The sequence below is a fragment of the Ursus americanus genome, chromosome 25, assembly GCF_024610735.1.
Source record: "Ursus americanus isolate L20-20 chromosome 25, mUrsAme1.1.p, whole genome shotgun sequence".
NCBI lineage: Eukaryota > Metazoa > Chordata > Mammalia > Carnivora > Ursidae > Ursus > Ursus americanus.
In genome coordinates, this window is record NC_142151.1 from 37,368,664 (window position 1) to 37,657,021 (window position 288,358).

Sequence of the window (288,358 nt, forward strand, 5' to 3'; positions counted from 1 at the left end):
TTATGTCAGCAATAGCAAAGTGTTTAGAGGCACAGACCCTGGAGTCAGACTGCCCAGGTTTGAACCCTGACCTAATGGAAAGATCTGGTGTGTGCCACATAGCTTAGGGGTCAAATTTAACACCAATAATGGGAGGACAGACTGTCAGTGGATACCTCTTACTATAATGCCACATGAAGAACACAGTATCTTCTGTGACAGATTCTTGGCCAAAAATGTTTAACTCGAATCTAATTAAACCTCTGACTTATAACCAGTTAACAGGAATACTAGACATTGATAAAATAGTATCAGAGAGAAAAAATCATCCACAGCTCTTCTGTTTTCTTGAAAAAGTCAAAGTCAGGGATGCCTGGGTGGCTCAGTCGGTTAAGTGTCTACCTTTGGCTCAGGTCATGATCTCAGGGTCCTGGGATCGAGCCCTACGTTAGGCTCCTTGCTCAGTGTGGAGTCTGCTTCTCTCTCTCCCTCTGCCCTGCCCCACTGCTTGTGTTCTATCTCTCTGTCTCAAATAAATAAATAAAATCTTAAAAAAAACAAAAAGAAAAGAAAAAGTCAGTTGAAGTCATAGGGGAAAAAATCAGGGAATAGAACCAATCATAGTGTGTGAAATGTGATTGGGTGCTTGCATGAAAAACCCAACCATTAAAGACTCTGAGGCTTGAATATGGAATGGGTTGATATGAGGGAAGTATTGTTAAATCTCTTCTATGTGAATATGTTATTTATGTAGGGATGACATGTCATGAGGTTTGCAACATTAACATGGTTCAATGAAATATATACAGAGAGACAAACAGATAAATCAAACATAGCAACATGTTCACAGTTGTTGAAGCTTGGATGGATGTATAGGTGTCTGTTACATTATTCTTTCAACTTTTCTATATGTTTAAAAGCATTCAAAATAAACATTTTGAGGGGAAAAAAAGACAACTTCCATAGCTCCTACCAATACATTTACCTATATACCTGCATCTGTATCCAACCAAATACTATATTTTCACTATGGTTTGCATGATAGGTTTTTATCCTGCTTTTTATAGCCATTATCTCCAGTTTATAGAAGCTCATCACTTTCACCTACCCAAGGGTGTCTCAACAGCAATTTTCCCTTCTCTCTCCCACATACTCTCTGTTGGCCTCACAGACCCTTCTATCTACTAGTGCATTTATCCACTACCTGTTACACTATCCTCAATTCAATTGAATAAGTATTGAATACCTATTATATGCTGGGGGTATGGTAATGAACAAAAAACAAAAGCATTGCTTTTGTGGTGCTTATCCTTTGGTTGATGAAGACGGATAATACAGAGAGTAGGTAAACAAATGATGCAGTATGTAAGAGGGAGTTAGGTAATAAGGGGAAAATAAAGGAAATTAAGAAGGAAGCAGAGTATATGTGTAAGGGTGTCCAGGGTTCCTGACAACCATATATGGAAGCTTGTATAGACAGAACACCTTGCACCAAACAGTGGGGCTTGGCAGGCAGGGCCTGATTTAGCTATCAGGCCTCATTTTACTTCTCCTGCCCAGGCACCTGTAAACATCTTGCACAATCATATGGGGTACCTCTGGAGATTTTGCAATTTAAATAGGGTGGCTCTCAAATTACCTTAGATTTTCCTACAGTTTGAATAGGGAGCTATTGGTAGTTTGAGCAGAGAATAATATGAGCTGGCTTATGGTTTAAAAGCATCACTTTGGCTATTATGTTGAGAATGGACTATAGGGGGACAAAGGTGGGAAGTAAGGAAATTAGAAGACTAATCCAAGTAAGAGAGGAGGATGTCACAGATGGGATATTAGTGGGGAAGGTGGGGTGGAGTGGTCCTAATTCTAAATATATATATTTTAATAGACATAAAAGGATCTATTGATGGAGTAAATGTAGAGTGTACAAGAAAGTGAGGAGTCAAAGATGATTCCAGGCTTTGGGGACTGAGCAATCAGAAGGATGGCGTTTTGCTTTATCTGAGATGGAAAAGATTATTGGTAGGCCAGGGTTTAGGAGGAAGATCAGGAGATTGATTTTGGAAGTTAAATTTTAGCTGCCTATTAGAATCCAAATAGAAATGAGTATAGAATTCTAGAGTTCATGGGTTTCAAAGAATTTCAAGGCTCCTCAAAAGAGTTGTTGATAATCATTTTTATCATTTCTTCTTCCTTCATTCTTCTGTGAACCTGTGGTGTAACAAGAAATATATTTGTTTTTTGTCCTTAGTTCCTGATACAAACCTCCTTAAACCCTTGGAATTTTCTGAGTGATAGGAGCCCCTTTTGGGCTTGTGCTAATGAAATGACAGTGTGGTGCCCATAGATAACCTCAGGATGGAGCTGGTCATCAGAAAGACCAAGTGATTAGAGGGTTGAAACTTTCAGCCCCACCTGCTGGTCCCTGAGAAGGGGGTAGGACGGTGCTGAAGATTAAGCTCTATAAATACTCTTAAACAAGACTCGATGAACTTACAGGTGAACACATGCACATTCTGGGAGGGTGGTACACGCCAGTTCCTTGGGGACAGAAGCTCCTGCGCTTGGAAACTCTCTGGATCTTGCTCTCTTCATTTGGCTGTTCATCCGTACCCTTTATAAACTCCTTAATAATAAACTAGTAAATATAAATAAATGTATCTCTGAGATCTGTGAGCTGCTCTAGCAAATTAATCAAGCCTGAGCTGGGGATTGTGGGAACCTCCAATCTATAGCCAGTTGGTCAGAAACACAGGTGACAACCAGAACTTGTGATTGGGGTCTGAAGTGGGGGGATGGGGTGACACTTTCGTGGGACTGAGCTCTTAACCTGTGGGATCTGATGCTATCTCCAGATAGATAGTGTCAGAATTAATTGTAGAACACCCAGTCACTGTCCACTGAGAATTAGAGAATTGTTTTGTGATGTTGGAAAAAAATATACTAGGCAACCCATTCCAGACTTTCATCCCCTGTCACTCCTCTGACACTGCTGATGTCTCCAGTGACCTCCCACTGAAAATCCAATGGCAGATTTTCTTCATACTCAAAGAAAGCTATTTTAGCTACTGGAAAATCTGAAATCTTTACCAAGGCACATTATCAGATTCATTTGACAAAGAATATCATTTCATCCTTTTTTGAAAAAATTTTAACTTAATTTCACGCTTTCCTGTTTTTCATTTCTCACAGGACATTCCTTCCTTCTCAGTCTGCTTTACTGGTTTTTCCACATTTTCCCAACGAAAATGTTGGGGGGCAGAGTCCTAGAGCTCAGTCTTCAGACCCTATCTTTTTTGGGGGGAATGGGGGAAGGGAGAGAGAGAATCTTAAACAGGCTTCACACCCAGCACGGAGCCTGATGTGGGGCTGGATCTTACCACCCTGAGATCATGACCTGAACCAAAATCAAGAGTCCAACATTTAACTGACTGAGCCACCCAGGCGTCCTTTGGACCCTATCTCTTCACATAGATTAACCTCCTAAGCAATCCTAACCAGTCCGAAGTTTATCTCCAGTGCAGATCTCTTCTCCAAGCTCTAGGCGCATGACTGCTGGATGTCTCCATGTGGATGTCTAATCTCAAATTCGAACTTATGGGTCCAAAACCAAACTCCCCCACCCCCCTCCTCTTCTGTCATCTTACACATCTCAAAAATAGCAACTCCATTTTCCCAGTTTCTTAGGTCAAAATATTGGAATTCTCCTTGACTCCCTTTTTTCCCTCAGACTCATATCCAGTACCTCAGACACTCTTCAGATCTGTTTCAAAACATACCATAATCCACATCTACTAGTACCATTCTGGTTCAAGACCATTATCCACTGGCTGAATTAAAGAACTTGTCTCTTAGCTGGCCTCCCTGATTTTACATTGGCTCTTCTACAGTCCAGTCTACTTTTCATAAAGCAGTCAGAAAGATCCTTCTAAAATATAAGGATGCCGCCTGCTTAGACAAAACTTTCCAAAGGTTTTCCACATTATTCAGAGTCGAAACCCAAGTGCCTCTGATGGTTAAAAGTGATGTGCAGCACTCCCCCTCCTCCACCATTCCTGACCTCCTACCACTCGCCCCCCCCCCATGCTACAGTCACCAAGGCCTCTGCTTTTCTTGAAGACATTAAGCATGCTTGTCCTCAAGGCTTTTGCACTTGGATTTCCTTCTTAAAACTGTTTCCTCGGGGACTTAGATACTCTGTTCCCTCACTTCCTTCAGACCTCTGCTAAAATGTCACCTTATCAGAGAGTCTTCCCCTCACCATTCATTACAAAGTCCACCTCCCAACCATCATTCTCTCTGACACTTGCTTTGCTGCATTTTTCTCACTAATACCCATTATTTCCTGACAGGTACTTACTTATTTGTCTCCATCCACTACAATGGAAAGTCCTGATGGCAGAGATGTTGTCTGTCTTCGTTTTTTGTTTTTACTATTGAATCCCCAACACCCAGGGAAGTGGCCAGCATATAGTTAGTTCTCAGTAACTAAGACTGAAGAATGACAGTGGTAAGTATGACAAGAGTGATAGCAAAGATATGTGGCGGCCAGCCTCCAAGATGGCTCCCAGTGATCCCTGCCTCTGCTGTTCGTGCTCTTGGAGAAGCCCCTCCCCTAAGGAGTAGAGCTGACTGACCTGTGTATCCAGTGGCAGAAATGACAATGTGTGACTTCCAAGGTTAGGTCATAAAAGATGTTGAGGCTTCCACCTCACCCAGCCTCTTGGATTAGTTATCGTCAGGGAAAAACAGCATTGTGTCATGAGGATGTTCAAGGGTCTACAGACAGGCTTGTGGAGGAAGCAACTGATGCCTGCTGACAAGCAGCACCACCTGAGGCAGAACTATCTTAGGAGCAGATTTCGAACCCTAGTCAAGCTTTTAGGTGACTGCAGCTTTGATCAACATGGTGACTACGAATTAGAACCTAGGCCAGAACCTCTTTACTAGCCTGCTCTCAAATTCCTGATCACAGAACCTGTATGAAAGGATGCCTGTTTATGGTCTCCGTGAGCTGCTGAATTCAGGCAATGTATTATGCCACAGCCACCAGGATTTCTTTGCTGGTTTTCCTTCGGAATTTTGCATTTGCTTTCCCTTTTGCCTAAAACTCCATTCCCTCAGAGAGTTTCATGTCTTAATCTCTGACATCAGGCTTCTGCTAAAATGTTATGCTCTGCAATTATGCACCAAGGCAGCAATGGGTACAGGATGTGTTTGAGATATCCCAGAGGTAGATACAGCAAGATTTAGCAACGGATTGGACATGGGGAGAGCAGAGAAAGGAAGGATTCAAAATGATTCTCAAATTATTGGCTTGTGTAACTACACATTCCTGAATTTAGAGAAACAGGTTTGGGGCAGAGATTATAAATTCAGTGTTGGATGTGCTAAATTTGAAATGTCTAAGAAATAGCCAGGGGGAGATGTTCAGCATACAAACATATATACCATTTGCAACACAGAAGAGAGATCTGGAAATAAAGACCTTGGAATCATGACCAGGTATATAATTTGCAGTGCCCCGTGCAAATGAAAATTTGCAGGGTTCCTTGTTTGAAGAGCACATGAGGTCCACCAGCTTCCAGACCCCACTCCCACCAATTTGTAGGACTGACAGACCATGCCAACCATGCCCTGGCTGATGGTGGAGAAGTGGAGCCAGGTATCTCCCCTTCCCCATGGACTCTAGGCTCCAAACCACATTAACGGGACGGCCTCCAAGATATTGCAACTTCCATGCCGGGATGCCCTTACATAGGGGATAGGCAAGAGGCTCATTCCCACTGAGTCACCCCCTGGGTGGCAGCACTGTGGCACTGCCAGTCTAGGGCAGGGACAGCTGCCTTCAGGCCCTACCCTACAACATCAAGGGTGCCTGCACATGACCCTGACCTTCTCTGTGCCTATGCCTAGGTCTTCTTGGTCCGAGTGGTCCTGGTTTTGGGTAGGGCAAAAAGGAGGGTGGGCAAGTCTGAGAAACTGTCCCAGGGAGGCAGAGAAGCAGTGGGAGGCAAGACTATATGAGAACCAAGCACACTTCCTTATCTCATTGAACTCCACATATAAAACAAAAATTCAAAGATAATGTTATTAAGAATTTCAAACCTGCAACCACTGAGCATTAAGACCCCAAGCAGTAAGTCCTTCTGAGTGCAGGGCCCTCTGTAAATCAAGTGTTCATGTGCTCATGAAACTGGCTCTGTTTGGAATAGACAGTAAAGTTATAAGACTGAATGAGCTCAATAGGGAAAGATGAGAGGAAAAGGACAGGATCAAAGTCAGAGATGCCCCAATATTTAAGGGACGGGCAGAGAAAGAGTATCCTGTGGCCAGGTGAGGGTTGTAATTAATCAGAAGACCAACAAAAGAGAAAATACTTGGTCTACCACCCCGACTTGGAAAAGCTTTGCAAATCCAGTAACTTGGCCACATATTAGGCACATTTTATTTCACTAACTATTCATGATATAAATGATCACTTTCAGGATCAAGGATGTGGTTCTTACATAGGCCTATTACCTTGATTATGTTTGAAGCATTTATGACTCAGCTGGAAAAAAATACTGCATGAGAGGAGCTACAGAAAATAAAATAGATAGGATGAAAGAATGGAATTTACTGATGATAGACTCACAGATAACAAGTAAATAATTCATTTCCCTTCCAGCAACAGTTACCTTTACATATAAGGCCAGCAATGTCTCTCTGCAACATTTATCAAGCAACGCAAATGTAAACTCTAAAATCTACAAAGAATTTCAAATGACTCATGGAACCCTGTTACAAAATCAACCACAAGAGTTTTCTAACTGCTAATAAATTTTGAGCAAAGTCTTAGGCCATAAAAACCAGCCCATTTGGTGAGAGAACTGGGGCAGAAAGTTGATGAGACTTTGAGAGCTTAGAGCTGGTGGGGGGAAAAAGTGATTTTTTTTTTTTTTAACAGATTCAGAAATGTCTCTAGAGGTAGTTTATCAAATGGCCAACAGCCCAGATTCTAGATGCTTGGGTTTGAACCTCAGCTCTGCTACTTACTTCCTATGTGTGATTTTGGATTAGTTATTTAATCATCCTGTGTCTGAGTAAAAGAGTGGTAAAAGTTGGTAGGGTTGTTATGAGCATTACGTGACTGAATATAAAACATTTAGAATTGAGTTTAGCACATAAGCAGCACAGTGTACACATTTGTTAAATGAAAATTGTGATAACTGATCATGTCACTAAAATGCCCCTGCAGCTCCTAATTTACTAGGTCCCATAAGCATTGGGGAGAGAGTTTACTAGGAGAAAACAATCTTTTTTTCCTCCTTTTTTTTTTCCTTCTTTATTCTCCTACCCCCCCCCCCCAACACCTGCCCAGACCAATGTATTGTTTTCTCTTTATATTAACAATAATTCTCTCTGGGCACCTGGGTGGCTCAGTCTCTTAAGCATCTGACTCTTGATCTCAGGGTCAAGAGTTCAAGCCCTGTGTTGGGTTCCATGCTAGGTATGGAGCCTACTTTTTAAAAATAAAGAACATTTTTATCTTTAAGATATTGGATATTTTCTTAAAAGTAATTTCCACATGCCTTTTGACGGATATTTGTGGCTGTTTTCCCACTTAGGACTGGTCTCAGTGTTTTCTTTCTTTAATATGGAAACTCAAAAAATAAGTATATGGGAGAATAAAACGCACAGGAGATTTAGCGTCACCGTAATTACCATGATAATTCTGGTACATCAGTGGAAAAAATATAAAAGTTTTGATGGGAAGTGTAGGACAAAGAATATAACAAGGATTTCAAATATACCTTCTAAGCCATTTTGAGGAATCAAAATGAACCCAACACCAGCTTCTCTGAAAACAGTTCTGCAGACACACAATCCTAGAAACCTGAAGTTCAAACTACCCCAAGCGTCTTAAAAGTAGAAATCCCTTTGTATTTGTCCTATTGCTCCCTTTGGTCCCCAGGAATGCATTCTTTTAGTCTCTGCCTCAATTTTATTTTAGTGCTTTCAGTGTTTCCTCTGGGTATTATAGTCATTCACACTGCATTATAGTAGCGTTTATCTCTAACCATAGTGAAATTCTTGGGCTTTTGCATTTTTGATACGGAGGACTAAGCTTTCAGGGTCCAAAAGGACTCGTGATCATCTTGCAACCACTCCCTGCGTGTGCTCAGGCGGGCGGGGGTAGGGGGCGCTTCTCTGGCCTTATAACCTCTCCTTTTGCGGAAATCCTCCGGCCTTTTGTGAACATGTTTTTTTTTAGATCGCTCTCTTCTTTGTCTTTTTTCTTCTATTGCTTATTATCTACGAGTTCTGCCTTTTTCCCCTGTAATCTCCCTGTTCCTTTCCCCTCCAATACATGTTCCCTCACTTAGGAGTCAGAGTAATTGATGCTTGAAGATCTCCTTTGGCTCCACGTAGCCTTAAATACCTTTCAAACGTGCTCGCTTTCTGGGTTCTTCACCTGAGCCGGAGTGCCGGTTTTTCCCCTCTGCAGTAACACATGTCAAAGAAAGCCAGCCCCAGTATGTGTCCATATATGACCTTAGAACAGAGACCTTAGAGAGCTGCCTCGTTTGGAGGCAACGTTTGGGGAACCCTGCCCACTCCCACCCCCGCGTGTTCTCGCCTCCCCCTTCCTCGAGGTCACTCGCGTACAGAACGCGAACGCCGACTCCTCGTGCTCGCGTCCCGACTTCCTTCTGGGAGCCCAATAAACCTGGGGGAAGTTTAATCATTCCGCAGCGAGCCTGGCTCTCTCACTGGGCATGCTCAGTGGCCGGGCCCGGCTCGGGTGGCGAGTGCTTGTCTTGGGCGCAGGGCTCGGGTCGGCGGCCGCTTGGGCTCGGCTTCCAGGCGTGCGGGCCGGCCACTGCAGCCCCTGAGCCGGCAGCCAGACGCGCCCCGCCGTCCGCGCCCGGACGCAGGGCCCCGCCAGAGCCGCGTCGTTCCGGAACCCGGGAGCCCCCAACTTCGCGCCAAGTTCGGGACCGCCTTCTGGGGGAGCCATGCAAATGATGACCAGGGACATTCTGCTAGAAATGGACCAGGAGGAGGAGGACGACGACGACGGGGATATCGGTGAGCGAGGGGTTCCCCGGCGTGGGCCGGCGCCGGAAGAAGTTGGGGACTGCGCGTGGGCGCCGCGCCCTCCGCGGGGGCGGTTGGCGGGGACTCTTGGCCGCTCGGAGGGGCGCGGGCGCCGGCGGAGGGGGAGGAGGGAGCCCACGCCGCGGTCCCCGGGCCGCAATGCGGCCGCCTCGCGGCTCCGCTGCCGGCGGGCCGGCGCCCCCGTGCAGGCCGGGGAGGCGCAGGGCGCGCACGGGCTCCCGAGAACAGCGTCCGGGCGGGCCGCGGCCGCAGCCTCCGAGCAGTCATGCTAGATTCAGGGAGGTCTCCGCGCGCCGAAGTCTTGACTCAGAAGCAGCAACTTTTGGGTCATTTCCTCCCCTTCGAACCGCACTGGGGATTCCGGAGAGCGGCGCAGGCGGGGAGCCGGCCCCAGTTCGGAGAGCAGGGGTGTGACCCACCTGCATCCGCTGTAAAGTGAAAGAAAGAAAGGATCGGCTCTGGGAGGGAGGGTGGGGGCTGGGTGGGGCGCCCCGGGAACGGATTTGTGGCCGCGGGTGGCGGCCTGGGATCCTTTCCTCAGCCGCAGAGCCCGCGGGGGCAGTGATTGTAGGCGTAAGCCCTGCTCCCCGCGGACCTCAGGACATTTCTGCCAGTCCGGAGGGCCCCTGGAGCTCGGCGGGACGTGGGGGTGGGGGTGGGGGTGGAAGCCAAGCCTGGGTGTTATCATTTCTAGTTAGAGATTAAAATGTTTAGAAGTTGTAGACGGAAAGGAGGCAGAACTGTTGAAGAGTAAAACAACCACAACAACAAACAAAAGGGAGGGGAGGAAGTGGGGAAGGGGAAAACAATTGGAGGAGAAGGGAGAAAATCCTTGTCAGGGAATGATGACATATTGGGTCCCTCCAGAGGACTGGCAATTAAATTACCGTGCTGGTCTGTTCAGAGACTCTGAGTCTGTTTCCTGCACGCCAAATCAGTTTAAAACGCAACAGTTCCTGCTTATGTCCTGAAGTCCTGTTTTTCTCTAATAACTTTAGAAGTAAGTTAATTTTAGGAGCTAGGTGTGGTTTTTTTCTTTATCATTTTTCCCCCAGCTGTATTGAGATACAGTTTACATATAACATTGTGTAAGTGTAAGGTGTACAACGTGCTGAGCTGATACACTTATATGTTGCAAAATGATTACCACCATAGCTTTAACCAACATCTCCATCATCTCAGATAATTACCACTTCCTTTTTGTGGTGAGAACATTTAAAGTACACTCTCTTGGCATCTTTCAAGTACAGGATACAGTATAAATTATCATCACTATGCTGTACCTTAGATCTCCAGAACTTGTCTTACAACTGGAAGCTTGTGCCTTTTCACCAACATCCCCTCCGCCCCATTCTACTGTTTCACTGAGTTCAGCTTTAGTAGATTTCACCTGTAAGTGATACACAGTAATTGTCTTTGTCAGACTTCACTTAGCATAATGCCCCTGAAGTTCCATCCATGTTGTCCCAAATGGCAGGATTTCCTTCTTTCTCATGGTTGAATAATATTCCATTGCCCACATGCAAGAGCGAGAAGGCGGTGAGGGGGGTGGGTGATGGTGGTTGGTGATGCTGGTGGTGATGGTTATATATATATATGTGCGCACACACACCACATACCACATCTTCATTCATCTGTACTTGGACAATTAAGTTGTTTTCATATATTGGCTATTATAGGTACTGCTCACTTAAATCCAAAGAACTTGATAACTTCCTTGTTGACCAGGAACAAATTGAATAGAGGGACTTACACTTCATGGTTCATGGTTACATCTTTCATTCATTTGAGAACAATTTATTAGATGGAGGGAGCCAGTAGTATTCTTTTTTTTATTAGAAAAACTGAAGCTCACAGGTTGATCTGCATAGCTTTTTGTGTAGCTTGTTAGGGTTCAAACACAGACTTTCTGAGTTGCAAAACCTGTGTCCATTTAGTCCACTTTCCACCTGGTCACTCAGCTGTCAGATAATGTATAATGCTACTATTTAGCAGGCTTTCCTGATAAATCATGATTACATAAAAACATAAACCATAGGAGCAAACTTTTAAAAAGTTATAATAAAGTAGCGCAGTCTGTTTCGTAGGAATATACTTAAAAAAAAAGATTTTATTTATTTGAGAGAGAGAGAGAGAGAGTGAGGGAGAGAGAGAAGGAGCAGGGGGAGGGGCAGAAGGAGAAGCAGACTCCCCGCTGAGCAGGGAGCCTGACATGTGTCTCGATCCCAGGACCTTGGGATCACAACCTGAGCCTGTCTCGATCCCAGGACCTTGGGATCACAACCTGAGCCTGTCTCGATCCCAGGACCTTGGGATCACAACCTGAGCCGAAGGCAGACACTTAACCGACTGAGCCACCCAGGTGCCCCTCAGAAAAATATACTCTTGTCTGTTATGGTGAGGTGTCACTGTTTATAATGAGTATTGTAAATAAAGATAAAAACCCAAATGGAAATAGAAGTAAGCTAGAGAGTCTGAGCTTTGTTTGTTCCACTGTGCCGTCAATAGATCTCAGTTTAGAAAGAAAACTAATTTGGTCTAGTCTGTGTTTACCAGATGAGACATCATAAAATTTATCTTCAGTGTGTGGCAATAGTTTTTTCTTATTTTTAAATACAGATGTAATTTATGCTGGTTCTATCGAGTCAAACTGTAACTATATTTAATAAAAAGTTAAATATCTCTACTCCTCTTCACCCCTCCCTCCATAGGCTACACTGATACTTTACTGTGTATAGGCGTGTATGTGTTGATTATGTTTTATGTGTAAGTGTAGGCAACTAATATCTCAGCAGTTTTTGATGGTTATACAAATTCAGTATGGGTTGCACTGATGTTATAACAAGAGCAAATGTTTACCATGCCAATAGAAAGTTTATGTCATTGTAAAATAGTAAGTCTTTTTAAAGGTTAGCAGAAGTAGGCTGATGGTATATGGCCTTTAACAAAATAATTATAATTTCCAACTATAGGAGAGGAGGTTCTGGTGAAATAAAGCTGATAATTTTAACGTGTGCCTCTGGTTTTATAATGCAGGGCTATGTTAAAGCTGTTGACTAACATATTTCTCCTAGTACCAGATTGTCATTACTAATAGTTGTATAATTTAAAATCCACTCAGGTACTGAAGATTTCTATGTAATCCCTCTATAAATATTAACTCTGTAAATCAGAACAGTAGAGTCATTTTTGACATAGTTCCTGGGTAAAACTTTATCATCACCTAATTTGCAAAAGACAAAAAGAAAAACTTTTAAAACTGGATGCGGCCCCCGGTTATATCATGTAAATGTTTTATGTACATATGTGGAAGTGGGCCCTGTAGTAAACTGGCATTTAGGGCCCTTCATTTTTTTCCTACCGGTGGGTTTCTACTTACTTTTGAAGCACTGTTCAGTGCTTTACGTGTAAGGATTGCCTGCTTGTTTGACGTGAACCTGCCTGGACAAAGATGGTGAATCTTACTATGAGCGTCTTTTCCATATTTGCTTTTCTCAGGGCCTCTAGAAATTGTGCCCAAAGGTTTGTGAATGAGGTAGCCTGTTGGCACGAGACCATTTTTGCAAAAGACCCCTTATTTTCAGCTCCAGCAACCAAACGCAGATGTGACACATAGGCAGTAGTGGCAGGAAGTAGATGGCTTTTAGCCCTTATGCACTGCTGCTGGTGGAGATCACACATCCAGGCAGGTTTCGTGGGCCTGGTGTGCAAAAAAGAGCTCTTGGCTGCCCTACCTCCAGCACCCCCCCCCCCAGTTGATCAGTGAATAAAATCCACCATTTCTTCCTGTTCATGTAGAAAAGGATGAAACCTCTTTTACAGCCAAAATGTAGGTAGTATATTTAGTGTGCTGATTCTATTTATTCATTTATTTTGCATTTCTGTGATTCAAACTTTGCGGAGAGAGGAAAAGTATTCTCAAAAAAGAAGGGGATTATCAGGAACAAGTCAGATGGTTCAGGCAAAAAGGTTTTGTTTAGATGCTTGGTTGGTTGCTTTGGGTTCCCAGTCTGTTTATGGTAGAATTTACTCTCTGATCCCCACATCTGATGGTCATGTCATTGGTTTTGGGTGGGGGGTGCTGTGGGCAGAGGCCCATTACCTCTGAGCTGTGATGGTCCAGCTGTATCTTTCAAGTGTCTTTATTGGCTCCTTTTTTGATGTCACATTTTTACGCAGAGTTCCTGCACAATTTCTATCCCTACAAACTTTGTTTAATCACCCGCGGATCTGATCCTGGCCTCGTTTTGCCTTTTCAATATTAATTGAGCAAACCTGTGCTAGGTGCATGATTAGGTGCGGGGCTGGGTGGTGGAGCCTAAAAATGAGTACAGTGCACCCCTTGGCCGTGGGGAAGTGGGTTCCGTGGAACCAGCCATTATCGAGCTATGTGCACAGCCATGGGAGGAGGTATGGGAGGCAGGGTCCCAGCGGAGCTTGCGGGGCTGGGCGCTGGAGGACCAGGCAGACGGCATGGCAGGGAGGGCAGAGGGAAGTGGGAGTTGCCTGTGAGGGAAGGGAGCAGCCACAAGGCTAGGGAGGCAGGCAGGAGCCACACCATGAAGAATACTCTGCATGTTTTAAGGATTTGGGATTTGGAGTGCCTGAAAGATTTTAAGGAAATGAGTGATAGGATCAAATTTGCGTAGAATAGATTTCCCCAGCAGCACGTGGGAAAATGGGGTGGAGAGGGGAGGTGGTAGAGGTAAGCCTTCCTAGTAGTCAGGTTTGGAAATGCCTGCAGTGGCCATGGGAATAAAGAGGAGTGGTCTGAAAGTTTAGGAAAGAGGTGACATCTCTGAGGCCTCAAAGACCCATCGCTTCCAGCAAACAGTGGGACTCTGGGACTTGAGCTGAGTGATTAGGTGGAAAGTGGTGGCAGGTGTGCAGGAGGGGAGACGTTTCTATTGTTCCAAGTCTTATGCTTTTCTCCTCTGCTTTGGCTCAGACCATTTCCCTTCCTTAGTGATACTAGACTTAGCGCCTGTTTTTCAGTGGCTCACTGTCCTTCCAAGCCTCTCACAAACCTAGAAAGCTGTTACTGATTCTCATTGCCCAAAGTGCCCACCAATAAATTGTCACACCCCTTATTTTTCTGTTCTACACAATTAGCATTCACTTTGTATTTTGTTTTTGTTGTTGATTATCTTTATCCCCACCACTAGAGTGTAAATTTCTTGGGCACTGGGACTAGGTCATTTGGGTCTTCTAGAAATCATGCAAAATATCCCAAACATTGTAGACATTCACTGCCATAATTTAAAAAAATGTTCTCTTCCTCACCCTCCTCTAACATATAAGTTCCCTGAAGGGAGGTGTCTTGCGTGCTTTGTGTTCAAAGTTGTGCCCCTCGTGCCTAGAACGGTGCTTGCTCTTCAGTAGAAGCCAAACAAATCATTGTTGAAAGACTCAGTAAGTGAATTGCTCTTTTTAAATAGTTTGAGTAACATTATGCTTGTTGGTTTTATGGCCCTAGTAAAATTCCCTTCTATGGCACTTTGAGATTCCCTGTTATCTGTTCATTGTACATAGTTTATCAGGCACTCTGCTAGGTTCCAGGGTCCTTGATCTCCAGTACCTCACTATCTAGGAGGGATGCAGATACATGAATAGATAATTACAGTAGTCTATGATTAATGCTGTAATCAACATGTGTACCAGGGCCCGTGATGGTACCAAGCACGGAATCTTGCTGAGGGGACTCTTCAGATGCCGTGCCCGAACAGCCCTGGAAGGGATCAGAAATAGATACGTGGGTGGGGCTAGGACACAATGTGTCTTGAGTATTCCTAAATGTGATTCCTCAAGAAATAAACTTTGATGCTGTCTTTATATGCTGTGCTAAGGGGGAGATAGTCTCTACCAGGAGAATGACAGTTAAAAAACAAAACAAAGCGAACTATCCTTAAAGCCTTTCTCTTTGAGTATAGTTTTGCCGACATATATACATATACATGTATATATACACCTGTTATTTTCAGTTTCAGATCCTTAGTCACAATTTATCTTGTGTTTTAACATTCAAGTCAAAGAATTGCTTTCTAAAATGTTTCCCATCTCCTCTTGTAATTCCCACTGTTCTTTAAATCTGACATAGACACAGCTCTTGAAGAGTTCCACACACACCGCTTTCTTTTTTCTCAAGTGGTTGCAGTAGTCATATATGTTGATTGCTGTACATTTTTTTTTCTTTTGGAAACCAGTACATTTAGACCAAAAGCTCCTGTGAAGGTTTCTGTCAAAGATACTATTTAAATTCTGACATTCTTGAAGGGAGATTATAATACGTTATTAAGAATCCCACAATCTAGCTTTTTGAAAGATGGTCTTAAACTTTTGAAGTGGTATTTGTAGCAGGTTCGATTAAAATGATTACATTTTAATAAAAGTTTCCACGCTAATACTTTTGGTTTTTGTCTGTTATCATACTTATCAGTTTGTGTTTTGTATTCTAGCTGATACATTTTAAGGCAAAGCTTATATAGTCTTAGGGGGAGAAGTGCTATCGGGCTCACCTTTGTACGCCACAGCCTGCACATCGTAATGCTTTTCACATCGTAGACACTCAACAAACATTTGCTAAGGGACTGTTGTTTTTAGGTTGTAATGGAAGCTCTGTATGCCGTAAGATTAAAGCTTGATCTGCTTTTCATACAATGTAGTCAGGTCTGGGTCTGTGCGAAAGTCACCAGTTTTACACCAGAAATACATCATTTCCAATTACCTTTAACCAAGGAAACGTACTTCTTGACTGATCGGTAGCTCATATGTAAAGATAGAGATTATGAGAATATGACACAATCGACTCATTGTCTTAAGTCATTATCATCATTGTTATTATTGCCTTTCCTTTAGTTTTGCCTTGCTCTATCACACTGCAACTAAAATTAATTAGATCCATCCCGAGAAGCAGCCGGTTTAAAGAATACTAGATGAAGATATCAACAATGGAATAGTGTGGATATGTCCCGAAGAGCAATTCAAATACTCCTCAGCCAAAACATCAGATGGAACGTTTGCATGGAAGACGGGTTGAAGGGTTAATAGGCAACTTTCTCTGCTGTGGTATTTATCACTGCCCTGGCTACATGTCTGAATACTCACTGAAAGAACTTGCTGCAGGAAGTTATTCAGCGGCTCAAAATACGAATGAAAGAAAATATACTCTTTTGTGAAGTCCAGATGTTGCTTTTCTATTTAATGCTTTTAATCTAGGACATTGAAACTCTACTATCTCCCACATTATTTAAAAATACAAATACTGGAAATTAAAGGAAAAAGGATATTGATCTCTAAAATTATCTTTTTTATAATTTTAATTTTAACTTTGGCAGAACTTTAGTCATAGGTCAGTCATGTAAATAGATGTTCTTTCACAAAGTACAATTATGCAAATTATAGGCTTGTTTATAAAGCTTGTTTTATATAAACTAGGATTGTCTTGACATAATTGAATTTTTTATGATTTCTCCAGACATTCTATCTAGATATTTGAAAGATAATCTTTGGCTTGGCACAGACAAAATGATAGCTACATCTTTCTTGTGGCGTCCCACAGATACAGCCTTAAGCATTTTTTTTTCTGATTTATGCTTAGTTTTTAAGAAAAATGATTCGGCACTAAATGGTAAGCAAACATTATACATCCTTCTCACATATAAAACTCAGACCTTTGACATTAGTTTAAAATTTTGTTTATATAATGATTTGAAACCACTGCATTAATTTTTCTATCATTTCTTTCTGGTATTACTTACTAAATAAACAAACCCTGAATGCTTAGTTTGTGTAAAAGATAAGATCCCCTTTCTTAAAAAAAAAAAAAAAAAAAGAAGAATGAACAAGCAAAACCCACCATTGTTTCTAAGTGATACAAGTAATAAGGGAACGGTATAAATTCATTGACCATAGATGCTACCTAGAGAAAGTGGGAGATTTAGAGAGGGTGGAAGGTGAATCCCTGACGAGCGGGATGGGGAGGAAGGACTACGGGAAGTCAGTGTGGATGCAGACCAGGGCCCAGGGAGGGGAACGGCTGGCAGTCAGAAGACCTGCGTTTGCGGTTGGCTTTGACCTTCAGAACCTATTACCTGAGGCAAGTTGCTTGGCTGCTCTGCGCCTGTTTCTTCAGCCGGGTGGGGTTGCTAGGAGGATGTGAGGTGTCTCTATAGTGCCCGGTGTGGGCCTTTCACTCCCGCTCCGCAAGTGGCAGTTACAATGTCACCATCCTGATGAATTCATGTATTTAAATGCTACTTTTTTCATTTTTTTTAAAGATCTCACCTCATTTCATTTTATTTTCATTCCAGTGTAAGAAGTGGCTACTCTTCACCTCCGCGATCTGAGTCCTGTCCCCAAACACTGCTGTGTGTTTTGTGTGGCTCGTGCCACACCGTGTGTGCAGTAGCTGCCCACTAAATGTCAGGTTAAGGATGACCGTGACGGCGGCTGTGCTGCAGACACGTGTCTAAAGATAAAGGAGTTGAAGAATAGCATGTGGTTTCTGCAAAGAGATAATTACTGTGTGTGCTTCCCACCCCCCCCATCTTCAGACAGACTGATAATGTTTTCCAAATTCCAGGAAACCTATTTCAGGAGGAAACTCTTTCAGGGAATCTTAGCAAAAGATCCTAAGGGCTGACACTTAGTGGGCTCGCAATCAATGGCTCATAAATGTAGGGACGGCTTTTCCATCAGTACTGCCTGTAGCTTATCCCATTCTCTCAGTCACTGTCAGGCAGCTCTTTCCAAAGTATGTGTGCTCCCACGTGTCATCAGATAATTGTATGTACAAGACATGAGGAGGGAGACATGTAAGTAAGAAATAAATAGCTTTTATTACCAATTGAATATCATAGGAGAACAGAGGAGAGAGGAAGATCAGTGATGAGATTCTCAGTAGTCAGGGTTCTCCATGATTCCACTGTTCCTACTGAAATTGGAAACGTGGAGGATCGGTCAGAGATGTTGCCATTCAGTGGAGGGAGGGCAGTCAGGTGGTACGTGGTGGGCGTGGTCGATGACCTGACGTTAAAAACCTATTTGACTTACCATCTTCCCATCGCCCCCATTCCAGTTCTTGACCATTGTTGTGTGCAGGCAGTCAGTTTTGGTTCCTCATTCTCTACATGTCTTCAGAATTGGAAATGACCTTGTGTCTCTGAGAGAGGACCTCCTCGGCCACCTTGTTATTTGAGTACACCTGAACCCCGTTCTTAGAGGGCACTGGGATGCCTTGGGAGTCTACATCCATATGGGTCTGAAGGGGAGGAGGAGACATGGGCCTTACCTCCCCTGTCTGAGGGATCCACTCTCTCCCCTCCAAGCCCTGGATGAGTGTAGGTATTAGGGGTCAGGTGAAAGTGCTCTGTTCTTGAGGTTTGGGTCTGCAGGTGAAAACCTGAATTTGATGAGAGATACTTACACAGGAGATTAAAAGAAAAGGATGACTTTTCCCTTGTTGAAAGATTATTTTCACCATCTGTTATAGATAGCCTCATCTTACCCTGGCCAAGGATGTGGACGGGCATCCTGTACTGTGTCAGGAAGAATTGGGCCTCTCTGTTGGCCTGTGGTCCTTTTAATTTATCCCCCTTGGCTCCTCAGTTGCCCATCATTCTCCTCAGAGTTCTTTAGCTCACCTCTGTCCCAGTGTTCTCCTCAGACAAATTGCCTGAGGTAGAGACTACCACTGTTTACACTTCAGTTTTAGACAGATGTGATTGAAATTCTGTCCCACACATTCACTAGCTGTGTGACCTTGAGTGATTAACAGGACTTTCCCCTCCTCTCTAAAATGGAGCTGATGTTAGAACCTACTTCAAGGATGACTGTATCAAAGTGATATAATTAAAAAAAAAAATCTTACTTTGCAGGGTTGTGGTACCTGATACACTGAAAGCCTTCCATAATTAGAAGCTAATGTTGTTAATATTATGGGTAGCAATTTTTACGTATCTCAGCCCAGATTTACCTCTTCCGTGTTTCACTGAGGTTTTACCTTTCTCCCAAGGCTGTACCTTCCATTTATATAGCTCATTGTTAGTCTTTGTCTTTTTCATTCGACTGTGAGTATCTTGAGGAGAACGGTCACCTCATCGAGCAGGATAGTGCTTGGCACATGGAAGAAGATCAGTACATTCTTACTAAATGAGTAAATGGATGAAAGATTTTGATTATTGAAGGACTGTGGTAGATTGCAAAGATAGACCTTTGTGTATAGACCAACCCTTGGGTAGGTTTTTATAACTTTGGAGCCTTAGTTTCCACATCAGAAAAATGTTGTAGAGGAAATATAGAAAGGATAGTAATACTTTATAGAATTGTTATAAGGTTTAGTAATATTAATATATAAAAGGACATGGGACATTTTCTGGCACATAATAGGCCAACAAATATTGGAGTCATTTATAAAACAACCAAAAATGGAGAAATACAGTATAAATGACTGGTGTAACTTGTTAGATATTCCAGTAGCTCTGTTTCACAACAGTATCATCCCTTTGAATATATATAATTTTAGTAAAAAAGGTAAGAGAATATACTATAAAGACTCATAATGAAATTTAAATGGTACTTTGATAGACTTTACACTAAAGAAAATGCAAAAGAAATAAGAGCATTTCTTCATCTAGCAAATTTAAGATTTTAAAAGTATCTCCTATTAAAGGCTAAAGAGTAGCTGTCTTCATATTGATCCTGGGAAATTTTAATAAAGTAAACCCTTAATATAATACACATTTTTAAAAAAGATTTATTTTAGAGAGGGTGCGTATGAACGAGGAGGAGGAGGGGCAGAGAGAGAGAAGCAGACTGGGGTCTCAGTCCTCTAACCCTGAGATCATGATCTGAGCTGAAATCAAGAGTCGAATGCTTAACGGACTGAGCCACCCAGGTGCCCCTAAAATACTCAGTTTTAAAATAAACATGTAATATTTACTTATCGTTTGAATGGCCAGTTATTTTAAGTGGAAAAATTCAAAAATGTTTCATTTGCTCACAGAGCTATAATTTCTCCTCATTAAGTATTATTGAAAGGTTTGAAGTCAAATAAAACCTGTTAAAAGACATGAATATGATACAGAGCAAGACGATAAAACTGAAGACAAGAGCACCCAAAGAAATCGTTACCTTGATAGTTTGAATTGTTGTGAATTTAATGAATAAAATCATCACTACCTCATTTGCAGAATAGGTATTTGCAATGACATTTTTCATTTTGTGTGTTTGAGGTTTGGGAATGATTCGCCTATATCCAGTTGTTAGAACTTAAACACCACCGGGCCCCTTCCAGCAGCATCAGCCCTAAGAAAAGGGAGATGTCCCTTTCCATTTGGGTAGATCAAAGCAAAATGAAAGGAGGAAGGCTGTTTTTATCCCCAACTAGAGTTAAAATTATTTGCTTTATAGTTAAGTGTTCATAGAGGTGAGTGTGCAATGAAAGTGGAAGTTTCATCTTTTGGTTACTGCACTTAGAATTGCAGTTCTTGTTGTCCGTGGGTTTCAACCTATACTCCAGATTGCCAGACTGTCTCCTATTTCCTTCCTCCGTTTAAACAGCATTTGGTACCTATGGGGTGCATGCCTCTATAACAAGCACAGTATAGCTTACAAATCACAGAGGAGATGTGCACACTTCTAACAGGCCTTGTCATCTACTCTAAGGGTGAGCAACACAGTAAATGGCTTTTGAGCAATGGGGTAATCATGGTTTTCCTGAGAATTACAGCTGCCTAAACTGTGGCTAGTGGCTTGTTTCCTACTCCAAGATACTTATTTTGAAGAGTTCAGTCAGTCTTGACTAAGTTATTTGGCACACACACAAAAATCCCTTTGAAAGCTGATCGTGGAATTTGCTACTAGTGGCCTTCATAAATCAGAACTAGTGCTCTTTTAAAAAGACATGTGCATAGGGACACCCAGGTGGCTCAGTTGGTTAAGCGTCTGACTCTCGATTTCAGCTCCGGTAACAATCTCAGTATGGTGAGATGGAGCCCTGCCTTGGGCTCGGCCTGAGTGTCCTGAGGGTGGAGGCTGCTTGGGATTCTCTCTCTGCCTCTCCCTCTGCCCCCCGCCCCCCCCCCCCAGCCTGTTCCCACGCTTGCTCAAGCTCTCTCTCGAAAAAAAAAAAGAAAAAAGAAAAAGAAAGACACGCGTAGAGATTTCAGTGAGCTCAGAGCACTGGATTAATGTCTTTTCACAGTCTTTACTGAAGACCTCTTTTGGGTCATGTATTTAAGTCTGAGGATATAGAACCAGAGAGAGAGAACTCCGACTTTGGTGAAGCTTGTTTTCTAATAAGTGATAAAATAAAAACCAAACAACGCATGCAGAAACCCATTCATTTACCTCATGTCTGTTCTGCACCCTCTCTGTGCCAGGCATTGTGCGTGCTCTGTGCCAGGCATTGTGCGTGCTCTGTGCTAGGGATTCAGCCACACACAGGAGAGACCCGGCCTCTGCCCTCAACGAGGGGGCTGACCGGCAGGGAAGACAAACAGGCCCACAGATCACCAGCAAATTATATTTAAAGATGGTGGAAAAAAGAGACTGAAGCAGGAGAGTACAGCTGAGACCAGAACCTGGGTATTTCCCTAGCCAGTCCAAGGGGGTGGGCCCTCACTGGAGGATGGCTGACAAGTGCAGCTGGTATTTTCATAATTCTAAAAATAACCCGGCCTTAGAGTGTCATCTTTAAAAAGTAGGTCTTTGAGAAGGCTCAAGATGTACGTTAGATGCGTGTGTAAATTGCCACAAATGTTTCCCGGCTCGCGAGTCCAGGTGTGCGGTGCTGGGCCAGCCCTGCACGAGGAAGCTTTGTTCATTTGGGTTTCTGCAGCTGTTAGTGCGCTTGCGGAAGTGAGCCAGCAGCTCGGTCCCTACGGTGTTGTGCCCCTTTACTCCTTGGTGGGTCGGCCAGACTGTTGGCACTGAGCTGGAAAACCACACGACCTGGTGGGTCGCCCCCTGCTCCCTTAACTCTTCCTTTGTAGCTCAGTGTGGCATAATACTCTCCCTTCCTTCAGTTAAAGATGGGGCTGAGAGGTGGGGCCACAGTGATTCTGTGCACTTTCCCCCTGTTGACAGAGGAGGAGGAGAGAGAGAAGGAGCAGGTCCACCTTGTCCCCGTGGTCCGCCTTCTCCTCTCCTGACTTGAATGGGGCAGGAAGCTAGCAAAGGGCGCCTTGGATTTTCAGCCAGGAACGGGTTCTCCACTCTTCCTGCCCTGCTGTGTTAGGGGACGTGACTCTTTGGGAGTGACGGACACCACAGGACCCCTGGTGTGCTCCCTCAAGGCCTCTCCTCTTGAGAAATCCCAATACTAGGGCATCACACTCTAGAAGCCCTTAATAGCCAGAGTACCCTGGTGGTAGAGTCCTAGTGAAGATGCAAACTCAAACTTGTTTTGTTTTCAGTTGCTAGGGCAGAAAGAAATGGATGCAAATTCTGTTTTCATTTACTATTAAAAAAAATCCTGTTTCCTTTCTATGTTGGGATCTTTCATACATGACTGAAATCCAGCAAGCAAGGCGATTGTATTACTAAACTTATTGTTTTAGCCATTGCATCTCATTCCTTCCAAACTGGGGATGTTTTCTTTATAAATGCCTTTGAGATCAAGTGTAAGAGATACTACTGTTAACCCTTTGTCATGCTTTTACTTGAATCCTCAATTCTTAGTAATGTTTGTTTAGTCCTGTGGTATTTTTTTTTTTAACATTTAAAAGGCATGTTTTACATATAGTAAAATTCAAAGCTAGCTGTTCGGTTTGTTAACTTTTTTTTTTTTTTAAAGATTTTATTTATTTATTCGACAGAGAGAGAGACAGCCAGAGAGAGAGGGAACACAAGCAGGGGAAGTGGGAGAGGAAGAAGCAGGCTCATAGCGGAGGAGCCTGATGTGGGGCTTGATCCCAGAACGCCGGGAACACGCCCTGAGCCGAAGGCAGATGCTTAACCGCTGTGCCACCCAGGCGCCCCATCAGTTTGTTAACTTTTGACAGATGTGATAATCCTCACCCAAAACAAGGTAGAGGACACTCCCACTGCTCTTTCAAGTCCTGCCTTCCCCCCCTAGCCCAGATGAACACGGAATGACCTCCGCGATCAATTAGTTTGCCTGTTCTAGAGCTGCCTATAAATGGAATCCTGTAGAATGTAGTCTTTGGTGGGCCTGGCTTCTTAGCATCATATTTTTGGAGATTCATCCATGTTGTTTTGGGTATCAGTCGTCGTCCAGTATATTTTATATATAAGAATATCTGGAAAAATATTTTGAATTAAATCGTGAAGTAGTCCATCTCTCATAGGTAGCAGCCTAATAATGCTTAACCTTTTAATTTTATTTTTACTTTAATGTCAAGTATTTTTTTGGTCTCAGTTATTTTTATAACTCCTTTAGCAGCTCATGCAATGCCTTGCCTGTAATAGGAAATCAGCAAAGGTTTTCTTAAGCTGGAAGGGAATGTGAGGAAAAGTAACTCCTATCTCATCTTATAGAAATTCAGACTTTAATCGCCATGCTGTGATTGTGCAACATGCCTGCCCGTTCCTTCTGAGCGTTAGCCCACGAGATTTTACTGAGGAGCATGATACCTGCCCGAAGGGGACTGTTAGTGGATGCTTTCTTTCCGTGCAAGCAGTTCAAGCATAATCATTTATTTTTCCAAAAGGTCAGCTCTTATTGACATTTTTTTACTGGTAAAAATATTCTAAACAGATATTATTACCCTCATTTGGTAACTGAAGAGCTCTGGGAACAGAAAAGTAAGGGGGACCTATCCAAAAGGAAGGAGGGATTCAGCGTCGGTGCAAGATATTAGAGTCCAAAATATTTGTTCAAGCGCGTGTGTTCCAAGTTCCCAGAGAAGTTACTGACGCTGACGTTATTTCCCTTAAGGATGACTCAGAGTTCTTGAGTCTGGTTTCCACTGTTAGTCATCTTCAGGGCTTGGGTGAAAGCAGGCTTTTACTCTGCCTGGATTCCAGGCTTCACAGACCGTGCCCCCCGCCCCACCCCCTCGCCTTGATTCCTATCTCCCGGCTCAGCCACACAGCAGTCTGCAACCAATTCTGGCTCCAGGCAAGAAGGATTTTAACTTCAGCATTTAGTAGCAGTCCAGCATTAACCTTGTGTTTGTGTTTCAGTTTTGATCATTTGGCCCGTCCTTTTCTTTTTCTCCCCTAGTTGCCCAAACTCCTTCTCAGAAACATGCTTAGGACCCTAGTCTCTTTATTCTTCAGGTCCCATCTTACTCAGCAATGTCTTCTAATTGTCCTCCTGCCCTGGATGTGAAGTCCTCCACCCCCCCACCACCCCAGTTAGTGCTCCCTGCCCCTGCTTGTGGCAGACCCTGATAATGGCCTCCCTGTGTCCCCAGATTTAGTAACACGTGTTCTACTTCTGGTTTCTTCTTGAGCTGTTATACCCGTGGCACCTTCAATCTTGGACCCTGAATTGTGATCAAAGTGCCGTCTTTATTTTCAGGCCACTAACTTAGTCATGGTGCGCTGGCTGCTGTAAGCGGGGCTGTGAGTTAAGAGTGGGATCCAGTTTCCTGCAGGAAGAGATAGACTTCACTTCAACCTGACACCTAAGGAAGATAAAGTGTTTACTGGAATGTGGGGAAACCACCTCCTGAGCAGTAGAAATCAGTGCCTCACATGAGACAGTTCTCTTCAAAAGCAGTTCCCCCATGTTGGGGAGTGACGAGTTGAGCGTTAGGGTAGGTGAGCAAAGCTAGCACTCAGCACAGAGTGCTCATGGCTGGAGCTGTAAGCCAGCCCCCCCCCCCCCAGTCTTCAGTGTGAAAAATGGATATTTTCTTCATCTTGTGCATATACTTAAAAAAGTCCTCTAGTCAAAATTTCCAGTATTTGAAAATGTGCTGGGAGTCTCACAAGTTGAGAACCACCCCTCTTGCCTTTGTCCTTCTCTCGCTGCCGCTGATGGTGTTCCTGAACTAGCCTGCCTGTGTCTCTCCACCTTTCTTGGTTACCACATCCTGTCTCAGGTGGCCCTCCTCCTGGCGCCTGCCCTGGGTTTATTCCCTGACACCTGGTCTGCCCTTGAGGCCGGCTGCATTCCTCCCAGGCAGGCAGGCTGGCTCCACACTGAAGGTTTTGACTGAAGGTCCCATTCTGGCCCTTACCAGGTCAGCTTCTTTGGAAATGAAAGGCTGTGTATGAAGGGGAGGGGGATCTCCTCTGCCTTCAGAGAGGGAAATTAGTTCTAGGAGAATGCACAGCCCAAACAGGCCTAACCTTGTTGTGACGGAACCTAGACATCGATTTAAATTAAAAAAAAAAAACAAAGTGACAAATGCTGTGAACAGGTAAACCGTAGGGCTTCTTGTCCAACTAGAGCTGGTGTGTGCCGCTGCCATTTGCTTTATGAAGCGTTATGAGCTCTTCAAAATGGATTGAGAAAGGTTCCCTTCTGAATTTTTTACTTGGTAAAATAAGCAAGGTTACAGTGTTGCACGTACCTTTCAAAAAACTCGATTGTGACTTCTGACTTAATCTGCAGCTCGTGTAGAAAAGTATCTATGAATCAATATTGTACAAATATATGTAGAAAATCCATCAACTATGACCTCTGTATACCATGTTAATTGTCCACTAGGAGTGAGAAATAATTTAAATAGTAAAATAATTGTGATAAATTGCTTTGTAACTTTTTAATGCCTAAGTACATTTGTACATAGGCTTTAAACATAGCCTGCGTAGGAATACATAAACATAGTGTACACAGGAGTCACCTTGACCATGCATTCTGAACTTTTAAAATCACCACTTTCTTAGTATCGTCCAGCATGTCTACCTAGAATAAAGCATTTAATTTTTTTAAAAAGACTTTATTTATTTATTTGTGTGAGAGAGAGCACGTGCAAGCAGGGGGAGCAGCAGGCAGAGGGAGAAGCAGGCTCCCTGCTGAGCAAAGAGCCTGATGCAGGACTCAATCCCAGGACCCCTGGATCATGACCTGAGCCGAAGGCAGATACTTAACCGACTGAGCCACCCAGGCGTCCCAGCATTTAATTTTTTTATAGCTCTCTCTCCTGATATATAAAGCAGTGATTGAATTCACCTGCTTTTGGTCTTATTAGAGATGTTTATAGATAAGTTTTTAGTTTGATTAATTACTGCCGGTTAAATGGGAGAGATTCAGACAGTACAATTGCCTTCTCATTTGTAGCAAGTTACCTCCTGTAAATGTACAGTGCAGAGAAAATAACTTAAATCAAAGCTCATTTTCTCATAGGAATTATGTGTGAAGGGAGATTATACTAAGGGCCCTTTGTCTTTTGTTTTATAGAAATAATGACAAATACTTTATATAGTTTAATGTAAATGCTATACGAAGCTTTCCTGGGAACTTAAAAATTGATGGGACAGGGAAATATGGTAGTCATATAAAATCCTATTTGATTTTTGATGACAGAATAGTAAAGGTTTCTATTCATATTCTTCATGATTCCTGCCTTATTTTTATTATAACCATTAGAAGGTGACTAGATGAAAGGCTTTTTAAAGGCAAAGATCTGTGAGGCATCATTGAGGAGACTTGTGGGAGCCTTGGGCACAGAGGATGATCTTTTTGAGAAACTGACCAGAAATACGCTGGTCTTCCCATAGCTGTTTTCCGTAGTGCCCAAGAACTGGTACTACATGGTTCCCAACTTGGGGTCTGTCGGGCTTCAGGCGTGACCTTGGGGGCAGGAGAGTTTTTGAATCCCCAGACTGTATGGGAAATGTGTTTAGTTGCATGGTGAAGGGAGTCCATAACATTTATCACATTCTTAGGGGGCTCCTTGATCCCAAAGGACTGCATTGCCAGCTCCATAAAAACTGAAGCAGTTACAATACAGATCTCATGAGTTAAGGCTTGTCAGCTGCACAGTGGTGTAAAATTGTTAGCCAACACTGCTGCCTTTGAAGTTAAAAACCTCTCTTTTCCGGTGCTGTCCTCATCAGCAACCACACTGATAATTCCTAAGGTCCACCTGCTTTACACTGTGTCCACTACAATGGATTTCCTTCGGTAGTGGTGTTGGGGGGAGGACCAGAAAAAGAATAGAGAATTTTTTTTTATTTTTTATTTTTTTTTTATTTCTCAACGTGTGACTCCCTGTTTTAATTGGGAATCTTTGGTCATAGGAGGCAGAAACCCAAATCGAATGGCCTTAGTAATAAAGGGAGTTTCTAAGTGTAATAACTGAAAAGTGCAGAGGTCGTTTGAGCTTCGGGAGCCAGCCTTGCCCTCAGGTTTCATGGGAGGGACTCCCACTAGCTCTGTCGCTCTCCTTGTTGCTAAGTGGCAGTGGTGGTTTCACACCTGTTAATCCCTTTCCGCCATGTTATCCACAGGAAGAAAGAGCTCTGGTAATTTCTCCTCCCTACAAATCTCAGCAAATATCTCTCACGGGATTATAAACCGATCCCTAAAATTGCCATTGTGGACATATATTGCAGGGATTGTGGAAGTTACTTTAGCTGCATAAATGACAACGGGGAGTATGCACACTTCTGTTGAACTTTTATATTATTACCTTCTAAAGCCAAAGTGGCAGTGAAATTTATCTGTCAGTTCAGTGTACTGAAATGTATGCTTAATATTCATAATAATCTAATAGTTTTATGTTTGCTTTTCTTAATATAAAAATTGGAGACATCAGATATGTCCTATTGCTCTGTCTTAACAAAAAAACTGATTTTGGGGGGGCCCTCATTAGGTTGGTTGTGTTAGTGGTTCTTTCTAGAAAAGTTATGGCTGCATCTGCTCTTTCACTCTGGTTTTGTGTGGTCTGTGTGTGTGTGTGAGAGAGAGTAAACATGTTTTTCAATTATTTCTGTGGTATAAAGCAATAGAAAAGGCTCGTTGGGAAGGGTTTCTGATGTTAGCGTGACTAAATTAAAATTCTTTACCCTGCTACTTACTGGTTGTGCAACCTTCAGTAAGTTGTTGAATCTCTCAATTTTTTCTTATTATAAAGATAAAATGAGATAATGTACTTAAAGGACTTAGTATAGTGACTGGGACTAGTAGCTGTTTATATTAGCCAAATTATGCAGATCTCATGACTTCAAATAAAATTATTATGTGTACAAGAACTTAATTACAGGCATTCACGAATGGGCCCATGGCTAATGACTATACCTATAGAATGAATCCGTTCATTCTATTTTGCATAGATTCTCTTGGGTAGGATTCTAGAAGTTAGATTAACATTTTAGTCAAGAAAACCAAGAATATTATTAAGTTGACAGAGATAGCATATGGTACATTAATATTACTAATAAGCATTACTTGTGTTACTGAATTAGGTCTGAAAATATCAAGAGGGAAATTAGCTTAAAGCTCTGAATTTCCGAGTCTGTCTGAGGGTAAGTACACAGTACGTCTTTAATTGATTTTATTCCTCAGGTGACTTTATTCAGTTTATACTGGGGCTCAATTTTCATAATTTTATAATATGAATGAATAAAAATGAATATAGTCATCTACGTTTTATAATAAATAGTTCCGATCAAAATTGCTGAACCAGTGACATTCTTTATAGCCAAGACTGAAACCTATTGAAAGTTTACTTTGTGGTTTTTGGTTTTCTTGCACTTTCCAGTGTAATCCTTTCTGAGTTCTTCAGGATTTTTTTAACCTGGGTCAATACAGTGCCTGAAATATTTCTACACTTGGGAATTCAAGTCTAAATAAACATTGCTGTGAGGAAAAAGTAATGGGACCCAGGTTGCTGGGCTTTGAAAAAGAAAGCTGACTAGTAGACTCTAATCATGCAAAGAGCCCAGCTGTGGAAATGGGTAAAGAGAGAATCTTAGTGGATTTAGGGAATTCGTTCTTATAATTAATCTAATGGTATAGATTGTTGAATACTTAATGAGGCCAAATACAGACTTTTTCCTAAGAATGTTTAAAAATAGACAAGACAATGATTGGTCTGACTTTGATACAGTGCTGCTTCAAACAGGGGTAGACCAGACAACTTCACGTGGGTCAGTTCTTTTTTTTTTTTTTTAACGTTTTTTTATTATATCATGTTAGTCACCATACAGTACATCCCTGGTTTCTGATGTAAAGTTCGATGATTCATTAGTTGCATATAACACCCAGTGCACCATGCAATACGTGCCCTCCTTACTACCCATCACCAGCCTATCCCATTCCCCCACCTCCCTCCCCTCTGAAGCCCTCAGTTTGTTTCTCAGAGTCCACAGTCTCTCCTGCTTCATTCCCCCTTCTGATTACCCCCCTTTCTTTATCCCTTTCTTCCCCTACCGATCTTCCTAGTTCCTATGTTCCATAGATGAGAGAAATCATATGATCATTGTCTTTCTCTGCTTGACTTATTTCACTTAGCATTATCTCCTCCAGTGCTGTCCATGTTGCAGCAAATGTTGAGAACTCGTTCTTTCTGATAGCTGAGTAATATTCCATTGTATATATGGACCACAACTTCTTAATCCAGTCATCTGTTGAAGGGCATCTCGGTTCCTTCCACGATTTAGCTATTGTGGACAATGCTGCTATGAACATTGGGGTGCATATGGCCCTTCTCTTCACTATGTCTGTATCTTTGGGGTAAATACCCAGTAGTGCAATGGCTGGGTCATAGGGTAGCTCAATTTTTAACTTTTTAAGGCACCTCCACACTGTTTTCCAGAGTAGCTGTACCAACTTGCATTCCCACCAACAATGTAGGAGGGATCCCCTTTCTCCACATCCTCTCCAGCAATTGTTGTTTCTTGCCTTGTCAATTTTTGCCATTCTAACTGGCGTAAGGTGGTATCTCAGTGTGGTTTTGATTTGAATTTCCCTGATGGCTAATGATTTTGAACATTTTTTCATGTGTCTGTTAGCCATTTGTATGTCATCATTGGAAAAGTGTCTGTTCATATCTTCTGCCCATTTTATGATTTGTTTATTTGTTTCTTGCATATTGAGTTTGAGAAGTTCTTTGTAGATCTTGGATACCAGTCTTTTATCTGTAGCATCATTTGCAAATATATTCTCCCATTCTGTGGGCTGCCTCTTAGTTTTTTTGACTGTTTCCTTGGCTGTGCAGAAGCTTTTTATCTTGATGAAGTCCCACCAGTTCATTTTATCTTTTGTTTCTCTTGCCTTTGGAGATGTGTCATGAAAAAGGTTGCTTTGGCCGATGTCGTAGAGAGTGCTGCCTATGTTCTTCTCTAGGATTTTGATGGATTCCTGTCTCACATCGAGGTCTTTCGTCCATTTGGAGTTTATCTTTGTGTATGGTGTGAGAGAGTGGTCAAGTTTCATTCTTTTGCATGTAGCTGTCCAATTTTCCCAGTCTATCCTACTTTCTAATGAAATCCATTAACCCAGGATTTAAATGTCTGCTCTATGCCTGTCAGTGTTAAAAACTAAGAAGGTGCCTAAAAAAGAGTAACCTATATTAAGTAGCAGGTATCATTATAAATATTTCATATGTATTAACACATTTAATAGTTATAACAATGCAATTAAGTAGGTACTATTATTATAATAACCACTTTATGGATGATAAAATCGAGGGTCAGGAAAGTTAAGTAATTCGCCATAGCCCCACAGCAAATGAACTGTGATACAGGATTGAAACTTTGGCTCAAACATTAAGCTGATTCTTAGACAGTCTAGTTATAGATACAAACATGAAAAATAAGGACAGTGTAAATATTTGATTAATGTACTGGGGGATTATGAATCTTATTTCATCATCTGTAGAATCTCATTGCCATTAATTTTGTTCCGTCCACTTGAAAGTCCTCCCTAGGTGGAAAGCTGATCTGGATATGACAGTAGTCCTTAGAGTTAATGGAAGGAAAATGTTTGATAGATACTGCAATCGATCAGGCTCCGTGCTCAGCAGGGAGTCTGCTTGAAGATTCTCTCCCTCTGCCCCTTCACCCCCTTTCTCTCTCTCTCTCAAATAAATACATCTTTGGAAAAAAAAAAAAAAAAAAACAAAACCTTCCACCAAGTAGTAAGGCTGAATTTTCTTTTGTGTCTTCAGGAGATATACATGAAGTAGTAAAGAAAATGTATCTCATGATTATGAAACTTTTTAGAATAAACAAAACCAGGAATTTGAGAGTGAGTTGACCTGAAGTAATACGGAGCAAGATCCCGGCAAAAGTCATTTAAACAAAGGGTTGTGCCACTAACTAGTACACGTGGGGCCCCCTGAGTCTTAGATACCATTCCAATTCAAGGCTATCTGGTCTGGGCCCATTTAGCCAGCCTTAGCCAAAAATAAGACTTGCCATTTATAATACCTCCTTTTTATTTTGTGGATCTTTTTGTGAGAATGAAATGATAGAGTAGATGTTAAGCTGTTTTCAAAGATTTTGAATTGCAGGCTGATAGAGAGCATCGTCCCAGCTGCTGTGATGTCCTGGTCCTGCAATGCCTTGTAAATACAACAACTTCTTCGCTTTTGAAGCCGCAATTCCATATCAGAGAAGCAGGAACACAGAAATGCATGATTAAAAAGCTATTATCTGGTAATAGGAAAGAGTACATTATACAGGAAATTTGCCTAATTTGTGTCCTGTTCATGTGATGTTCACAAATACTATTTTTTAAGTCGTGATCCGCATTTCATCTCGAGTAATTCTTCTGAGCTTTTTATTCCTTTGGATTACAGTCTGCTATTTTGAATTTGGTTTATTAAATATTCTGCAAGTGTATAAAGGTTTACAAATTCAGAAAATTCTTTTTAACGTACTAGAGCTCTTCTCATTCTCAGGGTGCATTCATGCTTTTGAAAAAAAATATTTTTTTCCCTGAGGGCAAATTCATTGGCAGGGCAAGGCATTCCAATTGTATGGCATTTCAGGGATCTCCTTTTTGTGTGGAGGATAGGATAGGGAGGATATAGGTTTGTCGAGGGAAGAAAGGATATCCATCAGGTGATAAACTTGGTTTACAAAAATCTGATAATATTTCATGTAAATGTGGAGTGAAGTGGCTTCTGGAGGACGTTAGACACTGATGATTCTCCAAATCATTCAGCCATTTGTGGTCATCTGACCTTTAGATACTTCCAATGTGCCAAGTGCCTGAATGCCCGTATCTTAGCCACTTTTCTTTTTAAATGGCTGCTAGAACTTGTTTCTTGATCTTTGGAATAATTTTCTTTTCTTTATTAATAGTTTAATGAACAAGGTATCCTAAAGACTAAGGTACCTACCTAGAGAACTTCTTACTGAGCAGATCATTAATCTGCAATTTCAGGTTCATATGGAGCCTAACGAACACCTGAAACGTTTCCTGGAAACAGTTCACACGAAAGGATAATCTTGGGAAGCTCAGTGTTGCCTCTTAGTATGTATTTCAGCCAACTAAGGAAATGAAACTCAAGAACTGTGTAACTAAACCTAATAAAAGGTCATAGGTTGTCTTAACAAGTTGGAATAAAACATTGATTGTGTAAGTAATGGAGAAGGTAACACCAAGGTTTACCTGAAGATGCTTCATGTGAAAAGGGAGTAAAGACGTGGAATCTTCTGCGTCCTGTTTGAACTTAGCACTGTTGTCCACATCCCTGCAGCAGGTGTTGGTCAGACCTTTTATTGCATCCTCTCCAAACAGTACTTCTTCCCCAGTTTCACCCAAGAAAAGTGTTTAAGATAAAGGCATAAGAAAGAAAATATGTCAGAATTTTTCTGAACATTTAAAAATAGGTGGAAGAAACAACTTCTAAGAACATGTCCCGGTACTTTTGAGTTCACACGTAACAGAATGAAAGGGTGGAGGTGGTTTGTGATGAAATCGAGATGGGCTCTTTGAAGGAACAGAGCTGGGAGCCTGGAGACCTGGTTTCTAGTTTGATCGTGGTTGCTAACCAGTGACTCTGGATGTTAAACCAGCTTGGATCTCCTTTTCCTCAAAGCAAGCAGAGTTTCACCAGCACATTGTTAAAGTCCCTTTCAAATTCTGTGATTCTCTGTGCTGCACGGCACACTGTCTGAAAGCGAAGTGACTTAGAGCACCCACCGTGTTGTTATACTCAGGACTCCGCACAGAGATTCGGCCAGGGCTCGGCTGAGTGGCGTTCAGCCGGCAGATGGTCTGGTCCAGGAAAGCTTCAGTCCTGTTTCTGTGATCTTGGCGGGGGTGTGTGGACGGCTGAGCTTGGCTGGGACTGCTCATCGGAGTACCTACACGCAGGCTCTTCAGCATGGCGGCCTTGGGGTAGTGGGAGCTGTTTCGTGGCAACTCAGGGTTCGGAGAGTAGCGATCCAGCAGACAGGGGAGAAGCTGCGTGGCCTCTTCGTGGCTTTGCCTTTGGTGTCACAAGCACCATTTCCCTCCTGTTCTATTGAAGGAAGCAGTCATGGGCCTGCCCAGACTCAAGGGGAGGGGATATGAGCCCCCACCACCTATGAGAGGCATTGCCAAGAATTAATGGCCACAGTTGAAAGTTGTTGTCGTCCCATTAACCATGTATGGTAAAGTTTGTTCAACTGTGGTAAAGCTTGCTGTTTTAAATTTAGCCCTCTCAAACTCTTAACAAGAAGGAAAAGTCATGCCCTAGGAGAGAATGCTGATGACCAAAATTAATACACTCCCTTCCATTCCTCCTTTCTTGCCCATTCTCCTGTAGTTTTTATTATTTAATATTTTAAACATATTTTATTTGTTTAGCCTACCTCTCAGGGTCTCCCAACCACCACTTAAGCCTTTTTTAAAAATTGTTATTAAGTGTAGTACTGACATCTTGAAAGGTAGAGTTTGAAGGCATTTTCTTTTTTTTATTTAATTTTAATTCAAGTATAGTCAACATACAATGTTATATTAGTTTCAGGTGTACAATGTAGTGATTCAACAATTCTATATATTACTCAGTGCTCCTCAAGATAAGTGTACTCTTAATTTCTATCCCCTGTCCCCCCTCCCCCCCCCCGCCCACTTCCCCTCTAGTAACCATCTGTTCCCTGTAGTTAAGAGTCTGTTTTTTGGTTTGTCTCCCCCCCCCTTGTTTGTTTTGTTTCTTGAATTCTATGTTCCACGTATAAGTGAAATCATACGGTATTTGTCTTTCTTTGACTGACTTATTTCACTTAGCACAATACCCTCTAGCTCCATCCATGTTGTTGAAAATGGCAAGATTTCATTCGTTTTTATGGTTGAATAATATTCCATTGTGTATATATACACCACCTCTTTATTCGTCTATCAATGGACGCTTGGGCTGCTTCCATAGTTTGGCTATTGTAAATAATGCTGCAGTACACATAGCGATGCATCTGTCCTTTCGAATTATTGTTTTTGTATTCTTTGGGTAAACACTCAGTAGTGCAGTTACTGAATCACATGATAATTATATTTTTAATTTTTTGCAGACCCTCCCTACTGTCTTCCACAGTAGGGTAGGAAGTACTGGCTGCCCCAGTTTGTCGAGAGCATTTTCCATGGGCCTGACATGGGGTGAACTGCACCGGACATTTCCCAACCTTTTCGTTTCCAATGAGTGGTTTCTTGAAATAAGGAAGCTGGTAATAATGCTGGCTTCACCCAGCAGAGCACACAGACAATCACAAAAAAAAAAAATTTTTGTAGTTGGAAAACAGTAATTTATGATTAAACAATCACACTGCCTGATGCGATGTATCCTCTTAACATAATTTTGGAGTTAAGTGAATTACTTTGAGCTAATCTCTCCTGGAGACCTGTGTTTATCTTGAACATAACATGTGGTGTTGTAAAGGATTTAAAGAAATTATTAAGCAAATATTACAGGAAAGTGGCCAGAAAGTTCTACACATAAACATATCTATATCTCCAAAGATGCTTAATCATTTTTTTAGAAGTCTAGGGGATTTTATAAACTACTGTTTTTAATAGCTGCCGTTTATAAGAAATGACATCTCTCCATTGTTTCTTAGGGGCACATGCTGAAATTTGGCTGACAATCGGTGTTCTCATTAAATGCTCATTCCACTGCTGTGAAGGAGTTTTGTTACTCAGGCCCAGCAAGCTTCGAGTTGCTGGAACGTAATTACCTGAAAGCAGTGTACTTGGACACAGATTGGAACAGCCTTCACAGTAGCCAATTTACCCTTCTATCAAGTCCAAACAATTCTCACGTTTATCTACGGCTCAAAGTTCACTTATAAGGAGGTGGTGGAGGAAAGCAGCATTTATTTTATTTAATTTTTTTCTAAATGTTGTATTCTTTCATTTCATTATGTTTTTTAAATATCATAGTTTGGTCATTGACACACTTCAATGGAAATATGCATTTCAGCTCTGAGGGGTAAGTTACAGTAGTAAGGATATGATCTTTATAATCTTTTTCTCTAAATTAACTTTGGAGTCTTGTGAAAACCTTCACACAACAGGGAACTATGATTTTTGACCCTTTTAAGTATTGATGCCTTTCTTTTGAGGTTTCCTCTGGGGAAAAAAATTATCACTATATTGTTCTTGCAGACTCTCTGCAGGTGCTGACATAATTAATACTGTATTATTAAAGGCTTATTGTGTCTACTTTTTAAAATGGTAGCTTTCCCTTGTTCTGTAAAAAAAAAAAAAATTCTTTATTGATAGCGAGGTATCCCGTAGAGCAACATAACCTAAGTCAAGATCCTTACAGGGAGTAGTGAACAGTCTATAATTTGGCCTGTTTAATATCACATTTATTTAATTGTATAAGTATTACATTGTCACTGGAAGAAAATGAGAATACACATTGGAAAAAATAAAATGATAGCACCTAATAATGTCTGTTAACATTTTGGTTTATATCAAGAGTAAAATAAAAAATATTTAACAGCCAATAAACAGGCACCAACTAATCAGGATGAACTCTGGCCTTCCATAACACATACTGTCTGGTTAAAATTGGTCTTGGGTTGTTGTATACCTCTGGGTGTTTTCCCATTTATAGACATGCTATATGTATTTTAAACAATCAGCGTTATTACCATGACCCCCTACCCCCGTAAAGTGTTTGTAGGCTTCACAGGCTGATTCCACAACTAAATCTCTATATGAGAAATAGAAGTTGAGTCCACAGAATTGAAAAATAAGATTATTTACTTATTTGTGAATTTCCTTTTTACTTATCTTGTTAAACATGTAATAATGGAAGATTTCCATTTAGTAAAAGGACATGTACATCCTTTTAAAAACAGAGCACATTTTAGGAAAAGAAGTTTAGTCTTGCAGATTATCATCTTCCTGCTCGTTCCTACTGGGCTTTCCCATTTGAAGTCCGTAGGCGTCCAGAGCTTGCTTCTCATCTGCCTCCAAGCCCCCTGCCACTGATCTAGTTGTGGAGGAGAAAAAAATAGGGTTCAGAAATCTCTAAATATATGAAATTATTCATTGTTTGAGCTAATTTATGAAAGGCATGTTGATGCCATTAATAACGATGCAATGTGCAATCGAGGTCCATGGAAGAAGCACATGATTTAAAAAGCCTGAATATTATCCCTAAATCTGCCCATGATTATAAGTTAGAAGATATAGAATATCATTAACAACCTTGATGGTTAACCTTTTGCTCTATTAGAACATGAGAATGTATAATTAAGTTCTTCTCTTCAAGCCATATGAATGCACTGGATTACTTCGAGTCAGTTATTTGAGTTCTAGGTGATCATCAGTATCATAGTTCTCTTACCTAGAGAATGAAAGGTTTGGACTAGATTATACCCAAGAGTCCTCCCAGCGTGCTCCTTCCATAATTGTATGTTAATAACCCTTACAGTGAAGTTAGTAATGTTTGGTTTACACTTTAAATCTGCAGAAAGTCTTCAGAACTCTCCATGTAATAATTCCAGAAATTTCATCAATCTTAGGAATGAGGAGGTTGATGGATCCTGGATGGTACAGAAGGGAGAAGGCAGTAGGGAAAGACTTGTGAGTTATAGCTTGGAGAGCCAGGGATACGTTACTCCAGGATTCTGGAAACCCAGATTGGTAACACAGCTGTCCGTACCTCCTGCAGGTGGATCAGTAAGGGGGAGAGGGGAATGGGGATGTTGCTGGTGATTATTGCCTGGGGAGGCAGAATCTGCTAGATTATGGTTTTGGTCTGGCGAGGATTATTTTTCCTTCCATGTTTTCACACCGCTGTCATGTGTGGCCAAAGAATCTAGGCCACAGCACTGCATAATTGCATGTTTTGAATGTATCTTGTTTTGACTGTGATCTATTGGGAAATATTTACCTTGGTGGGTTATTTGTTTATTCGCTTGTTTTTGTACGTGTTGCTATAGTTTACTAAAAGCCTTAGTTCAGGGGCCACCATGAGAAGGGGCATCAACATGAGTCAGAAGGCTCCTGTGTGAGCATTTCCTGGTCCAGTCCTATGTCTACCCCTCACTAGTCTTGGGCTGGTAATTGTCTTCTATAGTCCACCAAAAGTATGCACAGATCTTAAATTTTAATTATGGTATGCTGAAATAAGGTATTATATGAGTAACTGATTATTAGACCTGAGCACTCAGACCTGAATTGCTTTTTGTTTAATGGAAAGCCCACAAAACAGATAAAAGCTAAAATGATGATGATGATAATTATAATAAGCAGATAATAAGGCAATCCTTATTGAACATATAGCATGTGCCGAGGGCTCTCCTAAGTGCTTCACGTGAATTCCTATGCCCCTCACAACAGTCTGGATTGGTAGGTACTATTATGGTCCCATTTTTACAGGTGAAGAAACTGAGGCACAGAAAGACTAAGTAACTTGCCAAGGTCAGCTGGGAATTGAACCGAGGCCATCTGTCTCGAGAATCCGTGTCTTTGACCCCTAGAAGATAGGGCTACATAGAACTGGGCACGTTTGTTGAAAGCCTCATAGATACTAACAACTGCTTTTAATTATAGAAATTTATCATCACATTTCAAGTTTTTTTTTGGAAAATAATATTTGTACAGTTTAGTCTGGATAATTTGTTGTTTTGTTTTTAATTTGGCCAGTTAAGTGTTTATCACACTTCGGAGTGATCATAAAATGGTGATATTTAACTTTTTTCACCAGATATACTTAGGATTAAATGAATTGTGGAAATTGTCCAAAATCATAAAAACATAAGATTGGCACTAGTCATCAGTTGAAAGTGAAGTAGAAATATACATTATGGCCAAGTTTTTCTATAAACAAATAAACTCAAAATATTCAAATGCACAAAACAAAGTTTCCTGATTCTGTTATTTAATTATGCATTTTTATCTGAATGGCATGCCATAAAATAATCACATTTTAAAGTGACCCTGATTAAGATTTAAGACATCAAATTTTTAGCTCCCTTGCGTATTTTATAATTGAGAATGAGTTAATTTTTACTTAAACATGGCATACATAATATCTCTTTCATTGTAAACACTAAAAATTTAAGTTACCATAGTTTTTGCATGTCTAGATTACCAAACTTAATAAAACTTTATTCTTGTTTACTACAGTGTTCTTAATTTTATAGAATCTATTTTCTATCATTTATTCACTTATCCCTTTCCTCTCTCCTTCCTTTCCTGATTTCATTATTCTGGGCTTTGAGTGTTTGAAGTATTGGAAGCCCTTCATCTTGGCCATCTTTGAACACGTAGAGATTAGCCGTCATTATCATGTTCTCTGTCTTACTTGGAGTTTTCTCCTCCAATAAAAGCAGGAATGTTGCTGGAGAGGGTGGTAATGGCCATTACTTGTTGGACATTATTCCCAAAGAAACCATCATGAAACCATAGGATTCTCCTCAATTTAGAAAGAATCACCCCCCAGTCATTTCCATAGTATTGTAGTGTCTATGAGTGGTGACTCCCAGTTCGGGGTGGTTGTTAAGAAGTGAAATTAAGAGTCCATTTCTTCCTCCTAGACGGACAGGTCTTCCAGCTCCTTCAGGCCCCAAGTGTCCTCGCTGTAATCTTGAAGTCACTGCATCTCATCTTTTTTTTTTTTTTTAAGATTTTTTATTTATTTATGTGACAGACAGCCAGCCAGCAAGAGAGGGAACACAGCAGGGGGAGTGGGAGAGGAAGAAGCAGGCTCCCAGCGGAGGAGCCCGATGTGGGACTCGATCCCGGAACTCCGGGATCACGCCCTGAGCCGAAGGCAGACGCTTTAACGACTGTGCTACCCAGGCGCCCCTGCATCTCATCTTCTGATTAGGATGCCATCAATTTGAGTGTGTGTGTGTGTCCACGTACACACGCATACAGAGCGTTGACAAAGATGACAGAAAAGGAGGAACTCACAGTATTTTGCCTTTTCTGGCTTCATCAGACTCTGCCACAGTAATCATTTCAGATTCTGGTGCTTTCCTGGCTTTCCAAACCACATTTACCTAAGGCAGTGGCGGTAATTTATTTTCATATCTGTTTGTCGTTGCATGGTGCTTCGGAAGGGCTAGTGTTTTCCAGTTATTTGTTACTACTGTTAATCATTACAAAATCTTGTTATTACTGCTCATATATAAATCAGGAAAAACAAATTTGATTTCTAGCATTTCAATGTGGTTAAAAAAATTCATGAATAGAGGAAACTTCTTATGCAAATATAAGCAACTGACAGAGAATAAATATGGGCACAAACTGTTGCTATTATAATCATCTTTTGACCTCAGCCACCCTTTGTATAGCCCAAGTAATGACTCTTTGATATTTATTATAAAGCATATTAAATGTCTTGATTAACTGAACCTTTCATTCCTCTTTTTTGTTTCATGTAGCAGTGAAAATAGATTGTTCTATTATCATTCTTGCCAGGAAATTTATAAAATGTATAAAATTATTCATAAATGTATTTTAAACTGGAGATATATTAATTTATTATTGGGTGTACGGAGCAGAAAACATTTCTTTTCACATTTGAATGGCAGGCACATGATTATAAATTCACTTCCTACTGAATATTAATCATCAACTCCATATGGCTGGTGGATAAAACTCTGAGAGGCACAGCCAGGAGATGTAAATTCTTACCCTCATCATGGACTTTTTATGTGATTTTGTTTAATGTTTAAAATCGACTGAGTGACCTTTGAATTAAAAAAAAAAAAAGTCATTCCTCCTGAGAAGTCCAAGGGCAATATGGCCTCAAGATGGGTAATTATTCCTTCCACTCGCCTCTTGGCTTCTGTGGTTTTGGACTCTCCTGGCCCTCCTTCTACATTTGACTATTCCTTCTTGGTCTCCTGCTTCCTCTGCTCTGCTTAAAACACTGGTGTTACTTAGAGTACCAACCTCAGTCCACTTCCGTTCTTGCCCGTGTTTTCTCAAGGCTTGCTCATTCACACTTGGCATTTACAGGTGCCGGCCTGTTCTTGGACTCTAGACACCCCCCCCCCACCAGGACATTCCCACCAGGTGCTCCCCGCTCTGTGCTTCCTTCCTTCTCCACCCTGTTACCCCCACCCCACCTGTCCTGGGATCTGCTCAGCGGCTTGACTGCTGAGTCCCCAGCACTCAGCCAGGCACTGGCATACAGTAGGCACTCAGAATGTGCTCAGTGATTTCATGTTCACGGTTGAACTCCTGATCCTCCTGTGGCCAACACCCACACAGAGGAAAACACATCTCTTCCTGTGTTCTCTTTCTCAGTGAATGGCATCCACCATCCAATTTCCCCTCCCTCCTCTCTCTCCTCACACCGCCCTGTTGCTGCCTTTTCTGCATCCAGTCCGGTACACTGTGTCTTGTTTCTGAGTCCACTCCCTCCCTTCAGTCACAAATACCACTACCCTGGTCCTTGGCGTTCCTGTCTCTCACCTGGACTGTGGCTGTATCTCTGTGTTTGTATTCCAGCCTTCCAGTCTTGTCCTCTCAAACCCATCCTTCTTCACACTGTTGCCAGATGAATCTGAAGAAAACTGCAAACTTTACCAAGACTTCAGAAAGACTGAAATAAAGGCCAGGGGTTTTCTGTGCTCCCTGTATGAGGCGACAGTAGGAAAGTGTTGACGCTTCGTAGGTTTGTTCAGTTTACCACAGTGGGAATCAAGAACCCAAAGGGAGGTTTTCTGAGACAACTGGATAAAGTGAGTCACTTGTCTTATAGAATAAATGCGTGAGAATACATGGGAAAAACTGTAGTGTGAGGTTATCACGTTTGCGGGAAGAAAGCTTGGCGTCGAATCGCAGCTCTGGTACGTATTAGCTGTGTGGCCTTGTGCCGTTGCCCCGACCTTCGCTATGTCTTCCTCTTTAAAATGGCATTACAATAGGAACTAGCTTTAAGAATTTTTGTGAGTTTTAAATGGCGTAGTGACAGCATATGGTGCATTTAGTACAATGTCTGGTGCCTAGTTAATGCTTATTAAATATTAGCGGAATCAAAACATGAAAACCACAGCCACATACACATATATACATGTTTACATACTATATGAAGATGAAAGAATAGTATAGTGGTTGTCTCAATATGGTGGGGTTACAGATTTTTCTTGTTTGTGCCTTTTCTCCATTTTCTGTAACTATCATTTGTTACTTTTTAAGTAGAAACCTTCAGTGACTACCCCCACTTTCCGCAATAAATCCAAGCTCCCTTACACTTCATTCAGTGTCCTCCGTAAGCTCATTTCGCTTTACTTCTCTCTCCTCATCGATTACGACTTCTACCTACCTTTGTAGTCACCATGAATCCTGAATTACCTTATTCCCTTACACACGGTTTCCTGCCTGCCTTGCTCTCACCCCTGTCTATAACGTCCAGTCCTCACTTTGTCTTATTCACTGTGGCTTCCCCTTTAGGATTTAGCTTAAACTCACACATCAGATTGAGCATTGGGAACACTGTGTTTTAAGTATTTGCTCTTGTGTCTGTTTTCCTCAGTGGAATGTTTTTCTCCTGAATGAGGACTTTACTAGAAGCTGGAAATAAAAGATGACTAAGTTATAGTCCATGCCCTCAGGTTGCTTATAATTAGCAGGAGGGGAAAGGCATGAAAACACATGAAGGTGGTAACTATTGTAGGATCTCTGATACAAGTACCTGCAGAATTCAGTAGGGCAGAGGGAAGGGTGCAGTTAGTCCCTCTTGGAGGGGGCGGTGAATTAAGGCAAAGGGTTCAGGAATGTTTTCATTCATGGGGTGATGCTTAAGCAGCTGAGTAGGTGTTTCCCGGGCAGATAACATGGGGGCAAGTGTTCTAGGCGGGGTGTGTGGGAGAATGATGACGAGGTGAGTTGGAGGTGGGTCTTCATGGTGCTTGGCAAAGGGTAGAAGCTCAAAAATACTCAAACTGAACAGTGTGCCCCCTCCTAGTATCCCTGAGATTCAGGAGTTTGTGAATCCCTGGAAGTTGTATACACTATTTTATGTTTATGTGCTTCTGAGAATTTTTCTGGGGAGAGGATCCTTGAATGTCACCAGATTTTCCCAGAGAGCTGCATGGCCTCTGACAGGTTTAAAAACACTCTTGACAAATATCATACCACTAGAAATAGGTGAGGTGAGGGGCAGAGGATGGAAGATGACTTGCAGATAAGCTGTCCCCGCGGGCAGCTGACGGCCATTCCCCTGGCGTCTCCAGGGCGCTTACCCGCGGGGGCCACGGAGGGCCTGGTCGCAGCGGTGCTTCTGGTAATGGTTCCACGCACTCTTTTCTAGCTCCTTTCACCGAGCAGGCTCCTTCCTGTCTCTTTGTTTGCTCCCACTAAGCCATTACAGCGTTCTTTCCCTGAGAGTCAAAGCAACTCTCCAGGGCAGGAAGCATTATGGGGTTGAAAGACTGGGAGAGAATGGAAGCACCATATGTTTTAGTCTGAGAATAAAGTAAGGAGGTGAATATGTGAGGAGAACAAGAAAGCAAATACAGTAACCAAAGCAATTTGGTGGCAATGGTATTAAATAGACCGCATTAAAAGACTGCAGTGGCGTTAACCCCCCAGAGACGCTGTAGGTCAGCTCATTCATTCCTCAGCGCCGGCCGGTAAAGAGATGTGTGAATTATCCAACTCTTAGAATCCCGCCTAGGCAGAGCCCGCCCTCTGTGCAGCTCTAATAATACCCTCTCTATACCTTTGTTCTAGAACATATTGCACTGTGGTGTAATTGTTGATATTCTTTTCTTTCATGAGGCATGACTAGCTTATTTTTGAATGGGCTAAATGCTGGGCTCAGTACGTGTTTATTGGAAGAATGACTTCTAGCCTGAAGGTAGTGGAGTTCACGGTTCGCCCTGCACACACACGAAAACCCCAACCAGCTGAAGATTTCCATTATCCTTTGCCTAAGGAGGCACTCAAGTAAAAGAGCTAATCAAGGAAGAGAGCAGATCTTTTGCAAAGACAGGGGCTGCTCTTTTGAAGGGAGGGATTGGGTGCAGTGCGGAATCTGAGGCAGTACCAGATGCTGTCAGCTTGCTGAACGGTTTTGGCAACCACAGGCAAAGCAGCGGACAGAGGTCACTGGAGCAGACGTAGAGGGCACTGTTGGCCACGCTTGGATCTGTCTCAGGGGTACCCACCCACCTTCGTCTGTTGCCCAAAGTCAGGTAACCTTCATGATGGTCGTGCCGTTGTATTTTTCAAAGCCGGCGCTGGGATTCGCGAAGCGGGCTCCTCCTGCCTTGCGCAATGCTCAGCCCTGTTCAGAGGGATTCAGAGGCTCCCCAGAGAACAGAATGTGGGGCGAGCTTGCAGAGCGCTCAGGGGAGTCACAGATGCATTTAAAGGAATGGAAGATTGAAAAATTAGAGTGTTAAGGAAGAAACTGAAAGGTGGCTTCACGGTCTCAGGTGTATGAAGTACACAGAGAATAGTGATTCATATTTATAACTACTGAGGAGCAAAGAGCAGGAAAATTGTGTTGAACTGTATCATGAGGGCTTCTGAGTTGGTGGAGGGAATTAGAAGATTATTGAAAATATCTTCTTTATCCCTACCACGTTAACCTTATTAGTTATGGAGAGGTGGTCATTTTACACATTAAGTCATTTACACTGTTGCTTTCCTGGATTAACGCTCACGCTAAAGAAGGAAAGGAAGGGAAACGAGGGGTACCGACTGAGCATCTCCTGACAGCAGGCCCTGGCTTTTCCTGCATCGCTGATTTACAAACGTCGTTCTGTTGAATGCCTGAGAGGTAGCTATTATCATCTCCATTTATTTGTGGGGAAACTGAGACCAGGAGCACTGAAGATGACAGTCATAGATGGCAATCCGAGGGCTATGTTATATGTTCCTTCAGTCCCGAGTCCGTGTGACTGCAAAGGCCTTGCTTCTAACTCATCTGTGAGATGCAACGAACCTCGTGTTTACTGAGGCTGCCTGCCTGCTGCATTCTCTGTGAGGCGTTCCAGACTGGCCCGTGCCAGGTCCTGAGAACCTTCATGGCAGAACAACTGCACATGCATTCCGGATTGACATTTACATGTCCACAACACCGTCTGTGGCTGCTTCTCAGCCTGGGCACAGTGTGCTTACAGAGCAGCCAGTCTGTAACACATGCTTTCTGACATAGCAATAAGAAAAAGTAGAAAAATACATTTCAGTATAATAAATATAAAAGTTGAACTCCAGTGGCATGCCTTCGGATTGTCTGCACAGCGAAGGCACGCACAGGTCAGATGCTGTGTGTTATGTAAGTACGTCAAGGAGTGTAGCCAGGTGAACGATCCCCATCTAAATGAAATCTGGTCACCAGACCTTCCTTTCCCTGACGCTTCCTGGGCCGCATCTTTTTCTCATGCTGTGCATTATACATGGGCAATTGTGGATATTTTGGACAAATACAGAATATGGTAAGTAAAACAAAAATCACCCCTAGCATGACCACCCTAAGATAAACTGAACATGAATGCCTTAGCGTGCTGCGTTCTAGCCTTTCGGAGATGCAGATGTAATTTCATAGAGTTTCGACATGCGGTACCCTGCCTTTTCACTTCTCTTGCCTCATAAGTATTCCCTACTATTGATTTTATTTCTTCATTGCGGTAAAATATACATAACATAAAATTGGCCATTTTATCCATTTTTAAATGTACAGTTCAGGGGCGTTATGTGTGGTCACACTGTTATATAACCATCGCTGCTGTGCATTTCCAGAACTTTTCTCATCCTTGGCATTCTCTTCTGTACTTAAACGTGCTTCACGAACCATACTTAATAGCTGCATGATATTCCACCATATAGAATTTACTTGAGAGCATTTTCTAGCAAACATCTGACAAATACTTATTTTATGCTCACTAGAGGTAGACTTTATGGCTAAGGTAGTGAACGAGATGTGGTTTTTGCCTCTCGGACCCCTAGTCCAGTGACGGAGGTGGCCATAAATGGGCCGTTGGGGTACCGCAGAGGGTAAGCACGGGGGCTCGGGGCACATGTAGGAAGAGAGCCTAACTTGATGTATAATTTACATAATCTTCCCTTGATTATTGTAGATCAAGCGTGTAGCAGATTTTTTTTTTTTTTTGGCTATTAGAAATAGTATTGTGAGATAGTCGTGGGTATAAATATTTGTTCGCATTCAGATTATTTTATGAAGATTCTGAAAAGTGGAATTAGTGAAGTACTCATTGCAATAGGGCAGTGAGAGGTGTTACTTTAGAGCTCTGGTTATTGTTTAGCCACTGTGTCTTTCTCCAGGTTAGAAGCTGCCACCAAACATTTCCAGTGCCTGTTACGACTTGTGAGCTCTACTAAGCTTTTTAAATAAGTGTCTATGTAACTTGTAGGATTGTGTGAAGAGTTGTAGTTGAGAAATGAGTGTACGTGACTGGGCAGGGGCAAAGGGACCATGGCTGAGGTTGACCTGATGTTACAGGTAACATCTGAATTGGCCAGCTGGTTGTATTCCTGTCAGAGGCCTTGGTTTGACTCCTGCTTTAGAGCTGTGCTCCGTGTGCATGCTGACAGAGTCTGGCTCCCTTCTGTGAAATTCCAGGCTTGCAAACTTGAAGCTCATTATGAAGTAAGAGAAGCCTATGAAAGAAACAGTATCTGTGTATCAGCTAAACTGAAACTTCTGTTCTATTATCAGAGCTGGAAGAGACTTTGGGATATCACATCGTCTTCCCTGTTCAGATTACAGATGAAGACGCTGAGGTTTAGAAAGTTAAGAAACACTCTGAAGGAAACCAGTTGGGGAGATAAAGAAGAGGGATTAAAACCCATTTCTCTCAATTTATCTTGTGGTTACTCCGTAACCTGCCCCATGTTGTCTTAGCCTTTGTTCTCATCCTAGTGGGAATTCTTTTCTTCTTTCTTGTAAATTCCTGATTTTGTTTTCTGGCATGTCCTTCTAAGATATGCTGTTGATTTTCAGTGTTGAATACATGTCCGTGCTGGCTAATGTCTCTCCACCATCGTCGTGTTATGATGGTGTGTTTGCCTTCCCTATTCTGTGTCGTTCTTAGCCTACTAATTTGTTTGACTGCTGTCTTCATCTTGGCCCTGTTGTTTATTGGAAAGTCTCTGTTGACTCTGGCAGCAGTAACCAGTTATGTTTTATTTCGCTCCCTTTTTGTTAGTCCTTTTGGGTAATTTTGTTGGGTTTGGGTTTTTTATTAATGTTAAGAAGTCATACACCCTCCAGTGATGTAGGAAATGTGGAAACCTGATCTGGGGCCAAAGAGTAAACAGTTTTTAAATACATCATTAATGCTGAGAATAGGAATATTAGCACAGATCTCTGTTGTATTTATTTTATGATGACTGATAGCTAATGATTAGTTGGTAAAGCTTTACCACGAACACACATCTCTATATTTACATAAATGTGCGTATACTTTTTTTTATATAGAGCAAATCTTCTATGGTCAAATTTTCAAAAAAGATAGCAGTGCTTTGTGTTAGACAAAGTGCCATTATTTTCAGTATACTTCAGATCTACATAATGACTCTACATATAGGGCCATCGGCCCCCTGATAATAATTAGGAAAAGGAACTTCAAAAGTCAGGGCGTCAAATTAGGTCTGAGGCTATCAGCCCCAGTATGAAGTGATTATTATGCAGTTGCAAAATCCTGTAGCTTAGATTCTAAACAATTTCTGGTAATCAGTATCTCAGAATAATTCAGAGTTATCAGGTTCTTTCATTTATGAGAGAAAGGGACGATTCCTCGTTTATCTTAAGTCTTTTATGTTGGCAATGCCATCCTTAATTAAAAAGGCATTGGCATTTTCATTATGAAAATGGTTTTCCTGGATTTATAGCTGAGTCCATTAATTTAGTGTTTTAAAGCTGATTGGCATTAGCCTGTTAGTTACTTTTATACAAAAACAACTTAAAAATTGATTTTGGAGTGTCTTGATTTTAAAGACTGTTTCAGACATCTGTTCCTCTTAGGTCTACTGGATCGATGTATTAAATTCTGGAGAACTAGGGAATAAATATAGCATATTCCACTTCCAAAAAAAAGATGGCCAAAACTCTCTGTTTAAGGCACTTGAGGAGAGCCTAAGGTGACATACCCTGGCTCTACACCCCGTCCTTGTTCTCTCATTTTCTTCTGTATCTTTCAGGGTGGAAAAATAATTATGATAATGGCAATTTTGTTTTCTTAAGTGCTCACTGTTAATGTGTTACGTCCCATTTAGCATTCATAACAGTCCTATGACGATAGGCAGTATGATGCCCATTTTACACATTGGAAAGCTGAAACTCCCCAACAGATCACCTGATTAACCCCTGACACCGCTTGATTGATTCTTGTCATTTCCCTACCACCTCTTTCCATTCTGTGCGTCACTGGTGGTCCCGTCTGTGTTCTTTATACCATTCTCCTTCAGAAACTCCTTCTAAGAGTCCATTACTGCATAGGGCGAAAGCCCAAACTTCACATCTGTGGGTCGATCCTGACTTCTTTAACCTTCTACCCCACGCCTCCTTACAAGCACCTGCACTATAAGCCTACCTGAGGGTGAACATCTGTGTACTTTCCCACCTCTTTCTCCTGCCTCAGCCCTGGCAAATGCCTGTTATCTGCCTGGCACTCTGTTAGGATCTTAGCTACAGCTCTTGCCTTTAAAACTTCAGTAGCAAGATAGATGTGGACATAAATCACTCCTCCTTAACTTTCACGTGTCTAATTTCGGATTGGTTTAGAGCTTTTGCCCTTGGTGAAAGTTTTCCTAACCATTCAGGGTTGATTCCACCTTCCTCTGAATGCAGCCTTAATGACTCCACCAAATATTTATCTTCAAGTTTTAATTGTATTTTCATGTTCTTGGGTCTTGACCCACTTCTAGGTTATAGACTCTAAAGTCTGTGACTTTAATGTATCTTTGATTTCTAAACTCTAAAGGAAGGATTAATTAATTTGTAAAAGTATATAAAATGCCATAAAGAGATTTTAGCATTGGCTGGGGCACCTGGGTGGCTCAGTTGGTTGTGCATCTGACTCTTGGTTTTGGTTCAGGTCATGATCTCAGGGTCATGAGATCAAGGCGTCGTGCTCAGTGGGGATTCTGCTAGAGATTCTCCCTCTCCCTCTGCCCCTCCCCCCCAAATAAATAAATCTTTAAAAAAATTTAGTGTTGGACAACCATATTTTTAATATATTGCAATATGGTCTGAGACCACATGTTTTAAAATATAAAAAATTAGGTTGGCCCACAAATATGGCATGGCGTTTTTTTGGATTGTTTTTCTGGATTTCTTTAAAACTCTGGCACCAAGTTTTTTTTTTTTTTAATTAATAATTTTACTGTGACACCTTCCTCTTCATTAGTTATCAGCACAGGAAGAAAGCCTTTTGAACATCAGCCAGGCCTTTTAAAAGACACTAATAAAATATCTTGGTCACTAGTCCTTCAAGTTATGGGACTTGTTAAAAATACCACAAAAGGTAAGTGGCATGAGCAGACTGAGTCTTGACTAAGGAGGTCGGAAGCCCATTCTACTCCTGGCCCACGTCACTGAAGGGGGTGACTCTGATGTAGTCAGAAGCCCAGTGAGCCCCAGTTCCTTTGCCCACCAAATGATGCATCATAGGAGACGTGGTGGGTTTTTTAACCCAGCAAATACTTTTACAGGTGCCTCCCCCGCCTTGTGTTAGTAGAACTGCATCCATCTGTTTATTTATAGATAAATAGGTTGGGTGGCTAAACAACAGAAATGTATGTTCTCACGGTTCTGGAGGCTGAAGTCCAAGGTCGAGATGTTCGTACATTTGATTTCTTCGGAGGTTTCTCTCCTGGGCTTGCCCCTGCCACTTTCTTATTGTGTCCTCACGTGGTTCTTCATGTGTGTGCACCCCTCTGCGCGCGCACCCCTCTGCGCGCGCACCCCTCTGCGCGCGCACCCCTCTGCGCGCGCACCCCTCTGCGCGCGCACCCCTCTGCGCGCGCACCCCTCTGCGCGCGCACCCCTCTGCGCGCGCACCCCTCTGCGCGCGCACCCCTCTGCGCGCGCACCCCTCTGCGCGCGCACCCCTCTGCGCGCGCGGGACCGGGGCGGGGGGGGGGGGTGGTGTCTCTGCCCATTTTTCCTCTCAGAAGGACGCCAGTCAGATTGGATTTGGGCCCAGTCTAACTGCTGCATTTTAACCTCATCACTCATTCAGGTTCATAGGGTCACATTCTGTATACTGGGAGTTACGGCTTCAACATGTGAATTTTGAGGAGACACAATTGAGCACATAGCATCTATTTAAAATAACCTTCATTTGTTTTATATAGAGAGACTAGTATAAAGAAGAAACCAAAAATAGCCTTCCACCTAGTTAATGCCTATTGTTAAAGAGGGAGAGTAAGTACATGAAAAGATAATTCAAACTGTATTCAAGGCTGTAAAAGAAAAATTAACACTCTCCTAGCCCCTTCCTTCCACACTCAGGCAACGTCTGTAAATACATTGACACAAATGTTTGCTATGCAGAGTCCAGGTACATTATTTTCCGGTCTTGATGTATCATACAAAATACAGATCTCCGTATCTGCACACCGTCTGTATTGGCCTTTTAAATGACTACATCGTATCCTGTTGTATATGTTCTAGATGTAACTGGTGACCTATTCATGGGCCTTTAGGTTGTTTCCAGGTACCCCCTCCACCTCCCTTACAGTGGAGTGGGATTCCTTTTAAACATGCATTACGGAAGGAACAGTAACGAGCCACCTAATAAAAACAACTGGCCTTCGATTTTGGTGAAGACAGCCTTTGTTTTTCACCTTCCCGTTGACTGGTCCTCGCTAGTTGCTGTGAAAGGTGTTTCCGTCTTCCTTACCCTCCAGCCCCTGACCATATGCCAGTACCTCCTTCCCGCGTACTGTGGAGGGAGGGCCTCCTCATGGCAACGTTAGGTCACATCGCGCAGCTGTCCTTTCTCCTCAGGAAGAAAGGTCTATCTGAATCATTAACAGGCAGAGACTATTTTTAGTTAAGTAAAACAGTTTTTCTTGTAAGAATTGCTGTTTCTGTAGCCACGAGGGCACATGAATCCTCTCTGGCTGCTTCCACCCTTTGGAGAGGGGCCAGTTTCCTAATGGAATGTAAGCAGTCTTACTGCTAATCAAGATTTACAGCAGAGACCAGGGGACTCGGCGCGCCTTGGATTTGCAGACCCTCTGAGCTGGCAGCAGCAGCAGCTCTGAGATGAAGTGCGGTGCCGAGGCCCCAGTCCTGTTCTCCAGGCCCTCCCTCCTTCCTCAGGCCCGGCCTCCAAGCCACAGGTATCATCTGGCTTTATTTTATAAGCTGTGCCGCGGTGCAGATGTTCTTTGCTGAAGAATTACTTTCATTTCTGACTCATTTCAGGAAATGAGGCAGTCTATCAGAGGTGTTCTTCATTTTCAGACCCACGGAGAATTCATTTTCTCCTGGGATTTCTAACCACATGTGGGCAGTGCTTTATTTACCCAGATGTGAGAAAGAACAGTAATGAACGGCCCTTTTCCAAAGCAGGCCTTACTTCCCTGCAGAACCCAACGTGAAGACCCAGAGGAACTGATGCTCTTATTAATGTCAATATTTCTGAGGTTTTGGTTTTGTGATGCTTGTGGACATTCTGTGTGTATGGGCTTTGGTGCAGGAAAAATATAATTTAGCAACAGATTTAAAAGGTAGTCTGGAGTGTTTCTAATTACTGTTTGTTTAGCTCACCATTGCCTTAATAAGTGGATTTAAGTAACCTTGGGGGTAGGGAATGTAATGTTCATATTATAGGCAGCCATGCAAATCAAATCCTAACTAAGTATTGCAGAGAACACACCATGGAGTCATTTTATATGTATTCTATTGAATTTTAAATTTGGAACAGAGAGCATTTTGGAATAGGCGTCTTCCTACCTGTCATGCATCGGCATGAATTATGCACGTGTCCAAAATCACCCCTACTGTGTGCTACAACCCCATTTAAAATCCATCCCTGGCTTGACATGCAGTTCTTCTTTTAATTGGACACAAAAGAGAGGGAGAAACTTAAAAGCTTCTCGGCCCTCCTCCTTGCCACCCTTCAGTGGTTGTAATCGGAAATGGAAGTATTAAGAGAGCCTAGAACAGTGGTTCTCAACCTTGGCCGCACCTTGGAATCAGCCTGGGAACTTTGAAAGATGGGGACACCGGGTTCCATCCTCAGAGATTCTGGTTTAATTGTTGTGAATGCAGCCTGCCTTGGGATTTTTAAAAGCTCCCCAGGGGGTGTTGCTGAGCACTAGGGGTTGAGAACCACAGACCTGAGAGACTTCTCATCCAGCGGTTCCTGCCCTGGCTGCAGACTAGCATCATCTGGAGAGCTGTTGAAAGAAGCACAGGTGTCCCACCACCTGAAACCACATTTCTGGAGGAGGGAGCTAGTATTTTTAGAAGGCTCCTAGGAATCCTGAGCACAGGAACGGTTTAGGGCAAATGACATAATCTAACCATCCCATACCACAGATGAGAAAAAAATGAAAACTAAAAATTTCAGGGCAAATGGCTTGCTCAAGGTCGGATCCCAGTTGTTGCAGGAGCAGGTCTGGGGCTCAGGGCTGACCCTCCTGCCTGACGCCACCCCTTACATTTGTCTGTTGTATTTATTGATGCTTCCTCATCCTTCAGGTGATGTTGCTGCCTCCAAGAGGCCTTTTCTGACTCCTCACCCATCCAGGCTGGGTAAGATGACCTTCCTCTCTGTTTGAACAGCACTCCTAGCTCTCCCCTCGCACTGTCAGCTCCAGGAGCCCAGGACCCTTACCCTCCTTGTCCTTTCTGTAACTTGCTGGCATGTTGTAGGGTTCCGGATCGTTTGTTGAGCTGAAGTTCCTGATTTTTTATTCTTCCATTAGTCCACATGGATTGCTAAAAATAATCCATTTGTTTCTGTATATTGGCTTCCAAAAATAGCTTCTGAAAGCAAAAGTTATTTATCTTTCTAGGGCCCCACTGTATTGTGGGTCAAGATCTCATGCACTGGGACTTTCCAGCCCTATCTTCCAGAACAGAGGTTTTTTTTTGTTTTTTTGTTTTGTTTTGTTTTGTTAAAGATTTTATTTATTTATTCGACAGAGATAGAGACAGCCAGCGAGAGAGGGAACACAAGCAGGGGGAGTGGGAGAGGAAGAAGCAGGCTCCCAGCAGAGGAGCCTGATGTGGGGCTCGATCCCATAACGCCGGGATCACGCCCTGAGCCGAAGGCAGACGCTTAACTGCTGTGCCACCCAGGCACCCCAGAACAGAGGTTTTGAGGGGGAAAATTTCAGAGGGCTTTTGATGTAAATGAAAACAAAATTTCAGTGACCTCCCAGGTTGCTCAAGGTACTTACAACATCCAGTGCCTTTGAATCACATCCTTACAAGTGTGTATGGTGGAAGTGGAGGGGAGCATGTGGGTTTACCTAAAGACAAAAAGTTGTATCAAGAAAATAATGCTATTTCATGGCAGTATGTTTTAAGGACTTGATTATCTTCTTTATCCTACTGCATAGGTAACTCTGAGAAGCCACATTATGTTAGCAGAGCTGAGTTAAATCCTTTGGCTTCTCTGGATTCATATGCTAAATTCTTTTCAATTCATATTGATTGAGTTAATTCAATTCAATTAAAAAGAAAAAACAACTATCAGTCTTCTGTCATCCAGGTTGACCTAATGTTCATTCTTGGTCAGTACCTTATTTTTATTTGAGAAATATTTCCAGGTTTGCAGTATTTGTGTTGACTTTTATATGGCTGTACCAGAAATTTGTCTCAGAAGGCAGGTTGCAGCTGGAATCTCTTGAGCTGCATGGCCAGGAGGCTGCACAGAGGGGTCACAGAAAGCAGCTGTTACCTGGTGTGGAGAATTTGAAGCTTTTGGAGCCAAGACTGTGAACTGGGCTGAGAGCCGTAGGGCAGATGTGAAGATGACGTCAAGGTGTTGCAGGCAGGAGAGAAGAATGACCGGAGTGTGTGGACTCACTCCGAAGTCTTAGACTTAGTTTCCTGCTTTATGATCAGGAGAAGGGCAGCGTGGTGGTGTGTAAGTGAGGCCCCCATATACTTGGGGGAATCTTCCTTAAATAGTCTTGGAAATTTCAGGAGAAAGTGAAGTCATTTAGCTGGAGGTAAAAGTAAAACATTTTAATATTAAAATAATTTTGATTATACTGTGGAATATAAGGCAGAGTTTGCCTGACTCCATTTTTAAGATGAAATATGAAATTTTAAAGCAGCACCTGTGTCCAGTCTCTCCTTTGCTGCTATTTGGGTGAAAAATGAACAGACTGATAAAACTTTTTACTGAGTAACCAGCCTCTCTCATACCAATTTCAGAGGCTCAGCAGTACATTGTGGGAGAGGAGGGCTTATTAAATATGTAAGACACAGTGGTCGGTGTTTCAACCACGTTGTGCCATCAAATCGTCATGACCACCCTGCATATTAGGACTTACACCAGTGTGAGTACGTGTGAGGACGTGTGTATATGCACCAATCCAGCAGGGAGCAGAGCCAAAATTTAAATCTGGGTCTGTCTGATTCCAGAGGCCTTATAATTTTCGAACCAACATGGCCTCTTACGTCATGAGAGTGGCGAAGTCTCCAGAAGAGAGTTTCACAATCCTGGTAGAAGCGGGCTGACTTTAGCTTTCCTTATGGTTGCTACCTAACGTTCATAAGTTAACATTTATAAGTTCTGTGACACAGTTAAAAGCATGTCTTCATAATGTCCTATAAGGTTCTGACTTTAAAATGGCATGTTGTCATTGCAGTGACACCAGAGACTTCCAGCATCTTCATTGTCACAATTGAAAGAGGGGAAAGGAATAGTCAGTGATGGCCATTTTTGGTCCAAACACTCACAGCATCAGGTAGAATTTGGTAATGCATCTCTCAGCCATCACGCATTTGACTTGAGGGAGGCAGCAAAGCAAAATGGTGGATGATTTGCACTTTGCGATGTGATTCCTGGGTTTGAGAATCCTGGCCCTCTTGTCTGCTCGCTGTGTGATCTTGGGCACATCACCTAACCCCTTTGTGCCTTAGTTTCCTCATCAGTAAGGCAGGGTCATTCATAACTTGATTGAACTTGCTGTTTTAAAAATGAAATAGCATGAGCCATATAAAGAGCTTAGAATACCGTAGTATTCCAAGTAAGTGCTTGGTAGATGTTTAGCTGTTCTTAGCCGACGAAAACTAGATGCTATGTGACCCAGCAATTTCATTCCTAGGTGTTGCCTTGAGAAATGAAAACCTGTGTCCACAAAAGACCATCTAGCAAAAGTTTATAGAAGTTTTATTCATAATAACTAAACCCTAGAAACAACCCAAATGTCCATCAACGGGCAAATGGGTAAACTATAGTATATCCACACAGTGGAATAGTGTTGAGTAGCAAAAAGGAACAGATTACTGATACAGGCAACAACATGGATAAATCTCAGAAGCATTATGCTGAGTGAAAGAAGCCAGATATAAAAAGGCTGCATATGATTTGATTCCACGTATTTGACATTCTGGAAAGGCAGAACTGTAGACAGAAATCGGCTCATTGCTTGCCAAGGACCAGAAGTGAGAGAAGGAAATTGACTATGGAGGGGCGAGAGGAAGCTACATGACTGTATACATTAGTCAAAATGCACCAGACTTGGGGTAAACTTTTACTGTATATAAGTTAAACCTCAGTAAACCTGATTTAAAAAAAGAAAAGAAGTCTGGTGCCACAACATAGCAAATAGGGAGAGAAAAGGGGGTTAGAAACAGTAATCAGAAGGAATCAGATATTCTGTACTCTCAGTGGCTGGAATGATTTCATTAATTTTCCTCGCCCAGGCTGTGAGTTAGAAAAGTGTAGAAACCTGTGGAACAGTGCTGTCCTGCCCAAGCGTATCTGATTCTCTGCTGTGAGCACTGGTCTGCTCTCCCATTTCTTTTAAGCCTACCCATGAGAGCTGCCTTTATCTCCTGGGTCACTTCCTGGGAGAATCCTGAAGGAGGGAGGGCTGGCCATGTGATGAGGCATTCATGGAAACAGAGCGTTGGTGTTCTAGACGAACTGAGGCTTGCAATTCCAGAGAGTTACTAAGTCGTCTGAGTGCATTTATGGGTAGGGAATGTTATCTCAGAGCATTGTTCATTCATCATGAGTCATGGAGGCCCTGGCCCTTTATCATGGAGCTCTTGCTTATCTTAGCAGCACTGGGCACAGCTGACCACTCCCTCCTTCCTGAAATTCTTTCTTTACTTGGTTTCTATGATCCTGCCCGGTTTTGATTCTGCTTGCAAACTCACTTGTGTTTCCTGTCTCCCCTGCTGCATCCTTCTCTTCTGAGTCCTGGCCTCTAACTTTGGAGTGCCCGTGGCTTTGTTCTCTGCTTCCCATCTCGGCTCACGACTTAGGTGACACTCATTTCCAGAGCCTTAAATACTATCTGTTTGGTGATGACTTCCACATACATATCCCCAGTCCCTATCACTCCCTGGCTTTTCAGCTGCCTGCTTTCCCGCCTCACTTGGTTGTCTGCTAGACATCGCAAACATGGCATGTGCAAAGCCAACTTCTCATTTGTTTTCTAAACCTACGTTTCTTCCATTGTTCCTCATCTCGGCGGCGACTCCACCCAGTTGCTCAGGCCCCCAGACCCGAAGCCTTCCTGGATGCCTGCCTTTCTTTCACACCTTATGTTGGACCCATTAGCATCTATCCCCAATCCAAGCACTCCTCATCTCCTGCCCCACACCCAAGTCCGAGCCCAGGCCGCCACCGCTGCCGCCGCCGGCCACCACCACCACCACCACCACCACCACCACCACGGCCGCTGCCACCACCACCACCACCACATCTTGCTGGGACTTTGGAATCACTTCCTCAGCCCTCTTCCTGCCTCTGCTCCTTACGTTGTGGTCTGAGTTCACACAACAGCCATGGGAATTCTTCTGCTTTATACTTTTATACCACCTGCAGTGGCTTTTCTTCAAACAATATAAAGTCCCGACTCTTAGCCATCATGTACCGTAAGGCCCCTGCCACCTCCCTGTGCCTGTCTCTTGCTCTGCCCGTCTCTGCTGCAGCCACACCGGCCCCTCACTGTCCCTTGACGTGTCACCCTCCTGCCTGGAACGCTGCTCTCCTCCCCCTCTCCAGCTGCCCTCACCTCCCAGCCCCTTTCCGTCTAGGATTTGTGCTCTTGCACTTCCTTCAGGTCGCCCGCAGACGCCACCCCGCGGAGCTGGCTGGCCTCCCTGACTCACCTACCCCACAGATCACTGGTACTCTTGGCTCCCTTCAGGTGCTTTATTTGACTCCAAAGCATTTATCTCCACCTGCAGTTAAGTCTGTATTTGTTTATTGCCTCTGTCCCCCAGTAGGTCATAAGCTGCATCAGAACACCGTCCTGGCGCTCAATAAGGGTTTTTTGAACGACCGAAGGGATAAGTGAATTAATGCTCAGGTACCCCTATATTAAAAATTAAAGAACCAAACACCTTCCTAAACCTTAGTACCCCTCTCCATCTCTCACCCCGTCTCTGGGTCCCTTGTTAAGGTCGAATTTCTAAAATGTTGTCTAATGTACTACAGTTCTTCACTACCCATTTCCTCTTTACTCTGCTACAACCTGCTGTCCTTTCCCATCCCTCTTGTGAAATTTCTCAGGGTCGTTCAAGCTCTACATAGTGCTGCTTCTAATAGAGACATTCTTTTCCTGTCTTATTAGATCTTGCGTTTAGTTTTGAACATAAGTTCCCTGAAAAGGAACTTTTTCTGTGGTGTTATCTGTTGTATCTTCCACATCGAGCATGGTGCCTGGCGCAGCATAGTTTCCAGAATAGGGGTTCTTAATGTTTATATGTGTCATGTCCTGAGAGGTTTGACGAGTCCTCACTTCCATTTTTTTTTAAAGGGGAAAAATAATTTTTTTTGTTTTTGTCAGAGGGTTGTATAATTATTTTATAATGTTTACATAAATAGAAAATGAAGTTAACACAAGATTTGTTATGAAGAGCAGCACCCCCCCTTCCATTTTATGTTCCCCAGAGGCAAGCATTTTCAACTTCAGCTGATTATTTTAGTAATTACTTCTGTATCTTTCATTAAATGTAATCATTGTTACTCATCTGTATTTTAGTGTTAGGGATTATCTCTTGATAAAAAAGTGAGTATTTAGCTCGGGTTCATCCACCCCTGCTCCTCTCCCCTCTCACACAAATTTCCCGACCCCCATCCTCCCAGTTGTAACTGTGTTGTAATTTTGGTAAAATCAATATGCAGTGTTTACTTTATTATAACTAATACTTTCCACAGAAGAGCCCTGTAATATAGTTTGATGACTTTTCCTCTCAAGACTACAAAGCACATACTTTTTAAGATCTCTTCATTTTTGATGTACTTATGATTTTGATGTACTTATTCAACCTCAGGTTCTACCCCACTTGTAAATCTCCTCTCAGTCAACCACATCAACAATGTACCAAATTCATCTTTTTGGGGAAATTCCTCTCAGACCCTTCTGATCTTGTGTCTGCCTAGGTTGCTTTCTTGGCCCCCAAAGAGCTAAGGCTTCCCCTTCGCCACCCTCCTGAGAACTCCTTTTGCCGCTCTTCTGTTGGAGCCCCTGGTCTTTGAACTGAATGACTTCTTCTTTCGTGGTTTACTACTTCATTCTGGTGGCACACAGTGTCCAGTTCCTTATGGAGAAAGGGTGTAAGAGGAGAGGAGTTTTTGAGACTTGCAGGTCTGACAATGCCTTTTGTCTCCCTGGCTTTTAACTGATGGCTTGACTAACTATAATTCTTGAGTAGAAATCATCTCTTCTCAGAATTTTGAAGCCTCTGCCTTCCAGTGTTGCTTTTCAGAAGTTCCTGCCATTTGGATTTAAAACCCTTTGTATGAGGGGCGCCTGGGTGGCGCAGTCGTTAAGCATCTGCCTTCGACTCAGGGCGTGATCCTGGCGTGATGGGATCGAGCCCCACATCAGGCTCCTCTGCTATGAGCCTGCTTCTTCCTCTCCCACTCCCCCTGCTTGTGTTCCCTCTCTCGCTGGCTGTCTCTATCTCTGTCGAATAAATAAATAAAATCTTTAAAACAAAAACAAAAACAAACCCCTTTGTATGAAAACTCTTTCTGGAAATTCCATGATGATGTACCTTGGTGTAGGTCTGTTTGCATTTAATATGCTGGAAACTCAACTTCTTCACTATGGAAACCCCATCCTCCTCCCTCTCCCCACTTTTCTTTAAAGGGAAAATAGTATCCTTAGTTTGGGGGAAAGATATCCCTCGATTCTGGAAAAAAAAAATGCCTTTCAATTATGGGAAATTTCTTCTCTTTATAATCATTTCCCCTCCATTTCTCTGATGATGAACACTCTATTATCTGGATATTGGCTATCCTGAATTGGCCCCCAAATTTTCCATCTTTCTTGTTTTCCATCTCTGTCTTTTTGTACAACTTTCTTGGACATTTCCTGAATTGTATCTTTCAGGCCTTCTATTCAATCTGCCATCATTTTAATTTCTAAGAGTTAATATTTTTTATTTCTCTCTCTCTCTCTGATAGTATCTTGTCCTTATTTCATGAATGTACTTTTCTCAGATAACTGAAGATGCTAGAGTTTTGATTTTTTTTTAAATTTCTTCTTCCTGTGATTTTTCTCTCTCCTCTAAGTTGCTTTGCTGTTTCTCTGTTAGATGCTTTCCCTAATATCCAAAAGTCTTGTTATCCCCTTCTGTTTTAGATTAGCTATCTAAAAAGATGACTTGAAGTTCTTTGATAACAGATTGGGCTTAGCTTCATTCTAGGCTGGGCTGTTTGTTTTTGTTCTGTTTAGGAAATCCTGATGTATTTTTAGGTTTTTTGTTTGTTTTTTGAGCTGACCAGGTTCTCCAGAGAAAAGACCAGTGAGAAAGCCAAGGACAAGGTTGGGGTGTCTCAACGTTCAGCAGTAATTTGTGTAATCTCTTTTCAGTGTGAAATCCCACTCCTCAACTGTGCCTAGAATCCTCTAGTCCAAAGATCCCTTATTGAATCTTTTAAGAAATACATTCTCAGTCTTCTCCTCGGTGGGACCTGGGGGGTTGGAGGCAGTTCCTTTCTTCAAGGAGTGAGGGAGGGAATCTGTGGGTCTCTCTACTTAGACTTTCAGCGAGTTCTCTGCCCCACCTTCACCCCCACTTCCAGAGGAACCTGGCACTGCCAGTCCCTCAGCTTCTTGAGGGTTTATCATTTAAATGACATTGCTTCTAGGTAGTCCTGGTTTTGGACTGAGCTTTCTCCAGTCTGCTCAGCCGGTCACCACTTGTCTGTTTGCCCTCCGTCTTCCAAACTTGTGTTACTATCTCTTCTCCTACACGCTTTATATTAGTTTATGTCCCAGTGGTGTTTGAGGAGGGAGCAGGACTCAGTGCAGGTGGTCAGTACTCCATCTTTATTTATTTATTTTTTAAAGATTTTATTTATTTATTTGAGGGGGACAGCAAGGGGGGAGGAGAGAGAGGGAGAGAGAGCGCATGAGCGCATGAGCAGGGGGAGGGGACAGCGGGAGAGGGAGAAGCAGACTCCCCGCTGAGTGGGAAGCCCATGAAGGGCTGGATCCCAGGACCCTGGGATCCTGACCTGAGCCGAAGGCAGACACTTAACCGACTGCGCCCCCCAGGCGCCCCCTAGTACTTCACCTGTAAATGAAAGCCTCACTTGACATGTGTTTCTTTGTTGTTTATGAGGCATTTGATCACACTTGTGAAACGGGACTTCTTTGTAAATCATGAATCTCCATTTTCATTGGCTTTAGTTCTTCTCTTAGGAATAGTTGGGGTCCAGTACGGTGGAAAGTTTCCTGGACCAGGAGTTAGGAAGCTCGGGTCCTCTTCCCAGATTTAATACTTAATCCTGGGCATTCTCTCTTGCCATTATTTTCTCACCTGTAAGTCCACGGTATTGAAGTAGGTGATCTTAAGATCTCTTTGTACCCGAAGATTGATTTTCTTTCCAAGCAGTTGAGATAATCACATGTAACTGAACACCAGATTAGAAAACAGAGCTGCAGCGGCCAACTGAAGGAACTGCAGAAGTGAAGCTTTTGCTCGGGTTTGTCAGTCAGTCTCTGGTATCTTTAAAGTCTCAAGTAAAATTGCAACCCACGTTTCATGAACAAGAAACCGTTAAATGGTTAAAAATTCTGAATTTTTTCCCTTGGGCTATTTTCAGCTGATAGTAGTTCAGCTGCAGAGCATACTTGGATTCACGTTCTCGACAGGGAGATAAAGTGTTAGTGTTGAGCCAGAGAAACGGGGAAGATAATAGAGAAAGAGGTCTGGTTTGTTTCCTTTTTACCCTCTGGCAGGGATGGCCATCCTCGGTAGCACCCTGCCGGGAAGTGTGTCCTTCCCGTCGGGGCTGCGTGTGAGTAGATAAAAGCCGCATCTGTGTTTTCTCTGTCCTCCACGTTGCGGTTTCTTGTTCAATGGAAAGACCGAGTGGACATAGCATGTCACTGTGGTTTTGACTGGCTGGTTTGATCACCACCCCAGCGTGCTCAGCAGCGGTCAGTAGAGTGACTAAGGAGAAAATGTCATCTGTGAGGCCGGCGACCCGGTGGGCCCGAGACCAAGGTGAGGTTCTTTAGGGCAGGGCTTCCCAGACTGGGTTGTACCCCCAGAGCCGCCCTCGCCCCCAGTTACTAATGCAGAACCCCCATGGGGCGGGGCATGGGAATCCTTTTGTCAGAGTTCCCCAGGGTATTAGGATACACTTGATCCTTACACTGACTCTGAGGACCTGTTGCCTCAGGGACAAGGGGCCAGAAAGAAACTCAAACTCTTGAGCGTTTACAGAGCTGGGGAGAAAAACCACAGAACAGAAGCTGAGCCCTGAACAGCGAGCCAGCGGACACTCGTATCCGTCCCGGAAAGGATTTCAAACTCTCCCTGCTTTCCTCATGTCCCTGTTTCACACCCTTTCCCCTCATTCTTAGTAGGTCATCTCGCTTCTTAAATCACAGAGGGAGTAGAGACCTTCCGGGCACAGTACCTCAACAACTTCTCTCAAAAAAATTGTGTGTATGTGTAATACACATATATACTTACGTTAACACTTCACTCTGCTTCCCTGATGAAGGTTAACCCCTCTGCCTATGCCTCTCTCCATCAGTGACCCCTCCTGTGTATTTTTCTTTCACTCTTTTCCATCAGCATTTGTATGTGTACGAATATGTAATATATGTGATATGAGTACGTATTGCATCTTACAAAACAAGGCACAGCAAACAGAACCATGCCTTCCTCGACTCTGTGGCCAGCCTAGGTTCTCCTGCGTCTCTTTCATTCAGTCGTTCAGCCAGCCAGTCTGTATTTACTAGAGTCAGCTGTGCACAGAGCCCTGGCTGGGCCCTGAGCTTCAGCATCAGACCACACAGACCTAACCCCTGCTCTCATGACGCTTAACGTCTCTTTGTAACCAGACTCCTTTAAGAATTATTCTTCTTACTTTCCCCCATTACAGAAGTAACACACGCTTGTGGTCATAAATTTGGAAGTAGCTTCCTAATGGGAAGTCTCCAAAAGGTTTAATGCAGAAGAGTACTGGGTCAAATTTCATTTTCAGAGGTCACTTAGGCTGCTGAAGGGAGAAAGGATTGGAAGGGAGTGGAAGTTGCTGGTGAGTGATTGGTCAGGAAATTTCTGCTCTAGCCCAGATCAGGGCTGCTTGGCATTGTAAGATGGAAAGAGGAAGACAGTCTCAAGATACATTCAGCACCAAAGGATGGTGAGTGTTTGGCTGTGAGGATGAAGAAGAGAGGGGGAGTCCAGGATGACACCCAGGTTTCTGGCTTGACCAGCTGCATTGAAAGAAGTCGTGGAGAAAGAAGTGTGTGTGTGTGTGTGTGTGTGTGTGTGTGTGTGTGTGTGTGTAAACATAGATCCTTTGTGAACATTCTGTGAATCTGAGATGCCTGGGAGGTTTCCAAGTGGAGGTGTCTCATAAGTGTTGGGATGTATGAATCTGGAATTCAGAAGAGACCACCTGAAACAGAACGATGCATTTGGAGCCTTTCATCGAAAGCTGTTAACAGGTGCCATGGATAAATTACAGAGGGGCAGGCCATAGGTGGGGGCCTGAATATTTTCAGAAGTTAAGCTCCAGTCTGGGAAGGGAGACCCCACCGCGGGGCGGAAGAACTTCTAAGAGAAGGGAGTCTTCAGAAGAAGTCATGGTCAGCTGTGTCAAAGATTGTTGAGATGTCAAATAAGGCAAAAATGTAAAACTGATGTTATGTTTAGCAGCGTGCGAGTCATGGATGACCTTAGCCAGTTGAGTGGCAGGAAGCTAGAGGCTGGGTACACGCCCTAGAGCCGTGGCAGGAGTATTAAGGATTTTGGACTGTGTTGTAACGTAGTTGATGCCGTGGAGAAGGCTGATAAAGTTGTTGTGTTCCCTTCTTATGATCGCCTCTTATCTTCATTGTTTTATTTTGGTTATCAGAGCAGTATGTACTCATTGTAAAAGTTTTAAACATTAAAGTATATGACTGAGAATAACTTCTGTAATTGCATTGCCTTGTAGATGACCACCATTAATAGTTTGAGGTATATCCTTTCAGATTCCTCTGCGTGTTTGAGACCACATATACAAACTGATACGTATTTACTTTACAAAAATTGGTTTATTGCCATAGAGTCTGCTAGAGCTTGTGTTTTTACCTGTGTAGTTCAGAGACCTCATCCATGGAGCAGATGATGCATAGTCTTCTGTTGTGTCGTGGTAGATTCTCTGGATATGTGGGTTTTATTTAGACATCTTCGCTTTCTCACAGAGTGCTACACCGAACATACCTGGACATACTTACTTGTGCGTTCCTGACATATAGTTGTGTCCAGGAATTTCGATGGAACGAGTTCCTAGAATGGAGTTGTGGAGTCAGAGGCATGTGCGTTTGACATTTTGATAGTGCGACAGTGCTCAAGGGGAGGGGCTTTTTCTTTCTTTTTCTTTTTTTTAAGATGGAAGAAATTTGAGCATAAAAAATGTCAACGAGGGGCAAAGAAAGAGTAGGTTGAAGTCACAGGAAAAAGTGCTCAATGTCCTGTTGTAAGAAACCAGTGAGAATGGGAACCAAGGCAGGGAAGGAGGCTTTAGGCTGAGGAGCATGAGGGGGTGGGGAGCAGGGTCCTCGGTCTGTGCCGCAGCCCCAGAGCCTTGACCCGTGCCGGCACGCGGCGGGCCCCAGCAAATACTCGCTGTTCGAATGAATGAACAAGTGTAGTTCGGTTGATTCGGCAATGGAACTTCATAATGTTTCTCTCTCCAAGATCTAGTTTTTCCACTTCCTCTACAAACTGGAAGGTTAAGATTTCTTAAACTGGCCAAGGAGAAGTTAGAGATTCAAAGGCCCTTCTTGCTTCGTGAACGCAGTTGCCCAGGGCAGGCGGGACTCCAAGACAGGGTGTCTCCAACTTTCACTCCGGTCACCCACAGAGCCTGTTGATTCGAAGGCCCTAATACCCTGGACTCCATCTAATTCTGTTCATCCCCACAACCGCCATCATTCTGTTAGTTCCAGCCTGGATTTTCTTACAGAGCAGCCTCTTAGATGGTCTCTTATCTCCTTTTGTACGTTGCTCAGAACTTGGTTTAGGGACCACTGCCTCTAACCCCCCAGCCGCGTTGGCTCTGGAGTGCTTTCAGCTCCCAGTCCTGTGTAGCATCTGTCCTCCCTGGAAGGTCACTTGTATGTTTTGTTTTTTTTTTCTTATGTAAAACCTTCATATATAAATATCTTAATAGACATTTTTACATCTCTAAGACCTGTCGTGCTTAGCTCATGTTGCATGCTACATAAATGATTGATATTATTTTGTGTGAAAGCCTGATTCTTATATAAATTTGGTACCCAGAAAGGGAGGACAAGGACAAATGCAGGCATGAGATGAACTCACAAAGGACCAGTAATATAAGACATTTGATCCTGGAACAAGCCTCAGGATTATTGCTCCCTAGGGAAAGGCAATCTGCTTTAAGTGTCATTTGTATTAGTATTTCCATAATTAGCATGTTAAATGCGTTTTTTGAGAAAATTTAAATACCTTGCATCTCTAGGGTGACTTAGCTATATTCAGATGATCTGTTTATTTTTAAAATCTTAAATAACTGCTTTCTGGAGTAGAAATACTTGAACTTCTTTAGCTGCATCTGGCCAGCTGGAGGATAATCGCGTGACTGAAGTCCTTGATGGGATTCTAAAAGAAATGGCCTTCCAGGGCATTGCATAAAGAGCTCCCAAATTAGGATTGGAATGTTCCTGTGTGGGTCCGCCTGCCTCCCCACCCCATCACCATGCCCCGCCTCATCTAGTGGGGAGGTGGGGGGGGGAGCGTAGTGGGAGGTCCTTACCAGCTGGCAACCGAGCTAGGAATTCAAGTTACAGAATCAAAGTGTAAGGAAAGAGGGAGACACCAGACTTGGTTACTTTTTCCACAGAGCAGAGGGCCTGGGTTCAATCCCTGGGACCGCCTGGAGAGGCTCTTGTTTGTCCTGAGGGATGCTTCTTGCCTCGACTCCTGTCTCCCCACCCAGGGTCTGAGCTTCCCCCAAACAGCCTCCCATTCATAGCACACTCCCTGCGTCCTCAGCAGTTAGGATGGCCATGGCTCCGGCTATCCCTTCAGAAGCGAATGACTGGGGCGGGGTCTGGGCGCCCCACTTCCCCCAAGTCCGCTGGGCTGCTGTAAAGGGTGAACAGGAAGAGGATGGGAAGAGGATGAGGTTTTTGCTGCTAGGGTTACACTTGACTCTCGTGTTTTGGCTGAGCACGAGGGGCAGTGGCCACATATGAATTTAAACCCCTTGACCGTATAGGCATTCAGTTCTGTTTCACCTAACATAATATCCTAACTATTAAAACTAATTCACGTGGAAGGAATTTTTGTCCTCTTGGTCTTTTATTTAACTGGTAGCTTAAAAAATATACGCATACATTCAAAATTTAATGAGCATGATTTAGAAATACTTACATAATACAGTAGAGAATGCATAAAAATGAAAAAAACTTCATGAAGGTTCAAATATATCATTTTCTCCCTCTCCTTATATAATACTTGTAGTTAATATTCGTCTGGTGTTTACTGTGTGCAGGTACCATGCTAAACATTTCACATGCCACAACTCATTTCATCTTTAGAACAACCCCATGAGGAAGTACTCTCATTCCCATTTTTCAGGTGTAGAGTTTGAGGTATAGAAAGGTTGAATAAACTGCTCAAAGTCACATAGTGAGGAAGTGGTAGGTCTGGGATTTCAATTCAGTCTGTTTGGCTCTAGCAGCCAGCCTTATAGAAGTTGGGCACCCATTTGGTAAGTCATTGAGATAATTATGGAGTTCCTAACATGTCCCAGGTACTGTTCTAGGTGCTTGGGATTCAGCTACAAACAAGCTCCATCATGGAACTCACTTAATGTATAATAATGAAGTTATGAAATACTAAAGGAAAGTACAGCAGGGCAAGGTGGCAGAGAACGGTGGCTCTACTCTCGGGCTGTTGAAGTTAGGATTTCAGGGACGGCTTCTCCGAGGCAGGCATATTGAACAGAGGCTTCAGTCGTGGGAGAGAGCAAGCTAGCTAAGGCCAAGGGGCAGTGTAATATCATGGCTACAAGCCTAGCACATGGGCTCCTGGGTTCAGATTCTGATTCTCCTGCTCCTTAGCTACGTGGTCTTGGACCAAGTGCTTGACTTCTCTGTGCCTCTTCATCAGCGATGTAAAGGTAACTATAATACTTATTTTTTCCCTATAAAGCTGCTGTGAGGATGAAATGGGCTCATATATAAAAAGAACTTGGCTATACAGCAGGCATTGGAATGTAAGGACTCTGAGTGTTAGCTGGTATTCTCTAGGCACTATGGAAATGGTGAGAAGTAGTTACTTTCTGGGTCCGTTATTTAACTGGTAGCTTAAATCAAAATCTGGGTAGACTTTGAAAATTCAGCTGATAGGATTTATTGAGGAGTTAAATGCAGGGGTATGAGGGAAAGGAGCCAGGGATGACTCCGGTAATTTGGTATGATTAATTTGGTGGATTTGGGAGCCATTTACTTAGATGGGGAAGACTTGGGGGGGTGGGAGGCACAGTGGAGGGTGGAAATCAAGAACTTGGCTTGTAGTTAAAATTGAGACCCTTCTTAACATGTCCATGTTTTGTACATGTTCACTGTCGAAAATTGGAAAATGTAGACATAACTAAGAAGAAAATAAAAACACCTGACATTCCATCACCCATTATCTTTGGGTTGAATTTATCTTTACCCCATACAAATTTAGATCGTATAGTATATATAGGTGGTTTTTTTTTTGTTTCTTTGCTAGTTTTATATACTGTTCAGTTTATTTGGAAAATGGCTCATGACAAAGGGGAGAGTTAAAATCTAGGCAGGGTGATAAGAGCCCTAGCACCGTGAAAGGCCTCTACACCTGCCAGCACAGAGAGCGGTTATGGACTCAAGCTTTTAGAGGGGTCTCCGGCTAAGGAGGGTAATGTGTATCATCTCTCTAAGGACCCCCAGGGCCTGCACCTGGTGCAGCCTCATGCACAATCGTTAGCAGAACGACACTTCGTTTCCACTGTGGTAGAAGGCACATCAGCTGAAACTCACTGTTGTAACCCTTTTTAAATGTACGGTTCAGTGGCATTAACTACATTTACATTGTGGTGCAATGTCCTCACCATTCGCCTCCAGAAGTTCTTCATCTTACAAAACTGAAACTCCACACCCATTAAACAGTAATTCCCTATTTTTCCCTCCTCCCAGCCTCTGACAACCACTGTTGGACTTTCTGTCTCTGAATTTGACTACTCTAGGGACTCAGATAAGTGGAATCATATAGTAGTTATCCTTTTGTGACTAGCTTTATTTCACTTAGCATACTGTCCTTAGGATTCATCCATGTTGGAGCATGTGTCAGAATTTGCTTTTTAAGGCTAAAGTAATATTGCATTGTATATTTTGTGTGTCCATTCATCTGCAGTTGGGTACTTGGTTTGCTCCCACCTGTTGGCTGTTGTGAATAATGCTGCTATGAACAGGGGAATACAAATATTTGAGTTTCTGCTCTCAGTTCTTTTGGGCATATACTATATGCAGTTCTTTTTTTTTTTTTTTTAAAGATTTTTTATTTATTCGACAGAGACAGCCAGCGAGAGAGGGAACACAAGCAGGGGGAGTGGGAGAGGAAGAAGCAGGCTCACAGCGGAGGAGCCCGATGTGGGGCTTGATCCCACAACGCCGGGATCACGCCCTGAGCCGAAGGCAGACGCTTAACCGCTGTGCCACCCAGGCGCCCCCTGTGCCACCCAGGTGCCCCGACTATATGCAGTTCTATAATCTACTTTTTCACACTGAAGTACATTATTAAAATTTTGTGTGATGAATATTCTTATACAAAATTATTTTAAATAATTGCATTATGAATTATCAATAGCTGTGTCCTCAGTGACTTAAGCAAGGATTGTTTCCTAGAACTAGAATTACAGGATTGAAGAATATGACTTATTTAAAGTTTTTGCTACATTTGCCAAATTGCCGACCAGAAGCTTATGCAACCCGACACCAGCAAAATCTGTATGTGTTCTCTGCTCCTTTGTTAATATTAGGTATTAGTAATTATTTTCTGTCAATTTGATAATTAAGTGGTTTTCCTTTTATGCAAATTTAGGGTTCACTTTCCGGGTTTATTTGTAGCTGATTACTGGGGAAACTATTGACTTGATAAACACTCAACATGTGAGATGATGAGCGATGGTGACGATCTGTGGGGTCCTTCCTAGTCTTCAATTCGAAGGCATTTGTGAGCCTTTTGCTCTGTGTGTATATGACAGGCTGTGTAATTGGGTTTTGAGATCTTCTGTTGTGTGTGCTAAATACATTCTTAGTAGTTAAACTTTCACACTTCCTTACTTAGAATTCAAAAATCTTAAAAGTGCTAAAAAGAATTTTTTTGGTAATTCATTTGGTTGTAAAACCTGACAGATCATAACACTGTGTGTCAACTATACTCAAAGACAAAAACAAACCAAAAAATACCTGAACTCATTTGGTGGAGAAACCTGACCTCAGCCAGCATGAGGCTATTTATATATCTTAATTGTCCCACTTAGAGCGACGGTTCTTATTTTTGGCTGTAAAACATGACTTCGTTTGATTAAGGGGTGCTGTCCCAGGCCCCACTGAGGTGCATAGTAATATATACTATATCCATACAAGTTATTTTCTTTTTAAATTCCAAAACCCAAGGGTTTTGGCATCAGAGATTTCGGATAAGGGACTATGGATCTATAATTTTTTTTTTCTTGCATTTCAATGTTCTCAACCCTCATAGGCTTCAAAAACTCATTTTGAAATCAGGCCTACTCTGGTAGGGTGAGCATGGAGTTACAACTCAATGTGCTTTGAGTTTAAAGACAATAGAAATTTAAGTGTGGTGTCTTCTTCCAACCCCAGGACACTGTATAATCACTATAATCTGGGGACTGACAGGTCAGTGACTAGAGCCAGGTTTCAGCTGAGCTGTAGCCAACTGCAAACTCAGGACCTTGAGGGTCCTGGGAGGCCTGGACCAGTTGAACTGTAAAGTGATAGTAATAGCTTTCCAAGATATTGTTGCAACATATTTCTATAATTAATACCACTTGTCCTTTATGGAGCATAAACTGTCTTAGCCAGGCTTTTAAAAACAACACCAAATTGGTAAAATCAAAAAAAAGTCAGTCTTCAGTTATATGATTGATTATTATTAATGCTATTAAATCTAAACTTTTAGGAACATATTTATTAAAATGGTAAAGTTTGCAGAAATGGAAAAGCTGACTCAAATGCATGTGGAATTGTAAGGAGCCCTAAATAGCCAGAACAACTTTGAAAAAGAAGAACAAAGTCAGAGGACTCACATTTCCTGATTTCAAAACTTACTACAAAGCTGCTGTAGTAATCAAAACAATATGGTACTAACATATGGATAAACATGGACCAATAGGATGGATCTAGAGTCCAGAAATAAATTTCTACATTGATGGCCAATGGATTTTTGAGAAGGGTGCCAAGTACACTCAGTGAAGAAAGAAGAATCTTTTTAACAAATGATGTTGTGACTACTGGATTTCCACATGCAAAAAGAATGAAGTTGGACTGTGAACCTTGCATCACATACAAAAAATTAACTCAAAATGGATCAACAATTTAAATATAAGAGTTAAAGCCATAAAACTCTTAGAAGAACACAGGCGTAAATCTTTGACTTTGGATTTGGCGATGGATGCTTAGATATGACAAGAAAAGCATGCACAGCAACCACAATAGAGTAGATGCTTTGCTGGTGGGAATGTGAAATGGTGCAGCCACTGTGGAAAGCAATTTGATGGTTCCTCAAAAAGCTAAACATAAAATCACTAAATGACTCAGCAATTCCACTACCAGGTATATACACAGGAATTGAGAACAGAGACTCAAACAGATACTTGTATGCCGTTGTTCATTGCATATTATTCACAACAGCCAAAAAGTGGACACAACCCAAGTGTCCATCAAGGATGAATGAATGATAAATGTGGTTTATTACACACACGCACGCGCACACAGTAGAATATTCAGTCGTAGAAAGGGATAAAGTTCTGACACATGCTGCAACAGGGATGAACTTCGACATCATCATGCTGAGAGAAATAAGCCAGAAACAAAAGGGCAGATATTGTATGATTCCACCCACATGAAATATCTCTAGAATAGGCAAATTCATAGGGACAGAAGGTAGATTAGACGTTATTATGGCCTGTGGGGAGGGGGAGATGGGAAGTGACTGCCTAGCGGCTGCAGAGTCTCTGATGTGATTAACAAAAAGTTTAGGAAGTAGTGGTGATGATTGCACAACATTGTGAACAGAATTAATGCCACCAAACTGTACACTTAAAAATCGTTAAAATGGTAATTTTTATGTTTTACGTATGTTAGTACAATAAAAAATGTTTAAGATGGCAAAAGGAACTAATGAATTCAGTTGGAATCTGAGAAGTTTGTGATATACATTGGGCTTTTCTGTAAAAGCATTAGCTAACCTAGTTGGGATGTGAGAATGAATAACTTGATGCTTGTTCCCAGCTCTTCAAAAGGAGATGTGTTTAACTTCCAGGTATATTTTTGGAGCTGAATTATTGGGGGAGGGTTGTGGGAAGAGGGAGAGGCACTGTGTAAGAGGAACTAAAACAACTCTAAACATCACAGAAATATAACGAGATGAAGAAAATTGTGTTTATCGGAGCTCTTCTCAGGAATAATATTGTCATTTGGGGATGGAAGAAGTCCTTAGAGTTGCCACTAGGGTAGAGCTGGAAGGGTGAGATGCCCAAGCCAATCGCTGAACTGTCCCTCTTTTGTTCCCCGGTGGAGTCCTTTGTGCTGTGGGAAGGAGCGTGTTCCTGTTTGATGCATTGCTGGAGCAGTGGGCAGTGCGGAGGAAAGGCAGAGATCTTCCTTTTTATAAATATTGTCAAAATATTTGAAGAACATTATCTTGGAGGAATACTGTATTGTTAGCCTGCCTTGAGTGTGAACATACCCCCCTGTAGCCCAGTGCAATATGTTTCTGGAAATATAAAAGCTCTGTTATTGTGTAAGTAATCAGACTACATTCTGAGGAATTAAAGAGCACTAATAACTTTTCTAGAATGACAGAGAGTTTATAATTCGTCCCATCTTTGGTTCACTCATGGAGACTCTAATATATTAGGTATTGTTTCAAATTCTGAGGAAACAAAGGAATAAGATAATGGCTTTTCCTCCAAGAGCTCATGGACCAGTGGAGAAGAAGAATGAATCAGGACCATACAGTGTGATAAGGGGGACAGAAACCTATGTTTTCCCCAGATTTTATCTTCTGTGGTGCTGGCCAGTTGTGAGAGAGCAACTACCGTGGGATTATTTGGGTCTCTGTTTAGTGTAAAGCCGCAAATTTTTGTGTAATAATCACTCATCTTTCTCTTCCACATTCTAGAAGACCAACTGAAAAATACTGTATTTTAATAACTAATAATGCAGGTTGAGTTTTTGGGCACCTATAATGACTTGACAGGTTTTACTAGACAATGCAAAGTGCTATGGGAGCATGAAGTTGAGGCAAGTAACTTAACTTGGTACATAAATGGTGACATTGGAATACAAATTTAAAGAAAGAGTAAAATGTGTGTGGGGGGGCAGTGAAGGGATGTGCATTCCAGATAAAATGTACTTAGGAGGAGTTTAAAAATAAAAAGGATGGGGCTCCTGGGTGGCTCAGTTGATTAAGTGTCTGACTTCGGGTCAGGTCATGATCCTGGGGTCCTGGGGTTAAGTCCCGCATTGGGGTCCCCGCTGAGCAGGGAGTCTGCTTCTCCCTCTCTGCACCCCACCACGCACGTGCACGCTTTCCTCTCTCTCAAATAAATAAATACAATCTTAAAAAAAATAAATAAAAAGGATAAAACTTGGTGACTGACCAAACGTCAAGTAAGGAAAGGGAAAAGTGAAGAATGACCCCAGCTTTGGCTTAGGTAGTTGAATCAATGTGATTATAGTATATTAATCAAAAATAGCAAGCACAACAGGGGAAACTTTGAAACAAGGCAGTTTTTACTATAATGTAGGGAGAATATTAATTTTTCAAATTGCCTAATTTTTTAAATTGCCTGATGGATAGTACTGAGTTTCAGACATGAGTCAATAATTTCCATACCCTACCAAACTTGACATCGTCACGAACGATGTTTTTCCCTTCATTCCTTTTTTCTTTCGCCTTCAGCTATTTCTTCCACTTCCAGAATTATCCGAGAGAGAGAACGAGCAGATACAAGAGAGTGAGAGAGCACACTTTTGCCTTAAGATGGGAAAAACAGAATTCTAATAGAAACCATCAACTCGAATTTGAAATTGCATTCCAGAAATGACTAGAGGATAACATCACATTTTTTTTTTCATTTAAATATTACCGTCATTGAGTTGAAGTGCCAGTAACAAGCTGGTGTAAAAAAATCATCCATCTAGATTCAGAAAAATGAGGGGCACCTGGGTGGCACAGCGGTTAAGCGTCTGCCTTCGGCTCAGGGCGTGATCCCGGAGTTACGGGATCGAGCCCCACATCAGGCTCCTCCGCTATGAGCCTGCTTCTTCCTCTCCCACTCCCCCTGCTTGTGTTCCCTCTCTTACTGGCTGTCTCTATCTCTGTCGAATAAATAAATAAAATCTTTAAAAAAAAAAAAAAAAAAAAGAAAGAAAAATGAAGAAACATTTCCTGAATCACATCTCTTTTCATTGCGAGTAGCAGCCAATGGTGCATAGGACATTGAGGTCATTCAAAAATATTTGCTGAGTTAATGTTATGTTTTTTTAATGCTTGAATTTATTTTATGAAAAAGAATAGTCAAGGTGAAAAGTCAGGAGGAAAACTTGGTGCCTAACAAGGTTAAGAATGCCAGAATTTGTTAAAGATTGAAGTAAAAAAAAAAAAGCCAATATTTATATAGTACTTAACACTTCTCAAGTCCCTTTTGTCTATGTGTCAGTTAATTTGTTCTCTGCAATGACCTTCTGATGTAGGTATTATAATCTGCACTTTATTGATGAGGAAGCAGATTTGGGGTTAAATGGTGTGCTTGAAGCCACAGAGTTATGCTGTGTAGAGGTCCCAGAATTCAAGTCCATGGCCCTGGGTGATAAAACACAGCCATCTCAGCCTTGAAATAAACTCTCCTGTCTTTGTGTTTTATATTTCATTATTAACTTTCTTTTCATTTATGGTGACTCTTTGCCCTCATTTTAGAATCTCATTTAATATGACAGGGTCTGTAATCTTCAGGCTTACAACCTATGGATAATATGGGAAATAGATTTTTCCCTACTTGTCACCAAAATACAATAGATTCTGTTAGACTGAGGCCAGAGAAAGGGATACTGGCACCTGACGACCAAACATGCCTATCACAGGATAATACGGGACCTGTCGGGGAAGCTCAGTTGTAAGTGATGTGGGTAGTAAGACTAAGTGGACCCATGTAATATCTGGAAAGTATGTGGTGTTAGGAAATGGTAGCCCAAGGGTGTAGTTACTTTAAGAATTGTGATGGCTGGGTGCTAGCATTCGGGTCAAATATCAGATGCATGCTGAGACCAGTTTTCAGAGACTTCTAGTCAAGTGGGAGAAGAGTTTCAGGTGCAGGACTGCCTGGCAAATCATTAGACATCCTGCCTGATCTGGTTATGTGAATACATCCTCATTTCAAGGTGAATGGGCCATTCCTCTGGTATTTCTTTACTTGTACACTCACTAGGTCATGACATTCCTGAAGACAGTTTCTGTACTTTTTCCATCCTGATGTTTGTACTCCTGTCACCTAGCTTCATCCTTGGCACGTGTGTGTCCGTAGCTGTTGGCCCGAATATTGTATCTGTTTACTTATTTTGTGGAGGTTTTCCATTAGTTCTTCTAATTGCACTAGCTAAATTGATAAATTTCACTGTACCATTCTATCATTTGTTTTTCAAGATAGGTTGTTGGTTAATATTTATTTGACTCATACATACAATGCCATCTTGATTCGTTATCAGCTTGTATATAGCAATGGGGGCCCCTTGGAAGTATTCACAGCAGCTGAGGAGACAAATCAGTAGATTCAAAAATATGTCCAATTCTGGAATTGGACAGATCCAGATTTCTCATCGTGTCACTTCTGGTGGTTGACTTCAGGCAACTAATAACCTCGGATTTTCATCATCTGGGAAAACAAAGCTAAAAATAGGAGTAAATAAGACTAGAAATTTCGAAGTGCCAAGCATAAAATAACACACTCAGGAAATTTCTGTTTACATTTTTTCATATCTCAGAGTCTGTGTACGTGAACTTAATTTATAGAGTGCTGTATTTTTTTATAACATGCTTTTGAATTGTCATTTGTATCCTTTGCACAGCCCTATGAGATGACAAGGGAAAGTAATTTTATTAACAGCTTCAGACAAATAAACTAAGTTATTGCCTAGGATCATACAGCTAAAGTTGCCGAATCAGGACTTGAACTCAGTCAATCCCTTTAATCCGTACCCAGTGCCCTTTGCCCAGGGTTCATCTATTTTTACCTGCTGTCTCTCATGTATTCACCACGAGTCTGATCATTTCAGTGGCAACTAATCACCATAATAAATACGTCAGGTGGACCCACCCACTTCCGTGCTGGTGCTGATAAAGTGTGATTGCCTAATTCTGATTACTTTTATTGCTGGGCTCTACTTATCAGGCACATTGGAGGTTTTTTTTTTTTGTTTTTTTTTTACTCATGAATTTCCTGAAAGGTCTTTTTGTGCTTTCTGATGGATAATAGATTGTCTAAGTTATAAAATTATAGATAATGGCTCCTTTTATCACCCACTTTTAATAAGTCTCAAATTAGCTTTGCTCTAGAAATTATCTCTTTTGCAAATGGATAATAAGTGTTAGTTACTCCATTTGTCCTAATAGATAGATGAATAATCATATGAATTGCAACTCTCTGGTGAGGTTTCCACTGCGTTGTTATGAACCCGTTAAAGTGACGAGACCTGTAGATATTGGGCCTTCATTTTGTTCTGCCAAATAAGTCAGAACTAGTACCACCAATGACTGGATTGCTTTAATCTACTATGCTTACCTACATTGATAGTTTTTTAAAATATGCTATTTTTTCACTTTTAACTAATCGTTACGTGATTAATTATGAAATTTTGGAAAAGTAGAATTTTAGTGGATTTCTTTTGACCCAAGCCCTCAATTATTTGAATCAATTGGTTTCTGTAGGTAAAATTCAAATAATTGAGGGCTTGGGTCAAAAGAAATCCACTAAAATTCTACTTTTCCAAAATTTCATAATTAATACAGAAACCAATTGATAGATGTGTGTACAGTGCTTTCCAGAGTATTCCTTCAGTATTTCCTAAGTCTGTGTAGCCTGGCGCTCACTAATGAGCTTAAAATTAATATTCATCATGTCTCAATTTCTTTTTCTCAAGGAGAGGGAGACTTGCTTGCCTGGTTCTTCTCGGTAGCCCCAGGGCCTAACAACACAATGACTGTGTAAGATATAAACTAGGCAATGAATGTTCCTGGAACTTGACTTGGAATTGTGCTTTCATAGGACATCCGTACAAAATTCCACTGATAGGTCAAGGCCAAAGTTTTTTCATCATATTAGAATAACTAGTTTTCAGGTCTCTAGTCAGCCTTTTGATGAACAGATAACACAGAGGTCACAAAAATACACTTTTCTATTGGAAATACTGAAATTAAATGAACTAATCATGAAGCCATTCCAGGTGGTGCTTCTTTTTTTTTTTTTTTTTAATTTTTTTTTAAAGATTTTATTTATTTATTCGACAGAGATAGAGACAGCCAGCGAGAGAGGGAACACGAGCAGGGGGAGTGGGAGAGGAAGAAGCAGGCTCATAGCGGAGGAGCCTGATGTGGGGCTCGATCCCAGAATGCCGGGATCACACCCTGAGCCGAAGGCAGACGCTTAACCGCTGTGCCACCCAGGCGCCCCCCAGGTGGTGCTTCTGTTGTGTAATGCGAAGCATGCTGACAGTACTAAAAATACATTTCAAAATGGTACATGAAAAATGATTTATATAAGGGAAAAAAATTAACATTTTTGCCTTATTAGAATGTTTTTTTCCCTGATTGTGCCCTGTTTTTTATAAAAAGCCCTCAAAGTGTCACCTTGATTTTGACTATTTTTGCTGAGAAATGAACTTTTCAGCTGTGTTAGATTACCAGAAATGAGAATATCAGACAGTAACGGGAGCCCTTCAGTAGTAGAAGTATAATTATCATATTAGCATCATAAATCATTTGCTTCTCAGAACTACATTAGGTCATGAGAGCAACAGCTGCAGCTTTGTTCTACCTGGATGATGTTTCAGTAAGGCCATTTCTGTTTTTATTCACTCAAATTTACAGTTTCTCCTTTGTGTTGACATTAAGCAGTGAATCTATTAGTTTCCATTACCAGCAGAATGACTAAAACTATAAATAGTTCTATATTTTCTCTCACAGATCCTCTCAGGCTGTGTAGATGCCTTTAATTTGGTAAAACATCTGGGTAATACATCTTGTTTCTTCTCTGGCTTTCTGCAAACGCATACTTCCTTAAGCCTTTCCTTAAAAACAAAAAACAAAAACAAAACAAAACAAAACAAAAACACCTCGATAGCAGCTCTATCCTGTTTTTTGACCTCAGATGCCTAATAGTTAAATTGGGCATCTAATTCTAAAAGTAATCCAGAAAGATGCAGAGTCAGATCGCTCCATCAGATTTACAGTAACTCATTTTTAAAAATATCTGCAGTATTACCTTTCAGTGACTTGCTGGTTCTGCCAAAAAAAAAACCAAAAAACCCAAAAAACAAAAAAACCAAAAAACCAATGTATCATAAATACCACATACATAATATTTAATATCTAAATATTATAAAAAGTTTAGGTCTTGTCTTCCTAATGTAACCCAAGCAGCAAAACCCCAATTTAAAGCACAATGTCATAGCCACCAGTCTAAACACATTTTAGCAAGTCCTAGAAGCAGCCTTCAGGAATGTAATTTATCTTGGACAACCGTTGTTCTGATGTTGGAATAAACCAGTTTATTATGTTGCAATTCGCTAAGTGTAACAGGCTGAGCAGTAACTGCCACAGTCCTCTGGGGTTCTCAGAGGCACGCCCCATAATTTTGGCTTTGGTTGCGGCTCTGTAGGCTTTGGCCCACCCCATCTGTTTCTTGTTTCTGTTTTGGTTCGCATTTCGGGGTCTTCTGTGATGAACTCAGTTTTTCGAGAGTGAGAATCACGTGTTTGTGTTGTCATGGCTCCTGGCATTTCCTTTCTGTTCATAGGTGTACAGTGATCTGAATTTAGCGGACAGGATTCTGAGTAAATCTAAAATCTGAGCTAGATATTGGGATGTTCCTTAGTGATGTGCCAAACCTAAGTATTTGGTAGCGGAATTGTTGGCTGACGTTTGGGTTTTGTTGAACAGCCAGTTAGAGATCTTTTAATCTCCCCACTAAGCTTTCTTTTGGGCCACCGAAGGGAATGTTTTCTGGATTGATGGGGACTCAGCCTTTTCCTTCACAAAAGCCTCTAATGGATTTTTTAAAATTAGCGTGTGTTTTAAAAAGGCACAACAAAGCCAAGATAACATCACACTTCATAACATTAGAAGTAATTTCTTAACACAATTTAATGCTTATTCCATGCACAATCTTCCTATTTTCGATAAATGTGTCCTTTATAGCTGGTTGGTCGAAGTTAGGATTTAGATGAGTCCCATATACTGCTAATGGTTGTTGTGATAGTGTGATTCATAATAGGAAATACAAGTTTGGTCTTCCTTACTTCCCAGCAGGAGCTCCTCCCACTGTGGTAACTTCCTAAGTGAGGAGATAGAGAAAGGTGCCTTTTGTTATGTTGATGAAGCGACTTTTGGAAAGCCCCTAGGTAACCACTGGGGGGGGGGCTGGTTGCAAGCGGACCCATCAGGAGATTAGAGGTTTGAACATTTCATTCCTACCCTCTGACTTCGAAGGAGGTGGGAAAAGGAAGATTGAATCAATTGCCAACAGCCAGTGATCTATCAATCATGTCTAAGTAATGAAGCCTAAGAGGGCAGGGTTGGGCTTCAGGCTGATAAATGTGTGCAAGTGTGGGGAGAGTGGTGCTTTCATAGAGAGAGGGCATCAAAGCCCTGGGCCTCTTCTCATGGACCTTGCCCTTGTCCCTCTCTTCTGGCTCTTCATCTGTATCCTTTATAATACCCTTTATAATAAACTGGTAAATGTACGTAAATGTGTCTCTGAGTTCTGTGAGCCACGCTAGCAAATTAATGGAACCCAAGGAGAGGGTGGTTGGAACCTCTGATTTCTAGCCAGTCAATCAGGAGCACGGGTGACAACCCGGGCTTGCTGGGGGCTGTCTTGTGGGACGAGCCCTTAACCTGTGGCCTGAATCTTCAGGTAGATAGTGTCAGAATTCAATTAATTGTTTGGTGGTGTGGGGGAAAAAACACACATTGGAGATACGTTCTTTAGGCTCTTTAAATCTCTAGCTGCCTTTTTCATGTCATGGATTTATGGAAGGGGCTAGACCTGTTGATGAATTATAATATTTGCTTAAATTTATTTAAATATTTATTTAAACATATTTAAATATTTAAGCATATTTAAGTTCATTCAATTCAGAACATTTTCCCACACAGTCTAAATTACATTGTTACCCTTATCAATATTAATAACTCCTTAACATAATCCCACACTTAATATTCACCATTTCCCCAATTTGTTTTTAAGTCTTCTACATCTGGTTTAAGCCAGGATCCAGTCTAGAAGCACACACTGCCGATGGTTGTTTCATTTTCTCTGTATCTTTTGATCTGGAGCAATTCCTTTTATTCATATCAGGAACTTGTGAACATGGTAAGACTGTTGTCTTGCAGAACAACCCAGCTTCTCGGTTTGGTTCCTTTTTCCCTCCCACACTGTGCTGTCTAGCACTGTGACCACTAGTCACATGTGGCTATTAAGCTGTTGAAATGTGGCTATTCCAAATTGAGATGTGTTGTGAGTATAACAAACGCATTGGCTTTCTAAGACTTAGTATTAAAAAAATGTAAACTATTTCACTAATAATTTTTTATATTGAATACATGTTCAAATGATAATCTGGGTATATCAAGTTAAATAAATGATACTACTAAAATTAATTTTACCTGTTTCTTTTTCATTTTCAAAATGTACCTACTAGAAAATTTTATTTGGCTCCCAGTATATTGCTGTCAGATAGTGTAATTCAACAGATTTTAAAACAGAAAATTGCTACCTCAAAATGACTCCACATCAGTTCTCTGAGATGTAGTTGCAAAGAGAACAATAATAGGCTAAAATGTTCCTTAGCTAGAGTTTTATAACATGTAGTTGCTGTGTCCTTCCAAGTAGAAGCCGAATGATTTTCCATAGTTGATCTAGCCTCCAGCATTTTAAGACCAGATATCCTACAAGCATGGCATTGTCCAGTAGACGGAACAGCTACCAAAGATTTTGAGCGTCCCCGACAGCAAGGAGTGTTAAGTAACACAAACCTGGGGCTGTGCCACAGATGCTAAATGCAGTTGTTATACCAGTGCTGGTGATTTCAAAGCAAAAAAGTATATGAGCTGGGGCGCCTGGGTGGCGCAGTCGTTAAGCGTCTGCCTTCAGCTCAGGGCGTGATCCCAGCGTTCTGGGATCGAGCCCCACATCGGGCTTCTCCACTGGGAGCCTGCTTCTTCCTCTCCCACTCCCCCTGCTTGTGTTCCCTCTCTCACTGGATGTCTCTGTCTGTCAAATAAATAAATAAAATCTTTAAAAAAAAAAAAAAAGTATATGAGCCAATGAAAGTCATGCTTTGTTTATTTGTTTATTTTTAGTGTTGGACAACCTCGAACAGACAACTGTCTGCAGTTTTGGATCGCTGGAAAGTCAGCCTGATTTCCGAACCCCAGAGTTTGTAAGTACTACTACTCCATCTTCAATTTGTTTTGGTTAGCTAGAGAGTTCTCACAAAATGGAGAAGAAGGGTTTTTTTTAACGAAATCTTGCCCTCAGTGCCTCTAGATGTGGCACAGGTCTCAGGGGCGGGGCTGTGTATTTACAGCTCTGGTTCTCTGGGGAACAGGTTACTGAACTACAGTGTCTCGGTTTCATGCTCTGTAGGCTTATTCTTCGTACTGCTTTGTACCAGCAAATGGGAACCCTTTCTGCAGTATATCGTTACTTCCAGAACTCCTCCTTCATTCATGGGTAGCCTTGCTATCAGCGTCTGCTGTTAGTGACTCTGGAAACCAGTTTTTACTGAGCACTATACAGGTACATTGACCAGTCTGATTCCCATTTCATCCTGGAGCCTTCAGTCATACGACCTATACAGATGTATCTTGTAGGGTTAGGACTGTTTTGTTGGTTGTTCCTACCAAGAGGGGAACTAAATGCTCTCGCTAAATTAGACTCATTAAAGATTAGCCATGGTTCTCACCCTCGAGGAATTAAAAATCTTATTAGATGCTACTGTGATTTTATTAATGCCTAGTTTAAAGAAAATTAAGCACATAGGATGCCATGTGCAGAATGTCCTTACTAAATAGATTTTATATGAGTCTCATTTGAAGAGGGGGATGGGAAGAAGCGTTTCTCTGACTCATGTACCATATTACTGCACCAGATGTGAAGGAAAAGCATGCCAGGATCCACCTAGATTTACTTATTTTTGCCCCTTGCTGCAAATGGCTTGTCTGCCACTTTAGCAAGGCAAAAGTCTTTTTTTGGTTTTATTTTCAAAGTGTGATATACAGTTGCCACACCAGTAATTGGCAGAGCACAATTGTATTATTGATAAAGACAAAAAAAAAAAAAAAAAAAAAAAAACGAACCCAAAAACACCTCATTATGTTCTTTTCCTCTTCTCACTCATTCTTTATGGATTGCTTACTCAATTCAGCCAAGAGTAAGGAAACTAGGCAGTGCTCTGGACTGAAAAGGGATGGCACAGGAAACTGTATCCGCAATGCCGTTTTATTTCACAGTGTGGGACTCCTGTGGCGTACTAGCAGATTGCCTACTGTGAAAATCACTTGGATATAATAGAAAGACCTTGTATTCAATGACTTCCCTGTTACGTTCAATGAGATTTTCAGTGAAGGAAAATTGTGAATGCCCACCAATGTATCCTGTATCTTACTTAAAATAGCAGAGCAGTTTCGTGGTTTTTTTCTAACTTCTACAGTTAGAGCCCCAAAGCAGAATTGACACAGATATTTCCCATTTGAATATGACATTGATATGGACTCATGGAGCTGGCCCTTTCTGGTTTTATTTTCTAACTGCTGCTTGTTGATGCTCTTGGAGCACTATTTCTAATCTAAGAAGAGCTTTGTGCAATAACGTGCTGATGTGCTTGGCAAACACCTATGGAGTTCGCACTGATTCCCTGGGTGAAAATAAAAGTATTTTCCTCAAGAACAGATTTTAGCGTATTAGGCTGTTTGAGATTGGCATGCCTCAGCGAGGTCTTTGCAGCAGATCGTCTACACTGGTAATTACACCGGTAATGTTGTTCTACCTTCAGTGTTCTCTTCTTCACTACCTCATTTTCCTTTTCAAGGGGTGAAGACCGGCAAGTCTTAGAATGACAAGGACTAGAACTTAAGGATCATAGAATATACTTATGTTTTCGGAGGTTTAACAATGGGTCTGAGAACACCCAAGCTGAAAGGGGATTTTTAGGCTAAATCCCCATATTTTTCTTTTTCACTGTCATGCCTCGGGACTATCGAGAGTCATTTCTTGAGACCACATGAGTGGAGTTAAAAGTTGTGAAGCATGGTTTCCTTCGATGTGTGGTTGATACAAGATTTCTGTATCCAGCTGTTATCTTTCTCTAATTGCGTGTTCATAGCGTGTTTAGGGAGTCTGTGATGTTGTTGTGCTTTTTAGATGGTCGCACACCCAATGCTCGTTGCACGCCCGGGTGGCAGGGGCCGCGTTGGCAGCTGCTTGTGTTGTCTCCCCAGGTCACTGTGGCCCCTGCACTTCCAGCTCCCTCGTCCACAGATATTCCCCCAACAGCTGCCTCCCTGGTAAACAAACGAGGCGTATAAGGTGCCTTGAGAACCAGTACCCAAGGGACTCAGGCACGACTTGTAAGGGAAGCCTTTTCTCATGGGCAGAGGGCGACAGCATCCGTGAAAACGGGCGGCTCCGGGGCGTAGGCAGGTGGATTGGGCACATGCCAGGACACAACCAGGTACGTGGATCCCGCCCAAACATTTAAATCCGAAACCGGGCCTCCAGTACGAACCTAGGCGCAGAGGGAGCCTGGCACCAAGCAAAACTGAAAACAGAAAGAAGATGGAGGAGAGCAAAAGGAGCCGAAATATCAGCGCTCTGATTTTCTCCGTCTGGCATTTGGAGGTGCCGAAGTAAGGCGAGGCGGAGCACGTGTGCTCAGGCCTTACTCCCGAACAGCCCAGATTTTACAAGGATCAAGAGCCGAGCGTTTTCATACAACGGAGTGTGTTTATATAGTTTGGCCGACAGGGAGAACAAAATGCTTCTCGTAATTAGTTTGTTTCCTTCAGGATTTCTGTTTTCCTTTCCTTTGAAACAAGGCCTCCGCGCAGTGCTGGCTGAGTGGCCTCGCTCCCCAGCGCGGTAAGAGCACTCGAGTTTCCCTGCGCAGCTCGGTGTCTGTGATGTGACCAGTCAGGCGAAGCCGGTACTGCTGTGGCGTCTACGTAAATTGCGGACGAAGAAATGCGGCTGCAAAGCCCCGGTGTGGCTTGTTCTCGGCAGGGCCCCCACACTGCCGTGCCCAGCTATCTGAAACGTTCAGGGGCGAACCGAGCTGGACATACCGTGCCTGTGTTCTTGCTTGTGAGGAGCAAGGGACGAGCTGCAACGGGACACAGCCCCACCTGGAGGTGTGGATGGGGCTCGCGGTGAAAGGCGCCTGGCGAAATGCTGACTTTACGGAGAGTCACTGGGTGATCTCGTGGTGGTAGGAAACCAGCTCGATCCCGGTTCGGTTTTTTTATTTAAGCGCAGTGAAAATCTGTTTATGATCTGCTTTATTAACTTAATATTCTATCCTGGATAGTGCCCCACACTGTTGTTTCTCCAGGTGTAGTGAGATATAATTGACATGCAGCACTGTGTTGGTTTAAGGTGTACAGCTCCATGCTATTTTTTTTCTGACATTATTGTTATTGTCTCTAGCTTCTCTTCTCTTGTGTCGATGAACTATAATTAATCACACTGTAATCTTCAAAGCATTTCATCCAAGGGGGATCTAGTCGAGGAAACGGTGACATAGCCAGATGCTCTGGAACCCTGTGATTGGTGGCCGTCATTTAGAGACATGGGTTCCGAAAATAGGCTAGGTTCATAAGGACAAGTATCAGACTCTGGAGAAGGGATTTGGCCAAAGGGAGGCTGGGGACTGAGTATGAGAGACCCGGATAACCTTGTAGAGTTCAGACTTTGAAGCAGAGGCTGCAGAGTGAGGCCGTCTGGTTAGAACTGAGGATGGGGAGCCATCAACATGGTGATGGAGCCGATAAAGGTGTTTCTGCAATGTGGTAGCTTGCAGATGCAGGAAAACCTAGCTTCCCCTGGTGCCCTCACTCTCAGGTCTGTTTAAGAGCAAAGGTGATCTGAGGCGTTAGTCCAGGGGCTCATCAGTCCTGCCTGGCCCAGAGGAGCCCAGGTTCATTCCAAGCCCCAAGGAGTGGGGAAAAAGTAGGGGAAAGGTTGAGTAATGGGTCAGGGCTCTTTGTAGAAACCCTGACTCTTTTGGTATTGACCCAGGAACCTGGGTGCACAAGGGGTGAGGAATGGGGTGTGGGGTGGAACTCCAGTGGAGCACTGGTGAATCTGCTTGTAGCTAGCTGGATGGAAACCAGGCTGCGGTCAACACAAAAACACGTGGAAGGAAAGGAAAGGCTAAGGAATTACATTTTATGATCCGAGTCTTGCTAATAATATCCTCCTTTGCATCCTTTCCAGAACTTGAGGTTTATGTCTAATTGTCCTGGCTTTTAGAGGCAGGAAGATTCTAACCACCTCTTGTTTCATGCCAACTGATGCTGTTTTCCTTGGTTTAGCTTCTGCCAAATTTGCAGTAAATAAAAAGAGTTTAGGCTCACAAAAGAGTATTAGGATTATAATAGGCTAAACCAGGGCAGATGATGAGAAACTACAGGATTAGGAAGACTAAGCTTGAGACATAGACTCAGGAAGATGAGGATCAAAGTGGAGCAGAAATGTGACCCCTTCGTTCGACGTTTGTGGTTATGCGGAAAGAAAGAGGTCTGAAGAGTCTTTATCCTGTTTGGGATTTTGTGTACCTGGCTCACTTTCTGAGGGGAGATACTACTTTACAGAAAATACTGTTGATTTCCTGAAATTCAAGTTTGACTGTCTTTAACTAGGTGAAAATATTATGTGATCCCTAAGGGTTAAAATATTAATCTACTATTTGAGGCACTATAGTGAACAATAGAAAAAATATCCCTGTACTTGTGGAGCTTACATTTTAGTGGGGGGAGCATAGAAGACAAAATAAATAAGATATATAACATGGCACAACATGGTAAGTCCTTTAGAGAAGAGGAAAGTAAGGATTATACGTATGTGTTGGGGGCGTGGGGCATGGCTGTGGTTTTAAATAGAGAGGTCAGGGCATATCTCAGAAATAGGGTATACAGAAAGTGACAAGTGAAAAGACCTGAAAGCTGGGGTGCTACAGTAAACTGGGAATCTAGATGAAGGGTATTCTAGGCAGAAGGAATAGCTTAGACAAAGGTCTTAAGGTAGGAGTTTAAGATAGGTTTGAAGAAATGGAAGGAGACCAATGAAATGTGAATATAGTAGATAGTAGGGACTTCATAAGCCGTTGTAAACACTTTGGTTTTACTCTGAATGAGTTGGGAAGTAAGGGTAGGCCTTTGGAGGATAAACTGGGGGGTTTTGAGCAGAGGAATGACTTGATTGCCCTGCCCTGTGTTTTAACAGGATCACTTTGGCTGCGTTGAGAATAGATTACAGAGGAATAAGAGCAGAAGCAAGGAGACCTCTTAGACTTTTCAGGAACCCACATGAGAGGTGGTGGTGGCTTGGTCCTGAGGGTTAATTACAGTGTTAGCGAGACATACTCAAATTCTCAGTATGTTTTGAGGGTAGAATCAGTATGTTGTTGACAGATCAGACATGAGATGTGTAAGAAAGAGCAGTCAAAGATGACTCCAAGGTTTTTGACCTGGGGGACTGTGGAAGGAGCAGTTTGAGGGGAGGATATGCAGAGCAAAATAAAAATTCTGTCTTCAGCACGTGAAGTTTGAGACATCCACGTGGAGATGTCAGTATGCAGTAAAATAGATGGGTCTGGATTAAAGAGAGGGGTCCAGCTAGAGATGTGAGGGTTGTCAGCACACAGGTGATGTTTGAATCTGGCACTAAGAACAGCAAGGGGTGAGATAAAGAGACCTTGGCCTGAGCCCTGGGGAGTCCATTGTTCACTAGAGGAAGAATCCGCAGAGGAGCCTGAGGACGAGGGGCAGTGCAGTTGGAGGAAAGTGAGCAGAGTCCCGGGAGCCAAACGAAGAAAGTATAAGGTCTAAGGGAATGACCAAATCTGTCGAGGAGGATGGGAAATTAGATTGAGCAGTGTGAAAGAGACCTGGACAAGGGAAGTCTCAGCTGAGTGGTGGGATACAAAACTAGAGGCGACTGAATACAGCATGGGAGAAGAGGAATGGGATACACAGCATTTAGATTACACTTTCAATCTTGTATTTTCTGAACATGAATGCAGAACAAGGGGTTAGTATGTATTAGGATGAAGGGCGGTTTTTTAGTTAGTTAGTGTGAAGATGGCAGGAGTTGTCCCCACCCCTGGCAGGGTTAGGCTGTCCCACGGGCAGTGGGCGGAGCTGGTCCCTTTGTGCTGTGGCTCTGTGCCCCCCCCCGCCCCCCCGCCTGCCTTGCAGCCTGGCCTGGATTATCCTTGTCTTCTGCAGTAAGAGCTGTGGCAACATGCTAGTGTTGGCCGGTGTCATCCAGTGCACAGAGAGGGACGAGTTCTCCCACCGGGAGATGATAGCCAGCCTGCCCCTCTGCAGCCATCCCATCCCGTGCGAGGTGCTAATCATCGGGGCTGGGGACGGGGGTGTCCTGCAGGAGGTGGTGAAGCGTTCCTCCATGGAGTCGGCCTGTGGTCCAGTGTGAGATTGACAAGGACATCGTTCAGGTCTCTCAGAAGTTCTGCCAGGCATGGCTGTGGGCGGCTGCAGCCCCAAGCTGACCCTACACATGAAACAGGGCCAGGATGCCTTCGATGTTATCATCACTGACTCCTCAGACCCCGTGGGCTCTGCCAAGACTCTCTTCAAGGAGTCCTATTACCAGCTTGTGAAGGTGGTCCTTAAGGATGATGGCAAGTGTCATCTGCCAGGGCGAGTGTCAGCAGCTGCACCCGGACCTCATCAAGGAGATGCAGCAGTTTTGCAAGTCGCTCTTCCCTGTGGTGACTTCCGCTTACTGCACCATCCCCACCTACCCCAGTGGCCAGATGGGCTTCATGCTGTGCAGCAAAAGTCTGAGCATCAACTTCCGGAAGCTCACGCAGCAGCTGACGTGGAAGCAGGTGGAATAGCAGCAGCTGAAATAATACAGCTCTGATGTGCACCAGAAGGCCCCGTCCTGTCTGAGCGGCCGCCCAGGCCCTGAAGGATGTGGGCCAAGCCCGGGTGCTGCCCAGGACCTTGAGCCGGGGAGCCTCTGGGACGCCTGGGCGTGACAAGCGCAGGACAAGATCCCCTGCCCCACCGGCATGTCCACCAAGCAAGTCTTACAGGCCCCAGAATACTGCCTGGCGTGCCCTGCTGGGTGGACTGTCTCTCAGTGTGGTGTTGAGCCCTCAAGCCCATACCAGCTGTGTACAGAAAAGGAAAAAAAAAAAAAAAGATGTCAGGAAATTCTGTTCGTAAGGTGATGGATATTAATCCAGTAGGGAGAGAAAATATGATGCAGGGGTAAGAAGGAAGGATTGCTGGAATGACATCCTTGAGAAGGCAAGAAAGGGATGGAATCTGGTCCATAAGTGGAGAGGTTGGACACCCCTCATGGCTGTAGAGACCGTTCGTTCCTTCTTAGAAGTAGGAGGGAAACCAGTGTTTGGGACCCAGGTGGAATTAGTTCGGTAATCTTGCTAGTAGGAGCTTGTTGAAGTTTTTTCTTGATTGCTTCTTGTTTACCAGTGAAATGAGAAACAAGACGTTCGCTAATACTGAGGAAGGCAGAAGAGATGAAGAGACCTAAAGAGAGAGGAGAAGGTATGAGACAGTCATCTGAGAGTGAAAGCTCTGAAAACTGTAGTCTGATATCTTGGTAGCACTAAGAGCCCACTTGAGGTTCGTGGTCATGACAGGTGTGTGCTTTCCCCATTCAAGCCCAGCTTTGGAAACAGGTGTACAATAGGCAACGAGTTTGATTTAACCAATTTGGGGGTTTCTTCAAGTCAGTTCAGTGAAGGAAGACAAGGCTACGAGAGTTTCAGGGTGTTTGCAGTAGAGTAGAGGACCAAGGCCATGAGCAGGATGAGGCAATAGGATCAGGAGAATTAGACCTTAATGGGGTTTGGTAATTTGTGCAGTTGGCGTATTGGAGAGAGTGAATTGGAAGAATAGGAAGAGGTAGTTGGAGAGCCAGGATCTTTCTAACTAAGGGAGGAATTACAGTAACCAGTACAGACAAGGTCTGGGATACCAGCATTGACATGAGGGGCTGGGGCAGGGTGGAGTTGCCAGGACAGGGTGTTGGAAGGTATGGAGGCGGAAATCCCCAAGAATGATGTCAGAAGAAATGTCTTGGAGAGGTTGACAGTGAGGCAGGGCTTAAATCTCTAAGGAATGAGGGGTAGTGACTCAGGGATCAGTAGATGACCAGAGAGGTGAGAGAGAAATCTGAAGAGTGGCAAGATAGAAGAAGTGAGTAGTGGCGAGTCGTTTTGGGTGTTGCGTAGGGATTCAGTCATAGCAGGGTTTCTCAGCCTCAGCACCACTGGCATTTGGGGCTGGATTTATCTTTGTTGTGGGAGCCGCCCTGTGCATTGTGGGGATGCTTTGCAGCAGCCTGGCCCCTACCTGTGAGCTGCAAAGGTCCCTCTCCCCAGCGGTGACAACCACATATGCCCAGACGTTGTTAAATGTCTCCTGGGGACAAAATTGCCCTCATTTAAGAACCAGTGAGTTAAGTGAATACTGAAAAAGCATTAGGGTCACTGGTGGCCTTATATAGAGCTGTTTCTAGGGAGTGCTGGGGATGCCACTCTAATCCAGTTTGGAGTGGATTATGGAATAAGCAGGAGAAAAAATAGGAAATCCTGACCTGTCTTTCCAGGAGTTTGACTTTGAAGGGCTGGAGGGTGAGAGAGCAGTGAGTGGAAGAGACTGAGAACCAAGGATGCTGTCCTTCTGTCGGAGGGAGGCCTGGACAGATTTAAATATTGATGAGAAGGATCTATGTGAGGGGAACCATGGACTCTAGAGAAAAGAGTGGCTTCGACATGGGCTGTGGAATGGTTTGTAGATGGGGAGGAGTCCACATTCGATGGAAGGAGCAGTGTCTCCAAAGATACAGGAGCAGCAGGTCGATGCTACTGGTTTATGGCTTTGTTGGAGAGAAGCAGAGGAGTTCTCATCCAGCAGCTTCCATTTTCAGCTTCCGAGCGTGAAGAGAACAGGGTGCTGGGGCGGCGGTGGAGTGGGGAGGGGTTGGCACTTTGAAGCAGTCGTGGAGAGTGGGAGGAGCAAAAAACCAAGCTGGCTTGGAAAACCGAGGAAAAGTACTAGGCTGTCTGGGCAGTGGGGAGGGCCTGTGTGGGGCCAGGGAGTCTGAATTTACAACAGTACCCATCTTCCCTGCTGTGGTTTCTCCAGCATCGCTTAGACACTGAGAAAGCAGATCGCACGCAGGCTTCCGCCTGAGTTGGGGCTTTGCTAGATGGTCATGATGGAAAGTGCAGAATATTGGCAAGCGTGCTCCTGAAATGATGACCTTGGGAAATGTAACCTTACAAAAGGAGGGGAGGGAAGGAAACGCGAATCTACAGATTGGTTAGAAAAAGTCATTGGGCCTCTGAGGTCATTATGAAAGGAGGAGATATTAATTGTGGTCAGAAAGGGGGAATCCCTGGAAAGAGAATTTTTTCAAGTGATGACAAGGTCCAGGGTGGCACCATGGAAGTTCGTGCATGAAAGGGGGAACATCACTGCTGTCAAGTTACTAAGGGCCAGGGTGGCCCAGTCATGTCTGTGGATGCAGATGTCCTTCTGGATGAGGGAAAACTTGGAATGAAGAGAGCAATGTGAGCCAGGGGCCAGATTTTCCATGGACCAGGAGCAGCAGCTGGCAGGTAGGAAATAATAGGCTCTGGGAAACTCTCGGGGTTTACTCTACTTGCATGGACCAAAGAGGAGCTGCTTTTACTGGGGATTAATGGTCTGGAAGCGACCTACAGAATAAGATGAATGTCAACCTTACTTCCTTGCCCTGAGTGTGAAAGGTACGAAGGAATAATCAGAGCCAGCTGCCCATAGATCTGCACAGTTTTGTTTGCAGGCTTTGTTTCAAAGCAGTTGGTCAAGTTTTATTTCAAAGTGGCTTCCAGGGTCCGTTTTAATCTTCATCTCCTCCCTCCCCCAGAAATCCAGACTTCATTTTGGTTATTTCTGGCTTAACTGGCCCCAAGGCAAATGAATTGGTGTTGGGGCTTTTGAGGGAGATTATGGTTTATTTTATGGGCAGTCCCGAGTCTTTCTGGCTAATCTCAGAAACCCACCTAAAGTCCCAAGGTCTGCCTCAAGATCATAGGATCTTCAGGACCTAGAAGACTGGGAATAAGGCAGGACCCTTCTGCTCAAGCATTTCTTTACTTGGATTTGTACTCTTGTGTCTTCTACAAAGAAATAGGATGGCTTTGCTTTGTAGCTTTTGGCACTGAGTTCACCAAATGAGAAGAGAAAAGGAACTCACCCAAAAAAGGAAACCAAACAAAGGAACATGGGTTTGGCAAAAGAATTCTCTCTCAAAAGAAGAAATGAGACCAAAGATAGGCTAGTAAGGATGGCTGAATTGGCCCATTTGCTATGGTAGGAATTCACATGGCACTTCAACTTTGAAAGCATTTCATGCATCCAAGAGCAAAAGGTGAGGGAATGTGTACTTTGCCTGAATATGGAGGGAAGGGGACCTACTCATTTGCTTTATGTGGCTGATTCAGAAGCTACATTTGTGGATTTGTTAGGATTGGAGGGTAGGAGCAAAAATAGGCCAGCATGCAAAGTCTCAGTCAGAAATTTGAGTCACTTCTTTGGAATGCAGAATGTATTTTCCCAGAGAAACAGTCATAAATGGTGATTGCACTTCTAGGCCCAGCCAGGCCAGACCAGCTAAGGCCAGTTTAACTCAGAGGGTTAACAAAATTATCGTTCTGTACTAATGATCCTCTGGAACACTCCAATTTTATTTTTTCCATTATTACTAAAATTTTAGAATAAATGTAAAGTCCAGAGTGAGTGTGTTGAGTGGAAGCCTGTGGAAAAAAATGCTTAGCATGGTGAGTGAAAAAGAGAAGCATTGATTTTTGAGTTTGTTAGATTTCGAAGCAGTGATCTGTCTAAAACTTGAGGAAGATGATTTAATGGTATGAGAAAACAGACGGAAAAGAGCTTATCAGTTTCTATAGTCCTTTGTTCTTTTCTGCTAATGAAGGGCAACTTTATTTTTATTTTATTTTATGTTTTTTAGATTGAAAATATTCAAGCCCTGGGAGAGAGCTGTAGAATAAGCCATGCCGCATGAGACTGTTGTAGAGAGGAATATCGTTATTCCAAAGGAGTTTAACCTTCTTAGCTAGAACGATTATGTATCAACCAGGGTATTAAAAGAACATGTGGATTTGCTCATGGGACCACAGTTGGGAATCTGGAGGTGACGTGGGGGCCAGGACAAGTACCAGAATCGTAGAGGGACAAATATAATAGTTTTCTGGAAGGGGTGGGGTTAGAGTAGAAGTTGGACCTAGACTGAATTCTGATAAATGGAGACATTGACGCTGGAGTATTCGTGTCCAGGAAGATTACAGAATGAGATTTTCAAGCAGACGGTTTGTGAGTGCTAAAAAAAGAAAAGGTCATCAGGAGCCAACACGAGTTCAATAAAAATAAGTCATGTCAAACTGAGTACATTACCCTTTTTTTTTTTTTTTAAATGGGGGTGATTATAATGGTAGAAGAGAAGAAAGCCACGGACATTTTTGTGTTTTTTTAATCGAAGTATAGTTGACACATTTTTGTGCGTTTTGATTTTAGCAAATGGTGTGAAAAAGATTGCATTTAAATACAGAATGAAGAAATGTGGACCTAGTGAGAGTACACTTCTCTGGGCGATTGATCATACCAAGACTGTGGAACAATGGCTAGAAATCAATTCCTAGAGGAGACAGAAATCAATATGAATTAAAGTAAGCGCCTGCTTCCTAATTCACAAATATCTGCTGCCTAAGTACGGATTGTGAGAGCTGAGGCTAATGACTGATCATGTGGAAGACTAGGTATTTGCCTAATTAAACTTAGTATGAATCAAGCATGTAATCATAATGTCAAAAAGTTAATGCAAGTCTCGGTTGCATTCATACCTATACGCCCAGAACAAAGAAAGTACTAGGCTTCTCCCGTTCAGTATCAGTAAAGCCACCCACTGTCTGGGTGCTCCATTTGGGGGGGGGGGGCATGCTGATTCTAGAAAATCAACATAGTAATGGATCCTAACACCTAGGCAAGAGTATGACATCAAATTTAAATATTTGATGATAGTAATTGGTGGATAGAGTTGCAAAATACAATATTAAGACCCATGAATAGAAGGTATATATAGGCAGACATTTCATTTCAGTAGAAGGACCTTCTCATATTTGAAGTACCTTAATTCCTTGGAGGAGTTCAAATATAGACGGACTGGGAAACAATCTAGGCAGGCGAGGTGTGCTTGAACCAGGACGCGTCGGCGGGGATGAGAAGGAAGGGCATACATGTTTTATGTGTAGCAGGACTTCGTAGCGGAAGGCAGACAGGGAATGAGAGAAAGACAGGATGTTCCTGGGAATATACCACCCTAGTAAGTTGTATGTGGCTCACTGATGAGTCTGAGTTGCTTTTGTTGTATTTTTTCCCCTCCTGTAACCCGTCGTCATCATCAGCCAAATTTCCTCCTTGTAACAGTGTTCATTCTACAGCTTTTATTCCCCTGTTTTCAGAAAGCCTGGACTGAAATGCCATGTGAATTCTTGCCCCACAAAGTATCCCATTTGAAATTCAGTGAGCTATCCATTATCTGGGGAAATGTCAAAATTAATTTGACAAAAACAGGCATGAGGAAAGCAGGGAGCCCTGGGCATTCTGAACAAAGATGTGATATCAGTATTTACCATGGAACTCATTTGATTATAAGTCGCCTAGAAGCATGCCACAATAATGGCCAGAGAAGCCCACAGAAGCAAAAGAATTGAGTTAAAGTTGAGAGGCTGCTGGTAAATAACCTGACTGTGCCATGACCTAAAAAACAGCATTAATGGAAGAAGTTGTAATAAAAATTTAAAGAGAAACACAGAACTTGGCAGAAATGCATACACAGAATGAATTCACAGGATTCCTGGAAAATTGAAAAGGAGAGACCTGTGGGATTTCAACTGTAGCTGCCTCCCCCCCACCCAATATTTTGAATTTGTAATTAATTTGGAAGGCTTAAGGGCTTTGGAAAGATGATTTAAAATCCGTTTATTTCTGGAGTCCTACTGGTTAACCCTAGCTTTCCTTATTTTGGCAAGTAATAATAAAAAATGCATCTTTACTATAAGCCTCAAATGTATTCCTTAAGTCTGTCTCTGATAAAAACAAAACTAAACTAAAACAAAAACAAAAACAAACCCAAACCACTGTAAGATATGCTTTTACCCAGAAAACTCTAATGGCTCCTTCAAAAGGAAAATGCATTTACAGTTTCTTCTCCCAAGTCACTTTTTGAAATGTAGATTAATGTGACCTGACAGACTGTAATAACTACCAAAGAGCATTTCATTAATTATAATGAGCAAACCAATAATATAGATCTTTACAATGTTAGTATGAATTAGAATATATCAAGTCAAGACCATACTTGTGGCTGGACTAAAATTTGACTGCTAAGTCCAAATCCCTTAAAAGCACATAATGAAAATTTTGACAGACCATTCAGGGATACTAATGGTATCACCAGCATTTCATGGTTTCTCGGTAGTATTAAGTGTTTTTAAAAAGTAAATATACTGTTTGTGAAATAAGAAGAAGGCTGAAGAAGAGAGAGGTGAATGAGAGGACATACTTCTGAGACTTTGAAAAGTGGTTTTACTTAAAAAAAAATTTTTTTTCTTCTTTTGGAAAAGAAAGTCATTCTCAAAGTCCCCCCAGGAAGCTGAGCACAAGATGGAATTCCAGGGAATTAGAAGCCCTCTGTCCCTGTGCAGTTCTGCTCTCAGCCCCTGTGGGCAAGTTGCTTTTTCTTTTAGGACCTCAGTCTCCTCGTCTAAAAAAAGCAGAAAAATCAGATTTCCTCACTGGGGTGTGTTCCGTGACTGCACAGTGATTGGAAAGCATTTCAGCTATCTTAAAAGCATATTCATGAAATAATAATACGGTAAGAAGTCTTCTCTAACATTTATGGATGCTTATAGTTGGCAACACAGATTGCAAGTACGGGGATAGCCAGCCTCAAAGTGACCACAGCCCTGCATCGCTCAGCCCCGCAGTACCCCTGCCTTTCCCCTTCAAATGAACTCAGGCTGTGTTGGCATCAGGAATGGGTTCTGTTCTCCTTAGAAGAGCACAGACGGGGATTTTTCACTTATGCTTCTGAGGAAAGTAGTTATAGGCGTTAGATATCTACCAAATTATCAGTGCAGTGAGAATTAATCCTACTCAGCAAAATTATAAAATACCAGCAGTACAGTCCATCAATAAATAAATATGTCAGGCACTTACCAACACTTGCTAATAGGATTTTCAATTGAACTAGAAATAAGAGCTGCTTAAATTATGCACTATTTTGAATAAACCACCATCAGCTTCACTAAATTTTGCTTTAAAATTTTCATTTATTCATTCATTTAATATTTATTAATCAGTGTGCTTCAAGGAATACCAAGCAGTATATCTCAGTGTTTCCCCTCAAGGCCAAGAGTGGGCGTACTATTGCCCTGTCCCCTGCACATTATCTTATTAATTGACAAATGTTAGTCCTGCAACTGATGCTGATTAGTTGTTTGAATGAAAGATGATGAGGCAGTGTGCAGTGTTTAATGAGTTCCAGAGGCACTTAAATGAAAGTCTAGAGGAGTTCGGTTAGGATGGCAGTTCTCGACTCTGGTTGTGCCTCAGAATTCCCTAGAGAGCTCTTTTAAAAAGTGATTACTTTTAAAAAATCCAAGCTGACCTTCATGCGCTAATCTTGCCCTTGGTTAGAATCTGAATATGATTATGTGGAGTTTACAAAGGTGACTCTAATGTGCAGCCACGTTTAAGAACCGTTATCTTTGAAAATTGAGGTTTGTAATTCTGAGGGAGGTGATGGTATATGGCTCAGCCCTGAAGGGTACGTTTCACTTGGTACTGAAATCTGTACTGGAAGGTATTCCAGTCCAGAAAACAGAACAGTAGGAAATATACCTACGTACGCACACGTGCATATACATTCAGTTGTGCGTTTACATATGCGTATGTATGTATCTGTACCGATATAACACACAGATTTATTGAACAGATTTAGCTGAAGGAATTGGTTCATGCAGTGTGGGGTCTAATCCATAGAGCATGCTGGCAGCAAGGGCAGGCTGGAAACCCTGGGCGGGGGTAGTTGCTTTTCTCAGAAAAGCTTAAGGATTTTTTTTTAAAGACCAATCAGCTGATTAGGTGAGTCTCACCCAGGTCATTGAGGATAATAACCTTTCCTTTTGTTGTTGTTGTTGTTGTAGGAAATATTTTAATTTTATTTTTTTATTTTTTTAATTTAAAATCAGTGAGTCAACATATAGTACATCATTAGTTTCTGATGTAGTGTTCAATGATTGGAACGATTTTCATCTTGGGTAAAACAATGATCTTTGTAGGAGCATTTAGCGAGAAAGTTGCCACACTTTTTGTTCCACATACACATACAGAGAGAGATACATGTAGGTATACATGTATACATATAGAGAGAAAGAGAAAGCAAGAGGGAAAGACTTATTCTACAAATTAGCTTGCATGGTTGCAGATGTTGAGAAGTCCCATGATCTGCTGTCTGCAAGCTGGAAACCCAGGAAAATCCAGTGGCATAGTTTCAGTCTCACTCCAAAGGCCTGAGGACCAGGAGAACCAATGGCGTGAGTTCTGGACGAAATCTCAAGGCCAGAAATCTCAAGGCGGATGGTGTAAGTCCCAGTCTCAGGGCAGGAGAAGACTGGTGTCCCACCTGAACAGTTGGGCAGACTGAATATTTTATAATGCAGCTGCTACTTTAATTACCAGTTTGTGATGTAAATATTTAAGATAATTTAAGTCATTAAGAGTGTTTTTTAAACGGCTTGTATCATACATTTTATTTGTACTTTTTAAAAAGATTTTACTTGAGAGAAAGAGAGAGAGTGAGAGAGCACAAGCAGTGGGGAGAGGGAGAGGGAGAAGCAGACTCCCCACTGAGCCAGGAGCACGACACGGGACTCGATCCCAGGACCTGGGATCATGACCTGAGCGGAAGGCAGATGCTTAACCGACTGAGCCACCCAGGCGCCCTGTATCATACATTTTATAATAGAAACACATAGTTATTATAACCTTTCCTTTAAAGTTAACTGACCGTACATGTTAACCACATCTGCAAAGTACCTTCACAGCAGCACCTAGATTAGCGTTCAACGCATGACTGAGTACTGTCGCCTCGCCAAGCTGACCACAAACCTAACCGTCACAGTGGCCATAGTACAGGAGAGTATCCTAACCGCATGAACAAGGGACTGGAAGTGGAAGTGAGTAAGGTGTGTCCAGTTTGTATCGAGCGTAGAGTTGATCTAGGGTAGCAGGAGGAGATGAAGTTAGATAGTTTAAGGCCAAATGTAGCAGTATTAGACTAAGGGTTTGGACTTTTGAGCTGAAAAGACAAAGCAAAGCTATAGCAGCCCTGCCCAACAGCATTTTCTGTGATGGTGGAAAAGTGCCATCTCTGTGATGTCCGACACCATAGCCCCTTAGCAACGTCTGGCTGTGGAGACCCTTGAAGTGTGGTGTTGGTTCAAGACCTCTTCGGGACCTTCCTGGGTAAAATCTGAAACTGACCCCATGCATAATGGGAAGGAGAGATTGAAGAAAGAGTCCGGAGATGGTAGGTTTAATAAGCAAGGGAATTTAGCAGGCTTTTATCTTGGGCGGCCTCAAGGCAGTTAGATCTCCACCCCGCCCCCCCACCACCTGCCAGAATCTTAGAAGTTTATATAGAGGCCTTAACTGTGTTCAGTCCTATATATCGACGGGATGGTCTGAATTCCACATCACTATCCCAAGGCTATGTCCTTGGGGCAGCTTCTCGGAGCAGGGAAGGCTAGTGGGATGCACATTCCAAGGACAGAGGAGGGGGTGCGCCGCCTCTGATTGCTGGCGTCCAGCTCCAGGGTCCACCAGCGGTCACGTCCTCTCGATGACCTACCCTACCATGTGACTAGCGACACAGAGGAACCGAGTTTGTAATTGTTTGGTTTAAATTCGTGTGCATTCAGTAGCTCGCGGGCGAGGTACGGCGTTGGACGTGCTGCCGTAGCGCGTGCACAGGACGGCCGTCTGGCGGCAGCGTGCGCGGGCGCGGGAAGGAGAGCAGGCAGGCAAGCAGTCCAGTCAGCGGACCAGTGTGACGGCCCCGGGGGCGGGGGCGGGGGGGCGCAGCGCGGGAGGACACGAAGGGAGACAGCTGGGAAGTGAGGGACAGAGGACCCAAAGATAATCTTTTGGTTGGCCCCTTCTTCACCGTCTTGCTTTCCCCTCCTCGTCCACCGCAGCCCTTCCTGGGGGTCAGATTTCCCCAGCTCATCTTTTCTCGCTGGCTCTCCTCCCTCCCTCCCTCAGCCTCCGTTCCCACAGAGCTCTGCAGGAACAGCTCCCAGCTTCCAACTGACAGCCTTCGCTTTTCCCCCTCAACCTCACACCTTGGCATCTCCGCTCGGAAATCTCACAGATTCCTAGGAGTCTTCCCCTCCTGACTGTGCTGCTCTTCCAGTTTCGTGTGTTTCAGTAGATGTACTCACCGTCCTCTCAGTTGCTCAAGCCAGAACCCGCCTGACATTGTTTCTGACCTGCTGTGTCTACGTGTAAGTCATGGTTTGTCTGTCCTTCGTCTTCATTTCTGTTGCTACCCCTCAGACTCACGCATTACCTTTCTTCCCTGGACTCTCAGTCTGTCATTACCACTTTGCCACCCATTATCTGTTCTCTAAGCACTTCCTGGAAAAGCAGAAATCAGATCATTTCAGTTCTTCCGTGGTGTGTAATGGAATCCACCCCCCACTGTTGCTTTATCTGTAATATTACAAAATATCACAGGATAAAGGGTTAATTAATTTCAGTTGATTTATTTAATATTTATCCATTTAATATTTCTATAACCCTATTAAGCAGGTACTATTGGGAAATATCACTGAAATATCCCTTGGGGCATATATTCTAGTGAGAGAAACAGACATTAATCAAATAATTACACGAATAACGACACAATTAAAATTGTGAGAGGTGACATTCAAGGAGGCATCTAAGGTGCTGTGAGAGTATAAAAGGGGACCTAGACTAGCCGGGAAGGACAGGGAAGGGTTTGGTAAGGAGTTAGCCAGGGAAAGGGAGGGATTCTAGGTTGTTGGGGCCACATGTGCCAAGAGAGGAGGGAAACACTTTACTTCAATGGAATACAATGTAACCATTAAAAACATTAATGGAATACAGAACCTGACAACTTCACTGGGACAGAATGTGGTCTTACATTTTCTAAGCCATGTGGAGCAGCTTTTGGAAACCAACAAGACTGAACCTTTATAAGACCTGAATAAGATGGTTCTGTTAAACACTTTTTTTTCCCTAAAGATTTTATTTATTTATTTGACGGAGAGAGAGACAGCCAGCAAGAGAGGGAACACAGGCAGGGGGAGTGGGAAAGGAAGAAGCAGCCTCCCAGCGGAGGAGCTCGATGCGGGGCTCGATGCGGGGCTCGATCCCGTAACGCCAGGATCACGCCCTGAGCCGAAGGCAGACGCTTAACCGCTGTGCCCCCCAGGCGCCCCTGTTAAACACTTTCCTCCGCTATGAGCCTGCTTCTTCCTCTCCCACTCCCCCTGCTTGTGTTCCCTCTCTCGCTGGCTGTCTCTATCTCTGTCGAATAAATAAATAAAATCTTAAAAAAAAAAAAAAAAACCCTTTGGCTTGAATGTGATCTCAGGTCAATTCGGCAAGTATCTGTTGACTTACTTTCCTCGGGGTTATAGGTTGAAATAAAAAACAAGTTTCTTTCCTTCATTGTTATAATCCAATAAAAATGATTGTATGTATACATAAAAATAGCTTGACATATGGGAATTTTATCATACTATTATTATAATTTATATAATACAAAATTAAGAGTCAGAATGAATAGTGATTCTAAAGGTTTCGTATTTCTTACACGTCACACTCTTAATGAAGTGTGGACCCCAAATAGCCTTTTTTATGTGGGTATATTGATACTTACTATAGTAGAACTTAAAACTGAAAAAAACTTAAATGTATTAATTTATTTAAACATAACCAATGATAAACTCAATATACATTAACATAAAATATTTTCATGAAAAATAAGTATTTTCTTGAAACAAAAACACTAATAAGGGTGGCATTATTTTATATATTTTATAGATCTCTTTAAGAGAAGGCAGCTGAATTTTTATATCTACTTCTGCAGTTAAAAGTTGCAATATGTTGTTTTAGTTGAAGTATATGAAGTAGATCCAGCCTTAGATAGGTAGTCAGAAAAGAGGAGTTTTTAAAAGTCTTTTCAGGTAATTGTGGATATTCTTCTTTGATACTACATTAAAACTCAACAGGTAGTAAGCATCTTAAAGTTTGGTTGTAATATGGAATGTGAAACCATATCAACAAATTTGTTGTATATTGAAAACCTGTCTTGCATTTTGAATGGATCTTTACCCAAGCATAATTTTTATCACTGTGCATAGAACAGTTGAAAATATTGGTTCACTGAGTTAAGTAGCTCTTACAAATGTTGACCCATTTCATTATACAATATGAAAAAATGACATTTGTTAACGCACACCCAGTCTCATCAGAAATGCTAATGAATATTGGGAAGCTGTCAAGTTCACAGTGGTGAATACAAGTTGTCCTAAATTCTAATACTTGGTTCAATTTTCTCATTAGCAATAAATATTGTCAGTTGTTTTTCCTGAAATGACAGTTTCACTTTGTTTATTTTTGGAAAAATATCTGCCAAATACCCAAGTCTAGATAACTGAATTTTGTGTCAGTCATCTGTCAAGTAAAAATGGTATCTGTGGAAAAAATTGGCAACTCAAAAATTATACAAGCACTTTTCCTCTAGACAACTATCAGACTTGAGTGTGCATCACAAGTGCTTTATGGGTACTTCCATTTCTTCACACAGAATATTGAAAAGCCGTTTACTCCAGGGTCAGGATTTAATAGAGTTAGTCATTGTTACAGCTTCATCAAGAACATGTTTAAGGGAAGTGATTCTTTATGTGGTGGTGAGGAATATAATGACAACTAGTACGGTTTGGTGCTGCTGCTGGGTAGTGCTAAGACACTAGCAATTTTACACCTGCCCCATTGCTTTTGCATCATCATTGCAGGTGTGAACACAGTGAGGAAGACCGATAACATCTTAGTATTATAAAAATGGTTGTGACCCCCTGGGCCCCCTGAAAGGGTCTCAGAAATTCCCAGGGGTCCTCAGAACACACACATCCACTGGCATAGACAAGTAGCATGGTGACGGAGAGAGAAACGGGAACTTACTGTGAGGAAGACTTCGTGAGAGAAGAACTGAGTTAGACCTTGAAGCAGAACTAAGGTTTGGATAGGTGGGAAGGAGAAGGGAAAGGGAGTTTAGGAGGGGAAGTCATGTGAGTAAAGGACCAGAGGCAGGAAGCAGCATGACGTAGCCAAAACACTGATGAGAAGGATGGTTGAGTCGGAGGGTTAGGAATGGGGAGTGATAATAAAATATGGCATATAATGAGATTATGAGGGATCTTGAAGACCCACTGGAAACGTTTACACTTTTTCCAGAGGTCATTGGGAGTAACTGAAGGTTTTTGAATCCTGCGACTTGAACATGTTGGTTTAGGACCATCCATTCGGTAGAAGTGTATAAGGTGAATTTGACAAACAGGACAACTGGATGCAAGGAGACTGATTGGAATATTAATTGTAATCTAGTTTGTAAGGGTCAAGAATGCAGGCTGGAGAGATGGCAATAGATGGAACAGGGTGAAATGTAGACTAATTGTTTCAAAGGTAGAAGCAATATGAGAACTAAAGAAGAAAAAGTCAAAGGTTACCAGCATATTGTATGTTATAACCCCAGCTCCTTGCCAAGGACATTGTTAGGGAAATGGACAAAAACCAGGTGTTTCTATATAAGGTCTCACATGAGACTTTTTCCTCCCCCCCCCCAAAATCAGAATGCTTCCTTTTTTTCTGATAAGAAGAACTGGATCATTGAACACATTTCCTTTTCGCCCTGCTGCCAGGAGGCTTTGTGCCAAATGTCATGTTAAAATCACAACAGTTACAATTGTCCCAGTGGTTAGTACATTTTCTTCCTTCTACTTTCTCTGGCCCTGATTCTCTATCTCTATTTACAATTCATTAATCTTATTATTTTCATTCTATTTGATGCCAGATGTCATAAGACCTCTTTTGAAAGAGATTGGCGGTGGGAGAGTCTTTTAGGGCTCCTGGTACCTGTTCCAGTGCGAAGGGGCTGTGTTTCCCACCCCTACACACACTAAGCAATTCTCCGACACCAGTTGGGTACCAGAGAATTCAAGTCAATTCTGACACTATCTACTGGGAGATAGCATCAGATTCCAAATGTTAAGGACTCAGTCCTACAAAATTGCCTTCCACTCCCCATTTGAGACTGCAGTGGCCAGCCCCCCAGGCTCTTACCAGTGCTTCTGACTAATGGGCTACAGATTAGAGGTTCCAACAACCCCCTTTCTAGGTTCAATCAATTTTCTGGAGCAGCTCACAGAACATTTATATATAATATTTACTTATATTTACCAGTTTATTAAAGGACATGAGTCAACAGGCAGATAGAGATACGTGGGGCAGGGTACCAGGAAAGAGGTTGGGGCTTCCACGTCTTCTCCCTGCGTCCCCACGGGTTCACCAACCCAGAAGCTCTGCAAACCGAGTCCTTTTGGTTTTTACGGAGGCTTCTTTGCATAGCCATGTTTGGCTAAGTCATTGGCTGATTCAAACTCCAACCCCTTTCTCCTCTCTGGAGGTGATGGAGGGCACTGAAAGTTCCCACCCTCTACTCACATGGTTGGTCCCCCTGGCAGCCAGTCCCACATCCTTGGGTAGGGTCCAAAAGTCATCTTCATTAATAAGACACCCATTTCACCTTTATGACTCTGAAGCATTTTCAGGACACGTGGATGAAGACCAAATATATCTGAGAAAGAGATTTTGGTCATCTGAATAACAAAATATATATTTCTTGTAAGTCATTATATCACAGGGAGAATACAGTGTCATGAAAATATATATAACCCTTCACATATTTTGTTCACTCATAGGATAGGGCATTCTACATCAGTCACGTTTTACTCAGAACCTTAAGAAAGCTAAAGACTCTGACGTCCAAAACCAAAGCACCAAGTTTGAATTTCAAAGAAATTCGGTAAATTCAGTTAATCTGGTTGTCATACCACAAAGAACAGCCATTCCTGTAAACTGCTTGTGAGTTAAAGGAGAGAAAGTAGTATATTTCTATAAAACATTAGCCAACTGATAGGTGTTGTCACATTGCTTTGCTTTGCTGGGCACAAGATGCTCTGATTTCTTTTTCTTCCTCTTGCTTTGAATGAGCTTGTAAACGCCAATTCTCAGAGAAGTAGTCTGAGAAGATTATGGCCAATGGATACGTGGGACATAACAGTCCATGAGGGAGTGAGTGTTGATGACAGGACTCTTGTGCTGCAAACTCTGAGCAGCTGAAAAGCTAAAAATAACCCAGGGCAGTTCTGAGACGAGAAGTGGCAACATCCTGTGAAAGATGAAGAGCCTCTGGCAGTGACGGATTGTAACTTTAAGGGAGCCTGCTGAAGACGAATTGGACAGGAGCCTAGGAAAGATCTTGACTTGTTGCCTTGGTTACACCCCCAGTTCTACCTTCTTCCCTAGCATCTTCAGCTTGACAGTCTGAATAACCAGTTTGAAACTCCGTTTCATTCTCAAATTATAATCACCTTCTCTGAGGTAGGATTTTCTTTCCAAAGCACAATATTTCAGGGACTAGTAATCTGGGTCACAAGTAACTCAGGTGACTGAAAAAGGGGAATAGTTCACAGCAATGGATTTGGTGAATGAGAACTACCAGTAAATATTTTTGAGTCGTAACCAGTTAGTTTTCTTTTTTTTCTTTTTTTAATAAATTAACAAGATCTTTTTATTGTCTTGGGTCAGTAATGATGAAATGAAGAGATTTGTTTATATGTTTCTCTCATTACATTCTTCTTTTTTTTATAATAATTTTTTATTATGTTATGTTAGTCACCATACAGTATATCCTTAGTTTTTTATGTAATGTTCCATGATTCATTATTTGCGTATAACACCCAATGCACCATGCAATACGTGCCCTCCTTATTACCCATCACCAGCCTATCCCAATCCTCCACCCTCCTCCCCTCTGAAGCCCTCAGTTTGTTTCCCAGAGTCCACAGTCTCTCATGGCGTAACCAGTTAGTTTTCTGAGAACTGAAACTAGATAGGCAAAAGCCAGCTGAAATATGGCTGACTGACAGGAATAGGAGGGTAGGTGGAGGGGAAGACATGTGGTTATGAAGTCATGTGAAAACTGTTGTTCCTTAAGGCCGATGATCTTAAAGTTGTGGATAGAATATTATGAAAGTCCATTAAATCATCAAGGGTCTGGTCGTAGCAATATTATTTTGGTTCTCACGATTTCCAGAATATAAGATTGGGAGTTATTTCTTAAAGGTCCAAAGAGTGTAATTAGGACAACCATCTTGCCTAGGTGGGAAACCTGTAGAACATTTTTCCTCAAGAGGTAGTACAAACTGAAAATGCTAATAGATTCAAAACATGTTTAAGAATGTTAAATCCATAATGTGATATGAAAGCAAAAGCAGGACACTTTGGGGATATTGAAACCTTAAGAGGTTAGCCTCCAGGAGGATAATCATTCCCTCTCAGAAATATCGTCTTACGCCACTTGACTTGTTTTATCACATCTATCACTTTATCTTTCATCAGACTTTATTGGGAATATTTACAGCTTAACCTCACCCACATTTCACCAGTGTTACCATTATCGGATGCGAACTGTGCAAACTGGTGATGGCTGCTTTTGGAAAAGTATGAAAACAACCGCTGTGGGCATTTTCACACTTTTTTTCTTTTCCTTTGTGACTTTTCTTGTTCCTCTTCTTTTTTGCAGATCACCTTTAAGGAAGCTAAGGAGAGCTTTTAAAATGGCTGGAAAGCCTATGGAAAAACAGGAGAGAAAAAAAAGTGTAGTCATGCTAATGAAAATCCCAATCCCAGTTCTCACCTTGGGGTTAAGGAAAAGGTTCAAACAGAGTCCCTCCCCTGGGAGAAGGCTCCTTACTGAGCATCTCCCTGCAATCTTTCTGAAAGCCTGTTATCTACCCTACTTACATAATTCCTTTTAAGGAAGTTTTACTTTAAAAAGGTCATTAAAAGTTCTATTTTCATATTTCCTCAAGCTTGGTTCAGAAATTTGAAGAATATATAAAGTCATATGAGAACTTCATTTGATAAAACTACTGTTTCCTTGGCATAGGCTGAAGGGGAATATTTAACAGTAATTATGCTTAAGGCATTATGCCTTTATACTCACCCAGCATCTGAAATGTGATGTTCTAATAATAGAACTCTAGAGTTTATTTTAACACAAGCAAAAGGAAACAAAGGCAAAATGCATATACCAAATCAGCAAGCCGTTGGCATGTGAATGTTCCATTGTGTGTATAACCAAAAAAACCAGAAGCAGCAACAGCATTTTCATGGCACAATCTATTTATATTTATAGGTGAACTACACCTATCCCTGTTGAGAAATGACTGAAACCCGCAAGTTCAGCAGCTTGGGAACTAGTTATAGCCATTTACTGATATAAAACAGCAAGATTTTTTTAGGAATTTGTACATCAATTTTTAACTTGCAACAAAAATCATTTATGAACTAAGTAAGTATTAAGTTCTAATTTTTTTTTCGGAAATTTTTGAGTCAAAATATATAAGTGATATTTGGCAGTTACACAGGTGGCATATAAACTATAATGAAAAGTATGTCAGCTTGGGGCAGGGATCTCTAAAACATAGTATCGCACATTCCAGTCCAATGTCTGAATTTCAAAAAACATGTCAGCATTGTCGAATCCAGAACTGATGGACAGTACCCGAAAATATTTCTCCCTTTTCCTTTTGGGACTTACTTGATAATTTTATGGGCCCCTTCTGTATTGCCGTTCACCCACTTGCCCCATTTGCCTGCATGGTCTTTAGGATCTCATCAGTAAAACCCGAGAGAATCTACTGAATAGGAATTAAATAATAATATAGTTCAGTTAGGTCAAGAATAATAATTGGCATTTCACAAAAGCAGTAATTCAGTTGGGCAGTACCCATAAAAATGTTGGCACTCTCTAATTAAAAAGTGCAAATGAAAAAAGTATTTTGACTATCATGGGGAAAGTGAAAATAACAAATCTAGTGAGGGTGGGAAAAGGCATTTTCATAGTCTGCTGGTGTAAGTATTCATTTATTATCAATATTATGGATGACAATTTAGCAACCTATATATCCAAAGCTCCTGAAAAGGCCATGCCACTTAAAATCTGCTTCTAGAATTTAGCCTAAGGAAATAGTAATTGAACATGTGCACAGATACATATGTAAAGGATGCTCATTGCATCAGTGTTTATAAAAGCAGCAAATTGGAAACAATTTATGTGTTCATCAGCAGAGGAAATGTTTATATTGTAGTGATTAAACATGACACAGAGCTTTATATCAAGCTAGAAAAATGTCTATGATGGATGTTTATAAAACAGTATGTAGGGTATAGTACCATTTTGGTTAGAAAGAGTGTGTGTGTGTGTGTGTGCACGCGCGCACCTGTGCGTGCTTTTACCATCAGGGGTGAGAAAGGTTATTTTTATTTTAAGAAAAAAGTAAACTGAGCTTGTGCTCCATGCAAGGCTCAGCAGAGAACTCACGGTGACCAAGACGTGGCCACTGGCCTTCCGAAGTTAATAGTGTGGTTAACAGCGTGGGAAAGGAGACCGATTTGTACAAATATTCTGGGTCACTCTTGAGTACACCTTGATCATTTAGGATCTTTGTGGAATATCCTGACATGCTTGACTCTAAAACCAGAGTCCTTGCTTCTGGATACACCTTCCTCCTGGAACGAACCCTCTTTCCACTGACTTCCTTCCCATCAACACTCCTGAATGCCTGAGTCCAGTCAAAAACGTGCTTGCTCATCCCCTAGAAGACAGCAGTTACTAAGCTGACTTCTCGTTTGGCTCCCTTGTGCGTCCGTGTGTTTCTCCTTATCCCTGTTAACTAGCAGGTTCCTTCCTCTTCTTCCACCCCGCTTGCCACAATACCAGCCTTTCCACCTTCAGCATTAAGCCTTCCACACCGCAGCACTTGGCATTTTTCTTTCTACTTTGCATTTTCTCACTATTACTTGTTTTCACAGGCTGAGGAGGAGACCTAATAAAAGGAAAAAATTTGTCTTGGTTGCTTCTCTCTTTACACAATTGTGTAAAGCAGAAAAGTTCCATTATTACATATGCTTTGAATCTCCCTGAATTCTCCTACAGTTACGGAGAACACTTGAGAATATATCTCATAACTGTATGGCATGTAAATAAAATTTCATTGTGCTCCGTATTTCGTGAGATCTAAATATTTACATAAAGGCTTTTGCTTCTAAACTTTGGTCTCCCTGGAACTTGTTATGTGCATGGATTCAGGGTTTACTGAAAAATAGAAGATCCAATATTTTCACTTTAGTTCTCTTCTATGATTAAAGTTTGCTTTTTTTTTTTTTTTCCTATTGTGTCCTTGGAGTTAATTTAGCTTTGTTTTACTGGTCTTAAAGACTGCACAGAGTCACCTTTTTTCCATATTCACATTTCAGTGTGAGTGTTTTGATGCTGTTTATTTTTCATAATGTAATTCCTTAACCATTATTGTTAGGCATTAAACCCTTCTGGCATCATGCCTCTTATGAAGGTTGAGACCATTACCCAAATAAGCTTGGACTACTCTCCAATATCACAGTAAATGACAGCCATATCAGGCAGAAAGACTATTTGGAAGTTCTGGAGATACAATCAGATATCACTTGCTGTCCCAGGCAAGTTTCAGACACCCTTACACATAAATAAAAGTTTGAGCAAAAATCCCAATCGGACAGCTTTTTATTCAGATCTTGGACAAATAGTTTAAATTCAGCATTTTAAGCTCTGGGAATAGATGCCTCTGTTGTGGAATGGGACTTCCAGTCTTGTTTTTGCAGGGTTGAGGACCGGATTTGTGGACGCTTGAGAAGGATGAGATTGGACAAATGTTCAGCAGGAAGTTATTTCATGGCCTTGCCGAGTGCTGATAGCAGGGGTTCCGGTATGATGGGCCACTCACCTAGAACCAACCTGAACACCACAGAGCAATGCCATTCACACAGCGGTTTCCCAGGTCCTCTCTTATCTCAGCCCTTCTTTCACCACCTAGAAGACAGACCTCACCATCATATGACCCTTCATATACCTGAAGCATCCTAGTCAAGAAGTCTAAGGCCTTATTTCAGCCAGAGATGGCTTGGGAGAAATTTTTCCTACCAAATAGTTACTAGAAAATGCTCATCTTGGGACTTGTTTTTCTGTCCACCAGGACATTCTTTCTCAGTCTCTTGTCCTATAGTACAGAGGTCTCAACCGGATTCAGGGACTGGTACCCACCCATACGTCTTAGTCAATAGCAAAAAATTTTCAAGTTCTTAAATTCGTAACTCTAGCTTAAAATCCCTGGGCACCTTATTTTGCTGCTTGCATTTTGTTATCCTGAATTGGTTAAGGAGAATCCCACCCTCTGGGGCTTCTTGTTGAAGGAGCCGCCCCAAAATAAAAGAAGGAAAGAAGCCAGCTGAGAGGAGGGAGGCCTCGATAACATCATTTGCACAAATCATACCTGACCTCCCTCCTTCTTCCCTCTCCTCTCCTTCGCAGCCAAGCTCTTAATACTCGGACCAGCATGTCTCCTCTGCATGCCAAGTGTGAAATGTCAAAGGCAGCAGCCGAAGACAGAGGTGGCACAGTGGTTGGCAGTGAGGGTTTTGATCTAATGACAAATGTACGTGGGTGGTTTTTTTTTTAACCCCTGCAGCCTTTAACTTAAAGTACAACATTAGGTCAGGTGGCCAGCAATGAGTAAATGAACACTAGATTGGTGGAATTTAGTATCCTCGGGACTAGTGAGGGCACTGGCTTTTTGTATCCTTTGGGGTAAATACCCGGTAGTGCAATTGCTGGGTTGTAGAGTAGCTCTACTTGTAACTTTTTGAGGAACCTCCATACCGTTTTCCAGAGTGGCTGCACCAGCTCGCATTCCCACCAACAGTGTAAGAGCTTCCCCTTTCTCCACATCCTCGCCATGTCTGTTGTTTCCTGTGTTTCTCATTTTAGTCACTCTGACCGGGGTGAGGTGGTGTCTCATCGTGGTTTTGATTTGTGTTTCCCTGATGAGGAATGACGTCGAGCATCTTTGTTGGCCACCTGGATGTCCTCTTTGGAAAAATGTCTGGTTTCAGGGTTTTTGTGTCAGGGTCAGGACTTGATCAATTCATCACTGAACAATCAGTCATTTTTAAAGAAGTTTATCAGTATTTATCCTGAGAGATTATTAAAATTTTACTTCATTAAAGCCAAACTTTAGGAGAGGAATTACTTTTTAATTCTCTGTTATTTCAATGCCCTGTTGGGTGAGTTAGGCCTGTAGTAATTATTACTGAAAAATCCACCCTTTAAAAAAAAGTACAGTTTTGTTTGTAAATCAGCCTTTTTCAATTTAGGCCAGATTTCTTGTTTGTTACCTGATCTTTCCAGCCCCGCGTCGAGATTCCCCCTTCTTCCCAATTGCCTGGTAGGCAGTCTTCTGCCAAGAGATGGGAAACCTAGATTTCATAGCAGCAGAAAACTGGCATCCTTTTCCCTGGCATTGCATTCCAATAATACCATATCAGAGTTTGACCTACTTATTTCATACAGACCGCTGATGCCAAGTCGGTGAGGCTTTCCTCCAAACAAAGGGCCGTGGTCTTCTGTCGCACATGCAAGACGTGCGTGCAAACCATTACGTGGGAGCTGCCTGCCAGCCCGTGCGGCCGAGCAAGGGCCGTGCGCGGGAGAGTGCCCGGAGCCGTGTGCAGATGTGGTGCTCATTCCAGGCCTCATTCTTTACATCTGCACTTGAGTGACTCCGGCTGGATGCCACCAAAGGCAACAGCACGTGGGCTACAGAGAACAAGTGGCTTTTGTATGCTTTTCAGACGTCTGTAATGATGACCAGGTTTTTGTGACTCTATTCCACTCCACCCTGCCTCCCCTTTGCCATTCTGAAGAAATTACTCATTTTTTTCCCCCTCTGCACAAAATTTTCCTCTAGCAGCTGGCCTGGTTGTCACCAATAGTAACATCTTCATTGAAAGGAAGAGAAATGGAAGGAGCTTAAAGGACTTTGTGGCTGAAATGAAAAGACAGGGCTTTAGCATTTTTGTATAGCTTTAAACCCTTTTACAAGTGATGGGTGTTAAATAGCTGAAATTGTAAATAAAAGAATTGAGTAGTGGTACCAGCCTAAGACATGGATGTGTCTGTTGTCCTGGGCCCTCCATGTTCCAGCTGGGGAAGTCACACTGTCTGTGGTTAGAATCCCTGGTTAAGTGCCACTGGCGTGAAGGTGTGTTGAGTTAGGTTACCGCGGGAGCACGCACTCCACAGGTGAAGTGACCTGCTAAGTGGGAGGGGGTTTGACTGCTAGCATGAAACCTTCTTCACCTGCTCCCTGGTGGAAAAGAAAGGAATGGCAAGATCTACCTTTTCAAAAGTATGAAGAAATGGAAGAAGGGATAGGGGTAAAAATAGGTGATTTTTGTATGAATTGGTGCTAAGTACAGAGAAGAATTAATCGCATTTAGTGATTAAGTGGTTCTGCCGAATGGCTACAAAATGCAATCTCCCCATGAATTTTTTTAATGAAAAAAGTTAAAAATTTGAAAGTATTACTTATCAGTTAAAAAGTAGTCTGATTCTTAAACAGCAACAACATTCACAACAGCGTCCCCAGAAACTGTGTGAGAAACACAAACCCAAGTCTTTGCTTAGAGCAAATTAAAATATTTCTTTTCAAATCTACATGGTAATAAAGATTGCTTAAACTCCGTTAGGTCTGTGTTGTGCCATTATTTCTTTATTTTTAAGCCATAAGGCTTTTAAGCTGTAAACTAAATTGTTGTTGCTGGGGTCATTTGTTTATTTGTTTTATTTGCTAGGAGTGAAGGGGGTGTCTTTTGTGGATTTGGGAACAAATACTGACAACCATTTTAGCTTTTGTGTTTATCAAAGCATCATCTGGTGTATGTTTAATGTTATAGAGTGGTACCTTCTATAAAATGGTGAGGTCCAGAGAGCAGTCTTGAAAAATGATGAAAAGGTTGGAAATACGACCTAAGAAGGATGAGATTTTCAAAAACGGTGCTTCATCTTAGATTTGTCTTCTTCCTAAATGAAGAAGAAACTAAACTTCAGTCCTTCAGATAGGCACCTGTGGCTGCCGTGTTTACTTGCAAAGTGATATTCCTTTGCTGTTCGAGGAGGGAATAATTCTGAAATGATTGTGTTTACATACAAAATACTGATATATTCCCACGTGCTTGGAGAATAATCCTAAACTGCTCAATTCAAGGACTTCTTTCACCAAGAACATGCTAGGTTTGCAGAGGTCATGGTGACTGTGACCTCTTGGTTAAGTAACTAGCAATGAGCTTTTTTTTTTCTCTGTAAACACACTGATGTACCTATTAAAATAGAAAATAAGCACAAATGGACACTTAAAAAATGATATTAAAATTTGTTTTCCCACACAGGAAGAATTTAATGGAAAACCTGACTCCCTCTTTTTTAATGACGGTCAGCGAAGAATCGACTTTGTTCTAGTATATGAAGATGAAAGTAGAAAAGAAACCAATAAAAAGGGTTCAAATGAAAAACAAAGAGTAAGTTTTTTGTGCTATTCTCCTTTTTATTTCTTATATTGTGAAGTGGAAAAAAAACAATCAAACAACCAAAGTGCTATTTTTATGTAAGCAATAAAGTGAAACTGGTGTTTGAGAGATCACGTACCAAACATACCTTCATATTTTCTCTGCTCATCATTCCCTCAAGGCATGTTAACAAAAAAATTTTTTTTTTTTTTTTTTTTTAATTTGAACCAGAAACTTCCTCAAGCGCTTAACCTCCGTGGGTCTCACAGCTGAAGGCAGACTTTCTTCCAAGGAATTGTACTTCCTATTTGTAGAAGAGATTTACATTAAAAGCATACTTGGCTATTTGCTACGAGGTGGGAGGGGAAGGCAGCTAATGATTAATAATGACAGCAAGCATAGGAACCGCTAGTATTCAGAGTACTCTCACGGGTGGTATGAGCCTCGAACAGGCATTGTCTCACTTCCTTTTCAAAATAACCTGTGAGGTGCGTTCTGTTATCCTACCATTGTCGATGACAGAAGTGACCCCGAGGTGAAAAGATTGCCCAGGGTCGCCGACTCTAGGATGGGAAATAGTGAAGCCGTGGTTCACGGCTCTTGTCTTGAATCGAGAACCCGTTCTAGTCACCTCTCCCATTTCCTGTCTCTTCCCTTCCTTTTTATCCATTGCCAGCCAAGCTGCGTCTTCATCCCTTTCCTTTCCTTCAAGCTCTTCTAAGTAACAAGACTATTTTTATCTTGAGATAGTAAACCATTTAGCAGCCCATTATAACAAATGCCTGGATCTTCTTTACCTGAACCGAAACTGTATTAAACTAAACAGGACAGAAAGGAGAGAGCATACATGGGTCACTGTTTCCCCACTCTGAAAAGAACTCCCTCCTTCTTTGTTTTTTGTTTCTTTGTTCTCACATCTAGGCTATTATATACACACAACTTTAATTGTCCCTTTCTGGACTTTTTCTCTGAAATGCATCATTCCTAAATCTGTTGATTTCTGCCCATTCTTTTAAACCAGCTGATGAAATCTGCTTAAAATGAAGCAATCATGCCCATTTTGTTTTGTTTGTTTATTTTGGAAGAGGTGAGTTTCGAGGTTTGTATTTGCATGGTATCACAGAGTAAACCCAGGCATTGGAACTTGACATTCACTTTCTAATTCTGCCACTCCAATTATTTGGAGTAATTCTAGCTGATATAACCAACTAGCCCTGAATTACAGTGGCTTGGCACAATAAAAGTTTACTTACTGCTCACGTCAACTCAGATGTGGCATCCCTGTTTGGCAAGATGGGTTTAGGGGTATGGGGGGTGGGAGGGCTCTGTCCTTTGCAGTCATTCAGGGACTCAGGCTGACATAGAAGCTTTGCTATATTCAACAGGTAGTTTCTAAGATCATCCTGGGCATTAACATAAATAATAGTTTGAGAGGATAAAGTACTTGTGGTTTTTACCACTTTGCCCTGAAGTGACAACATCAATTGTGCCACATTCTATTGGTCAGAACTGAGGAAAGTGGAAAATGTCATTTCTGACTGGACAGGCATTTCTCCACAGGAATGCCATGCTATGGAAGGGGGAACATGAATCTTTGGTGGACAGCTGGCTCGTCTTGACCACAGCTGTTAACTGGCTATATGACTTGAGTGAATTTTCTAATGAGCATCCTGTTTTATTATTATTTTTGAGATGCATGTAATTTTTACATTTTGACTTCTTTAAAATCAGGATGTGTCTTACAAATGACATACCATAATTTCATTGGTTGAATTTTTCCTATTGCTATATGAAATATTGGTTCATCACACACTGATGGCATCTTAGATTTAGGAAGTGGGTCACAATCCATAGGATTGTGGTTAGGATTAAGTAAAATATTATATAGAAATGTTATATAGATTGTTAGCACATATTAGATAATAGATATTAATTCCTATACCTTTTTTTCCAGTTTTCTTAAAACAATGTGCTAATACAAAAAGGCATGTCTCCTCTTTTGTTACTATATAATGTACGTGTGTGTGTGTGTGTGTGTACATATGTATATACATATATGTATAAATTTACTAGAGTAATATAGCTTAGAATGTTTTATCATTTTCCTGTGGACACTAAAATATATTATGTGCAGTCATAGTCACCATCAAATATTCATTAAGCATCCATATGCCAGTGGAACTGCATCAAGCACTATATAAAGTAAGTTAAACAAATCTAATCCATTAAAGTGTAAAGAAAACAGTTCCAGTTTTAGACAAGAGCTTCACTGCCATGGTGAAGGGGCCCTAGAGCTGCTTACATTATTAATAAGTGCTGCATTTGTTTTACACAGAAACATGGGTCCCAGGGTAACTCTCATAAATCAGGAGGAAAAAAAATCATCATTAATTTGGCAATCTCTGAACTCAACGGATAGATGTACCATGATGTTGGTTTTAATAAGCCGTGCTTTGAAGCGCTTTGAGTCTGCATTTGTACATATTACTTAGATTGCATCCGAGTTTAAAGCTCAGCTTTGGAATCACATTTTTATTAATCAGAAAAATATTTGTGAGTTCCATCATATCCTCTGTCAGGCCTTATTCAGGATTTAGGACTCCACCAAAGAAAGGCAGTTTCCAAATCCTGCTTTCTTTGAGAGAAAAAAAAAATTATGTCTAAATCATAGTGATTTCCTAAAGTAACATCAGGGTAGACTTTGCCAGTGGCTGATCCAAAGAGTATCATTAAGTACTTTCTAGAGGTGGAGAAAGAGAGAAGTGATAGGGCCACAAAACATAGAGGAGTAAAAGGCTACGTCTTCCCATGAGCAAAAGAGAAAATATTTTTTCTAGCCAGATCTCTTAATAGCATGTCACTTTGTTCTCCTGTATTAGTGAAACTACTTCAGGAACTTCACACCTTCCTTTAAAAAGAGTAAATTGTTTACATTTAGATTAGACATGGGGACGAACTCTAAGTTGTTTCAGTAATACATGCCCATTTAGCCGGCTGCTGTGGCACTGAATCACTTTGAACGTTTTTTACTGCAAGAAGCAGGGAAACCAAACTCAAAATGGCTTCAGTGCTAAAGGAAATAATTTTCTCACTTAAGAAGTAGCCTAGAGATAAAATCTTTTCTGGGTTAGGTAATTCATTGGCTTAAAGAGGTCATCAGGAATCGAATTCATCCCATCCTTCTGCGCTGCGATCCTTACTATGTTGCTGTTCTGAAACTGACTTTACCTTGTTACAAGGTAACTCTTGTACTTCAAGGCACCGGGAGGTGGCAATAGGGAGTGCCCTTTTTTAAGGGGGAAGAACGCTCCCCCTAGGAGGGCCCTAAGCAGATTTCCCTTCACAGTTCACTGTCTATCACAGGTCTGTTCCAAAAATGACTGTTGGCAAGATGAATGGAATTACTTAGCATCATTAGCGTAGACAAATGAAGATGAGTCTTTCGTCTCTGAAATTGCCTGATCACCCAATACCTGAAAAAGCATCAGCCTTTTCTTAACAGTGAAGGGGGAAATGACTGTTCACTAGGTAGCCAGCGGTGTCTGGCATAGCACATGATTAATTCCATCTAAATATGTTCGATGTACATTGGGAAGAGCAAACATGTTCTAAATGAAACAAATTTCTGTATTTTTCTCCAACTGTTTCTGCTCAGTTTTGTTAGTAATGTTTCTTCCACTTCCTTTTGCTAGACCTGCAAACAAGTGGCAGAATCGATCCATTTTGAATTTTGTTTTGTATGACACTTGGTGTCCCTTCAAATGGATGAGTTCATGACCAAGTAAAGGTATAATTCAGGTGATAGTAAAGAGGGTGTAGGGGTCATGGTAGCACAAAGACAGTATAAGCAATCCCGAGTAAGTTTATTTATTTAACTTTCTATCTGCACAATCCATTCCTAAAAGTTAATGGAAAATGTATTTCCTTGAAGTTGATGTAAATTTTATATATGGAAATATAAATTTGTATTTCATATCTGACTTTAAGAATTCTTTAGTAGGTGGCAGAAGGATCTGGCCATTGGAAATCATAGCATAAGAAGTTTTTAAGAAATGAGCAATAATTAAATTATATCCAAAACTTCAAATAATATGAGACAACTAACTAATTGGTTACAGATCCTGTGAGCTTTTAAAACTGTTGTCTATTGTTTTAGATGAGTTATCATGAGGCTGGAAATGTTCACCTAGAAATGGATGAGATCTCTTTGGACATGTTTCAAAGTTCATCAAAAAGTTCTAGGACAGTGAATACATTACATCACTCCATTTAGTGAGGTCTTATATTTTTTAGTAAACTTTTATAACAGTGTCCATGAAGATCTTGTACTTTTTTTTTTTTTTTTAGTTTCAGGTGTGCAGTTTAGTGATTCAAGACTTACAATACCCAGTGCTCAGCACAAGTGTGCTCCTTAGTCCCCATCACCCATTCATCCATCCTTCCACCCACCTCCCCTTTGGCAACCATCACTTTGTTCTCTATGGTTGAGAGTCTTTTTCATGGTCTCTCTCTTTTTTTCCCTATGATCATTGTTTTGTTTCTTTTTTCTTTTTTCAAAGATTTATTTATTAGACAGAGAGAGACAGCCAGCGAGAGAGGAAAAACAAGCAGGGGGAGTGGGAGAGGAAGAAGCAGGCTCCTAGTGGAGGAGCCTGATGTGGGGCTCGATCCCAGAAGGCCAGGATCACACCCTGAGCTGAAGGCAGACGCTCAACGACTGCGCCACCCAGGCGCCCCCATCGTTTTGTTTCTTAAACTCCACATATGAGTGAAATCATATGGTATTTGTCTTTCTCTGGTCTTGTACATTTTTATTAACTATTCTTATTTTAAAATTTTGTTGATATTTTCAGAAGCATTTTAAACTGTGGTTTGCGGTTTATTGTATATTAAAAAATTTCATTGATTTTCATAAGTTCTACCTAGAAACCTTGATAAACTCTTTTTAGTTCTAATAGTTTCCAATGCATCTTTTAAATTTTCTCAAAAAAAGACCATTTATCTATGAATGATGAGAGCTTTGCTCTGCCTTTGCTATTTTTATACTTCTTTCCTTTTCTTGTTGAAGTGCAATGGCTAAGACCTTTTGAATAAAAACAGTAACGCATAGTAGTCACCAGTATAGTGTTCCTGATTTTATTGGGAATGTTTCTAAAATTTCCCCAAAATATCACACTTGCTATAAGATTTTGGTAGTTTTCTTTAAAAAAGCTTAAGGAGTCCCCTTCTAGTCCTGGTTTGCTAAGAGTTTTATGATAACTGGGTTTTAAATTTTATCAAATGCTTTTTTTTTTTTTAATATCTGTTGAGGGATCACATGGCTTGACTTCTCATTAAGTCTTACGTGTATTACATGTATGGTTATTTGTGGGTAGTAGACGGTAATTAACAGTATGGATAACTCAAAAATAATTTATTATTGACTTCAGCTTGCAACATATAATTTTCCTAGTCATTAGCTCCCTACGTATGCTAATGCTACCTTAACATAGTCTATTTATTTATTTAATTTATAATTCATTAAAAAGTATTTGAGGCCACTTACAGAAATAACATCAAGAGTAAACGTAGTTAAATGAGAAACACAGAGTGACAGATGTAAAGTCCAGGAAAATAAAACGAAGCCATGTGTCAGAGTAATAAACAAAATGATTTTTTACGAACCATAGGTCCTGTTCAGGAGTTAGCATTCAGCTGTAAATTTGCTTCTGAGTTTCCTAGTAGCCAGAGAAAATGGGAAATGTTATTAATATGTTCTAAAGTTTTAACACAATAAAAACTAAACTGTCCAAAAGAAATGTAATGTTCTGAGGATCTCCCAGAAAGAAATGTATTCCCTGGAGCCTCATAAAGGAGAAGACATGATTGAATAGACTGAACATTGGCATATCTTCTCCAACTTGAAGAAATAAAAGGATGGCAGAAGGGGATTATAAAGCATCAGAACAGCATAAAATATTTCCTGGAAATGACATGTTCACCACAGGTAGTCCATGAATTGGAAACTTGAGGCTTATATTAGGATAGGTTAAGAAGAAATGATGGTAACCAGCATTGGCTGGTTTTACCTTCCCAGATAACTTTTGGTAGGTGTCCTCTCTTCTGTTTTAAGGGGCAAAATCCAGTCTAACTTCAGTTAGCTAGCATTTTAGACTAAGGCAAAGAGAATCTTTATATTTTTATCTCCCTTCTTTACACCCTACTTGCTTATACTAAGATTGTAGGTTAAAAGGAATAAAGTAAATTAGAATCAGCAGTTTCAAATTACAGCTACAAAATGTGTTGCTGGTATAAGCATGTTTGGTTTTATTTTTGAGTACTCAGCACAAGAGCAATGAACCCAAATCTTGCTTCTTATTCCTTGAGTGGAAAGTGTCCTTGGGCCCAATCCTTAAAACAGACAAAAAGGTCAGTGAAATCCTAAAAAAGTAAAACATGATTATTCTATTTTGTCTCACAAAGATCTGGAGAACAGAAAATCCTTTCCTTTCTCTGATTGGTCCTTCTGAGGTCTGGCCTTAGGTTTGAATGAAGAAGCTGTCATTTGCCCTGGGGGTCCCAAACAGTCACCTGTATCTCACTTTTTAAAGGGTACAAGATTAGGAAAAATCAACTATACTACATTTTCGTAAGGAATAGGCTTGAAAGGGATAAACAATCACAAAAGAGTAACTGCTGTGTGCGTAGAGAAGATACGTCTTAACAGTTATTTCTTAACTTTGATAAGAGGCATCTGCTTTACTGCTTGAAAGGAGATTGTTCAGGCAGCATCCTATACCTACGGAGTCAGAATCTGAGTCAGCATCTCCAGGAGTGGGGCCAAGAAAACTACTTTAAGCAAGTGCTCCAAGTTGTTTGTATAAGTAAGTAAGTTTGGAAAACATTGCACTAAAATGTTTATAGTGGTTATCTCAGCAGTGAGTTTAAGTTGCTTTTTCTCCCCTTCTCAGAAAATTTCTGTTTTCTAAGTTACCCATGGAGAGCATTTATTTCTTTTGCAATTATACCTAAAATGTTAATTGAAAAGGGAAATTCAGAAGTGGATTTCAGCTAATAGTCACTTCCATTCCATGCTTGTCATTTAGAATGCTCATCTTTCTTCCATCCCCTAGAGAACACATATTACCTACTTGAGTGAATTCCTCAGCAGATCGGTCCACTAACATTAAACGTTTTATCACCAACATGTGAATTTAAATTAAGTCCCAGTTAAATTATTCATTCCACTTACTGAACCTTTTTGAGCACATGATATATAACTAATAAATAGTACTTAGAGTAGACAGTAATTTTTTGTACAAATTAAGTACCTTTAACTTATTCCTCATTCATCTTTGTAGGCTTAACAAAGATGGGCAAGTTGAAAAATACACTGACAATACCATCAGTACTTTGCCTAACAAAGCTGTAAGAATACTTGAAATTAATCTATGCATATACTTCATTAATCCCAACCGATTTGTGCTTTATTATCATTACAGTGTGTTCAGTAATTTTACTTCATAGGCATTACAATCCTTGGTTTTTTTATCCTGCAAAAGCTGGGTGACATAAAGAAAATGGTAGATTGGTGTTTACAATCAGTATTATTGCTGTCTAATTCACAAGCCAGTCCTCCCCACAATGACTTTATTAAGCCAAATGAGATGTGCAATCTAAGGTGCTTAGGGGCAGAAAGCTTCCTTAGTTATGCTGGTCTGTCCTTTGTGATTTTGATCGCTTTTATTCTTTATTTCTCTGACAGCTGTATTAACCTCTCAAAAGAGGTAAGAGTAAAATTTCAGTGTCTCGGGTGGGATAGGTACTCTTACCCTTTTTTTACTTTGAACCCCCAGCACCATTCTCCACCAACAGTAATAGAATCACACCCATCTTTTTCATGATGTACACAGGTCCTCAATAATTACAGTCATTTTGGATTTACTAGAAGTAGGTTAAAAAAAAAAATCCAGGTTGCAATGCCAATGAATTTGTTCCTCTAGAGACAGAAGAATTTACAGCACAACCTAAGGTATGACTGGGAGTTTTTCAGAGCCAAAGAGCCTCATTTGGTTATTTTGTGCTGCTAAATACAGACCATAGACTATAGAACATAGTGTAGGTTCATAAGTGTGAAGTTTTCCAATAAGGCACATAGATGATTTTTAGTTAAAAAAGTGTGTGACTTCATATTCATTTTTTCAACAAATATTTATTGAACAATGGCTATGTCAGTCAATATGCAATATTAATTTTCTTTCATTTTTAACATGGAAGACAGCTCTACCCTAATTTTTTTAAATGTCAAGAACACTGTTACTTATCTAAGTATAAATTCTACAAGGAAGTGAAGATAATGATTTCATATTAAACAGATTGAAGCAATCTTTGCTTAAGTAATCAGTCTTTTCCTGATCTGTGCTTGTTTGACAAATACAGCACATATGCTAATTTACTTTAGCTACCTGACAAACCAAGAAAACTGGTTTGATCAATTTTTAAAATATTCCACTAGTTCTTTGTGAATTGCCTTGCCAAAGGAAAATAACAAGAACTGTCTTATTAAAGTAACTCCAAGGTGATAGATTAACATGTTTAAGCAAATAAAAATGTCCTATCCTTGATTCAGCTGTTTAAGTATTTATAGTGAGTGGTAAAATAGAGGGCATTATACACCAGCTCCAAGGTCTACCAATTATCTTGAGAGAAATCAGGTAAATATCTCAGGAGTTCTTTATAAAGAACTAGATAAGAACTAAAATAGGATAAATGAGTACAACCTTTCTGGAGGGCAGTATGGCAGTACATATTAAAGAACTTAAAATTGCATATGCTCTTTGATTTAACAATTCTGCTTCTGAGACTTTATCCTGAGGAAATGATAATGGTTGCACAAAGACTGTTCTACAAGGATTTTTATAATAGTGAAAATTAGGAGCAACCTAAATATCCCACAAGTTGAGATTTGTTAAATAAATTATAGTACATCTCTCTGAGAGACTATTACCAAGCCATTAAAATGAGATGGAAGAAAAGTATTTCTAAGGTTTTCTGCATCTTTGATACTCACATGTGCTATACACTCCTGTCAGTGACCTCCCTTATGATACACAGAAATGAGGGAAGAGTGAGGAGATATAAAGATGTGTTCACAACCTTCAGAGAGTGAGGAGGATACACACACACGCTCTCTCTGTCTCACACAGATATATACATTTATCAGATATCAAAGAAGGTAGTCTGAGTATCAGGATGACCGAGTGGTATAGAAGAGTCAAGAAGAGGGAGAGCTGAGTAACTCAGCAGTAAGATCCATTTCTTGGAGTTCCAGTAAAACAGTGTCATTGGTGTCCCACTGAAGGATTAGGGGGTCACTGGCCGCACAGTATGGAGGCCAAGTGGGTTGGGGTTGCCTATTTTTGTTCAGATATCTGGCATTAAAAAAGAAGAGGTGAGCCTCTAAGTTAGCCTGTAGGGGAGAGAGGGCTTTGTTTTTGTTTGTTTGTTTTGTTGTTTGGGGTTTTTTTAAGGAGTACGGGAAGTTGAGCATGTTTGAATGCAGAAAAAGAGGATATGGTAATGACTAACATGTCCCTATGGCTTATTATGTGTAAAACATGATACTGTGGACTTTTATACCCATGATCACATTTAATCCCTAAAAGAAACCTCTCAAGATGAAGCTATTTCTTGTCCTGTTTTTGAAATGAAGCCACTGGTGCTTGTACAATTTAAGTTATTTGCCCAACGTCACAGAATCTGGATTTGAGTTTTGACTCTGAATCTAACTATTATGCCATTATTTTCCAAAAGGAAAACCCAGACTGAAAGAGCTGAAGGGGCTATTTGGTAGACTAAAATCTGAAAGGAGACAGTCCCATGAAGGCTCTAAAGAGTTGTAGCCTCAATTTAGGAATTCCATAGAGAAGGAGCTGTGTGTTACTTACACTGTTGAGCATGTCACAGTCATGGTGATGCAGCTGATACAACCAGGAGTAGTTTGTGTTTCGTGTGTTAGGTGACAGAACTGCCCTCCTGTGGGGTGGGTTCATTTGCAACTCTCTCAGCCATCCCGCTTTGTCATCTAGTAATTCAGACTCCAGGGTGTCTGGAAATCACTTCATGCTCTGGACGCCCCTGAGCTATCTGGTCTAGTACACTCCAGAATTAAACTCTCTCTCTCCTTCTCTGGCATATCCTGTAATACTCATAAGTAAAAGTTCATGGGACATTTTGCGGGGCTCAGGAAAGGGGAGCTTCGTTGCTACACTTAGTAATTTGTATTCCTCAATCCTACATAACAGGCAGCCATCGGTCCACTATCCACTCCATTCATTCATTCATGCATCAGACATTCATTGCATGTTTATTCTATTATAGGTCTAAGTGCGGAGGATATCAAGAGTAAAAGACCTCTCTAGAGGCAAGGATGATAATTGAAGAGTAGGTAGGGCCATGGAAGGATTTAGTATTGTTAAGGATGGGAAACATTTTAAGTGTTTGTTGGCTGGGAGTAAGAGTAATGAAGAGGAAAGAATAGAGAAGAAGAGAAGGTATTGCCGAAGCAAGCTCAAGAAGAGATATGAAAAGGATGTAGTCTTCTGACCCCAAGAAAAGAGATGGTATCTAGCTGTTGATAGGTAGGTAGATAGAGACCTGCAGGAGTTCACATGAGTGTCTGCCATTTTCTGTGCAAGGAAGGAAGCAAGGTCTCTTGCAGAGTGTGCTGGTCTGGAGTTGGGTGTGGAGTGCAAGGAGCTCCTTGAAAGTTTGGAACAGCTCCCTGGTGGATGAGTAGGGTCCAGAAAGAAGACGGCTGTGTATCATAGTGGACCCAACTGTAGTAGTAACCATGAATTTGTAATAAGGCCAGTTAACATAGTTACGTGATTTCTTTCTGCCAGCACTTAGTTATTAAAATAGCCACTTAGCCACTGGAGAAGTTCCTCTTTTGACTGATTCTCCTGCTCTTCTAACTAGAAAGACATTTGTCTATAAGAGTGAATGTCCTTGGGCCTGAGCCTTCACATCCTAACTGAAATTATTCCTGACTGACTTCGAAAGGATACAGAAGACCCAGTCATGGATCCTGCTCAGGAGACAGTCTGGGTTGCCCCTTGTACAGACTCAGGATGAGTCATCTGCCCTGAAGGAGATGAAGGCGGAGTGTCTCGTGTACTCAGCACCCACTCCCTCCACTGCACGGTGATGGAGGTTATAGGCTAACAACTCTTTCCTAGTTCATGGTTACTGAACCAGTCAGGATTCTTGCTGGCAAGTAACAGAAATGAGCTCTAACTTAAGCAGACAAAGAGTTTATCAGAAGAGTGTCAGGGAGCTCACAGGTTCTCCTAAAGGACTGGACAAATAAGTCTGGAAACCAGGCAGCTAGGAGCAGTGCCCCAAATCCCACTGCAGAGCCACTGTGGGAGAGAAAGCATGGTGCTGCCCAGAGCCATAACCTCTACTTCTGCTATCTGCCATAACCTCTACTTCTGCTATCTCGGAAACTGGCATTCGCTCTCCCAACCACTCTCAAATGAGTTCTGCTTGGCCCAGCTTCTTCGTGTCACTAGCTTCTGAGTGAGAGTCTGGAGTGGTTGGTCTGATTGACAAGCCCAAGCTCATGTGCAAATAGCTGAACTTCGCGGGAGACCAGGAAGGAGAATGAATGTGTTTTTCTCTTCTGTAGTGTAGGGCTCTGGGGAGAGCTGAAATGTCAGGTGGCCATAAAGAACAGCAAATGCCTGTTCCACTCTCATGAAACACATGAGTAAATGTTTTATTCCTTCTGTATCAGAAGAAGGTCTTAGGTCACTGGATGCTGAGTTTCTCTGTAGTCCCCCCCCCCTAGCAAACTATTTTAAATTATTTGAATTTTCGATGCTTTGAAGGATGCTCTTAGGAATGTTTGTAGAAGGAGTTAATAAGCATTTGTTGAGTATAGGCTTTCAACAAGCACGTGTTGGGCATATGCTCTGTGCCAAGCACCATGTTGAACATTGTTCACAGGATCAAAAATGATTTTATTTTGTTACTTGCTTATTTATTTGTTTATGGGGGGGCAGGGGGAGAGGGAGGGAGAGAATCTTAAGCAGGCTTCAGGCCCAGTACAGAGCCCAACGTGGGGTCCATCTCACAGGCCTGAGATCATGACCTGAGCCAGACGCTTAACCTACTGAGTCACCCAGGCACCCCTCAAAAATGCTTTGAAGCAGTAGGAAAGAAAGAAGCCATCAGGCACGAGAACTGGACTACCATGCAAGAATCAAAATGCAGGTTAGGATCTAGAGTGAAGAAATACTACCGGGACAGAAGCAGGAGTCTGAAGCCGCTGCCCAAGCTGAGGCTGGGGCTGCGGCAGGTCTGGCTACTTTCTGATGTTTAGGGGAGCTGTAGCACTTGCCGATTTTTCTCTAAGTGACTACTGCATGCTCAAATTGTAACAAGCAATTAAATGTATTACATTTGTGAAGCTCTTAGACAGCCTCTGGCATGTTGTAAGTACTGTACCACATGATTTATTACATAAATAAAAATTAAAGCAATAGTCTGTTTCTGGTACTTCCACAAAATATGTTAGGGTTTCCACTTGGACTCAAATTTAGCCAAATACTAGGTATATTTTTTCACCTTTTGGCCTCTCGCCTTTTTCATACAGCACTATCTGCTTTCTATTTATTAGCTGCTTTCCAGGTTCTAGGCATTTTGATAGCACTGCAGCTCAGCCCCTCCTCTGCCCCTTGACAATCAGCGAATCATGAGTGGCGCTCCCTGGGCAAAGTGGTCGTGACTGCTGGATCCCCTGGATTACCCAAGCCGTGATCCACTAATTCCTTTATCTTATTAACTGCTGAAGTTAAAAAAATTTTTTTTTTTTTGGTCCAGCTTTTTTGGTTGTCTTCAGTGGGAGAATTGGTCCAATTAACCTTCTGTGATGACTAGGAATGGCAATTCTAGTTTATGTGCTTTATGTGGTTTAAATCGTACAATCCTCGAGAACCTCAAAAGGCAATTAGTGAGGGTTTCTCCATTCTCTAGAGGAGGAAAATGAGGCACAGAGAGTTTGTTTCCTGCCAAGGGTCAAAGAGCTGGTAAGTGATGGGACCAGAATTTGAACACAGGCAGTCTGGTTTTAGAGTTTGTATGCTTAACCCCTGTCTTCACTCGTTTCTGTGCTTTCATGAAGCAGTATAGCTGTTTCATCACCAAAAGCATTCTTTTAAAAGGTTAGTAAGTTTCTACTTTTACATGCTTTCCTTACAACTTAGGACACAGCTTGACATAAGCCTAGCCAGGTAGAATTTAATATCAATAAATACAGTACATTCTGCCTCTTTTCAAGTGGCCATGTGGCACGGACAGATCGATTATCAATCAATTATTTTCCTGTTTTTGTAGATTTAGATGTTTATATCTTCATGGACATTTTAATCTTGCAGAGAGAAACATTCTTTTGAATTTTGCCAAAATTGTTTGTTGTTTGTCGAATTTATTCAGGGCATGTAGAGTTGAAATATACATATCCAAAATTTGTATGTCTGATTGTCTAGAATGCCAGATCTGGGCTTTCACTCTGGTCAATGACATCAATGAATGGGACTCAGCTCCATTTGTAAGCCAAACCACTTAAAAGTTAAAAAAAAAAAAAAGGTTTTGGAAGTGTGCCAAAGCCAGAGACTTTTATGCATCCCGAATGGCCAGAAACCCATGGGGACAACCAAGGCCTTCCAGAGTGCTAAGTGAATGCAAGTACAGTCCATTGCATTTCGTCAGGAATCCAGCACACCCAGAAATCACCAACAGCCAGAGGAGCACCTTTCTTGCTTATGTGCCATTTTGAGCAGATCTGTCTCTTCATCAGATTCAAACTGGTTTGGTCTGGTTTTGTTTTTCTTAAAAAAGACTTTTTCTGTCCTTGGCAAAACTACAGGGTCTAACATATTTTCCAATTTCTTTTGACAGAGAAAAAGGCGAGCATATGAATCTAACCTCATGTGTGACGGCCTGCATTTAGAAGCAACAAGATCGGTAGGTGTTGGACCCTTTCCAGCCCGGGCTAACCGTTGATCTTGGGAAGCTGCATGTCATTTGGAGTGCTGGAGTGGCATTTGAAACTTGTAGCTCTAAGGATGCCCTAGTTGTAGGCTGGGAGGGGAATCCATGAAAATCTGCATTTATAGGATGTATGTTTGTTTCTGATCGAAGTCAGCATACCTTTTTTAATAGCCAAAAAATGTAATACTGAATGCATGTATAAATGATTGCTTTCTTCTTTTAAGAGCTTTTTAAAAAGATTTCGTATTTTACAACCAATAGCTTACAAAAAAAATAGAGAATATAAGAATAACAAAAATAAAAATCTCCTATATTCTAATTATGCATAAATAACCTTGTGGTCCTTCCAAACTTTTTTATTCCTCAAAATATATGCACTTTTCCCTTTCAGAAAGGGGGATTATTATTTCACAGTTTTATAATTTGCTTTTCTTTCCGTTAATATGTAGTAGATGCATTTTTATATCGACATCTTCTAATGGACATATAACATGACATTTAACAGATATATAATACATTAAAGAGTCCTGTTCTGGGTTAGAAATTTTAAAATTATCATTAAGATAACACCTCATTGAATATTCTAGTGTTTTTATTTTTAGTTGCCGATTTGGATGGAGTGATGGGCAAATTAACAAGTTTGCCTTTCTTTGTTTAAAATAATAATAATTTTATGAAAGGAGTATGAAAAGGAGTTTAATTACTTGCTCAATAATTTGAGCCAAGAGAGGGCGCCTGGGTGGCTCACCTGGTTAAGCATCTGCCTGCAGCTCAGGTCATGATCCCAGGGTCCTGGTATCAAGTTCTGCATTGGGCTCCTAGCTCAGTGGGGAGCCTGCTTCTTCCTCTCCCTCTGCCTGCCACTCCACCTGCTTGTGTGCTCTCTCTCTGTCAAAAAAATAAATAAAATCTTTAAAAAATAATAATAATTTAAGCCAAGAAATTATCTTTAAGGCAAAAATGTCTGATGGCGTGCAAGTCTGTTTTTATTTTATCTTCATTTTTACCAGTGTCCTGAGTTTTAACTACCAGCAACGTAAGAAAAATCTATATGTGTTTTAAAATTATGAGAACAATTGGTTTGGTTTCCTGGTTTGTGTTTTTATTCTTCCATTGTAGATTTTGGATGATAAACTTGTATTTGTAAAAGTACATGCCCCATGGGAGGTGTTATGCACGTATGCTGAGATAATGCATATCAAATTGCCTCTGAAACCCAATGATCTGAAAACCCGGTCCTCAGCCTTCGGTAATTTCAGCTGGTTTACCAAAGTCCTCCAAGTGGATGAAAGTATCATCAAGCCAGAGCAGGAGTTTTTCACTGCCCCATTTGAGAAGAACCGGATGAATGATTTTTATATTCAGGATAGAGATACTTTCTTCAATCCAGCAACCAGAAGCCGCATTGTAAGTCTAAACCAAATTTAGTTGCTGTCTTAGAGTAATTTGGAACCTGCTGTTTGAATAATTAGTGGTGTGGTTTGGTTGGTTTAGTTTCGTTTTTAAAAGCTGCCCTCCATTCTGCGCCCCCGCCCCCCACCCCGGAAAGAAAACAGGTTCCTAGTAATAGTAAACAATGATTGGTTCATGACACAGTATAATGCACACATTTCTATTTTGGAATTTTTTTTAGGTTTACTTCATCCTCTCTCGGGTCATGTATCAAGTAAGAGACAATGTTAAAAAGTTTGGAATTAACAGACTTGTCAGCTCTGGGATCTACAAAGCAGCTTTCCCTCTCCATGATGTAAGTCAAATGGCAAAAATGAAATACTCTAGTGTGAAGAGAGAGGGGGTAATCTTCTTAACCTTGAGTTTCTTCTTCCATACAATGAAGATGCCTACTGCAAGATTATAAGCTCATTTAGGGCAGGAACCAGGTTGTTCGGTTCACTGTTGAATCTCGGGCATAGAGAAGGCCGTCAGTTTGAATGAGTTAATAAATGGATGATTGAAGCAGTAGCCCCCCGTCCCCATAATTCATGTGTAAAGCAGTGCACATTAGCAGTTAAGAGCACGGGCTCTGGGGCTTGCTTTCCCACTTTGTAGCTGGATGACCTTGTAAAAGTCATTTAGCTTCTCTGTTCCTCAATTTCCTCATCAGTAAAGTGGGGATAATAATCATACTTACCTCATAGAGTTATGTCATAGAGTTATGAGGATTAATTAATCCATGTCAAATGTTATGACCATCCCTGGCATATAGGAAGGAGAATATAAGCCTTAGCTATCTTCATAATTACTGACAGATGTTATTATCAACCAGAAAAGTATTGGTTCTTTTTCAGCAAAACACATGTTGGATCTTCTCACTTACCATTTTCTGTAACACAGGCTTTTTCCCCCTGAAATATCATTTTCTTAGTGTGTCCTGGAATATCACAAGGCTTTTAAAAAAGGCATCTGTCAGGGTTCTCGTCATGATGGCAATACTGCAGAGTGTTGACATTTTTTAAGGACTCCGTTCTGAGATGACAGCAGCTCCTCAAATTCAAGAGCACTTCTCTAGCCGATAACATCTCTCATGAAATGAAAATTTTAAAATGTGACTGATTCAGACCCTTAATGATTCCATAAATGCAGGGATATTATATCTAATCTCTTTAAATAAATTCTGTCATTGAAATAAATTAAATACTATATTATAGTGTGCTATCGCTTTGTTACATTCACTATCAATTTATCGGAATCTCTGAGACCAAGAAAGCCAAGACTGAGATTGATCATTGCTACTGCGTAGTACACATACTTGTGGACGACGACATTATTGAAACGTACTGTATACGATAATAATCTAGGGCACTAAAGAGCTACTTGATGCACATGTGTAAATAGCAGAGAGCTGGGTGGAGAAGCAGGTTGGTGAAGAGACCCAATAGGGCAGCCCCTGTGTTTTATAGTTGTGCCCAGCAAAATTAGTGATTATAGCCTGACCCAAACTTTGGGGACACGTGCAAATAGCTGTTATGAATATTAATCTGGGATGCCAAAGTTCAATAGTATTCAGTTGGCATCTACCCAAGCCCAGTTCTTTTCCACTAAAGCCTCTTTCAATTGCAACAATCCCATATCCAGGCTAACGAATGATCTCCTATGGCATTTGGAAGGGAAGTGAATGGAGGTCAGGTTCTATGTTAAGGCTTACCTGGTGATAATCTGGTTCTAGTACAAGAGGAAGGAAAGTGAGTCAGATGGGAAGAGTGACTGAATTTTAGTAGAGACAGGAAGCTTTGTTTTTTTGAGTAAGGCAAGTGTGTATCATACTCCTTTGTTGTGTATATTCTGCATGTTGTCACAGAGTAACTGTTGAATTGGGGGACAGAGATACCTGGGGTTTAGAATTGACTTCGGTACTAACCAGTTAAATCCCTGGTTCCCCCGGGCGTCCAAGGAGGGCGCTGGATTGTCAGGTGTTCCTGCCTTGTGGCAGCTTTGGCACTCAGACAGCCCAGTTTTTAACTTTTTAGGGCTGGCACACTTGTAGGACGTAAAGCATCTCTGGGGCTCCCACCAGGTACCTGAGGTGTTCTCTAGGATTATAACAACCAAGCATTCCTCCCCACCCACATTTTTAAGTGGCCTAAGCAATTAATAATTTCACCTGTTTAGAATCACTAAAAATTAGATGATCCATCCATCCCTTCCAGCAAATGAGGAGCCCTTATTCAAATACACAGATGCCTATGAAGTATGAGTGCCATATTGAATATACAGATTGGTGAACACCTAGTGATTTTATGCTACTCGTTTGCTTCTGCTTCACAGTGCAACTTCAGCCATAAGTCAGAGGATCTCAGCTGCCCGAGTGAACGGTACCTTCTGTACAGGGAGTGGGCTCATCCACGAAGTATATACAAAAAGCAGCCCTTGGATCTTATCAGGTGAGGTGTTGCAGAGAGCATGCCAGTGGGGGACTCAAGGTTGCTCTCTGACATCGAGGTGACAGTATTCAAAGAGTATTGCCAATGAGGGAAGCTCACCCAAACCACTGAGCTTCATTGCCTAGAGTTTTTTATTGAGGCTTCATTATGTAGGCATGACTCACTGAATCATTGCTTATTTGACTCAGTCTCCAGCCCCTTCCTTTCCCAATATCCCATGGCTCAAAGCCCCAACACTCCAGTCACATGGTTGGTCTTCCTGGCATGGCCAGTCCCCATCCTGAGTCATCCCATTAGCAAACTACGGGCCCTCCGTGAGTCACATCATTGGCATAAACTGTTAGGTGGGGTCCCAGGGGTTCTATGTGAGTAACAAAGACACCCTTGGGAAATTCCAAGGGTTTAGAGGTTACCTCCCAAGAATTGGGAATAAAGACCCACCATATTCTCTATTACACAGGAGTAAATGTTTGATTTAGCTTAAATTGTATGGTAAGAGATGCAAGTTTTCACTGCTTGCCTGTATCTGCTGTTAGATACTGTTTCACCATATCTAACAAGTTGTGATGACTAGCTCAGTTTTGTTTTCTGAAAGCACCAAGGCCAGCTGCTCTCCAGAAACTTTTGTTGTTTGGACAAGGCTGCTGGAGAGAGAGAGAGACCAAAAATAACAAATAAAAATAAGCAAAGAAGTAAACAAAATTTCTGATTGAAATGAGGAGACACAGTGATGAGATGGGGTAAGGGGAAGGAAGTGAAGAAAGTTACGTTTGAGTAGGCAACATATGAACTAAGAACTGGATAGTGAAAAGGAGCCAGAATTTTGTGGAATTGGAAGAAGTCATTCTGGGAATAGGGGCAGCTTGCACAATGGCTGAGAGGCACAGGGACATTTGCAAGTGTGAGGAAATATCGAAGACCCGTGCTAATGAGAGAAGAGAATGATGGGACACAGGTAGAAGGGGGATAGCAAGGGGCGCCTGGGTAGCGCAGTCGTTAGGTGTCTGCCTTCGGCTCAGGGAGTGATCCCGGCGTGCCCGGATCGAGTCCCACATCCGGCTCCTCTGCTGGGAGCCTGTTTCTTCCTCTCCCACTCCCCCTGCTTGTGTTCCCTCTCTCGCTGGCTGTCTATCTCTGTCAAATAAATAAATAAAAAATCTTTAAAAAAAGAAAGAAAGGGGGGTAGCAGGAACAAGGAAAAGAGTTTAGACTGTAAGTGCTACTAAAAGCAGTTGTGATACTTTACTCAAATAATTTTATCTCATTCACATTTTGCAAAGATAATGTGGGGAGTGGATGACAGGGGCCCCAGGAAGCAGGGAGAGCAGGTAGGAGGCTGTCGGAGTGGCCGGCCAGAGGGGAACCCGTAGCAGCACGGTTGGAATGGGTGGTAGAAGGGGAGTCAGCAGGACCTGCTTATGGGTTGAATGTGGAGGGCGAGGCGGGGAGAGTCAGGTTTGCCCCAGGTTGGCCTGGAGCCAAGCGCCTGTTCTTTCTACCATATCTCAGTGCCCATTGACGTGGGAAAACCGCTTGACCTTAAAAGTGGGAGTTTTAAAACACTGAAGAGTTTTTGTTCTGCTTTGTTTTACATTATATTATGGGAAATTTCAAACATATACAAAAGTAGAGAGAACAGTACAGCAAAACTGCCTACGTCCGTCTCCCAGTTCCAAAAATTAAGAACTCCTCGCTAGTCTCATTTCATTTTTCTCTCTACCTCCTTCCCATCCCTTTCCAGTGGAGCATTTTGAAGAAAACCCCAAATATTATTATATTTCATTAATATTTCATATAGTTCATTGTCTTTTAAATGCAACCTGAATACTTAAAAAAATCATCAAAAAGCCATGCTCAGTTTTTCTTGATTGTCACAAAAACTACTTTTTTTTTTTTTAACACTTTTTTAACAGGGATCCAAAGAAGGTCCAAATGGCGCAACTAATGTATTTCTCAGTTGTCTTCCAATCTATGGGTTTCCCGTTTCTTTCTTGCTTTCCTTGCAACCGTGGAGGGGTTTCTTCATGCTCTTATTTTACTGATTTCATCCTTCCTTGTGCTGGTGTTGAACTTGTTGCTCTTCCTGTGTATTTGGTTTAGTTAATTTGGAAGTTTGATCTGACTGAGGTTCAGCTTTGTACAAGAATAGTTGATATGTGGGGTTTCATACTTCTTCCAGAAGGTACATAGTGTCCTGTTTCTTTGGCATGTGGTGATAACAACCATTACTGATCATTGCTTAGAGTCATTTCCTAAGGGATTTTATTTTGTTATTTCATTTGGTCATACTCTAATTTCTTCATTTTTTAACTGGATTACAATCATAAAGAGGCTCTTTTTGTCTCATTAACTCCGGGTATCCTGCAGGATCAAATTTTAAAAGGGGATGTTTGTACATATGTAAACCTTTGGAGCTGACATTCATGTGAGATTTTCTTTTATGTTAGACCTATAGCATCCGATGGCAGGGTGATGGGTTTGATGGGTTCTTAATCTTTCTTTATGGGGTTGTGGCTTTTGGTTTTGGTTTTTTGGTAAAGAGAACAATTTCCCCACTATTTTCAGTCTATTTCCCCAGGAAAGTGCCTTTTTTTAAACTATTCCCTGTCCCTGGTCCACATGTTCCCTTCCTTGCTCACCACTAGTAACCCTTTGAGCATTTGGGCTGTTAAACCTTCATCTGTGGTTCCCAGGGACTACCAGAAGGGAAATGAGTTCTCTCCCAAAAAGCAAACCAAACAACCCAGAAAAAGCAACCTGGGGGAAAAACTCCCGTTTTTACCCTCAGAGTGAGAAAAGAAATGATGCTATCCACAAGACAAGGACAGGAGTGCTATAAAAAGGATCATTCTAAGGATAAAATGTAACTCTTAAAATTAAAAGTGTAATAGAACAGAAAAACCCTAATCGTAGCATTAGAAAATAAAGTTGAAGAAATTGTACCGAACACAGAGCAAAAATATAGAGATAGGAAATAAAAAGAAGGGGGGAATAAAATTTAGAAGGTCGGTCCAGGCGATGCAATGAACAAATAGTAGGAGTGCTAGGAATGAGAACAGAGATGACGTAGGGAGAAAATCAGAGCAGTATCTGAAGGACCATATTGAAGAACAGTAGAGAGCACGAGGGGGTCACTCACATCAAGCAGTGATGTCAGGAATCAGGAAGACAGCCGAAGGTGATGAGCTGAGAATAGATAGAGCCAGCACATGCAGGCGATACCAAGAACCGATAATCAGCAAATCCAAGAGATGATGGAAGAACCGAGAACTGACAACCACTAGAACCAGAAGAGGCCTGGAAAGGCTAAAGACTGATGAAACCTCTCTAAAAAGGGAAGACTTCTGCAGCAGACTGTCAGATTCTCCAGATTCGGTCTCTTTCTTGTCTGACCACATTTGGAAGGCAACGGTTCCCAGTTGGTGTCTGAACATAACAGAGACCCTGCCCTGCTTGCACATAGTAAGCACCAAGTGCCGAGAGTTGACCCGGACTGGACTGAGTCCTCATCTCAACTGCACGCTCATGGACTGATTGTGTTTGGTTCATTAATTTCTCACCCTCGTTGTATCTTGTCTGTTGTGTGACTTTGTGTCGTATCTTGTCCTGTGTAACGTGTATGAAGCCAAATCAAATGCGTAGTGAAATGTCACTGAGTTTGGAGTCCCGAACCTGTTACAATTGTGCAAATCTTGCTTTATGAGTAAACAAAGCTGACATTGTGGAAAGACACAACTTGGGCCTATGCACCTTGAAAGCATGCTCGGGACAAGAACTGAATGTGATAGGCTTCCAGATGGAAGGAGCTTACTGAGTGCTCAGCTCAGGACATGAAAATAGAGCCAGCCGGTCACCACAGCCTGACATCAAGTCACGACAACAGGACACCTCAGGACACTAAAGACAAAAAGAAGATGCTGAGAACCTCCAGAAAGAGAAACAGACTCCATTTGAAGGAGCAAGACTCAGGATAACACTGAACTCCCCAATGACAACACTGCAGGTAGAAGAAAAGAGAGCAATAATTTCATATTTCCAAGGGAGGTGATTTCTTACTTTACAATTCCGTAGTGGTCAAGCTGTTAATAAGTGTGAGGAGTTTCCACAATTTAAATGTGCAAGGTAATGAAGGAGGTGCTCCACGAAAGAAGAAAAAAACATGGCTTCAGTAAACAGGGATTCCCAATGTGAGAGAGGCACGGAAAGATCCGAGAGGACAGCTTTGTGGCAGGGCTAGAGAATCATTAAACCAGGTTGGAGAAGGTCTGATGGGATTTATTCAAGGGGATGAAATCAGTAGACTACCTCATGTGTTTGAAAGTACTGAGAAATTACATGTTAGGTAGAAGTCTGGGATTGAATTGTTGGTAAGCACACAGAAAACTAAGCAGTGAACCACCGTGACAATTACTAGAACTATCTGACCCCCTACTGAGTATATACTTACAACTTTGATCAAAAAGCTGAATTTCTAGAAATTGGTGTTAAGAATTGGGATGTTTTTGGCGGGAAGAGAATGATCAGAATATCCTATTTGAGGGGCGCCTGGGTGGCTCAGTCGTTAAGCATCTGCCTTCGGCTCAGGGCGTGATCCGAGAGTCCTGGGATCGAGCCCCACATCAGGCTCCTCCGCTGGGAGCCTGCTTCTTCCTCTCCCACTCCCCCTGCCTGTGTTCCCTCTCGCTGGCTGTCTCTCTCTCTCTGTCAAATAAATAAATAAAATCTTAAAAAAAAAAATATCCTATTTGAAGGAATATTATTGTATTATTCCCAGCCTTTCAGCAAAAACTTGGAGGCAGGTTTCTGTCTGAGATTCAAAAATTCTTTCTGATCTTCTTGCCTCCAAAGTACTGTAGATATCTTTGGAAGTAATGAACTCCATGTCATGGTAAGTATCCAAGCAGGGACTGCCTGACTAGCTCTAAATGAAGCAGAGTATTTTTACTATTGGGGAGTTGGACCAGTAACCCCTAACATTCTTTCCAATTTTAAATGTGGCATTTCCAGTGTGGATGGTTGATAAGAACATATTACAGAAAGCCTGAGAGCCAAGACGTTGCAAACCCATTGCCAGGCTTTTCTTTCTCAGGCACTACGCTGAGCCTGTCATTGGCCTGAAGTCTACGACCCAGACAGCAAAGCCCCAATCACGGAAAAATGCAACACTTTGTTCCTCCTGACTCCTGATCGCACGTCTGTGTCAGCACTTACTTATCCCCAGGGATGTGGCCTACACCCAGGCCTGTGACCTGTGAAGCTGACCACTGGTGCAGCCCAGGGATGTTCCTGTCTGAAGGAGGTCTCCCAGGACTTCAGGTCTTCCTCAGAGCTGAGTCCCCCAGGCTAAGCCCAAGGACCTCAGCCCAGCTCCATACTGAGCTGGAAGTCTCATAGAGGCCTCTAAAGAAGCTAAGAGCTAAGTAAATCTGCAGTTTCTGTGGACCAGTACTGAGCCAGGAGTGAGTCAGTTGAGGGAGGTATCAGCAACAGCAACACTCAGCTAACCGTCATCTCAGTGCGCTGTCCTCATCTCTCAGCTCTTTCTTAGTGCCGAACTGTATCTGTCTCCCTTTCAGGAAGTCTGGCATTGCTTCCCACCCTGCCTCCTTTCTTCCAGCTGTGCCTCCCTGGACCCTTCCACTGATCAGTTTTCAAAAGTAGTAGAAGATGGAAGTGCTAGATATAAAGAATGCAGGGCAGTGGATTCCTCAGTCATGGTCCGTGACCTCTTATCAGTCCTTTTTTTGCATTTGTGATGTATGTTACATTTCCTCCAGGAAGTTCTCTAGATAAGCAAAAGCAGGTAACTGGGAGCAGATTGATCAGGTTCTTTGTTTCATTCGTGTTACAAACAGTCTTTTGAAGAATGTGTCAGATGTGTTCGTGGTTACAAAGCCGGAAGGTGATGGTCTCTATTTGCTTACTATGTAGCATTTTTCTTTCCTTTGCCCCCTTCTGATTGGCTTTGCTTCACCAGGCTCACCTCCTGACCAGTACTTCTGTGATACGTAAAATACTTGTTTCATAGTGGAGTTTGGGAGTTTATGAAAATGAACATTTTTTTTAAAGATTTTATTTATTTGTTTGACAGAGAGAGACACAGCCAGCGAGAGAGGGAACACAAGCAGGGGGAGTGGGAGAGGAAGAAGCAGGCTCCCAGCGGAGCAGGGAGCCTGATGCAGGGCTCGATCCCAGGACCCTGGGATCAGGCCCTGAGCCGAAGGCAGACACTTAACGACTGAGCCACCCAGGCGCCCCAAAAATGAACATGTTTTAAGTAAGAATTGAGTAAGAGGTTTAAGCTTAGAGCCTCCAGTATTTAAAATCAGAAATTAATGTTAGGATGAAGCTGCAGAGTGGTTCCGTGTGTCTTCTAAAAACAATTTCTGTCTTTCTTCAGGAAATATTACGGAGAAAAGATTGGCATCTACTTTGCTTGGCTAGGCTACTACACTCAGATGCTCTTTCTGGCAGCGGTAGTCGGCGTGGCTTGCTTTCTCTATGGATACTTTAATCAAAATAACTGTACATGGAGGTAAGTTCTGTTTATTCCTTGTTACCGTGATGAAGTTGATTAGGCATAAAATTATTTTCAGGGTCTTAGACTGTTTTAGTAAAAGAAGACTCATCACAGAACACTTACTGCTTTGGATGATATATTCCTTTTGTCCTGAGTATAATAACTAAGTGAAGTGGAAAAAAATTTTTTTTTAGATAATGCAGCCCAGTTTCTGACAGGAATATTACCCTTAGGAAACACTCCAATTTTTTTAAGACAATACTTTGCAAAAGAAAGGCGGTCTGGAGGGAGGATCGTCCTTGAACTTCTGCTCCCCAGAGGAATGCTTCACTCAGCCCTTCAGATGGGAGCCAAGAGCAGCTCTGATTTCTTCAAGATTTCAAAGGCAAAACTTGAAAAAAAAATTGGTGTTTTTATGCTTTTAGAAATGACTTTTTAATATATATTAGGAAATAGATGTTTAAAAATTCAAGTAAACAATACTTTTGGTTTTGTTTTACTTTTAAAAAATTAGGCCTTAGAGTGTAACAGAAAAAAAAAATAAGTGATAAACAATTAGTTTGTGCTTGATGTTAGCATTAAAAGACCAGCTGCACTGTCTAAAGGGAAAAAGCAGGGATGCCAGAACACTGAATTTCGCCATCACTGTTCTGAATTGTGTTGTTATTCCCCTGCTTTTGGTAGTTTCAACCTTTAGAAGGGAGGCGACCCTGAAGCAGGCATTTTCTTGTGTTCACCTGGCCTCTCTCCAGCTGTGACAGCCAGATCAAAATTTCTGGGCACCAGCAATGAGCTCGCTGATGACCAGATTTTTCTAGCCCCAAGCATATCAGCCTGGCTCCCGAGGCAGGAAGCTTACACCGCAGCTCTGATGTATAGGCATAATTACCCATTCTGTTTAACGGAGAATTCTGAGCGTTTTGTACCCATTATGGCTTCTTAGCTAGAAAGCTGCAGATGGTCTTTGAAGTACTCTCCTCTTCGCTGAAAATAAGAGTTCAGGGCCGAAGGCTGAATGTTGATACCTTTTGCCTAAATTTGTCTTTGGCTTCTCCATTGTTTCGTATACTGTTCCAACCTCCCCCCCCCCCAAAAAAGGGCATCTCAAAAATACACTTTCAAAGTGCAAAAGTAGCATTTTTATAAGGGGCTTGCATTGTGGCTGTTGTCATTACAGGTTATTTTATACAAACACTCTTGACAGTCACAGCACATGTTTGCTACTATTTCACACAGATTAGTTACAGAAATCTGGGGGAGGGTCTTGGGGATATACTCCCTGTGCTCAGAACTATTGGGGCTTTAATTACGTATATTAAGTATTTTTAAATTATTTAAAATACATGCATTTAAATATTTTCAGTTAAGTTCATTACATGCTGAGTAGATTCACAGGAATAGAAAATGTATTTGAGGTATAAGGGATAATGTTCCCTTACCCGTTTAAGAAAACAGAACGTTACTGTCACCTGGGAAGTGCTTCCCTCAGTTGCATTCCCTCGCTTTCCACTTTGGAAATCAGAACTACACTAAATTTTGATTTTTATCATTCTTTACATATATTATATGTTCTTTGTCACATTTCATTTTGTGTGCTTTTGAAAATATGCGTGTGTAAGTGGAGCATGCGATAGGTATTTTCTTTTCTATAAATCTTATGTTTAAAGCTTATGTCCCCCTTTAAGCATAACAGCTTTATTGAGATATGATTCACATACATAAAGTGCGCCCTTTCGAAGTGTGCTGTTCAGTGGTTTTAAGTAAATTCAGAGTTGTGCAACCATCACCACTGGCTAATTTTAAAACATTTTCATCACCCCAAAAAGAAACTCCATCCCCATTAGCAGTCACTCCCTAACCCCCCTTCTCTTAGCCCTTGGCAACTACTAATCTACTCTCTGTCTCTGTGGATTTGCTAATTCTGGACGTTTCACAGAAGTGGAACCGTACAGTATGTGGCCTTTTTGTGACTCTTCTTTCGCTTAGCATCAGATCTTTTCAAGGTTTATCATGTTGTAGCATGTGTCAGGGCATCATTCCCCTTTGTGGTTTAATAAAATGCCATCGTATAGATAGACCACATTGTTTATCCGTTCATCCGTGTCAATTTAGGTTGTTTCCACTTTTTGGCTGTTACTACTTATTCTGCTATAGACATTCATATACGATGTGAACATTGTTTTCAGCTCATTTGAGAATATATCCCCCCCCAAAAAATGGAATTGCTGGAATACATGGTAACTCTATGTTTAACATTTTGAGGGGCCACCAGAGTATTTTTCAAAGTGACTGCGCTGCACCCCTGTACTTCCACAGTAGCAATTTATGAGGATTCCAATTTCTCCACATCCTCATCAGCACTTGTTATTGCCGGGTTTGCAAGTACTTACGTATTAGTCATCCTGGTGGGTATGAAGTGCTATGTCATCGTGGATTTGTTTGTGTTTCCCTAATGCCTACTGATACTGAGCACCTTTTCATGTGATTGTTTGCCAGTGTATTCTTTGGAGAAACCTCTGTTCAAATCCTTTGCCTCTCTTAATTGTGTTGTCTTTTTATTGTCTTTTTTATTTTTTATTTTTTTTAATTTTTATTTTTTTAAAGATTTTATTTATTCGACAGAGATAGAGACAGCCAGCGAGAGAGGGAACACAAGCAGGGGGAGTGGGAGAGGAAGAAGCAGGCTCATAGCGGAGGAGCCTGATGTGGGGCTCGATCCCATAACGCCGGGATCACACCCTGAGCTGAAGGCAGACGCTTAACCGCTGTGCCACCCAGGCGCCCCTTTATTGTCTTTTTTAAACTGTTCTTTATCCTGAATAAAAATCCTTTATCAAATATATTGCAAATATTTTTTCCCATTCTGTGGTTTGCCTTTTCACTTACTTGATGGTCTCCTTTGAAGCACCACGGACTTTAATTTTAATGAAGTCTAGTATACCTAATTTTTTTCTTTTATTGTTTGTTTGTCCTTTTGGTATCATATCTTAGAAAGCATTTTTATCCAAAGTCATAAAGATTTTATCAGTGTTTATCATCTAAAAGATTTATAGATTTAGGTCTGTGATTCATATTTTACCAGGTGTGTATCCAGGGGTCCCAGCACCATTTTTGAAAAGACTGTTCTTTCCCCGTTGTCAAAAACCAATTGGCTATAAGTGTAAGAGTTTGTTTATGGACTCTCCGTTGTTTTCCATTGATCTCTGTGTCTGCCCTTTTTGCAAATGCATACTATATTGATTACTGTAGCTTTGTTAGTAAGTTTTGAAATTGAAAACTTCAAAACTTTGTTTTTCTTTTTCAAGATTGTTTTGGCCATTTTGGGTCTCTTACATTCCATGTTAATTTTAGGGTCAGCTTGTCCATTTCTGCAAAAAAAGCCAGAATTGCATTAAATCTGCAGATCAATATTAAGACTTCTGATCTGTGAATGCAGAATATCTTTCCATTTATGTGGGTCCTCTTTAATTTCTATTAATAAACTATTTTATAGTTCTCACTTTAAGTTTCACACTTCTTTTCTCAAATCTAAGTATTTTATTCTTTTTATGTATTGATTTTGTGTCTTACAACCTTGATGGGCTGGCTTATTAATTCTAATAGTTCTTTAGTACATTTTAATTTTAGCACATTTAATTTTAATATATACTATCATGTCATCTCGAATAAAAATAGTTTTACTTACTCCTTTCCAGTCTGGAGGCTTTGAATTTATTTTCCTTGTGTGGTTGCCATAATTAGACTCTCCAGTACAATATTAATCTTAAGAGGGAAACATTGAGTCTTTCACCAGTAAGGATAACATTTGCTGTGGGTTTTTCATAATTGTTCTCTATCAAGTTGAGAGGCTGTCTTCTAGTCTGAGTTCTTATTTGTTACTCTGTTAAAATGGCATATTACATGAACTGATTTTTGTATGTTGAACTATCCTTGCATTCCTGGTCATGATCCTTTCTATGTGTTACTGGATGTGATTTACTGGTATTTTCTTGAGGACTTTTGCATTTGTATTCATAAGAGATAATGGTCTGTAGTTTTCCTGTGACATCTTGGTATGATTTTGGTATCAGTGTAACATTGGTCTCATAGAATGAATTGGGAATTATTCCCGCTTCTTTATTTTTAGAAAGGTATGCGGAGCATTTGTGTCAGTTCTTTAAATGGTTGATAGAATTCACCAGTGAGGCCATCTGGGCCTAGGCATTTCTTCATGGGAGTCTAAAAAAAATTTTTTTTAATTACTAATTCAGTCTCTTTGCTTGCTATTGGTCCATTCAGATTTTCTATTTCTTCTTGAGTCAGCTTCAATTATTTACTTCTTTCTAGGAATTTATTTCATCTAGATTACTTAATTTGTTAGCATATAATTATTCATAGTGTTCTCTTATGATCCTTTTTATTTTTTAAGGTCAATAGCAATGTCCCTCCTATCACTTCTGAGTTTAATGATTTGAAACTTTCTTCTTTTTCTCGATTAGTCTAGCTAAAGAGTTGTCAATTTTGTTGATCTTTTCAAAGAACCAGCTTTTGTTTTTGCTGATTTTTGTTTTTCTCTGTTTCATTTATTTTTGCCTTTCATTTGAATGTTTAATTCATTTACATTTAATGTCATTTTTATTTTCTGTTTTACGTCTTTTTCCCTATTCCTCTATTACTACCTTTTTTGTGTAAAATAGCTATTTTCTAGTATACCATTTTAATTCCAGTTTTTTTGTTTCTTACTCTTTTTTTGTTGTTGTTATTTTCTTAAGTGGTTGCCCTGGAGATTGTCATTATATCTTGTTGGAAAGCAATTTCATTCAGTTTTAATGCCAACTTAATTTCAGTGGTATACAGAAACTTTGCATCCGTACAGGTTTTTTCCCTTTGTACTATTATTCTCATACAGATTACATCTTTATGCATTATAAGCCCATCAACACAGTTTTATAATTATTGTTTTATGCAGTTGTCTTTTACATCAGATAGAAGAAAATAATTACATGCAAAAATATATTTATAATGTGCTATTTACCTGTGTAGTTACCTCTACTGAGTGAGTGCTCTTTATTTCTTCAGGTGAGTTTGAGTTACTGTCTAGTGTCCTTCCATTTAAGCCTGGAGGACTTTCCTTAGTAGTTCTTGTGGAGCAGGTCATCTAGCAACATGTTCGTTCAGGTTTTGTTTATCTAGGAATGTCTTAATTTCTCCATCTTTTTTTTTAAAGAATAGTTTTGCTGTATATAGAATACTTGATTGACCATCTTTTTCTATCAGCGCTTGGAGTATATCATCTCACTGCCTTCTGGTCTCTATGGTTTCTGATAAGAAGTCAACTTTTTATCTTACTGAGGAGTCTTTGTACATGCTGAATCACTTTTCTCTTTCTGCTGTCAAAATTCTCTTTGCTCTTGTCTTTGGACACTTTGAGTCTGATGTGCCTATGGTTGGATATTTTTGAGTTTATCCTACTTGGAGTTTGTTGAGCTTGCTGGGTGTACAAATTAACGTTTTCATCAAATTTAGGAACTTTTCAGTTGTTATTTCTTCAGATATTCTTTCTGCCCCCTTCTTTCTTTCCCTTCCTCCTGGGACTCCTAGTATGTGCGTTTTGGTATTGTTGATGGTGTCCCACCTGTCTCTGAGGCTGTGTTCGTTTTTCTTCATTCCTTTTTCTTTCTGCTCCTCAGACTGAATAATCTCAGTGAACCAGTGTTAACTTAACTGATTTTTTTTCCCTGCTGGTCATCTGCCAAGGAACCTCTCTAGTGAACTTTTCATTTTAATTATTATACTTTCGTATCTCTAGATTTCTACTTGATTCTTCAACAATTTTATATATTGATACTCTCTGCATGATGAGATGTTAACATAGTTTAATTCTTTAGGTAGAGTTCCTCTCAGTTCTTCAATCATGTTTAACTGCTTCTTTACGTTTTTGTCTAGTAAGTCCAATATCTAGGTTTCCTTAAGGAACAGTTTCTGTTGACTGCTTTTTGCCCCCGCATTATGACCCAAATTTTCTGTTTCTTTGTGTATCTTATAATTTTCTGTTGAGAACTAGGCATTTTAAATATTATTATGTGGCAGATCTAGAAATCCAATTTCCCCTCTTAACAATTGTGGCTATTGTTGGCATCACTGCTGCTGTTCATTTAGTTACTTTTCTGAACAAATTCTGTACAGTCTTTATTTTTCGTTTCATGTGACCATGAAGTCTGTGTTCGTGAGCTTAGCTGTCAGCTAATGACTGGATGGTGATTTCTTTAGATGCTGGGAACCAGTCATTCTTGGAGCCTTTGCCGAGCAGCTCTGTGCGTCTGTGGGGAGTGCCTTCACCATTTGGCCGCAGTTTGCAGGTCTTCCTGAGCCTTTACTTCCCGCTTATGCGGAACCTCAAAGCCAGCCAGAGATGAGGGATTAAGGTTTCCTCAGGTCCTTCCTGGCCACCTGCGCTGTCCTGCACATGCGCATGGCCTACAATCCTAGGGATCTATTGGAGCTTTTTAAAGCCCCCTATAGGTATCTCATTCCCCAGTGTTTCCTTTTAAGTTTTTTGATTAGCGTCTTGTTAGCCCCTCGTGGTATTGCCACCTCAGGCAGTTGTGATGTTAGTAATTCCTTCTAATGCTTTCAACAGACACTCTGGGGATAGGATCATTTGTCCAGTATGTATGAGCTCTGAGACGGGTCAAAAATGACAAATCCTGATAATGGAGCTTTTCAGGGAGCTTCCGGACTAGTCAAATAGTGACAGTTCTCTAGGAATGGGGTTTTTTTTTTTGGTAGCTTCAAATCACTTCTGCCTCCTTCATTGGCTACTAGGCTGCCATGGTGGTGGGGCTGTTGTCGTTTACCTCCACCATTAGGTTAAGGATATGGGGATGGGGATAGGTCAGGTTAAAATGTCACAAAGGTCACTATCTTTCTGGAGATTTAGCTCTTTTTATTTCTCAGATTGCCGTAAGCCCTTGTTAAATTCCAGAGTTCTGCAGAAGTTACTTTTCATAAATTTTGCCAGTGTTCTCATTGCTTTTATGGAGGAGCAGGTTTTCCAAGATCTTTACTTAGCTATTCTAGAAGTGTTTTCCCTGCTAGTTTGTTTTTAACTGAGTGATTTGCAAGGCTAACGAATTCTACAACTCCAGTGCCATCACATAGGACATAGGAGTCCATCGGAGAGGCTTCCCCAAGAGGCACTGCACCCTGTTGTAAATTTGTTGCTTTTTCCTTATTAATTTGTAGGCATTCTTTAAATACTCTAGTAAACAGTCCTTTGTCATTTTCATGTGTTGCAAAACTTCTACCAGTTTGTGGCTATTTTTTCTTCTCCTCCCTTTATGGTCTTTTAATGAAGTTCTCAGTTTTATAAGATTTGGAATATATCAGTATTTTCATTTATGATTTATACTTTTTGTTTTCTCATTAGTGGAGTTTCTCCTTACCCCAGTGTTATCTAGATATCCTTCTATTTTTTTTTTCCCCTAAAAAGTTCCTACTGCTGCATTCCCATTTTCTACCTGGAGTTGATTTGTATGTGATAGGCTTTAGGAGTTCAATTTCACATTTTTCCGTATGGATATTCGATTGCAGCAAACGTCACTTCTCACTATGCAGAGGTCTCTTCATAAACTCTGTTTTTTCTTGCTCAATTCTTCTTAACCTATGCCAGTAGCTCCTTGTTCTTTGTGAATGTCTTCAGTGGTCTGAGGCTTTTGCTCTTCTATTGAATTTATGGTTCAAATGGAGGAGAAAGAACATCTTCAGATATTGATTCTTCCAAATTATGAACATGATAACATATCCATTTATATAGATCTTCTTAACTCTTTCAGAATGGTTTTATCATTTCCTCTATAAATCTTATTCATCTGGAATTGATTTATTCCTAAGCTCTTTATATTTCTTAAGATATGGAAAAATGGTATTTAAAAAAATTAATTTCTAATTGTTGCAGATCTGTAAGGGCATAATTCCTTTTTCTGATCCTATGTATATTTTGTATATGGATTCTGTGTCCAGCATCCTATCTTTGTTTTTCTTGACTTACTGTGCTGGCAAGGCCCTCCACCTGAAAAGAAGTAGTGATAACAGGATACTTTACCCTGATCTAATGGAAATACTTTTAGCATTTTACCATTAAGTATAATGTTTTTTATAGGTTTTTGTTAGGTTCATGAAGTTCAGTTCCTTTCCTAGTTTTATGAGAATTTAGTTTTATTTTCTTATCACAAATGGATGTTTGATTTTATCATGATGCTAGAAAGGAAGTCCTAGTCATTAAAATTTTTTAAATTTTATTTTTCTCTTTCCTTTAGCAAAGAAGTTTGTAATCCTGATATTGGTGGCAAGATCATCATGTGTCCTCAGTGTGATCAACATTGTTCATTCTGGAATCTCAATATTACTTGCGAGTCCTCAAAGGTAATTTTTGTTACTCCAAACATTTGCAAAAAATGAAAGATTTTTTTTTCTTCTAATAATTTTAGCACAGCCTAGAGTTATTTTTTTTTCTGTGAAATTCAGAAACGTAATTTTCAAATAAACTTCCAAACATTCTGAAAGGTAGCCATAGAATGTATGTGTTTATTCCTCTTTCACAAATAGGAACTGAGATGAAAAGCCTTATCTAAAATCTTCGGGTGGGTCAGTGAGGAACTGCAGAATTGACTACTGGAGTATTTGAAGTAATCAAAGCAGAAATCTCAAAACCAGCTTATCTCATGAATACTGTGTAATAGGTTTACTTATTATATGTATTTTCCTTAATTCAAGTGAGTAGAAACCTGATATTTGTACTTGTGTTTTTCCGCTTTCAAGGTGTGCTGAGACTATGCTTGGTTTTTTAAAAACCCTGATAGTCAGATTTAGGCTTTATCTGTGAATATGCATAAGGAAGGCTTTGTATATAAATGAGAACAGATATTCACTTTGTCCCAAAACATTCCCACAAAACACATCTGGTTCCCTTAAACAGGCTGATAAGCTTGAGCTACATGACTTGTTACAATCCAGGAGGTTTAGGACAAGTATTGAGACTAGAGGTAGCTTACTGAAAGGCGTGCCGCAAACTCTAGCTGGAAAGAAAGATGGCCATCTTGCTTTGGAGAATTTTCCTGACAACTTTCACCTACTGTTCTTGCATGTTATGATCTTTTCTCTATTCCTCTTGTTCCGCCGTGAAAGCTTAGGAATCTTGAAATGACTTCAGAATATTCTAACCTCTCTAAGTCTTATTTAAACCAAATACATTCCTATTATTATGTCACTTAAAATTTATATTTTGAAAGATTCTTGAATTTATTATCACTTTTGACACAACAACCCTATGAGGTAGGCAGAACAGGTACTCCCTCCATTGTATAGATTAAAACACCGAGGGTCTGAGAGATTAAATAATTTGGTCAAGGCCACCCACCTAGTAACCGACAAAGCCAGAAATTGACAGTAAATCTGCATTTCTTGCCATTACTGTGTTCCTCACCAGCTGACAGTAGTCGCAGCCAATTCACTCACAAATTGAGCACTACGTTTGAAAAATGTTCCGCTACTTAATTAAGATGATTGCAGGGTATTGTCGACACATGGATTTTTACTCTTAATTTATGAATTAAAGTAGATTTCATTGCCTTTCCCCCAGAAACCAACACAAATTCTAGACTATAAAAAAATCTGTCGTAAGTCCCATAAAGTAGAAAACTTGAAGCTAGCAGGAGGGAAGCTGCCTTCCAGTGAGGTTGACTCATAAAGGTCACTAGTTCATATTCCTGGACACTGCATTTAAGGCAAATGCCAATGATAATGCCGGAGGCAAACTATAGTCCACAAAGTACAACTGGAAATTTCATTTGCCTTAAGAAATTCTCTTTGAAACACCGCACCCCCATTTCTTCTCTCAGTTCTTCTTTTCTACTGACCCATCCTTAAACGTGTGACTTTCAAATATGTCCCTGTATACATTTCATTGTTTTGGAAAAGAATGAATCTTTTATTGACCCTAATTGCCTAAAGAATCCTTTGAATCTTGTTAGAGTGATTTATTCTTTCATATGCCTCCTTCCCTTTGTAAAAGAAGTACATTTTTAAAGTTTTTAAAAGGAGAAAAAGCAGCCTTCCCTGTCTTCCTGTTGGTTAATTTAATCATTTCTTCATTCATACATTTATATATTCATTTCTGCCTCTTTCTTTTGGAAAGAGATAGGGTATTCACTAATGGACATGAATGCTAAAAAGGTTAATAAATTAGAAATAGAAAATTATGATCAAGGAAACGAGGGAATAGTTATGGAAATAATGAGGATTAATGTTGTTTTTGTGATTGAGCATTAAATAAGGTTCTTAGCTCTTTGGCTGGAAAGATAGAAGGGAAATGTGGTAACTTAAAATATTCTGTTCTCGGAAATACGTTGTTATAAAATTTTGATTTTGTCCCTTTGCAGGAAGAAACACAACAAATGGTCACTTTTCTAGATTTTCATTGGTTCCTCTGCTTTAAAACATTATGCCCTACATATCCAACCAACTCTTTTCTTTCCTGTTCCATGTGATCAAAGCAGAATGCTGACTGGGCCTGCTCTTAACACAGCTGTGTTTCCCCATCTGTGCCCTCCTGCCAAGCAAGCTAAGCTAAGCTTTTTACCAAGAAAGCCCCTTACTTACCTTGTCCCCTGATTCCTGTTTATGAGGTACATAGAGAGGCCCGCCATCTTGTTCTTTCTGCTAAGTCCTCAATCCTCACAAATGTGGCAAAAATGGTAACTTCATCCAGACCACCTAACTCCATCTCGTAGGAGTGCAAGGCACATCCCTTATCTTGACCCAGGCAACTGGGGTGATCTGGGCATTAGCGGTAAACCTGCTTTTTTTGCTACTCCTATTTTTTTTTTTCTTTCACGCTGATAGATAAGCTTCCACTGGCTTTTTCTCAACATGGTAGGGCAAAGAATTCATAGGTAGGGTTTTTTCTTTCTATAGTAGGTACTCAGGTATCAGGGCAAGTAGGGAGGGATCAGATAGAGAGGCTGGCAGTGATTTCTAGGAGTAGCATTGGACAGAATCTTCAGGAATAGCCTTATTATAACACATGGAACAGTTCTGCATAGGACTTTCCTTACAATAATTTTCACTGAGGGATAAGGCATAACATTAAATGGAGCTTTGGTTCCATAAGAGTCAGATTTGAAAGATTTGAAATATTGGTCCATGGAATGCCAAGACTAGAGGAATAGGTGGGGGGCATTGTTCCCCAGAGTGACCAGTCACTTATTCATTCTGTCTTCCTTGAGCTGATTTTTGAGAGGAGTAGTTGGGTAACAGTTGGGATTGTGCTTTCTGATCAGGGCCAGATAGAGGATTGAGGGGCATCTGTATGCTTTGGAAAACACATGTACAAGACAATGGTTGAGTGGATATTCTTTTAAGAAAATAACATATTTTCACATAAATGAAAGTTCACCAACTTTACATCAGTACATAAAGGGCAACCAAAAAAGTTACTTAAAACAAAGAGTTTTCCTTAGAAGCAACTTTGAATTTTCTTTAGCAATTGAAAAGTTTGGGTTGTTTTTTTTTTTTTAATCCTGTAGCTTCTTTTTGTACGCTGTCTTCTTTACTCTTCATATGATCTGTATGATCTGTCGTAAAGTTGATATTCTTCATGTCTGCCACTTTTTCCAATACCTTTATAGATTTTTTTAGAATATGTAAAAATGCTCACTAGTGAAAAATTAGTAATTAATTGAAAGATTTTCTGGGAATCCTGAAAGGGAGATAGGTTAGTTGTATACTAGCAAAGAAAATGAAATTTAGCAGAACTAGTGAATAAAGCCTTTGTACAGTTGTGTCATCTGTTCATTCATGGTTGTACCCATTGTAATGTCAGCAACAGCCCCTGTGCCTCCTTAAGCTCATGGAAGCCTCTGTCATTGATGGTAGAAAAGCCATCATTGGGTTTGGGGAAACAGAGCTCTCCTTGGGCAGAGCCATCTCAGAATAAACCTTAGCCTTGTGCTCTTCTTAGCAAGAAAAGCAAGAATTCAGTAACTTACGCTTTGACCAGGTTGAGATGATGATAAGATGCAAATTGTAAATCCAAAAGTTGCTTGGAGTTCCTTGTATTTTTAGAGCTGTAGTACTTCAAGTTCGCAGTGACAGCTTATAAGAAGAGGCCAGTATTCAAAAGTCTGTTAGAGACTTTAAACCGAATGGGATCTTAACAGCTATGCCAATTTCTTTATCACGATATGGAAAGATTCTATTGGAAAATACACTGTGGTAAATACAGCAAAGGCTGTTTGCTTTCAAAACAACAAGAAATCCCATCTGCAAGTATGTAGTAGATGTGGTGATTGTTAAACTAGGTATCAGCTTTAAGAGAAATTCAGACTGTAGAATACACAAAGCGTTGCGTATTTTCCGAATGCTAGTGAGTAGAAAACATTATTCAGTTATATGTCACTTTTTTATTTTCCAGAAATTGTGCATCTTTGACAGTTTTGGAACCCTAGTGTTTGCAGTATTTATGGGAATATGGGGTAAGTTACTTTATTTTTTTTTTTTCAGTTTATTTTTGCATCTTAACATTAAAAAAAAAAAAACAACCCTGAGATCATACAAGCAGCTAATTTAATACCATTTCCCAGTTTGATATAAGCTATCAAAGTAACCCACTTTTAGGACCTTGGATTGCCTAAGCTTCAGCTCCCCTAGAACTCCATTTACAATCCTTAAGGCCATTGTACAAGTTACCGCCTTAAAAAAACTATTTCAAAGAGTGGTTGCTTAAAACACACATTTATTATTTCCCATGATTCTCTGCAGCAGCTGGGAGGTTCTCCAGTCGTGTGCTGGCTCAGCTGAGGTGTGCAGTGAGCCAGCATCTGCACTGCGGTAGATGGTCTGGCGGTCGCCAGGCTGGTTTCGTCTATGGGGCTCACCTGGGCTGGCTCGTCGTGCTCCACATGATATCTCATCCTCCAGTGAGCTAGTCCAGGATTCTTCACATGGTGGCTTTAGGCTTCCAAAGAGAAGCAAGAGAGGGCAAGCCCCAATGCACAGACATTTTTTGAGCCTGCATTTACCTCAAGTTTGTGAATGTCCCATCAGCCAAAGCAGCTCATGGCCAAGCCAACAATGTGAGGAGGTGGGAGACTACCCAGAGGCTTGGATATAGGGAAGCATGGTTCATTGGGAGCCATTATTGTAACAGTCCCCACACCTGTGATCCACCAGGACTTACATGGGGTTGGGACTCAGGGGAAGCCACACAGGATTTACAGGTGAACTTCCTTCTTTATATTCTTTTATATGAGTATTTATTAAGTATGTGTTACTCTTATAATAGTAAATAATAATAATTTCTGTTTAATAAGTAGAACAGATACAGTCCTGAAGAAAATAATTCTTATGCAGATGGTTTAACACTCTAGTAATATCATTTATTTTGAACAGCATTGTTGTAATGAGGCAATTATCATTTTCTCTAAATGCAGATACCATAGAAGGAAAAAATTCCATTTTCAAAAACAAATCCTTTCCAATTTTACTATGTAAGTTAAGGGGGAAATAGAGCTCAGGTTATAGATAGTTGGGGGCAGAAAGTGACTCAAGTCTCTCATTCTTGAGAAGACAGCACATGAACACATGCAGCTCACAGTGCTTTACATGTGTCCTGGAGAGCGTTTCTTTTGCAGGGGTTGTGCCTGTTCGAAGTCACCAGATAGACCACAGTTGATCCAATGTTCTGGACACTTTTTAGAGATTAGTTGCCACTGGGATAAAGCAAACTTTAAGATGGCCAAACTTATCTACAAAGTTACTGTCCTTCAGACATTTAGCTGTGTTCTGGCTAGAGACCAAACACTAGCTAATATTTGGCATATAGAAGAATAAAGACCAAATTCATGGATTAGAATCCTCCGTACTCCTCTATTGTAAAATATGTCATTATTCCCTCCGGTAAGAGCACAGGTACTGAGCACATGGGTGGTGCTCACTTTTACCTATTGTGCTAATAACCTTTGTCTCGGCACTGATTTGTAACGTATAAAATTCTAACACATCTGTTGAACTCCATATACTAATGGATGTCGACAGCCCTAATTTAGAAAAACTTTTTTTTAAGATTTTATTTATTCACTTTAGAGAGAAAAAGAGAGCACGAGCAGGGGGAGGAGTAGAGGGGGTTACAAGCAGATTCCGCAGTGTGCAGGGAACCCAATGCAGGGCTCGATCCCGTGACCCTGCGATCATGACCTGAGCTGAAATCAAGAGTCAGATACCACCCAGGTGCCCCAAAATACATTTTAAATAAAGCAAAAATATAAATTAATTTTGGCACTGGAACGACAAACCTCCCATCTCCTAGCTAACTCGCTTTCTGTGATCATTAACTATACCATGTTTATAGAACTGACTTAAGCATATTGAGCTGATTTTATGTCATCAGGCTTTAGAATGCAGAAAACATCGCAACACTGCTTGCAGCAGCATATGTGTATCTTCAAGGTTATGTATGTATGATGAAGTCTTTAAGTGTCTTATATTGCCTCTCCTGCTCCGTCTGCCCTATGAGAACCACTGCTGTGAACCTTGTTACAGAAAATCAGAAGGTGCAGAACCGAAGAGGCGGGAGGATGATGTGAAGTCTTTATATCACCACTGTTCTTATTCTCGTAGCATCTCTTGTGTGCACACATCTATTAGAGTATTTTTACTATGTTTCTGCTCCCTAGGAATTATAAAATTTGAGGGTCGAAAAGCTTTTGTAATAAATGTAGTACAAATCATATACTCATCTGAATAATGTCCACCCTTTGAGGCCCAGCCAGCCCACACGTTCATACTGACTCAAGTTCTAAACACCAACCCAAGGGTAAAGTGCCAGTTCTTAGCACATCCACTTCTCCTTACTGCTTGTTACTTCGTACCTACTTCTACTGGATTCTCCGTGGCTCCAGGCTCTTGGCTGCATGGCTGCATTGTTAATTTTCACCTTTGAGTTCTGGGTGGGGCCTAGTGATTTCCAGAAAAACACCAGACCCTTGGCTTATGGGGAGCTGGGGAATCGGGAAGGCAGTAGCCTTAGCCAGCTACACCCGGGGATCAGGAAATAGCTGCTGCCAGTTAGTTCCAGAACTGTACCGGTCCCGCTTCACCCACACCAGCAAAATAAGGCCATTCCTGCAACCACCTCTACCTCCATTCAACTCAGTTTCTGGTTTAAGTGACACACACAGGCATCTGATGGGAACCCTAGCTGCAAGAGAGTCTGGAAACGTATTTTTTTTAAACCTAGTCTTTGGTTGGGAAGTCGGAATAAAGGGTGAGCAAGCTCAGCTACCTCACTCAGCTTTGTGAGTCAAGAGGTCTGAATGGTTTCAAGGCCCAGCCGAATGGCTCGGCTCTCCAGCAGCAGACCTCCAGCAGCTGGAGCACTACCGCGTGCTAGGGAGTGCCCCTGTCCTTGGGCAGTGCTGGCTATAACCACCAATGCTGTGTGGCTGGCTTCTTCGTGTGATGCCTCCTTCCTTCACATGTCATGATACCGTGATTGAGAGGACAAGCTGTGCTGGATTCCCAAGATCCTCGGCCGCTTTCCCTCTTCTCTCATTACATGTTGACGTAAGAGTCGTAACTGTGTCTCTCGAATCAACCTGAGCCTCGCAATGTGTGGTTTGCCAGAGAACGTAAGTGCAGTGCTCCCCTCCAGAGGGAGAAAGATCGAAAGGCACAGAACAGGAAATTCCTGTCTGACATGGCACATAGTCACCCGAGGTCCTGGTGCCCTCATCTGGGACACAGCAATGTGAGTCAGCAGTGATGTCGTCCAGGAGCACTCGAAAAGCACGCATGGTTATAATAGAAGACCAGGGTCTTCCCTGGACCCTGCAAAGTAAAATGCAAGGGTTTCGTAGACGGCACCTTCCGGCGTCCCATGACAGCCTAGCAGCAGGCAGCCTGAGGAAGTACCACGTGGTGAGTCAGCACAGCTTGGGCTCTGGGGCCAGGAATGCCTGGCCTCCCACACTGTCACCTCGGGCAGGTATTTTAACCTCTCTGTGCCTCTCTCTCTGTGTCTAAAATGAGGGGACTAATAGCAATTGCCACCGAGGGGTGGGAGGGCTTTTACGTAGATGATGTCATTAAGCTCACAACAGCCCTGTGAGGTGGGTCCTACTGCCCCCATTCTACAGAACGGGAAATGGGGGCTCAGAAAGTTGGAACAGGTTTACCGGTAGTCACACATTGAATAATTGTCAGAGCCAGGATTTGACCTCGATGCCAACATCCAACGTATTCCTACTCTCACTCATCGTTCCTGGAAAATTAGTAAAGTAAAGCAAACCCTGCTGGGAAGTGAGTGCTTTACCCATTTCAGCTGCCTTCACCACTGGGGCGTGCTGAGTTCCCGCCCCGAGCCAGGATTGCCTCCTGCGTCTCTGACTGCCCCCCGTGCGGTCTGCAGGACGTCGGCCGGCCTCTCTCTGCTGTCTCCTCCAGTGGTTCTCAACTCTGACTGATAGTAGACTTTTAAAGCAAAAACAAAACACAGTGCCCATGCCTCATTCTAGTCCAATAAAGTCAGAAACTCAGGGGTGGTGCCTGGGTTCAGTGTTTTGTTTTTAAAGCTCCCAGATGCTTTTCATGTGCAGCCCGGGTGAGAGCTACCCCTCTACACCTCATTTAGTGATCTCGTCCCCTTCATGGCCTCAGTCACTGCTTTACAAAGTTTCCGGCTCAGCCTAGATCTTTCTCCGGAGTTCTAGACGTTTACCTACCTATTGGACATCTCCCCTGTGGCCCAGAGGCACCTGATTAGAACCAAGCCTGTTGGCTTCACTCCTCTTACTGCCCTTCTTATTGTGGATAATGGCATTAGAATTTAGGGCATCACTTAAGCCAGAAACCTGGTTGGCATCCTAGACTTCTTCCTGCCCTTCACACGCCTCACACCTGCATCTAACCGTCCTACCTGCCAAACATACTGTCTTCTCTCTCCTCCCACCCAAGCAGGCCTCGTCACGTACCTGCTGGCGGGTGTCCCTGCCTGTAGTCTCTCTAGAACACCTGCAGTGTTTACGAGAAGGTAACTTCAGGCATAGTGTCCTTTGTGATGTGCCCCTGCCATCTCTCCACCGGCTGCCCCACACTCCTCGTGACACTGGGCACTCACTTCCAGATATTTGCTGTTTCTGGAAAGTATCTGACTCTCTGGCTTCCTTGCCTTTGCATGTGCTGCTCCCTCAGGGGACGTGGCCTTAACGTCCCACCTTCACCTGATCAACTCTAACTCTGTCGTCTGCAGGGGTCCCCTCCTCCGGGACAGCCTCGGCCACACGTTGGTCACGTGCTGTGGCTCTGCGGGCCCAGAGCCACCTCTACTTACTTTGATCGTAACCGCATCACCAGAGTTCCTACACACCTAGTGGCTCCTTGAAGCAGGGCCTGTGTCTTTTCCCTCTTTATTCTTGGCACATAAAAATACTTGTGTGTGGACCAGTAGGAAAGCCAGGATTTCCATAGAGGAAGGGCATAGGGGTACCAGGCTGACTGAAAGAAGGGTCTAAGGGATTTACCCTGAATCTACATTTTCAATCAACATTGAATGTTGTTTCTATTTAGTATTTTAAGTTACAAGCTTTGAAAGATAGTAAAGATTCCTAAAAATTATTTTGTTCATACTTCACACAGGGTTGAGGAAAATATCGTATTTCCATATTTAACTTAGGGTGTCTTGGGTGGTGATAAGTAGAGATTTGGGGACTACTAAAGTGCCCCCCTCAGGCCTTTAAGAAAGAAGAGAAAGGGGGGGTAAGGACGAACAGGCTGAAGGATGGATGGACCAAAAATTGTTTTTGAATTATGGTAATTTGTGTTTTTTAGTGGGCAATAAAGTGCTAGTAGCAGACGGATGCCTTAGCCTTAGACACACTCACCTGCCTCCTGACCATCATGTTATTACCCTTCCCGTGGCTGTAGTCTGTTTTCACAGGTTGAATAAATTAGCAACATCGCCTTTAAACGAATTAACTTCTCTCTTGTAAACATTAGTATCACCTATAAGTTAGGCTTTACTGACTGTATATAAAAGCACTGTGGGTAATTATAATAATTCATACAGATTTCTGAAACGTCAGTCACCACTGATGAACCACGTGCTCCTGTTCTCTCTCTGTTAGTCACCTTGTTTTTGGAGTTTTGGAAGCGGCGCCAGGCAGAACTTGAGTATGAATGGGACACCGTGGAATTACAGCAGGAAGAGCAGCCCCGGCCCGAGTATGAGGCCCAGTGTACCCACGTGGTGATCAACGAGATTACTCAGGTAAAGAGAACGCTATGGAGATGCGATTTGGTCTGTTTATACAGTGGTTCTCAACCGTGGTGGCACATCTCATCCCCTGGGGACCTTGAAAAGTCTTGGGTCCCATCACTATATACTCTGGTGGTATACAGTGGCCTGGGGTATATCCTGGGCACAGGGATATTTTAAAGCTTCTCTGGGGATTCTAATATGCAGCCAAGGTGAAGAAGTATTGCTTAGAACAGTGGGCATAGGAGATAAATGTGACACCTTCTTTTATAATAAAAGTAAAATTGGGGGGAAAAATGAGACTCCAACATAAAACATAGAAGAAAAGATGCGTTGGTCTGTGTCCTTTCTTTCATGTTGATAAAAAATGCAAAACAAAAAATAGACCCTATGACATAGTTGTACAAGGAAGGACGCATTGGATTTTATAGTTGATTCTCAATTTTTCACATGCCCCTCATCATTACGACCCCTTCTTCATCCCAGAGGAGCTGCCCTTAGTGTTCCCCGAAGGCTTAGTGACTGCTCCACCTTCTGGTTGGGATGCGCACCAGATTGTGCTGCGTTTATCCAAAAGTTGAAGAAAGGCTCGAGGAAGAAGGGAAACATTCGTTAGGTCCACCTATGTTTAGGCCTGTGCTAGGCATTTTATATAATTGGAAAGGTAAATTTGCTTCTGCTACCACTGCTGCAAAAATAGAAAAAAATAAAACTATACATCTCTCTGTATAAATATTCCAAAGCCAGTGAAAGATAATTTTTGAATCATCTGCATTATTGCTCCTTTCCATCAACACAGAAAATTTGGAGCTGATTGTACTTGCAGTCGTCAGCATAAGGACAGTCAATTCTGAATACGAATAATTCTTGGAAAGAAAATGCTTTTACCAAGAGCATGGGAAATGTCCCCAAGTATAGATTTTATAAATTGAATCACAGATTTATAGAATGCCAACACTAAAAGGGACTGGAGGGAGCAGTTCAACCTCCTCATTTTATAAATGGAAAAAAATGAGGTTCAATTATCAACAGAAGGTGACATTTGTCTTTTACAATGTAACAAGCTTCAAATAATTCCCATTATGAATTGTTCTCACTGTTTACTGTGCAAGATGATGAGGTCAAACCATGTGTTGTTGAGAGACTATACATTCAGAAATGAAAGCAGAAACTTAGATAAAATTAGGTGTTGAGGGGCGCCTGGGTGGCGCAGTCATTAAGCGTCTGCCTTCGGCTCAGGGCGTGATCCCGGCGTTCCGGGATCGAGCCCCACATCAGGCTCCTCCGCTATGAGCCTGCTTCTTCCTCTCCCACTCCCCCTGCTTGTGTTCCCTCTCTCGCTGGCTGTCTCTATCTCTGTCGAATAAATAAATAAAATCTTTAAAAAAAAAAAAATTAGGTGTTGAAAACACCTTTTAAATGCTGGGAAAAAAGCTTATGGAATATTGGCAATATAGAAAAAGTACTGAAGAAAAGACAATGTGGTAATTTAAAATTGCCAATAAGTTAAATTTCCATTGAAACATGGCTTGTTAAAAGATTGAAGATGGAGGTTCGTTTTTCTTTATTTTTTTTCCTCATGTTCCTTTTGTTGCTCATGCGGCCTCCGTTGCTTAGAGAGCCTGTAGTGTGGTAATGAAGTGTGGGGAAGGAGACTGCCTGCAAATCCAAACACAGCAACTCACTAGCTCAATGATCTTCGGCAAATGAGTCAACTTCTCTGTGCCATAGTTTCCTCAACTATAAAAACGGGAATAATAGAGTTGCTTCCTCACGTGGTTGTGGTCAGGGTTAATTGAGTCAGTGTGCAGAGCCTACTTAGAATAGTACCTGGCACAGAGTAAATGTTGCGTCAGTATTTATAGCTATTACCACGCTACAGCTGCTCTATAATCCAGGTAAATCTTGAGAAGTATTGATCTCTTTAAACTTAAATATATTCGTATGGGCCATGGAAACGCTAAAAACTCATAGCTCTACCAAATTAATATATAAAGCTCAACCAAGAAACACATAGTGGATACCTCGTATTTGCAGACACCCGTGGAGCTTACTGTCACTGTTGCCGTGTCTAACGTCAAAGACGAGCTCAGGAACGTATCTCTACAGCTTAGCATTGTCAAGTGCCCAGGCTCCCGAGCTAAGGTCATGGCAGATAAACAGTTCCTTATTCATGCTTGCATTTTCAAAACACCATTAAAGTGAGCACTGCAGATGCCTTGTTGTGCGTATATTTGAATTAACAACAACAACAACAACAACAAAATGCAGTTATGAGGAAGGGGGGGGCTATGTTTGAAAACTAATTAAAAAAAAAAAATTAAGCCTAGGATTTAGAGACCAATCAGGGGAAAAAGATCATTTCACCAGAGTACTCATTTGATGGACTAAACCTTTTTTTTTTTTTAAGGAACAAGAGCGTGTTCCCTTCACTACCTGGGGAAAATGTGTCCGTATAACCCTCTGTGCAAGTGCTGTCTTATTCTGGGTAAGTCTGTCATGGACGTTTTCATATGTAATTGTAAATATCCAGGAAGCTCAAGGGAAGCTGGAAACTATGTGGTCTCATAGAATTGTTTCCAGAGAACCACTCAGCCACCGCATGGAACAGCTCTTAGTGGTTCTCTCCTCACCATGGCTCTTCCGGTTCCTTTCACCTCATCTGTTTAAATCAGATGAGTGGGTCTGGATTTTCCAGCTTCTGCTGAAGAGACCAAATGGGAGGCATTAAGAATTGTAGAATTTTTCAACAGTAACAACTAAAGTATAATGCCTAGGAATAGCCTTAAAAAGATAATAGGAACTATCAAAGAAAACATAAAAACTACTGAAAGATATAAAAGAAGACTGAAACAAATGATTGTAGATAAAAGATAATATCTTTAAAATATCAGTACTTATAAAATTAATTTTGGGTTTATTATTAATAAAGTCATATTAGTAATATAATAATTAGTAATATGTTGAGAGTTTTATTGGCTCAAGAATAGCCAAATTAGAAAAGAGGACATGAAGCCCAGATATGAGACCTCATATCAATAATAATTTAATAAATGAGATGGGGAGGCATTATAACTTAGTGGGATAAGTAAAGATTATTTAATAAATGGCAATGGAGCACTTGTTAGCTCTTTGGGAAGAAAATTAAGATTAAAACCATACTATGGACATATATTGTAATTCCAGAAATATTTGAAAGGTAACACCACAAACTAGAAATAAATACTGATGAATATGTAATCTCTAGATATAAAAAGACTTTCTAAACATGACAGCAATGGAAGAAGTTTCAGAGGAAAATCTTTAAAGATTTCCACACATCAGTAGCATTCTAAGCTTAAACAAAACAGAAGAAATTTTTGGTAACAACTAGGGCAAAGGGCTAATACCTTCAATACTAAGAAGTCCAGATCACTTCTAAGGTAACACCAAAAATCTCAAGAGCTAAGGAGGCAGAGAATAGGAATACCCTTTCACAAAAGAAAAAAATACTGTGGCAAATGTCAGATCTCAATATTAATTAAATCAATGAGCATTTTTTTTAATTTAATGTTTTTTTTTATGCTAGTCACCATACAGTACATCCCTGGTTTATGATGTAAAGGTCGATGATTCATTAGCTGTGTATAACACCCAGTGCACCATGCAATATGTGCCCTCCTTACTACCCATCACCGGCCTATCCCATTCCCACACCCCCCTCCCCTCTGAAGCCCTCAGTTTGTTTCTCAGAGTCCATAGTCTCTCCTGCTTCATTCCCCCTTCTGATTACCCCCCTTTCTTTATCCCTTTCTTCCCCTACCGATCTTCCTCATTCTTATGTTCCATAGATGAGAGAAACCATATGATCATTGTCTTTCTCTGCTTGACTTATTTCACTTAGCATTATCTCCTCCAGTGCCGTCCATGTTGCAGCAAATGTTGAAAAATCGTTCTTTCTGATAGCTGAGTAATATTCCATTGTATATATGGACCACAACTTCTTAATCCAGTCATCTGTTGAAGGGCATCTCGGTTCCTTCCACGATTTAGCTATCGTGGGCAATGCTGCTATGAATATTGGGGTGCATATGGCCCTTCTCTTCACTACGTCTGTATCTTTGGGGTAAATATCCAGTAGTGCAATGGCTGGGTCATAGGGTAGCTTTTTAAGGGACCTCCACACTGTTTTCCAGAGTGGCTGTACCAACTTGCATTCCCACCAACAATGTAGGAGGGATCCCCTTTCTCCACATCTCTCCAGCAATTGTTTCTTGCCTTGTCAATTTTTGCCATTCTAACTGGCGTAAGGTGGTATCTTAGTGTGGTTTTGATTTGAATTTCCCTGATGGCTAATGATTTTGAACACTTTTTCATGTGTCTGTTAGCCATTTGTATGTCATCATTGGAAAAGTGTTCATATCTTCGGCCCATTTTATGATTTATTTGTTTCTCGCATATTGAGTTTGAGAAGTTCTTTGTAGATCTTGGATACCAGTCTTTTATCTGTAGCATCATTTGCAAATATATTCTCCCATTCTGTGGGCTGCCTCTTAGTTTTTTTGACTGTTTCCTTGGCTGTGCAGAAGCTTTTTATCTTGATGAAGTCCCACCAGTTCATTTTATCTTTTGTTTCTCTTGCCTTTGGAGATGTGTCATGAAAAAGGTTGCTTTGGCCGATGTCGTAGAGAGTGCTGCCTATGTTCTTCTCTAGGATTTTGATGGATTCCTGTCTCACATCGAGGTCTTTCGTCCATTTGGAGTTTATCTTTGTGTATGGTGTGAGAGAGTGGTCAAGTTTCATTCTTTTGCATGTACCTGTCCAATTTTCCCAGCACCATTTATTGAAGAGACTGTCTTTTTTCCACTGGATGTTTTTTCGTGCTTTATCAAAGATTAATTGCCCAAAGAGCCGAGGGTCCATTTCTGGGTTCTCTATTCTGTTCCATTGGTCTATGTGTTTGTTTTTGTGCCAGTACCATGCTGTCTTTGTGATCACAGCTTTGTAGTACAGCTCGAAATCCCCACTGTGGGGACAGTGATGCCCCCAATTTTTCCTTTTCAACAGTTCCTTGGCGATTCGGGGCCTTTTCTGGTTCCAAGGACTATTTGTTCCAGTTCTTTGAAAAATATCATTGGTATTTTGATCGGGATAGCACTGAAAGTGTAGATTGCTCTGGGTAGCATGGACATTTTAACTATGTTAATTCTTCCGATCCATGAGCATGGAATATTTTTCCATCTTTTGTGTCTTCCTCAATGTCTTTCAAGAGTGATTTATAGTTTCTAGAATATAGGTCCTTTACGTCTCTGGTTAAGTTAATTCCAAGGTAACGTATGGTTTTTGGTGCTATTGTAAATGGGATGGATTCCCTAATTTCTCTTTCTTCAGTCTCATTTTTCGTGTATCGAAATGCAACTGATTTCTGAGCATTGATGTTGTATCCCGCCACATTACTGAATTGTTCTATAACTTCTAATAGTTTGGGCATGGATTCTTTTGGGTTTTCCATATAGAGTATCATGTCATCTGCAAAGAGAGACATTTTGACTTCTTCTTTGCCAATTTGGATACCTTTTTTCCCTTTTTGTTGCCTGATTGCTGTTGCAAGGACTTCTAGTACTATGTTGAATAATAGTGGCGAGAGTGGGCATCCTTGTCGTGTTCCTGATCTTAAGGGAAAGGCTTCCAGCTTTTCCCCATTGAGAATGATATTTGCTGTAGGCTTTTCATAGATGGTTTTTATGAGATTGAGGAATGTACCCTCTATCCCTACACTCTGAAGGGTTTGAATCAGGAAAGGATGCTATATTTTGTCCAATGCTTTTTATGCATCTATAGAGAGAATCATATGATTTTTGAATTTTTCTTTCTGGATAAAATCTAAGACACTGATAGATTTGTGAATGTTGAACCACCCTTGCATCCCAGGGATGAATCCCACTTGGTCATGATGGATAATCCTTTTAATGTACTGTTGGATTCTGTTAGCCAGGATCTTGTTGAGGATTTTGGCGTCCACATTCATTAGGGAAATCAGTCTGTAATTCTCCTTTTTGATGGGGTCTTTGCCTGGTTTGGGGATCAAGGTAATATTGGCCTCATAGAATGAGTTTGGTAGTTTTCCTTCTGTTTCTATTTTTTGAAATAGCTTTAGGAGAATAGGTATAATTTCTTCTTTGAATGTTTGGTAGAATTCCCAAGGAAAACCATCCAGGCCTGGAGTTTTGTTTTTTGGAAGGTTGTTTATCACTGACTCAATCTCTTCATAATTAATTGGCCTGTTTAAAAAATCAATTTCTTCCTGTTTCAGTCTTGGTGGTTTATAGCTTTCCAGGAAGGCCTCCATCTCTTCCAGATTCCTTCCAGATTCCTTAATTTATTGGCATAAAGCTGTTGATAAAAGTTTCTAATAATCTTTCCAATTTCATTGGTGTTGGTTCTGACCTCTCCTTTTTTATTCATAATTTTATTAACCTGGGTCCTTTCTCTATTCTTTTAGATAAGTCTTGCCAGTGGTCTGTCAATTTTATTGATTCTCTCAAAGAACCAGCTTCTAGTTCTGTTGATCTGCTCTACTGTACTCCTGGTCTCTAATTCATTGATTTCTGCTCTAATTTTGGTCAACTGCTTCCTTGTGCGTGGATTAGGCCTGTCCCTCTGTTGCTGTTCCAGCTTCTTGAGATGAGAATATAAAAACTGCATTTTAGATTTTTCTATTCTTTTCAGTGAGGCTTGGATGGCTGTGTATTTCCCCCTTACTGCCTTTGCAGTATCCCATAGGTTTTGGACCATTGTGTTTTCATTCTCGTTGGTCTCCATAAATTGTTTAAATTGATTTTTGATTTTCTGGTTTATCGAATCATTCCTGAGCAGGATGGTTCTTAGTCTCCAAGTGTTTGAGTTTCTTCCAAATTTTTCCTTGTGGTTGAGTTCCACTTTCAAAGTGTTGTGGTCTGAGAATATGCAGGGAATAATTTCAGTCTTTTGGTATTGGTTGAGACCTTTTTTGTGTCCCAGAACATGGTCTATTCTTGAGAATGTTCCATGGGCATTAGAATAGAATGAGTATTCTTTGTTTCTGGGGTGTAGTGTTCTATATATATCTATGAGGTCCACCTCGTCGAGTATGGCATTCAAAGCCCTTGTTTCTTTGTCTATTTTTTATGGGTGTTCTGTCTATTTCTGATAGTGGAGTGTTGTCCCCTACTATTAATGTATTTTTATCTATATGTCTCTTTATTCTGGTTAAGAGTTGGCTTGTGTATCTTGCTGCTCCCCTGTTGGGGGCATATATATTTATAATTGGCATATCCACTTGTTGGATACATCCTTTAAGAATAATATAGTGCCCTTCTGTGTCTCTAACTATAGTCTTTAAAATCCAATCTGTCTGATATGAGAATTGCTACCCCAGCTTTCTTTTGAGGTCCATTTGCGTGAAAGATGGTATTCCATCCCTTTAATTTCAGTCTGAATGTATCTTTAGGTTCAAAATGAGTCTCTTGTAGACAGCAAATGGATGGGTCATTTCTTTTTATCCAATCTGCAACCCTGTGGTGTTTTATGGGAGCATTTAGGCCATTTATATTGAGTCTGAATATTGAGAGATATGATTTTAATGATGCCATGTTGCCAGTAAAGTCTTTGTTTATATCGATTGTGACTTTCTGTTCTGTATAGAACCTTTTTACCTTTATAGAACCCCCCCCTTAATATCTCCTGTAGGGCTGGTTTCGTGGTTACGAAATTGGTCAATGACTGGCGATTCTGGAAGGTCTTTATTTCTCCATCAATTCTGAATGACAGCCTTGCTGGATAAAGGATCCTTGGCTGCATGTTTTTCTCTGAAAGAGCTTTAAAAATGCCCCCCCCCCAACCCTTTCTCTCATTCCAGGTCTGTGTAGACATGTCTGATGTAATTCTGATAACTTTGCCTTGGTACATGAGAAATTTCTTTGCCCTGGCCGCTTTCAATACTGTATCCTTGGATCTTATATTTGCGAATTGCACTATGACGTGACGTGGCATAGGTTTGTCGTGGTTGAGCTTGGGAGGGGTCCTCTGCCTCTTGGACATGAATGTTTGTTTCCCTTGCTGGATTAGGGAAGTTTTCAGCTACAATTTGTTCAAATATCTCTTCTAGACCTCTGTTTTTCTCCACCCCCTTGGGGATGCCGATGATTCTGACATTGGAACGTTTCTTTGAGTCAGTAATCTCCCGTAACCTACATTCTTGAGCGTGGATTTTTTTAAGTCCAGATTCTCTTTTAGCTTTGTCTTCTACTAACCCATCCTCCAGTTCGCTGATACGTTCTTCTGCCTCATTCACCCTGGCCGTCAGAGCCTCTAGTTTTGACTGCATTTGGCTCATAGAATTTTTAATTTCTGCCAAATTCGCTCTCATTTCTGCCCTTAGAGATTCTATATTCTCATTAACATTTTCATTAATACTTTTTTCAAGTCTACACATCATTTTGACCATTGTTACTCTGAATTCCATTTCTGATAATTTGGTTATATCCGTATCCATTAGTTCTGTGGCAGAGGCCACCGACTCATTGTCTTTTCTTTGCTGGGGGGGGGATTTCTCCTTCTCATCATTCTGATGAGGAGAGATTGTGGGGTTGTCCAGAGCCCAAATTATTGACCAGGACCCAGGCTGTGTGCCTTTGTTTTATAGGGGTCTTAGGGATGTGGGCTTCTTGAGTTTTCAGCGTGCCTTTTGGGGGAGGGGCCTGCCACGCCGATACTCAGGCAACCCTGTTTGGGTAGAGTCTCCGTGTCCCCTGCGAGGGGGGATGGAGGTGGGCACACTGTGAGCCAGTTTTTCCAGGCTTTTGTTCTCTGGCGGCTTCCCCTGGTGGTTTGCTGTGCCTCTTCTGAGAGTCAGAGCAGCAGTGGCCAAATCTCAGCCTCTGTCTCAGAACAGAGGGATCGTGGACCGTTCTCCACTGATGTTCTGGCCACTTTAACTCCGTTACTGTTGGTGCTGCTCAACCCTGCAGCATCCCGGGATGTGCGCCCCACAGCCGGCGTCCCAGCCGTCACTTCCAGGGCTGGCGTGTCTCTGTCCTTTGTGTTTCTAACACTGCAAGCCGCCCCCGTGCACTCCGGAGCTCCCAGTCTCAGTCTGGTTCCAGTGAGCTCACCGGAGCTCCGGTTTACAGTCTGGTCACACGTTCCCCGGCTCACGGTCTCAGTCTGCTCTCTCGCGGGTGCCGTCCGTGAGTCCGCCCGCTCCCCCGTGCAGGTGGCTACCGCTTCCCGGCGCCCGAACGCGGGGGCTCCCTCCCCCTTCCGTTTATCTTCCTATATCTGTGCGAGGTTTCATGGCTCCCCGCTTCGTACCTCAATACTCAGCGCTGGAGATGTTCATTTGTAGAGATCCAGATGTATCTTCCTGCGTCTCAGGCTGATTCCGTGGATGTTCAGGCTGGTCTGGTACCTATCCAACTCGACTCAGGGGACCGGCTGAAAAAGGGGTCCCCTACTCCTCCGCCATCTTAAAATCAGTGAGCATTTAAATGAGATACAGTGTTTCACCTCTCAAGTGAGAAGGCTCAGTGTTTGTGAAGATAAAGTGCAGTGATCAGCTACTCTCATACCTAGGCTCTGAGAACTTCAAGCTGCCCTGGCCTTCTTAGAAAGCAGTTTGGTAGTATCACAAGTCAAAAATATTCATGTGCATTAATCTAATTCAGCTTTTAAAAACCTTTAATAAGGAAATATTTCAAAATGGTAAGAAAAATCAGTAAAGATTTAGTCACATATTTATTTATTACAAATATATACACTTATTTATGTTATTTATTTGTATACATTATTATATATAAAAACATCTCAGCCAAAATATCCTACTTCTAATCCTTCATACAGTAGAATATGGAATAGCCATGAGAAAGTATGTCCATGAAAATATTTTACGACATGTAAAAATGTTATGGTTATGGTAGGCTTAAGGAAAGGATAAAATATATAAAATGATCTTTAATATCCATTTGAATCTTTAATATTCTGAAGGAATTATGCCTACATATAAATAGTACATCCATTTATTTTATTTTTTATTTATTTTGATAGGAACCATTCAATTATAGGTGATGGAAAATCAGTCTCCAGCTGGTTTAAACAACAACAACAACAAAATGAGGGTGGGTGGCATTTATTGGTTCCCGTAACTAAAAATCCAAGGTCTGAGGTATGCCTTCCATGAAGGATAGATAACTGCAGCCCAGATGAGATCATGGGGTGTATATTTTTTTCTGCCTTCATTCTGTGTCCAGTGGTTTCCCCCCTTGGTGATTGTAGGCACTACCTTATGGTCTCAAAATGGCTGCAGGATTCCAGATCTCACATCACATGCAAGCCAACAGAGGTTTCTGTTAGCAGCTTCTTCTGACAGATCAAGCTTCTCTTTCCCATAGACACTAGTGGATCTCTTCTCACATCCCACTGGCTCTTACTTAGTTATTTGTCAGTCCTTGAACCAGTTGCTGAGGCCAACAGGATGAGATACCTATTTGTCTCAAACCAGTCAGGATATACCTGTAAAGCCGAGGGAGCAGGGGGACAATCCAGCCCAAACCATAGGACTGAAAATTAAGGAGAGGTTATTCCCCCAAAGCAAAATCCGGGTCTGCTTCTAAGACTGGGAACAGATCCAAGGCAGCAAAAGCAACCAGTGTCCACCATGGAGTAATTTCAAATGTTCTGTAATCATAAAGTTATAATCAGAAAAGGTTCATAAGGAGCTTGAGAATGAAAATCCTCCTGTGAAGAAATATTGAACTATCAAGTGCCCTGAAGAAGTATGGAAACATATCAAGTTTGTAAAAGCTCTGAAATGAGTTAGAATTCATTTCCTAACCCATGTAGGAGGCAGTGCCATGTAGATGCTAGACTCTGGAGTCTCCGAATATCTCAGTTCTTTCAGTTACTAGTTGCTTAATTTGGGTCAAAGTCTTATTCTCTGTGGGGTTTTTTTCCACTGTTAAGGATACCATACTACCTATCTCACAGGACTGTTGTTGAGGATTTTAAAAATACTATGTGTGAAGGGGCGCCCGGGTGGCACAGCGGTTAAGCGTCTGCCTTCGGCTCAGGGCGTGATCCCGGCGTTATGGGATCGAACCCCACATCGGGCTCTTCTGCTATGAGCCTGCTTCTTCCTCTCCCACTCCCCCTGCTTGTGTTCCCTCTCTCGCTGGCTGTCTCTCTCTGTCGAATAAATAAATAAAATCTTTAAAAAAAAAAATACTATGTGTGCTGAGGTGAAGAGTAAGCATTTAAAGAATCTCAACTATTATAATTAAAAAATTATTATGGAGATTTTTAAAAAATATATGCAATTTAAATGGCCTATATTTGTTATGCACAGAGAGGAAGGCTGGGTACACCTTCGCTAATACGTTTTTCTCGGCCTTGGCTAATTTTCACATGTACTCACACACACAAACATGTCATTCCTTTCACAAGTATTAAGGCCTAACTGTGAAGGGAAGGAGATAATGAGAGAGATTAGAAGAGGAAATACCATGCCTTCTCTACAACCTGATGGCTTTAAAAGTAAGAAAAACATCTTGTTAACACTTCAGTCGCCATATTCACAGCTACCATTTATATGATACTATTCCTGTGTGTGGGCCTTAATGTTCTAAGTGTTTTTATCTGGAGTAACTCATTAAATCCTCACAACAATCCTATAAGTTAGTTTCCATTAGGATCCCTCACTATAGGGGCAAAGAAATTGAAGCCCCAAAGGTTAAGTAATTTGCACAAGGTGCCACAGTGTGAGCAGAGCTGGGATTCAAATGCAGGAACCTGGCTCCAGGAGGCCACATGTAACCCCTCTGGTTACTGCTCTCCACAGGTGAAAACCCGCCTCCCTCTGTTGCTGCAAATAACATGACATGCTTTGCTTGGCCCTGAAATGCACATTCTTTGTAGCTTTTCTCCCTGGTAACAGTCATCACGAGCAGTCAGACACATCGAATGCATGCTTTGGAGTAAGTCCAAGAAAGTAGATGTAGGGAAAACAATTTAAAAGGGGGACCTTCAGTGTGCATTATTCAGGGGCCAGAGAAAACCTGCCTAGTGAGGAAATGACACCCTACCGCCCACGTACAAATTGGGCTTCAGGTGCGCCCCCACTGACACGGCATCTGTGCAGTCAAAAATACGGCAGATGAGTGAAATGCATCTTGTGCAAATGCAGGAATGAATAACTGCCAACTTCAGATCTTAGATCTTAAGGGTGAAAAGTGTGTGAAACTTTCATCAGCTGAGACCTGCTATCCTTTCCAAATTCCCTCCAGGCACGTCTGCAGCCTCCCTGGTCCTGTTCAGAATCTCACCTCGTGGCAGGTGACTAAGACAGAAGCTAGCACCTACTGACCCTTGAACCAGTGCTAGGTTCTCTGTTGGAAGGAAACATATCCCCTTAATGGACTGTAACTGAGCAAAAACGTTAATGAATACCGTAAAGAACGCCGTAATTGTGAGAGAGAGGTTTCCGCTGGTTCTGCTCTTCCACTTTTCCTCATCTGAAGATTTTTTTTTTTTTTAATCTTCTTTTTTAGAGCAGGTTGGTGTTTGGAGACAAACTGCATAGAAAGTACGGACTTCCCATGTGCTGCTCCGTCCCTGTGCAGTTTCTCCCATTGCTCACATTTTCCCTCGGTGAATACACTCTCTTTTGACCTTCATCATTCCTTTCCCTTTTTTTTTTTTTTGAAATTTAACATGCTTGATTTCCACCTCTCTCGTGGTCATTGTGTGAGAGCCCCATCAATTCCCACATGCACCTTGTCCGTTCACACAGGGGGTTCATTTTTAAGTGTAAAACTTCTAGTGAATCTCATGTTGCTGTGTTCATTTTGCTTCCAGATCCTATTGATCATTGCCTCCGTTATTGGGATCATTGTCTACAGACTGTCAGTGTTCATTGTATTTTCTACCAAACTTCCCGAGACCTTGAATGGGACAGTCTCAATCCAGAAGTACCTGACTCCGCAGACAGCCACGTCTATCACAGCTTCCCTCATCAGCTTTGTCATCATCATGATTCTCAACATCATATATGAAAAAGTTGCCATCATGATTACTAATTTTGGTAACGTCCTATTATAGCTTAGGTCATTTGTAAGACATTTTTAGAGCCCAGTGAAAAATAGAGTCTGTCTCTCTTAGGCATTTCAATTTCAGCATGTTACAACTTTTAGAAAATTTCAAGTGTAAACATATTTTTTCTAACCTGTGTGGGAAATGAATTAGCTACAGCTTTGCATTCACAAAGGGGACAAAGCAAAGACAATCATTATAATGTCCAAGCTCTGTGTAAACAGATCAGTGCTGAATAATATTTTCAATTACGTTAGATCACGTACCCTATTGTTGAAAGTAAATAGTCTCTTTATTGCAAATAAGTGGAATAGGGTCATGGTTCCAGTGGCAAATATGCTCCTCTTTTGCTGAGAGGACAAGTAATCACACTGTTGCATGGCTTCCCCCCATGCTGTTCATATTAATACCGTTCTGTTCTCATCAACTCCGGCTTTTGTAATAAATGTCTCTCTCTCTCTCTGGCTTGTATCCCAGGCAGCTGGTTAGTGGTCAGAGCTAAGCGCTCCCCACATGCTGCATATGCCTGGGTCATTCTCCAAACGGTCTGCTCAGCGGTCATCTTCTGAAAATGATCAGACTGCTTTAAATTTCTAAACTAGAAGGATGACCTGTTTTGTCTTCTCCAAATGCTTGTAACAAGTTCCCCCTTGTTTTGTTACAACAGCCCTACCTTATCGCAGTTCAGGAAGACAAGAGAGTATCATTTAGCAGTCTGTTCAAAAATAATTTTTTTGTCCACTCAGACCTGAGAGAGGACAGCCTTGTCCATTTGGTAACACTGGGCTCATAAATTTTAAGGAATCCTTGACTATTTGTTCTGTGGGGGATATTGTATTCTTGGCGGAAGGGGGAGGGGGGACTCATAACGACGTGTAAATTTGGAATTATCACAGTAGCTATATTAAGGAATTCAAAACAGCTTAAACAGAAACAGTGTGAATTGTATTTTTTTTTTTTAAAACATGTTAACTCATGTATCAGTGTCTTTGATGAGGGTCTCAAAGCTGTTCACAATTTTAAAATCTTACCTTTATTTAACTCCAGAACTCCCGAGGACCCAGACTGATTATGAGAACAGCCTGACCATGAAGATGTTCTTATTCCAGTTTGTCAACTACTATTCTTCGTGCTTCTACATCGCATTCTTTAAGGGCAAATTTGTAGGCTATCCGGGAGACCCAGTCTATTGGCTGGGAAAGTACAGAAATGAAGAGGTACGAACTTAGAATTGGGTTCTCTTGACAATTTAAGCTGCTTCGTGTTTTCTCCCGGGTGCCCAATGAAGAGTTTCTTCACTGTATGTTCTTGAGATTCTCTTAGCCTCCCCGGAGTAAATATCAGCAAAAAATAATGACTCAATTTCATGTTAGACCCATCTAGAATTTAAATGGGATTTTCTTTGTAATATTCCAGTGTGACCCAGGTGGCTGTCTCCTCGAACTGACGACACAGCTGACAATAATCATGGGAGGCAAAGCAATCTGGAATAACATACAAGAGGTGTTACTTCCGTGAGTATGAAGTTGTGTAATCTTGGGGCTGTGACTGGGGGGAGAACAGCCTACCCATCCAAAGCATTTGCCTGTGTGTTCCCGCAGGTGCATGCCCACCTCTACAACGGAGTAAACTCTATTAAAGGTCTCCAGACAAGATGGTCCACCCAACAGTGTAAATGAATCCAGTGTTTAATAATTATGTTGCAAAGAAAAAAAACCTATTTAACTTGAATCCCATCTGCTACAGTTTATGCCTATTAGCCCATTGTTGGTAGCAGACTGATCCTAGTTCTTGGAGAGATGACCTTTGTTGGGGCTGTGAACTGAGTATTTCCCCAACTTGTCACAACTTCCTCCTCCCTTATAGTATGCTTTAAAAATCAACAGTAGTAATTTGTTGAGTTCCTAGTATGTGCCAGTCACTGTATTAAGTGCTTGATAGATCTTTCTCATTTAATCTTTCAGACAATCCTTATTTTTATCTCGCATTTTTATGCAAATGAAGATTCTGTGGCTTAAAGCAGTTAAATGATTTACCCATATTCCCATTATCCATAAGAGGCTACCATGAGATTCAAATTCAAGATCCCAGGACTCCAAATCCATGTGATTTCAACAAGAGAAGTTCTCTTGCAGTCCTAAGGCACAAGATTACGTAATGTTTTAAGAGATAATCATCTAAAATAATAACCACAAATGTTTTGACTTGCTGTTCTTTCCCTAAAAAATGAGGGCAACAGATGTTAGCCAAGGTCACACTGTCCTTTTAAATCTTCACTTAAGCCCTATCCTGTATCAAAGTGAACAGTCCAGTGCTATCTCAATTTCTGCACACTTTCAGCATGCTTATTATAATTCTTTTTTATTGCTGCTGAACAGATTACCACCAACCTAACGGTAATGGGAAGACAATGAAAAAAACACACAAAACAACAGAGATTTAAGATCTTATAGTTCCAGAAGTCACAAGTGTGACACATATTTCAGTGGGCTACAGTTAAGGTGTTGGCAGGTGCCATGTTCCTTTCAGAAGCCTCTAGGATGAATCTGTTTCTTTGCCTTTTCTAGCTGCTAGGAGTTGTCCACATTTCTTGGCTTATGGCTTCTATTCTCATCTCAAAGCCAGTGGTGTGGCTGTGCGTCTGACTCTTCTGTAGTCACGTCCCCTCAGCTCGCTCCCTCCCTCCCTCTCTCTTCCACTTTGATTGACTCTGGTGATTATATTTAGGCCCACCTGGATGATCCAGGAAAATCTATCTTAATGTCAGCTGATTTGCAACCTTCATTCCCCCTTACCGTGTAACTTAACATATTCGTATGTTCTGGGGAGTGGGACGTGGACATCTGTTGGGGGACCATTTTTCTGACTACCCCACATACCTTTTCAAGATAATTTCTGGCTCTGAGTTCCTGTTCTCATAAAACTTTTGATGTCTCTTCTGTCTTACCTCCCACATCTATACCTTCTGCTTATGCCAACCCAAATGCCAGTTGTGGCCCCTCTCCTCAGTGTCCTCCAAAACCACTCACACAAGCAGCTTTTACTGACATTTGGGACATGGAGCCAGAAATCCAAACAACTTTAATTTTGAAATAAAAAATCCCCATCTTATAAAAGTCTTTCTTCCCACTATTTAACTGGATTTTTCCCCCATCACCCTTCTTTGTAGGTTCCCGGCTCTGCTGCCTGTCTTCCCCCCACGACATCGTACCTCCCTCTCTCTCTTTCTCCTCCCTCCCCTAACTTCTCCTCTCTCTTCCCTATTACCAAGTTCCTGTTCATTCTTTGTGGAGCATTCAACCTCTTTTTTTTTTTTTTTTCCTGTCTTCGTAGAGCAGAAACCTCTGCGTTTCAATGTGTCCTTCCATGTTTCTTCACCAGGCTTCATCCTCCACTTTCAATGTAAACCATCAGGGTCTAAGTGTCTCTAAGACACTCCTCTTTCCCCCCAGCTCTCTCCTCACCTCTCCCCCACCTCGTAAAAAATGGATTCTGGTCTTAGCTGTAAAATTAACATTTTGGGGCCTTACTAGGCAGCAAACAACCCTTATCTTCACTGAGTTCGTATTCAGTTTTTCCAGATGTATAACAGGTCATGCACAAATATTGGGTTTCTGTATGAAAATAAATACCTCAAATAAAGGAAAGGCTTAACTCGGATTAGTAAAAAGCAGTTTTCTGAAGGAAGTAGGCTAGTTATTTAAACTGAATTTTGATGACTAATTGGTTGTCAGTGAGCTATTTTCTGATTCTAAAAAATAGTGGCTGTTGGGAAGGACGGGTAACGTATATTTCCTAAACTGGTACTGAGAAATTCGTGTGAAATGAAACTTGTTCACATGAAATACTTAAAAATAAAGGATGTGCATAGTGTCTATGGTCTGTTTATACCTGCACTTCAAGTGAGGCCATCGTTGCAAATCTTAGTGAGCTAAGCTTTTTGTTCGGATATTTCTACTTCTGGCCTAAAACACTTAAGGGCAGTACGTTTTGAATTATCTTCTTGTCCGAAAATCGGGAATGCTAAATTTTAGCCCCTTGAGAGAGTGACTCGGGCTCTTCTCCTCACTCTTCATTGTGGATAGGTGCCACTTTCCCTCTTACTGTTCCCACACAAAGTGAAAGATACAGCAGTTACTCTTGCTGCCCAAAACTACCCCCACCCCAAAAATATACAGGAGGGGAGAGAAAAGCCGAGTAAGTCAGTAGCTGTTTTCACACCATTTAAATATGTCAAAAGTTACATAGTGAAATGAATGTCCCCATAAACTTGCCTTCTTCCACCCCCACACCACTTGAGGTCCTTGGTGAGGATTCCTGGAGCATATGAAGAAGGCTCTCTGGAGCTGTGACCCCGGTTCCCTTGGGGGTCCCACTGGCACCTAAGTCAGTACCTAGGAGTTAGCAGGCACTCGCCAGCACCAGTCGAGTGAACGAGTGACCCATAGCCTTCAAATACGTAACAGCAGCAAAGTAACACAGTTGTTCGTTGGACCCAGAGAAGAAGCTCAGAGCCGTCTGGCCATCCCAGCCTCACTTAGTATTTTGGTATGTGAGGCAAACCCAGGAATTTTATTCTGTGCTTGACAAAAGGCTAATACAATTGCTGTATTAAGCCACTAACTCTGGAGAAATTTTTATGATAAAATGTTAGGGAAAATAATTGTAGTTAAATATCGAGAATACCAATAGCGTTGTTCTTTGGTGTTTAGATAACGGATGGCTGTAATGTTCATCCGTGATATGTTTTCTGTAGTTTTCACAATGGGTATGCACTCCTTAAAATAAAGAAAGTAAACTATTATAAGAGAAAATATCCCTTCTCAAGATCTGATTTGTACCAAAGATGTACAATAAGAGAACCCTAAATAGAGCTATCCCTCACTATCCACACTGACCCTTTACTTTCAGGAACAGTAAAGTAGATTCAGATAGTGAAGGATGCATGTATTCAGAATTAGCAAGTGGGAATACTGTGGGATATCCTTAAGTAGAAATGGCAATTATCTGTAGCATGTGGGTTGCATATGATAATGAAGGAACAAAGAGAAAATGAGGTGTCAAGTGCTTTACACCATGCTTTACACGTAATAAGGACTTAGGGAAGGGTAACTTTTTACAGTGCTGTTCTGTTATTGCTAGTATGCATGGTAAATTCCTAAGAAAACTATTTTGTAACCCCTGCTAGAGGGAGGAAGCTTCCAACTGTGGCCAGGGGAAGACGTGTCTGGTATCAGTATTTTTAAAAAGTTCTCTAGGTGATTCTCATGTGCAGTCAAGACTGATATCTCTGCACTAGATTCATAACCCACTAGAAAACCTAAAAGACCAAGGACAGTGATGGATGGATGACAGCCCAAGATTTCCTACTGCAGATAAGTGGTTCAACTCAGGAAGACTGAACAAGAGGTTCAGAGTCTGTAGCTCAGAAAAGAAAGCTAGTCAGAAAGACTTCTTTTTTAAATATCTATCTATCTATCTATCTATCTATCTATCTATCTATCTATCTATTTTTTTTAAGATTTTATTTATTTGACAGAAAAAAAACACAAGTAGGGGGAGCAGGCAGAGGGAGAGGGAGAAGCAGGCTCCCCACTGAGCAGGGAGTCCAATGCGGGGCTTAATCCCAGCACCCTGAGATCATGACCCGAGCCGAAGGCAGACGCCCAATGACTGAGCCCCCCAGGCACCCCAGAAAGACTTCTAATATGACCTGTTACAGGTGAGGGAAGGCAGTACAGTATAAGTGGGGAACGCTAGAGAAGCTGGTCATGCAATTGGTTGCCAGGACAGAAGTTTCGTCCTCAGTCCAAATTGTAATGGATTTGGAGCCCCGAGAGTAGAAGAATGCTTCTCTGGGGCATGGCGAGGATTCCGTCAAGAGGCTGAGGCTGGAAGTCTGAAGTAGAGCAAAAAACCCCACCGAAATAAGACAATAGAAACGAGGAATCTCGAGTTTGGGTGTCAGGAAGGGTGATGGATGATGCCACCTGTGTCGCAAGGCCCCTGTCATGTTCCCAGCCTCGCCTGAGACTTGACTGATTACAGAGCTTTGGGTTGGGGACAGGAAGTAGCACTAGCCGCATCCAGGTCATTCTAGGTGCTGACGTGAGATCCACTGATCCAGACAGCATTGTGTCCCCAAGCCAAGATTCCAAGTCACTGAGGCTGCGTTTACCATCGGCCTCAGCCAGTCAGCCGCTGTGGGTCAGGAGAAAATCCTGGGAAGGGGGTTTTGATGTGTTAGGAAATGTGCTAAGTACTTGATCTGTTCGGAATCGTTTAATCCTGACAGAAACCTTGGGCAGTACAGGTTTTATCACCCTAGCTTATCTGAATTTGACCGAAGTCGGATAGTTAAGCAATGAAGTGTGGATTCGGATTCAGGGGTGTCTGAGCCCGTGTCCCCTCTACTTTCCACAGCGTCCTGCTGTGTTCCTAATGTCACAGAAAAGAAAGAAGTGGGGAAGATGGTGAAGCCTGGGGCATGTTCTGTTGTGGAGTGGGTTCCTCCTCGTGAACCTGGGGGAGTGGTGGGTAAAGAAACCAGTCGCCCTGGGACACCTAGCACGCGACAGGCTGTTAGTAATTCATCTCTCCGTGCGGGGGTGCGTGTGCGGCATCCAGAGTTGTCTTTACAGTGGGGTGAAGGCTTCTCATTACCCGAATTGGAAGATCTGTCTGAGCGTGTTGTTGAATCATCCAAAGCTCAGCCCAGATGTTTGTATTTGAAGTTTTGCTGCTGTGCTTCTAAGGTGAGCTCCGCAAGGAAACCGCACGCCAGCTGTTGCTCGCGGGGACAGCGGTTCTTTAGGCTACAGGTGCACACTTCGTTTCACTGCCAGCTTCAGTTTCTTTTCAGGAAAAATCGCCATGGAGGGGGGATACGTTCATCTGGGGGGCTTAAGAAAGAAAATAACCTCAGAGATAGCAGACCACTCCGTGGGGCCGGTGTCCTACAGAGCAGAGCTGGCTGGGAACAGCCCGCACTCTGCTCTGTGACTTTGAGGAGGCATTTTTGCTTCTCAGGTCCTTCATTTATTCAGCTTAAAATAGGGTCTTGGACCTGTTTCGTCTAAAATGAAAATATATCCCCTTCCTCTCAGAAACTTTCAATGGCTCCCGGCTTCCCCCAGAGTAAAAAATGCCCAAATCCTCACAGTGGTCTCTTAGGCTCCCCAACGCTCAAAACCACCAGAGGAGTTTCCTGTTAGCCCAGGACCCCACCAGGCTCCCTGCTGCTCCCGCCTCTGGGGCTCTGTAGTCCCTGCTTCCTCTGCCTCCTTCATATTTTTATTCAAATGTCACTCTTCCTGAGCTCGTCCCTTTCACCGCCCCTCTCCCCCTACCGCAAATGCGAACAATTTCAATTCCTTGTTCTGCCTCATTCTTCTCTGTGGCATGCTCACCGGTTCACATACCATATCTGTATTTTATTTTCTCTGGTGATTTCATACTGGAAAGACCATTTTGGATAATAGCAGCCAAATGGGCGGGGCGGGTGGAAACTAAAGTTAATCAAATGAGAGAAAGGATTTCTAAATATTAACTGCCATATGAAAAGGAGCTGGGTGAAAAAAACGGTAGCAGTTACAATTTTAATAGCTGGTACATCTAGTGCTGTTTTTCTAAATATTTGGGGGTAGGGAGGCAGAAAGAAAGTGAAATTTAGCATGAAAACAAGCAATTAATTTCTTGGGAGGACTGTGTGTTTAGCTTGAGATATCTGCAAAATAATCTGATAATATTCTAATGTATAGTTTGATCTTTTCGGCAGCTGGGTCAAGAACCTAATTGGACGATGTCGCACAGTGTCCAGTGCAGAAAAAATAAGCCCACGATGGGAACAAGACTACCACCTGCAGCTCATGGGCAAACTGGGATTGTTTTATGAGTATCTTGAAATGAGTAAGTCCTTAATGAAGTTTTAGGTGACATAAATTATATTGGAACATGTTTGGGATCCCAAATAATTACCTGGCGTATTGAAATGGAAAAAAAAAAAAAACAACACACGTTTTTCTCCACTAGATAAAAGTACACAATTAGGCTTTCAAATAAGGTGACTGTGTGTATCTTTGCCCGTAGTTTTTGTGCAGAGCTAAAGGTTTATTACTAAGCAACGAGATGGAATATTCACTGAGGTACGTCGTCACCACTCGCCGTGCACTCTACCCATGCTGTCTGAGAATGAACTCAGAACTATTATTAGAGGTGATTCAGCTTGGGCTGGAGTCCACACAGGCACAGCTGTTGGCCGATACACTTCTGAATGAGTCATTTAATCAAGCCTGGACCGAAAGCCTGTAGGAGCACGCTGTTTCCAGGCAGGAAAGATCACAGGGTTCCCCCTTTCACACCTCCCACCTGCTTTTGACAGTGTATCTATTTCTTCTGGCCCAGCACTTCTGCATGGTTCCCTGAGTGACCTCATGACTAGTCACTGGCTTGAACTTAGAACTAACATGTTGCTGGTTTGGAATTGAGATTTAGGACAGGTCCCTTCTTTCGTGAATGCCTTTGTCCATTTGTGCAGTATTTGTTTGGGCTCTGTTCCTCTTCCATTGGACTTGATTCTGAGCTCTTGGGTGCCTTTAATGGACACAACTCAAAACTTTATTTTCAGAGGAAACACTGTCTTTTCTATTATGCATGACACACTTGTATCTGATAGAAGGCTCACTATTTACATGTTTTGTATCTGTGCCCTTTCAGCTAACCATGGCACTGAATTACAATTTTTTTAAGCTTAGGAGAATAGAAAAGGAGGCACAACATTTTTGGTTGACAGGTCTTGCTATTTATGCTAGGGGTTTGTGTGTTTGCAAAGATACCCCTTTGTGGTTCCTGTTTACAAGTCTGCAGATAGAGGATGGGTTTATTAAATCACGTTCTATATATAAAATAATTGCTTTTAAAAATATACATTAGACATGGAAACACATCTGCTTCCTTCTATGAGTGAAAGGTTCATCTTGTAGCTTCTTCAGTCAACAATACTTTGCAGCCTGGAGTTTGATTTGAATTTCATTTTTGCTTTTAATGTTATGTTTCGTGACCAGGTTCGATTAAGGGTATAGCTTCAGTACATAATGTAGAAACTATATTTATTTATTTATTCTGTTTATTTTCAAAAGGACTGCAAGGCAATTACTTCTGACTCCAAAATGAGTCATAACTGTAAATATTTCTTATTGGAGCTATTATCAGCATTAATAACAACATTCTGGGGCAGAATATCATTTGTTATTTTAGCACCAAACACATACCTTGGAAAAAAAGAGTTATTTTTCTGTAGTTGACTAGTCCAATAAATAGTGTCACAAGAAGAAGTTATCGGAAAAAGTTGTGCTTTGGGGAGAAGTTGGCATGACTTTTAGAGTTTCATAGTCTCATTAAAATTGTTGCCAACAAAATAATTCGGCCTCTTCCTAACCTACAAGAAAGGTTGGAATAACAACTGTTAAAGACAGGTTTTTTTTTTTTTTAGATTATTAAATTGTTTTCCTATTATCTAATATCTCATGAATTAGAAAAATTAATCCATTTTTGAGAGTAGGCAGTCTGATCTGTATTCAACACCAGAGCGAAATCTACTTTTTGTTTTTTTACTTCGTGAGAGACAGAATTGCCAAGTGCCTTTTGAATTATTTTCATTCCTCTAAAATAAATATAGAGTGCCTCTGGTGATGGTCTGGCCACCACAGCTCCCTCCTTCTGGTTTTCCCCAGATTCATGAATGACACCACCATCTACCTTTTTAATTTTGCCTCCTAGCTGTGGAAGGGAACCAGCTTCTGGCAGACGATGCTGGAACCTTATACCCAGCCACCAGCTCTGTTCCCCTCTGCCCGATGGAGGGGACTAGAACTCCCCTCGGCCTGAAACACCCTTGTCTTCTCTCCCTGAGGGACTCCAGCCAAGCCTCAGCAGTAACCCTCAACTTTTCGCACAGATCTGCTGCTCTTTTCTCTAGGCATTAACAGCACTTGATGGCATCTGGCTGTGTGCACGCCTGTCCCTACCTACCCCCAGACTGATTCCCCCCAAGGTGGCTACCAGACCTTTGCATCTTTCAGCACTCAGCTAGAGCACCGCTGTCTGGACCTGGTACTCATAAATGTTTAAGTGACCTGAGCTTGGAGTTTCAACACACATACAGTTGTTAGTTGAGTTTGTGTTAACATTGCCCCCACCATCCTGGTGAAGTTCTTTATGGCAGGTTGTTGGGGTTTCAGTTTTGAGTGAAATTTCTATTTATTTATGTCCACCATCCTTGGAGATTAAGAAAGTAACCCTGGTGTGTTAGCCAGAATTGCCTCCCCAGGTGTCCATTCCTAACTTCTGAGAGTTCAGACACAGGATGTAGAGAAAGAGCCTGTCAGTCGAAAATCCGGAAGCCATAAGATGACATTTTGTACTTCTAGCGCTGCAAGCATAGACACTAGTCTTTTGAGAACTTAGTGATGGCTTCCCAGGGGGCAGGCGTCGCAGATTAAACGCAGTAAAGTGACAGAGTGGACCCTGTTTTTCTCTGGCCCTGCCTCTTCTACCCTTGTTAACTTGACCTCACTGTCTTCCATCTCCAAGCTAATTTTTAAAAGGATCTATTAAAACAAGGACCTTCATATATTATTTTCTCTATTTAATTTACTATAATTAATATCAACACTTCTTCAGCATCTTCACCTGCCCACCCCTTTTCCTGTCTCTCCAGTACTAACCCCATGTAAGCACCCCCTACACTGTCCAGGACTCAGGCCTGGCTTCCGCCACTCCCTCATCACTACTGTTTCTGCCCACTGACGTTTCCTCATCTTTGCAGGCCTCCTATCTCTTTACTCATTCACCCATTCATCCACTAAACATTTAGAGAGCACCTGCTGTGCCAAACACTGTATCGACTGGTGGTGATACCGAGATAAGTAAGACAGGGTAGGGTGCCTGCCCTCACAGAGCCAAGGAAGGGGTAGTGAATACCTGGTGGATTGTGAAGGAGGTGAATGAAGATCAGACTTCCTGGAGCAGGTGATATTTGAACTAGATTTTGAAGGATGGATGGAAGTTGTCTACCTAAAGTAATGGTAAAGGGAATAGACATTTCATACAGAGAGGTAGACACATTTAAAAGTACCAGGGCATGAAACAGCTTGGCCAGTTCAAAGAGTGGCAGGTAAACAAAGTATGGTGAGAACAAAGCATCCGTAGGTGGGAATATCAGGTAAGCAGGGGCTATGTCATAATGGGTCTTGCATGCTTGGCCAGGGAACTAGAACTTATCCCCCCCATTTTTTTTTTTTTAAGATTTTTTATTTATTTATTTGTCAGGGAGAGCACAAACGGGGAGGGGCAGGCAGAGGGAGAGGCAGGCTCCCCACTGAGCAAGGAGCCCAATGTGGAGCTCGATCCCAGGACTCTGGGATCATGACCTGAGCTGAAGGCAGACGCTTAACTGACTGAGCCACCCAGGCGTCCCTAGAACTTACCCTTAATGAACTTATCCTTACCCACCAGAATATTTGTAAGCAAGAGAATCATATGTTTATGCTGAAAAAGATCAGATCATTCTGCTGCAGAATGGAAGGTATTTGGAAGGAAAAGGGTATTTTGGGAGGCTACACCAGGTTACCCACACAATTGGGTAATCCCGACACCTAAACCGAGGCGGTAGGCATAGGAATGGGGATCAGGGAGACAGATATGGTAAGTGTTAAAGAGATAACTAGACTAGCGGGTGAAGAATAGAATTGTTGAGATAATTTCCAGGAGATTGAGTATGCAGGTGGAATATGAGGAGAAGAGCTGGTTTCAAGAAAATGGTTAGGCATTGGATATTTGGAGTGTGAGGGAGGGGGTCTGTGGGACGTGTCCGTAGAAACATCCATGAGAAAGTTGGATCCACCAGGAGCTGGAGGAGCAGTGGGGAGGCCATGGAAGTGACTCAGGCATGCCAGGCACAGAATTGATGAGGCCCTGGGGAAAGGGGCATTTAAAGGGGAAATGGGGCAGGAGATCTACGAAGAGAAGGAAGAATAGCAGAACAGTTGGAAGAAATGTAGCAGAGGGTTGTGTTAACATAGAAGCTGAGAGGGTGATAATGTCACTTCGGAGGGACTTGAACAGTGACCGAGAGGAGCATGATGCAAAATACGCCGGCAGGGTGGGGAAGCGAGCGCCCAAGCCCGCACTTCATTGCTGGACAGCGCGGAAAGGTAGAAGCCACACTCTGTGGCTAGGAAGCATTTAAAAAACATCGTGTGCACACTCACGTGTGTGTATGCACACACACACACACACACATACAACCCTACCTTGGCTTTTTAAAATTATTTAAGTAAAACAAAAACCAAGGGGGAAAGGATATGTTTGGCCGTGTGATCCAGCACATAAGGACTGAAAATGTGCGCTGGCTTGGGAACAGGCCGTCACTGCAAAGTGAGCGCAGGGAGGGCCTGGCAGGAGGTCGGGCTCTGAGGAAGGAGGGAGTGGTGGAGAGATAGTCAGTTGAGGTACGTCTTCCAGAAACTTGACTGCAAAGTGAAGAAGAAAGCAGAGAGAGTGTTAGCAATACGAGGTCATGAAAAAATTTAGGCAAGGATTGTTTTTGTTTTTTGCCTTGCAGAATCCATAGGTCTTTTTTGTGTTCTTCATTTCAAAAGTTTAGAAAGTTCTTCTCGACCATTAAAACAGGTTATACCATGTTGTTTTTTCTGGTACATTATTTTTTAATTAATCCATCTGTAATTTGTTTTGGAGTCAAAAGCGAGGACTCCATACCAGTTTTTCCAGTGGTGTAGCTAATTGCTCTAATACTTAAAATGACTGATTTGAAGTATCACTTTTTATAATATAGTAAAATCCCATGAATATCTGTATCTATTCTGTTTAATTCATACTATGAATGCACTAGTTCTAAACTATTTTAGTTGCCATCGCATAATAATACATATTAGCATCTCTTAGAGCTGGTCCCATCTCAGCCTTTTTCAGAATGTCTCTCATACTGTCAGTTCAAGCACCCTCTTCAATATCTGACTTGTGTAGATTACTTGAAAAGCTTTAGCATCACCTTTCAGCTTTTTTTTCTAAAAAGTCTATTGGAGATTATTAACTAAATTTGCATTAGAATCCAAAATTCTATTTTAGAGGAAAAAACTGATAAGTCCCCCAACTTGAGTCTACACAATTAAGAGTATGGCACATCCTACCGTCCATCCATTTATCATTATTTGTTTTTATTTTTTAAGTCCATTATCATATCAGTGTTAACATTTCTCACTAATTTATTCCTGAATAGTCTGAACTTTTCTTGCTATTATATATTTTTTAAGGATTTTATTTATTTGACAGAGAGAGAGAGCGAGAACAAGTAGGCCAAGGGGCAGGCAGAGGGAGAAGCAGGCCTCCTGTTGCACAGAGAGCCTGACGTGGGGCTCGATCCCAGGACCCCAAGATCATGACCTGAGCTGAAGGCAGATGCTTAACCGACTGAGCCACCCAGGCTCCCCTTTTATTGTTATTATAAATGGCATCTTTACTGTTTGGGATATTTAACTGGGCTAATTACCAGTATAGTCCTAAATTCTGGCTTCTCTTAAATAACAAGATCTGGCAACACTAGACCCTCATTCCAGTGTGGCAGCTGTGAGTAGTCCTTTTCATTGGGCTCCGCACTTGCCGGTGTACCACAGTTGACTGCGCCCACTCCACACGTGGCCCCTGCAGGCACACGATTCACATAGGGGTAGGTGGTACATAGACACAGGAGCACAGCACCAAGCACTGATGTCAATGCGTACGACATCACCAGCTCTGCTCCTTGCCTGCCTTTGCGGAAGGTGGCCACTCCTGCCTGGCCTGCGGACCGGCCAGATCTCGCCAGCCCTCTCTCTCCTCCTTCTGAAACATACCCTGGCCTCTCAGACCGGAAGCACGTACCAGTTCCTTCTACCTACATACCCCTCCCTAGTCTTGCCCTTCCTGGCCAGATTGGTCCCTGCCCCTTTTCTGAGCTGTAGCTGTAAAGGGGCTGTAAATCCTCCTTCTATTCACAGCCTTCGGTCCATATCTATACTAGTTTACTTGAATTTTTTTTTTAGATCTCTGGCCTTCTCATTTCTAACCTTTACCCCCCTATGGTACAGCTTGCCCCAAATCTGATGTCCCATCTATAGTGACGCCATATAAATTACAGACAAGGAAGAAAAGAACTTGTAAGTCATCACTTGAATTTTTACTTACTGTGACCACATAGACTGCAACAACTTCAAGATAAAAATTCCTAAAGAAGTGTATTTTGCCTTATTTTAGGACACTTTCATCACATACATTTCCATGATTGATAATAATATTACAGATTCTCTGTGTGCACTGCATTGCATTTGCAGACTCGGAGCTTGCTCATGTGCCTGTCTCCAGCATCTCTCCCCCCACATTCTCTAAGCAGAGCCCTCCCGATTTCCTAGTTCTTATTTCTTTTTAACTTGTTAGATGCTTCCACAGTATTCCTGTTCTTTTTTTTTAACCCTAAATCACGAATCGTCTTCCAACATTCTATTATTTCAACAGAGAATAATATACGTAGAGTGTCCCAACTTTACTGCCAGCAAATAAGTTGATTAAAGATTTTAAATATATTATTCCTACTAAGTGTATATGTATAAAAGAAACCGGCTATAACTAGTCGTCTTTCCAGAGACTTCACATGTGTCTTTTGTTTGGGTTCTTTCACTGTTGAACATTGTTTTATTACCATGGGTGTCTTTTCTCTTTGGGATTTAGTTTGTTGTTTGCCTTTTTCTGTATAAGAGTAAAGGAAAATATGTTGTCCTTCCATCCACCCACCATTCCATGATGCGTGTCCATTCCATTGACAGTTATTCAGTTTGGGTTCGTCACCTTATTTGTGGCCTCTTTTCCACTGGCCCCTCTGTTGGCTCTGGTGAACAATATATTGGAAATAAGAGTGGACGCATGGAAAATGACTACCCAGTATAGACGCATGGTTCCAGAAAAAGCCCAAGACATCGGAGCATGGCAGCCCATCATGCAAGGAATAGCAATTCTGGCTGTGGTGACTAATGTGAGTAAACCTAGGCTTCATAGGGTAAAGACCTTGAAAAGGCCAAAAATGCATTAGTGTTGCTACCTAAAGAATCAAATGTTTGCTTTTTTTTTTTTTAATGGGAGGGAGATGCCAATTACTATCTTCCATGTAAAAACAGTTGTTATCACTGATATTATTTTTTTAATGTTCTTAATTATTTATATTAGTATCATGACTTATAAAGTCAAGACCTCTTATGGGAGCAGCTGCTAAGAGTGACCATTATACTACTATTGTTCATTTGCTAAAGTTTTTATTCAATAGAAACATGGTAATGGTAATAACAGTAAGTACCACCTCTCTTAATCCTCACAGGACTATAAAAGGAGTTGTCCAGTAGTGCTTTTAAAACAGAGAAATCTGTCCACTTATAGTTGGAGGACCTTAAAATAAGAACTATCATTCTACCATATTTTACCCTATATTCCAAACTATCAACTTAAAATATTAACTATTTGATGATGACGTACGCATAAGCACGTTGCGTTCCATTCATGTATTACCTTCCTTGCCTCCTAGAGCCAGAGGCTCTTCAAGGAGGGGGGCTTTAGGTTGGGTCCCATCTCTCTCCTCCACCCCACCTCTTGGCCTTTGCTAGCCACTCACTGGTTAGCTAGTAAGCAGCCTCATACCCTGCATGTGTCCCAGCTTGAGGGAACAGAACATGGTCCTTTACAACCTGTGTAGACTTTGGACCAGTCTGAACAGTCAGCCCCTCTCCCTCTCTCTCCCTTTTTTAAAACACAGACCAACAAGGGGCTTTCAGGGAGAATAAGTTCCATACCAGCCCAGTAGGGGAATGACCACCTTCCCTAGAAATATCCTTACAACTAGGGCTATTTCCTCTTATTTCACTGCCCATTTTACCCTCAGATCACAATTCCCAACAAGATGATATCCCAGTTTTAATTTCTTTGTTAAGCCACACTTGCCCTGAGTCCGTGGCCTTTTCCCATTAGCACTTGTAGAAACAGAAGAGAATTCATCAGTGCCTGTGGGTCAGGCTCCTGGTCAGGCTCAGTACTGCAGACACAGGTCAGACCCAAGTCCCAGCTCTCAGTGCTGCAGCTTCCCAGGGCCAGGCCTTAACACTTCAGAGCTTCATTTTATCATTTGTAAATTGAATAATTCCTTACCGCATATTTTAAGAATATTATATAGTGGGGACTTCAGTGAGTTCATGCGTGGAATGCACAGAGCCTGGTCCTCACGCAGTGTTAGCCACTGCTGTGTTATTGTCTCCATCACATCATCAGTATCTAAACTAGAGGCACAAGAATTTGACAAAGTGTCACTGAGCCATGGTTACAGTTTTACACAATAAGGCAAATTATCTGGAACCCCAAGAACCCTTAATTTATCTGGGTCGTATGCTATCCCTGGTTTTTGGAGAAAGCTGCAAATTGCACACAGAAGACGACTGCTAAGTTCTATCATTGTCCATTCACCCACGTAGCCCACACCTTCAGCATCCCCTGTGCTACGAAATGAAGACTGATGTGCAGAAATGGGACAGTGAGGCCTTTCAAGTTCCACAGTCATAGAGGAATCTGTCACATGCAATATGCTGCACAGCACTAAGCAAGGCAGAGACGTGGCCTTGTGTGCTTTAGGGACGTTGGAGCAACAAGGTTTAAAACTAAAAGCGTTTTTGTTTGACCTCCAGCTAACCAGAAAATTCACATGACTCTCACTCCCCATTCCTCAGCAGTCCGGTTTGATTGTGTTAGACACCTTCTCCTAGTACCCCCAGCATGGCTCCACTCCATTGGCACAAATGGGGTATTGGCCATGTTGCTAAGGCTCGTGTGTGTGTGTGTGTGTTTGTGTGTGTACAGACACAAGCACGTGCATGCCTCTAATTGGTGCTACTGGTTCTTATCCAGTAGTTGTTTTTTCTTATCACTCAGGCATCGTTTTATTATACCCTAGGAAAACTTTTTAGGTCCTTGATTGAACTACAGACAATCCTTTTTTTCCATATTATTAGGATTTGATACAGGCTCTGTGTGTGTGTGTGTCTGTAAAAATGAAACGTGTATTATTCCCTCACATACCTAATGTATGCCTCTACCATCTACAGGGCACAAAAAGGGCCCACTTTCCATAATAGGAGAACTTTCAACTACAGGAAGAAGAGAGTAGCCACCAGGGATGAGAATGGACGTCAAGCAAGAGTTTGGCATGAAGTCATTCAGCCTAAAGCTGCTGGTGCAATGAATAGGCTGAGCTGACATGGTTGTCTCAGGCCACAGTATCGGCCGTTGAAGACCGATTTTAATTTATTTTGATATAAATGGAAAATTGCATTCAGAACAGCATGGGAAGCGAAGCACCTTGCGTTTACTTGCATTCTTGCAGTGCGTCTCAAAGCAGCTCCATTCAGGAGAAACTAGTATCTTGTCACAAGACAAGAGAATTCTCTTCCTTGTTGGACTGTTTGTAGCTTCCTGAAGCACATCTGCAGGTGATTCTGTAAAAAGCTATGGTTAAATAACAGGAAATGTTAAACTATTGAAATCTGGAAGAAGTAAAATATTCTTGTCTTACACCTCCCCCCACCACCACCACTGACAGGCGCACACGCGCACACACACACACTCCACCTCAGAGGAAATGACAAAGCTGGTTCTACCAGTGGGAGTAATTTTGCAATAGAAAAGCCCCTTAGTTGTTTTTCTTGCTCTGCCTGAGATCTTGGCTTGTGGTCTCACTGCATCTAAACCATATGTTCAAACGAATACTATTAAAAATTGTGTTGTGCCAAAAACATGTCTTTCTGCTTCAATAAATGACTGAATCATTTAGCTTTGTTTATTCACATAGAATTTAAGTATATTCCTTACTTCTTCCCTCTTTCAAACCAGTTTTATACATTGGAAAGTTTAAAGTCCAAATTAAAGAATTTTAGAGAAAATTCATGTAATTCATAATAGGTTTATATCCTGATAGAGGTCTGCCTGACACAGACCCAGGTTTAAAATTGATCTAAATTTATTCCTCTAACCTGGAAACTCTAAACTTTGTTATTTGAGCATGTATAATGTTCAGAACTTTGTTCAGTCTTTTTGCAGTTTAGAGGCTTAGACACTAGATCTAATAAAATAGGCATACACTTGACTGTATGAACAGAGCAAACCCAATATAGTTTCTTGCTACCTACATTTTAAAATTAATAAATTCTTGCTCTCTAATGAAGCAACATATGTAAGTATATCCAGAGAGTTTAAAATCAGACTATGGGTTGACTTGTATAAATAAATCAAGATACTCTAGGGAAAAAAATATGAATTTGAAGGCCATTATTAGATTAAGGAAAATCTATTTTATGCAATTTATATTCTAAGAGGCAAGTGATTTAAAAATCAGTTTTATATCAATTGTAAACTCTACAAAGGAATTCTGTAAGGCCAAAGTATTTGCATAATATTGACCCTAATATTACGTATGCAAAATGGCCTTCTAAAACCTAAAAGAAAGATTAAAATTATCTCAAGTCAAGTTCCAAGGTTGATTGAGTTGTATAATATTCTAATTTTTGAAAATCTAATTTATATACAATATATATAAGCAACTTGAGTTAATCCAGGATACCCTGGTCTACAGTCATTCTTACTGTACTTGAGAAACATAATAGGCAACTCGTAGGCCTTTGCTTTTCAACTGCAGGTGGACTTCTGGACAGCCCTTGTGTGAACTAAAAACCAGGAGGAAGTAACTGTTGTTTAAAGCAGCTGCTCACAGACTTTAGGACATTCACTATCTATATCCACTTAACAGAAAGGATTAAAGTTTCTGAGTCTTTCATTAAAAAAAAAAATCAACTGATGAGCACCCGATTCTGGTGTGTTAAACATAGCTATAAAGGCTCTAAATCAATGCTCCTTTCTTGTTTTCCTCCCCGTATAGGCCATGATCATTGCTTTCACGTCAGACATGATCCCCCGGCTGGTGTATTACTGGTCCTTCTCTGTCCCCCCCTATGGGAACCACACCCATTACACCATGGAAGGCTACATCAACAGTACCCTCTCCATTTTCAACGTCGCAGACTTCAAAAACCAAAGCAAGGGAAATCCAGACCCTAAGGCTGTTATCCCTACCACCTGCAGGCAAGTTCTGCTCACTTGTTTGAAAACGCGCTTCATCTTTAAAGGACTTACTGTCATGTAATTCTAAATAAAATTGCTGGAGACATTTTTTCCCCCTAGCTTTCTTTTCAGCCAAACTTAATACAGACTGGGGTCAGAATTTACAAATCAAACCATAAAGCATGATTTAAAGATGGGAGTTGCGAATGATTGCAGGGAGACTGATCCAGGAGAAAAGTCTTGTTTGCATCTTAGAAATGAAGGAACTCCTTGAGTTTCAGTCGTAATGACTGATCTGTTACTCAAGCACAACCGGATGTACTGAGTGACAACAAAGTAGCACTCTCACTCCAAGAAATGCAAAGATGAGAAACGCAAAGACCTCAGGCTCACCTGCCAGTATGCGTGAAAGCGTTCCTTAAGGCCTCTCTGCATTGATTGTAATGGCGGGTACGGTCAACTGTGGACAGTAAACATCAAGTGAATCACTACTTGATAAAGTTTGCTGACTATAGGTCATACAGTTTGTTTTTTTAATCAGAGTCTGAACCCTAAAGGAGGATTTAAATCTCATTTAGTTCAACTCCTCAGACCCTTCTGTGGTTCAGAGTCTTGGCAACACAACCAAGAAACCAGAAATAAGCCCCAAATAAATGTTTCTAGAGCCTCTTCGGAATCCCACATTGAATCTTCTTACTCTGAATTGACATAATTCTAAAGAGTAGTTAAACTCTTCCGGGTCTGTTGGGTTACAGGCAGAAAATTTGAGATGTGCTACCCGAGGGCGATACGAACAGCAGTAGCACATAGTATCTAATGAGGAAATTAGGTTGGAAATTATAACGAGCTGATGGGCATTCCTCTCTACAGGGAGAGATAGCCCATAGCTGAGTGAAGCCTGAGGATACCATTATATAAATAAATTTATAAACTCATTTCTGAAAATACGCTACTTCGTTTTAGTGTTATACTCTTTTGAGAAAACCGGAGTAAAACTCTGACAAAAAAACGTTTAATACTTTTGTTTTTACACATATGGAATATGTCATTACCATCATCTTCCTATTTTATGTTAAGTATTACTGGACTCATTATTTCAGGATTTTGTAGCCAAATTAAACTCTTGGAGAAAATTTGTAGGACATTTTATAGAAAATTTATAGCATTGCATTAATTATGACCTCTTTTGAAAGGGCCCCTTGCTTACGGTACTTAATCAGAAAGGATCTCCTGATATCCTTCTGTTTGGTTTCCAGGTATCGTGATTTCCGGAACCCACCTGGACACGAACAGCAGTACAAACACAACATCTACTACTGGCACGTGATCGCAGCCAAGCTGGCTTTCATCATTGTCATGGAGGTGGGAGAAGTACACTTGGAAAGAGTTTATAAGGCAGTATATTTGCAGACCTTTTATTAGCATTAAGTGTTGCCAACTCTGACTTAAAATACATTCTTTTCTCTTGCTAGTAATTATTTTAGGACATCTATTAATCAGATTTAACATGGGAATACCCATAACGCTCTCATTAATGAAACGAAAGCAGTTACCTGCTTGAAAAAGTAAAAGGCATGCTGTGTACTAGGGGGACTCAGTGCCTCTCAAGGTTTTTTTTTTTTTTTTTTTAATTCGGGGCACTGGGCTGCAGGCTAGACTGTGAAGGGGCTTATTGAAGACAGCTAAGATGTGATCTCTGCCCCTGAGAAACTTTTATTGCTGTCATAGTTTTATTTGTATTATTATGAAGTATTTTTACTGCATTTTCATAATATACCTCTAAATAGTTTTCTTTTATATCCCTAAAATTAACTAGCTCTTAAAAACGACTAAGGCAGCTATACATTTGAAATGGCTCTAACCAACTTTACCTCTGACACTGAGGGAGTAACTGCTACCACACCGTGAAGCCTCAGAAGTTGCTTGATGGCTGTGGTCGGTTAGGATTACACTTAGCTGCACAAAACACAAAACCCATCTATAGTGGCTTAAAAGAGAGAAAGGCTGATTTTTCTCACGTAACATAGTTCACAAGAAGTAGGTGGTTGCTCCTGAGTCAAGAGCAGCTCGCTGACGTAAGGACCGGATCTCTGATTCTCTCAGTTCTCTTCCTGGCGTGTCGTGTGTGGTTGCAGTGTGAGTGCTGCAACTCCAGACAGAGCACGTGGATCTGGACAGTAAGGAGAAAGGAAGGGGATGCTCGCCATATCCCTTCCTCTTTGTCAGGAGAGGAGATGCTTTGCCACAAGCCTCCAGGGCAGACAGCCACCTGCGTCACCTTGGGTGGCACTGGCGCACACACGGCTCCTCCGAGCAGCAGAGTAGGCTGAGACGGGAGCTATCGGGTTTGCTGTGAACAAAATGAGAATCTATTAGCAAGCAAAATGTGGGGTAGGGTGCCTGGCTTTGATCAGTTTTCTAGTATTGTTTTTTTTAAATAGCCACCACACATTAACAGAAGAAGAAACAAGTCATCATTAGCTCCCCATCATTAGTAGATTCCTGGAGTATCTGGTACACCTGCAGGAATCACTAGTTTATATTCAAATACGTAGTTGCCAAAGTATTTCGACTTCCGCTTCTGATATCATGGTTGACCAGATATTCTGAGGGGCCATTTCACTACAAAACATTCAGAATCAGCTTAAAATATAATTTCCTTTGCATTTTTGAGCTCACTAGAAGGGAGGAGAATCTACAACAAGGGGCAGAAAGGTGATGGCTAAACTAGAGCAGTGAGCCCCCCCAAAGCGCAGGAGTGCTCTGAGAATGAGTGCGGTCATCAGCACCTCCCTCTAAAGGCTCAGGGAGGCCAAGCAGCCAGCCAGTCAGCACAGAGGTGGACAGGTGAGCTTGAGACTCTTGGATTCAGCCAGGGACCTCCAGAAGGGCTAAATTTGTCTCAGAGCAGAAGGAAATGCATATGTTATCTGGAGAAAAGGTGTCCTTGGTTTAGACCACAGTTTTTTCTCAGATTGAAATAATCAGATATGAGCTTCCAAAGATCAACAGTAACAAGGGGAAATAAGAAAAACCACAAGTGAGATTTGGGGGGGGGGGGGGATAATAATTTGGGCCCTCAGTAACTTCAAAAGCATGCATTATCACATTAGGAATATAAATTAAATGTGTATGAAAATGTTTAAACAAAAAATGAGTGATTCACAAATGAGCAAACAATAAGACACTAAAGAATTACAAGGTAATTTTGAAAAATATGTAGTTGTTGAAATGAAAAAGCATATGGATTGAACAGAAGCAAGAATGAATGAATTGGGAGAGAAGTCTGAAAAAAATTACTCCCAGCATATCACAGGGAGAGAAGAAAATGGAAAATACAAAAAAAGAGATTAAGCAATTTTCAAAAAAATTCACAGAAGGAAAAAAAGGGTACTAGAGGAGAGGCAATATTTGAAGAGTTAATGACTAAAATTTTTCCCACGAAATGAAAGGTATCTGTTCACAGACCAGGAAGTACAGCAAACATCAGACAGAAGAAAGCAAGCCATGCTTACGCAGATGACAAAAGTGCAGCTCATTGAAGATCTTAAGAGTAACCAGAGAAAAAGGACAGATGACTGATAAAATTAAAATTGAAATGGAGTAGACTTTAACAGCAGCATGGAAGCCAGAAGAGAGTAGTCAAATATCTTCAAAATGCTAAAGAAGGGAACTCTAAACCTAGAATTATAGCAAAACTTTGAGTAATTGAAAAAACCTTACCATAGAGAAAATGCCAGCCCATATGGTTTTGTAGGAGAGTGATGCCATACGTTCTAGAACAGATCATTCTAGTTACCTCCAGAGATCAGAAAAAGGAAACGCTCTCCAACTCCTTTTAGATCCTAAAATCAGACAGGAATAGAAAGGGGAAAATTGTAAGCCAGTCTCCTTCGTTACATTGATGCGAGGATCTTTCTAAAATGTGCCGATTGAATCTAGCAATATATTTTTTAAGATGACATCAGACCACATTGGTTTATCCCAGAAATGCAAGGATGGCATAATGCAGAAAGTCCACATCTATAAATATAGATGGGAAAAAAAAAAGAAAACCTCTCTTTCCTATATCGTCAGCTTTTGCCTCTTTACTCTCTAATTTCCATCATTCAGACACACTCTCTCATCTCAAATATTCTCCACCCTCACATTACCCAACTTATCAGGAGCATTTGACACAGCTGATCACTCTCTCCTTCTTGAAGTTCCTCCTCACTTGGCTCCCGGGAATTTTTTCCCCTTTTCTCTTACTTCACTAGGCAGTTCCTTCTTAATTTCTTTGCTAGTCCTTTCCTTCTCTTCTCCTTAGTGATCCTGGGCCTCATTCCTTGGGTGCCGTCTTCTCTCTCCTCACAGCCTCGGTGATCTCACGCAGTCTGTTGGGTTTAAATGCCATCTATATGCCAGTGACTCACTATACATATATCTCCAGAACCCTCTCTCCTGACCTCAACCCACAAATCCAGCTGCCTACTTGACCTTTCTGCCTGGATAGCGAACAGAGAAATCTGCTGCCCCAAATGCCCATATTTTCTTCAAAGCACTTGGAATATTCTCTCTCTGCCGCCCTAAACGTTCCACCCCTCTCAGTCATGGCAATTGCATCTCACTGGCCGTTCAGGGCAAAATTCTTGGGAGTCCCCCACGTACCCCACATACAGTGCTGTTGGCTGTCCTTTGACAGGACACTGCAGATCTGACCATTCTTACTAACTCCGCTTCTCCAACCAGGTTGGAGCCACCATCATTCCTTGACTGAATTAGGGCCACACAGTCTCCTAACTGGGCTCCCTGTTGTCTTCACATCTCACTCAGAGTAAAAGCCAGAGTCCTTACAGTGCCGTGCACGCCTGACACACTCTAGTCATGCTCTGTTACCACACTCTTGTCCCTTCTGTCCTCCTCACTCATGTCCTTCCAGGCCTGCCGTTCCTGAAGTACGGCCAGCAGGCTTCCACCACCTAGACGCTGTACTGGCTGTTCCCTCTGCCTCGCATGCCTTTCCGCCTGATTTCTGCATGGCTAGTTCCCTCCCCTCCATAAAGCCTTGGCTCAGGGAGGCATACCCAGCCTGATCTGTGTAAAATCTGTCTGCAGTTGGCCTCCCACATAACACAGAAACTCCCACTCTGCCTTACTGCTTTCTCCACGCTCTTATCACTTCAACACCATGTACAATGTATTGATTTTTAATGTTTACTGTACAGTATCTATGTCTTCGGTAGGTCAGAGAATTTTGAATAATGAACAAATAAAAATGTGTTCAACATCGTTAGTCATCAGAAATGTAAGACCAAAATGAAAGTCCATTTTATACTCAGTATGTTGGTGGGGGGGGGGAAAGAATTGATGACCGCAAGTGCCGGCAAGAATGCAGAGCAGCTGAAACCATCACATGGGGCTGGTGGGCGTGGAAGCCGGTTTAACTACTTTGGAAAATACTTTGGCACCATTTTGGAAATTTGAATATTCATTTAACAGAGTCTTGACAGTTCCACTTGTAGGTCATCCCCTTGAGAAACTCTCACAGATGTCCTCCAGAATCCAAGTGCAAAAACATTCTCAACATCATTGTTTCTAATACAAACACGAGAAACAAGCTCAGCACGTTTTGATGGGGGAAATGGATAAATTACAGTGCATGCAGACAGGAGAATATTATGCAGAATTGATAATGAGTGGACTATAGTTATGCACATAACACTGATGGATTAGAAATTCGTTTTGAATGAAGAAAGTAATTTTTAGGGGCACCTGGGTGGTGCAGTCCATTGAGCATCCGACTCTTGGTTTCAGCTCAGATCATGATCTTGCCATCGTGGGATCGTGCCCAGTGCTGGGCTCCATGCTCAGCACGGAGTCTGCTTAACATTCTGTCTCCCTCTCCTTCTGCCACTCCTGTTCTTGTGCTCTCTCTCTCTCTTTCTAGTAAATACAGAAATTTTTTTAAGTAATTTTCAAAAGACCATATTACAGTATCATACTGTATTATAAAGCTCAAATCAGGCCAGACTAAACAATAAATTATTTGGGGATATAAACATATTTTGTTAAACTGGTTTTCAAAAATGAAATGTTATGGATATACTTACCCAGGTAGGACATAGTGCTAACCTTTGGGGGAAGAGACCAGCATTGGCAGCGTCGGGGGAGTGTTATTAGATATATTCTTTTCCACGTATCAAATAGTATTCTTGAAATTTTTAAAGTAACAAAATGTAGCTCCTTGTCAGAGCCATGTAGTGTAGAAGACGCTGGTTGTGCATGTCCCAATCCCACCGCCTTGTCCAGATCTATTGCTCGGGTGACTAGCAAAATCCACGAAAGGAATTCTGTGTTCCCCTCCATTTCTTTGTGATTGACATTTTTCTTCTTCTCTCCCACAGCACCTCATCTACTCTGTGAAGTTTTTTGTATCCTATGCCATTCCAGATGTATCGAAAAGCACGAAGAGCAAGATCAAGAGAGAAAAATACTTAACCCAAAAGCTTCTTCGTGAGAATCACCTCAAAGATATGACAAAAAATATGGGGGTCATAGCTGAGAGGATGGTGGAAGTGGTGGATAACAATTTACGGCCAAAATCAGAATAAGAGCTTTATGTTCCGAGAAGCACTTTACAGAATTTAACTCTGTCAAAATGGATTACGAATCACTAATGAGAATGTTTAAGTTAAAACACTTTGGCAAATAGGAGTTTTATTTGCCATTTTCATATAGATTATTTTTCAGTTTCAGCCAGCCGTGCAGGACCTGGGAAATGTAAAACTTAGATCAAGAAGTACATAAAACTAATCACCTGGAAAACCAGAAATGTTACCCTCTTTTGATAAATTGGAATTTCTGTAACACAGAAAGTGTCTCGTGGTGTGCTTAAAAACCACCCCTTCCGAAGCAGGATGGATTTTTGTCCCTCCTTTTGATTATTTTCATTCCTTTCTGTTCTCAAGCACGTGCTCCCCTCTTAGACAGTGTGTCATTTCTTCCCTTCGCCAGATCTGTCCCAGAGCTATCTTTCCCTTCCAGTACTTTCGCTAAAGACTAGCCATGCTAGCTTTTGTGTGATTAAAAATAGCTAACTCGGAATTCAGTTTGAATGCTGTATTAAGTGGCAAATAGACCCCGGAATTCACAATATTTAGCACTATTAGCACAACCCTACAGAGAATGAAATCTCAATAAGAGGAAATAGTTTCAGTCTTCATTTTACCTGTCTTTCCTATCTCAAAGAAATAATCTTAATGGATTGGAAGAAAGATAGCAAGGTCCTGAAGTGTATTTGCACTAATCCACAGTGACACCCTTTATCTTCCAGGAGCACTCCTCGAATCTTCTGTGCCTCATCAGTGTTGACTGACTGCTTTGCAAATCTCAAGGGAGTAAAATGACACAAGGGGGGAAAGTTACAGATTCAAATGGAATTGTAACTCCTATTGATCAGGATAATTAATTTACCTCTTCTAAAGCTCTGTAGTTTCTTGAAAAAAAAATGAAATCAACGGATTAAAATTACATTTTTATCAACGTAATAGTCTAGAAAGATAAGCCTGTCCATTTCCCGCCAGTTGCCCTTTATTCCTCAGATGCAGGAGGGAGAGCCTTACAGCTCCCAAGCACCACCGGGAACGGCTCACTGTCCAGCCCTGGTGACAGGACAGGGCTGTGGGTGCTTAAGCCAACAGCAGGTGCCCACACTGTGAGGCTCACCGGCGTTAGCCACGTGGGGAGTGCCTTTCAGCAGGGGTCCTGCTATCCGCGTGATCAGCATACTAAAGCATCTGCCATGGTCAAGGTGCTTCCCTACAGCCTCCATTCCCTGGTTCCTAGCCCACTAACTGGTTTGTAACTTGCACGCACGCGGGGGGTGGGGGAAGAGGAGGGAGACAGGAGCAGACCCAGATCACTCCCAATCCAGAAAAGAGACTCCGGTTTTGGTTTGAGCTTCCAGCCTCCCTAAAGCCACGGTCAGGTCACAGCCCCTCCTGTCAGCTGGCTGTAACTTCCTGCTGAACGCCTACGCCACGCAAATCTTGCCTTCGGTTTGTTCAGTCAGCAATCTTTACTGTGCTTTACTGCCTTTCAGGTGCAAGGCCCTCTGGCAGGCTCTGGAGAAGACCTGGGGCCTGCACCACTCGCCCTCGGCTGGTGCCAGGGCAGTGCTGGGTGTAGGAGGGTGTCTGGCACTGGGTTCTTGCTCGGTGGGCCCCCACCCACTGCAGTGCTGCTAAACACCCACGTGCCACAGGAGCCAAGCCACTCAGAATCCCAGCAGCGAAGGAAAAGCAAAGCTGTTTCATGAGCAAAGTTCAGAGGCTTGTTATAAGAGCAGCTTAACTCAAGGTCACAACACTAAATGCATGCCGTGAATGTTTAAAAAACAAAAATAGTATTTATGTAGGATCCAGCAATGCAGTGTTCTGGACTTCTGAATTGTCCCAGTGGATCAAGGACAACATTTCACTACCTTTCTTGGTCACGTGAACAGTGTGAACAGAGCGCTCACGGTGAGCTGCATGAGCTCTGACCACGCAGGGAGGAAGAAAGGAGTTTCTTCGCAGCTGCTCATTCCGCACAGCCCAGACCGGGTGCATCTGGTCCTTTCGCTGCTCACCTGCGACACTGCTCCTGGCACTGGTGTCACTTCCTCTCCTCTTACCTCTGCTCGTCTCCGAAGCCTGGGACTATGTCCTCGTGTCGGGTTTGGCAAGTACTCACTGCTTATGGGAGCATAGAAAAGGAAGCGTTCTTGCCTTATCTCCTTGTATACACAAAACTTTAAAAGAATTGTGCATTTACATTTTCATAAATCATCTTTCATAAATCATCTTCATAGTTTAAAATGTGCTTTTGCAGACAAGAGGGGAAAAAGCCTCTACATTTTTAAAGGCAGAAAATAGAATGTATAACACTGCCAATATTCCCCAAACAGCAAAGTAGTGGGAAGCCAGGGTCACCCATGACACCGACAGTGTTAACGCAACTCCAGTGCTGACTTGCCGGCGGCGAAGAAAAATGTGGGGCCGCGTCTGCAGGCAGGCACGGGCTGGATCTGGAAGTGTGAGCAGAGCAGCACCCCAGGAAAAAGGGTGGGGGTGACAGTGCCCCCACGAAAGGAAAATCTGGCCCTCGACCTGCCCGGTGTTAACCACTAGAGAACTTTGAGTTTTATATCCTTTTGTAATGCCTGTGAATTTTAACAGATTGATGCATTAGACCAAAATACTCAGGGGATTTTTCTTTAAGTATCCCTCAGATATGTCAGGTGTCAACAGAAAGGGAATGCTATCATTTTGGTTTGAAAGCTAGACAAGGCCATCTTGTAAACTGTCACCAAATGCCTTCCCTTTTAATTACCCGTGCGTACATCTTGAATTTCAGAAAACATTAGCTCACAGTGGGGGGCAGAATGTGCTCTGTTATTGAAACACTTCTTGTACCATTTTCTCATTGTGAATATTATATTTTAAGATGTTTGAAAAGTTAAAATGTATGAGCAGCTTAACTAAAGTAGAACGGAAATATTCCTGATGCTTTCATACACTGCGGCATAAGATGTAAAGTTTGTAATGTTTTGTGAATTTCTGTGCATTTTAATATTTTATAATTATAAGCATTTTAATAAATTCATTTTTCAAAACAACACTGTGGTCTACTCTATACTTGTCTTCATGTTTTTAAGAAGGAGAGCAGATAGATCGAGGTACATATCTATACACACACATATATTTGTATGTATCTGCTCTTTATCAATTATGTATCACCCAGGTAACAAATGTGTGCTTTTGTGTAGCTGATATCTAAAGTTCTATTTTTCACAGCCTCCTTACTTTGAAACATGATTTTTCTGGGAAAAACGGGGTGTGGGGTTTCAGCCAGGGCTGCTACAACCCAGTTGTTGGGATTGAGCCCTGCCCAGGGCACCAAGCCTGGAGAGAAGGTGGGAGCGGAAAACCAGCCCGCCTCTGCTCACCACACCTCGTGTGCGGGAGTCAGTCTGCATCTGCGAGGAGGGAGAGGCACGTTCTCCAATTGCATAAGGTTGGCCTCTGCATGCTCAACTGCAATCGCAGGGGACAGCGCCACCCAGAACGGGCAGGTCTCTAATGATCCCACAAAGGCTCTGTTGGAACCTGCTGTGCCCCTGCGTACAGAAAGGAGAAATTATGGAGAAGAAACTAAAGCAAAATCTCATAACAACTGACCTTTTAATCCTGGACAACATATCCAGATTTTAACTCTGTTTTGGTTTGGGGAACTTTGGGGGGTGGTTGTTTTGGTTTTGGGGTGTTTTCTGTTTTGTTTTGTCTGTTTTGCCAGCTTAAATCTCATTAGGTTTTCAAGAAAACTCTAAATCAAATATAACCCATAACTGGACCAACAGCAAGAAGCCTTTTCTGATCCTTACGCGGTACCCTTGGGGCCAGGACCAATGTTATTCTTATTTTCAAGTCTTTTAAGTCCAGCAAAGGACGGGCCAGAATTTCATTTCTTAAGCTAAGTTCCCCCTCTCATTTGCAGGGGATGATGAGATCATAAATACAGTTGACCCTTTAACAACACCTGTTTGAATGTCACAGGTCCACTTTAAGATTTTTTTTTAAGATTTATCAGAGAGTGCAGGCCAGCAGGGAGGAGCAGTGGGAGCACAAGCAGACTCCACGCTGAGCGCAGAGCTCGATTTCAGGACCCTGAGATCATGACCTGAGCTGAAATCAAGAGTCGGTCACTAAACCCACTGAACCACCCAGGTGCCTCTACACAGATTTTTCTAATAAAATTTTAATACTTAACAGTACTATAAATGTATTTTCACGTCCTTGTGATGTTAACATTTTTTCTCTAGCTTACTTTATTGTAAGAACAGAGTATATAATATATAAAATATGCATTCATTGGACTTCAGCTTCTGGTCCAAGATCGCAATGTAGGAAGACCCTGAACTCATGTCTTCCACAGACACACCAAACCAACACCTGCTTATAGAGCAATTCCTCCCGAAGAACTGAGGACTGACCGAACAGCTTCTGCACAACGAAAGGCCACAAAGAGAATAGCAAGAGACACAGAGACATGGTAACAAAGGGAACCACCACCCCCATTGCAAACGGCAGTGAGGAGCAGTAGTTCAGAGGGACCATGAGCAGATTCATCTGCCCTTGAACACAGGAAAAAGGCCACTGTTTACAAAGACAACCAGAATATATAGGCACCAACCCTAGAGCCCTGTCAAATGGGAGGGGAGCTGCTGGAACTCTCTCCAGGTTAGAGGGACTGGTGAGCCCCGTAGTTTGCATTCACCCTCTACCTTAGTAGCACAGACAAACGCAGGGTCAGGGTGTCAAAGCCAGCCTCAGCAAGGCCTGGACCCCTAGCCCACACCAGCCTCAACTGCACCAGGGAACAGAAACAAAAAAACAAAAATTCACTGCTTAAGTCAACTAGAATATAAAGGATCCAGCCCTAGAATTCTGCCAAATGGCAGAGGAGCTGTTGAAATTCTCTCCAGGTTGGAGGGACTGGGTTACATTCTTTCTCCTCCACCTGCCGCTGTGGACAGGAGCAGAGTCTGGGCACACTAGCAAGCCTACCACCTCAGTGAGCCCCAAGCCCACACCAGCCCCAGCTGTCCCACCAAGGTGGCCCCCTGCTTGAAGCGCACCAGTCCACCCCTGCTGGGCACTCACTATAGCTCCAGCCATCTCACCAAGGTGATACAGTTGCAAAACACCCCAGAATACTCCCAGTTCACACCACTTTGGCTCTACATGACTTGCCAGGGCACCCCCAGCTCTCACTTTGGCTCCAGACAATTTACCAGGGCCCCTTTAGTGCAGAGTGCTCTGGGACCTCCCCCCCACAACCATGCTCTAGCCACACCACTGGAGTGCTCCTGCACCCCAGGAACCCCAACCCACATCCACCCTGGCTCTAGCTGCCCTGCCATGGCACCCTCTACGTGCAGCATCTCAGGACACTCTGGCTTACACTTCGGCTTTGGCTATTCTGCTGGGACACCCCCTGTGCAGAGAGCCCCAGGACACCCCAGCTTGCACCTAATTCATCTTCAGCTGTCTTGCCAGGGTGCCCTCTTCACAGAGAGCCCCTGGACCTTCCAGTCTGCATCCATTTCAGCTGTCTGGCCAGGTTTCATTCTATAGAGAGCCCCAGGACTGCCCTGGCTCATGCCCACTTCACCTCTGGCCATTCCACCAGGGCAGCCCTACCCCCAGGCCACAACAGCCAGCCAACCAGCCAAAGTCCCCAGGCACACAGTTTACACAGGGATGACCACGTACAAGATCATTCCTTGTAGTTTAGGAGAAGTAGCTATTCTGCCTAATTTATAGAAATAAACATAGAAAGTTAAACAAAATGGGGAGATAGAGGAATATGTTCCAAATGAAAGAACAAGACAAAACCTAAATGAAATGGAGATAAGCAGCGTGCCTGATAAAGAGTTCGAAATCATGATGATAAAGATGTTCAATGGACTAGAGAGAAGAGTAGCTGAACTCAGTGAGAACTTCAACAAAGAGAAAATATAAATATTTGAAGAAAATATAAATATTGAAGAATACAATAACTGAAATAAAAAATACACCAGAGGGAATCAACAGATTAGTGAATGCAGAAGAACAGATTAGCAATCTGGAAGATAGGATAATGAAAAGTGTCCAAGCTGAACAGTATGAAGAAAAAAGTTTTTTTTTAAGAAAAAAGAAGTTTTAAAAATAGGTAAAGGTATCTCTTGGACAACATCAAGTGAACATTTGCATAATAGGGGTCCCAGAAGGAGAAGAGAGAGAGAAAGGGGCAGAAAATTTATTTGAAGAAATAACAGCTGAAAACATTCTTAACCTGGGGAAGAAAACAGATATCCAGGTTCAGGAAATACAGTGCATTCCAAACAAGATGAACCCAAGGAAGTCCACACAACAATCTATTAAAATCAAAATGTCAAGCATTAAAGACAAAGACAGAATTTTAAAAAGAGCAGGAGAGAAGCAACTAGCTATGTACAGGGTAATCCAATAAAGCTATCGTTAATTTTTCAGCAGAAACTTTGCAGGCCAGAGGGAGTGGCATGATATATTCAAAGTACTAAAAGGAAAAACTTTACAACCAAGAATACTCTACCTCACAAGATTATCATTTAGAAAGGATGGAAGGAGAGAGAAAGTATTTCTAAGACAAAAACAAATAATTTTTTTTAAAACCCCAAAAATAGTTAAAGGCATTCACCACCACTAAGCCAGCCTTATGAGAAACGTTTAAGAGACTTCTTTAAGTAGAAAAGAAAAAACCATAATTACAAGTAAAAAAGTTATAAAAGAAAAAAAAATGTCATGAGTAAAGTAAGCATACAGTAAAGGTAGTAGCAAACACTTATAAAGCTCGTATAAAGATTAAAGAGAAAAGTGGTACAATAAATTATACCTAAAAAAAATTAGGTAAGGGGACTAGTAAAATCAAAAGATGTAAAATATGGCAACATATACAACAAAATGGAGGGGAAAGTAAAAATGAATTTCTTTTAGAACGTGTTTGAATTTCATTGACACCTTCAACTTAATAGAGACTGCTATATACTTAGGATGTTATATATGAACCTCACAGTAACTACAAACCAAAACCTATAATAGATACAAAAAATAAGGAGAAAAAAAGGCAATCAGAACACTAAATTAAGTCATCAATCACAAGGAAAGAGAGGAATAAAAACGGAACAGAGGAGAACTATAAAAACAACCAGAAAACAATTAACAAAATTGCAATAAGTACATGCCTATAAATAATTATTTTAAATGTAAATGGTCTAAATGTTCCATCAAAAGACATAGGGTGACAGAATGGATTAAACAACAGCAACAAGACTCATCTTTATGCTGCCTACAAGAGACTAACTTCAGACCTAAAGACACATACAGACTGAAAGTGAAGGGATGGAAAATGATATTCCAAGCAAACTGTAGAAGACAAAAGCCAGGGTGGCAATACTTATATCAGAGAAAATAGACTTTAAAACAAAAACTGTAACAAGAGACAAAGAAGGGCATTACATAATGATAAAATGATCAATCTAACCAAAACATAACAATTGTAAATATCTATGCACCCAACATAGGAGCACCTAAATACATAAAGCAATTATTAACAGATACAAAGAGAGAAATTGACAGTAATATAGTAATAGGAGACTTTAATACTCCTTGTACATCAATAGCTAGATCACCCAGGCAAAAAAAAAAAAAAAAAAAAAAATAAGGAAAGAGCATCTTTGAATGACACATTAGACTAGATGGGCTTAACACTTATATACAGAACATTCCCACCCTGAAACAACAGAATAAACATTCTTTTCAAGTACACATAGAACATTCTCCAGATCACACACACAGGCCTACCTCAAACAAAACAAAACAGAAAAAAAACAAATACACACACACACCCTAATAAAATTTTCAAATGATCAATCTAACCTCACAAATAAAGGAACTAGAAAAAAAGTAAAAACAAAGCTCAAAGTTAGTAGAAGAAAGGAAATAATGAAGATCAGAGTAGAAATAAATGAACTAAAACAAGAAGGAAGGAAGGGAGGGAGGGAGGGAGGGAGGGAGGGAGGGAGGGAGGGAGGGAAAAGATCAATGAAACCTAGAGCAGATTCTTTGAACAAATGAAATTTATGAACCTTTAACCAGACTCAGCAGCAAAAAAAGAGGACCCAAATAAATAAAATAAAAAATGGAAGAAAAGTAATGATTGACACCACAGAAATACAAAGGATTATAAGAATCTACTATAGGAAATTATATGCCAAAAAATTGGACAACCTAGAAGAAATGCATAAATTCCTGGAAACATACAATCTCACAAAAATGAATCAAGAAGAAACAGAAAATCTAAACAAACAGCTTACTAGTAACAATATTATTGAATCAGTAATCAAATGTCTAAAAAAGTCCAGGACCAGATGAATTCAGAATTGCATTCTACCAAACTTTTCAGGAAGACTTAATATCTATTCTTCTCAAACTATTCCAAAAAATAGAAATGGAAGGAAAGATTCTAAATACATTCTACAAGGCCAGCATTACCCTAATACCAAAACCAGAAAATGACACTATGAAAAAAAAACTAAAAACCAATATCCCTGATGAACATAGTTGCAAAAATCCTCAACAAATATTAGCAAATTGAACTCAGCAATACATTAAAAGGACCATTTATCATGACCAAGTGGCATTTATTCTGGAGATGCAAGAATGGTAAAATAGTCACAAATCGATGTGATACACCACATCAACAAAATGAAGGATAAAAATCATATGATCATCTTGATACAGAAAAAGCCTTTAACAAAGTTTAATATCTATCCATGATAAAAACTCTCAACAAAGTAGGTTTAGAGGAAACATACCTCAACATAATTAAGGCTGCCTATGAAAAACCCACAGCTAACATCATACTAAATGGTGAAGAACTGAGAGTTTTGCTCTAAGATTAGGAACAAAACATGGATGTCTATTTTCACCACTTTTATTCAAAATAGTACTGGAAGTCCTCGCCACAGCAATCAGACAAGAAAAGGAAATAAAAGGCATTCGAATTGGTAAGGGAGAAGTAGAACTGTCACAATTTGCTGGTAGTGTGTGTGTGTGTGTGTGTGCGCGCGCGTGTGTGTGTATCCCTCAAGAATCCACCAAAAAACAATTAACAATAAACCAATGAATTCAGTAAAGTTGCAGGATACAAAATTAATATACAGAAATCTGTTGCATTTCTATACACTAATAACAAAGTAGCAGAAAGAGAAATTAAGAAAAAACCATTTACAATTGTACCAAAAAGAATAAAATACCCAGAATAAACTTAAGCAAGGTGGTGAAAGGCCTATACTCCAAAAACTATAAAACACTGATGAAAGGTAAAACAAACAATCCTAAAATTTGTATGGATCCACAGAAGAGCTTAAATAGCCAAAGCAATCTTGAAAAAGAAAACAAAACTAGAGGTATCACAATTCCAGGCTTTAAGTTATATTACAAAGCTGCAGCAATCAAATGGTGTGGTACTGACACAAAAACAGACACAGAAGTCAATGGAACAGACTAGAAAACCCAGAAATAAACCCACAATTATATGGTCAACTAATCTTCAACAAAAGAGGAACAAATATAATATGGGAAAAAGATAGTCTTGTCAACAAATGGTGTTGGGAAAACTAGTCAGCTACATGCAAAAGAATGAAACTGGATCACTTTATTTCACCATACACAAAAATAAACTCATAATGGATTAAAGACCTAAATGTGAGATTTGAAACTATAAAAGTCCTTGAAGAAAGCACAGGCAGTAATTTCTCTGGCATTGGCTGTAGCAACTTTTTTTTAGATAGGTCTCCTGAGGCAATGGAAACAAAAGCAAAAATAAACTATTGGGACTACGTCAAAATAAAACGCTTCTGCACAGTGAAGGAAACAATCAATGAAACTAAAAGGCAACCTATGGAATGGGAGACGAGATTTGCAAATGAAACATCTGATAAAGAGTTAGCAATCCAAAACATATGAAGAACTTCTAAAACTCAACACCCAAAAAAATGAATAACCCAATTAAAAAATGGGCAGAAGACATGAATAGACATTTTTCCAAAGAAGATATATAGATGGCCAACAGACACATGGAAAGATGCTGAACATCACTCATCATTAGGGAAGTGCAAATCAAAACTATAATGAGATATCTCATACCTGTCAAAATGGCTAAAATCAACAACATAAGAAACAACATGTATTGGCAAGAAGGTGGAGAAAAGAAGACCAAATGTGAGACCTTATGCACTGTTGGTGGGAAAACAAATTGGTGCAGCCATTGCAGAAAACACTATGGAGTTTCCTCAAAAAGTTAAGACTAGAACTACCCTATGATCCAAGAATCACAGTACTGGGTATTTACCCCCAAAATACAAAAACATAATTCAAAGCAATACATGCCCCCCTATTTATTGCAGCATTATATACAATAGCCAAAATATGAAAAGAAGTCCAAGTGTTCATCAATAGATGAATAAAGAAGATGTGGTATATATAGCCATGGAATACTATTCAGCCATAAAAAGGAATGAAATCTTGTCATTTGCAGCAGCATAGATGGAGCTAGAGAGTATAATGCCAAGAGAAATAAGTCAGAGAAAGACAGATTCACTCATGTGGAATTTAAGAAACAAAACAATGAGCAAAGGAAAAAGAGAGAAAGAGAAACCAAGAAACAGATTCTTGCCTATAGAGAACAAACTGATGGCTATCAGAGGGGAGGTGGGTGGAGGGATGGTTGAAATAGGTGATAGGGATTAAAAGTACACTTATGATGAGCACTGAGTAATGTATACAATTCTTGAATCACATATTGTACCCCTGAAACTAATATAACACTAGATGTTAACTATACAGGAATTAAAATAAAAAGCTTAATTAAAAAAACATCGATGAAAGAAATCGAAGATGTCACAAATGGAAAGATAGTCCATGCTCATGGATTGCAAGAATTAATATCATTAAAATGTCCACACTACTGAAAGTAATCTACAGATTTAATACAATTCCTACCAAACCACCAATATCATCTTTCACAGAACTACAACAAATAATACTAAAATATGTGTGGAACCACAAAGACTCTGAATAGCTATGGCAATCTTGAGAAAGAAGAATGAAACCTGAAGGTATTACAATCCCAGATTTCAAGACATATGACCAAGTTATAGTAATAAGAATATTATGGTATTAGCACAAAAATAGACACATAGATTAATGGTACACTATAGAGAGCTCAGAAATAACCCCTTAATTATATGGTTAATTAATCTACAACAAAGGAGGCAAGAACATGCAATGGGGAAAAGTGTCTCTTCAACAAATGGTTTTGGGAAAACTGGACAACTACATGCAAAAGAATGAAACTAGACCACTTTCTTACTCTATACACAAAAATAAATTCAAATTGGATTAAAAACCTAAATGTGAGACAGACCTGAAGCCATAAAACTCCTAAAAGAAAACATACACTGTAATCTTGGATAGAAGCTCTAGCAACCTTTTTCTAGATACGTCTCCTAAGGCAAGGGAAACAAAAGCAAAAATAAACTATTGGAGCTTCAAAATAAAAATCTCTTGCATAGCTAAGGAAACCATCAACAAAAGGACACGGCAACCTACTAAATGAGAGCAGATATTTGCAAATAATATATATAAGATGCTAATAACCAAGATATATAAAGTATGTATACAACTAAACACCAAAAACCAAATAATCCCACTAAGAAATGGGCAGAGGATCTGAACAGACATTTTTTCAAAGAAAACAGACAGGTGGCCGACACATGAAGAGATAATCATCATCAGGGAAATGCAAATCAACACCACAATAAGATAGTACCTGCTACCTGCCAGAGTGGCTAGAATCAAAAAGACAAGAAATAGGGGTGCCTGGGTGGCTCAGTCAGTTAAGCATCCAACTCTTGGTTTCAGCTCAGATCATGATCTCACAGGTCATGGGACTGAGCCCCTCATGACTCTCCCCACTCAGCAGGGAGTCTGCTTGAAGATTCTTTCCCTCTGCCCCTCCCCGATGTGTGCACGTGTGCTCTCTCTCTAAAATAAATAAATCTTTTTTTAAAAGACAGGAAATAACAAGTGTTGGTGAAGATGTAGACAAAGGGAACACTGTTGGTAGGAATGTAAATTGGTGCAACCACTGTAGAAAATATGGAGGTTCCTCAAAAAATGAAAAATAGAAATACCATATGATCCAATAATTCCACTGCTATGTATTTACCCAAAGAAAATAAAAACACTAATGCAAAAAGATATATATACCCCTATGTTTATTATTGCAAGATTATTTATAACAACCAAGATTTGGAGGCAACCTTAGTTCCCATCAATAGATGAATGGGTGAAGGAGATGTGATCTACATACAATGGAATATTAGCCATAAAAAGGAACGAAATCTTGCATTTTCAGCAACATGAATGGACCTCGAGGGTATTATGCTAAGTGAAACAAGTCACACAGAGAAAAATAAATACCATATGATTTTATGTATATGTAGAATATAAAAAACAAAGCAAAAACAAACAAACAAACAGAAACAGACCCACAGAAATAGAGAACTCATGGTTGCCAGAGGAGAGGGGTGGAGGATGGGTAAAATGGTAAGGGGAGCAGGAGATACAAGCTTCCGGCTAGAGAATGAATAAGACACAGGAATGAAAGGCACAGCACTGTAATAGCATTGTATGGTGCCCGAGGGCAGCTACGCTTGTGGTAGGCAGAGCATAACATATAGACTTCTCAAATCACTACGTAGTGCTCCTGAAACTAATATAACATTGTGTGCCAACTATACTTCATTTAAAAAAAAATGTGTTAACTGCTTTTAGGCTTTTGGTAAGGTTTCTGGTCAATAGCAGGGTAGTAGTAGTTAATTTTTTGGTGAGTCGAAAGTTCTATATGGACTTTGGATTGTGCAGGGGCTGGGCACCCCTAACTCCTATACTGTTCAAGGGTCAAATGTAATTGGTGGGGGTCAGATAAATACCATGCACTGTGCCAGGTGTTTATTTACATACTATCTCACTGCCAACATTTTATTTTTTTGCAGGTAAATTTTAAGTAGCATTAATAAATGATTCTAAAGGAAGTATAGGATTATAAAAGAAATGCAACATGTTGAAATAATCTGAAGCTGTACTCGGAGGCTGCGTGGGAAAACTAAGTCCTGCTCTCGCCCAGCCCAGCCCACTCCAGAGGTCCCAGGAAGTGTGAGTTGAGACCATCGAATGGTCTTTTTGCCCAAAAGAGACTTCGGAGATTTGCTTTGGTTTTAATAATTATATTTAGTGCATTGAAGTTGTAGGTCAGAAAAGCTACTTCTTTCCTTACACTTCTAACGTCAGCCCAAATCCTATTCTTTTCATAAACTTAGCAAATTTTATCACTTTTTAAGGGAATTTTGAATGTCTGTTTCCACTTACAAACTTAATGGAATGCTTTAAAATATCTGAAAGAGCAATTATAAATTTAGCTTCTTCCATTTCCTTTTTAAGTACTCCGGTTTTCTGACCAACTGTGGCCAAGAGGCCATAAGTGGGGGAGTTGCAAATTCTTCTCTTCAGAGGATAACTTTCACAAAGACATTTAGGCCATGTCCTCTCTTGTTACCCTTTGTTACTGGGAGACTGAATATAGAGTGGAAAATGGCCAGACCATATATAGAAATAGAACTCTGACCCACAACCTGTAGCAACCAGCCCAGGAAACCAACCTGTTATCTGCAATAATCAGACCAGAAAGCCAGCCAGACTTGTAGGAGGTCAGACTGTTTTATCTCTCATGACAGTCCAGGAAGCCAAACAATAACTCCTAAAACAATCAGCCCCAAATGGCAGGGACTTGATTAATAACTGACAGCTTAGCTAATTTTTACCCCTACTTCCAACATAGGATCAACCAGGGAAAGCCAAATGTGCCCCCTAACCAATCGCATAGGATGCCCTGCTTCTAGGTAGCCCACCTCCAGCTTCCCCATGCCAACAGCCTCCAACTAGATCACTCCTGGAGTCTTCCCCCTTTCCCACTCTAAAACTTCCTCACTCCTATTTCTACCATTGAGTCTCGGCCAAAATGCAATTGACAGCGGCTGACTCCTTTAATACAGCAAGCTTGGAATAAATCGATTTTGCTTGCTCTCATTTGGTTGATCTTTATTTTCACTAGGTTATTTATCCTCTGTAGCCTCTAGCTTCCTGATCCATTAAATGGGGCTATTTGATCATACCAGGCAGTGTCACTTTGAAGTTCTTAATGTCTTACATTGAATTCAATGTGCCAGGCAATAGAGGAAACCACAGGATGAATACAAAGCATCTTCTCTGAGGTGTAGGTTTCAATGATTAGGGGAGAAAGACCATATCAAAACAAACACAGATATATTTTGGAACTAAATGTAAAATGTAAGTGAATTTTTTAACGTAAAATAACAAAATTCAAAGGAATTGCTTATATTGAGCTGCTTCATCTCGACCCCTGGGTTATGCCTTTCCTTTTCTCCCTTCATTGGGACTTGGGAGGAAAAGTCTGAGAAATATTGACATATGCTAAAAGCACCTTGTCGGCCTTGAGATTCTAGAACAGTGGTTCCCTTGGGAGGGTTTGAGACCTTTTCGAGAGGTCTACCAAGGCAAAACTACTTTCATAGTAACACGAAGACATTATCTGCCTTCTCACTCTTGTTCTCTCAGTGTGCGGTGGGGTTTCCAGAGGCTACCCAACGTGTGACATGGCCGCAGACTGAACACAGAAGCAGTTATGAGCATCCAGCTGCTTTGTATTAAGTCAGACATTAAAAATATAAAACGATGTACTCTTCTCACATTATTTTGAAAAACAGTTATTTTTCATTAAAACAAGCAGTGGGTTTATTGCTATTTTAAAATTAAGAAAATTTTTTAATTTCTCAGTTTTATTTTCTAATACACAAAATATTACTAGATATGATTCACACAAACAAAATTTTTTTAGGGTTCTCAATTCTGTTTTAAGAGTATGAAGGGGTTTGGTGGCCAAGAAGTATAAGAATCACTGCTTTATAGCAGTAGAAATTTGAACCAGAGCCAACCATGGCATTCACATTGAGCTTGGACAGTACGGCTCCAAGTGTGAGGGGGGCAGAAAGACCAATGCAAACTTCCCACTCTCAGTGCATGTGAAATCCATCTTCTGGTCGATATTAATGACCCTCACCGAAGCTCAGGATCCAGCACAAGGCCTGCATTGGTGCTTCTGCTCAGACGAAGCCCTCATCCCTGACTGATGCCTGCTGACTTCTTGATCTTTATTTCCCAGCTGTGTGTCCTGGGCTGCCCAGTTTGATGAGGACTGCTGCAGTCTCTTTTGTGTATCCTGCCACATCGAGCACATATTTGTGTATATATGTTGGATTCCAGGCTGCCTTACTTAGAAATTCTGGAGTCTCAAGGGAGGAAATAGGACCACTAATATTAGTGAACTAGCATGCAAAAAGTGGTCAGAACTACAGATCCCGATGCTGGTTAGAGGCCCACTGTAAAAACACAGTGTACATTGAGCTTGCACACGACATGCAGGAAGCAATCTCATTAAAGATATTTCCTTCAAATAAGGAGGACAGTGTATTTATTCATTACCGTATCTGTAGCAGAGCTGGCAGAGAGTAGATGTTCAATAAACAGTCGTTGACTGAATGAATAAATAAGTGAATGAATGCGTTAACCTTCCCTGATACCAGATTCTTCCAACCAAGAGATTTAGAAAGCATACCCAGGAAAGTAAAATAAGGTAAAAATGGAAATGACAGTTGACTGTGCAACGTATTAAATCAAGATGGGTAGAGCTATGGTAGATGTTGGCTCCATACAATGGCTGAGTGGGTAGAAGTCCTGATTGTGAACAGAGAGAAAATATTTTTACTATACATGTCGCTACTTCTCCAGCCATCTGCCAGCTCTCTGCTGGCCACCAACCACCAGCCCACCACTGAAATGAGTCACAGTCCAATACAGAACTACAGCTGCTTTCTGAGGTGAGGTGACACCGAAGATTTTTTTTACAGGACATACAGAGGCCAATGTAGAGGCCAGTGCAGGGTACCTGGCAGGCTATCAATCCCCATGTACAAATGCTGTATTGAGCAAACTCCTGAACTCATCTGCTGTGTGGTTCTCGTGACTGACTTCCACTTGGTCCCTCCAACTGGAGACAGATCCAACCAGAAGGCAGCTTGAACAAGGCTATCATGATATTAGCACCCTGTTATTCCCTATCCATGGGAAAAGGGTAAAGGAGAGTTTTCTGGGCATGTGAGCATTTGAATTTGGGCTTTTAAACAAACTCTCAAAGGCAAATGCTGGCTCTCATTTTCATTCAGCCTAACTGGAAACAATAAGTACCAGGGTATGCAAGATAGGATTTTGCTGCCATATTTAACATTGATTTGTCCATGAAATTAGACTTTTGAAAGGACCAGCTTTTGCTGACTCATTCTATTATGTCTTCATTTTATATTCAATATATCATTTTTTAATGTGACTTTCTTTCGGTTAAGTCTTTCTTTTTCTCTATCTAATTTCCTAAGTTAGATTCATTTGACAATTCACTCCACAAATTGTTGTGTCTATTGTATGGCAGCCATTGTTTTACGTACTGGAGACAGAGTAGTGTTGCTTAACTCACTAATTTTTTAATACTGGTATTTAAGACCATAAATTTCTCTGCCTCATTAGGGGATATCTTCCCCTTCATGGATCTAGTCAGCAAAGACTGAAAGAAGTAGGTGTTTCTTAAAATGCCCAGTTTTCAACAAAAATCCAAAGGCATACAAAGAAACGGGGAAGTGACATCACCAAAATGGTGATGTAGGAGACCCCAGCCTCCTTCCCCAGACAAAGATCAATAATTAGACAACTATCCATGGACAAAACCAGCACTGGAAGAGCCCTAGAATCCACTCAAGTAACTTCAATACAGTGGAACAAAAATCCCAAAAGTAACTGCACAAAAAGTGAAGGGAGACAGTGTCATTGTGTCTGTATCATCCCATCCCCCAAGCCAGCATTACTCGGTGCCAAGAAAGAATTTCACAACTAGAAAGCTTCCCTCACTAAGAAAGACAGAGGTGCTTTTGCGGCCCCAATGAAGGTTCCACGTCAGTTTTATCCCACAAAGATGGGGTATAGAATGGGCTATACAGGGACAGCTGGGAGCAAGGAAGAAAAGCAGTAGCAGTCACACAAAGGGAGTGATCACAGTTCACAGTGACTTGCTTTATAGATAAACCCAGAAGCTTTCAACATAGAAGAAGGAACCAATGGCCAGCATTTCTGCTGTGGGCTTCCTGCAGATTTCACCAGTTTTTACCCCACAGGTGTTTGGATTCACTGATGCCAGTCAACTGAGTCCCTCCCTGCTCCTTTTCCCTGCCCTAGAACAGAACTGGCAGCCATCCCAGGCCTCTGCACCTACTGGAATGCCAAACAGCAGCCTATTCAACCCCCTTGAACGACCCCCACCACCAAGAACACAACTGAGGCTAGCCCCTCCAGCTGTACTCTTGCATGCTGCTGACCTGATGCACATCACTGGCCTCCACTGCAACACACATGCCCAGGGAGAGATTACACGGTCAAGGGAGAGCGCACATAGCCAGGGCAGCACAGCTGCCAGTGAGCCTCCACTTGGCACTGACCCTTGTTGCCTGGTCTGGCCCCCACCACTATGTTTGTATCTGCCACCTACCTGACACTCTATGGACACCTGCAGCTGGTCTCCAGAGCTGAGTATGTGTACACCACTGGCTTCAGCCACAGCTGCTGCCTGCCCTGGTCTCTAGCCATGGACATGAAGGCATCTCACTGAGGATTCCAAGAGGATCCCTTGCAGCCACTGCAGACCACCAACAGTATCTGCCAAGGACCACACAGTTGTCAAAGCTATGGACTCGAATAGCTTGAGCCAAAAAACACACCAACCTCCCTAGACCCAGTGCTACCACACACCCCTGCAATTCACACCCTGCACCACTAAACCTGGGATCACAGCACACTCCAGTGTGCCCTCACATGCAAGTGAAAGTCTTCCCTTAACCAAATGAGTCCATAAAGTCTGGAAGAGGCGACTGCTTCCTCAAATGTGCAGGCACCTATGCAAAGCTACAGGAATTACAAAGAATCAGGAAAAAAGACACAACCAAAAGAATACAGTAAACCTCCAGTAACTGGCCTCAAATAAAGGGGGATCTAGGAATTGCCCAACAAAGAATACTAGAAAATTGTCCTAAAGATCCTCACAGAATTATAGGAGAATACAGATGAATAATTAACAATATCAAGAAAACGATTCAAGAACAAAATGAGAAGTTTAATGGAGGTAATAAACAACAACAACAACAAAAAGACATAAAAAAAGAACCACACAGAAATTGGAACTGTAGAATATAATAACTGAAGAATTCAACTGAGAGCTTCAACAGACGTGACCAAGTAGAAGAATAAGTGAGGCCCAAGACAGATCAACTGAAATTTTCCAAATCAGAGGAGCAAAAAGGAAGAAAAGTAGGGAAAAAAGTAAATAAAGCCTATGTGATCTACAGGATACTATCAAAAAACCAATTTGAGAATTATTAGAGTCCCAGAAGAGAAATAAAGAGAGAGGGAGATGGGGGAAGAGCTTAATTAAAGCAATAATGGCTAAGAAGTTCCTAAATCTGGAGAGAGATTTGGATAGCCAAGCCCATGAAGCTCATAGGTAACCAAACAAAATCAACTTAAACAGATCCTCTCCAAGACTCATTTTAATAAAAATGTAAAAAATCAAAGACAAAGGGAGAATCTTAAAAGCAGCAAGAGAAAAAATAACTCACAAAGGAACCCCCATAAGGCTATCAGGTTTCTCAGCAGAAATTTTACAGATCAGGAGAGAGTGGGATAATATATTCAAGGTACTAAAAGGAAAAAAAAGAAAATGCTAACCAAGAATACTTTACCGAGAACTATCCTTCAGAAATGAAGGAAAGATAAAGACTTTCAAAGACAAACAAAACCTGAGGGACTTCATCACCATTAGACCTGCCTTACAAGAAATGCTGAAAGGAATTCTTCAAGCTGAAATGAAAAAACACTGATCAGTAACATGAAAACATATGAATAAATATACAACACACTGGTAGAGGTAAGTATATAGTCAGATTCAGAATACTCAAATACCATAATATGATGGAGTGTTAACAATTTGTTGATAGATACACAATATGAAAAAGGGGAATTGTGACATTAAAACGTAAAAGGAGGGGAAATAAAAGGCTACAGATTTATATGCAACTGAAGTTGTTAGTGTAAACTGTTCAATCAGATGTTATATGTAAGACAGTATCCACAAGACAAAAACCTATAGTGCATTCACAAAAGATAAAGAGAAAAGAATCAAAGCATACAACTGCAGAAAATCGTAATTCCAAAAGGAAGGCAGCACCCCCCAAAAAAAGCTGGGGTGGCAATACTTATATCAGACAAAATAGACTTTAAAACAAAAACCATAATAGGAGACAAAGAAGGGCATTACATAATGATAAAGGGATCAATCCAACCAGGGGATATAACAATTATAAATATCTATGCCCTCAACTTAGATGCACTTAAATACATAAAGCATTATTGACATATATAAAGGGAGAAATTGACAGTAATACAATAACAGTAAGAGACTTTAACACTTTTTTCACATCAATGGATAAATCACCCAGGCAGAAAATTAAGGAAACAGTGGCTTTGAATGACACATTAGACCAGATGCACTTAACAGATATATATAGAATATTTCATCCAAAACCAGCAGAATGCACATTCTTTTTAATTGCACATAGAACGTTCTCCAGGATAGATCACATGTCAGGCCACAAAAAAGCTTCAGTAAATTTAGGAAGACTGAAATCATATCAAGCATGTTTTCTGACCACAAAAATATGAAACTAGAAATCAATTACAAGAAAATAAACTGGAAAAAAACACAAACAACTGCAGGCTAAACAACATGCTACTAAACAACCAATGGGTTAACAGAGAAATCAAAGAGGAAATAAAAAAATACCTGGAGGCAAATGAAAATGGAATATGATCGTCCAAACTCTTTGGGATGTAGCAAAGGGAGTTTTAAAAGGGAATGTATATTGATATAGGCCTACTTCAAGAAACAAGAAAAATCTCAAATAATAGCAATCTAACCTGACACTTAAAGGAGCCAGAAAAAGAAGAACAACCAAAGCCCAATGTTAGTAGGAAAAGAAAATCATAAAGATCAGAGTGGAAATAAATGGAGACTAAAAAAAAAGTTAAAAAAAAGCATCAACGAAACCAAGAGCTGGTTCTTTGAAAACATAGACAAACTGATAAGCCTTTAGCCAGAATAATCAAGAAAAAGAGAGGACTCTAAATAAAATCAGAAATGAAAGAAAAGTAACAACCAGAACCTCACAAATATAAAGAATTATAAGAGATTACTACAAAAAAAATTATATGCCAAGAAATTGGACAACCTAGACAAAAATGGAAAAATTCCTAGAAACATTCCATCTTCCAAAATGGAATCAGGAAGAAATGGAAAATATGAATAAATAGATCACTAGTAAAAAAAAATTGGTAATAAAAAACATCCCAATGAACAAAAGTCCAGGACTAGATGGCTTCATAGGTGAATTCTACTAAATATTTTAAAAAGAGTTAATATTCATTCTTCTCAAAATAGTCCAAAAAATAGAAGAAGGAAAACTTCCAAATTCATTCTATGAAGCCAGCATTACCCTGATGCCAAAAGCAAAGACACTCAAAAGGAAAAAGAAAAAGGAAAGAAAGAAAACTATAAGCCAGTATTCTTGATAAACACAAATGCAAAAATCCTCAACAAAATATTAGCAAACCAAATTCAAAAATACCTTGAAAGGATCATTTATCACAATCAAGTGGAATTTATTCTGGGGATGAAAGGATGGTTCAATATCTGCAAATCAATCATTGTGATACATCACACTAAAAAATGAAAGACAAAAATATGATGATCTCAATAGATGCAGAAAAGCATTTGACAAAATCCAATATCCATTCATTATAAAGCTCTCAACAAAGTGGGTTTAGAAGAAATGTACCTCAATATAATAAAGGCTGTATATAAAAAAAACCACAGCTAATATCATATTCATATTCTGTGAATATTCAAAACAGCTTTCCCTTTGAGATCAAGACCAACACATGGATGTCTACTCTCACCACCTTTATTCAAGATAGGGCTGCAAGTCCTAGCCATAGCAATGAGACAAGAAAGAAAAGGAATCCAAATTTTTTTTTTAAGATTTTATTTATTTATTTGACAGAGATAGAGACAGCCAGCGAGAGAGGGAACACAAGCAGGGAGAGTGGGAGAGGAAGAAGCAGGCTCATAGCAGAGGAGCCTGATGTGGGGCTCGATCCCATAACGCCGGGATCACGCCCTGAGCCGAAGGCAGACGCTTAACCGCTGTGCCACCCAGGTGCCCCGAAAAGGCATCCAAATTGATAAGGAAGAAGTAAAACTTTCACTATTTGCAGATGACATGATACTATACATGGAAAACCCTAAGCACTCCACAAAAAAACAATTAACAGTAGCAACGAATTCAGTAAAGTTGCAGAACACAAAATCAATATCCAGAAATCTGTTACATTTCTATACACTAATAATGAAACAGCAGAAAGAAAAATTAAGAAAACAATCCCATTTACAACTGCACCAAAAATGATGAAATAGCTAGGAATAAATTTAAACAATAAGGTGAAACACCTGTTTCTAAAACACTGATGAAAGAAATTGCAGACATCCATCACAAACAAATGGAAAAATATTCCATGCTTAAGGACTGAGACAACAAATATTCTTAACATGTTCATATTACTCAAAGAAATCTATGGACTTGTTGCAGTCCCTATCAAAATACCAATAGCATTTTTCAAAGAACTAGAATACTACTAAAATGTTATCAAGCCGCAAAAGACCTCAAATAATCAAAGCAATCTTTATAAAGAACAAAACTGGAGGTATCACAGTCACAGATTTCAAGATATACTACAAAGCTACAGTAATCAAATTAGCATATTGCTGACACAAAAATAGACACATAGATCAATGGAACAGAACAGAGCCCAGAAATAAACCCATGGTTATATGGTCAATTAATCTTTGACAAAGGAGGCAAGAATATACAATGGGAAAAAGATAATCTCTTCAACAAATGGTGCTGGGAAAACAGGACAGCAACATGCAAAAGAATGAAACTAGACCACTTTCTTTTTCCATACACAAAAATAAATTCAAAATGGATTTAAAACTTAATGTGAGACAGACCTGGAGCCATAAAATTCCCAAAAGAAAATATGCACAGTAATCTTGGACATCAGCATTAGCAACATTTTTCAGAGTACATTTTTCTAGATAAACTATTGGGATGTCACTAAAATAAAAAGCCCTTGCACAGTTAAGAAAACCATCAATAAAACAACCTGGCAACTACTGAATGGGAGAAGATATTTGCAAATAATATATTTGATAGGGGTTAATACACAAAATATATAAAGAACATATACAATTGAACATCATAGAACAAATGATCCCATTAAGAAATGAGCAGAGGATCTGAACAGACATTTTTCCAAAGAAAACATTCGGATGGTCAACAGACACATGAAAGGTGATCACTAACCATCAGGGAAATGCAAATCAAAACCACAGTGAGATATCATTTCATGTTAGTTAGAATGGCTAGAATCAAAAAAGACAAGAAATAGCAAGTGTTGGCAAAGATGTGGACAAAAGAGAACCCTCGTGCACTGCTGGTGGAAATGTAAATTGGTGCAACCACTGTGGAAAACAATATGGAGGATCCACAAAAAATTAAAAATAGAATTACCATATGATCCAGTAATACCACTAGTAGGTATTTATACAAAGAAAACACAAACGCTAATGCAGTAAGATTCACATACCCTTATGCTCTTTGCAGGATTATTTACAATAGCCAAGATATGGATGCAACCTAAGTGTTGATAGGTTAATGGGTAAAGAAGATGTGCTATGTATGTATGCAACTGAATATTACTCAACCATAAAAAAGAATGAGATCTTGCCATTTTCCACAACCTGGATAAACCTAAAGGGTATTATGCTAAGTGAAAGAAGTCAGATAGAGAAAGACAAATACTATGGGATTTCATGTATACGTGGAATCTAAAAAAACAGAACAGACAAAAACAGAAACAGACTCAAAAACAGAGAACAAATGTGATTGTTAGAGGGGTGAAGAGTAGGGGGAATGGGTGAAATAGGTGAAGGGAGTTAAGAGGTAAAAGCTTACAGTTATAAAACAATAAGTCACAGGTATTAAAAGCACAGTATAGGGAATATAGTCAATACTGTAATAATGTTATATGACAGATGGTAACTCCATTTATCATGGTGAATGTTGCATATGTATAGAATTATCAGATCACTATGTTGTACACCTGAAACTAATAACATTGTATATCAACTATATTTCAATAATGAAACTTAAAAAAAAGGCAGGAAAAGAAGAAACACTACCCTAAGAAAACTACCCAAAGAAAACTACCCAAAGCCACCTATAGATTCAAGGCAATTCCTATCAAAATTTCAATGGCATTTTACACAGAAGTAGAAAAAACAATCCTTGAATTTGTATGGAATTACAAAAGACCTCAAAAAGCCAAAGTAATCTTGAAAAAGAAGAACAAAGTTGGGGACATCACACTTCCTAATTGGAAACAATACTACAAAGCTACAGTAATCCAATATTCATTCTGGAATAAAAGTAGACAGACCAGTGGAAGAGAATCAAGACCCCAGAAATAAACCCTTGCACATATAGTCAACTAATATTTGACAAGGGAGCCAAGACACTCAATGCGGAAAGAATAGTTTCTTTATGAATGTTGCTGGGAAAAGTGGATAACCACACTCTGAAGAATGAAACTAGACCCCTGTTTTATACCACTCACAAAAATGAACTCCAAATGAATTAAAGACATAAACATAACAACTGAAACAGGAAAACTCCTAGAAGATGATAGGGAGGAAGCTCCTTGATATTGATCTTGACAATGATTTTTTTGAATATGAAACCAAAAGCACAAGCAACAAAAGCAAAAATTAGTAAGTGGGACTACATCAAACTACAAAGTTTCTGCAAGGCAAAAGACCCTATTAACAAAATAAAAAGGCAAACATATGGAATGGGAAGAAATATTTGAAATCATATATCTGATAAGGGGTTAATATCCAAAATACTCAATAGAAAATAATGCAATTTAAAAACTGACAGAGGATTTGAATAAACATTTTTGCAAAAAAGACATACAAAGGGCAATAGGTGCTCAACACCACTAATCATCATAGAAATGCAAATTAAAACCAAATGAGATATCACCTCACACCTGTTAGAATGGCTATCATCAAAAAGACCAGAACTAACAAGTGTTGATGAGGATCTGGAGAAAACGGAGCTCCTGTGCACTATTGGTGTGAATTTAAATTCTTGCAATCACTATGGAAAACAGTATGGAAGTTTCTCCAAAATTAAAAATAGAACTACAATATGGTCCAGGAACCCAACTTCTGGATATACATCCAAAAAATATTAAAACAGAATCTCAAAGAGCTATCTGCATTGCCATGTTCATTGCAGCATTTTTTACAATAGCCAAGATATGGAAACAATCTTTGTTTGTCTACAGATGAATGGATAAAGAGAATGTGATATATAAATACAATGGACTATTACTCAGCCATGAAAAAAGAAATCCTATCATTTGTAACAACTTGGATGAACCTTGAGAACATTATGTTAAGTGAAATAATTCAGACAGAGAAAGATAAATACCATATGATATCACTTATCTATGGAACCTAAAAAAAACCCCACTTTGGAAACAGTAAAATGATGGTTATTAGGGGCTGGAGATGGGGGATATGGGGAGATGTTAGTCAAAGAATACACACTTCCTGTCATCAGATGAATAAATTCTAGAGATCTAATGTACAGCATGGTGACTAGAATTAATAATACTCTAGTATATACTTGAGAGTTGTAAAGAAAATAGATCTTAAATGTTCTCACCACAAAAAAGAGATGGTAATTACGTTAACATGATGGGGGTGTTACCAAATACTATGGTGGTAATCGTTTTGCAATATATTGGTATATCAAATCACCACATTGTATACTTTAAACTTACACAATGTTATATGTCAATTATATTTCAATACAGCTAGAAAAAAGATGTTTCTAGAGGTCAGCTGGGAAGATGGCAAAGTAGGAGGAGCCTAAGCTCACATCCTCCCCCAAATACAACTAGATAACATCCATTCCAGCATAAATAACCCAGAAAATGACCCAAACACTGATGAACAAACGCTCCAACTAAAGGAAGGAAAGAGGCCACACTGAAGAAAGTGGGAAGGGCAAAGACATGGCCACAGTCCATCTGCAGTGGGGAGGGAACCCATGGCACCAAGAAGGGCAGAAAACAAACTTTTACACTGATGAGACCGTGAATGGGGAGGAGGAATCTCCATCATACTTGCCTTTGAAAGTGAAAGGGGCTGAATTTCATGAATTCTCCAAACCAGTGGGATCTAAAGCTTGAAATTTTAAAAATCAGTGGGCTCAGCTCCGGAAGGGCCCTGAGGTTTTAGGAAGTGGAGTCCCCACCCTTAAAGAGAAAGCATGACAAACAAACTATGCAGATACGACATAGAACTAGCAGTTTGAAAACACTCTGGGGGCAGATGTGAGGGACAGTGATTTGCTCATCTCAGAGCATAGCCCAGAGAAACAGGGATCATGGGGAGACCCCTCCAGGAACAAAGGAACTAGCAGGTGCCATTTCCCTCCCCCATTTCCCCAGCATAAACAATGGCTACCTGTGGGAACCAGCATAGCTCTAACACTCCTCACCTAACTTGCTTGCACCAAGACTCTCCCCCCCACCCCATGCTTCCCAGTCATGCTTGCCTCAGTCCTGGTATTGTGCACCTATTCCCCGAAGACCTGAGCGAACCCTGCCAAGACCCCCATGTTTTGAGGGACCTCAGTTTCAGCAGTGGCGGGTCTTGTTTCACCATCAGACCACTGCACACCTTGCTGTCCACAATAGGCAAAGACAGCCTCTGCAGACAACTGGATGGACTGAAGGAAAAAGAGGCCAAGACTCAGTAGCAGAGCATACACAGCACACAAAGGAAATACTCCCTGAAGCACCAGGCCTATGGGAACAGGGGACACTGCACTGTAGGGCACTACAGGACCTCTTATTCATAAGGCTATTACCATTAAAAACAAGAGAAGTGGCTAACTTTCCTAATACAGAGAAATAGACACAGAAATTCAGACAAAATGAGGAGACAGAGGAATATGTCCCAAATGAAATAACAGGACCAAACCATAGCAAGAGACCAAAGCAAAATGTATATAAGTAATATGCATGATAGAGAATATAAAATAATTATATTCACTGGATGAAGATACTCACTGGATTTAAGAAAAGAGTGGAGGAACTCAGAGAGATCCTAACGCAGATTTTTTAAAAAGTACCAATCAGAGATCAAGAACACAATAAATAAAATTAAAAATATACTTGCTAGAATAAATGGCAGGCTAGATGAAGCAGAGGGACAAATTAATGACCTAGAAGACAGAGTAATGGAAAGTAACCAAGCTGAGCAAAGGAGAGGGAAAAAAATTATGCAAATTGAAATTAGTCTAGGGAACTCAGTGAGTCCATCAAGTGTAATGTCTGCATTATAGAGATCTGAGAAGAAAAGAGAGATAAGGAGGCAAAAAATGTATTTGAAGAAATAATAGCTGAAAACTTACATAATCAGGAGAAGAAAACAGATAACCAAATCCAGGAGGCACAGAGAGCCCCCACTGCCCTCCCCGCCACCCCGCAGAAATTCAACTCAAGGAGTTCCACAGCAAGACACACAGTAATTAAAATGGCAAAAAATAGTGATGAAGAAAAAACATTTAAAGCAGCAAGAGAAAAGAAGACAGCTACATACAAAGGAAACACCATAAGGCTATAAGAAATTTTTCAGGAGAAATCTTGCCAGCCAGAAGGGAGAGGATGATATATTCAAAGTGCTGGGACAGAAAAATCTGTAGTCAAGAATACCCTATCCAGCAAGGCTGTCATTCAGAATAGAAGGAGAGATAAAAGAGTTTCTCACATAAACAAAAACTAAAGGAGTTCATAACCAGTAAGCCAGTCCTACCAGAAATAGTAAAGAGAACTGAGTGAAAAGTGAATAAATGAGAGTATGAAAAGTAAAAAACACAAAAGCAACAAATATTTCTGTAAAAATCAGTCAAGGGATTCATAACATAAAAGGATGTAAAATATGATACTATATATCTAAAACGTAGGAGGAAAAAGAATAAAGAATGGATTTAAACTTAAGTGACCATCAACTTTATATAAACTGCTATATGCAGAAGATGTTACATACAAACCTAATGGTAACCACAAATCAAAAACCAGCAGTAAATATTCAAAGAATAAAGAGAAAGGAATCCAAGTATATCACTAAAGAAAGCCAACACCCATGAAAGAGAGCAAGAGAAGAAAGGATCAGAGAAAATCTATAGAAACAACCACAAAACAAATAACAAAATAGCTACAAATACATATTCATGAGTAATTACTCTGAAAGTAAATGGACTAAATGCTCCAATCAAAAGACACAGAGTGACAGAGTGGATAAAAAACCAAGATCCATCTATATGCTGTCTATAAGGGACTAATTTTAGACCTAAATATACCTGCAGATTGAAAGTGAAGGGATGGAAAACAATTATCATGGAAATGGATGCCAAAAGAAAGCCAGAGTCGCAATATTTACATCAGATATAAACTTTAAAACAAAGATTGTAACAAGAGACAAAGAAGGACACTATACAATAATAAAAGGCACAATACAACAAGAGAATATAACAATTATAAATATTTATACATCCAACATGGGAGCACCCAAATACATAAAACAGGTAATAAAAAACATAAAAGAAATGATTGACAGTATTACAGCAATAGTAGGGGACTTCAATACCCCACTTACACTGATGGACAGATCATCCAAACAGAAAATCAACAAGGAAACAATGGCTTTGAATGACACACTGGACCAGATGGATTTAAAAGACATATTCAGAATATTCCACCCTAAAACAGCAGAATACACATTCTTTTCAAGTGCACACGGAACATTTTCCCGAGTAGATCACATGTTAGGCCACAAAACAAGTCTCAACAAATTAAAAATATTAAAATCATACCATGCATTTTTTTTTACCACAACATTATGAAACCAGAAATCAACCACAGGAAATAATCTGGAAAGATGACAAACACATAGAGGTTAAATAACACACTATTAAACAATGAATGGGTCAAACAAGATATCAAAGAAGTAATAAAAAATCACATGAAAACAAATGAAAATGGAAACACAATGGCCCAAGATCTTTGGGATGCAGCAAAAGCAGTTCTAAGAAGGGAACTTTATAGTAATACAAGCTTACCTCCAGAGGAAAGAAAAATCCCAAACAAATTAACCTTACACCTAAATGAGCTAGAAAATTAACAACAAAACCCAAATCCAGCAAAAAGAAGGAAATATAAAGATTAGAGCAGAAATAAATGATATAGAAACAAACAAAGAAACAAACAAAACCCCCAAAAGAATAGATCAATGAAACCAGGAGCTGGTTCTTAAAAAGATCAACAAAATTGATAAACCTCTAGCAAGACTCATTAAAAAAGAGAGAAAGAGAGAGGACCTAAATAAACAAAATTACTAATGAGAGAGGAGAAATAACAACCAACTCCACAGAAATACAAACAATTATAAGAGAAAACTATGAAAAACTGTATGCCAACAAACTGGGCACCTTAAAAGAAATGGATAAATTTGCAGAAATCCATAAACTACCAAAATTAAACCAGGAAGAAATAGAAATTTGAACAGAGCAATCACCAGCAATGAAATTGAATCAATAATAAAAAAAAACTCTGAAAACACAAATGTCCAGGACCAGATAGCTTCACAGGAAAATTCTACAAAACATTTAAAGAAAAGTTAATACCTACTCTTCTCAAATTATTCCAAAAAACAGAAGAGGAGGGAAAGATTCCAAATTCATTCTATGAGGCCAGTATCACACTGATACCAAAACCAGATAAAGACATCACAAAAAAAGGGGAACTACAGGCCAATCTCTCTCATGAATATAGAGGGAAAAATCCTCAACAAAATATTAGTAACTCAAATCCAACAAATCCCACAATCACATGGGATTTATTCCAGGGATGCTAGGGCAGTTCAATATTCACAAATCAAGTAACATGATAGGTCACATCGATAAAAGAAAGGATAAAAACCACCTGATCATTTCAACAGATGCAGAAAAACATTTGACAAAGTACAACATCAATTCATGATAAAACCCCTATGCAAAGTAGATCTAGAGGGAATATATCTTAACATACTGAAGGCCTTGTATGAAAAACCTACAGCCAACATCATAACTAAATGATAAAAACAAAACCAAAAAAACACAGAGCTTTTCCCCTAAGGTCAGGAATAAGACAAGGATGTTCGCTCTCAACACTTTTTTATTCAACATAGTACTGGTAGTCCTAGCCATGGCAATCAGACAACAAAAAGAAATAAAAGGCATCCAAATCAGTAAAGAAGTAAAACTTTCACTATTTGCGGATGACATGATACTATACATGGAAAACCCTAAAGACTCCACCAAAAAACAATTAACAGTTTGAAACCAAAACAATTAACAGCAATGAATTCAGTAAAGTTGCAGGACACAAAATCAATATCCAGAAACCTGTTGCATTTTTATACAGTAAAAATGAAGCAGCAGAAAGAGAAATTAAGAAAACAATCACATTTACAATTGCACCAAAAACAATAAAATACCTAGGAATAAACTTAACCTATGAGATGAAAGACCTTTATTCTGAAACTATAAAACACTGATGAAAGAAATTGAAGACATCACAAACAAATGGAAAAATATTCCAAGCTGAAAGATTGAGACAACAAATATTAATATGTTCATATTACTCAAAGCAATCTACAGATTTGATGCAGTCCCTATCAAAATACCAGTAGCACATTTCAAACAACTAGAATAATACTAAAACATTATCAAGCCACAGAAGACCTCGAATAATCAATCTTTATAAAGAACAAAGCTGGAGGTATCACAGTCACAGATTTCAAGATCTACTACAAAGCTACAGTAATCAAATTAGTGTATTACTGGCACAAAAATAAGCACATAGATCAATGAAACAGAATACAAAGCCCAGAAATAAACCCATGATTATATGGTCAATTAATTTTTGACAAAGGAGGCAAGAATATACAAATGGTAAAAAGATAATCTCTTCAACAAATGGTGCTGGGAAAACAGGACAGCAATATGCATAAGAATGAAATTGGACCACTTTCTTACACCACATACAAATCTAAACTCAAAATGTATTAAAAACCTAAATGTGAGACCTGAAACCATAAAAATCCTACTAGAGGTCACAATTTCTGTGACAGCAACCATAGCAACATTTTCCTAGCTAGATCTCCTGAGGCAAGGGGAAACAAAGCAAAAGTAAACTACGTGACTACATCAAAATAAAAAGCTCCTGGAAAGCAAAAGAAACAATCAACAAAACAAGAAGACAACCTATTGAATTGGAGAAGATATTTGCAAATGACATATCTAATACAGGGTTACTATCCAAAATATATGAAGAACTTATACAACTCAAAAAAACCCACAAATAATCGAAACAAAAAATGAGCAGAACACATGAACAGACATTTCTCCAAAGAAGACATACACATGGCTAACAGACACATGAAAAGATGCTCAACATCACTCATCATCAGGGAAATGCAAATCAAAACCCCAAGGAGAAATCACTTCACACCTGCCAGAATGATTAAAATTAAAAATACAAGAAACAATAAGTGTTGGTGAGGATGTAGAGAAAAGGGAACCTTCTTGTATTGTCCATAGGAATGCAAACTGGTGCAGCTACTGTAGAAAATAGTATGGAGGTTTGTCCAAAAAATTAAAAATAGAATTACCATATGGTCCAGTAATTTCACTACTGGGTATTTAATGAAAGAAAATGAAAACACTAATCTGAATAGATATATGCACCTCTATGTTTATTGCAGCATTATTTACAATAGCCAAATTATGGAATCAACACAAGTGTCCAGTGATAGATGAATGGATAAAGAATATGTACACACACACACACGCACACACAAATGGAATATTACTCAGCTGTAATAAAGAATGAAATCTTGCCATTTGCAAGAACATGGATGGATCTAGAGGTTATAATCCTAAGTGAAATAAGTCAGAAAAAGACAAGTACCATATGATTTCACTCATATGAGGAATTTAAGAAATAAAACAAAGAAAAGAAGACAAACAAAAAACCAGACTCTTAAATATAGAGAACAAGCTGGTGGTTAACAGAGGGGAGGTGGGTGAGGGGATGGGTGAAATTGGTGAAGAGAATCAAGAATATACTTATCATAATGAGCACTGAGTAATGTCTAGAATCATTGAATTGTCATATTATACACCTAAAACCAATATAATATCATATGTTAACTATACTGTAAGGAATAAAAAGAGTGGAAGATAGCAAACCAATATCTAGCTGAAAGAAAGAAATAATAAAGATTAGAATAGAGATAAACAAAATAGAGACCTAAAAAACTAATGGAGAAAAATCAATGAAACCAAGAATTGATTGTTCAAAAAGATCAAAAAAATTGACAAAACTTTAGCTAGAGTGACTAAAAAAAATAGAAAGTCCTCAAAAACTAATATCAGAAATGACAAAGGGAGTATTACAGTAGATTTTACAGAAATAAAAAGGATTATAAGAGAATACTATGAACAATTGTACATCAAGTTCAATATCTCAGATAAAGTGGACAAATTCCTAGAAACACACAAAACAATTAACAATTCTCCTCAAACTCTTCCAAAAAAAATGAAGAGGAGGGAGTACTTCTAAACTCATTCTATGCATTACACCGATACCAAATCTCAACAAAGACTACTACAAGAAAATTGCAGACAATACCCCTGATGAATATTGCTGTTAAAATCTTCAAGAAAAATACTAGCAGACAGAATTTAACAGCACATTAAGAGGATTATATACCATGACCCAGTGGGATTTATTCCTGGAATGCAAGGATGGTTCAACAAACAAATATTAATCAATGTAATATACCACATTAATAGAAGGGGGGTGAGAGGAACCTATGATTTTCTCAATTGATGCAGAAAAGGCATTTGATGAAATTTAACACCTCCTTATTATATATAAACACTCAAAAAACTAGCACTATTAGGTAACTACCTCAACATAAAAAAGACAATATTCTGAAAAGCTTAGCTGAGCTAACACATTTAATGGTAAAAGACTGAGAGCTTTCCCTTTAAGATCAGGAATTAGACAAGTGTGTCTATTTTCATTACTTTCATTTAACAAAGTACTAGAAATCCTAGCCAGAGCAATTAGGCAAAAAATAGAAATAAAGAGTGTCCAAATTAGAAAGAAAGTAGAAAAATTATCTCTGTTCACAAATAATATGATTTTGTATGTAGAAAACCCTAAAGATTCCACACACAAAAATATTAGGATATGTATTTAGCAAGGTTAAAGGATACAAAATCAACACACAAAAATCAGTTGCTTTTTTTATGCATCAACAATGAAAAATCTGAAATGGTAATTAAGAAAATTCCATTTGCAGTAGCATCAAAACAAGAACATACTTGGAAATCAATTTATCTAAGGGGTAAAAGACTTGTACACCGAAATCCAGATATTACTGAAAAAATTTAAAGAGAACATCAATAATGGAAAGACATCCTGTGCTCATGGATTCAAAGACTTAATATTGGTAAAATGTCAATACTACTCAAAACAATCTCCAGAATCCATGTGATCTCTATCAAAATCCCAGTGACTTTTTCACAGAATTAGGAAAATCCATCCTAAAATTCATATGGAATCCCAAGGAACCATAATGGCCAAAACAATCTTGAAAAAGAACAAAGTTAGAGGTTTCATACTTCTTGATTTTAAAGGTACGGTAACCAGTGTGGTACTGGCAAAGAGACATATTAAAATCTACTTACATCCTGTATGTAATAATTCAATATCAAAAGGTCTTGGGTATCTAATTTTGCTTTTATTGTATCTGCTAACATTGTCATACATACTGGTTTTCCTATGTGTTTTGAAATTTTGACCTGTGAAGTCTTATTTGGGGTTTAATCTATAAGAATCCTGCAGAGCCTGAGTAAGGAGGCAAGCCTCCGTGGGGAATGTGCACTTGCTTTTGCCACATGTCCTGCGGTCCTCTCAAACAAGAACCACTTTAACTCCTCAGACTAGGGTTTCCTAGACATTCAGGTGGTCTAAAATTCAAACCCCAAACCCACACATGGGAAGGCCTTGATTACTTTTTTTTTTTTTCAGTCTGGAGTTTAGGCCCTGATAAGCAAGTGTCATTTTCATTTCTTTTTACCAGCAGGTGGATTTTTTTTTCAAGTTCATTCCTTCCTTCAGAATGTATTTCTGAGGTACTGGCTGTGGAGGGGTCTCAAAGTTCCAATTCCCCATCCTGAATGCTCTAAAACCTCATCTTGTAGCTACTATTCAACTATTAAAACGAAAGCCTGGTGATTATTAGAATTGACAGATGCTCCCTGGGAAGTCAGTGCTTCAGGAAGAACTTCAGGATGAACCACACAGGTTTGCAGCTCCCTCTTTGTTTTTGGCCCCTGGAGATTTCTCTAATATTCTTATCATTTCAGCTATGTGTTTAAAGATGTTTGTCATATTTAATCTAGCATTCCTAGGATTTTGTATTGGATGGATTTTCAGGGTATTTAACATATTACCGTGTGTTACTGTTATAATAAGAAAAAAATGAGTTTTTTTCTTCTTAAATGAAAATGAAAACATGGAGAAGTCTTAGATCAGGGTCCACTATTATAAGATCTTTATGTTATCCTATAAACTCCCATATTCACTTCTGTTAGGTCTTGTTTCCAGGCTGCTTTAGAAGCAAGCTGTTTAAAATGCAATGGACATGGGCCCACAAGGACACTGCCACTGAAGGGTGAATGGTGGGGCAGATGGAAACTCCATCTTGGTTGGTGTCTAGACTTGAAAAAAGAAGACCCCCATGGACTACAATGAAGTATGGCAGATGTGAGAAGAGAAAAAAAACAAAACAAAACAAACAACAACAACAAAAACCCAGGCTGAGTCCTTAAGGTTTATAATCAGAAAATACAAGAAACTCATCAAAGGCTGACATGGGGCACAGGGACTCATGAGTTGAAAATACATAAATATTCAGGCAACAGGGGAAACTTCTCTAGCACCCCTAAATCAGGTTACTCTTACCTTGCCTATTTATCAAGTATATTTATCCAGGTCACCTCCAAGGTTTAGTAAGGACTACATCCTTGTCTGAATATTTGTTTTCTGATATCTTCAGGCAAGGAAACAACTCGTGGAGAATTGAAGTAGTAGGCACTGAAGCCTGTTGTCTGTCCATCCCTCAGCCAGGACTGAACCTCAGGCTTGCTAGCTTTAGCTTCTGTCCCTTTGACTTCTCCTCTGTCCCCACAGCTCTCTTCTGCCATCACTGAGGAAATACGTTCATGATGTAACGTGACGTGACAAAAAACTTTCCAGAGGTGAGAGCATTTTGGAGGACAGTTGTGGACTTTCTGAGTGTCTCCCAGATTTTGAAGGGAGTAGTACAACTCTCTCTAAAAGAGGGACACAAATGCTGGGCATATGCAGGTCAGCATAACTTTTCTAAATTCATGAAATTAATTTGCTTTTAGGAAAATGAAAGGACAGAAAAATCAAAGCAAAAATTTCTTTAACCAAGGCTTTAGCAAACTATGGGTCATTAGCCAAATCTGGCTAGCCACTGGCTTTTATAAATAAAGTTTTATTGGAACACAACCACAGTCATTTGTTTATGTATTATCTATGGCTGCTTCATACTACAATGACAGAGAAGTTATAACAGAAACCATGTGACTTGGAAGCCTAAAATACATTTTTCACAGAAACCAGTTTGCTGCCCCCTGTCTAAATTCACTATTCAGGCTTCTTACCTAGTTACGATCCAATGTGGCCAAAGGTAATGAAGATGTCTCAAAGGAAGTTTCTTCAGTATTTTGCTAGAGACATCCCAGCCTTTATTTTTTCCTGGCCTCCACAGTATTGCCCTTTTCCTCACTATATCTGTAGATATGGTTTTCCCACTTTTAAAAGAGAATACATGTAGAACCCTCTTCACTGGATTACTGTGAGAATTAAAGGAGAGGGGGTAAAGAGCTCCATGTAGCACTTGACACTTTGGAAACATTCAGTAAATGGTGGCTATGGATTCAAATCCATCCATTCATTTAGCACATATTTATTGAGCTTGTTATGAATTGAATTGTGTCCTCTTCTGAAATCCATATTTTGAATTATTAACCCCCATCCCTCAGAAGATGACCTTGGAGATAGGTATTTTTTTACAAGGGTAATCACACTAAAATGAGGTCATTAGGGTGGACCCTAATCTCATATGACTGGTGTCCTTATAAGAAGAAATGTAGATACAGACACTTATAAAGGGAAGACAATATGAAGACACAGGGAGAAAATGGCCATCTACAAGCCAAGGAGAGAGGCCTGGAGCAGCTCTTTCCCTTACAGCCCTCAGAAGGAACCAACCCTGCTGACGCTTTAATCTTGGACTTCTAGCTTTCAGAACTAGAAGACAATAAATTTCTATTGTTTGAGTGCTGTGGACTGAATATGTACCCCCAAATTCGGATGTTGAAACCCAGTCCCTAGTGTGATGGCATTTGGAGATAGGGTCTTTGGGAGATAATTAGATCCTAAGAGTAAAGCCTCCACGGTGGTATTAGTGCCCTTATAAGAAGAGACACAAAATAATTTGCTTCCTTTCTTTCTCCCTGCCACATGAGGACACAACAAGACGGTGTCTATCTGCAAACCAGGAAGAGGGTTCTCACCAGGAATTAAATCAATGGGCATCTTGATACTGGATTTTCCAGCCACCAGAGTTGTGAGAAATACATTTTGGTAATGTATGTCACCCAGTCTATGGTATTTTTGTTACAGCAGCCTGAAGGAAGACATTGGGCCACCTGGTCTTTGACACTTAAAGTTATAGCAGCCATAGAAAGTGAATATAGATTTCAGTACGAAAAACAGACAGACAGTTACAGTAAACGAAGAGGTGCTACTTTGGATTCGTAACTCTTCTCTTTGAGATATTTGTATTGTGACCTCAATAGCTACCAGAAGCAAACCATATGAAAATCTGGGGAAAACTCTTTCAAGCTGGTGAAATAAGTGCAAAGGCCCTGGGGCAGGAGTGAGCTTATTGTTACAGAGCCTACGTCTTCTACCTTTTTCTTACCTTGAACATGGATGATATAGATGTGATGTCTGGAACTTTAAAAACCATCTCAGGACCATGAGGTGGTAGGCATAAGGTCAAACACCAACATACTAAGGATGGGAGAGAAAAAAAAAAAGAATCTGATTACTTCATGGAATCATTGAATAGCTACACCAATACCACCAACTGTCTACTCAGGATTTCTTGTTCTTTGAGGAAAATTAATCCCTTTTTGTTTAAGACATCATTAATTAGTTTTTCCATTACTTAGAGCCAAGAATTTTCTTAACAGATGTAACGTTGTACAATGTGGTAAGGATTACTAAACTTTGAAGGTTTTTAATCTGAGGAATGACAAAGTTCTGATTTAAGTTTTTAAAAGAACATTCTGTGAAATGAAGAATTGTAGAAAACATTGTCATGGAATTCAGAAATAGATTGCTTAAGGCTTTGTATGCTATGATGAGCCCAAATTTTATTCTAAATATAACAGGAAGCTATTATAAGAAATGCCAAAACTTCTTTGTATTTTTTAGAGGATCTCTTTGGTTGTAGAGTTAGGAGGTCAATTAAAAGGTAATTACAGTAGCCAGGAAAAATATGATGCTGATTGACAAGGGTGATATCAGTAAAGATGGATAAAATTGGAGGGAAAGAACACTGACTACTACTAGAAGGAGAGAAACCTGTTAGCTATAATAATCATCAGGGGGAAGGATAAGGTAGCCCAATGGACTGGGAAACATTTGGGTGTAGTCTTGAATGGACTTGCTGATGAATTGAACATGCGATGAAGAGAGGGCAAGACAGGAGTTAAGAACATTTTTTGCCTGAGCAATACGCGGATGGAGATGATATTGTTTAGGAGAGGTAGGTATAAAATTAAGAGTTCTGTTTTCATCACATATAAGTTTCAGATTTTAATATGGAGGAGGAGGAGAGGGCTCAGAAGGAACTATCATGAGAAAGGAAAGCTACAATTGTGTGTTACCGTGGAAAGCAAGAGAAATGTTTCAGGCAGGAGGCAGGGGTCATCCATTTCAAATGCTAACAGGTCAAGAAAGGGAAAAAAAGAGGAAATTTGGATTTGTCAAAGTGATAAACCTTGAAAACACAGTTTCAGTGGATTTAATGTCAGAAGTCCCATTCAAGTCGGGTGTAAAAATCATTAGCCATAAAAAGGAAGAGACGGTGATCACAAACAATTATAATGGGGGGAGCTGGGCAAAACACCTGTACTTCCCTGGAGGACTACATTCTTTCCACTGGCTTTTTTTTTTTTTTTAAGGTTTTTTCCCTGCTGTTTCCCTTTGCGCTACGTGGTCCTCCGTGGTAGGGTCCAAAGCCCAGTGAGAAGCGGTCTGGGAGCCGTGGGTGTGGTGGCCCAGGACAAGGAACACACACTGTTGTTCCTCTTGCTGCTTTTCTAATTGCACACCAGCGCTGAACGTTATCTGATCACAGTCAAAAATTCGGAATTTTCTGACTCTATTGTATGTCAAATCTTCAGCCTAGCATCACCTTCGTTTCATTCTTTAATTTACTTAGTTTCTCAAAAGCAGCAAAGAACGAGTTGTATTTGTGTCAGTTTATTTTAATGTATAATGAGTGATTCAAATGATTGCACATCGCACATTCAAATGTTGTTGAATGTGTAATCATTTAAATGAGCACAGGTGCCACGCTCCCGTGTGCGCCTGGAAAAACCGCCCTCTGAGCTTCATGTGGAAAGATGATGATGTACTTGGCTGTACGAAGCTCGTATCTTAATTTCTTTTTAATTTTGTTCTTCCTCAACTGCTTTGTTTTTTCCAGCCAGTAAAACAGGCTGAGCCCTGGGAGTTGGCGGGTAGATATCTGGCCCACCAGCTAACCTGAAACCATTCTCAAACACACACGAAACAGCAAGCTTGCAACTGTACAGCAGATTTTTAACTTGGGGGGGGGTTGAAAATTCTTTAATCTGTGCACTTTAAAATGGCGTTTTCAGGAAGGTATGAAACCCTGGAAACAAGGATGAAGGAAATTAAATTATCCTCTCGGATGACGCTCCCGTGAGGTCGGAATAATGGCACTATAAGTTCTTTTATGTCACTCCTGACAGTTTCGTATCAATCCTCCAAGGCAAGCTAATGTAATCAGCTCTGGCACGTTCTACTGTCGTGCCGACTGCTATGGCGTTCCTAACACGACTGCGTTATTTCGTAATTAACTTACCTTTTCTTTTCCAGATAGGAACTACACCTAGTAAAATGAAGGCGCCTGGAGTTTCTCTGAATACGCCCCTGAACTGTTCATACACACCCACCACTAAATCACAGTCGAAGCTCAGACGTAGGACACAATTCATTCTTACTCCCTAACCTGTTCCAGTCACTATGGGGAAGTCAGGGGTCTTTGTACGTGACCATCACTAAGTATCGTCACAGACATTCTTCACCACTAGTCACTCGTTCCACCTGAATATGTGTTAAGAATCAGCTGAGAAACCAGGGCTTCTGAAAATGAGGTATGTGGACCACTGTCACTGGACTCACCTGAAGGGCTTATTAAAAAGTATTGATTCCTGCTTGCTACCCCCAGAGATGATTGGAGGGAGCTGTGGCATCTGCATTTTTAATAGGCACTCCAAGGGTATGTATGCCCTCTCATGCTTAGAAGCCAATGAATTAAACTATTTTTCTATGAGCTGTTTTTCGTATAGTTACCACTTGCTTGCCATTTAGACATTTCCAGTGTGTGTGTGTGTGTGTGTGTGAGTAATACTGGATCCTATGACATCACAATTAGGATGGGTCACTAGGTGCCCAGCCAACACCCTCTTTCTTGGCAATGCTGCTTTTGTAGACTCTGAAAAAGTAAGTCATGCATTTAGTGGTCATGGTGCCATCACACTCATCAAAACTGATTAGACATGGGCTGGACAGCTGACCCAAGCGGAGTCAATTAGAGCCTGTGTCTTAATTTAAACTGAGATCGCAGACTGTAGTAATTAGTGGTACTCCCTGGAACTGGAGAGTCACGTAGACCCTCAAGGCTGGGACTTTGGGAACTGCGTAGATGAGCACACTCAGAGAACCCGATCACAGTAAAAAGCAGAGGGTAAAGCAGCTGTCTCAAAAGAGGTAGAAATGAAATACACTGTGGAAAGAGAGAGGAGCAAAGCACGGGCAAGAGAGAGAGGACCAAGAATGGCAATCCTGGTTCCTGAAGACTTCCCAGCTTATAATTCCGACCTCTCACAATATTCAGCTCTACTTCCAGTTCTTCCATTCCACTTACTTAACCTGATGTTTGTTGGCTGCTCTTTAACCAAATAGCCCCCTGAATTCAACAGGGAGTTTTTGCTTTTCAGTATCCGTGATGAACTAAAAGTTCCTAGTCTATTACCAGGACCTTCCTGCTAAATTAGTAAAAAAAAAGAAAAAAAAAAACAACCAAACAAAAAAACAAAGTAAACTCTCCTGTTTTTCCCCTTGGAAACTGCTCTTTTATGCTGCTAGGCAGAGTACAATTAAAGGCACAAAGCAGAATGCTGAATACGTGGGTTGCAAGGCCACTAGCCAGAGTAGCTGTCTTTCGTTGTTCCCAGCCCTGCCTTTGGAAAAGTTGAGGGAAAAGCTGGCAGGAAAAAGTCCAGTTGCCTTCAAGGGTCATCTATCTGCTTCTAAGCCAACAAACACATCCATATCTTGAAACCCTGTAGCTGAGATCAACTAAAAACAAACCAAAAAGAAAAAAAGAAAAAAGAAGCCCCACAAAACTCTGAAATCTTTGCTTAAAAAATAAACAAAGGGAAAAAGCTGCCAACGTTGACAGCGGCCAACACCTGGCTGGCTGGCTTGCTAATGCAGGGCTGGGAACTCAGGCTTCTGTCCACTTACTGTGGTCATTAAGCAGAGAAGAGTTCTCACTGCCCCTCCAGAAGCAGACTCCGGCGATTGGTAGAAAGGTCTGAGAAGAGTGGCACTCTGCTCTCCCCCATCCACTCTGCTTTTATTCCCCTCTTCCAGTCCTCACTCCACTCCCCTGGCAGCTGTTCCAGAAAAGGGAGCCGGGAGCAGGAGGGCCCCAGGCTGGTCTGTGTAAGAACAGGCTGTGCCAGGTTTTCGGCTGCAATTAATTTTCCAGATAAGCTCTAAACCTCCGAAATGCATTTGAAATTGAAATGCTGATACAGTCATCAACCACCACAGTACACAGCCATAAATCTTGAGTACAGATAGTTGTTCGTGGGTAATAATGAAGTACAATATACGTTTAATTAGTGTGAGATTTAGGAAATGTGCAGCGTAATAAAACAATATTCTAATTAGGATTGAGGAAACTTGTTTGAATACCATTTATGCAGTACCATCAACGGAGTTCTTATAAAATACACTGAAATCTGCTTTAAGAGGCCCCCCGCCAAAAAAAAAAAATCCAAACAGAAAAGACAAGATCTTAGGCTGTTGAATATTAGTCCCAGGGACAGCACCAGATTAAAACCAAATGCTTGGTGGAGGTGGAGTGATGAGCTGAGGGGAAAAAAATGGAATCCCCACATGAAAGCCTCAGCTTGACTGTTAGTAAAAGTCCAGCCTGTCCTCACACCTTATTTTCCTGTGAATTTATGCTCTAACTTCCCTGATTTCCTGTTCAAAACCCATCATCTATTGCCTGGGAATGTCACCTGTAGCCACGTCCAAGGATGCTGTGATTGTTAATGAAGAGTTTCACGAGAGTCCCCGAATCCTGCCTGCAAAGGAGGCAGTAACATAAACCGTCTGTGAAAGAACAGCCTATGGGAGAAAAGCACTGGGTCAGGAAATTTAGATTCTAATCCCAGCCTTGACTGTAAAGTTCTGTGTGACCTTGAGAAAGTCAGTTAACACCTCTGTGGTTCAATCTACTTACGAAAACTGAGGCTAGCTGGGTTTCATCTGGGCAATATTTTATAGATATCAGATAATTTCTACATTATAATGAATGCAAGTAAAAAGTAATGGGAGAAAACAAAATTACATAGCCTCTTCCTCTCTGTATTCATATACATACACCCAGGCACATAGACACACACAGACATGCACATATAATAACTGGAAAAAACAAGTAGTTTTTTAGCTTATTGGATTGGTTTTTATCTTTTATTTTTTTCAAAGAATTATTTATTTATTTATTTATTTACTTACTTACTTACTTATTTATTTGACAGAGAGAGAGAGAGAGCAAGAGAGCACAAGCAGGGGGAGGAGCAGAGGGAGAGGGAGAAGCAGGGTCCCCACTGAGCAGGGAGTCTGACCCGGGCCTCGATCCTAGGATCCCGAGATCATGACCTGAGCCAAAGGCAGACACTTAACCAACTGAGCCACCCAGGTGCCCTGGTTTTTGTTTATCTTTTAAAGGGAAAATGTAAAGATTCTTTAAAGTCAGGGCACTTAGTATTTAGAAATAGTTTATTTTCTATTGTGAATCAGAAAATGCCCCATGATTTAAAAAGCCACTTTAAAAGGGTAAAAATAATTTTAATATCTGCTGAAGTAAAATGTAGATAATAGAAATTTTTTTGAAGCTGTTCTTTTGGAAAAATAGATCTACATAGATTTTAAATTGGATTCAAAAGATCAAGTATAAGGTTTTTGTGTGATTTGGGGCAAGCTGATTAACCCTTCTGTGGTTCTGTTTCCTCATTTGCAAAAACACTGCCTTACCAAGAAAGTGTTGAGGAATAACTTGGCCAGACTAACCTCATTTTTTTTTCATTTAGAAATGTTATTAAATGAATGTAAATAATATTATAGAATTCATATCTGGTACAGTTCTTAAAAGCCACCTACTCTAAATCCTTTCTTTTATAGATAAATAAACTGAAGTTCAGAGAGATTAAGTGACTTGTCCAAGGTCACATAGGTGGCCAGGTCTTGCCGGTCCCTGTGTTTCTGCCCCATCACAGCTGCCTCATGGTGAAGGAGTTAATGCCCCACCAAACAATAATCAGAGGAGTCTATTCATAGCCACCTGGTACGATTTGTCTCCATTCTGCAGTACTGCGTATTTATAAAGATATTGCCAATCTTTTTTTAATATTGAAAATATATCCAGTGATATTACCATTATTTTGACAGTCAGCTAGAAACCCCCGAAAGAGAAATTAACAGCTTATCATTTTAGAACACCTCATAACACTATTAGGAGGAGTGATTTTGACATCTTTACATGATTAGGCGTGGTTTGTTGTAAACACTGCATTTGCTTAGCTAAAATCTATTTTATCCATCCTTGATGTCTGCAGAGAAGCCTCACCAATTTAAGATAAGTTCACGAAACAAGCAAAACAAAAACTGATGGCAAATACAGCGCTCTGGTGTAACACCTAATTAGTATGGGTTTCTTGTAGGGTATGTTTTGCTTGTCCTACCAGCCAAGGGGAAGGACCTTCGACTACAGGTTCATTTAATCCTCAGCTAATACTCGTCTTCTTCTAAATTTGATTTATCTACATTGGGTGAAGTTAATGGATTATAAAGGTGGTTTCCTAGCTTTTGGATTCATATGCCTTGAAAATTCTGCACCTACTCCTGCACTCCACCGAAATCAGGAACATAGATAAGATTCCTAACTTTCAATTTCCCACTAAGAAAAAAAAAAACCATAGTTAACCAACTATCACGTCATTTCGAAAAAGAAACAATTTAAACAAAAAAGAGATACTATCATATTCTCAAAATAAAGAAGTTTCCAAACTTAATACTCTGACTTTATAAAACACTAATGATTGTGTCACCTCCAGGTGATTCAATTAAACAGTGAGGATTCCATCACAGAAATCATCCAATAAAATGTATTTCAGATGTGTCATTGATTAAGAGAACTTAAATGTATTGGACAAAATGCATCTACATTATCTGTTTAATTTTCTAGTCCCTTAAACGGAGAGGTCGGTGAATTACCTGTGTTTAATATTTAAAAATGTCTGAGCTGCACCCCAGTCTTCTGGAGGTGAGTCAGAACCTCTACTATCCTTGGTGTAATCTTTTTTTTTTTTTTGGAAGATTTTATTTATTCATTAGAGGGAGAGAGCAACAGAGAGAGCAGAGTGGGGCAGAGGGAGAGGGAGAAGCAGGGAGCCCGACGTGGGACTCGATCCCAGGATTCTGAGATCATGACCCGAGCAGGCAGACGCTTAACCGATCGCGCCACCCAGGTGCCCCCCTTGGTGTGATCTTATTATGGAATGGCTACAGTACAAGAAGCCAAGCAAAATCACTCAAGAACATTTGAAGTCTGTGTTGTGATATTCCATTGGTCCAGCCCAACATCAATAAGACAAGAAAATATGCTGTTCCTGCTCTTGTGGGAAGCATTGCAAAGTCAACACAGTAAGAGCATAGATGTCTCGTAATTCTATAACAAGGTATGAGATAAAGAATTGGAACATAATCCAATATACTTCGGCTATAATATCTTCAAATGTGCCATATTCACAAATAACGATGGTCTAACCTCATCATCCAAGCAAGTAGGCAAGATTTCTATTCTTCCAAATAACAATTTCCTTAGGAGTATTTTCAGAGAAACGTACACATGCTAGCAGTCCTACTGTTTGATTTCCATCCTACAAAGTAGGTGGTCTGTCATATTTTATACCAAGAACAAAGTTTGCTTTTTGTTTTTCCTTTTAATAATTTTAATGTTAAGTCCTTGTTAATATGCATTGTACCATCTTATCATTTAGACGAAAAACTTCTCAAGGGCGGACTTGTCATAGATCTGCTGTGTAGAACATAACAGCAATTTATGCACCTGTTTTACTTCATTGCCTAGGGCTGTGGTTCATTAAATTCGACTCTCAGAGAGTAGAGCCTGGGCACTGGTATTTTTTAAAATCACCTCCAGGTGATTCAAAAGTGTAGCCAGGGTTGAGAACCATTGGCCAGGGCCTTTGACCCATGCATGAATAAAAATACCACAAAGAAGTTGTACTCATGCCAAATCCCCTGTGCAAGAAAAAGCTACATAGCTAGTGTGCAAATAGGTAGGTTGTAAAATTTCCTCTGGGGCCCACTCAGACCAGAAGCACCACCTGGGAACCTGCGAGAAAGACAGACTCTTGGGCCTCTCCGCAGACCAACTGAATCAGGAAACTTCACTTTAAAAAGATCCCAGGTGATTCATATTTATGTTGAAGTCTGAGAAGCAGTGCTAAAAATCCTAAATCCTAACTAGGCAAGACAAATCAGTCTCCCCGTAGAAAACTTTCTTCTTATCAGGTTCCTAAGATTCAAATCCAAGATTCATCATTAAGAATGTTGCAGGTGAATTAATTACTATAGTGATATATATATATATATGTTTATATATATATGTTTATATATATATATAGAGATACATATATATGTATGTGTGTGTAATGAAATACAGTATAGTGTAATGTAATATAACGTATAACATAATTTATCTTCCTTTCCGAATAAATTTATTTGCAGAGACAGAAACCTTAAATTGCGTTAGGAATAAAAAGAGCAGCATCAACTATCCATAACTGCCCTGTATTTCATCGCCATTTTTTTTTCACTGTAGTGGAAATAAAATAGATACAATCTGGTTCTTGGCTTCAGGCTACTTACCTAATAAGGGATACTGACAAGTAAATAATTAACCAGAACTTAATGCACTCTAAAATCCTAAACTAGAAGTATAGCAATGTGCTGGACAAACATTAATGTGCATGACAATCACCTGGAAGGTTTGTTCAACTACAGATTGTCCCCCCACCCATCCCAGCATTCCAGGTTTTCAGTGAGTCTATGGTGAGACCTAAGAATTTTCGTATCAAACAGGTTGCTGCTTTGCTCCTGGTCAGGGACCATACTTTGGGAACCACTGGGCTATGGGAACAGAGTAAAAAGAACAGAATGCTGGGATTCTTCTGGATAGCAAAGGATGAGCCAAACATTAACAGGCAGGGAAGAAAGAAAAGTGCATTCCTGCTTGGCACCACAACCAGAGTGGGGCATATCTGAGCATCTGACATGCTGGGGAAGTCGGCTATGATAGGAGGTCAGAATACATGAATTGAAAGATAGATAAGACTAGAAAGATAGGTCGGGGCCAATTCATGGACGATCTAGGACAGCAGCAAAGGAGCTTAACGTTTATTCCGTGGGCACTGAGAAGTAATAGAGGGTATGTGAGGGTAAAAAAACATTTTTCTCGAGACATGATCCAAATTTTACTTTAAGATAGTACTCCAGGGAGCAGTGAGAAGGATGGTGTGGGGAAGCAAGAGAATAGAAGTCAGGAGGGCAGGGAAGAGGCTATCCCAATGATCAAGGAGAATGATCCATGAATAGGGCCTTTGCTAGAATACCTGGTGACCTCCACACTTCTGGGAAGCACTAGAAGAGCCTGTGATTAGATAGTGGCAGAGAAGGAGAGGCATTCATTTATTTAACACACATATATTGGACTCTTATTGTATTCCAAGCACTGTGCTAGGCACAGAGGAACAACGATGAAGGAGAAAAAGTTCTTACCCCCATGGAGCTCTTGGGCTAGCAGGGAAAACAGACAAGGCAATTAAGAAGGTCAGCAAAGAAGAGACTATGGAGCAATATGTGTGTGATTTCAGAGCACGGCTTAGGGACCAGTTGCCTTACCAGTCTGGGGAATGAAGGAAGGCTTCCTGGAGGAAAAGACACTTTTAAACCTAAATTCCTCGATGACCAAAATGCTTACCAAGGCCTACAAGACTCTACATAATCTGGGCCATTCCTTTATTTTCAGCTTACTCTAAGCCAATGTCTCTCTTACTTTTCATGTTCTAGAACTAGGTCCCCTTCAATTCTTGTTAGCCTCAGGACCTTTGTACATGCTTTCTCCTTGGCTTAGAATTTTCTTATCTCTCTTACCTAAAGAATAATTTTCATCCTATGACAGTCAGCTTAAATATTCTTCCCACAATGTTTTTCCCTGTGTTTCCAAGATGAGATGAATACCCCCATTTTACTCCCTGAAATCTTCCTGCATTTCAGCTTATAACTTATCACAATAGCAATTATTTGAGGATTACTTGTTTAATGCCAGTATCCCTTCTTAGATTATAAGGTCTGTTGGACAGGATTATGTCTTTTCATTATCTGTATTCTGAACAAGTAACACAGTATCCGGAATATGATAAATACTCAGCATTTCATTCTGTAAACAAAAACCAAGAATTAAAGACTAAAAAGGAACAGTCGGGCAGAGGGAGTAAGAGAGTAAAGAATAGCAGGTGTGGAGACCCTGAGGTTGAACAGAACATTACTCAGTAAAGGAACTGAAAGGAGACCAGTATGGTTGGGTTCTAGGTAGACAGAGGTAAGAGATGGGCCTGAAGAGGCGGTCAATGGGAAGACACTTAAGGGTTCAAAACTAGGGAATCTCTCACCGGATCTATGTTTTTAAAAGTCTACTCTGGCTGCTTTATGGAGAGTAATTTCAGGGGAGCAAGAGTGAATAATGACATCTCTGGATGGCTCTTCCTGGAGTCCAAGTGCTAGTAATGTAGGGTATGGAGGTGGTGGTAGAAAGCAAAACATAAGGATACTCAGGCAAGATATTTAGGAGCTAGAACTGATGGAGGTCAGTGGTAAATTAAATGTGGGGATAAAGGAGAGGAAAGGCTGTCACAGTTGACATGTAGATTTTTGGCTTGTAGAGATTATCAGCACCTTTTACTAAAGGTGGGAACAGTGAAACCCCCCGGGTCATGTAGAGCTCCTCCCAGCAATGACAGAGTCCTTCTAAAAGCACAGATGCTGAGACTTCAGGGGCAAACCTAGAGCCAAACAACTTTAAAGACCATCAGAGGGACTTTAGAGATGAATCTAGAGACCAATCCAGAATATGTATATTCATATTATTTTTGTGTATATACATAGTATATATATATTATGTATATATATTCACATTGAACAAATAAACCCAATAAAAATTATTTGAAAAAACAGTTCTGCTGCTAAAAATGCCTGACCACCACTGCTGTGCCATGGTGCCAATGCCCCTACACCTCAGTATACTGGCAGGTGATTGACAATCCCAATCTGGTTAGTGCAGTGTATCAGTGTGATTATAGATTTCTTTTCTATATCCAGAAGTGGACATTTTTCTTCCAAATCTGAGGTTGGCAAAATTTTTCTGTAAAGGGCCAGACAGTAAATACTTTAGGCTTTGTAGATGATATGGTCTCTATGGCAACTATCCAACTTGGTCATTATAGCTCAAAACCAGCTACAGAGTGTGTGTGAACAAATGAACATCGGCTCAGACTTTACATCTACAGCATTTGGCTCATAGACTGGAGTTTGTGGACTTCTAAACAAGGGACTTTTGCACAGAGACATGGAATCACAAAGGAGAGGTAAAGAAAAGCAAGCTTTCATGCCACGTCCTGGTCTCATGCAATCCAGTGAGGAAAAGGGGAGAAGATTCCCAGCCAAGAAGAGGAATGAAAGTTTCTCATGATCCCAGGCAGTTGTGAGCTCCTGAACCAGAAGTGAAGGGGAAATCATTCCATGTTGTCTGCTTGGGAGCAGCAGATCTCAGGGGCCTGAAAATGGAATGCCTCAGGCCACCAGGTGCAGTTCTGATTTATATTCTTATTCTTACTCAGGACCCAGGTACATCAAGTGAGCCAGGCATAGTCACTCACCATTTCGTTTTAGACATAAAGTTAAATGTCAATGACATTCTTAGTTATCAAGCATAACTTTGGTACCTAAATTCTAACCACTGTATTATCAACAGGCTGGGTAAACTAGCCTCATATAAAAGACCTATAGGCTTCAGGGACAATATAAAAATTAAAGAAATGTAGTATCATTATGTGGCATTTGCTTAATGAACGGCAAGTTGTCTCTAAACTGATTTCCTTGGGCCTCCCACGAAAACCTATAAACTCAAAAGATTGTTCTACAGACTAAGAATATGTACATCATCAGAGCTGGATGTACATATTACCATATATGCACATCAATGCTTTTTTTAAGAAATAAATTATAATTGTATATACACACACACACACACACATAAGTGTTTACCTCCAAGTGTTTAACTTCTAGACTATGAACTGTGTGAGGCTAAGGATCTTACTCATCTCTGAATTATCAATATCTACTATAATTACTATCATATAGATGAGGCCTAATAAATGTGGTCTGAATGAGTTAATAAAAAGATCAAATACTATTAAAATTGTTAATGGGGGGGGAAAAAGCAATGTACACTTTTGTTCCAAAATACAAAATCTTATCTTCAAACAGATACTGAGAAATACACTTTGTGCATGCACCACTCTGTCAGAATACTACTCGGGAGACTATGGAAGTCTGTGACAAAACAAAGGCATAGAGTTTCTTGCTTACTTATCTGAGAACCAAGAAGGATTTTCCTCATTGGATACCCCTGGGGAAACACTTCTGGATCTGCTTACTCAACAGCCATTCCCAGCCCACTTCTCTCTTGCCACCTTCTACAGCACAGGCTGAAAAATGTAAAGACTCAATTTCTCAGTCTCCTCTGTAGCAAAGAAGGCCATGTGACCATACTATGGCCAGTGAGTTGTAACTTGAAGTCTCCCAGCACTTTTCTGATAAAGAGTCTGATAATTGGAACCAACTCTCCTCTTCTTTCTGCTTTGAATATGGAACAGCAGGAACCAATTCGCAACCATGAGGGTAAGGCCAGAAGAATGGCCACACGCCTTCTGGCATTACTGAGCTGCTGAACCCTTGCCTGAACCTTTCTACCTCTAGATTTCCTATATGAGAAAAAGTAACTAAATATATTAAACTCTGGATAGACAATATTCTTTGTCTTGCAAATGAACATACTCCTAACTGATAAAAAACCTATTTTGCAAAATAAAAACTCTTAAGCACCACTTAAGTAATGTCCATATGTTAGAACTCAGTCACTAAATATTACCTTATTGCTTTCTGTTTAATTAAAAGTTATTTGAAGGTCCTTTTGAAACTTCTGGTCCCCCAGGTCTATAGCAATTTAAACCACTGCCATTCACTGCTCCTTTCGCACTTTTTTTGCACTCAATTCTGAGCACTAATCTCTCAAAGAAATCTTAGTTTCTTCTACTCAATTCTCTGAAGCACAAATACATTAATATTCTATCATTTGTTTCTCTCTTTAAAAATGTGGATTTCTTTTGTTCAAATTATGACATATTTCCAAAAAGATATAAGGTTACTTATATCAGAAGACTTATACAGAAAAGTGACATCAGCCAGATGGCAGACTAGAGTAGGGCAGACCCTACTCTCCCACAGAAACACCAAATATACAACAAGTTACAGACAAAAGTAGCTTTGTGAGAATTCTAGAAATCTGTTAAAAAGTTGTAGCAAACGAGTGAATAACTAATCAAGAAAGTCACACCCAAAAGGGTAGGAAATTTCAGGGTGTTTCTGCCAATCCTTGCCCCATTTCCTCCCCAGTGCACTGAGGCTGGAAAATGCCCATTTGCTGGTTTCTCCCTTGGAACAGAAAGAAAAAAGTGGAACTTCCTTGTAAAATTTTGACCTCTCTGGGGGATGCCTGGGGGACTAATTTCTGTCTCACCTTGCTAGGACACAGATTCGGATGGTAGCATAGTTTGGATATCAGGTTGGAAACCTCCATAAGCAATGTTGGGCACTGTGACACACGAGAGCTGCAGGAAGGCTGCAGACCTGTGGACACCTGGGTCAAGAGTTTATGGGCAGAGGAATACAACAGAAACCTATGTCCTTGAGAAGAAGAGCAGGGGTGAGACTCATAGGAAATTAAGACATCTAAAAGCAAACATGTATACAGAGAAATTGGGGGAAAAGCACACACACAGGACTAGGGATGACACATTCTCAGAAAAGGCTTAAGAGGATCTTGAGACTTCACACTAAACTAATTAATGAAGATTTACCCCTGCACAGACCCAATCCACAAAAACCTAGGGGCTGTTCTTTTCAAATGCCCAATTTTCAATTTTCAACAAAAGATCACAAAGCATACAAAGAAACAGGGAAACATGGCCAACTCAAAAGAAAAATAATACTCTGGAAACTGAAAATTACCATAGGCCTCAGACTTATCCCACAAAAACATTAAAATAAATGCCCTTAGAATGCCCAATGAGCTAAAGGAAAACATGACAGACAAACAACATCAGGAAAATGATAAAGGAACAAAATGAGAATATCAACAAAGAGAAATTATTGAAAAGAGCCAAACAAATTCTAGAGCTGAAAAACATAATAACAGAATTGAAAAATTCAATAGAAATTTTCGACAGAAGACTTGAAAAGACAGAAGAAAGAATAAGCAACTTTGAAGGCAAGTCATTTGAAATGATCAAGTCTGAGGAGAAAAAAGAATGAAGTGAAGAGAAGCTAGGGTCTTATGGACACTGTCAGGTGGACCTACACTAAGACAGTGGTCAGAAGAACAAGAGAAAAAGTGGAGAACATATCTGAAGAAATAATAATTAGAAAGTCCCCAAATTTGAGGAATAACGTAGACACACAAATACAAAAATTTCAACAAACTCCAAATAGGGAAATCCAGAGACCCACACCAAGACTCATTATGATCAAACTGTTGAAAGTCAAAGGATTTTAAAAATATCAAAAGAAAAGCAACTCATCATGTAAAAATTTATCCTCAATAACATTATCAGTGGCTATCTCAGCAGGAACATTGCAGGCCAGAAGACAGTAGGGTGATACATTTAAACTGCTAAAAGAAAAAAAAAAACATTCACTGAGAATACCATCCTTGGAAAATGAGGGAGAAATTAAGACATTGCCAGATAAACAAAAACTGAAGTAGTTCATTACCACCAGACCTGTCCTACAAGAAATGCTAAAGGGAGTCCTTCAGATTGAAATGAATGGACACTAGATAGTTATTCAGAGCCATACAAAAAGGTCATTTTTTGATAAAAATAAATACATGGACATGGGTACCAGGGGTCTCAGTTGGTTGAGCATCTGACTCTTGATTTGGCTCAGGTCATGATCTCAGGGTCCTGGGATTGAGCCCCATGTCAGGCTCCATGCTCAGCACAGAGTCTGACTGAGATTCTTTCTCTCCTCTGCCTCTCCCCACACGTTCTCTCTCAAATAAATAAATAAAATCTTTAAAAAATTTTTTAAATACATGGACAAATATAAATAATGTATATTGTATTTTTGATTCACAGCTCCACTTTTATTCTGTTATAGGATTTAAAGGCAAAAGCTTAAAATATATTATAAATCTCTGTTAATGGGCACACAATATATAAAGATGTAATTGGTTATATCAATCAAAAACAAAGTCAAGTGCAGAGATATAAAGGAGTAGAGTTTTTGCATTTAACTGAACTTGAGTTAGTAAGAGTTTAAAATAAATTACTATAATTTTAGGATGTTTTATGTAATCCCTTTGGCAACCAGAAAAAATATCTATAGAACACAACACACACAAACACACACACACAAAGAGAAGAGAATCAAAATGTGTCACTACAAAAAGCCAACAAAATAAAAGGGAACATAAGTCAGACAGAGGAAGACAAAAACTATATTATTTCTCTTATATGTGGAATCTAAAAAAAAAAAAGTGAACAGACAAACAAACAAACAAAAAGCAAAAACAGACCCATAAACACAGAGAGCGGATGGTTGTCAGAGAGGAGGTGTGTAGGAGATGGGCAAATGGGTGAAGGGGAGTGGGAAGTACAGGCTTCCAGTTATGGAAGGAATAATTCACAGGGATAAAAGGCCCAGCATAGGGAATTAGCCAACGGTATTCTAATAGCACTGCAACAGACAGTAACTATAGCATAATGTATAGACTTGTGCTAAATATAGCATAATGTGTAGACTTGTCAAATCACTATGGTATACATCTGAAATGAATGTAACATTGCATGTCACGTATACTTTAATTAAAAAAAGAAAAATAATCATGACAATAAAATATCACTTAGAAAGAAAAGGAAAGCAGTTATGGAGGAAATGAGGGACATAAAGCTATAAGACATACAGAAAACAAATAACAAAAAGCCAATAGTCTTCCCAGATCAGTAATAATCTAAATGTAAATGGATTTAACTCCCCAATCAAAAGACATAGATTAGGAAAAAGAAATTTAAAAATAGGATTCAACTATATGCGGTTGACAAGAGACTCACTTCAGATTTAGAACATGCATAGGTTGAAAGTAAAGGGATAGAAAAAAATATTCCATATAAATGGTAACAAAAATTGGGCAGGGGTGGCTGTACTAGTATCAAAGACTTTAAGTCAAAACCTGTTATAAGACACAAAGATGGACATTGTATAATGATGAAAGTATCTATTTACCAAGGAATAAGTTATACAAATATATGCAACAGACATCAGAGCTCCTAAATATATAAAACAAACATTGACAAAATTGAAGGGTGAAACAGAAAGCTCTATAATAATAATAGGATACCAATAACACATTATCAATAATAGAACAACCACACGGAAGATCGATAATAGAGAACTCAAACAACATTATAGACCAATTAGACCTAACAGGCATATACAGAACACTCCACCCAATAGCAAGATACACACTTTTCTCAAGTGCACATGAACATTCTCCAGATTAGACTATATATTGGGCCACAAAAATGTCTTAATAAATTTTAAAAGTTGATTATATAAATGATATTTCCAATTAAAATGCAGTGAAAATATACATTATTAGCAGAATGAAAACTGGAAAATGCAAGAATATTTTGAAATTAAACAACACACTTTTTTTTTTTTAGAGAGAGAGTGGTAGAGGGCATGAGTAGAGAGGGGCAGAGGGATAGGGAAAGAGAGAATCTTAGGCAGACTCCATGTTCAGCACAGAGTCCAACACGGGGCTTGATCTCATGACCCTGAGGTCATGACTGGAGCTGACATCAAGAGTTGGACACTTAACGGACTGAGCCACTCAAGTACTCCTAAACAACACACTCTCAAACAACCATTGAGTCATAGTAGAAGTCACAAAAAAATATAGAAAATTGAGGCAAGTGAAAATGAAAATATATTGAACTTAGGGATTCAGCAAAAGCAGTGCTAGGTGGGAAATTTGTAGTTGTAAATGCTAATTTTAAAAAAGAAGAAAGATCTCAAAATAACAACTTAACTTTACACCTTAAGGAACTGAAAAAGAACAAACCAAACACAAAGAGAGCAGAAGGAAGAAAATAATAAAGATTCAACAAGAGATAAACAAAATAGAGAATACAAAAGCTACAGAAAAATATTAGTGAAACCAACAATTGGTTCATTGAAAACGTAAACAAATTTGGCAAGCCTTTAGCTAGATTGACTATGAAAAAAAGAGAAGACTCAAATAAACTAAAATTATAAGTGAAGGGGATATTACAAGATTTTACAGAAATAAAAAGTATTACAATAGAGTACTATGAACAATTGTATACCAAGAAAATCCCACATGAAATGGACAAATTCCTAGAAACATGAAATGTACCAAGACTAAATCATAGACAGACAGAAAATCTGGACATAAAACTATAGAAGATTGAATCAATAATCAAAAACCTTCCAGTAAAGAAAAGTCCAGGACCAGAAAACTTCACTTGTGAAATCTACCAAATATTTAAGGAAGAATTAACACCAATTCTCCTCAAGCTCTTCCCCAAAGTTGAAGAGGAGGGAATACTTCCAAACTCATTTTATGATGCCAGCATTACACTGCTATCAAACCCCAACAAATACACTGCAAGACAAGAAAACTGCAGACCAATATCCCTGAGGAATCTTGCTGCTAAAATCCTCAAGAAAATACTGGCAGATAGAATACAACAGCACATAAAAGGATTATACATCATGATTAAGTGGGATTTATTCCTGGAATTCAAGGATGGTTCAGCATACAAATATCAAACAATGTAATACAACAGATAATGTAATACACATTAACAGAATGAAGGGCAAAAAGAACAACAAAAAAACAAAAAGCCAAGGCCCCAAAACCATGATCATCTCAATTGATGCAGAAAAAGCACTGGACAAAATTTAACACCATTTCATGATATAAACACTCAACAAACTAGGAATAGAAGGTGATCGCCTCAACATAATAAAGGTCATATGTAAAAAGCCCACCGCTAACATCAGCGGTGAAAGACTGAGAGCTTTCCCTCTAAGATCAGGAATTAGACAAGGGACATATTTTCATCCTTTCATTCAACATAGTACTGAAAATCTCAACCAGCGCAATTAGTCAAGAAAAAGCAATGAAAGACATCCAAACTGGAAAGGAAGAAGTGAAATTATCTCTGTTCACAGACAGCATAATTTTATACGTAGAAAACCCTAAAAACTGCACGTGCATGCACACACACACACACACACACAATCTGATAGAATAAACTAATTTAGCAAATTCACAGTATACAAGATCAACATGTAAAAATCAGTTGCATTTCTATGCACTAATGAACAATTTAAAAAGAAATGAAGAAAACAATTCCATTTATGATGGCACCAAAAAGAATAAAATACTTAGGAATAAACTTACCAAGAAGGCAAAAGATATTTTGACTAAGATTTCCAAATGGCCAAGAATAGGAAAACATGCTCAACATCACTTATTGTTAGAGAAATGTCAGTGAAAACCACAAGATACCACCTCACAACCCATTAGATGGTTACTGACAAACAAAAAAATAAATAGTGTTGGTAAGGATATAGAGGTATTTGGAAACCTTGTACACTGTTGGTGGGAATCTAAAGTGGTTTAGCACTCTGGAAAACAGCATGGCAATCCCTCAAAAATTTAAAAAGAGATTTCCATATGATCCAACAATCCAGCTTCTCAGTATGTACCCAAATAAATTAAAAGCAGGGTCTTGGAGAGATATGTGTACACTCATGTTCACAGCAGCATTATTCATTATAGCTTAAAGGTTGAAGCAACCTGTTTCCATTAGATGAATGGATAAACAAAATGTAGCATATGCATACAATGGAATATTATTCAGCCTTAAAAAGGGAGGAAATTCTTATACCTGGTACCACATGCATGAAACTTGAAAATATTATAAGAAAAATAAGCCTGTCACAAAAGCACAAATACATATGAATCCATTTATATGTACTAGAATAGTCAAAATCATAGAGACTGAAAGTAGAATGGGGGTCACTAGGGACTGAGGGAAGAGGAAATGGGGAATTGTGTTTTTATGGGTATACAGTTGCAGTTTTTTAAGATGAAAAGAGTTCTTTAAATTGGTTGCAGAACAATGTGAATGTACTTAACATTACTGTATACTTAAAAATGGTTGCAACAGTAAATTTTATTTATATGTATTTCGCTACAATTAAAAATTTTTAAATTATATTAAAAGTTGATAAAGTAATTGACAACCAAGAACAAAAGAACAAAAATTCTGATATTCTATCATGTTAGTTAGCATGCTACAGTGCTTAATCATCAGAGCTTTCTGTTATTTGGAGCAAAAAGGGAAATGTAATAGCTTTCATAACTCTTTTACTGAAAGGGGGGGAACATGAGTTCTCTGAAAGAGGTATAGTTTTCCTTAGCATGAAATCGTGGTTCTTATTCCTTTGTAGATAGCCTCAGTTGTTTTGTTTTGTTTTGTTTTCACTGTTCACTTAGTATGTTGCAGATTTTTCTCTTTATCTTTGATACACAAAATTTTACTATGATGCATCTGTGTGGGTCTTTTTTTCGTTTATTTAGCTTCTGGTGGGCACTATAAATCTGAAGATTTATGTCTGGGGAATTTCCTTCCATTATTCTTTGATTATTTCCTCTCCTGAGTCCTTGTGTTCTCCTCTTCTGCAGCTCCTGCTATTCTGCACCATCTACCATAATGGTGTCGGAGTTTCTGGAATTATCTTCCATGTCTCTCTATTTTTCTCTCACACTTTACCCTTTGCTTTATTATCTGGAAGAATTCCTTAATAATTTTCAATACTCACACTGTGTAATTAGTTCTGTAGTTATCTCACTCTATTTTCCTCTCTGTGGTTACTACTTCTATTTACTGCATGTTGACGAGGGCAGTTATGAGCAAAGATCTAAAAATCCATGTCCTCATGTCAGGTCACTGAAAGCATTTTCATATGTGATTTCAAGTGGTCTAGGCTGCAATCCTCTGAATTGTACTCAAGGCTTTGATAAAATCTTGTTAAAGAGGCAGCCTGGTCCAAGCTACTGCAATGGGGAATCAGGAATGCCTGAAGCAAAGTAGCATAGAGAGAGCTGCAGCAGCACCTAGAAGAAAGCCTATCTCAAGGCACTGAGAAGGGCCTGCAGAGAGCTAAGCAGAGGTCAGGGCCAGATGGCCAGCTAAGGTAACAACCAACCAGGATACGTGGGTGGAACATGTAAGTGTGAGAGAGTATTCTCAGAGACACCTGAAAGAAAGAAATGGAATTTCCATAGGAAAGAGGATTCAGATTGCTGAAAGTTGGACATTAAAGGGAAACGAAATGTGAAACATTTGGATTACATAAACATCAAATAATAAATGACATAAAGATGAACTTGGAATTTTCTTGTTCTTGATAACTTCAAAAAAATTTAATAAAAAAACTAAATGTTTTCACAAGGAAATTCACACAATACCATTAGAAGAGAATAATATTCAAGATTCTTTGTATCTCCTTAAGAGACCAAAAACTTATTTCAGGAGCATAACGAGTAAGAGGTCCTGGCTGAGCACAGTAATGAACTATACTGGACAGGTGACTACCTTATATGGTACGAAATACTTTGAAACATTACATGAAATTTATATTAGTCAATAGATGCATATATCAATGAAACAACAGAGAACACAGAAATAACCCACATTAGGACACCAAACTAATTTTTGACAAAGGTGAAAAGGCAATGCAGCAGGGGACAGTCTTTTTAATCAATGGTACTGGGACAAATTGAATTGCACAGAGAGAATGAGCCTCAACCCGTCTCATACTTTATGCAAAAATCAACTCAAAATTAATCACAGATTTAAATTTAAAATATAAACTATAAAACTTTTAGAAAATATCATAGGAGAAAGCTTTGGGACCTACAGCTTCATGATCTTTTTTAGACATAAGACCAAACGCATGACCCATAGAGGAAAAAAATCAACAAACTAAACTTAATCAAAATAAAAAACTTTTGCTATGTGAAAGAGCTTGTTAAGAAGCTGAAGAGACAAGCTAGAATGCAGGAGAAAATATTTGCAAACCACATAGGTGACAAATGATTTACATCTTAATGTAGAAGGAATTCTCAAAACTATGCTAAAAAAAATTATAAAGTGGGCAAAAGACATGAAGAAACATTTCACTGTCCATGGATATATGGATAGAAAATAAGCACCTCAAAAGATTTTTGACATTACTAGCCATTTATGGAGGAAGTGAGCCTTAAGTCTGGCCTTAGATGAGTAGCATTTTATAAATAGGAATGGTGTAAAATATAAGCTCAAGAGTCCCTTTGCACCCCAACAACATTCTTTGATAATGTTTTCCTTTAAAATTTTCTGTAAGTTACATAGCCTTATGTCTAGTATAGTTTCACTTTTGTAAAAAAAAAAAAAAAGAAAGAAAAGAAAAGAATTATATACATATAATTGGGAAAATTTGAACCCTAAGTTATTTGGTGTTATTTAAGAGTTAGTTATTTTAAAATTTTTAAGTATTGGGACACCTGAGTGGCTCAGTCAGTTGGGCATCTGCCTTCCGCTCAGGTCATGATCCCAGGGTCCTGGGATGGAGACCCACATCGGGCTCCCTGCTCAGTGGGGAGCCTGCTTCTTCCTCTCCCTCTGCCTGCCACTCTCCCTGCTTGTGCTCTCTCTTTCTGCCAAATAAATTTTAAAAATCTTTAAAAAATTTTTAAGTGTGGTAATAGTTTTAAAAATCCTTATCTCATAGAAACAAGTACTAAAGTATTTACTAATGAAATATTATGTCATATTTGCTTACAAATAATCTAGTGAGGAAATGAAGAAAGTGGGTGGAAGTATGGATGAAACAAGACTGATTATAAATTAAAAACACTTGAAGTTGAGTGATAAATGTTGGTTCAATGTAATACTCTATTCATGTTTTAAATTTTTCATAATAAAGATTAAAGTAAATTAAAATATATTTACATATACATTTCTATGTGCATAGGAAAACAAAATCTAAATGATATATATCAAACTATTCACCCTGTTCTCCTCTGGAGTGGAGAATTGGAGTGAAATGAAAGAAAATTACTGTTTTTTATTTTATTCGCTTCAAGATTTTTACAGTGAACATACATATTTTTAATTAGAAAAAATGAAAAGTTAGAATGTAGAAGATTGCTCTTTTACATTGAATTCTTTTAATTAGCTGTTTATACATTATAGACATTTTTCAAATGTATAAAATTTTAAGGAGACTCAAATATTGCTAGAAATGTGTAGGAGGAGGAGCATGTAAAAAATGTTGTGAACTAAACTTGAGAACCTTCTTATACACAACTTGATACAGATCTTATGGCTTTTAAAACAAAATAACCCAGTTGCCTGGACTCATCCGTTATATTTATATTTATTTCTTTAAGGCATCAGAATAATACAGGGTAAGTTACCAACTGAAAATTATTAAACAATGATCTAGAAGGGTAAATTTACCTTAGGCTCAGTTCTTGAATTTTGAGTCTTAGAAAAATACACTTATTCTATTCGTAGCCACTAGGGCTCAGTGTCTTCTTTAAAATGTAAAATTAATGCATTTTAGAAAACAAAATAATCACAAAAGTTAATTTAAATTAATGCCAAATAGAAAAGAGACTATCTTTGTGATAGTCTCTGGTCTTAAAACAAAACTCCAGGAAAATTTTGAAAGATGGGGGTGGGTCCTCATTAAGACCCCTCTTTTATTTCCCTTTCTTCTGAGATGATGGAGGGGAATTTTGTTCGTATATTAAAAAGAAAACTATATTGCCCTGGAGATGGATTTAAATTTTTAGTCATTATTTGAATTTCTTTTAGAGTGTTTCCTATATTTTGATGGGCAAATTCATTAAGAAGAACTGAGTAGAGCTGAACCTCCCATTGAATAACTATGGGTAAACTGAGGTATGGGTTTGGGGCTCTGCATTTGGATGCATGCCGCCATCTCTGTCCGTACTTCTAGGCAGCCTTTCAACGTAGAACTTCATATTTTTTATTTCCAAGGGACTTCAAGGTAAACTCAACTATCAGAGTACGCTTTACAGGACCTTCAAACAGTTCTGCTGCCCAGTGGAAACCTTTCGGTTCTCACAGTGAATCCATCATGTTAACAAGCTTAAAGATTGGTCACATCTATTAATAGTACTGACAACCTTGTCGGGCAAATACCCCTTCCCCTGAAGCAGCATTTTAGGAAGAAGTAATTATGTTCCTCTTTTCATATTCTGAGCTGACCTAGAGAGAAGGGAACGTCTGCAAACACTTTCTCTGTGACAAGGAGGTGCTCGAGAGACAGCATCACCTCCACTTACGCCTGACTCTCCTCCCAATGGGAAGAGGTCTGGCTGAATAGATTGGACAGTTGTCGGGCCATGCTCTCTTCTCGGAGGCCTGCTAAAAGCCTGTGTCATGTGATGCATGCACTCTCACTCTTAGGGCCCAAGAGTGCTCATCCTGTCTATGGGCACAGCTAGCAGGGTCTGCCCCCGCCAAGGTCACCAGGTCTCCATTCTTTCTCAGCATGAAGAGTGGGGGTGTGCTCTGAAGGTCTGCTGTCTTCCATTGGGATGGGTGGTGAGAGCCCATAATCTACAGGCTGGCCCTGACCAGAAAGTCTTAATGATTTCATTAAATAAATTCATCCCCTTTGTCAATCCATCTTTTGTCTATTTATCAGCCAGTACCCTGGGGAATAAGGGGCAGGGAGGAGGTGAGTAAAAGGATGCATGCACAACATCTCATCACAAACCCTCCAAAAGCACTCTATACAGGGAATCAAAACGTATCCTAGAAACTCGTATTGCCTTCACACATATAAATAGTTCCGCCATGTAGAATGTGCCCAGTTCTGGCATTATCCACACAGATTCACAAGTGACACCATCCGGGCTTGCCTAGAGCAGAGCAGGTGCCTTCTTTTCCATGGGTGATGTGAGTAAACACGTACTTCTTTAGCTTTTTCTCACAGAGAAGGGTAAACTTACTGATACGTGTATAGCTTCAAGATTTTGAAGACTAATTCCATGAGAAAAGATTTTCAGAGGAAGGTTTTTAGTTTGGATTGTTTTTTTGTTTTTTAATTAACCCCCTCATCTCCTGACAGAATAATCTGTTTATAAAAGAGAGCTGTAGCGTTCTACAATTAGGGTTGCCAGATTTAGTAAAAACAAAATAAAACAAGATGCCCAGCTAAATTTGAATTTGACTAAAAAATACTATACTCAGTATAAGTATGTCCTATGCAATATTTGATGGCATATACTTAATTCTGTGGGACATGCTTCTACTAAGAATTGTTTGCATTCACCTGAAATTCATATTTAACTGGGTGCCCTGTATTTTATTTATAGGATTATAAATAGGCAACCCTCTCTATTGTAGAAGACATTCACCATAGAAGCCAGAGGCCTTAAAAGCCCAGATATGTATTAAATAACTTTTTTTAAGATTTTATTTTATTTATTTGTCAGAGAGAGAGAAAGTCAGAGAGAGAGCACAAGCAGGGGGAGAGGCAGGCAGAGGGGAAAGCAGACTCCCCACTGAGCAGGGAGCCCGACCAGGGACTGGATCCCAGGACCCTGGGATTGTGATCTGAGCTGAAGACAGACACTTGACTGACTGAGCCACCCAGGCATCCCTAAATAACTTTTTCTTTATCATTAGGCAACTAATAATACTCTTTCCTTCTTTCCTTTCTTCGACAAATATTTTAGTAAGCATTGACTGCATGCCAGATACTGTTTTTGTGCTGGGATAAGAAAATAGGCAAGTCAAAGAAAAAATAAATATAAATGCTATTTTTAAATGATGAAGAAAATAAAATGGGTGATGGGATAAAGAACACCTGAGTGGAGCTGGCTATCTTAGCTCCAATGGTCAGGGAAGTCCCCTCGAAGAGGTACTATTTCAATTGGGTCATAAGGAACAAGAAAGAGGCAGACATAAGAAGGTTTCATCAAAATAAGCTACAAGCAGAAGGAACCATAAATATAGGAACCAGGGTATATTAATTTCCTCTGGATGCTGGAACAAATCACCACAAACTTGGTGGTTTACAACAGAAATCTATTTTCTCACAGTTCTAGAGGCCAGAAGTCTGAAAACAAGGTGTTTGCAGGGCCACGCTCCCTCTGGAGGCGCTAGGAGAGAATCCACTCCCTGCCCCTCCCAGCTTCTGTGGGCTGCCAGAATTTCTTGGTTTTTGTCGGAATGGTTCCAATCTTCCAGACCAGCATCTTCAAAGCTTCTCCTGTGTGAGTGTCTGACTGATATCCCTCTGCCTCTTCTATATAAGGACACCTGTGATAGCATTTTGGTCCCATCTCCCAGGATAATCAATCTCCGCATCTCATGACATTTAATTTAATCACATCTGCAATCAATCAATCTATTGATCAATCATATCCTTTTTTTGCCATAGAAGGTAATGCCCACAGGTTCCAGGGATCAGGACATGGATATATCTTGTGGGTTGGTGGGGGAGAGGACAATGTTCAGCCTACCACAGTGGGAGGAGCTTGGCATGTCCTAACGGTGTGTGTGGCTAAAGCAGCATGCACCAAGGAGCGAGTGGAGGCATGAAGACTGAGAGGTAGACAGGGCCTGTGGGCCCAGGTAAGGGATTCAGGTATGAGTTTAATGTCAATGGGCAGCAAGTGAAAGGTTTTAAACAGAAAGTGACAAAACTTACTTTTTAAAAGCATTTCTTGGGGTGCTTGGGTGGCTCAGTCGGTTAAGCATTGGACTCCTGATTTTGGGTTAGGCCATGATCTCAGGGTCGTGAGACTGAGTGCCACGCTGGGCTCTGTGCTCAGCACAGGGCCTGCTTGGGATTCTGTCTCTCCCTCTGCCCCACCCACCGCGCTCTCTCTCTTAAATAAATAAAATCTTTAACAAAATAAGAAAATAAAAGTGTTTCTCTGGTCACTTTGTGGAGGCTGGACAGTAATAGGGGCAAGAGTGAAAGGAAATGCACTTGTTAGACCTGTGGCTCTTACCAGAGAAAGGCAGGCAGAAGCATTCATAGCTTAGATTCAGGGAGAAGCAAGGGAGAGGAAGAGACAAGTTTGCACAGAGGGAATAGATTTTGGAAATAGAGTCATAAGTATTTACTGATGGGTTAGATAAGGGAGGAAAAGAAAGGAGAGTACCCTGGAGTTCTCCTAGGTTTGGGGCTAAATGTTAATGAGAAGCGAAGTGTTGACATTTGATGGAACTGGGTAAAAATCTCCAGTCTGCTCTAGGGAGAGGATTTCACACAAAGTCAAGGAAAGAGTAGGTTTTGTCTTGTCCTAAAACTCATTAGATAAAGTAAGCATGTTCTTCGGGAAAGAAATATTCTTTTTCCTCCATCCAAAATTGAGTCTTAACAAAGGCATCACACACTTCAGAGCAGGGTTAAAAAGAATGAGAGCAGCACTGTTACAAAGACTGATGACGACTTGATGTGCACCTGTTAAAGCTGCGAACCTCTAGCCTTCTGGGGCAGGTTCACTTGGCAGGCAGCATCCTTCATGTCCAGGGTGAAAAGTGGCTCAGCAACCAGGAAATCCTGTGTACAGTGATGTTTTCCACCACATGGTGTTCATCAATAAAGAGTGGATGGCAACAAATCAATGGCTGTGTTGCAAGTTGGGGAGAGATAAGAGTGATGGGGAGAACTCCTATCAGGTGTGGGAGTTAGTTCCTGTCTGTGTTCTGTCACCAAAGACCAGTCACCCATGAGCACTGCAAATCATTACAACCCTCTGGCCTCAGTTTCCTCAACCATAAGGGGTAAGAGTTGTTGAGAAGGTCAAATGAAATAATGAATGTGCTAGAAACAATGAAGACTGAACTATAACTTGTCTACATGATATCATATCATATATCAGACCATATTGAATTATATATTTTATCACATCTGATTCCTCCAGAACACCTTATACTTAATTATTGCCTTGCAATAATTTTTAAGTCAAATTAATTAAGTAAATATAACCAACATGGCCATAAACCAGGTAGATTTTTTGGCAAGTGCTGATGAATTGATCATTAGAGATTAGTACCATGGTTCCCTGACTCATATTCCTGTGTCTTTATCTGGAAAGAGAAAATGGCCAGCTCCAGCTGCCCTCAGTCTGATACAAAAGATTCCAGCCTAAAACATGATACATCGGGGTCATGCCAGCTCAAATATGTTGCAGGTGACTTCATTAAAATATCAAAATATAAATGAAGGTTACTTGTAGCCCAGTGTTAGGACTTGAAAAAGGAGTCATTATTTCCAAAGGCAAGTTGTTGGGTGGATCTGTCTGACTGAAAGAGTAAAAAGTTTTATTTGGTTAAAAAAAAGTTACATATGGTTCATGATGATTTTATTTGTGTAAAATAATTTAGTTTCAGGTTTCTATCAAGTAGATTTGAGGAGATAACTGTGACCAACTGGCAGCCATCAGCCACGTCTGTGGCTGCCCTGAGAACCCACGGGAGAGAAAATAGTGGACTTCCATGCTCTTTCATATACAACATCATTTAAGAACAATAAAATACAAATGATAAACTATAACTGCAATTTGATTTTCTCCACAACCTGTCTCATTGACTAAGATTGTTCACAAAATTAAAAAGTTAGATTTATAATGTTCTAAAACATATGCTATCTAAATTCACTAATTCATGAATGAATCACCTTTTAAATATTGCCCATTTTATCTAAGAGCTATTGTCAGATCTTTTTACATTTCTTTTCCAAAGTCCAATCTCTATCTTCCTTTTTGTTTTCATATGGCCTTCTGTTTTGATAGAAAAGATGAAATGCCATATTTAATTTAAAATCAATATTTTCTGAGGCCGTGCTGCAGGCAGATCTAGACCTGGACTTATAGTACAGTCCAATACAGCATCCGCCCAAAATATATCTTCAAAAACAATTTATCATAACTATGGCTATAATAACAGGGTTTTTTTGCATGTGTGACTATTACACGTCAAAGTCCATCAATTTTATTAGCCAGGCCAGGATAGAATGTTATTGAAGAACTGATGAAGATATTTATAACTATAACTGATTGAAATAAATGGCAAAGCTCTGATTCAGTTTAATCTTCATGTAATTATACAACATAGGAAGCCTTTGGGTCATCTTGTCTATTTCCACGGTATTAAGGGTAACTGGACATTATCTGGTGTCCTTTGTATCTATTTTTAAAGTAAGGTAGATCAGGAAATATAAACAGAGAAGAGCAGTAACCAGAAGATTTTACTGTCAAGTAGCCTAGATTCACGGGAAGGTGCCCAGCCTGGTTCATAGACATCATCACACTGTACTTGACAAACCAGCACAGATTAAAAAAAAAAAAATTTACTCTGGTCATGAAACAATTATTTATCCACATATTCCCAGACCTTCAGAGATAATCTGAAAGGCCTTCATGATAATCATCCACTCTAAAAGAAAATGTAGCCTTACTTTTTACAGCTTTCATAAGAATCATGTTGGAAAGGAAACTCTTAAACTTTTGCTACATCTGGCAAATTCTGCCTGGGGACCCTCTAGAGTACTATCTGATAAATGTGGTATCTATGATGTCTGTGTCTATAGGTATGTAAACCCTGAGGTCTTGATTCCACACATACTTGGCCATGACCAGAGGACATCATTATCTCTAACCTTATGAGTCAATTCACTTTTCCAGATGTATAAGGCAAGCGGTGCTTTTTACAGAAGTTTCTCATTTTCTAGAAGCTCAGCTCCTTATTTACATCAACATCCGCACAAGAGTAAATGGTCTTCCCCTCATCAATCCTGGGATGCCCCTGTTAAACTGCCATTTTCCCCAAAGATCTCTAACTCTTCAGAACTAACCCACCCACACCCCTCCCATGATTGTTCTTTCCCCGCTCGTCTACGTAGTCTTCAATCAGGTAGGGAAGACTCTCAAGCCAGTGCTTCTCAAACTTCAGTGTGCACCAAATCATCTGGAAAATTAGGACCTTGCCATCAGAGATTCTGATTCATTAAGTCCAACTTTAGGTCTGAGAACGTACATTTCCATCAGGCTCACAAATCACATTGTGAGTAACCTGCTTTAAGTCACAATAGCATCTGAATTGCTGAGCTTCAAATTTCCATTCCCACAGTCACCACTTACTTTGCTACAGCAGAGGAGTCTTTCCTCCATCCATAATGATTCTCACCTCTTCTGGGTGTTGATGGTCTAATTTGCCATGACGCTGCCATTATTCATCACACCACTTGAATATTGTAGCTCTGTCTGCACTAGTGAATGGAAGCCTCACCCAAACTTTGATAGTTAGATACTTGAATTTCCATTGTTCCACAAGCCTCATGCAGGACAAGGTTAGTGTAGTTCTCCATCAACTATATCTCTGGAGGAACATGTCCTTTAGCTGCGGCTAGACTCAGTGATCACCTTGCTCAAACTTCCACCTGTACCATTTGCTATGGTCTAAATGTTTATGTCCCCCCAAAATTCGTATAGAACATAATATAAAAGAACCCCCCCCCCACAGAACTACCACCTACTGTCATGTAAGGATAGGACAAATATCTATGACCACGAAGAGGGCTCTCACCCAACAACCATGCTGATCTTGAACTTCCAGCCTCTGGAACGGTGAGAAATACATTTCTGTTGTTTATAAGCTGCCAAGTTTATGGTATCTTATCATAGCAGCCAAAACAGACTAAGACATCATTATATCCTGTTTTACACATAATTCCTGCTGAATGGGCAGTGGGCTCCATGACTTCCCATCACAATTCATTAAGAAATGAACACTTGACCTAAAGAAAGAGGGATTCACAGAGAAACCTGAGCTTATTAGATCCCTTTGTTCTGTTTTATTGTTGTTTTAAAATATTTTATTTTTTAGAGCAGCTTTAGGTTCACAGCGAAACTGAAAAGAAGTTACAGAGATTTCCTACATACCTTCTGCCCCTACACTTGCATAGCCTCCCCGTTATCAATGTCCCACGCCAGAGTGGTATATTTGTTGCAGTTGATAAATCTACATTGATACATCATAATCACTCAAAGTCCATTGTTTACTTTAAGGTTCATTCTTGGTGTTGCACATTTTGTGGGTTTTGATAAGCGTGTAATGACATGTATTAACTATTATCATATAGAGTATTTTGCTTGCCCTGAAAATCCTCTGTGTTCTGCCTATTCATGCTTCTCCCTATCCTGACCCCTGGCAACCACTGTTCTTTTAATATTTTCATGGCTTTGCATTTTCCAATATGTCTTATAGTTGGAATCATATAGTGTGTAGCCTTTTCAGATTGGCTTATATCAGTGACATGCGTATAAGGCTCCTCCATGGCTTTTCATAGCTTAATAGCTCATTCCTTTTTAGCATTGAATAATATTCCATTGTCTGGATGTACCACAGTTAATTTACCCATTCACCTAATGAAGAACATCTTGGTTGCTTCCAAGTTTTGATGATTATGAATAAAGCTGCTATAAACATCTATCTACAGGTTTTTGTGGAGACATAAGTTTTCAAATACTTTGGTCATTATAATAGGTATTTAGTGGTATCTGATTGTTTTAATTTGTATTCCCCTAATGTGGAGCTTCTTTTCATTTGATTATTTGCCATCTGTGTATCTTCTTTGATGAGGTGCCTGCTAAGGTCTTTGGCCCAATTTTAATTAGGTTGTTTTCTTGTAGCTGAATTTTAAGGGTTCTTTATATTTTTTGAATAATAGTCCTGTATCAGATGTCTTCTGCAAATAACTTCTGCCAGTCCATCTTTTCTCTTTCATTTTCTTGATGTGGTCTTTCACAAAGCAGAAGTTTTTCATTTTTAAGGAACTTAGCTTATCAATTATTCCTTTCATAGATTATGCCCTTGGTGTTACATTTAAAAAGTCAGGGCTAGTCTCAAGTCGTCTAGGTTTCCTTCTGTTATCATCTATGATCCATTTTCAGTTACATTTTATGAGGTGTATAAGGTCTGTGTCTAGATTTTTTTTTCTGGACCTTTCTTTTTAAATTTTAATTCCAGTAAAATTAATATACAGTGGTATATTACTTTCAAGTGCACAAATTAGTATTCAACAATTCTCTACATTACTCAGTGCTTATCATGATAAGTATACTCTTAATCCCCTTCACCTATTTCACCCATCCTCCACCCACCTCCCCTCTGGTAACCATCACTTCTCTATAGTTAAGAGTATGGTTTTTGTCTCTTTTTTCTTTGTTTTGTTTCTTAAATTTCACATGTGAGTGAAATCATACGATATTTGTCTTTCTCTGACCAACTTATTTCACTTGGCATACCTTCTAGATCCATCCATGTTGTTACAAATGAAAAGATTTCATTCTTTCTTATGGCTGAGTAATATTCTGTTGTATATTCCACCTCTTCTTTATCCATTCATCTATTGATGAACACTTGGGTTGATTCCATAATTTGGCTATTGTAAATAATGCTGCAATAAATGTAGGGGTACACATATCTTTTTGAATTGTTTTTTTGTATTCTTTGGGTAAATACCCACTAGTGGAATTATTATTTCATATGATACTATTTTTAGTTTTTTGACAAATCTGCATACTGTTTTCCAAAATGGCTGCACCAGTTTGTTTTCTTACCAATAGTACATGAGGGTTCCTTTCTCTCCACATCCTCACCAACACCTGTCATTTCTTGTGTTTTTATTTTAGCCATTCTGATAATTGTGAGGTGATATCTCATTGGGGTTTTGTTTTACATTTCCCTGATGATGAGTGGTGTAGAATATCTTTTCATGTGCCTTTTGGCCATCTGTATGTCTCTTTGGAAAAACGTCTCTTCATGCCTTCTGCCCATTTGTTTGTAAAGATTTTATTTATTTATTTGAGAGAGAGACAGAGAGAGTATGAGAAGGCGAGGGGCAGAGGGAGAGTGTGAGGGACGAGCAGACTGCCTGCTGAGCATAGCCCACTGTGGGGCTCAATCCCAGGACCCTGAGATCATGACCTGAGCCAAAGTCAGACACTTAACAAACTGAGCCACCCAGGTGCACCTCTTCTGCCCATTTTTTTTAACTGGATTACTTGGTTTTTAGGCATTCAGTTTTGTAAGTTCTTTATATATTTTGGATAATAATCCTTTATTGGATATGCCATTTGCAAATATCTTCTCCCATGCCAAAGGCTGCCTTTTAGTTTTCTTGATTGTTTCCTTTGCTGTGCATAAGCTTTTTATTTTGATGAAGTCCCGACAGTTTACTTTCACTTTTGTTTCCCTTGCCTCAGGAGATGTGTCTAGCAAGAAGTTGCTGAGGCCAACATCAAAGAGATTGCTGCCTGTGTTCTCCTCCAGGATTTTGATGGTTTCCTGTCTCACATTTAGGTCTTTCATCCATTTTGAGCTTATTTTTGTGTATGGTGTAAGAAAGTGGCCCAGTTTTATTCTTTTGTACGTAGCTGTCCAGTTATCCCAACACCATTTCTTAAAGAGACTATCTTTTTTTCCACTGGATATTCTTTCTTGTTTTTTCAAAGATTAATCAACCATATAGTTGTGGGTTCATTTCTGGATTTTCTGTTCTGTTCCATTCACCTATGTCTGTTTTTGTGCCAGTACCATACTGTCTTGATCACTACAGCTTTGTAATATAACTTGAAGTCCAAAATTGTGATGCTTCCAGCTTTGCTTTTCTTTCTCAGGATTGCTTTGACTCTTCAGGATCTTTTGTGGTTCCATACAAATATTAGGATTGTTTGTTTTAGTTCTGTGAAAAATGCTGGTAGTATTTTGATAGGGATTGCATTAAATGTGGAGATTGCTTTGGAGAGTATCGACATTTTAACCATGTTTGTTCTTCCGATCTGTGAGCATGGAATGTTTTTCCATTTCTTTGTGTCCTCTTCAATTTCTTTCATCAGTGTTTTATAATTTTTAGAGTACAGATCTTTTACCTCTTTAAGTTTATTCCTAGGTATCTTATTGGGTTTTCGGTGTAATTGTAAATTGGATTGATGCCTTGATTTCTCTTTCTGCTGTTTCATTATTGGTATATAAAAATGCAAAAGATTTCTATATGGTGAGTTTGTATCCTGTGACTTTACTGAATTCAGTTACAAGGTCTAGAAATTTTTTGGTGGGATCTTTTGGGTTTTCTATATAAAGTATCGTGTCATCTGCAAATAGTGAAAATGTAACTTCTTCCTTGCTGCTTCATTTGCTGTTTATTTCTTTTTGTTGTCTTATTGCTGAGGCTAGGACTTCCAGTACTGTTAAGTAACAGTAATAAGAGTGGACATCCCTGCCTTGTTCCTGACCGTAGAGGAAAACACTCAGTTTTTCCCCACTGAGGATGATATTAGCTGTGGGTTTTTCATATTTGGCCTTTATGATGTTGAGGTACATTCCCTCTATCTCTGTTAATGTGGTGTATCATGTTGATTGATTTGCTATTGAACCAACCCTGCAGCCCAGGAATAAATCCCACTTGATTGTGGTGAATAATTCTTTAAATGTACTTTTGGATTTGATTTGCTAGTATTGTGTTAGTTGCGAGAATGAGAATTTTTGGACCTATGTTCATCAGGGATATTGGTCTGTAATTCTCCTTTTTAGTGGGTCTCTGTCTGGTTTTGTAATCAAGGTAATGCTGGCCTCATAGAAGGAGTTTGGAAGTTTCCCTTCCATTTCTATTTTTGGAACAGTGTGAGAATAATGGGTATTAATTCTTCTTTAAATGTTTGGTAGAATTCCTCTGGGAAGCCATCCAGTCCTGGACTCTTGGGAGTCCAATGTTGGGAGATTTTTTATTACTGATTCAATTTCCTTGCTGGTTATAGGTCTGTTCAAATTTTCTGTTTCTTCCTGTTTCAGTTTTGGTAGTTTGTATGTTTCTAGGAATTTATCCATTTCTTCCAGGTGGCCCTATTTGTTCGCATATATTTGCTTATAATATTATCTTATAATTGTTTGTATTTCTGCAGTGTTGGTTGTGATCTCTCTTCTTTAATTCACAATTTTATTTATTTGGGCCCTTTCTCTTTTCTTTTTGATAAGTCTGGCTAGTATTTTATCAATTTTGTTAATTCTTTCAAAGAACAAGCTCCTAATTTTGTTGATCTGTTCTGTTTTTTGTCATTGTGGTGGTGGTGGGTTATTCTTCAGTTTCTATATCCTGTATTTCTGCTCTAATCGTTATTATTTCCCTTCTTCTTCTGGCTTTAGGCTTCATTTACTGTTCATTTTCCAGCTCCTTCAGGTATAAGACTAGGTTGTTTGAGACTTTTCTTGCTTCTTGAGGTAGGCCTATATAGCTACATACTACTTTAGGACCCCTTTTGCTGTATTACAAAAGTTTTGGACTGTTATTATTCTCATTTTCATTTGTTTCCATATTTTTTTTTAAAAGTTAATCTTTGATTTTTTGATTTCTTGGTTGACCCATTCATTCTCTAGTAGCATGTTGTTTAACCTCCATGTGTTTGTGGTCTTTCCTTTTTTTTTTTTTTTTTTTGTGGTTGACTTCAAGTTTCAAAGCATTGTGGTCAGAAAATATGCATAGTATGATCTCAATCATTTTGTAGTTGTTGAGTCCTGATTTGTGATCTAGTATATGATCTATTCTTGAGAACGTCCTATGTGCAATCAAGAAGAATGTGTGTTCTGTTGCTTAGGATGAAATGTTCTGAATGTATCTGTTAAGTCCATCTGGACAGTGTGTCATTCAAAGCCATTGATTCCTTGTTGATTTTCTGCTCAGATGATCTGTCCATTGCAGTGAGTGGGGTGTTGAAGTCCCCTATTATTATTGTATTATTATCAATGTGTTTCTTTAATTTTGTTATTAAGTGATTTATATAATCAGCCGTTCCAATGTTAGAGGCATAAATACTTACAACTGTTAGATCTTCTTGTTGGATAGACCCTTTAATTATGATATAGTGTCCTTTACCTTTAATACAGCCTTTCATTTAAAATCTTTGTCTGATATAAGGATTGCTACCCAAGCTTTCTTTTGATGTCCATTAGCATAATAAATGGTTTTCCACCCCCTCGCTTTCAATCTGGATGTGTCTCTGGGTCTAAAATGAGTCTCTTGTATGGGGCGCCTGGGTGGCACAGCAGTTGGGCATCTGCCTTCGGCTCAGGGCGTGATCCCAGTGTTATGTGATCGAGCCCCACATCAGGCTCTTCTGCTATGAGCCTGCTTCTTCCTCTCCCACTCCCCCTGCTTGTGTTCCCTCTCTCGCTGGCTGTCTCTCTGTCAAATAAATAAATAAAATCTTTAAAAAATAAAATAAAATAAAATAAAATAAAATAAAATAAAATAAAATAAAATAAAATAGAGTCTCTTGTAGACAGCATATCAATGGGTCTTGCTTTTTTATCCAATCTGATACCCTGTGTCTTTTGATTGGGGCATTTAGCCCATTTACATTCAGAGTAACTATTGAAAGATATGAATTTAGTGCTATTGTACTACCTGTAAAGTCACAGTTTCTGTATATTGTTTCTGTTCCTTTCTGGTCTATATTACTTTTGGGCTCTCTCTTCACTTAAAAGATCCCCTTTAATATTTCTTGCAGAGCTGGTTTAGTGATCACAAATTCTTCTAGTTTCTGTTTGTCCTGGAAACTTTTTATCTCTCCTTCTGTTTTGAATGACAGCCTTGCTGGATAAAGTATTCTGCATATTTTTCTCATTTAGCACCCTGGGAATATATCATGCCAGTCCTTTCTGGCCTGCCAGGTCTCTGTGGGTAGGTCTGCTGCAAGTCTAATGTTTCTACCCTTGTAGGTTATGGACCTCTTGTCCCGAGCTGCTTTCAGGATTTTCTATCTCTGAGATTTGCAAGTTTCATTATCATATGTTGAAATGTTAACTCTTTAAATTGATTTTGAGGGGGTTCTCTGTGACTCCTGGACCTGGATGTCTGTTTCCTTCCCCCGATTAAGGAAGTTCTCTGCTATAACTTGCTCCAATAAACCTGCTGCCCCTCCTTTCCTTTTTCCTCTGGGATCCCAATTATTCTAATATTGTTTCACTTTATGGTATCACTTATCTCTCAAATTCTCTCATAATTGAATAGTTGTTTATCTCCTTTTTTCTCAACTTCTTTATTCTCCATCATTTTGTCTTCCATATCACTAATTCTCTCATCTGCCTCATTTATCCTAGAAGTTACAGCCTCCATTTTTTATTGCATCTCATTAATAGCCTTTTTGATTTTGACTTGATTAGATTTTAGTTCTTTTATTTCTCCAGAAAGGAACTCTCTAGTATCTTCAATAAATAAATAAAAAATCTTAAAAAAAAAAAAATTCACCCATGAAGCATCTGGTCCTGGACTTTTGTTTGTTGGGAGTTTTTTGATTGCTAATTCAATTTCATTGCTGGTAATCAGTCTGCTCAAATTTTCTGTTTCTTCCTGATTCAGTTTTGGGAGGTTGTATGTTTCTAGGAATATATCCATTTCTTCTAGGTTGTCCAATTTGTTGGCGTGTAATTTTTCATAATATTATAATCCTGTGTATTTCTATGGCTTTGGGTGTTATTTCTCCTCTTTCAGTTCTGATTTTGTTTATTAGAGTCCTTTTTTTTTTTTTTGTTATGAGTCTGGCTAAATGTTTATCAATTTTGTCGATCTTTTCAAAGAAACTGCTCCTATTTTCATTGATCTTTTCTATTGGTTTTTTTTTTTAGTTTCTATTTTGCTTATTTCTACTCTAATTTTTATTATTTCCTTCCTTCTACTGGTTTTGGATTTTGCTTTTTCTTCTCTTTCTTGCTCCTTTAGGTATAAAGTTAGGTTGTTTATTTGAGATTTTTCTTGTTTCTTGAGGTAGGCCTGTATTGTTATAAACTTCCCTCTTAGAGCAGCTTTTGTTGCATCACAAATATCTTGGACCATTGTGTTTTCATTTTCATTTGTTGTCATGTATTTTTTTATTTCCTCTTTGATTTCTTGGTTGACCCATTCATTGTTTGGTAGCATGTTATTTAACCGCCATGTGTTTGTCTTCTTTCCAGATTTTTTCTTGTGGTTGATTTCTAGTTTTATAGCATTGTGGTTGGAAAAGATGCATGGTATGACTTTGGTCTTTTTTAATTTGTTGAGATTTTGTGGCCTAATATGTGATCTATTCTGGAGAATGTTCCATTTGCACTTGAAAAGAATGTGTATTCTGCTGTTTTAGGATGGAATGGTTTGAATATATCTGTTAGATGCACTGGTCCAATGTGTCATTTAAGCCACTGTTTCCTTGTTCATTTCCATTTGGATGATCTATCCATTGATGTAAGTGGGATATTAAAGTCCCCTACTATTATTGTATTATTATCAATAAGTTCCTTTATGTTTGTTATTGTTTTATATATTTGAGTGCTTCCATGTTGGAGGCATAAATATTTACAATTGTTAGATCTTGTTATTGGATGGTCCCCTTTGTTATTGTATAGTGCCCTTCTTCATCTCTTGTTACAGTCTTTGGTTTAAAATATAGTTTGTCTGATACTAGTATTGATACTCCAATTTTCTTTTGATGTCCATTTGCATGATAAATGTTGTTTTTCCATCCCCTCACTTTCAATCTGCAGGTGTCCCCTTTAATATTTCTTGCAGGGCTAGCTTAGTGGTCACAAACTCCTTTAGTTTTTGTTTGTCCAGGAAACTCTTTAGCTCTCCTACTCTGAATGATACCTTTGATAGGTATTCTTGGCTGCGGATTTTTCCCATTCAGCACATTGAATATATCAAGCCACTCCCTTCTGGCTTGCCAAGTTTCTGTAGAGAGCTCTCCAGCTAGCTTATGGGTCTTCCCTCGTAAGTTAGGGACTTCCTTTGTCTTGCTGCTTTTAGAATTTTTTTCTTTCTCCCTATATTTTGCAAGTTTGACTATAATATGTTTGGTATTGGCCTGCTTTTTTTATTTTAATAGGAGTTCTCTGTGCCTCCTGGATTTGGATGTCTGTTTCCTTCCCCAGCTTAGGGAAGTTTTCTCCTACTATTTTCTCAAATAAACCTTCTGCCCCCTTTCTCTCTCTTCTTCTGGGATCCTATGATATGAATGTTATTATGTGTGATGGAGTCACTGAGTTCCCTAAGTCTATTCTCATGATCCATAGTTCTCTCTTTTATTCAGCTTCATTATTTTCCATTATTCTATCTTCTATATCACTTCTTTGTTCCTCTGTTTCTTTCATCCTTCTGGTCATTATTACATCCAGTCTGTTTCTAATCTCAGTTATTGGATTTTTCATTTCTGCCTGATTGTTTTTTAGTTCTTTTATCTCTGCAGTAAGAGTCTCTCTGATGTCTTCCATGCTTTTCTTATGCCCAGCAAGTATCCTTATGATTGTTGCTTCAAATTCTGGAACAGACATATTACTTATATCTGTTTTGATTACATTTCTGGCCATGACCTTTTCTTGTTCTTTCTTTTGATATGAATTCCTCAGTCTTTGCATTTTGTCTAGGTCTCTGTCTTCTGTGTGTTAGAAAAGCCTGTTATGTTTCCTGCTCCTAAGAGTAATGGCTTTATAAAGAAGAGGTCATATAGTGTCCAAGGCCTGGCACTTCAGGAAGTGTCTCTGGTGTGTGCTGTTTGCACTCTGCTGCTGTGCTTTGGATGCTCTATACCTCAAGTCAGTCATCTGCAGAGGTTCTTTTGCCGGCAGTGTTTGGACCTTAACCAAAGTGTGGCAAATTATAGGTAGCTGTACACTGGTCTGCTTGTTAAATGAAACCTGATGTTACTTTTGCTAAAACTGAAGCCTTCCAGAACTCTGTGGTAGGTAGACATGGTATGTGTGGAGGTTTCTCCTGGCCTTCCCCAGAAGGGGTCCACTGCACTGGTCCTTAGGCACACCTGCCCAACAAAAGCAGTACCAGCAGAGCATAGAGTGGGCAGGACTTGGTGTAAGCAGGTTAGGCAGTCAGTGTTGGCACTGTGCTGTTCACTGAGGTTGGTTTCTGCTAAGAGGCAGGAGAGGGAAATGGCATCAGCCAGCTTCTTTATCCCTGGAAAGGGGTCTCTGTATTTGCTACTCTCAGTGAAGTACTCCCAGAAGGGTGACTTCCCCTTATGCATCCCAGGTGTTTTTCAGGTCGCTGTTTTCACACTGTCTCTGGGTTGCTTCCCTGCCTGGAGCAGTGCAGTGCACTTTGGATTCTATCCCAGCCAAGCCTGCTGACTTTTAAAACTCCAAACTTTAGGGACATTCTATGGTGGGGGCCTGCCCTCATCTTCTGGGGGATGGTCTTACTACACTGGGATGGGTAAAGGTTTGACCAAGAAGGGCAGTTATGCCAGAGTGTAGGGGTGTGGAATTTGGAGCAAAGCATGCTGGGCAGCCAGTGTCTAGGTTAACCACTCTCAACAGGTGTCTCCATGCCTATGCTAAGGTATGACAGAGGGAAATGATGCCTGCTGGCTATTTTGTCCCTGGAGAGGTGTCTGTGTGAACACCACCTCTCACAGGTGTGCTCCAAGAAGAGCAAACATTCTCTCCCCATGTGCCTTAGGTGATTTTCAGATCAAACCATCTACCCTAGGGCTGACTGCCTGTCCTATCTCCAGGAGCAGGGCAGCACCCTCAGGTCTCTATCCCAGCCAGGCCTGCTAACCTCTAAAACTCCAGTCTTTTGCAACCAACCTGCTGGTTGCAAAAACTCACAAAAATCAGCCCCTCTCGTTTTCCCAGTCAATGGCTTTGGGGAAGTGTTCTACTTGGACATATCCCTGTGTACTCCAGTCTCTCACCTTTCTCTGCAAACTTCCCCTGTGGAGGAGCCCTTTCCCCTCCACAGCTCCAATGATCCATTTCTCCCCAAAACCACATTTTCACACTTCCTACTTTCCTTCATGTGGCCTCTGCTCTACCTCTAGTTGTTCAGTTCATTCTATCAGTCCTCAGATTTATTTCTTGGGTATTTAGAATGATATTATGGTTATCTAGCTGTGGCTCAAGGGACAAGGCAAGCCTAGGGTCCTCTTACTATGCAACCATCATAGCTCCTCACGTTCTTTATATATTTTGGATACTAACCCTTTATCAGATATTCATTTGCAAATATCTTCTCCAATTCTGTAAGTTGTCTTTTTGTTTTGATGATTTTTCCTTTGCTGTTCAGAAGCTTTTTAGTTTGATGTAGTCCAAATAGTTTGTTTTTGCTTTTGTTTCCTTGCCTTAGGAGACATATCTAGAGAAATGTTGCTATGGTCTATGTCAGATAAATTACTTCCTGTGTTCTCTTCTAGAATTTTTATGGTTTCAGGTCTCACATATAGATCTTTAATCCATTTTGAGTTTATTTTTGTGTATGATTCAAGAAAATGTTCCAGTTTCATTCTTTCACATGTAGATTTCCAGTTTTTCCAACACCATTGGTTGAAGACACTGTCTTTTTTCCATTGCATATTCTTGCTTCCTTTGTCAAAGATTAATTGACCATAAATTGTGGGTTTATTTCTGGATTGTCTGTTCTGTTCTATTGATCTATGTGCCAGCACCATACTGTTTTGATTATTACACCTTTGTAGTAAATCTTAAAATGTGTGATTGTGATATCTCCAGGTTTGTTCTTATTTATGTAAAGATTGCTTTGCCTATTTGGGTTTTGTTTTGTTTTGTTTTTTGTGATTCCATAGAAATTTTATTTTATTTTTTCTACTTCTGTGAAAAATGCTATCAGTATTTTGATAGGGAATGCATTGAATCTGTAGATTGCTTTAGGTGGTTTGGCATTTTAAAATATTTGTTTTCCCAGGGCACCTGAGTGGCTCAGTCTGTTAAGTTTCTGACTCTTTGTTTTGGCTCAGGTCATGATCTCAGGGTCATGAGACTGAGCTGCACATTGGGCTCCATGCTCAGCACAGAGTCTCCTCAAGATTCTTGCTCCCTCTCTCTCCCCCCTCAGCCCCTCTTCCCTCAAATAAATTAATTAAATCTTTTTAAAAAATAAAATATTTGTTCTCCCAATCCATGAGCACGGAGTATCTTTCCATTTGTTTCTGTCATCTTCTATTTCTTTTTTTTTTTTTTTAAGTTTTGTTAAGCCAATTTATGGAGAATCCCTTCAGCTTTGGAATCTAATCAAGCTCTTTTTTTTTTTAAGATTTTATTTATTTATGTGACAGAGAGACAGCCAGCGAGAGAGGGAACACAAGCAGGGGGAGCGGGAGAGGAAGAAGCAGGCTTCCCAGCAGAGGAGCCTGATGTGGGACTCAATCCCGGAACGCCGGGATCACGCCCTGAGCCGAAGGCAGATGCTTAACAACTGCGCTACCCAGGCGCTCCTGTCATCTTCTATTTCTTTTATCAATGTTTTATAGTTTTCAGAGTACAAGTCTTTTACCTCCTTGGTTAAATTTATTCATAAGTATTTTATTATTTTGGGTGTAATTTCAAATGGGATTGTTTTCTTAATTTCTCTTTCTGCTTCTCTATTATTAGTGTATAGAAATGCAACAAATTTCTGTAAATTGATTTTGTAGCCTCTGACCTCACTGAATTCATTTATCAGTGCTAGTAGTTTTTTGGGGGAGTCTTTAGGAGATAGATAGCTATAGACACAGATATAGATAGACATAGATATTATCATATCATCTGCAAATAGTAATAGTTTTACTTCTTCCTTACCAATTTGGATGCTTTTTATTTTTCTTGTCTGATTGCTGTACCTAGGACTTCCAGTACCATGTTGAATAAAAGTGGTGAGAGTGAACATCCTTATCTTGTTCCCAGTCTTAGGGGAAAACCTCTCCGTTTTTCACTATTGAGTATGATGTTAGCTGTGGGCTTTTCATATTTGGCCTTTAGTATGTTGAGGTATGTTCTCTCTAAACTTACTTGCTCAGGGTTTTTATCATGAATGGATGTTGTACTTTGTCAAATGCTTTTTTTTTTTTTTTTAAGATTTTGTTTGTTTATTTATTTAACAGAGAGAGACAGCAAGAGAGGGAACACAAGCAGGGGGAGTGGGAGAGGAAGAAGCAGGCTCCCACCAAAGGAGCCTGATGTGGGGCTCGATCCCAGGATGCCCTGAGCCAAAGGCAGATGATTAATGACTGAGCCACCCAGGCGCCCCTGTCAAATGCTTTTTCTGCATCTATTGAAATGATCATATGGTTTTTGGCCTTTCTCTTGTTGATGTGATGTATTGTGTTGATTGATTTGCTAATCTGAACCACCCTTGCATCCCAGAAATAAAATCCATTTGATTGTGGTGAATGATTTTTTTTTAATGTATTGTTGGGTTCAGATTGCTAGGACTTTGTTGGGGATTTTTGCATCTATGTTCATCAGCTCTATTAGCCAGTTGTTCTCTTTTTTTGTAGTGTCTTTAATTGGTTTTGGTATCAGAGTAATGCTGGCCTCATAGAATGAATTTGGAAGCTTTCCATCCTCATCTGTTTTTGGGATAGTTTGAGAAGAATAGATCTTAATTCTTCTTTAAATGATTGGTAGACTTCACCTGTGAAGCCATCTGGTCCTGGTCTTTTGTTTTTTAGATTTTTATTACTGCTTCCATCTCATTGCTGGTAATTGGTCTGTTCAAATTTTCTATTTCTTCCTGATTCAGTTTTGGGAGGTTATATGTTTCTAGGAATTTATTCATTTCTTCTAGGTTGTTCAATTTGTTGGCATACAATTTTTTATACTATTTTGTTACAATGCTTCGTATTTCTGTAGTGTTGTTATTATTTCTCTCCTTTAATTTCTGAACTTGTTTGAGTTCTCTCTCCTTTTTTTTTTATAAGTCTGGCTAACGATGTATCAGTTTTATTGATCTTTAATAAAAAATCCACTCCTGGTTTCACTGATCTGTTCTATTACTTTTTTAGTTTCTATTTCATTTATTTTTGCTCTAATACTTATATTTCCTTCCTTCTTCTGGTTTTGGATTTTGTTTGTTCTTTTTCTAGCACCTTAAGGTGTAAAGTTAGGTTGTTTGAGATTTTTCTTGTTTCTTAAGGTAGGCATGTACTGCTATAAATTTCCCTCCTAGAATAGCTTTTCTGCATCTCAAAGATTTTGGACTGTTATCTTCATTTGTCTTCATGTGTCTTTTTTACTTTCCCTTTGATTTCTTGGTTGACCCTTTCATTCTTTAGTAGCATGTTTTATAACCTCCATGTCCTTTTCAGATTTTTTTCTTGTGCTTGATTTCTAGTTTTGCAGTGTTATGATTGGGAAAGACACACTGTATGACTTTGATCTTTTTAAATTTGTTGAAACTAGTTTTGTGGCCTGATATGTGATCTATTCTGGAGAATGTTCCATGTGCACTTGAAAAGAATCTGTATTCTACTATTCTAGGATGGAATATTCTGAATATATGTTAGACCAATCTGGTCCAATACATCATTTGAAGCCATGTTTCCTTCTTGATTTTCTGTTTAAATGAACTACCCATTTATGTAAATGGGGTGTTAAAATACCCTACTGTGATAGTATTATTACTGATTACTTCCTTCATGTTTGTTATTAGCTGTTTTATGTATTTGGGTGCTCCCATATTGGGTGCATAAATATTTATAATTGCTCTATCTTCCTGTTGGATTGTTCCCTTTATCATTATGCAGTGTCCTTGTCTCTTGTTACAGTCTTTGTTTTAAAGTATATTTTATCTGTTTTAAGTATTGCTATCTCAGCTTTCTTTATACTTCCATTTGCATGATAAATGCTTTTCCATCCCTTCACTTTTAATCAGCATGTCTCTTTAGGTCTGAAATGAGTTTCTTGTAGGCAGCATATAGATGGGTCTTGATTCTGTATCCATTCCATCACACTGTCTTTTAATTGGAGCGTTTAGTCCATTTACATTTAAATTATTGATAGGTATGCATTTACTGCCATTTTCTTAGTTGTTTTACGGTTGTTTTTGTAATTCTTCTTTATGCCTTTCTTCTCTTGCTCTCTTAGTTTGCTAGTTTTCTTTAGTGATATACTTGGATTCCTTTCTATTTATTTTTTGCATATCTGTTACTACTTTTTGTGTTTAGCATTAGATTATATACATCTTATACATATGGCCATCTATATTAAATTGATGGTCACTTCAGTTTGAACCTATTCTAAAAGCACTAAAGTTTTATTTCTCTCCCCCACCTTTTAGGTATATACTGTCATACTTTACATCCTTTTATTTTATGAATCTCTGGCTGATTTTTATAGATATACTGAATTTTACTGCTTTTGTGCCTCCTGCTTTCCTTACTTCTGCTTATAGTCTTTCCCTTCCACTCAAAGAGTTCCCTTTAACATTTCTTATAAGTTTAGTGGTGATGAATTTCTCTTTTATTTGTCCGGGAAACTCTTTATCTCTCCTTCTATTCTGAATGATAGCCTTGCTGGATAGAGTATTGTTGGTTGCAGGGTTTGGGGGGGGAGGGTTGTTGTTTTTTTGCAGGGTTTTTTGTTTTATGGTTTTTGGTTTTGTTTTGTTTTGTTTTGTTTTTTCCCAGCAGTTTGAATATACCATGCTACTGCCCTCTGGCCTGCAAAGTTTTCTATTGAAAAATCTGTTCGTAGCCTTATGAGATTTCCCTTGTATATAACTGTTTTCTCTTGTCTTGATGCTTTAAAAATTCTCTTTATTACTACTTTTTGCTATTTTAATTTCTGTGTTTTGATGTGGACCTCCTTGGGTTGATTTTGTTGGGGGCTCTCTGTGCCTCCTGGATCTGGATTTCTGTTTCCTTCCCCAGATTCAGAAATTTTTCAGCTTATTTCTTCATATAAATTTTCCACTCCCTTTGCTCTCTTCTTCTCTATAATGCGAATGTTATTATACTTGCTGAATTTCCTTAATCTATTTCATTTATTAAATTTTTCTCTCTCTCTCTCTCTCTGCTGTTCAGCTTGACTGAGTTCCTTTACTCTGTCCTCCAGGTTGTTAACCCATTTTTCTGCATCCTGTGGTCCACTATTTATTCCCTCTAGTGTATTTTTAATTTCAGTTATTGAATTCTTCATCTCTGAATGGTTCTTTTTTATGTTTTCTATCTCTTTGTTGAGGATCTCACTGAGGTGCTCTACTCTTTTCTCAAGTCCAGCAAATATCTTTATGACCATTGCTTTAAATTCTCTGTCAAGCATATTACTTATCTCCATTTTGGTTAGCTCTCTTGATGTGATTTTGTTCTGGTCTTCTATTTGGGGCATATTTCTCTGTCTCCTCATTTTGTCTAACTTTCCGTGTCTGTTTCTATGTGTTAGGAAAGTCAGCTCTCCTGCTCTTGAAAGTAGTGGCCTCATGATGAGGTGGTCTTATAGTGCCCTGCAGTGTAATGTCCCTGTTCACCAGAAGTTCAAAAGTGTCTCCTATGTGTTGCATGTGTCCTACTATTGTGGCTGAGCCTCACTTGTCTTCAATCCAGTCATCTCCAATGGCTCTGTTTGCCTGTTATGAGCTGGGTTTGGTCCCTGTGTTCTTAGAGGACCAGTCTGGGGCCACTTTTTGCTTGAGTTAAGTCAGAGCAGGCACTGCCAGAGCTGCAGCAACATTGAACTGCTGGGAGGTCTCCTTGTTTTGTTCCCTAAGAACCTTTCATTAGTGGGCAGGACCTGCAGTCAGACCAGATGTCTGCCCACAGCCCACTGCTGGAGGCACAGTCAAACTGGTGTGTGTGGTTTTCTTTTTCTGTCCCAGGGCATGAGTCACTTTGGGGTGGTGCTGACCCCTGTCAGGAGTGCTTGCACACTACCACACTTATGACACTGCTTTGAGTGGACTTCTGCTGAGGCTGGATTGGGGCAGGGAGGGGATCTGTAGGAGAATGCAAGGGCAGGGCGCATGCTGTTAGCAAGGTTTGCACTGTCTGCTGTGAGAGGGGACGTGGAGCCCCTTTGGAAAACTCCTACTGAGCTTAGGTTGGTGGAAACAGGTCCACAAAGAGTGTGGGAGCAGGGTGTGCTATTACCAAGCTAGGTGGAGAGTGTTCCTGCTGGGCTGGTTTTCCACAGTTGTCTGTGTATTTAGCCTGAGGGGCAGGGGAGGGAAATAACTCCTGCCAGCTCTTTTGTTCTTGGAGAATTCTCCCAAAGATCCCTTCCTCTCCAGCACACACTCTGAGATTAGTAAACAAATCTCCCTCCTGTACAACCAAAGCATCTTTTGAACTGTTTCTTCTATGCTGTATCTCAGCGTGGCTATTTGTTATGCTATCTCTTTAGGATAGGGACTCCATTTCCTATTGCCCTTAGGCTCTCCCAGAGCTGAGCCCACTGATTTTTTAAAGTGCCAGGGGTTTAGTCCCTCTGGTTTTCAAAGGCAAATGTTATGGGAACTCATCATCCCTGTGCAGATCCCCCATGTCTGGGGTGCCTCATGTAGGGTCTCCTCTCCCCTCTCCATGTCCATGGTGTCCCTCCCTCCTAGGGATGGTCCCATAGGTCAATGTTCGTCCTGACAGCATCTCCACCCTTTTTACCCTTTTTAATATGGGCTCTTCTCTACATTTAGCTGTGAAGAATCTGTTCTCCCAGTCTTTGGGTCATTTTCTGGGTTACTTACACTGATGTGGGTGTTATCTAGGTATTTACATGGGACAGGGTGAGCCTGGAATCCTCCTACTCTGCCATCTTCCCTGGAACTCTGGAACATTGTCAGGTTTTTTTTTCTTTTCACATGTGGATGCCCAGCTTCCCACTACCATTTGTTGTAAAGACTATCTTTCCCCCATCATATTGTCTTCTTCCTTTGTTAAAGATCAGGTGACTATATGTACATAGGTCTATTCCTGGAATCTTTATTATGTTCCATTGATCTATCTATTCCTTTGCCAAAACCACATTGTCTTGATGACTGCAGCTTTATAGTAATTCTTGAAGTTGGGTAATGTCATTCCTCCAGCTTCATTTTTCTCCTTCAAAATTATGTTGGCTATTCTGGGTCTTTGCCGCTCTATATAAACTTTAGAATCAGTTTGTTGATATCCACAAGATAACTTTCTGGGATTTTGATTGGGATTACATTGAATCTTAGATCACATTGGGAAGAACTGATATCTTGACAATATTGAGTCTTCCTATCCATGAACATGGACTATCTCTTCATTTCTCTAGTTCTTTAATTTCATTCATCAGAATTTTGTAGTTTGCCTCATATAGATTTTGTACATATTTTCTTAGATTTATAGCTAAGTACTTCATTTTTTGGTGCTAATGTAAATTGTGTTGTGTTTGTCATTTCTAGTTCCACCTGTTCACTGCTGGTATATAGAAAAGTGATTAACTTTTGTATATTAATCTTGTATCTTGAGGCCTTGTTATAATCACTTACTAGTTCTAGGAGCTTTTATGTTGATTCAGATTTTCTACATAGATGAGCATGTCATCTGCAAAGATAGTTTTACTTTCTTTTTCCCCAATATGCATCACTTTTATTTCCTTTCGTGTTTTATTGCATTAGTGAGGACTTCTAATATGATGTTGAAAAGGTGTAGTGAGAAAGACATCCTTGCCTTCTACTTGATTTTAGTGAGACAGCTTCAAGTTTTTCACCATCATATCATGTTACTGTAAGTTTTTGTAGATGTTCAAGTTGAAGAAGTTCCCCTCTATTCCTACTTTACTGCAAGTTTTTATCATGAATTGGTGTTGGATTTTGTAAAATGCTCTTTCTGTATCTGTTTATATGATCATGTGGTTTTTCTTTCACAGTCTGTTAATGTAATGGCTTATATTTATTGATTTTCAAATGTTGAATCAGCCTCCATATCTGGGATAAATCTCACTTGGTCACTTGATCTTTATGTATAATTCTTTTTATATACATTGGATTCAATTTGATAATATTTTGTCGAAGAATTTTGCATCTATATTCATGAGAGAGAATGGTGTGTAGGCTTTTTTCTTCTTGCAATGTCTTTGCTTCTGTTATTAGGCTAATGTTGGCCTCATAGAATGAGTCAGAAAGTATCCCTCTATTTCTAGCCACTGAAAGAGATTGTAGAGAACTAGAATAACTTCTTCCTTACATGTTTGGTAGAATTCACCATTGAACCCATCGGGGCCTGGGGCTTTCTTTTTTGCAAAGTTATTAATTATTTATTCAATTTCTTTAATAGATATAGACCTATTCATATTGTCTATTTCTTGTATGAATTTTGGTAGATTATATCTTTCAACAAATTGGCCCATTTCATCTAGATTAAATTTGTGGACATGGAGCTGTCCATTCTATTTGTTTATTATTCTTTTAATGTCCATGGGATCTGTAGTGTTGTCCCTTTTTTCACTTCTAAAGTTAGCAATTTATGTCCTCTCTCTCAATCTCTTTAGTTAGCCTGGCTAGCAGCTTATCAATTTTATTGATCTTAAACAAACAAGCTTTTGGTTTCATCAATTTTCTCTATTAATTCCCTGCTTCCAATTTCATTGATTTCTCCTCAGATTCTTATTATTTCCTTTCTTCTGCTTATTTTTGGATTTGTCTTTTTCTAGTTTCCTAAAATGGAAACTTATTTGATTGATTTTAGATTTTTTTCTAATATATACACTATTAATTTCCTTCTAATTACTGTTTCACTATATCCTACAAAGCTTGATAAGTTGTTTTTTATTTTCATTTTGCCCAATATATTTTTATATTTCTCTTGAGTTTTCTTCCTTTACTTCTGTGTTATTTAGAAGTGTGTTGTTTAATCTCCATTTCTTTCAGGTTCTCCAGTTATCTTTCTAGGTTAAATCCATTGTAATATGAGAGAAGACATTGCATAATTTTTATTCTTTTAAAATTTTTAAGGTATATTTTATCTCCCAGAATGTGGTCTATCTTGGTGAATGTTCCATGTGAGTTGAGAATGATGTGTAGAATAATGTGCTGTTGGTTGAAATAGTCTATGGATGTCCAGTTGATTGATGGTATGGTTGAGTTCAACTATGTCCTCACTGATTTTCTGTCTGTTGTATCTGTCCATTTCTAATAGAGAAGTGTTGAAGTCTCCACTATGATAGTGGATTCATCTATTTCTCCTTGCAGTTCTATCAGTTTTTTTTCTCATGTAGTTTGATATCCTGTTATTAGGTGCATACATATTAAGGATTATTATGTCTTCTTAGAGAACTAACTCCTTTATCACTGATAACTTTCTTGCTCTAAAGTCTGCTCTGTTTGAAATTAATATAGCTACTCTTGCTTCCTTTTAATTAGTGTTATCATGGCATATCTGTCTCTATTAATTTATTTTTAATCTATATGTGTCTTTATATTTAAAGGTAGTTTCTTATAGATAACATATAGTTAGATCTTTTTTATACACTCTGACAGTCACTGTCTTTTAATTGATACATTTAGAGCACTGATGTTCAAAGTGATTATTGATATAGTTGGATTAATATTTATCAATTAAAGTTCAAGTTTTCCTACCCCCACACTGGTTCCTCCGGCAGTTTCTGCTTGCGAGTCACTCCAGTAAGCCATGTCTCCCTACATTTACCTGTCTGTATCTCCAAACTTGGAGGTAGCAGTTTTCCCTGTGTCCTCTCTTTTTTATAGACTCCAGAAGAGTTGTTGATTTTTCAATCTGCTAAGCTTTTTACTTGTTATTAGAAAGGAGTGGTGATTTCCAAGCTCCTTATATGGAGAACCAGAAACCAGAAGTCCTTTTTCTGTTCTTGAACAAAGAAACACAGAAGAAAGTTCAAGTTTGTGGTAGACACTTCAGCAAATAAGTTATAGAAATAGACTGAGGCACCCAGACTAGTCAATGTGCAAGAAAAATAACAATAGGAGTAGAGGAAGTTGATCAGTCAGGATGGATTTGATGGTAAGGCTCTCTGCAACAACTGAAATACTGAATTTCAAATTCTCTTGGCCAGGCAGCATTGTGCAGAACCCAACCAAGTCAGTAGCCCTAACAACACAAGCTTTGTTTTGTTTTGTTTGTTTTTGGTGACAGTACTATAGGAATAGGCTGGGAATTGTTTGCCAGCTGATAAGTACTGAGATAAAAGATACTACTGAACGAAGCAATGCTCTAAGGTAGAAAGTAAAGATATTTTAGTTTTCCATAGAGTCATGGGTCCATGGATGAGGGCAGAGAAATGAACATTTTGGGAGCCTAAGAGTGTGGGACACAAACCAAGCCAATTTACACTACCATTAAATTCAGAGGTTTTGTTTTGTTTTTAAGCATTCTTAAATGTTAAAGTAAGTATAACCTTGATCTGTCCTTCACAAAAAAAATGACTATAATTCACTCGTGTACATTTGTGTTTCTAAAAAGTCATTTTTATTTCTCTATTGAGTACATGTTATGTGCTAGTTTCTATTTTCCATGCTAAAGATATAATGGAAAACAATCTAATTTCCAATTTTGTGAATTCAACTTTTCATCACCATGTAAACAAGTAAGAACAGTAAGGAACACAATAACATTAGAAAAGTTTTGTCCCATAGGATCCATGCTGTAGATATGGTGTGTTTCTTGATATATTTATACAACTTTTTTCCTAATCCATGTTTTGGTTCCATTTCCTTATTGTTCTAGGTTGCCTAATTATTCTAATTTTATACCAGTATTTGAGCATGTATCTTGAAGTGAAAGGTATAGCAAACAGTAACAAACCAGCTTCTAGGTAAGTATCTTGCCCATTTATGATTTTTCCTATGACAACCTTAGGGTATTCAGCTAAGGTATTTAGGGTACTCAAAGAAAAGGGGGGGGTAATGGCCCATTGACATTTATAAATGTCGTTACCATCTTTTAGGTCTTAGGAATTAAATAGCCCAGTAACCTTTTTTCTTGTGGCACAAAAATAAGAGAAACACCTGACAATTTTGTAGGAAGTTCTTTAAATCCTTGAGAAAATAAGGTCTAAAGGAATTACCTATTTAGAGCTTCACAGAGAGGTGATCCACAAGATATGTTGTCGAAATCTGCTCACTGTAAATTGTGCTAGACTTTTGGATATCAGAAAGGAGCTCTTTATGTTGACTGGACTGTAAAAATACCCTCTTTATAGCTGGAGTAAATGGAGAAATCAATGTAATTGCTTGTATCTTATATTTTAAGAATCAAAGTCAAATGTCTACAGGAGCCAGGCAGGTAATATAAAAATGTGACAAGGGCCATGTAGGGATGCTGGTACACTGGAGAGCATGTGCCCTGTTTAAGAGCTCTGCTCAGCAAGAGCAATAGGGCCATGGAGGTATATAGGCTCAAGTCTCCCATTTTCAATTAAAGATAAGGTTATTAATGTACAGTTCTTTAATTTTAAGTACTGCAAACTACTTATAAAACTTTAATCCCTTTACAAGACAAACAAAAGTATTCTTTTGATCAAATATATGCCACAGCCACTATGACCATTCAGCTGTAACATCTGATCTGGTTTATTACATCAATTCTCTGCTTCAACTGATCACATTTTTGTATTGCTTCCTCTATGCAAAGAGATGATAAACCCTCAAGAGGAAGAAGTGGAGAAGTGGAGGGTTGAACTATAAAAAAGATTTTTAAAATCCACTATATCTTCAGAAATTATATAAAGAAAAGGGCTTTGACATCTCCCATTAGGACAGTAGAGTCTTCTTGACAGGGAATTGTCTGCTCTGTTCTGTGGCACTTTAGTTATGCTAGGTTACTCATTTGACATCCTCCATCTTTTTAAAAATTTGAAATCTGATCACTCTTTCCAGAGTACCCAGAGCTCAAGTGTAATTTTAACAAATAGATGCTTGGTTTTTCAGGATTCTTTTCCCATTAAACATCTGGGGAATATTTAATATTGTGTCATGTTTTTATAATTACATTTTTTAAAGAGTGATTAAAAGAAAAACAAGTCAGTTTCCCTTTCCAAATACAATCTAAAAAGATTTTCCTATAGACCATCTTTTCTCATCTTCTCTGAAAAGTCAGTCATAAAACTGCCATTGGCCACTAAGAGCAATTTTCAGATGATCCTCATGAGAAAGGAAAAAACTTCCATATATTTATGACTTCTCACAATCTATTTCCTTCATGTTTCAAATCATGTCAGATGTCTTATTGCCATGACACACAATGCCCAGTAGAGACAGTTTGGTATGGCTCCCATCACTTCTGATAACACATCACTCAGAGCAATTATGCATAAGCTCCGAGTGGTTTTTTTAAAAGGCAGTCTCGGGAAAACCATTTCTGTTTTTCCAACTCAGTCTTTAAGTTAAAAATATTGTCTATATCCTAAACCAAGACTGGCATTTATTCACTTATTCAACACATAGTTATTAAAGGCCTCCATATTTATCGAGGCACTCTGCTAGGAATTAAAAACATCATGTGAGTCAAAAGGACACAGTCCTGCCTTTATGGATCCCAGGAAGCAGAAATTAATCACACAAATAAACATATAATCACAAATTCTGGTAAATGCACTAGAGAATCATGAAATACTATGGGAGTCTAAACTGGAACATGACCTGGTCTAGGGAAAGAGGGGAAGACTTCCCTGAGGAAGTGATGCTTATGCTAATAGCTCCAACGCAGTTAGGTACCAACACAGGGAAGAAGTGGGGAGAAACGTTCCACTCTGAGAGAACCATACAATATAAAGGTCTAGGGAGGGAACATGACAATTTAAAAAGGTGAAAGCAAGCTAATGTGGCTGAGGTTCATAAAGGGAAGAGGGTATAAAACAAGGCAGGTCTGATAGGTAGGTAAGGACCAGATCACTCAGAGCTTTCTGGGAGGAGCAAGGGGAAGCTATTGATGGATTTGGACTAAGGAGATCTCATATTTGTCTTTTTAAAGGACATTTTACTTTGGTAGGGAGGAGTTGATGCAAAGAAACTTGTTATAAATGTATTAACCATGTGTTTCTGATGTTTTGACACTTGGAGCCTTGCTGACTCTGGAGCGATTGCCCCCTCCCAGAAGTAGCCAATTTTTAGAGATAGTAAAGGACTCATCTGTAAATGTTCCTGTCACATGCAAACCAACCAATCCAAAGGCCAAGGCCCCAACCACTTCCTTTATTGAGCTCTTATACTCCAGGTCACTATCCATCCTATGACCAGGTACCAGATAATAAAGACGGCCCCTATGCCCCAGAGCCCACAGAAATTTTTCCATCTAGCCAATACTAAGTCTGCTTACACTACTTCACCCATTTCCTCCCATGGAAACCACAATAAAGTCTCTTATCTCCACTGTCCCCTTGCTCCCTCTGCCTTCTGATCACTCCTAGGGCTTCCCCAAGTGGGCCCCTCAAGTGGCATGCCAGGCCTCCTGTTCCTAAGAGATCTGTGACTGTAAACTTCTTCATTCATGATAGTCATTTCTGTGTCTGCAGGTCTTACCATACCTGATTAAAACAAATCCTAGGTACATTTTAAAACACAAGGCCATGGTGGTAAGACATGACTTCTGATAGTGGTTTAGACTAGGATGGTCTCAGTGGAGAGAAAGAAAAACAGATAGTTATAGAAGAGACAAAATGGATTGGATGAAGGGATGAAGAAGAGGGAGGTATCTGGGATGATTTCTGAGTTTATGCTTTTTTTCAAATAAATGGATGATGGCATCATGTACAAAGAAAGGAAATCCAGGAAGAGGACCAAGTTTGAGAGGAAGAGTGATGAGTAAAATGTGCCTTCAAGACAACCAAATGTAAATGTTGCATGGATAGTTGGATTTAAGTAGGAAAGGAATCCCTACCACCCTCGTCCATCTATCCACAGATGAGGACTCCAAAGCAGTACTATTTATAGACTGTAAATTTTTTCCCTAATATATCACATTTCTGGTTGGTGTAAATGACACTTTAAAATGAGAAACATTACTATATTTATATCTTACTGGTTGTGAAAAATTAATTTTTATATGCTGCAAATGCTATTTGATACACATCTGTCTGCCTGCTGTCCATGTCAAACTAAAATCCATTCTCATAGTGAAATATTCTCTGAACTTAAGCCAAATTGCCTTAAAGTACCCTTCATTCTATGAACCATAAGGATAGTACTTCTAATGGGACAAGAAATCACATTGTCAGGTTCTCCTGATTCACCCTGATAATTGCACTTACTTGATTCACACTGCAACACTAGTTGTTCTCAGATTGATCTTTAAATTTATGGGATGAAGAAGATAACAGTTAAGGGAAAAATTCCAAGTTTGGTGTTATTCTTATAATTGGCCAGTCTCTTCATAGTCTCAGGATAAAAATAGGGAGACCAACAGGGTGACACAAATATTCCCCCCTTCCTTGAAATGCAAACCACAGAGGCGCTAAAATAATGACTCTGCTACTATTGTTATTACCAAGGAGGTTTGAGGGTTGTTTTTTTTTCTCTTTATCTGTGTTTTGAGAAGTTTTAACAAAAGTGACTTCTGAAGTTGTTATCTAGCTCAATTTTGCCTAAGGGGCTAAATTGAATGAAAGAAGTCTACACCCTTTCAGAAGGAGGCAAGACTATTTCACAGTAACTAATCATACACACAGGATCCTGATGTTAGATTATGTGAGAAGACTAAATTGCCTACAAGCAGCAGCTGTTACTTAGGAAATATAGCTGCCCGAATATGACAAGATAAGGAAGGACATGACCAGTTTTTGTAGTATCTTAATGGGATAGAAGCAGAAGGATGCAACTGGTGGTCGCATCCATGATGCATTACGGACCCCAGTGAAATTTTCTGACAGCTTTGAGGAAGGTCACATAGTCACAAGCCAGGCATTTGATCCACAACTGGAGAAGGGAGAAAAGAAGAAATTCCAAGCCCATTTTCTTTTGTTTCTCACTTACTATGGAGTAAGAAGGGGACATCTACAACATACTTTCACATTACTTAATAATAACACTAACAGCACAACAATAATAATAATACAATTACTATTAACCTTTTAAAGCCCTTACAATGTACTGGCATTGTACCAAATGGATTTACTTGAATTATCCCATTACAACCCAACGAGGTAATTACTGCCATTATCTAGGTTCCTAAAAGAAAAAGAAATACTATATATGTTCATCTATATTTTTTCCCAAAATTATCCATCAGGTAAAAGTTGCTTCATGTTTAATTCTATAAAAATTCCTCTCATATTAAAAGACATTGTTTTAGTTACTAAATTTTAAACATCAGAGTAGTATGAGAAAGACGTATTAATGTGAAGGCATATTTACCTGATCGTAATTTGTGCTAGTTTTGAAAGTAAGGTGTTAGAATTGGTTACTCCCAGGGTAAAGGTCCTAATAAATGTCCTGACGCAAGTCTTTTTAAATCACTCAAGAGTATGTCGTAAACATAATGATTGTTCACCTAATGAATTTTAAAATCCATTTTCCTAATGGTATGCAAATGTATACTTATAGAGTGGGATAAAATTTCCAGTGACATCATGAAACAGATTCAGAAAGTTTGGATTCTTGTGTAATTTGGATGGATATGAAGATATAACCCCAAAAATTGTGTGCAGCAACTCAGAAAGCTGCTGAAAAACAACAGACACTGATGTCAAAGGGGCTTGGGAAGAGTTCGAAATCTTAAGTATTTCATGAAGTATGAAACTGAAAAAAAGCAATACTTGTAAACTAATAAGTTGTTTGACATATTATAGAATTTTAAATATGTGCATGTAACTAAAAGTGTAAATATTACAAATTATATCTTACAATTGAATCTTTTTTTTCTGTTTACATATTTAAGTTGACCAAAAACATATTTCTGAGGTCCTCTGTCTGTAAAAGTAAAACCTCACCTTATTTCCAGGTTTGCCTCATTTGAGTGTCTGTGGTATTTTCCCCAAAGTCCCCATGAAGTTACCAAAAGGTAGAGGCAGAATTTGAACTCAAGTCTTCTGAATATAAAACCAGCCTTTATTCACTCTTCTTTATTGCTTTGTGTGTGACCCTAAGTTTCCTCTTCATGTACTTTAAAACAGTGTGATGGTTAATTTTATGTGTAACTTCACTGGACTGCGGTGCCCAGGTAGTGGTCAAATATCATTCTGGATGTTTCTGTAAGTGTTTTTGGATGAGATCAATATTTAAATCAGTGAACTCTGAGTAAAGCCAATTGCCCTCCACAATGTGGGCCACATCCAATCAGTTGACGGCCTGAATAGAATAAAAGATGGGACTTCCTCTGAGTAAAGGAGACTTGAATTTGAACTGTAACACGGACTCTTTCCTGGCTTTTTAGCCGGATGACCTTATGACTTGAATCACAGCATTGGCCCTTCTCTGCCCTGCAGATTTTGGACTTTCCAGCCTCTATAATTACATAAGTGAATTCCTTAAAATAAATCTGTCTATATTGGTCCTATTATAAACAGATCTTATTGGTTTTGTTTCTCTGGAAAACCCTGCCTCATAAGGCAGAAACCACATTTGAATTTCTTTGAGATTCTCTGCTTTAATCCTTTGTTCCCATAGCAATTTCTGAACACAAGAAGTATTTATGACGCCTGTTTATAGACTTATGTTTTGTAAATATTACAAATAAATACATTTTCTTTTAGACTGCTTAAGACTTTCATGATTTAACTGTTGCTGATAAATACTTTACTCCCTTCCAGCCCCATAGGTGTTTTTTTAAAAAGCAGTTTTACTAATGCATAGACATGGACTTCCCTGGTTTTTCTCCTCCTCTCCTAGAATGCGCCAGCTTGGTGCCCAAACTTTCTGGTTTCTTCCAGATCCAATGAAGTGTCCTAAAATAGATAGAGTGAACCAGAAGGGGGTAGGCAAATTGAATCAGAGGATAGGAACAGACTTTCAGAACTTCAACATGAAGATTCAGTTATATTACACTCGACAAATCTTTACAAAATTTCTCTGATATGCAAGGCACTGGGGTAGGTTAAACAGGATTCAAAGGTGAATATTCATGGCATTGTTATTATTACCCATCCCCCTATGTTAGAAATCTTGGAGATTTAATAATAATAAAAATAACTGCAATTATATAATTGATACCAGCTACCATTCTATATGCTTATTTTAAAATTGTCTTTAATTTTTAAGACAACTCTATGATATATAAAGGATTACCACTGTAATTCCCATTTTACAAAAACTGAGGTTAAGTAACTTGTCAAAGTTTATACAGTTAATAAACAGCAAAGTCAGGGTTCAAAATCCAGAGAAACGAGTGCCCAAGTTCATGCTCTTCATCACTAGGTTATCCGCCCCTCTGTTCATTGCCTTCCTCTCCTTTCCCTACTCCCAGAGCTAATCTGTCCCCACATTTTATAGAGAAAAGATGCCTCCAGGAGTTTTAGCTAATACATTTCTGAGTTACAAAATAGGAGTGGAAATAATTGGAGTATTAATTCTTAACTTTTCAGAAAATAAAAATTCCTTTCACTATCTGATGAAAGCTACAAATCCTCTCAACATAGTCACAAATTTTACCTACAACTTTAGGAGATTCACAGCCTATCTGAAAGCAGTATAAAAACCCTTAAACTGGGGTGCCTGGGTGGCTCAGTTGGTTGACTGGCCAACCCTTGGTTTCAGCTCAGGTCCTGATCTTGAGGGCATGGGATAGAGCCCCATGGTGAGCTCTGTGCTCAGCAGGGAGTCTGCTTGCGGTTCTCTCTCTCCTTCTCTCCCCTGCCCTTCCCCCATCCCGTGTCAAATAAATAAATAAATCTTAAAAAGAAACCCTTAAACCAGACAAATGTGAATACAATTGATGAATGCTCCCAGTTAAGGACCAGATTTTGAGTAACAGTGGCTACAGAGACGGATAATGTTCACTATGAAATAAAGTGATCAGCCTTGAGTAGACCAGCATGAAATGCCAAACAGCCAGCACAACATAGGAGAAAGAAAACGAAGCAGAGCCAGTGCAAAGTAGAAGTAAAAGAATCTGGGTGGTATCAAGATTGACATGCCCATAGTATTTCTGGCCTACACCATGCTTATAAATGTAGATTTTTTTATGATTGACAGCCAGTGAAGCAAGATGGCAGAAAAGTAGTGGTTCTCCACTCTGAGTCCGAACTCTGGATATGTCACAAAAGCAAGAGACTGGTTAAGGGTCTGCAGACAGTGAGGAATATTTGGGGAGACAGACATAATGGAATCCCAATTTGGTGAGGAAATGACAGCCTAGCACATAGAGCCAGGTAGCAGGGATAGGAATAGTTTGGAAGTGGCATTTTCTAATTATGCTTTTTTTATATGTCTCACATTTTCCTTGGCCTGACCTATGGCCACAATGAGAGAGACAAACAGCAATACTGAGCCAGAGGCTGGAGTAAGGTCAGGACAGTATTAGAACCTTGCTTGGGATGAGAAGTAGATGTTAATAGGTGCAGGTGGGTTAACTGGCACCTGAGCGGCTGCTCTCCCCACCCCACTATAATCCAGACAATTACAACACAGGGAGGTAGCCTTGGGATGGAGCATAGACAGGATTTTACTGGGAGGTTCCCTGAGGGGTAGGGTCCCAGCTGTGTGTGCGTGAGTGTGTGTGTAGGGGAAGATAAAAGGGAGTGATTATAATACCAGAGGTTTACATCCTAATTCACAGCCTTCCCTCATTCATTTAGGTATACACAAGCTAAGGCCTATACTTTCTGCAGGTCCATCCCCCCGTGTACACAGTACCAGCTGAGCCATCTGGTAGGCCACAGTGAACATGAACTCCCAGGAGGATAAAATAAGACACCTGAGGAGCACAAGCACTGTAAAAGGAAAACAACAAATTAAACAACCTATATAAGAGAAAGAAGAATTGATTGATCAGACAGAACAAGAATTTAAAATATATAAAATAAATATCCTTAGAGATATAAGGGTGAACATTAGAAAACATGAAGCAGAAAAAGCAACTAGAAGGAAAGGCAATCAGAGACACTAGATATAAAAAATATTGTTAAAATAAACAACTCAATCAATTACCCAAATGGCAGAATAAACAGATCCAAAGAACAAACTGGAGAGCTGAAAAACCAGACTAAAAAATATTAGAAAAGAGAGAAAGTATAAAAAATGAATTTAAAAGACATGGAGGAAAGTAGTAAAAATGTCAAGATCTATATAATAGAAGCTCTAAAAGGAGATAAAAGTAGATTGGGGTAGGAGGGCAGGGCAGGAAATACTGGAAGAAATATTGACCAAGAATGGAAGAAAGATGTAAGACCCCAAATATAAAGGACTCACAGAAAACTCAAGAAAAAACAACTAAATTCATTCCAGTGAAATTTGAAAAGATCAAAGACAAAGAGAACATTCGAAAGACCTCCCAGTGAGAAGAGCAAATCACTTGCATGCAAACAGAATCAGATTGGTATCAGACTTCTCGAAAACAACACTCAAC

The 288,358-nt window shown here is 40.3% G+C and overlaps 1 protein-coding gene, 1 long non-coding RNA gene and 1 pseudogene across 5 annotated transcripts; 2 read left to right on the forward strand and 1 right to left on the reverse strand.

The window, feature by feature from the left end:
• Positions 1-8,650: 8,650 nt before the first annotated feature.
• On the forward strand, positions 8,651-195,335 carry ANO6 (anoctamin 6). Of its 4 annotated transcripts, XM_045801226.2 has the most exons (21): positions 8,651-9,051; positions 52,035-52,088; positions 79,875-79,954; positions 110,553-110,681; positions 124,614-124,679; positions 125,826-126,113; positions 126,340-126,453; positions 128,472-128,587; positions 134,988-135,122; positions 143,405-143,510; positions 147,559-147,619; positions 153,266-153,408; positions 155,807-155,884; positions 166,265-166,490; positions 167,546-167,715; positions 167,915-168,012; positions 174,276-174,406; positions 181,375-181,580; positions 185,514-185,716; positions 186,952-187,057; positions 192,082-195,335. In XM_045801226.2, the coding sequence occupies exons 1-21, from the start codon at positions 8,979-8,981 to the stop codon at positions 192,286-192,288; spliced, it is 2,790 nt and encodes a 929-aa protein (XP_045657182.2). In that variant the 5' UTR covers positions 8,651-8,978; the 3' UTR covers positions 192,289-195,335. The 4 variants fall into 4 exon arrangements, with proteins under 4 accessions (XP_045657182.2, XP_045657183.2, XP_087711918.1 ...); XM_045801227.2 differs by lacking the exon at positions 52,035-52,088 and having other exon boundaries at positions 8,652-9,051; XM_087855792.1 differs by lacking the exons at positions 8,651-9,051; positions 52,035-52,088 and adding an exon at positions 60,938-60,995.
• Positions 82,756-91,270, forward strand: LOC148107807 (spermidine synthase pseudogene; annotated as a pseudogene).
• LOC123794829 (uncharacterized) lies at positions 181,579-233,013 on the reverse strand. The gene is made up of 5 exons (XR_015721673.1): positions 232,786-233,013; positions 228,920-229,011; positions 189,419-189,540; positions 186,089-188,045; positions 181,579-184,087 (listed from the first exon to the last, which is right to left on the reverse strand). It is a non-coding gene; the product is annotated as an uncharacterized LOC123794829 (long non-coding RNA).
• Positions 233,014-288,358: the final 55,345 nt, after the last annotated feature.

Bases quoted from the DNA above. Each gene is read 5' to 3' on its own strand.
- ANO6 (XM_045801226.2), top strand. From the start codon at position 8,979: ATGCAAATGATGACCAGGGACATTCTGCTAGAAATGGACCAGGAGGAG. The intron at 128,588-134,987 runs GTGAGGTGTTGC...GTCTTTCTTCAG, and splicing joins CAGCCCTTGGATCTTATCAG to GAAATATTACGGAGAAAAGA. The intron at 153,409-155,806 runs GTAAAGAGAACG...TTTTTTTTTAAG, and splicing joins TGATCAACGAGATTACTCAG to GAACAAGAGCGTGTTCCCTT.